General features: G+C 45.8%; 3 protein-coding genes across 19 annotated transcripts in view; all 3 read left to right on the top strand.

Moving 5' to 3' along the window:
• The first annotated feature begins 34,744 nt into the window (after positions 1 to 34,744).
• Positions 34,745 to 40,490, top strand: zgc:110540 (deoxynucleoside kinase). Of its 2 annotated transcripts, none has more exons than XM_038795711.1 (7): positions 34,745 to 35,322; positions 36,093 to 36,208; positions 36,967 to 37,160; positions 37,356 to 37,503; positions 37,616 to 37,731; positions 37,878 to 37,977; positions 38,873 to 40,490. In XM_038795711.1, exons 1-7 carry the CDS (start codon positions 35,229 to 35,231, stop codon positions 38,897 to 38,899), a joined length of 795 nt encoding a protein of 264 aa, XP_038651639.1. In that variant the 5' UTR covers positions 34,745 to 35,228; the 3' UTR covers positions 38,900 to 40,490. The 2 variants fall into 2 exon arrangements, with proteins under 2 accessions (XP_038651639.1, XP_038651640.1); XM_038795712.1 differs by lacking the exon at positions 34,745 to 35,322 and adding an exon at positions 35,437 to 35,756.
• An 8,544-nt stretch (positions 40,491 to 49,034) lies between these two features.
• On the top strand, positions 49,035 to 182,412 carry LOC119965240 (electrogenic sodium bicarbonate cotransporter 1-like). The gene is made up of 24 exons (XM_038795713.1): positions 49,035 to 49,420; positions 62,531 to 62,691; positions 72,723 to 72,875; positions 79,461 to 79,537; positions 96,119 to 96,276; positions 98,325 to 98,412; positions 102,165 to 102,319; positions 108,707 to 108,823; positions 109,945 to 110,119; positions 110,637 to 110,770; positions 113,701 to 113,710; positions 116,856 to 117,114; positions 117,206 to 117,242; positions 121,337 to 121,349; positions 121,669 to 121,860; positions 128,549 to 128,662; positions 133,427 to 133,588; positions 137,847 to 138,025; positions 144,697 to 144,769; positions 144,885 to 144,953; positions 159,003 to 159,176; positions 164,336 to 164,485; positions 176,131 to 176,195; positions 182,165 to 182,412. The coding sequence occupies exons 1-23, from the start codon at positions 49,146 to 49,148 to the stop codon at positions 176,182 to 176,184; spliced, it is 2,979 nt and encodes a 992-aa protein (XP_038651641.1). The 5' UTR covers positions 49,035 to 49,145; the 3' UTR covers positions 176,185 to 176,195; positions 182,165 to 182,412.
• Positions 182,413 to 212,694: 30,282 nt separating this feature from the next.
• The window catches only part of ankhd1 (ankyrin repeat and KH domain containing 1), a 249,829-nt gene continuing 174,165 nt past the window's right edge, over positions 212,695 to 288,358 (top strand). For 6 of the 16 annotated variants that reach the window (XM_038795714.1, XM_038795716.1, XM_038795719.1 and 3 more), the window contains exons 1-3: positions 212,695 to 213,090; positions 249,779 to 249,932; positions 288,317 to 288,340. In XM_038795714.1, the coding sequence (XP_038651642.1) occupies positions 212,905 to 213,090; positions 249,779 to 249,932; positions 288,317 to 288,340 (364 nt within the window). In that variant the 5' untranslated portion in view covers positions 212,695 to 212,904. Of the gene's footprint in view, positions 213,091 to 248,538; positions 248,684 to 249,778; positions 249,933 to 288,316; positions 288,341 to 288,358 lie in introns of those variants that run through there. The other 10 variants (XM_038795725.1, XM_038795726.1, XM_038795727.1 and 7 more) reach the window with 4 other exon arrangements.

A 288,358-nucleotide genomic window follows, 5' to 3' on the forward strand; every position in this document is an offset into this window, starting at 1 on the left:
GGCGGCCGATATGGGTGCCAGCATGTGGTGCAGGGTGGAGGCTCAGCTGCCCTCTGGGTTGGGTGGGAGGGTAGCTCGGGTTACGGGTGTGTAGGATGGGGTTGGAGCCAGAGGCACAGTGCTGCCTACTCACCCTGGCCGCCCTGAGGAGTTTGTGCAGTTTTCTACGGCACTGCTGGCAGTTCCGGATGGTATTGATCGCGGCGCTGACAGCCTCTGCCACTTGCGCCCAGGCACGGTGGACAGCGGTGGCTGGCAGCCACTTTCCCAGGCCGTCGGACAAGGTCAACCGCCTCTCCTCCACCGCCTCCAGGAGGGCTTCCAATTCAGCGTCAGTGAATACTGGGGCCGCTTTCCTTGCTGCTATCTTGTTGGCTGAGATGGTTTGTGTGGGGAGTGAAGTGTGTACATGCAGCTGCAGCTTGTCAGCCTCGTGAATGTCAATCTCAGGCCCGGGGAATCCGGCACCGTTTCTCATTGGAATCGATAGTGTTCCACGTGGCGCTGGTGCTGAATCGGTCCATGTGCTTCGCCAATTTTTCTGTCGTGGAACTCCACGAATCCTGCGCCGGTGTCAACACGTCATCTCAGGTATGGAGCATTCGGCCCCGTATGTTTTCAAGAAGCAGTCAGATATATCTCTTTGGGCTAAAGGGATCAAAGGATATGGAGGGAAAACGGCAACAGGTTCCTGAGTTGGATGATCAACCATGATCATCATGAATGGGGGAGCAGGCTCAACAGGATGAATCATAGAATCTCAGTGCCGAAGGAGGCCGTTCAGCCCATCGAGTCTGCACCGGCCCTTGGAAAGAGCACCCTACAAAAGCCCACACCTCCTCCGTATCCCAGTAACCCCACCTAACCTTTTTTGGACACTAAGGGCATGGCCAATCCACCTAACCTGCACATCTTTGGACTTTGGGAGGAAACAGGAGCACTCGGAGGAAACCCATGCAGACACGGGGAGAACGTGCAGACTCCTCACAGACAGTGATCCAAGTCGGGAATCGAAGTTGGGACCCTGGAGCAATTGTGCTACCGTGCTGTCTACTCCTGCTCCCATTTCCCATATATCTGTATTCCAGGAACAGAAAAGCAGAGTGCAAGACTTCAATGTAAGAAACAGGAGTCTTCAGGACCGCAAAGCAGCAGAGTGTGAGGTCTCAGGGCCAGAAAGAGCAGAGAGTGTGAGACTTCGGGCAGGAGACAGCAGAGATGGTGAGATGTTGTGGCAGGAAACAACGGAGAGTGAGAGATTTTGTGCAAGAGAGTGCGAGACTTTAGAACCAGGAAGCAGAGGGGAGTGAGAGACTACAGAGCCAGAAAACAGTGCAAGACATCAGGACCAGAAAACAGCAGAGAGTGAGAGGCTACCGGACCAGAAAACAGCAGATTCCAAGGTTTCAGGACCCAAAAAACAGGAGAGAGCAAGAGACCTTAGCTTAGGACCAGTAAACAATGGAGAGTCTGACACTTCAGGAGTAGAAACAGCAGAAAGTCTGGAAACAGTGGAGAGTGAGACTCTCTGGGCAATAAATTGCAGCGAGAGAGAGACTTTGTGGCCAGAAGAGAGCAGAGAGTGAGAGACCTTTTGGCAGGACACAGCGAACAGTGTGATATTTTGTGGCAGGAAGCAATGGAGAGTGAGAGACTTTGGGGCAGGAAACAGCAGAGCTAACAATGTATACTGGGTTGCCATTGGCAATTATTAGGACTACTGTGACTCAAGTTACCCATGGACAACAGTCAGTCCACTGGTAGTTGTGCAAGGACCTGGACCCAGCCTTCTGGGCCATGACTGGTTACAGAGACTCCGTCTGGATTGGCAACAAATCTTCTGAATGGGTATAGGCAGATTGTATGAGGTCCTGGCAAAATACCTGGAAATCTTCCAGAAACGCCTGCGGAAGATAAAGAGAGCCATTGGTAAAATTTATGTTGATTAGAATACCCAACCAAAATATTTTAGGGCCCGGTCCAGTACCATGCGCCCTGTTATCAAAGGTGGGAGACAAGCTGAGCCAGCTGGAGAACTTGGGTATTATATGCCCAGTCCAATTTGCAGAGTGGACACTGCCCATGGTCCCGGTGTCAGACAAGTCCGTCCGTTTATGTGGGGTCAATAAAATGATGGTCAACAAGGCCTCCTGCATTGACAGATACCTAATGCCGCAGGTGGAAGATCTATACACGAATGTGGCTAGGTCCACTAATTCACAAAGCTGGACATGAGCCAGACATACTTCCAGCTGGAATTAGAAGCAGCGTCCAGAAAATACATCACCATTAATACCCACAGGGGATTGTATGAATACACCCGGCTCCCATTCGGGGTGTCGTCCGCATGTGCAATTATCCAGCTGGTAATGGAAGGCATTCTTCAAAGGCTCCCTCGGGTTCTTGTCTATCTGGACGATGTACCAATTACAGGAGCCACCGTGAAGGAACACCTGGACAATCTAGAAGAAATTCTTTGTCGATTCTCAGAAGTAGGTGTTCGCCTGAAGAAGGGCAAATGCGTCTCTCAGGCAAAAGAAGTTATACACCTGGGATGCAGAGTCGGCGAAGACAGGTTATACCCGGTAGAGGTACTGGGCTGAGGGGCCGGTTTAGCACAGTGGGCTAATCAGCTGACTTGTAATGCAGAACAATGCCAGCAGCGTGGGTTCAATTCCCGTACCGACCTCCCCATACAGGCGCCGGAATGTGGCAACTAGGGGCTTTTCACAGTAACTTCATTGAAGCCTACTTGTGACAAGCTATTTTTATTAGAGGAGAAGGTCCAAGCCATCAAGGGTGTCCCGACACCTGAGAACACGACAAAGCTAAGGTCATTCCTAGGGCTTGACAATTATTATGTAAATTGTATTCCAAATCTGGCTTCCACACTGCCGCCTCTGCAAATGCTGCTAAAGAAGCACCAAAGATAGGCGTGGAAGACGCCACAAGTAGAAACATTTGTCAGAGTGAAGCACCAGCTAAAATCCTCCAGACTACTGACGCATTATAATCCATCAAGACTACTTATCCTCACATATGACGCCTATCCACTTGGCATTGGGGCAGCATTGTTCCATCGGTGGGGCAGAATGACGCATCGAAAACCCTGGCTGCCGCAGTGCGCCACTACACATAAAATGAAAGGGAAGTACTGGCCGTGATATTTGCAGTCAAAAAGTTTCATCCATACGTCTATGGACGTAATTTTTCGATAATCACGGACCACAAGCCCTCATTCGGCCTTTTCAAAGAGGATCAAATGATATCGCCAATAGCTTTGGCCAGGATCCAGAGATGGGCATTGCTGTTAGTAGCATACAAGTATACCTTTGAGTATCGTCCAGGTGCACAGATTGTGCATGCGGATGCCCTCAACCGACCCTGGCCATGTCAGTAGAGGATGAAGTTGTATTGCCACTAAATTTCACAGACACATTACCTGTTACAACCTTACAAATCTGTACATGGACCCAAAAGGACCCCACATTGGCAAAACTGTATTGTCCTACTCGGGGAATACAAAGGAAGCTCCAAGAAGAGTTGCATTCGCATCAAAACAGCAGGAGCTGAGCATAGAGGACAGCATCCTCCTTTGGGGAGCCCACATGGTAACCCCGAGGACAGGCTGAAAACCCATTCTGCAGGACTTGCATAGTGGACATATTGGGGTTTCCAAAATGAAAATGCTCGCCAGGAGCTCTGTGTGGTGACCAGGACTCAATAGTGACATCGAGCAGATGGTCCAGCATTGTGCGCTTACCAAGAGCATCAAATGCTCCCTCCATCAGCCTTGCTGGGGTACCCTTGGGTGCGTTTGCGTGTCAATGTCACCAGGCTCTTCCAGGGGTCAATGGTTCTGCTACTGGTCGACGTCCACTCAAAGTGGATGGATGTGCACCGATGCCTTCCACCACTTTGCGAGTCACCATTGAGAAGCTGAGCCAATCTTTCAGCACCCACGGTATTCCTGAGGTGTTTGTCACTGTTATGGGCCAGGTTTTAGAAACTCCAAAGTGTATTATGAAGCTCACCTGACCCATAACTTTTATGTTGAATTTGACTAAGATGAGCACAAGAACCTTCACTTCGGGTGTGAGTCATCAGACTTCCTAGTCACTTTTATCAAAACAAAGTTTATTATAAGAATAAGTTAACATATAAAACAGTTAGCAAGAAGTTGTTCTCAATTACAAACATGAAAAACCACACAACAGCTACAGTAATCTATGTATATAACTCTTAATGAATCCCCCTTAGTAGCTGTTCCAATTCAATACAAAATCCAATAAAACCAAAACCTCTTTCAAGAGCATGGCCCAGCACACAGTAATCTCACTTGAATGGGACTGATCCTTTCCCTGAGATCCAGCCTCCAACCAGCAGATTCAAAACTCCTTCCGGAAAGTAACTCTACCTTCAAAGTTACCAAGTCAGCCTGCCACACCTAATGTGCTTTCGGTTCACTGGAACAGCTTTAAAATAAAAACAATGAAAGCAGGGAAACACTGCTTCTCTTCTTCTGCAGTCCAATGCAACAAACCAAAACTGAAACCAAAACACTAAACCCCTTTCACCTGACAGCCACAGCCGAGCTCCAGGACGGCGTCCGTTGGATACCGGGGGCCATAGTGGAGAAATCAGGGCCAATCTCCCATACCATCATACCAGAGAACAGACCTGATTTAAGCATGGACTCCTTCAAGAGCAGGGTTCCCACTGCAGAGGTAGCCCCACCTTTTGAATTGATCCCTCTCTCCCCCTGCCTACCATCTGTTAGCCAAGGAGCACATCATCCCAGGACCTGCGCCCAGGTCAGCAGGACATGGAAGACTCTGGATCAGATATGGCTATGGAATCCTCAATACTTCTGGAGGACAGTATCATCAGAGATGGACCTCTGACAGGACCCCCTCTGACATTCAGCGCAAAAATAATGCTCCCAGCCCCAGCCCCACAGCTGTCAGAAGCACAACCATGGGTAAAGTAGAACCCCCCCCCCCCTTCATCCAGCAACAGAGGGACCTACGGACCTGTGGGGGGGGGGGGGGGGGGGGAAATGCCATTACCTTCACGAGGCCAACAGGGACGATCCGATTGATGTCTCTATGGGGCTCCTGGAGTATGAGCTCGCCCCTTAATGAACGCAGGCCCAACATCATAGAAATCACCTTATAAAAGCCGACCCAGATTGGGACCGGCAGAATCGGTAGTCTCGGTTGGGACCATTTTACTGGATGACGTGTTGTGGGCTTTTCTTTTGGCAGAAAAAGGTCTCCGTTTTGATTTAACTTCTTGAGTTTCCTGAGCTTTTATAGCATTGGTCCCGGGAGCGGGGTCTCCCGGCTTTCAATGGCCACGGTGAGCTGCTTTGCAGGCACAGCATGTCCGTAGGATCTCACCCATTGTCTTTTATATGTTCAGTCCCTGTCCTTTCGTGTCTGCAGATGGCTTTTGATCACATAGATTCTCAATCTGTCACAATGGGTGCTAAATATTTCAGACCAACTATCTTGTTTGGTTGTGTTCCGAGCATTCCGGGGGACTGACACCTCGTTCTCTGTAATTGCTGACCTAGTTGTCTGTATCCAATTGGTTCACACCTGCATCAAGCAAGTCTGATTTAGATCAAGACGGATCAGCTGGCGGGGGTATTCGCAGACATCTTCAACCTCTCTTTACAACAATCTGAGGTTCCTATCTGTTTCAAGAAGATGACCATCATCCTTGAACCAAAGAAAAGCCAAGCAGCGTATCTTAATGACTATCGTCCAGTGGCTCTGACATCCATCATTATGAAGTGTCCTGGATCGCCTTGATCCCTACAGTTCGCCTACCGCTGCAACAGGTCCACAGCAGACGCCATCTCCTTAGTCTGCAGTCAAGCTTGGAACACCTAGGTAACAAAGATACCTATGTCAGATGCCTATTTATTGACTACAGCGCAGCCTTCAACACCGTCATTCTTACAAAACTCATCTCCAAACTCCGTGGCCTGGGCCTCGGCTCCTCCCTCTGCGACTGGATCCTGAACTTCCTAACATACAGGCCGCGATCAGTAAAGATAGGCAACAACACCTCCTCCATGATCATCCTCAACACCGGTGCTCCGCAAGGCTGTGTCCTAAGCCCCCTACTATACTCCTTATACACAAATTCCCCACCAACTTGATTTTCAAATGTGCTGATGACACCACCATAGTATGTTGGATTTCAAACAATGGTGAGACAGATTGCAGGAATGAGATAGAGAATCTGGTGAACTGGTGCAAAGACAATAATCTCTCCCTCAATGTCATAAAATGATGGAGATTGTCATCGACTTCAGGAAGCGCAGTGGAGAACATGCCCCTGTCTACATCAGTGGGAACGAAGTAGAAAGAGTTGAGAGCTTCAAATGTTTAGGTGTCCAGATCATCAAAACCTGTCCCGAGCCCTCCACGCCGACACTATAGTTAAGAAAGCCCACTAACGACTCTACTTTCTCAGAAGACTAAGGGAATTTGGCATGTCAGCTACGACTCTCACAAACTTTTACAGATGCACCATAGAAAGCATTCTTCCTGGTTGTATCACAGATTGGTATGGATCCTGCTGTGCCCAGAACACAGGAAACTACAAAAGGTCGTGAATGTAGCCGAATCCATCACGCAAACCAGCCTCCCGTCCATAGACTCTATCTATAATTCCCGCTGCCTCAGAAAGGCAGCCAGCATAATTAAGGACCCCACGCACACGAGACATGCTCTCTTCCACCTTCTTCCGTCAGGAAAAAGATACAAAAGTTTGGCGTCATGTACCAACCGACTCAAGAACAGCTTCTTCCCTTCTGCCATCAGACTTTTGAATGGACCTACGTCGTATGAAGTTGATCTTTTCTCTACACCTTGCTGTAACTGTAACATTATATTCTGCAGTCTCTCCTTTCTTCCCTATGTACTGTATGCATTGTTTGTACTGCATGCAAGAAACAATATTTTTCACTGTAGACTAATACATGTGACAATAATAAATCAAATCAAATTAGTTTTTGCAGTGTCCTTGTTGAAGCTAATATATGTCAAATAGCGCAGCAGCCTTTCCTTTGCGAGCTTACTCCTGATCGCTTTTCATGGCTAAAAATAATTGCAGCTGTTCTGAGTTACCTCTTGCTAAGTAAGCCATACTCCTTGAACACGCCAACACTTCTGCAGGGATATAAATAGTAAGAGAGTTGTAAAAGAAGCTGCAAGCTGATTGAAGACCAAAAAGGGGATTTACACATTGTAGGCAAAGGGCATAGCTAAGGTATTCAGTGCATACTTTGCAATACCATGGAAGAAGATGTTACCCAACCAACAATGAAAGCGGAGGAAGTAATACACCAGGAGAGTTTAAAATTAATAAGGAGGAGGTATTGGATAGGCTGTTTATATGTAAAGTTGATAAGGCACCAAGACGAGGTGAGATGGATCCAGGAATATGGTGGGAACTGAGAATGGAAATTGCAGAGGCAATACCTCTTCTCACTGGTCTGGCTACTACTGACCTTATTCCCGGGAGGATATAACATTTTTCAAAATGCCATTCATTTCAATTTCTTCAAGACTGCATGTGGTGAATGTGATTCACACCGGATTATAATTTGTAAATACATGTGTCTATATTGTAAGTGCAGTTGCACTACCTGACCTCCAGGGGGAGTAGCTCTGGGAATGCTCGAGAGTTGTACTGGGCTCCTCCCTTGGCTCCGCCCAGGACTCCTCCCCCCGGGAGCTGCTGTATAAAGATCAGTGCCACAGGGTCAGCCGGCCAGTTCACTGAAAGTTCAACGGCTAACAGGCTGGCTCTGTTGTAAGTATATTAAAACCGTTATTCTAATCCTACAAGCACGTGTCCGTAGAATTATTGGTTCCAACACTGCACACTTGAACATCATGGTAATTTTACTTTTGAAGGGCACAGCATTTGCAAGGGCTTATTTGGACAATCTATTGTGAAATCTGTTTTCACGCAAGTCATATTTGTCACTCAAGTACTCTTTTCCTGCCACATCTGCTGTTAATTGCTTCAGTCTGCCATTCCCTGCAAACCCAAAATACATTCCCAAATCTTTCTGTCTCAGTTCCTGTCCATGTCACTCACTCTTCAGCTTGTTCGCCGAAAGCGCACTGAACAACTTCCCCAAACAATTTCAGGCGCTTTGCTGGGAAAGTAAAGCACAGCCATTTCATTGGCACCCCCTTGTCCCTCAGCTTCTCCATAGTATCTTGGGACATTCTTCCTCACCCAAACTCTGAAAATAAATTGTTGTAAGTTTCCTGCATTTCATCAACCTATTAATAGTCAGGAGTGAAGAAAATCACCTAGTTACAACATGTCTCAATGAACTGGACTCGTCCACTTCAACAAAATGATAGAACATCCTCAATTGTTGTGTTGCATTTGTGCAAAAATGTTGAAGCAATTATTTTTTTAAAATTTAGATTACCCAATTATTTTTTTCCAATTAAGGGGCAATTTAGTGTGGCCAATCCACCTACTCTGCACATTTTTGGGTTGTGGGGGCGAAACCCACGCAGACATGGGGAGAATGTGCAAACTCCACACGGACAGAGCCGGGATCGAACCTGGGACCTCAGCGCCGTGAGGCTGCTATGCTAACCACTAGGCCACCGTGCTGCCCTTGTTGAAGCAATAATGATGTTTCCTGCATCAACAACAAGGTTCCTGACAGCATTTTTGCCTTGTGCAAAATATGAGCCAAACAGTTGGCTGCAACAATGTCCTTTTGAGCATCTTTCAGTTTTTGCTTAAGTCCTGTTTGCTTTCCATAATGAACACATCCGAGGCGGGATTCTCCGTTCCCCCGGCCGCGCATCGTTCGCTGGCAGCGGGATTCTATCCTTTCTATCCTCCCATCGCTTGTCAATGGGATTTTCAATTGAAACCACTCCATGTTGCCATGAAGCCCACTGGCGAGGGTGCGCTGCCAGCAGGAAATGTCAATCCCGATGACTGGAGAATTCTGGCCCTATGTTGTCAGCTAAATACCCCCACGGCCTTGAAAGAGTGTTGACAAAGTTTCCAGAAGTTTTTACTGAAGGCCTTGGGATAATGCAAGACGCAGTGGGCAAGGACACGCAACCCTGTTATTTCCATGCCCACCCAGTGCCGTATGGGTTGTGGTCCAAGGTCGACGCAGCTGAATTGGCAGGAACGCTTGGGCATCATCCGCCCTGTCCACTTCACTGATTGGGCTGCATCAGTGGTCCCAGTGCTAAACCCGACAGGTCCATACGTCTCTGCGGGGATACAAGATGACAGTGAACCGGGTCTCTCACCTTCACCGTTACCCAGTCCCGCATATCGAGGACCTGTACGCTAAACTCAGCGGGGGAACAGCGTTCAAGAAGCTTGACATGAGCCGCACATACATACAGCTGGTCCTAGTTCCTGACTCTCGGAGGTTCGTTACAGTCAACATCTACAGAGGGATGTACGAATACACCACTTTCAGGGTTTCATCGGCCTGTGCGATTTTCCAACGTGTGATGGAAAACATCCTGTGTCGCCTACCCAGGGTGGCCATATACCTGGATGACATACTCATCACCGGGGTCTCGGACAAAGAACATTTGGAGAACCTGGCTGATGTCCTCCGCTGTTTTGAACGGCCAGCGTCCGCATCCGCAAGGAGAAGTGTGTTTTTAACACCCCAGAAGTCACCTATTTAGGATACCGGATCGACAGGAAGAGGTTTCACCCGGTGAAAGACAAAGTTGCGGGCCATCCCCAGGCTCTTATTCCTCAAGGCCCAACCAAACTCTGCTCCTTTTTAGGACTCATCAACTGCTCCGGGAAATTCATCCCCAACTTGGCCATGCTGCTTAGCCTGCATCACCAATTACTGAAAAAGGACACCCGTGGGATTGGAACGCCCCACAGCAGAAGGCGTTCCAATAGATCTAGTGCTGGTTGTCATCCAAGAAGCTGCTGTCATACTTCGACCTAGAAAATCTACCTCCCCTGAAGTGCGACGCTTCCCCTTATGGTATAGGAGATGTTCTCGCATACTGGATGCCCAATGAATCAAAGTGGCTGATAGCTTTTGCATTGTGTACAGCTGACGCTAAGCGGAACTATGCCCAATTTGAGAATTTCATAGAATTTACAGTGCAGAGGGAGGCCATTGAGTCTGCATCAGCCCTTGGAAAGAGCACCTTACCCAAGCCTACACCCCCACCCTCCCAGTAACCCCACCCAACCTTTTTGAACACTAAGGCCAATTTAGCTTGGCCAATCCACCTAACCTGCACATCTTTGGACTGTAGGAGGAAACCAGAGCACCCGGAGGAAACCCACGCAGACACAGGGAGAACATACAGACTCCGCACAGACAGTGGCCCAAGCTGGGAATCGAACCTGGGACCCTGAAGCTGTGAAGCAACTCTGCTAACCACTGTGCTACTGTGCTTCCCTCAAGGAAGGAAGGAAGGCTGTTGTATTTGGTGTGAGGAAGTTCAACCACGATGCCTATGGCCAAGCATTTACAGTCTAACCTTTACTTGGGATATTCAAAGAGGCTTGCGTGATTCCCCTGATCGTGTCTGCCAGGGTCCAGTGATCGGCGTTACTCCGAGTAACTTATGAACACCACCCGGGTACGCGGATCCCACATGCCGATGCATTAAGCCACCTACCCCTCTCCACAAGATAACTGGCTTCCGCTTCGGCTGCAGGGGTAGTCGCGGCTCTCCACTTCATGATTCCTTGCTGGTCATGGTGGTTCGCATAAAAGAGTGGACCCAATGGACCCACAGCTATTTAGGTTTGACACATGGCCGAATACAGGGGCCAACACAGAACTTTGCCAGATACTCTGTGGGCCTATACGAGGAATCACATGGAGCTGAGCGTAGAGAACGGCGTCCTTATTGTGGGGAACATGGGTGCTTGACCCGGAACACGATTGTGCGTTCTTGTTACAAGGCCTCCACAGTGGACACCCGGGGGTATCCAAGATGAAGACGCTTGCCCAGAGCTATATCTGGTGGCCCGGGATAGACTCGAACATCGAGAAGGTGGCCCAGTGCTGAGGCCTGTGTCAGGAGAACCAGAAGATCCCACTGTCTGCACCAATGCATCCTTGGGAATAGCCGGGAAAACCAATGTGGTCCCGCATCCGCATAGACTTCGCCAGCCCATTTCAGGGGTGACTTCCTCATTATGGCAGACGCCCACTCGAAGTGGCTCGAGGTCCACGAGATAGAAACTGTGAGCACAAAGACAAGCGTGGATAGGCTACAGTACACATACAGTACCCATGGAATACCTGAAGTGTTGGTGTCGGATAACGGGGCCAGGTTCACCAGCAAGGAGTTTGAGTCGTTCATGGCTTTGAACGGAATTCGGCATGTACGGACAATCCCACATCAATAAGCCTTGAACAGTTTGGCCAAACGAGCGGTCTAAACTTTCAAAAGGGCATAGAAGAAACTGGCCACAGGGTCTTTGGAGATGCGACTGGCCTGTTTTCTCTTCAGTTATCGGACAACCTCCTGCTGCTATCAGGGGTGTGGCACCAGCAGAGTGGCTGATGAGATGTTGGCTCCGGACTCGCCTCAGCCTCGTCATTCTGGACATAGGCGCCCGGATCCGCCAGCAACACGACCGCTCTGAGACAGACACTGTTCGAGGCTCACAGCTGCACGACATCAAACCAGGGAACGCTGGAATTTCGGCGCTGGCACCACATGAGTCCTGGGCGTGTTGCTCTGGGCAACTGGTCCAGTTTCCAATTCATTCCGGACACAGGGACATGAAGCCAGCCGCCACCTGCACCACATCCACCACCGCACGCAGGAGCTTCCGGAATAGGTTTCGGATACGCCAGTCCGGGTCCGCCCGGATCGAAACAATCCATTGCCGCCTAGGTTGCCACGCCAATCACCATCGCCTCCGCCCATTGAAGCCCAGGAAGCTGAGATGGGCGACGCCTTACCAGAAGGCTCTGACACCGATTTGGACATGGGCACAGGCCCGCCAGCCATAGTCGTTTAGCCAACCTCGATGCCGGCACTTCTGCTAGCCATACCGCTCCCGCCACGACGCTCCACCCGTAAATGTTGGTCACTGGTACGTTACACACCTCCTGGCCCCGTCCCGTCAATATCCGGTCATCGGCCACTCCCAAAATGAAAAAGAAGTCCTCGGCCTGACGAAGTTACTCAGTATAAAAACCCTGACCTGTTCCTGTTGTCACTCTTGTCGGGTTCTAAAATGGATAATTCCCTAGGCCCACATGAGATGAATCCTAGACTGCCGTGTGAGGCAAGAGAGGAAATTGCAGGGGCTCTGATGTTCATTTTCAAATTGTCTCTCATCGCAGGTGAAGTGTCAGACGACTGGAGGGCAGCTAATTTGGTACCATTATTCAAGAAGAGAAGGAAGGAAGAACCAGGTAATTACAGGCTAGGAGTCTAACATCAATGGTAGGGAAATTATTGGGAAAACTTCTGAGGGACTGAATTAATCTCCATTTGGGAGAGGCAAGGATTAATCAAGGATAGTCAGCATGGCTTTGTCAAAGGGAGATTATGTCCAACAAATTTGATTGAATTTTTCGAGGAGGTGACTAGGTGTGTAGATGATGTAGTCTACATAGACTACAGTAAGGTTTTTGACAAGCTCCCACATGGGATCCAAGGTAATTTGACAAATCAGATCCAAAATTGGCTTATTGGCTAAAAAGCAGAGGGTGGTGGTTGAAGGTTGCTTTTGTGACTGGAAGCTTGTGTCCAGTGGTGTACCGCAGGGATGTGCTGGGTCTCTTGCTGTTTGTAGTGTACATTAATCATCTCGATGGGAATGTGGGTGGTATGAACAGTAGGATGCTAGGAATACAGAGGACCAGAGGGACCTTAGCGTGCATGTCCATAGGTCTCAAGGCAGCATGACAGGTAGATATTGTGGTTCAGAAGGCAAATGGGATTCTTGCCTTTATTAGCCAAAGCATAACATATAAGAGCAGGGAGGTTATGATGGAGCTCTAAGGGCAGCATGGTGGCACAGTGGTTAGCATTGCTGCCTACAGCGCTGAGGACCCGGGTTCGAATCCCGGCTCTGGGTCACTGTCCGTGTGGAGTTTGCACATTCTCCCCGTGTCTGCGTGGGTTTCACCCCCACAACCCAAAAAGATGTGCAGGATAGGTGGATTGGCCATGCTAAATTGCCCCTTAATTGGAAAAAAATAATTGGGTATTCTAAATTTTTTTTTGTAATTGATGGAGCTCTAAAAATGTTTGTTAGGCCACAGCTAGAGTACTGTGTGAAGTTCTGGTCACCACACTGGAGGAAGGATGTGATTGCACTAGAAAAGGTGCAGAGGAGATTCTCCAGGATGTTGCCTTGGTTGGAGCATTTCAGCTATGAAGAGAGGCTGGTTCGGCTGGGGTTTTCTCCTGAGAAGGCTGAGGGGGGATCTGACTGAGGTGTACAAAATTATGAAGGACATAAATAAAGGGCGGGATTCGCCATTGGCTGATACCGAAATCACGGAACGCGATTGGGCGGAGGATAGGTTTCGATGCCAAAATCGCAGTGGGCGCCGATTTGATGCCAAATCACAATTCTCCGTCACCTCGACAGTGGCGTCAATGCACGTGCAGTAAATGCCGTTTGCAAATCATTAGCGGTCCTGACCCGGTAATCTCCAGGGCCTCCACGATTCCCCGCCTCCAATGGGCCAAGTTCTCGACGGCACGGTTCACTTGTGCTTTTAGAAATCGTGAAACAGGCATCGTGGCTGATGAGGGAGAGTGAGAGGAGGTAGAACACAGAGAGGCTTGACCTTGGGCTGACAGGCCGGACACTGGCCGGGTGGGGCGGGGGGCCTGCCAGGGCCGGCGGAGGGGGTGGGTGGATGATGGGGAGGGTGAAGAGCCGTGTGGCCGGGGTGACCCCCCACAGAACTGGGGCAATATTCAAGCATGGACCGCCACTAACACGGCCTCCAAGGCAGCCATCTTGCTGCACCCTCCACTGACCACCCACCTTGGCCCCTGGTTCTGCAGAGTGACACTGGCCTTATGGGTGCTCCTACACCCCACCCTCAGCTACACCATCCCCCTGACCCGGCCGCCACCGCCGGCGGGGTATGAGGCGGCCCACCCAAGGCAACGCCCACTGTAGCCTCCACAGGGGGCCCTGGGCGGGGAGCACGGAGCGTACCACTAGCAAGAGTAGGGACTGGCGCCAGGGCCAGAGGACCCACGGTGCCAGGCACCGACTGGGCCAGGGGTGTGGAGATGTGGGGCATAGCCCGCAGGGCCAACCGGGGCCACCATGTAGCCCGTTGGACCAGGTTGGACACAGGGGCATGCACCATGCTAACATGTCAGCCTTTCACCCCTGCCGACAATGGATACTGGAATTCAACCAGCAATGGTGGCCTTCCTGCTAGTCACTGCAGTCCTGGTGGATGTCCTGCAGCTGTACGAGCTGCATCTGCTCGAGGAGGAGGAAGCTGCAGCAGTGGAGCATGCAGCAGTGAGACAGGAGGCTCCTGGGTGACAGGTGTTATCATCTGCGGTCGTGGAGAATGATGCCTATCCAGAAGCCACAGACCGACGCGAGACCCGCTACAAAGATGCCCATGCAGCAACAAGGAGTGTGATCAAGCAATGCGTTGGCCTCCTGAAGATGCAATTCAGGTGCCTGGACCGCTCTGGAGGGCCCTCCAGCATGACGCTGAGAGGGTCATTCACATTTTGGCGGCCTGCTGCGTCCTCCACAATATCACACAGCAGTGGGGCCATGTGCTGGAGGAGGAGGTTGAATGCCGTCCTCGTCTGACGAGGGACCGGCCAGCACATGGGGCCCAGGCAGACACAGGCGGTTGCACGACGTGTGCGTCTGGGCGCATGTGCAAGAGACGCTCTGGTTGCCTCCAGGTTAAGCAACTGGGGAGGGGAGGGGGGGAATGGGACACTGGCGAGGGGCAGGGACACTGCGTTCCACCCCACACCCCTCCTGGCCAGTCACCCGCCTGGACCTCCTCCAAGATACATACCTGCCGCAACACAGGGTGCGGGCCCTGGGTTGGCAGTAATGCCGGGTCAGATCCATGGGATAGAGGATGATGACAACCCACTCTGCGATGAGCCCTGGTGCTCCACGTAATTTGATAATGTCTGACACCTGCCCACATTAGCACGTTCCACCGTCCACCTGGAGAATCCCCGCGTGCGAGCTGGCCACTCCATCAGATGGTGCCATCGGATCCCTGGAGTGACGGTGGTTGTGATTGTCAGGCCTAGGCCACCCACAACATCCGTCCATTCCAGCCCTCACACAGGCCAAACCAGCCCACACCCACAGAGCACCGAGGCAGGTTGTAACAGTGGTAACAGGTATTTAATGTGACAACATATGTGCAGATTTGTGCACTGTCATGATATGCAAACATGCAACCAATGAACACTCAGAATAGGACACAACCAATTGACAGTCAGGACACTCAGAGGTGGCATCACCACAAGGGGGCATGACATAAACACTATAAAAGGGATGAGGCACTCACACCCTGCCTCTTTCCTAGAGAGTTAGACAGGGTTGATCAGCAGCATCACACCCCAGCATGTGGCTTAGAGCAAGCTGGTACAGTTAAACTGAGTTACAACAGTCAGATTAGCAGAGAGTCCAACTCATTTGAGAACTTTAACAGTTAAATGAACATGTTGAACTCATTTCAGAGTCTGGAGCATCCTTTAGTTAAGACTGCATCAGGTAGCAGTCTGTGTTATCCGAAGCAGCATAATGCAGCATGATAGCAGGAGTGACTGTTCAATCTATTTAGTTCAACTCTGCAAGATCCGTGACAACCAGCTACTGAATACAGGCACAATGGACAAGATTCAGGTTCCTCATCAGCTCAGGACCACCGGCAATCTTAGTGCCAACTAGCGATCATTCAAGCAGAAATTTCAATGAAACGTGTAAGCATCCGACCTCAATGGCGCGACCGATGCTCGGCAGATAGCTCCTCTACTCATCACCGCAGGTGACCATGCGATAGAGATCTTCAACTCCTTTCACTTTTCCGAAGTGCAGGACAAAACGAAGTACCAAACCAACCTGGAGAAATTCGACAGCCACTGCGAGGTGGACACCAACAAAGTCTTCAAGCGCTACATCTTCATGCAGAGGATGCAAAGTAAAGGCAAATCCTTTACCTCCTATCTAAGTAACCTTAGACTGCTAGCGCAATCCTGCAACTTCGGTGATATCACTGACTCCATGATCAGAGACCAAATCGTTTTTGGAGTCCACTATGATCCTCTGCGAGAGCAATTGTTGAAAATCAAGCACATGATCCTGCCAGTCGCGATTGAAACGTGGACTATGCATGTGCACTCTAAAAATTGCTATCACAGTACAAAACGGCAGAAAGTTAAAAACAAGCTTCCCACGAGGAGGAGAGTGTTCAGGCCATCTCCCGGATGCAGTGCCTCCACATTGACAAAAGCGGCTATTTCGCGTGCTCTTCCCGGGGCCCGATGCATGCGCAATGCGATCGGGAACACAAAACGGCCAAAAACCGCACTGCGCAGGTGCAGACGTCTGAGAACCGCACTGCGCATGCGCAACGACGCACTGAGCATCATGACGCCTGTGTGCGCACTGCGGCACCGCCATTTTTATAAAAACTGCCCTGCAAGAGGCAAATGCTGTTTAAACTGTGGGAAAGCCAAACCACTATGCAGCCCTGTGCAGATCTACACCACCAGTCAGGAGCCAGCGCTCCCAATTCCGACAGCGGCACAGCAGAAGTGTGCAACACCGAATGCATGACTCTGATCGAGGCAGTGTGACGGATCCAGATGATGAATACCTGGACAACACTTACCGAGTGGGCATTATTACGAAGTATGAATACGCCACACCGGACACATTGCAAGTCCAATCAATCCCGGCCGTGGATTCCGAGGACGAATGGCTTGCAGTGATGAACGTCAACCACTGCGCCATCCAGTTCAAACTGGACACAGGTGCCTCCGCCAACCAGATTTTGCAGGTGGACTTCAAGAGAATCAAGAAGCCGCCCACAATCCTTCCAGCTGCCTGCAAACTCCTCGACGACAATGGAAACTCAATCAAGGCACTGGGGTCCTGCCATCTACAGGTGTCCAGCCGACACACACAAGCAAGCTTACGCTTCGAGATTGTCAAACCAGACAGGACATCCCTGCTAGGTGCGCACGCCTGCAAGCAACTGAACCTAATTCAAAGTGTCACACCACGATTCGGATCTTCAGGCCAGCATCGACGACATCCTAACCCAGTACCCAGATGTATTTAGCGGGATGGGCACGCTGCCGTATGAGTACAAGATTCTACTGCGGCCTGTGGTCCACACACCACGACGAGTCCTTGCTCCACTGAGAGAGTGCCTGAAGGCAGAGCTCATGAGTCTACAACAAAAAGGCATCATCTCCAAGGTCACTGAACCAACCGACTGGGTCAGCTCGATGGTGTGCGTAAAGAAGCCTTCGGGCAACCTACGCATCTGCAGTGACCCCAAGGATCTAAACAAAAACATAATGCGGGAACAATACCCCATCCCAAAGAGGGAAGAAATCACGAGTGAGATGGCAAACGCCCACTTCTTCACAAAATTGGATGCATCCCAAGGATTTTGGCAAATCCAACTTGAAGAATCCAGCAGAAGGCTCTTCACCTTTAACACACCTTTTGGCAGATTTCTGCTACAACCGAATGCCATTTGGCATCATCTCGGCATCAGAGATTTTCCATCACATCATGGAACAGATGATGGAAGGAATAGAAGGGGTTCGTGTCTGTGTTGACGATATCATAATCTGGTCCACAACCCCAGAGGAACATGTGTTGCGACTCAAGAAAGTATTCTGATGCATACATGAACATGGCCTCAAGCTAAACAGGTCCAAGTGCTGTTTTGGGACATCCACGCTGAAGTTCATGGGCGATCAGATTTCACAACACGGTGTGCGCCCGGACACAGACAAAATTAAAGCCATCGAGGCAATGAAAATCCCCGAGGACAAGAAAGCAATACCGCGCTTCCTGGGAATGGTTAATTTCCTTGGCAAGTTCAACCCGAATTTGGCCACACACACCATAGCCCTACGCAACCTGGTGAAAAAAATAGAACATAGAACAGTACAGCACAGAACAGGCCCTTCGGCCCTCAATGTTGTGCCGAGCCAAGATCACCCTACTCAAACCCACGTATCCACCCTATACCCGTAACCCAACAACCCCCCCCCCCCTTAACCTTACTTTTATTAGGACACTACGGGCAATTTAGCATGGCCAATCCACCTAACCCGCACATCTTTGGACTGTGGGAGGAAACCGGAGCACCCGGAGGAAACCCACGCACACAGGGGGAGGACGTGCAGACTCCACACAGACAGTGACCCAGCCGGGAATCAAACCTGGGACCCTGAGCTGTGAAGCATTTATGCTAACCACCATGCTACCCTGCTGCCCTCAATGAACCATCTTTGAGTGGAAGGCGGTCACCGAACAGAGTGGCTGGAGCTGAAAGCCAAGCTCACCACTGCACCTGTCCTTGCATTCTTTGACCCAGACCGAGAGACCAAGATATCCACAGATGCGAGTCAGGATGGCATTGGGGCAGTGTTGCTTCAAGAGACGATACCTCATCCTGGGTACCAGTAGCATACGCATCATGGACAATGACACCCACTGAGACCAGATATGCGCAGATTGAGAAGGAGTGTTTAGGTCTTCTCACCGGCATCATCAAATTTCATGATTATGTCTACGGCTTGCCAACATTTACTGTTGAGACGGATCATAGGCCTCTGGTCCACGTCCCCCAAAAGGACCTGAACGACATGACGCCTCGTTTGCAGAGAATTCTGCTCAAACTCCGGAGGTATGATTTCAATTTGGTGTACACACCTGGCAAGGAGCTCATCATCGCCAATGCATTGTCCCGCTCCGTCACCTCACCCAGTGAACCACTGGAGATCATCCAGCACATTGAATTGCAGGTACAACTGTGTGCAAGCACTCTCCCGGCAACAGATGAGAAGATCGTTCTCATCCGAGAAGAAACGGCCAAAGACCCCTGTTGCAGCGAGTCATCCACAACCTCAGCAATGGTTGGCAGAAAGGGCAATGCCCTCAATTCTACAAGTCAAGGACGACCTGACGCTAATTGACGGCATCCTGCTCAAGCTGGACAGGATAGTCATCCCCAACATCTCCAGAGCATGGTGCTGCGGCAGATTCATGAGGGACACCTGGGCATAGAAATATGCAGACGCAGGGGCCCGGCAAGCTGTCTACTGGCCCGGCATCAACCAGGACATCACGGGCATGGTCCTGAACTGCGAAACCTGTCAGAGGTTCCAACCAGCGCAGAGCAAGGAGACGTTCCAACCACATGACCGAGAGACCTCTCCATGGTCCAAGGTTGGCATTGACCTATTCCACGCGAATGGTCGCGACTATATCTTAATCATCGATTACTTTTCGAATTATCCTGAGGTGCTGAAACAGCCACTCTTCAAAGCGTGTGAAGAGACATTCTCACGCATGGCATCCCGAACACCGTCATGAGCGACAATGGCCCGTGCTTCCACAGTTGAGAATGATCCACATTTGCCAAGAGCTACAATTTCAGGCATGTCACCTCTAGTTCGCACTATCCGCAGACCAATGGCAAAGTCAAAAAAGGGGTGCACATCGTTAAGCAGCTCATCCGCAAGACCTCGGACTCCACTTCTGACATACAACTTGTACTACTTGCGTACCGGACGACCCCCTTGTCCACTGGCATGTCGCCAGCTCAACCCCTGATGAACAGGGACCTGCGGACGACGCTTCCAGCCATACACCTGCCCAACCTTGATCACCGCCCGGTGCTGCAGAAGATGCAGCAGCTTTGCGACAGCCAGAAGCAGGACTATGGCGCACATGCCACCGATCTGGACGTGCTATCCCCGGCAGACATGGTCAGGATCAAGATACCAAATGGTGGGTGGTCTGCTCCGGCTGTCGTTGTTCGACAGGCCGCGCCCATATCCTATGTCATGCGAAGGAATCGAAGGGCACTGCGAAAAGTTGCTTGCCCACAACCACATTCCCCTCCATTTCCACATGTTGAATTGCCACCTCCAGGCACCTCGAACCACGAGGCCACCAGTCGTGACTCGCACTCGCCTGTCAAGACACCGTCATACCCTCCACCTCTCCGGCGGTCGACGAGGATCAGACGCAAGCCCCAGAGACTGGACTTATGAGCATTTATTTTGTTTGTTCTGTATTCCTCTGTCAATCACATTAGACAGACACATTCACATGTATACACATCTAAAAAAGCAATAAAATGGGGCGATGTCATGATATGCAAACATGCAACCAATGAACATTCGGAATAGGACACAACCAATGGGCAGTCAGGACATTCAGAGTTGGCATCACCACAAGGGGGCATGACACTACAAAAGGGATGAGGCATTCACACCCTGCCTCTTCCCACAGACAGACATCTAGAGAGTTAGACAGGGTTAATCAACAGCATCACACCCCAGCACCTGGCTTAGAGCAAGCTGGTACAGTTAAACTGAGTTACTACAGTTAGATTAGCAGAGAGTCGAACTCATTTGAGAACCGTGTTAATTGTTCAATAAACACGTTGAACTCATTTCAGAGTCTGGAGCATCCTTTAGTTAAGACTGCATCAAGTAGCAGCCAGTGTTATCCGAAGCAGCATAACACAACATGCACTAGCCCGTGTAAATAAACTGTGCCCTGCACCGTGCCAACTTAATTGGTGTCTCGCTTTCTGAGCTTTCGTCCCTAACGTTACGTCTTGATGGATCCCCAGACGTTATAGCAGGAGTGGAGGTGGTCCACTCTGCGACCTGGGGTCCTCATTGGCAGCTGTCATCAGGGGCGACTGGGCCTGGATGGGCCCGGCTGTTGCTTGGGTGTCCCAGGTGACTTGGTGCTGCCCTGCTCTGCCCGCTGCCCACCAGATGCACCAGGGACAGGAGGGGGGAGTCCGAGGTGCTGCAGTGTTCCGGCATCTCTTCTGCAGTCACTGGCACAGGCTCCATCGCGATTTCTAGGCGGCTCTGGCACATGGTTGCCTGTGAGCGGCAACCTTGTCCTGGGCCTCGGCCGATACCTGCACAGAATACCCCAAGCCTTGGATATGCTGATCCATAGCCAAAACCGTCGCCCCAAATGCCTCCACCGCGGACGGCACCCCTGCAGTATTGATCTGGGTTGCACGCATGGTCAGCACCACCTCCTGCTCCTGCACACAGTTGGACTCCTCTAACTGCACCTGCAGGTGCTGGATGCTCGCTGACAACCCCTCATGCAGTCCCTGACTCTGCAAACTGCATCTCCACAATCGATGGGACTGTCCGTTCCAGAAGCCCGAAACCGGTCTGAACGGCAGCTAATTTCTGTGGTCGGCCCGCCCTCCGACCGTCTGCCCCCTCGGAAGTTCCTACCTCCACCTGCTGTACTGGATTAGCTGTGTGGTGAGCACCAGATAGTGTCCTAGAAGCCTCTTCACTAAAGTGCCCAATCAAGGATACTGTTGGGGAAAGCTGTGACGTGAAGTCAGTGTCATCAGACACAAGCTCAGGGGTCTCCTGAGTCTCAGGCCGAGGGCTGCCGTCCAAGCTGCTCTGCTCACGGGGGGAGCTCCTGCTGTGGCACTGGCTGGGGGCGGGAGGCACCAGATGGACCTGCCCTATCTCCAGCAGTTCCTGCAAGACACAAGGCAAGATGCATGATTAGACCGCGGGCTGGGGGGTGATGGGGGTTAAAGGGTGGTGAGGGTGGGGGTGAGGGTAAGGGTCGGGGTGAGGCAGTTGTGAGAGTGGTGTAGGAGTGAGGGTGGTGAGGGTGCGCTTGAGGGTTGTGTGGGGTTGAGGATGGTGGGGGGGGGGGGGGGGGTGACTTTAGGGGGGTTTGGTTAACACACGTGTCACAGGGAACCAGTAGGGTCTCACTTCCTCGTCCGTGACCAAACTCCACCCGGGCGACCTCCATTTCATCTGGGCTGCTGACCACGTCCAGGGCCCTCTGCTCTGCCACAGTAAGGGGCCAAAGGTCTTCCTCCAGTCTTCTCCCGCTTCCAGCAGATATGGGCTGGGGTGTGGGGGGCAAACGGAAAACAACCGTGTTAGACAGTCCAACCGACGCATGCAGCCCAGGGTGTGGGTAGCTGGTGGCCTCAGTGGCCGGGGCACCTGGACATGGTTGTCGGTATTGGTGCCAGCATGTGGTGCAGGGTGGGGGTTCTGCCGCCCTCTGGGTTAGTGCAAGGCGCACAGTGCTGCCTTCTCACCCTGCTGCCCTGAGGAGGTTGTGCAGTTTTCTCCGGTACTACTGGTCTGTCCTGGAGGTGTTGCTGGTGGCTGACCGCCTCTGCCACCTGTACACAGGCACGACAAATGGCGGCAGCTGGCAGCCTCCTTCCCAGGCCGTAGTACAGGTCTTACGCCCCTCCTCCAATGCATCCAGGAGGGTGTCCAGCTCAGCGTTGGTGAAGCGTAGAGCTGCTCCCCTTGCTGCCATCTTGTTGTGTATATGCGGCTGCTGCTTATCAGCCTCCTGAGTGTCAATCATGAAACGGGTGAATCCTGCACCGTTTCTCATTGGAATCCATTGTGTTCCATGTGGCGCCGGTACTTGCCCCTCAACAGTAGCTGAATCGGTCCAGGAGCGGCACCAGTTTTGCTGTCATGGAACTCCATGAATCCTGCGCCAGCGTCAACACTTTGTCTCAGAAATGGAGAATCCAGTCCAGGAAGAAATGTTCTCCTTAGTTGAGGGGTCAAAACCAGGGGGCATAGATTTGAGGTAATGGGCAGAGGATTTAGAGGGGATTTGAGGAAAAACATTTTCACCAGGGGGTGGTGGGAATCTGGAACTCAGAGCCTGAAACGGTGGTAAAGACAGGAACCCTCACAACATTTAAGAAGCCGATGAGCACTTGAAATGTTGTAGCATACAAGGCTACGGAGCAAATGCTGGAAAATGGGATTCAAATAGATAGGTGCTTGATGGCCAATGGGCTTCTTTCTGTGATGTATAACTCTATGAAACTATGACCACTACGTCTTAGGTTGGCCAACTTTCTTTGGTCTTATAATATGACCCCAATATGACTCCCTCATGCCAACACAGGAGTCACACAAGCAGAGTTACTTATGAGCCATTGTCTCCGGAACAGATTGGACTTGGTTTTCCCAAATTTGGCAGGAAGGGTGGAGGCACGGCAGGCCTCCCAAATGAAACAGCATGTCTCATATAAAGGAGACAGGTCATTCCAAGTGTGTGGCCTGTTCGTCATCAGAAACTTTTCCTGAGGTCCACTATGGCTACCAGGCCGAATTGTGTCCAAGTCAGTGCCAGGATTTGAACAGCAGGACAATGCAAAAAAAAACGTTGACCACATGAGAAGCCGGGGGGCCACAACTTCGGGCAGCATGGTAGCACACGTGGCTAGCACTATGGCTTCAAGGTGCCAGGATCCCAGGTTTGATTCCCTGCTGGGTCACTGTCTGTGCGGAGTCTGCACATTCTCCCCGTGTCTACGTGGGTTTCCTCCGGGTGCTCCGGTTTCCTTCCACAGTCCAAAGATGTGCTGGTTAGGTGGATTGACCATGCTAAATTGCCCTTAGTGTCCAAATAAAAAGGTTAGGAGGGGTTATTGGGTTATGGGGATAAAAAGGATGGAAGTGAGGCCTTAAGTGGGTCGGTGCAGACTCGATGGGCCGAATGGCCTCCTTCTGCACTGTATGTTCTATGTATGTATGTAACCTTAATCTTGGAACAGTTGGAGCCGGCAGGCAGCACCAGTGCTCCTGTGGTGGATCCAAAACAGAGGGAATCTATAGGTCTTATAAAGGCCCGTTGATGATCCAGGAAGGAGCTACAGAAGGAAATAACCCTGCAGGTCTAATTGATTCTTAGACATTCTGCTGAGGATGACGGTGGCTGCACCTGCGAGCTAGAGGAGCCAGTTGGGGAACTAAGGCGGTCTATGAGACCCAGAAAATCCCCGACAGGTTAACATTGTGATGGGTTATTATGGACTGTCCCTTGTGTTCCTCATCCCATTGATGTTATTGAGTTACTTGATGGACCATTAATTCACACATGTCGAGTTGTAGAAGAGAACAGTGGTTTTAATAAGCTAAGAAGTATACCAGCCTGATGCTGCTCCCGCACTGAAAGCTAGCCACAGGTCTGCCAATTATATACCTCCCCCGAGGGGCAGAGCCACAGGCGGAGCCAACAGAAGCATCAACACAACAACAGTAACAGTGAATAAGAACAACAGTGAACATACATACAGTGGTGGATAACAATAGGACGAATAACGGTAAATATATAGGACTTCCGGTGTGCATCATGAAGTGAGTGAGCACCCAGAGGCAGCTCCTGCCTAAGGTTGCAGAAAAGAGCTCTTTTTTGGGCAGCACGGGTTGGAATTTCGATGAAAAGGCGTGGGTGAGTGTTCAAGGAGTATATTCCCCCAGGAATAGGATGTTTCTTGGTTATCAGACCCTCAGAATTAGTGCAAGATTTGTCTGAACAGCAACAAACAAAAGCCTCTGCAAGCATGCTAGCGGGGGAAGGGCCAGCTTATAGGTCTCAAGCTGACCTGAGGGCCTTTATGAAAGCTGAGTTCTAGCAGCAGAGGGAAGAACTGTGAAAAGATCTCACCAAGGCCATTGAAGAAGCGGAGACGGACTTCCGGTAGCGGTGATGCGGAGCTAAGCCGCACGTTCAGTGGCTCCCACTATTTTCGGACTTTGGGGCTCTTTTAAGGGCTCGTAGTGGTGCTGTTTGGAATTTTCCCCGTGTGGGAACACTCCTTCTCAGATTCTCCACCGGTGGATGGCCTGGACTAGGAGTGGAGCGGTCAGAAAACCGGCTTTGCAGTTGCGGCTAAGCCGCACCGCAGCTCCCGCTACTTAAGGACTTTTGGGCCAATTTGAGGGCCCCAAACGGCGCTGTCTCGACGAATCCCGGTGGGGGAAGGTGTCTAGAGGAGCATTCCCCATAATTTATGGTGCTCACCCGGGGTGGGGCAAAGGAAAAGGCTGCAGCAGCTCCACAAAAAAAGCGGGGGAAGAAGGACAAAATGGCGGCCGGCGGAACACCTGAGGACTGGTGGAAGTGGGCGCAGGAGCAGCAAGCTGCTCTTCTGCGCTGTTTTGCGGAGCTGAAGGCTGAGTTGCTGGACTCACTGAATGCGACTACCAACAAGCTGCTTGGAGCTCAGGCGGCCCAGGAGGTGTCTATCCGGGAGTTGCAGCAGCAGGCCGCTGAGCGGGAGGAGGAGGCCGTGGTCCTCGTGGGGAAAGTGGAGTTGCACGAGGCACTTCACAAAAAGTGGCAAGACCGCTTGGAGGAGCTGGACGTTCGCACGAGGCGAAAGAACTTGAGGATCCTGGGCCTGGCGGAGGGACTGGAGGGGTCGGATCTCCCGTGGTACGTGACCACGATGTTGAGCTCGTTGATGGGAGCGGGGTCCTTCCATTTGCCCCTGGAGCTTGAGGGAGCTCACAGAGTGCTGGCCAGGAGGCCTAAGGCAAATGAACCCCCGCGGGCGGTGCTGGTGCGGTTCCATCGATTTAGTGACCGGGAGTGTGTGCTGCGCTGGGCCAAGAAAGAGAGGAGCAGCAAGTGGGAGAATTCAGTAGTACGAATCTACCAGGACTGGAGTGCGGAGGTGGCAAAGCGGAGGGCCGGGTTCAACCGGACGAAGGCGGTGCTGCATGCCAAGCAGGTCAGATTTGGAATGCTGCAGCCTGCGCGTCTGTGGGTGACATATAAGGACCTGCACCACTACTTCGAGTCCCCGGAGGAGGCGTGGGCCTTTGTACAGGCAGAGAAACTGGACTCGAACTAGGATCTGGGGACACACTATGGCCGTTGCTGTTTTCGCTGTTGCTGTTCTTCAATTTTGACACGTGTTTTTTTTATGCTGCTTTTCTTTTTGCTCTGTTTCCGGGTGGGTTTGTCTGTTGGGTATGGGTGTGGGGTATGTGGCGAACGTTGGGGGTATGTGCTTTATATGTTCTCTTCTGTACGGGGCCGGGGGTTGGGGTAAAACTGGATTTTGAGGAGCTGCGTCGGAAGGGTGGGGTGTGGCAGTGTGAAAGCGCGGGCTTTCCTCTGGTTGTCCGCGCTGCGGGGCAGGGGGGGGCGGAGCTGGAGGTGGGGGCGTGGCCTCTACTGGTTTTCTTTCCCGCGCTGAAGCGGTGCCAAGGAGGTGTGGCAAGAGGGGGATGACCCCATGCCGGGAGGAGATGGGTTTTGGCAGGAGCTGCCGGGTCAGCAGAAGTCAGCTGACTCACGGAAGTACCATGGAGGGTGCGTCGCGGCTAGGTGGGGTCCTAGCCTGGGGGGGTGGGGGGGGGGATACCAGGTTGCTGCTGGAATGGCCAGGAAGGAGCTGGCGTGGGCCGGGGGGGTAGAGGAGAGGCGTTATCGCCATGGGGAACGGGTCAGGCGGGGCGAGCTGGCCTGGGGCGAGCAGTTGATAAGCTATGGCTAGCCGGCGGGGGAGAGGGGCAGGTTGCTCTCTGATTAGGCTGATTACCTGGAACGTGAGGGGGCTGAATGGGCCGGTTAAGAGAACCAGGGTATTTTCTCATCTGAAGGGGCTGAAGGCGGACGTGGCTATGCTCCAGGAGACCCACTTGAAGGTGGCGGACCAGGTTCGTCTGAGGAAGGGGTGGGTGGGGCAGGTTTTTCACTCAGGGTTGGACGCGAAGAACCGGGAGGTGGCGATCCTGGTGGGGAAGAGGGTGGCGTTCGAGGCGGCTGAGGTGGTGTCCGGCAAGGAGGGCAGATATATTATAGTGAAGGGTAGGCTGCAGGGAGAGAAGGTGGTGCTGGTTAATGTATATGCCCCGAATTGGGATGATGCAGGCTTCATGAGGCGCTTGTTGGGCCGCATTCCGGACCTGGAGGCAGGGGGCCTGATCATGGGGGGAGACTTTAACACAGTGCTGGATCCCCCACTGGACCGGTCCAGTTCAAGGACGGGTAGGAGACCGGCGGCGGCCAGAGTGCTGAGGGGGTTTATGGACCAGATGGGAGGGGTGGATCCCTGGAGGTTTGGGAGGCCGAGAGCGCGGGAGTATTCCTTTTTCTCCCATGTCCATAGGGTCTATTCCCGAATAGATTTTTTCATCCTGAGCAGGGGATTGATCCCGAAGGTGCAGGATGCAGAGTATTCGGCCATAGCGATCTCAGACCATGCTCCGCACTGGGTTGATCTGGAGATGGGGGAGGCACGGGACCAGCGCCCGCTCTGGCGCCTGGATGTGGGGCTGCTGGCTGATGAGGAGGTGTGTAGGAGGGTCCGGGGAAGTATTGAGGGGTATCTTGATACCAATGATACGGGGGAGGTCCGGGTGGGGATGGTCTGGGAGGCTCTGAAAGCAGTGATCCGGGGAGAGCTGATCTCCATCCGGGCCCATAGGGAAAGGAGGGAGAGGAAGGAGAGGGAGAGACTGGTGGGAGAGCTCCTGGATGTGGACAGGAGATACGCGGAGGCACCGGAGGAGGGGTTGCTGGGGGAACGGCGCAGTTTGCAGGCCAAATTTGACTTGTTGACCACCAGAAAGGCGGAGACACAGTGGAGGAGGTCGCAGGGCACGGTATATGAGTATGGGGAGAAGGCGAGCAGGATGTTGGCGCATCAGCTCCGCAGGCGAGATGCGGCTAGGGAAATTGGTGGAGTGACGGATAGGGGTGGGAATGTAGTGCAGAAGGGGACAGAAGTAAATGGGGTCTTTAGGGACTTCTACGAGGAACTGTACCGGTCAGAACCTCCGATGGGGAGAGGGGGGATGGAGAGCTTCATGAACAGGCTACGGTTCCCAAGGGTTCAAGAGGAGCTGGTAGAGGGGCTGGGGGCGCCGATAGAGTTGGAGGAGCTAGTCAGGGGGATTGGACAAATGCAGTCAGGTAAGGCGCCGGGGCCGGACGGGTTCCCGGTGGAATTTTATAAAAAGTATGCGGATCTGGTGGGCCCCCTGTTGGTGCGAGCTTTCAATGAGGCATGGGAGGGGGGGGCTTTGCCCCCGACGATGTCGCGGGCACTGATCTCTCTGATCCTAAAGCGGGATAAGGACCCCATGCAGTGTGGATCATACAGGCCTATCTCGCTCCTCAATGTTGACGCTAAGTTGCTGGCGAAGATCCTGGCCACCAGGATAGAGGACTGTGTGCCAGGGGTGATACATGAGGATCAGACAGGATTTGTCAAGGGACGACAGCTCAACACGAATGTGCGGAGACTGCTAAATGTTATTATGATGCCGGCAGTGGAAGGGGAGGCGGAGATAGTGGTGGCGCTGGATGCGGAGAAAGCGTTTGATAGAGTTGAGTGGGGGTACCTGTGGGAGGTGCTGGAGCGGTTCGGAGTCGGGGAGGGATTCATCAAATGGGTGAGGCTGCTCTACGCGGCTCCGATGGCGAGTGTAGTTACAAATGGAAGGAGATCGGAGTACTTTAGGCTCTACCGTGGGACCAGGCAGGGGTGCCCCCTGTCCCCCTTGCTCTTTGCACTGGCGATTGAACCTTTGGCTATGGCGTTGAGGGAGTCAGGGAGATGGAGGGGTCTGGTGCGGGGTGGGGAGGAACATCGTGTATCGCTGTATGCGGACGACCTGCTGTTGTATGTGGCGGATCCAGAAGGGGGAATGCCGGGGGTGATGGAGCTGTTAGCGGAATTTGGGGGCTTCTCGGGCTACAAGTTAAATTTAGGCAAGAGTGAGGTATTTGTAGTACACCCGGGTGATCAGGAGGAGGGAATTGGGAGACTCCCATTTAAGAGGGCAGTGAAGTTTCAGATACCTGGGGGTGCAGGTGGCCAGGAGTTGGGGGACTGTCCATAAGCTTAATTTTACCAGGCTGGTGGAGCAGATGGAAGAGGAATTTAAAAGGTGGGACATGGTGCCGCTATCGTTGGCGGGTAGAGTGCAGTCCGTCAAAATGACGGTTCTCCCGAGGTTCTTGTTCCTTTTTCAGTGTTTGCCCATCTTTATCCCTAGGGCCTTTTTTAGAAGGGTTACGAGCAGCATCATGAGCTTTGTTTGGGCGCATGGGACCCCGAGGGTGAAGAGGGTCTTCTTGGAGCGGGGTAGAGATGGGGGGGGGGGGGGGGGGGGGGGGCTGGCGTTACCCAATCTCTCGGGGTATTATTGGGCGGCCAGTATGTCGATGGTGCGCAAGTGGGTAATGGAGGGGGAGGGGGCAGCATGGAAACGGATGGAGAGGGCGTCCTGTGGAGATACAAGCCTGGGGGCCCTGGTAACGGCGCCGTGGCCGCTCCCTCCTACGAGGTATACCACGAGTCCGGTGGTGGCGGCTACCCTCAAGATTTGGGGGCAGTGGAGGCGACATAGGGGAGAAGTGGGGGGCTCAATGGAGGCTCCGTTAAGGGGGAACCATAGGTTCGTCCCCGGGAACATTGATGAGGGATTTCAGGGTTGGTACAGAGCGGGCATCAGACAGCTGAGGGACCTGTTTATTGATGGGAGGTTTGCGAGCCTGGGGGAGTTGGAGGAGAAATTTGGGCTCCCCCCGGGGAACATGTTCAGGTATCTGCAGGTAAAGGCATTTGCTAGGTGGCAGGTGGAGGGATTCCCTCGAGGGGGGTGAGCGACAGGGTGCTTTCGGAGGTCTGGGTCGGAGAGGGGAAGATATCTGATATCTACAAGGTTATGCAGGAGGCGGAGGAGGCGTCAGTAGAGGAGCTGAAAGCTAAGTGGGAGGGGGAACAGATCGAAGACGGGACATGGGCTGATGCCCTGGAGAGGGTTAATTCTTCCGCCTCGTGTGCGCGGCTTAGCCTTATCCAATTCAAGGTGCTGCACCGGGCCCACATGACTGGGACAAGGATGAGTAGGTTCTTTGGGGGTGAAGACAGGTGTGTCAGGTGCTCGGGGAGTCCAGCGAACCATGCCCATATGTTCTGGGCATGCCCGGCGCTGGAGGAGTTCTGGAAGGGGGTGGCGAGGACAGTGTCGAGGGTGGTGGGATCCAGGGTCAAGCCAGGATGGGGACTCGCGATTTTTGGGGTTGGGGTGGAGCCGGGAGTGTAGGAGGCGAAAGAGGCCGGTGTGCTGGCCTTTGCATCCCTAGTAGCCCGGCGAAGGATCTTGCTACAATGGAAGGATGCGAGGCCCCCAAGCGTGGAGACCTGGATCAATGACATGGCGGGTTTCATTAAGCTAGAGAAGGTCAAATTCGCCCTGAGAGGGTTGGTACAAGGGTTCTTTAGGCGGTGGCAACCTTTTCTCGACTTTCTGGCTCAACGATAGGGTACGGGGACAGTAGCAGCAGCAACCCGGGGGGGAGGGGGGGGGGGAGGGGGAGGGAAAAGGTGGGGGGGGGGGACGATGACTATGTTTGTTTATTTAATTTAAATTTATTTTGAAGTTCTTTTGTTGTTCATTGGGGTTGGGGGGGTGGGGGGATGTGATACATGCGTCGATATGGTCTGGTGGTGGTACGGTTATTATGGGTTATTTTGTTGCATTTCATTGTTTGTCGATATAGAACATAGAACATAGAACAGTACAGCACAGAACAGGCCCTTCGGCCCTCGATGTTGTGCCGAACAATGATCACCCTACTTTAAACCCACGTAACCCGTATACCCGTAACCCAACAATCCCCCCATTAACCTTACACTATGGGCAATTTAGCATGGCCAATCCACCAAACCCGCACATCTTTGGACTGTGGGAGGAAACCGGAGCACCCGGAGGAAACCCACGCGCACACAGGTAGGACGTGCAGACTCCACACAGACAGTGACCCAGCCGGGAATCGAACCTGGGACCCTGGAGCTGTGAAGCATTGATGCTAACCACCATGCTACCGTGAGGCCCCTTATGTTTTATATTTTCTGTAAAAAATTCCAATAAAAATTATATTAAAAAAAAACGGTAAATATATATACATATATATAGTAGCAATACTTGGTTCACCACAGTACTGTATGTAACTTATTTGTAAATGTGTTACTGAGGGCCTTAAGGGGATGTGGTAACGTTGCCCCTTTAAGTGTTATGCCCTCGCAGTCTGACTAGCTTGAGATCTATCGTGGAGGAGCGTGCAAACCCTGACCAATGTGGGGAAACGCGAGGGTCAGAATGAACCCTGGAGTATGAAAACCTATACAGAGAATCTGTGCCTGTATATAAGTTACCCTTGATAGCTGCCAATAAAACCCTTATTCCTTCATACTGAAGTCTACTTGGTATTGCCTCAAGCCACCACAACAACAATGTGCATTTTTACATTTGAAAATCATAAGGTACTTCCAGAGTATTATTAAGAGTAGTAATAATCCACAGCACCAGAAGCTACAGGGGACAGGACTGGGAGTGCGTATAGTCCCCAGAGATCTAAGTCTTGGGATACCAGAACCAGGTAAGTTTTGGGGGCCTCAGGGGGGGATGAGGTGGGGTGAGACCCAAGAGTTGGGCAGAGGAGGAGTGGGGGTATTGGTGGTGAGGCCGTGGAACTGAGGAAAGACCTATAGGGCCAGTCCTGGGGAGGGGGGTGATTGAAAAAGGCTGCTGATGGAGCCTCCCTCTTCCCCCTCGAGATCTCATTAGTGTTCATTTTCGGGCTTTACCCTTCCCTGATCCTGAACTCCTCCCACCAGCCTGAAAATTGAGGCTGGGTGGGACCAGCCCTGAAGTGGTCGATAATTGGTTACATGAGAGCCTAGGTCTCAAACATCCAGGTGTAAAATTGTGGGCAGGGGTCACACACCGAAACAAACATAAACTGCTGCAGAAAGGTCATCAACTCGGTGAAAGACGCTCTTTGGTCTGCCCGAAACTTGCTGATCTTCTAGTGCAAAGAATTGTCCTCGACCGAGTGTTGCAGACTGGCACATTCCAAGGTCCCGTGCTGGGGGACGCACTCAAGATTGGGGCAGCTGCCACCAAGGCGAATGGAGAAAGACCACTGTGTAAGGTCTTCCAACAAAGGGGCAGCACGGTAGCATGGTGGTTAGCATAAATGCTTCACACCTCCAGGGTCCCAGGTTCGATTCCCGGCTGGGTCACTGTCTGTGCGGAGTCTGCACGTCCTCCCCGTGTGTGCGTGGGTTTCCTCCGGGTGCTCCGGTTTCCTCCCACAGTCCAAAGATGTGCGGGTTAGGTGGATTGGCCATGCTAAATTGCCCGTAGTGTCCTAAAAAGTAAGGTTAAGGGGGGGTTGTTGGGTTACAGGTATAGGGTCGATACGTGGGTTTGAGTAGGGTGGTCATTGCTCGGCACAACATCGAGGGCCGAAGGGCCTGTTCTGTGCTGTACTGTTCTATATTCTATAAATGTACATTGAGGGGTGGGTAACAGTGTAAAACCCCTTGGTCTGGGTCATTAACACTCCAATGTATAAAAGAAACATGACAATGTAAATATTTAAGAAAGAATTGTAACGTAAAGAGAGATATGTGTGTAACGTCATCCCAATTGAATGGAAGAAAGTCAAGTGAATGTGTAACTGATGGAAATGTGCAGTCAAGACAATTCGAAATGTTCTGTAATGTTTATTAGAGATTTTATAAATAAAGTATATTTTTTGAAAGAAAAGGTCATCCAAAAAAAATTACAGTCACCCCCGGGCGGAGGAAGTAAAATTCTGCCCTTTGCTATGTAACATGCTGACAGGGGTAGTGCTGAGTCTCCGGCGCTTCCCTCTTTCCACCACTGAAACATTAGCCATTGTTTCCAGGGCTGTCGCTGATCGCTAATCTCCCCCAGAGATCTTCCCTCCACCATGACCTCCGAGGTGCACTGCGAGCTTCACGTTACTGCTGGACCGTGGTCCCTCCAGCGTAAGAATTAAAGAGCATCACTTGTATGTTTCTCCCGACTGCATTGTGAGTGCGTACAGTCCCCAGAGATCTAAGTCTTGGGATACCAGAACCAGGTAAGTTTTGGGGGCCTCAGGGGGGGATGAGGTGGGGTGAGACCCAAGAGTTGGGCAGAGGAGGAGTGGGGGTATTGGTGGTGAGGCCATGGAACTGAGGAAAGACCTATAGGGCCAGTCCTGGGGAGGGGGGTGATTGAAAAAGGCTGCTGATGGAGCCTCCCTCTTGCCCCTCGAGATCTCATTAGGGTTCATTTTCGGGCTTTACCCTCCCCTGATCCTGAACTCCTCCCACCAGCCTGAAAATTGAGGCTGGGTGGGACCAGCCCTGAAGTGGTCGATAATTGGTTACATGAGAGCCTAGGTCTCAAACATCCAGGTGTAAAATTGTGGGCAGGGGTCACACACCGAAACAAACATAAACTGCTGCAGAAAGGTCATCAACCCGGTGAAAGACGCTCTTTGGTCTGCCCGAAACTTGCTGATCTTCTAGTGCAAAGAATTGTCCTCGACCGAGTGTTGCAGACTGGCACATTCCAAGGTCCAGGACTCCGTGCTGAGGGACGCACTCAAGATTGGGGCAGCTGCCACCAAGGCGAATGGAGAAAGACCACTGTGTAAGGTCTTCCAACAAAGGGGCAGCACGGTAGCATGGTGGTTAGCATAAATGCTTCACACCTCCAGGGTCCCAGGTTCGATTCCCGGCTGGGTCACTGTCTGTGCGGAGTCTGCATGTCCTCCCCGTGTGTGCGTGGGTTTCCTCCGGGTGCTCCGGTTTCCTCCCACAGTCCAAAGATGTGCGGGTTAGGTGGATTGGCCATGCTAAATTGCCCGTAGTGTCCTAAAAAGTAAGGTTAGGGGGGGTTGTTGGGTTACAGATATAGGGTCGATACGTGGGTTTGAGTAGGGTGATCATTGCTCGGCATAACATCGAGGGCCGAAGGGCCTGTTCTGTGCTGTACTGTTCTATATTCTATAAATGTACATTGAGGGGTGGGTAACAGTGTAAAACCCCTTGGTCTGGGTCATTAACACTCCAATGTATAAAAGAAACATGATGTGGAGATGCCGGCGTTGGACTGGGGTGAGCACAGTAAGAAGTCTTACAACACCAGGTTAAAGTCCAACAGGTTTGTTTCAAACACGAGCTTTCGGAGCACGGCTCCTTCTTCAGGTGAAGAAGGAGCACCTGAAGAAGGAGCCGTGCTCCGAAAGCTCGTGTTTGAAACAAACCTGTTGGACTTTAACCTGGTGTTGTAAGACTTCTTACTAAAAGAAACATGACAATGTAAATATTTAAGAAAGAATTGTAACGTAAAGAGGGATATGTGTGTAACGTCATCCCAATTGAATGGAAGAAAGTCAAGTGAATGTGTAACTGATGGAAATGTGCAGTCAAGACAATTCGAAATGTTCTGTAATGTTTATTAGAGATTTTATAAATAAAGTATATTCTTTGAAAGAAAAGGTCATCCAAAAAAAATTACAGTCACCCCCGGGCGGAGGAAGTAAAATTCTGCCCTTTGCTATGTAACATGCTGACAGGGGTAGTGCTGCGTCTCCGGCGCTTCCCTCTTTCCACCACTGAAACATTAGCCATTGTTTCCAGGGCTGTCGCTGATCGCTAATCTCCCCCAGAGATCTTCCCTCCACCACGACCTCCGAAGTGCACTGCGAGCTTCACGTTACTGCTGGACCGTGGTCCCTCCAGCGTAAGAATTAAAGAGCATCACTTGTATGTTTCTCCCGACTGCATTGTGGGCCATCTACCCCCCACCCACCCCCCCTCACCCCCAGGCTGTGGGCATTTTTCCGCTTGGGGGACTTTAGATTGACCGTGGTTGAAGCGTGCAGAAGACTGGGAACACACTGAATTGCTGGAAATCTAAATGCATTAAAAGAAAATCAGAAGATGATACAGGAAGCACTCGAGTCTGGCAGCGTGTACAACCGAAAATAACCATCATCTGATCAGTGTCCGTCTCTTTGGTGTGATATCGTTTTCTATTGACCGTGCCTCTTCAAATGCGGGCATTATAAGACTATTTCTGTGTGGTTTGAAGACAATAGGAGGAAACCTCATTGTTGAATGAGTGGAGTGGGTGCATTAGCGGCAACGAATGAATGAACGGCGAGTGTGCTCTTCCGCAGTTACGCCAGCAGAGAGGCGCGGTCAGCAACTGCTGAGAGTACAAATGCGAACCGAGCCCGCCACTTTCAAACATTTCCTGAAGAGTTGCTGAGGAACAGGCTTGCAGACTCGTCAGCAGAGAGAGACCATGGCTACTCCTCCGAAAAGAATGTGCATCAGTCCCGCTTTCAACGACAGCTTTGAAAAGCGAGTGAGGAAGATTTCAATTGAAGGAAACATTGGTGAGTGAGCTGAATGGTCGATACTGATTTGTTTTTTTCTTTGCCCATTCAGGCTTCTCGGAAACTGAATTGGCGCCAATCCGTTTTGGCGGGCTGAAAGTTTCCAGTGTTTTACCTGTCAATCTCAGGAGGAAAGCTTTTTGAAATAAGTGTATCTGCCCAAATCGGCAGCATTAACATTTGAGAGTTGATTCCGGGCTGTGTGGATTTTGTTACACTTTTTGTTCCTTACACTCGGTGACCGGCTACGCGGGAAACGAAGTGTCAGTTGGGAAAATAGTTTTTCATTGCTTCCCGCCACTCCCCATGCAAACAGGATTAAGAAATCTTCCATCCTTTTAACTTTTCAAAGAGCTTGTTTCCGAGATCTTAACGACTTGGCACTATTCTGAGCACAGTAAGAAGTCTTACAACACCAGGTTAAAGTCCAACAGGTTTGTTTCAAACAGGAGCTTTCAGAGCACGGCTCCTTTCTCAGTTATTCTGACGCCAGTTAAGCCATGCTTATGAAATTAAATTTTTGCATCTTCCTTTTTATAATACCCCCTCCTGTTCAGTCTTTTTGCAGAAAAAAAATCTGTTGTGTCTTAGTGATGTTTCCAACGGCAGATGCACTTTTAAACTTTTCCTATTTGTTCTCTAATTTCGCTGTCCGCTGCATGCAGCACAACGTGTCTTCAGGCTGCGTTGGAGCTCGAATTCAAAACTTTCAAATGTTTGGTCATGCTGGGGTAGTTATCCATTTTGAGTTATTTTGTATTTTTTAACAGCTGCTGGGAAATCTACTTTTGTCCAGATGTTGGAAAAAGCCAGTGATGAATGGGAAGTTGTTCCTGAACCAATTGCTAAATGGTGCAATGTGCAAACAACAGAAAATGAATTCCAGGTAATTAGCACAGATGAAATTCGATGTATTTATTGCCTCTCAACGTTTGGAAAATGGATTATTGGAATAAGTTGCGGTCAAAAATTGGAGGGCACCAGAAAATTGCAGGAAATGGCCCGACGTGCTTTTGATTGCTGCCTTCCAGGTTTTCTGGGGGCCTCACGGTAGCATGGTGGTTAGCATCAATGCTTCACAGCTCCAGGGTCCCAGGTTCGATTCCCGGCTGGGTCACTGTCTGTGTGGAGTCTGCACGTCCTCCCCGTGTGTGCGTGGGTTTCCTCCGGGTGCTCCGGTTTCCTCCCACAGTCCAAAGATGTGCGGGTTAGGTGGATTGGCCATGCTAAATTGCTCGTAGTGTAAGGTTAATGGGGGATTGTTGGGTTACAGGTATACGGGTTACGTGGGTTTAAGTAGGGTGATCATTGCTCGGCACAACATCGAGGGCCGAAGGGCCTGTTCTGTGCTGTACTGTTCTATACAGTTGGGGACAAAATCTGCTGTATTTTTCAGTGTCTCATTAAATCCAGGTGCTGTGCTTCCCATCTCTGCCAGTTGAACTGGCTAGGTTGCATGCCCCCTCTGTAGGCCATGTCACTGTTGGATTGTTGAAAGGATTGTTTGGTTGTGAGACCACTATTTCCAAGCTAACTTGCAGTTACTTACTGGGTAACGTAATTGAAGTTTGTAATGTCTAGTAGATTTTTGTGAAGTTTCTCCTAACCTTTTTTGGTTCCATTGTTATTTTTTCCCTCTTAAAGGAACTTTCAACATCCCAAAAAAGTGGTGGCAATCTCCTCCAGATGCTCTATGACAAGCCAAGTAGATGGGCATACACGTTTCAAACCTACGCTTGCCTGAGTCGGGTTCGGGCACAGCTTAAACCATTCTGTGCCAAAATTCAGGATGCAGAACATCCTGTACAGTTCTATGAAAGATCTGTATACAGTGACAGGTGAGACAAGCCTCTCATGTTATAAATCTTTTTTTGGGGTAGGTAATATAAAATAATCCAAGTTGCCTGGTTTAAAAACAATAAATGTAAGTTATTTTTAAGTTATAAATTGATCATGTCTGTTTATTCTTCCTGATGTTTAACATTTGGAATGTTGTGAATTTATGTTCATTATTTTTATCTCTCTCCAAACAGGTATGTATTTGCCTCCAATTTGTTTGAATCTGGCAATCTGAATGAAACGGAATGGTCCATTTACCAAGATTGGCATGGTTGGATATTAAGCCAGTTTGGTCCACAAATTGAGTTGGATGCCATGATTTACCTCCGAGCAACTGCTGAAGTAAGTAAATAAGTGACTTATTTTCTTCACCCATTCTTTTTTTTTTGGAAAGAAAAAGTGCCTAATTTGACATTCTAGTAATGATAGAAATCTGTCACTTGTTCTCTGGTAGAAATGTATGGAACGCCTTCATCTAAGGGGCAGAGAGGAGGAGCAAGGAATTGAGATGGAGTACCTAGAAAAACTGCATTACAAGCACGAATCTTGGCTTCATAACCGGACAATGAGGTATGTGGGATCCGTTTCAATTTATTAGTTAAGGCTTTATCTTAAGTCTTGCATATATCTTAGTCTAGGTGGAATGTGGATTAATTTGACAGTAATTCAATTTCGCTTCTTCAAATGTTCTACTGTAATTTGTTGACCTATTTCAGGCTTGACTTTGAATACTTGAAGGACATCCCTATTCTGGTGCTGGATGTCAATGAAGATTTTAAAGATGACAAGATTAAACAAGAAGACATTCTAGAGAAGGTACTTTTTTTTAAAAAGTTGAATTTCTATTTCAATGATCTCCATTGGTTAAACAGGTTTTGTGATCATTGCAATGTTTTTTTAAAAATGTAATCTACTGGGTTACCTTTAAGCCTGCGATTGTAGTCAGTGGAAACGGCGATGCAGGCGGATTTCCGCCTTCCGCCCTTGCCAGTGATGTCACAAGGTCCAAATCCATAAAGGGTGGACGTCTCATTTAAATCCACTTCAATAAATTTTAATATGTTTAACGGCCTCCCCGCGACATGAATTTTCCACCCCCACTTTTAATCCTCGTCGACATGACGTCATATCAGCGAGGTTTACAACCGCTTTTTATAACAAAAAAGAAACAATTGAGGGCACCCCTCCGGGGGTGGAAAAGTAAGTATAGTCCCCGGGAGGAGAGAGACATTCCCTGCACTGTCCCCAGCGCAGGTTCACAGTGCCAAGCTGGGGGGGTGGGAGGGTGGGTCAGGAGCCCCTGATTGTCCGGGGTGGGGGAACTCCTGATACCTCCTTGCTGGGGGGGGGGGGGGGAGGAGTTCCGTTCTGATTGGGGTGCCCTTTAAAGGTGGTGCCATACATCAGGTTCTGCCCTGCCAGAGTGACACCGTAAACCCAGCCCACTCCTTTTCTTTAAAGAGGCTCAAGATCTGGAGAGAAGACTGGTCTGTAAAACTGAAGGGTTACATGCTTGTTTTTAGTCTAAACCTGGCACTTTGCCAAATTCTTGTAAGATTCCGTCCTACAATTTTGCTCGACTATTTTAAAATTAACTTTCAACGTTCATGTAAGTCAATTTTATTACTGAATGGTTAACTTGATGTATTTAACAGTTAAACAGTGCATCTATAGCAGTTAGTAACACCATAATGTTACTACTTGTTCACAGGTGAAGGCATTCTTGCAGACTTTATAGTACACCGGAACAGACTCCAAACATAAACTGGTATTGCACTGAATTTGTTTTACCTGTGGAACTGGAAGCAAATACCTGCATTTGAAGAATATATTTTGTACAGCTAATGCAAGAGTAACTTAAATTTTTACTTGTTCTGCAAACAGATCTGTATTTGGTCCTGTCATGTCTATTGTATTTCCTGTTTGCCTTTCTTTCCTTTATCCAAACTGTATTGCCGAAGTTTTCCTGATTGTCAATCCTTATCCAAGTATATTGCCAACAATGGCAATTTTCTTTCAATGAGAAAGTTCTACATAGCCTATAGTTGGTGTGCTACCATATTCTTACTGAACTGGTGTGAGTAACTGAATTGTGAAATTATTGTGCATATCAAACTGCCACAAACAGTAAGTCAATGAGCAATTCTGCTGGTGCTGCATCTTCTGAAAGATAACCTCTAATGCTGCACTTGTCTTGGTGCTATACGAAAACATCGCTTGGAATATTGCTCTCCTCTGCTTTAATTCAATAGCCTTCTGACTGCACTATTACTGAGCTTGGCCAGTTCTTTTGGAAACTGATCTTTCATATAGAACATAGAACAGTACAGCACAGAACAGGCCCTTCGGCCCTCAATGTTGTGCCGAGCAATGATCACCCTACTCAAACCCACGTATCCACCTTATACCCGTAACCCAACAACCCCCCCCCCCCCCCTTAACCTTACTTTTTAGGACACTACGGGCAATTTAGCATGGCCAATCCACCTAACCCGCACATCTTTGGACTGTGGGAGGAAACCGGAAAAACATTGGATATTTTTTTTTCCTCCAGGACAACGGAGCCCCCATTTCTTGCAAACTTTTGTTTTAATTTCAGATCTGATCTACAAGCATCTTATTCCTTAATTTTCCCCTCCCACTGCTTTAGTTGTACATTTGTTTCCTTCTCATTCTTTCAGTTGTTTTGATGAAGACTAATTCAGTCACCAGTCATCTCCTCTTTATACTTTTAAGAAGATTGATTTAATCTGCCAATACGTCACCTAATTTGTAACATTAACCTATTACAGCCCTGCTGTATGCTGCCATTATTTATCCTCTCCTCTTTATACTTTTAAGAAGATTGATTTAATCTGCCAATACGTCACCTAATTTGTAACATTAACCTATTACTGCCCTGCTGTATGCTGCCATTATTTATCTGTTATAAATTTGTTTTTGTCAAAATGTACTCCAGACAGAAGATTTCTCAGTATTTTGGGGGCTGTGCTTTAACATTCTCTCCACCGTTTGAAAAGCATTATTCTGTCAATTGGGTGTTTTGTAGCTCCCCGCCGCCGCCATTGCATTTTATAGTATCTCTTTCAAAGTGGGACTGTTACAATTTTCATTAACAGGTACAACTGTGACAGAACTGCTTCTTTATGCATTGTAGGAGTAATGTAAATAGATGTGAATTATAGATTTATATTGTGTACTGTAGATTTTCTACAGCATTTAGTGATCAGTTCTGTTTTCAGTACAAAATTCAAATCCACATAATTTGCTTTCAAATCCATTGTATTTGCTGAATGTGTCTTTTATACTTTAATAAAATATAAATATGCTTCTGTTTTTATAAAAATATTGTGATGATCACAAAACATACAATGATGCTAGTTATTCAGGCTACTATTTTACTCCCCAATTTTAAGCACTTCCTCCAGGGAATCACAATTTTGGAAATACCTAACTAGTTACATAAGAGCATAAGCAATTGGGTGGCAGTGGTTAGCCCTACTGCCTCACAGCTCCAGGGACCCGAGTTCAATTCCACCCTCGGGTGACTGGAGTTTGCAATTTCTCCCTGTGTCTGTGTGGGTTTCCTCTGGGTATTCAGTGTTTCCTCACACAGTCCAAAGATGTGCAAGTTCATAGAATTTACAGTGCAGAAGGAGGCCACCCGACCCATCGAGTCGGCACCGGCTCTTACAAAGAGCACCTTACTCAAGCCCACGTATCTACCCCATTCCCGTAACCCCTCCTTAACCTTTATGGACACTGAGGGCAATTTAGCATGGTCAATCCACCTAACCCACACATCTTTGGACTGTGGGAGGAAACTGGAGCACTCGGAGAAAACCCACACAGACACGGGGAGAACGTGTAGACTCCGCACAGACACTGACCCAGCAAGGAATCAACCCTGGATCTGTGAAGCAACTGTGCTAACCACTATGCTACCTGCCGAGCCCAGCTGCATATGTCTTCCTGCCACCACAGCCCCCTCTTCCAACTGGTGGTGCCAAGTCCCACGGGTGCAATTAGAATTGTTTCAGCAGTGAGGAGCTGAACTTAGCTGCTCAAAGATCAGGATGCCATTTTGAAAAGGCCCAATCTCAAGTTCACTTGATGGTTTCCCACACACCCTCATCCGGACAAGACGCTGCTCAAACCCTGACCCTTGGGGTAGTGGCCTTGTGTGGGGGTGAGAGTGTCCATGGATGGGGGAACCACCAAGATCGCTTAGAGATTGGGGTACCATTTCAACATGGCAGCGTGACCTCTGAGTTCAGCTCACCAGTACTTGTGGGCTAAACCGGTGAAACACTCCAGGGCCCAAAAAAGTGACTAAGGGCGTGATCTTCCGGCCTCATTACAATGACGCTCAAGCATAATAATGCCAGTGAATAGTGGGAGAGGCCAAAAACCAGATCCGTGCCGGGCGACAAACAGTTTGCGATACCATAGGCCCCATATCCAATGGCCTCCTCAGCAAGTGCTCACACTTGCCGATTCATGCACCTTTTGATAAACATGACCTTGGTGGAAGGGCTTCCGTGAGGAGGTGAGTAGCAATCTGCTCACAGGCAAAGAGACTGGGTGTGTTGGGCTTGCCACTCCAGTGCTCGGAGGGGTATGGCGGCCCTCCACAGGGGTCGTTGGGGGGAGGGGCAATTGCTAATGGCACCAGCATGCCAACGCCTGGATCCCAACCTCATTCCGGGGGCAACCCTTATGTCTAGCCCACCCATTACCCCCTGAGGACTCTGGCTGCGAAGCTGAAGGCTATCATTAATAGGGAATTAGCAATCGTAGTTAAGTGAGCACTTGACACATGCCAAGTGGATTCCCATGGGTAGACGGGCCATGTAGCATGTCAGGTCATTGCCTAGCATCCCACTCAAATCTTGATGCCTGAACACCGGGAGGCAACACCACGCATGTAGCAGCCAACATCCGAACACCCAGGGGATGGGACACAGCTCTGGGGGCATGACCACGGAGGGTGGGTTGGTGCCAAGGGGAGGGGTAGTGGTAGGCAAAGGATCCAGGGATCAGCTCACATTGTGGAAGGAAGTGAGGGGCATCATAATGGTTGTGTAAAAAGTTGTTTAATGTGCTCTACAATACCCCATTCCCGATAGTGCCGCCCACCTCTTAGCTGTACCACTACGTCTTGGTGTTTCCCCAGGATGCACATCTGAGGTGGATCCTTCCAGGCTGACTTGTCATCTGCGTATTAACCTTTAGTGTGGCACCTTATTGAATGCCTTTTGGAAATCCAAGTATTTTACTGCATCTACAGATTCCCCTTGATCTACACTACCAGTAATATCCTCAAAGCTAATAAATTTGTCAAATACAATTCCCCTTTCTTAAAACCACATTGACTTGACCTAATCATGTATATTGTTAGGATTTTCTTGATAGAATTCCTGGTGAGTTTACGCATTCTTTTTTTTACCAACTTTTGCCCGTTGCTGGTTTCTAAAGCACTCCCAATCCTAAATCTTAATACAATTCTTCGCAACTTTATTAACCTTTTCTTTTAATCTTATATTATCCTCAGTAAGTCATGAATGGAGCTATCTGGGGCAGCATGGTGGCACAGTGATTAGCATTGCTGCCTATGGCGCTGAGGACCCGGGTTCGAATCCCGACCCTGCGTCACTGTCCGTGTGGAGTTTGCATGTTCTCCCTGTGTTTGCATGGGTTTCGCCCCCACAACCTAAAGATGTGCTCGTTAGGTGGATTGGCCACGTTAAATTGCCCCTTAATTGGACAAAAATAATTGGGTACTCTAAATTTTAAAAATGAATGGATCTAGCTCATTGAGTTTTTGTTTGTCAGTGGGATGTATTTTGTTGAACATTTTGAAATGTTTCTTCAAAATGTTTTCCACGTTTTTTACTGCCATATTTTTTACTCAGTGAACCATAGCCAGCTCTCTCCTCATACTTGTTGAAATATATGGGCCGGGATTCTGCAATACGGCAGCTAAGTGTTGACGCCAGCGTAAACACCGGAGTGTTTCATGCCAGCGTCAACGGGCATCCTGGCCCAGCGATTCCATGGCCCACAGGGGGCCAGCAAGGTGCCAGAGAGCTCCATGCAGCACCGGTGCCAATACGCGGCCCTGCACTGCCGGCCGCGAGTCTGCCCATGTGCGCGGCGGACTCTTCCACGCCGGACCCGCGCAACTTGGCGGAGCCACAGTGGGCTGGCGCGGAAGAAGGTAGGTCCCCACCGGATCATGTGCACCCGCCGATCGGTGGCCGCCGATCGCGGGCCTGGCTGTCGTGGAGGCACGCCCCACCGGAGTCTGATCCACCCCACACCAGGGCAGCCACTGCGGCTGCGGGTCCGAGCTCCCGCCAGGTGGAACCATGTTAGAACCACGCCAGCAGAAACTCAACCACAGAGAATCACCACAGGGACCTCTTTCAACGATCCCCGACCCGCGGCACGTCATCGCACGCACGTGGTTGCCGTCCATTCTCCAGTTGTTGGAGAATCGTGTCCCGTCGTTGCAGGCCGTCTCGCCGTCAACTCCGATTCTCCAAGTGGGCTTGGAGAATCCCAGCCATGGGGTGGGATTTTCCGTTCCCGCAGCCAGCCAATGGGGTTTCCCATTGTGCCAACCTCATGCCGTCGGGAAACCTGGGGGCGTGGGTGCACTGCCGGCAAAGCGGAAGATCCCGCCAACTGAGAATCCCGCAGATGATTCTTGTTTGTGATTGGAGTATGCCACTTGTAAATTTAATATGTCGTTCAATGGTATTGTCACTATTTCCTAGTGGACATTAGTATTAACAGTGCCTCATTACACAATACTAAATCCTTAGTCGATTCCACAACATATTGTTCCAGGAAACTGTCGTAAAAGCATTCTACAAACTCATGTTCCATGCAATCTTTGCAAATTTGATTGGCCGCACAGTCAGCATTGAACCCAGGTCCCTGGTGCTGTGAGGCAGCAGTGCTAATCACTGTGCCACTCTGTCACCCCAAAATTGCTGAACAGCCTGAAATGATAAGACAGCTGACATTTTGGCATTGGTGAGATTTGAACCAAAGCCTCCATAGAGATTGGAACCTTGACATAGCACCTTAGACAACCCGGCTGCGCTACCACTATAATAATTTCATAACGCTATCACTAATGATTAATTTTATCATTCCAATTTTGTTTATGAATTGAATATAAATTCCAACAGCTGCCATAGTGGGATCTGAGCCCATGACCATTAACATGTGTTTCAAGATTAGTATTCCAGTAAGATTACCACTACACCACCATGTCCATCTAAAGCACCAGCATTTGTAGTGCTTGTCCGGCATTTGAACTGGGCATCTCTCATTCTTTTTTTTCAAATTTAGAGTACCCAATTATTTATTTATTTTTCCAATTAAGGGGCAATTTAGCGTGGTCAATCCACCTACCCTGCACATCTTTGGGTTGTGGGGGTGAAACCCATGCAGACACGGGGGGAATGCGCAAACTCTCACACAGACAGTGACCCAGGGCCAGGATCTGAACCTGGGTCCTCAGCGCCGTAGGTAGCAATGCTAACCACTGCGCCACGTGCCGCCCCCTACCTCTTGCATTCTAATGCAATGAAAATCCTTAAACGAGAATCATACTTCTAAACCAATGAACCAACCACTAGTAATTGCAATGAATTTTGTAGATGGTGTACACTGCTGCCACTATCCACTGGTGGCGGAGGGAGTGAATATTTAAGGTGGTGGATGGGGTGCTGATCAAGTGGGCGGTTTTGCCCTGGATGGTTTTGAGCTTTGTGATTGTCAGCACTCATCCAGGTAAGTGGAGAGTATGTCACCACACTCCTGACTTGTGCCTTGTAGAAGGTGGGAGCCTTGGGGAGTGTCAGTGAGATAGTCGCTGCAGAATTCCCAATCTACAACTTGCTCTTGTAGCTGCAACCTCGTTGGAGACTTGAGACCGCCATGGTAGTCAGCGAGACTAGGTTGCTGAGGGCTAAAGTCGATGCTCTTGAGAACATTTTGCGGACTTGGTTCTGGATTCGGGCACTACCCACCGTGGAGAAGGACAAGGGGTTTTGTGAACGCATGTCTACTCCATTGAGGAAGATGTTAGGTTCAACAAAAATAAGTCTGTCTCATAAAGCAGTTCTTGGAAGGGAGATAATCTCCTATAAGGCATATCTATAAAGGGCTGCAAGGACAGAGTGGCAGAGGCTATCCTTTTAAAAAAAATAAATTTATACCCAATTATTTTTTCCAATTAAGGGACAATTTAGCATGGCCAATCCACCTACCCAGCACATCTTTGCGTTGTGGGAGTGAAACCCACAGGGAGAATGTGCAAACTCCACACGGACAGTGACCCAGGGCCCGGATTCGAACCTGGGTCCTCAGCGCTGTAGGCAGCAATGCTAACCACTGTGCCACCGTGCTGCCCTTGAGGTAGACCATCCAGTGCTCATGTGATCCTAGCCCAGAGCTGCTGGCAGGAAGGAAGAGGCTGCAGATGCAATTTGAACTGTTGTCTACATGGAAGACGGTGAACCAGCTGCGGCACTCAAGGGGGGGGGGTTTATCTTAAGAATATGGGGAGAAGGCAGCCATGTTTTAGCCCACCAGCCAAGGTGACAGGCAGCTTCCTGGGAGACCATTCAGATTAGGGATTCGGGTGGCATCTTGGTCTCCACTCCAGTTAAAGTTAATACGGCTTTTGAGGCAGTCTATAAGTCTTTACAGGTCAGGACCTCAGAGGGATGCTTGGAGATGACGATATTCTTAGATAGGTTATCCTGTGTGGAGGGATGGGATATAGGGTGTCTTTGTATGCAAACGACCTGCTGCTTTATATTACGGACCCGGTCTCATTGCATTTGGAGGCCATTCGGCCCTTTGTGTCTGCTGTACCATTCATTGTGATCGTGGCTGATAATATAACTCAATTACCTGTTCATACTTTCCCCCATATCATCTGATCCCTTTAGCCCCAAAAGCTATATCTAAATCCTCTCGAAAACAAATGTTTTGGCTACAACTGCTTTCTGTGGTAGAGATTTCCACAGACTCACCACTCTCTGGGTGAAGACATTTCTCCTCATCTCAGTCTTAAATGGTCTACGTCATATTCTCAGACTGTGAGCCCTGGTTCTGAACTCCCCTGCCAATGCAAACATCCTTCCTGAATCTCAGCTGTCTAGTCCTGTTAGAATTTTATAGTTTTTTATGATATCCTGCATCATCTTTCTAAACTCCAACGAATACAGTATAATCCCAATTGACTCAATTTCTCCTCATACATCAGTCACACCATCCCAGGAATCGGTCTAGCAAACCTTTGCTGCACTTCCTCTATAGCAAAACTTCCTTTCTCAGATAAGGAGATCAAAAGTGCACACAATATTCCAGGTATGGTCTCCCCAAGGCCCTGTGTAACTGCAGCAAGACATCCTTGCAAGAATCCTCTTGCTATGAAGATCAACATATCATTTGCTTTCTTTACCGCCTGCTATACCTGCATGCTTACCTTCAGCGACTGGTGTACAAGGACACCTAGGCCTCGTTGCACATTCCCCTCTTTCAATCTATAGCCATTCAGATAATAATCTGCCTTCCTGTTTTTGCTTCCAAAGTGGATAACCTCACATTTATCCACATTATACTGCATCTGCCATAAATTGGTCCACTCAGTCAATTTGTCCAAATCACACTGAAGCATCGCTGCACCCTCCTCGTAGCGCACCCTGCCACCCAACTTTGTGTCATCTGCAAATTTGGAGAAATTACATGTAGTTCCCTCATCTAAATAATTAATATAGATTGTGACAAGCTGGAGTCCTGGTACTAATCCCTTCAGTACCCCACTAATCACTGCGTGCCATTTGGAAAAAGACCCGTTTATTCCTACTTTTTGTTTTGTGCCTGCCAACCAGTTTTCTATCCATCTCAACACATCTCCCCCATCCAATGAGCCTTACTTTTACTTGAATATGCTTGATAGTAAAATGTAAATAATTTATAGAACTTACATGATAATGGAGAAAGGAAATTAATTTTTTGGTGTGTCATAAGAATCAGGAAGAGCCCAATTTAAATTCCCAAGCTGGTACTGAGTTAGCCACAGCAGTGACAGAATGCTATTAACTCCCTCCATATACCAGGTGATAAGTTTAGGAGAAGGAACAGGAAAGATTAGCGAGCGTTCCTATTCCTGATAACTGTCCTGTGAATCTTGCTGGAAGTGTGGACGGTGGCTGATCATAGTATTGGACATGCTGTCCTGGATGGTTGAACAATACAGTAATGGCCTCATCTAGCCTGAGAAATGACCGCTTTAGTTATATATGAGTGGCTGGAGAACAAACCAAGTATGATCTTTAGAAGTGGCATAAGGGAAAACCAGGTGAATTTTTAAAGTTGTGTTATTTGATGAGATTCCTCCTCTAAATTCTTGAAAAAAAAAGTGCTATGTTACAATTTTGTTTTTAATGATAATACTGTGTATGGTGAAATTTGTTTTTGTATACATTATAGTATTTACACTGTAAACATAGCTGTTTGTAGAAATTTCTGTAAGACATAGACAACGCTGTTATGCACCCTGTACAATAATTTTGTTGGACTCTAGTCAAAGTCACTTTGCTTAAAATATGTATTCCTTCAACACCAATGTGAAACTAATTGTACCAAATGTGCAACTTGTAGAATGATTCCTCTTATTTTGCTGCAAATTACTTTTGAACAACAAAAATACCAGATTACTAAAGCAATTTTTTTTTAATGATCAAATTTATACTGTGGTTATAACTATACTGGAGATAGGTCAATTCCTTACTGAATTGGTGATCTGGATCGCAGCCACACAGAATTGGAGGTTTCACATTCAGTTATATCTTAAGTCACAGCTGGAGATGCAGCTGAGATGCTACAATTAGCCTTGGTGCTGTGTTTGGCTCAAGCAAGGGAGAACCAAGATTTATGTTCCAGCGGAATGGTGGCAGAGTGGTTAGCACTGCTGCCTCAAGTACCAGGGACCCAGGTTCAATTCCGGTCTCGAGTGACTGTGTGGAGTTTGTACTTTTTCCCCGTGTCTGTGTGGGTTTCCTCTGGGTGCTCCAGTTTCCTCCCACAATCCAAAGACGTGCAGGTTAGGTGGATTGACCATTCTAAATTGCCCCTTAGTGTCCAAAAGGTTAGGTGAGGTTACTGGGATATGGGGTTCATGGGTTATTGGGATAGGGTCTGGGCCTGGGTAGGGTCTTTCCAAGGTCATTGCAGGCTCGATGGGCCGAATGGCCTCCTTTTCCATTGTAGTGATTCTGTGATTCTATTCTATGATTCTAACCACTATCTTGTAACCCTTTCTGGAACATGTGCTTGCAGAGACTTTGGGTGGGACACTAGTACAGGGCAGCTGTAATTCTCTTCTCCCATGATTGAATAGATTGCTCGGGGTGATTATGCATGCAACACATGGAGGATAGCTTTGCCGGAAGGTCAGAACTTCACTCCAGCATCAGTCTACACCTAATAAGAAAAGAGAAAATCATTAAATAAACTTAGTATATGGTCAAAATTGCAGCCACTGCCTCATCAGCAAATGTTGTTTTCCAAATATTATCTCTGAAAATATGTTCATTTGCTACACAAAAATAAATAGAAGGGAGCATGGTTCATTACATGAATATCTAGTGACTATATTTGTTAGGTGTTTTGCAGACTTCTGCAGGTGTCCAGAAAAAGAGAGCTGTTGTTGTTTTTGTAGTAGTATGTCATACTTTAGTAACACAAGCTGCATCAGTCTGGACAGAACAAGCTATATCTGTGATATACTGGTAACGCTCCACTGTCGTCAGCATTGTATTCAGTAATTTTGGTGGCTAAGAATCAGTAGTAGTTCACTGCATTTAAGGGTCAAGACTTCAGTCATACTTCACACTTGCTACAGAAGCGAGTATTTTCAGATCTCAGTCAGTGTGAGGTTTGCTAGCTGAGCAATGACACCTGAAGAGACAAAAGAGCTGCTTCGACACAAGACTGAAGAAGCACCCAGTGATTGTGCATGCAAAACAGAACTGCAGAGCCGCAATTCTCTTATAGTCTCGCAGGCAGTAAATAGAGGCATATTTACTTCACATGCTTCACCTGCTACCAAGAGAATCTGCTTGATATTGGGTGAAGAGGAGGAACCCAAAACCCCCCTTCTCTTCACTGAACTAGATGAACTTTTTCATGTCAATGAGAAAGAATTGCATTGGAAGGAAACAGCAAGGTAAGAGTGTTTGTGTATCTTGCACATATTTAGACTTAAATTTAAGATAAAATGTATGAATACATGCAACAGTATTTTGGTATAAAATTAAAAGAAAATGTGTCAGTAAGTACCTCAAAGTACTAATAAAGTAATTAAATGGCTATTTCAAATAATTTTATTTGCAGGGTGCTTGGAAAAGTCCACTCTATCTTGTAAAGATAGACTTTATTTCCTTGCAATGTGTGTCTGCATTTTCTTCCTTGCATTTTCTTCCTTCAATCTCATCAAAAGCCTCGTCTCTGAGGAAAGTTTCACAATTACCACCTGGATATCTTACCCAATCGTTCATCAGCAATGTATGTGTTTGTGCTGCCTTGGCAGACAATAGAACTGCAAATGCTCTTCAGCTGAGCGTACTCATGTTCTCACCTCACCCCCATACGTTTACAATCAGGCAAAGGTTCCATGTCCTTTCCCTATAACAAAGGTATCCATACCAGCTAAAGCAACAGTATGTTAGTCACAGATAAAGTAATTTAGCATAAAATGGGGTAGAATAAAAAACCTTGTAGGTCTGTGTGGCTTATATGTTCACTAGTTAAGCTTGCTGAGCCCGAAAGACAGACCATGTTTTTTTAAAAATGTTTTTTATTGAGTTTTCATATTTTATATCCAACAAATTACAAATTATTAGAAAAAAAACACGCAAAAATTAACATGTATATTTACAGGTAAGCATCTCATAATAACAATTGTGGCCGCCCCCTTTAGCCGGCATACATATTTTACATTCCCCAATATGGCCGAGGCACATGTTTATAGGCATTTATTTACAGTTTGGTTTTGGGCCTTAGCTTGCCATCAAACCCCCATAACGAACCCGCAGCCCCCCCCCCCCCCCCCCCCCCCCCCGCTACCTTCCCCCGATTCCCGTCCATTTTCCCCTGATTCTTGGCCACCCGACTATTCTTCCTCTTGTTCGTTGGCCACAAACAGGTCCCGGAACAATTGCATGAATGGCTCCCACGTTCTGTGGAAGCCGTCGTCTGACCCTCAAGACAGCCCATGTTAACCTGCACTTAAATACTAAGGAATGGAATTTGATCAACTTAAAAATTCTCCCAAGCATCTGTTTGAGCATATTAACTTAATTATCTTAAACGAAATTCAGGGCATACCACATACTTAAAGGAACGATTTTGAACTCAAAGGATCTTTAATTATATGGTTAGTCTTATCTCTGAGGAGGCTCACAGAAAGCCACACACTCTAATTGTTAATGCTTCTCCTGTCCAATTTTAGTATTTCCTCAGAGATAACTAGTCTCAGAGCAAAATTACACCTCTAATTGTTAATGGAGAAGGTAAATCCAAGAGTAATTACTATGAATGGTGAGTAATTAACAGTATAAAGACAGATAGTAAGAGTTTCTACAGATATTTCAAAAGATGTTAGCAAAGTGAGCATTGTTTCTATAGAAAGTGAGCTGGGAATTAATAATGGAAACTAAGGAGATAGCAGCTGAATTGAACTGCTATTTTGCGTCAGTCTTCACAATACAAGATATGAGCAACATCCTAGAAATAGATGCAAATCATGAGATGGAGGGAGGGAAGAACTCCAGAAGTTCACCATCACCAGGGGAGTAATACTTAGCAAATTGTTGGAACTGCAGGCTGACAAGTCCCTAGGTCCTAGAGGGCGGCATAGTGATGCAATGATTAGTATTGCTGCCTCACAGCACCAGGGACGCAGGTTCAATTCTGTTCTTGGGTGATTGTATTTGTGGAGTTTGCACGTTCTCCCCATGTCTGCATGGGTTTCCTCCAGGTGCTCTGGTTTCCTCCCACAGTCCAAATATGTGTTGATTAAATTAGTTGGATTGGCCATATCTTTTTATTAAAACAGTAAAAAATATATACAAGGCCAAACGGTACAAACTAATTTTGTGTTGGAGAAACAGGGTATCCAAAGATGTGCAGATTAGGTGGATTGGCCATGATCAATGTGCGGGGTTACTGATATAGGGCGGGGTTGTGGCCGAAGTAGAGTGCTCTTTTGGGAGGTCAGTGAAGACTGGAATAGGCCAATTGGCTCCCTGCACTGTAGGGATTCTATGGCTCTGAGAGGTTTATGAAGTCTGACATGCAGAGGGATCTGGGTGTCCTAGTACATGAGTCGGAAAAGGTTAGTATGCGGGTGCAGCAAGTAATTATCAGAGCTAATAGAACGTTGTCATTCATGCGAGGGGAATTGAATGCAAGAGTAGGGAGGTTATGCTTCAATTACACAGAGCAATGGTGAGATTACAGGAATACTGTGTACAGTATTGGTCTCCCTATTTAAGGAAGGATGTAAGTGTATGGGAAGCAATTCAGAGAAAGTTTACTGGACATACATAGAATGGGCAAGTTGGTTTGTAAGGAACAGACTAGACTTGTATCCACTTGAGTTTGGAAGAGTAAAAGGTGGCATGATTGAATTATAGATGATCCTGAAGAGACTTGGCAGGGTGGAGGTGGAAAGGATGTTTCCTCTTATGGGGGAATCAAGAACTAAAGATAAAGGGTTGCGCATTTAAGACTGAGATGAAGAAAATGATTTTTTCTCAGAGGGTTGTGAGTCTTTGGAACTTTGTCTCAAGAGGTAGTGGCGGTAAATTTGAGTATTTTCAAGACAAAGCTAGATAGATAAGCAAAGTGATGGAAAGGCTATTGGGGTTGGGCAGGAATGTGGAGTCGAGGTTAAAAATCAGCTTAGATGTGATCTTGTTGAATAGCAGAGCAGGTTCAAAGGGCCAAACGGTCTACTCCTAATTCGTACATTCATAGTTCTCTCTAGGTCTCTTCCTCACATTCTTTCTGTACCGCTGACATTAGTTGTGGTGTGACTCCATAGCAACTGGCCACCTCTCCAATATTCACCCACTGGCAGCTGCTCTCTGCAGTGTTTCTCCATGGTTACTTGCACCTTAGCAAAGTGGTTAGCACTGTTGCTTCAAAGCACCAGGGACCAAGATTTGATTCCCAGCTTGGGTCACTGTCTGTGCGGAGTCTGCACGTACCTGTGTGGGTTTCCTCCGGGTGCTCCGGTTTCCTCCCACAAGTCCCGAAGGACTTTTAGGTGAATTGGACATTTTGAATTCTCCCTCTGTGTACCCCAACAGGCACCATAGTGTGGCGACTAGGGGATTTTCACAGTAACCTCACTGCAGTGTTAATGTAAGCCTACTTGTAACACTAATAAAGATTATTATTATTATCATTGTTACCTGGCTGATATTCTCTCCCTGGTACAGGGCTATCAGAAACAGCAGTGCTTCAACTGCTATCCTAGACATAGGGCGCGATTCTCCGGACTCACGACGCATCGGAGAATAGTGGGCGGCGCAAATTTTTATGGCCACGCTGGGCCGACGCCCTCCCGCTATTCTCCCCCCCCCCCCCCCCCCCCCACGGCCACCCCCCCCGACATGAATCGCTGCTCGCCGTTTTTTTACGGCGAGCAGCGATTCTCCCCTGGCCGATGGGCCGATTTCCAAGGCCGTTACGGCCGTTTTTACGAACTAAAAACACACCTGCTCTCACCGTTCGTAAAAACGGCCGTAAAGTGCCGTTCTGGGGAACCATGGCACCGATTGGCACGGCCGCACCACGGCTGTGCCAAGGGTGCCATGGGCCTGCGATCGGTGCCCACCGATCGCGGGCAGCGGGTACTTACCCCGCGCACTCTTTCTTACTCCGCCGCCCCGATGGATCCGTCCGCGGGGCTTCTGAGGGGCATAACGGCCCGCGCATGCGCGGGTTTCACGCATATGCGTGACGACGTCATCCGCGCATGCGCGGGTTGGAGTTGTCCAATCCGCGCATGCGCGGCTGACGTCATCATACGCGTCAGCCGTCGCTAACTTTGGCACGCGGGCTTAGCGAAATTCGTTAAGCCCGCGATGCCGGAGTTTACGGCCGCGCGATGCTAGCCCCGACCGGGGAGCAGAATCGGGTCCCGGGCGGGGGCTCGGAGGCTGCCGTGAAACACGGCCGTTTTTGTGGCAGCCTTCACGACCCGCCACCTTTGGGGAGAATCGCGCCCATAGAATTTACAGTGCATAAGGAGGTCATTCAGCTCATTGAGTCTGCACCGGCCCTTGGAAAGAGCACCCCACTTAAGCCCACACCTCCCCCTTACCCGTGACCCAGCAATCCCACCCAACCCCTTTGGACATGAAGGGCAATTTAGCATGGCCAATCCACCTAACCTGCACGTCTTTGGACTGTGAGAGGAAACCGGAGCTCCCAGAGGAAACCCACACAGACACGAGGAGAACGTGCAGACTCCGCACAGACAGTGACCCAAGCTGGGAATCGACCATGGGACCCTAGAGCTGTGAAGCGACAGTGCTAACCACTGTGGTACCGTGCCGCCCTAAATTAAGAAACCACCACGCATTCATATGTTTAAATAAAATCAACTGATTTGCATAACAATTACACTTTGTGTTGAATGGCTAGCATTCTGTCCAGGCACTTGGGAAGAATAGACATAATGGCCTTACTGCCACCTGCTAAATTCACTTGGTTCTACTGTTAACTTTGGTTGTAAGCCAGGCATTTCTATAAATAACTTCTCTTTGAACCCCGACACTGATACCTGGGGATACTCTGAAGGATCTAACTGCAGTTACCTCCTCTTCCTCAGCTCCCATTTTCCAACAACATCTTCAAACATGGAGTCTGTTTCCACATTTATGGGGATGTCACCCCTCTGCCACTCCACCACCTTTCCTGACCCCTCCACTGCCTCCATGTTTGTCTGACATTAATAACATCAACACCACTTAGATAGCTTTCCAGCATTGGAAACATTTCTGGGTCCCAAACCGCAGCCCCCCGCCACCCCCCTTTCCAGCAATATGCAAGATCTTACAGGAAGCAGCCAATTATCAGGCCTCCTGGGCATTTGCCATCCAATTTGGCACAGGGTGGGTTGTGGGGTGGGAGTTTGATCTGTGATAGATTATTGCTAATGTGGACGGTTGGCAGCCTTCACAGCAACTCATAACCAGGGGAATGCCTACTACTGCATCTGCCTCATCACTGTGGGAGACATCAGTCTCCAAGAGATCCTGAAACAATGGTAAGCCTCTGTGTAAATGTGTTGGGTCCCCGAAACACTGAAACAAGGATTTGTAACAAACACTTATTCACTAGCTGAGCAACTACTTCATGTCCTTACTCTGCCTGTGCTCCTGGGGAGAACTTCATGCTCCTAACGTATGACCCTTTTTGAAACCACATCATCACGTGCCCATTCCGTCTACACCTTCCCTGTTTAGTTGGGACAACCGGTGGCATGAGATGGAGCAGTGCCCACAAATGGAAACGGTGCACTGACCTTTATGTAACATACAAATGAAAGAAGCTAACAATACAAAACTAGTTACATAAGATGAGGCACGGATTAAGCTGTTGCAGCTGGGCATAGCTCATCGAGTTTCCTTTCTGCCACGCCCCCCCAACATTTCATTTTAGAAAGACAAAATTTGAAAGCCAGTTCAAGACTAGGTGTAATATAGTCCTGGAACCTATGTCCAATTTCCTTGGACTCCTTGAGTGTGTGGTTATGCCGGGTGGTGGTGTGGTAGTCTTCTCAAGCTGGTGTCTTCATTGTGGATGACCTAGAACATTCTGTCAGTGTGCTCGGTGGGTGTGTTGTTCTCTGGAGGATGATGTTTGTCCACTAGTGTAGGGAGCCTGTAACGTAGGCCGAATGACTGGAGTGCTGTCATATCTGTTGGGTGCAGGTCCCGACATCTGTAGGATGTTTTGTTACCTGTGTGGTCGGTAACATGTGCTATTCAGTCCTTGGTTAGTGATGAGGTATTCTGAATCTCGATTAAGAAGATTCAAACTCGTCCAGTAGTAACAAAAGATTTATTGAGTAACTACAACAATAATTTCATGAATTCTTCACTTTAACTTTGATACTAGTGATAAGGTTAACAGGATCTAACTATGGTAACTATATGTAACTCCACTAGCCATCTGAACTAGTCTGCTATTGCCCTGGTCACAGTGCACCCAAGAGAGAGACAGAGAGACCCAATGTGGTTGTCTTTTATACCCCTGTTGGTCCGGCCCTCTAGTGATCATGTGGTGCTGCACATTAACCCCTTGTGTACATGCACATATAGAGATCGCTACATAGGAAGTGACAGACATAATGGGAGGCAGTGGCGCAGTGGTATAATCTCTGGACTAGTAACCCAGAAACCAAGGGTCATGCTCTGGGGACCCAGGTTTGAATCCTACCATGGCAGATGGTGAAATTTGAATTCAATAAAAAAAAATCTGGAAATCAAAGTCTAAAGCGTGACCATGAAACGATTATCGCAAAGACCCATCTGGATCACTAATGTCCTTCAGGGAAGGAAATCTGTTGTCCTTACCTGGTCTGGCCCATATGTGACTCCAGATCCACAGCAATGTGATTGAGTCTTAAATGCCCTCAAGGATGGCCCAGCCAGCAATGCCCACATCCCATGAACGAATAAAAATAATGGGCAAACTCCTGGGTAACTGTTTGGTTGCAGCGCATAACTGTTGGGGCCCCTGCTGTTTGTGGTTTATATAAATGATTTAAACATGAATGTAGGAGGGTTGATCAGTAAGTTCGCGGATGATATGAAAATTGGTGGGTTGGTAAATAATGAGGAGGATGGCATTAGATTACAGGAGGATATAGATGGGCTGGTCAGATGGCCTGATCAGTGGCAAATGGAATGCAATCTGGATAAATGTGAGGTGATGCACTTGAGCAAGACAAACAAGGAAAGGGAATACACAATAATTGGCAGGACCCTGGGAAGCACCAAGCATTAGGGGAACCTTGGTGTGCATGTACATCGGTCTCTTAAGGTAGCAGAGCAGGTGAAGACAGTGGTTAAGAAGGCATATGGTATACTTGCCTTTATTAGCTGAAGCATAGAGTTTAAAATCAGGGAGGTTATGCTGGAACTGTATAAAACATTGGTTAGGCCACAGCTAGAGTATTGTATGCAGGGATGTAATAGTAGTGGAAAGGGTGCAGAGATTTACCAGGATGTTGCCTGGGCTGGAAGGTTTTAGTTATGAAGAGATGAGATGTATAAAATTATGAGGGGCATTGATATAGTAGACAGGTAGAAACTTTTCCCCTTGGTGGAGGAATCAATGACCAGGGGCATAGATTTAAGGTAAGGGGTAGGAGGTTTACAAGAGTTGTGTGGGAGTCTGGAACTCACTGCCTGAAAGGATGGTGGAGGCAGAGACACTCACAATATTTAAGTAGTATTTAGATGTGCACTTGTGATGCCAAGGCTTAGAAGGCTATGGGGTCAAGTGCTGGAAACTAGGATTAGAATACTGGCACAGATGTGATGGGCCGAAGGGTCTTTTCTGTGCTGGAGACCTCTATGACTCCATGACTGTATACTACTGCCAGCTTCTCATGGCCACATGCAGTCTACATCCTGATTAGTTTGATCAGGGCCAAGTCTGTGGGTATCTCAATCATAATGCATTGTGCTTCTCAATCAGCATTGCATGAGGGCGTCATTCACGTTGTTTTCAGGTTTGGGTTGCAGCAGAGCCAGAGCAGTAGGATCTGTGGTCCTGGTGCGGCTGTAAAAGAGCATAATTTAAGAAGCATCTAGACAGGTTTATGAATGGGTGGGAACAGAGGGAAGTAGACCTTGGAAAATAGGAGACAGGTTTAGATAAAGGATCTGGATCGGCGCAGGCTGGGAGGGCCGAAGGGCCTGTTCCTGTGCTGTAATTTTCTTTGTTCACTGTGCTGGCAAGGGCAGACCATGTTGTGGTGGATATTACAGGCTGATGGGTGGCACGGTGGCACAGTGGTTAGCATTGCTGCCTCACGGCGCCAGGGACCCGAGTTCAATTCCGGCCTTGGGTCACTGTCTGTGTGGAGTATGCATGTTCTCCCTGTGTCTGCATGGGTTTCCTCTGGGTTCTCCGGTTTCCTTGCACAGTCCAAAGATGTGGAGTTGCGGGTAGGGTAATGGGCCTAGGTAGAGTGTTCTTTTGGAGGGTCCGTGCAGACTCGATGGGCTGAATGACCTCCTTCTGCACTGTATGGACTCTACTCTAAGAGTGCAGCATGGAAGTGTGTGTGATCCTGTGCACATTTCATAGAGAAAATGTGTAGCTGAGAATACCGCCCATTCCACCAGGGGCTGCTCGTGATATGCTGAAAGTCCCATGTGTGGACAAAGTTTTGAAAATCAGTGGAGACGAATTGGCAAGCATGGTTTGTCATAAATCTCTGTAGGATGTTGTGTGTGGTGAAATGTCTCTTGAGCTTGATGATGACTGTGTTACTGGTTATGATTGGCAGGTAGTGGGCAGCAAGGTGGCGCAGTGGGTAGCACTGCTGCCTCACGGCGCCGAGGTCCCAGGTTCGACCCTGGCTCTGGGTCACTCTCTGTGTGGAACATAGAACATACAGTGCAGAAGGAGGCCATTTGGCACATCAAGTCTGCACCGACCCACTTAAGCCCTCATTTCCACCCTGTCCCCGTAAACCAATAACCCCTCCTAACCTTTTTTGGTCATTAAGGGCAATTTATCATGGCCAATCCACCTAACCTTACGCGTCATTGGACTGTGGGAGGAAACCGGAGCACCCGGAGGAAACCCACGCAGACGCGGGGAGAACGTGCAGACTCCGCATAGATAGTGCCCAGCAGGGAAACGAAAATGGGACCCTGGCGCTGTGAAGCCACAGTGCTAATCACTTGTACTACCGTGCTGCCCACAAAATCGACGAGGACGGGGAGTTTGCACATTCTCCCCGTGTTTGCGTGGGTTTCGTCCCTACAACCCAGGGTAGGTGGATTGACCATGCTAAATTTCTCCTTCATTGGAAAATAATTGGGTACTCTAAACTGAAAATAAAATGATTGGCAGATAGTAGAATTCAAACCACGCAGAATACAAATCAACTAAGACTGGGTTTTGTTTACCATTCATTCAAAGATGTCAGCTGCTTTGAATAACCATGGAAGGTCCAGGACCTCAGTGCACATCTGAAAATTTTCCTTTCCATGTCTGGGTATTGGAGGGCTGACATACTGATTCCTTGGCCCTGTATCTATATTCCAACTCAGGGTCCTTCTGTTAAAGTTGCTGAGTGGGTACTGAAGAGAAGAAGGGATGACGAATCAGTCCATCCTGTCCGGTAAGTTCATCTCTGAGGGCGAAGAATATATGGAGCTCTGGGAAAGCTCCCTTGAGGACTCATGCAGTCCCTCATGATGATGTCTTTCAATTGTCTGCATGTGATGTCTGCCTGTAAGACATATTTGAGTTCCTGGATTCTATGGGAGGAAAGCACCTCTATTGTAATGATGGTTTCTATGGTTTCTTCATGATTTGCCTGGTCTCTGGTGGGTAAGAAGACTCTGAAGAGGACATCAGCCAAGTACAGCTCCTTACCATGTTTGTAGAAAATGCTGAGATTGTGCCATTGCAGCTTTAGCATCATGTACTGAAGTTGTGCAAGCGCAGTGTGAGGAGTCCTTTTTAGGATAGTTATCAACGGCTGCTGGTCCATTTCAAAAGTTGTAGGATGACCATAAGTGAAGTTATGAAATTTCTGACAGGTGAAGACTAAAGCAAGGAGTTATTTTTCGATCTGTGCATAAGGTGTCTCAGTATCAGTGAGGCCCTTGAAGCAAAGGCTAATGTTCTGCCATCCTGGATGCAGACTGCAACGAGGAATTTGCTGATATATGTGCGGATGCTTGAATGTCAAAATATTCTAGCACCGGTGGGGCTGTGAGTGCCTGTCTGAGTCTGTTGAATAACACTATGTGGTTCTCTTGCCAGCACCATTCGACGTCCTGGGAAAAGTTGACAAAGAGGTCCAGTAACCTCACTGAAACAGGGAATGAACTTAGAAAGATAATTTGTCATACCAAGGAAGCGCTGTAAAGTCTGCTTGTCCACAGGAGTAACCATCTGTCATATAGCTTTGTCTTGCCTGGATCAGGTTTTACACCATCAGCAGTGAGTGAGTGACCCATTAAGGAATCTTCTTGACCCTGAATCTGCAGTTTGCAGGGTGTGATGAATGTTATCAGTAGCTGCTATAACGGTACCTTACCTTTAATGCATTGGCCCTTTAAGACCGGGCTTGGAACCCTGGAGGACTCTGCCTCTGGCTCCGCCCCCAGGAAACAGTATACAAGATAAGGCTCACTCAGGCAACATGTGATGAGCACACTTCTCGGCTGCTGTACAGTTCTCAGATGATTAAAGCCTTTGAATCATCTATCTTCTCTCCTGTGTCGTGATTGAGGGTATCTCACAAGGTTAAACTTCAGCTGTATGGTCCTGATTCTGTCGAGAACGTGACAAAGATGTGCATTATGTTCCTACACAGTCCGACCCCAAACCAGATCATCATTGACAATGATTTTTGCAAAGTTGGTCTGTAATGAGTTGCTTCATACCCCTTTCGAAGACCTCGCTTCCAGTGACGATCCCATAGGGCATATGGAAGAAAAATGATATGTCGCGTTCGGCGACAGGGCGGAGAATCAATTTTGGCACCAAAATCAGGAGCGGCACCTGTTTTTGAATTCTCAGCCCCCTGAAAAGCGCTATTCACCGCCTCAGGCCATTGCCTGGGGCCCGCAGCCCGATGCTCCGTCGCCGACTGGCCGAATTCCCGACAGCGTGGGACTCTCATGGTCCTAGCCATTCGAGAACCTCGCATGGCGGCTGCGGACTCAGCACGGGGCTGCCACAGTGGGGGGAGAGCCGATCCGCGGGCAGGGAGTGCTTCATTTGGGGCTGGGGGCTCTGCGGGCGGGCGGTCCGGGGTGTGCGAGTGGCCGATGGGGGGGGGGGGGGGGGGGGCACTACTTTGGCGGTCCAGGACCGCGGGCTGAGTCCGCTATGAGCACGGTGCGGCCGCTGCAGGCTGCTGTCATGTGCATGCGCGGCCTCTGAACCGGAAGTGATATCGGCAGCTGGAGCTGCAAGCTCTACGCCGGCTCCCTGCTAGCCCCCAGCAAAACGGAGAATCGGTGGCCTTTTGACGCCAGTTTTCCTGGCATAAAAGACCACAGTTTCCACGCCGGCGTGGGGACTTAGTCTCCAAAACAGAGAATCCAGCCCACATTTCGAATCAAGAAAGCTGAACACCTCAGCATTTGGCCTGCCTGCTGTCACCTGTTCCACTGTCTTCCTCGGGTCACATGCTCTGAGCAGTGCCTTGTTTAACTACACTGGGTCAATGCATACCCTGACCGTGTCATCTTTCTTTACCGTGGACAACATTGCTGAAATCCGTTCTGTGGCCTCGTTTATCGGAGCTATGACACAGTGTTGTCAACTGATGCTTCATGGTGATTGGTATTCTCTGCAAAGCCCAAACTGTTGGTCGTACCGAGTCATCTTGTCTCATGCAGTATATTACTGGTAGCTGACCAATGGCATCATACTTGAAGAGATCTTTGCATGCTCTCAGTTCTGGGACCTGGTGGTGTAAAGCATTCACCACTGGATCAAGTAGAATGAGCCCCATTGTAAAACTGTACCGAAGACCTAATAGTGACCTTGCTATCTGGTCAATTATATGAAACCTGAAACTGCCCTGTGTGTGACTACGCCTTCAGTGCGGTTGGTTTTCCACCATAAATCAGAAGGTCCATCTGAGTGCTGGGCTCTGCTGCTGCATATAGATCTAGTTCCCGTAACAATCGGCTGGACAATACGTTACACTTTGCTCCAGTGTCAATCTTTACCTTCAGTCTTGTATTACTGTAAATCATGCTGCGGGTGGTGAAGACCTCACCCTTTTCTGTGACAGTTGCTTTTTTTTAAATAAATTTAGATTACCCAATTGTTTTTTCCAATTAAGGGGCAATTTAGCATGGCCAATCCACCTACTCTGCACATTTTTGGGTTGTGGGGGCGAAACCCACGCAGACACGGGGAGAATGTGCAAACTCCACACGGACAGTGACCCAGAGCCGGGATCGAACCTGGGACCTCAGCGCCATGAGGCGGTTGTGCTAACCACTAGGCCACCGTGCTGCCCACAGTGACAGTTTCAACAGTCTGACAATAGTGTGTTGTTGGAGGATCTGTGGTTTCGCTACTTTGGTTGTGCTCCAGTTTGTTCACCATGCTGACACTCCTACCCCCCGGAAGACTGATTCACTGCCATGTTGTTGATGGCAAAGGAAGGCCCCTGCGCTTTCAATCTGCAGCATTTGGCGATTCCACTTACCACATTTGTTGCATTGTTTTACCATATGCAAAACATCTGTTATGAGGGTGATGGCCATGGCAGTTTGAGCAGGGTGGCCTTGTACTGTGAATCTCTTGTTTTTTTCTGACTGTTCATTTAACATGCTAATGGCTGTAACGTTAAATCTTTCTCTCACAGCAGCTGCTTGTGGATAAGATTGCTGTGGATCCCGCAGACTATTCAATCCCAGGCGAGCTGATCAGTCAGGGTGCCAAATGCACAAGATTTTCAATGTTGTATAACATAGTAATGATTCATCTGCTCTTTGGTTTGTTGAATAACAAATTAAATCCCTGCCAGTTGAGAATTATATTTTTGTTACCGGAAGACAAATATGTCCGAACATTTTTAGAATTATTTCAGGGTCTTCTTGTTCTACCTCCATCTGGAAAATAAATGACTTGAATTTCTCAAGGGTCTCAGGGCTTGCAACGTTTAATAAGGTATAAGCTTGTACCCTTTCTCGAGGGTCTCAGGGCTCGCAACGTTTAATAAGGTATAAGCTTGTACCCTTTCTCAAGGGTCTCAGGGCTCGCAACGTTTAATAAGGTATAAGCTTGTACCCTAATGCAGCACCGATCAAAACTGTCCTTAAACCTCAGTTCTTTCTGGTCACTCTTTCGTTTACCCCAGTTTTCTTTGTGCTTTTTGAAGTGCCCTGGAATGCTTTTCTATAATCATGGCACTATATAAATGGAAATTATGTGTAGTTCATGTGCCCAATGCATAAACGTATTCTGCAAGTATATAGTCCTTCAAGTGAATAACAACCATGTAATTTCTAATGCCCATTCTGTTATTCGTTCACAGATGGATAAAGTTTGAGGAAAAAGTAGAAGAAGGGGGTGAAAGATGGAGCAAACCCCATGTTACCACATTGCCCTTACACAGTTTGTTCGAATTACGTACCTGCATTGAAAGGGGAACACTTCTGTTTGATTTAGAAGCAAGCAATTTTAAAGACATTTTAGGTGATAATAAATGTTTTGTATTAAGCAACTGAGCACTAAATTATATTTACCGGTCAAGATAGCGCATTTTATATAATTATAAAATGAATTTTTAAAGAACTGAAGAGATAGTTTATATTGATAAGTCTGCTCTGTGGTATTTTGAGATAAAAGTGCACTTTCAGAACTTCAACACAGAATTGGTACTTTCTGTCTGAGAAGAACATTTGTCAGCCATGCAGCATTTAGCTGTGGATCTTGTTGCAAAAAGCAACACAACCTCCCGAGAGAAACACAACATCCTTCTGGACTCTTCCTCAGGTAGTGCAGGTTATGTTGTCTTCGGTGTGTAAACTCTGCTGACAGGAGGAGGAATCCTAATGGAATACCTTTTATTTGTTATCATTGTAGTAGCAGCTCTGATTCTTCCTTCTCCCTGGTGCTGATGATTCTCTTCTTCCACTTCCCACAGCAGAATTGCCATAGACCACCCAACAAGGAAATAGTGGCCGGGATTCTCCAAAAGCGCAGCTAAGTGTTGAGGCCGGCGTAAACACCGGAGTGTTTCATGCCGTCGTCAACGGGCCTCTCGGCCCAGCAGTTCCGTGATCTACAGGGGGCCAGCACGGCGCCGGAGTGCTCCACGTTGCTCCAGCTGCCGTACGCGGCCCAGCACTGTTGGATCTCGGGGTAAAAATCATAGAAAGTGGCCAGACACGTTAAGAAAGCGGTTAATAAATCATATTGGATCCTCGGCTTTATAAATAGGGCAGAGAGTACAGAAGCAAGGGAGTTATGGTGTACCTGTATAAAACCCTGATTGGGCCTCAGGTGGAATATTACGTCCATTCTGGGCACCACACTTTTGTAAGGATGTGAATGCACAGGAGAGTGTGCAGAATGGATTCATGAAAATACTTCCAGGGATAAGAAACTTGGATTATGTGGGAAGATTGGAAAGGCTTTGCAGTTCTCTTTGAAAAAGGGAAAAATTAAGAGGAGATTTGAAATCAGAAGAGGCCTGGACAGAATAGGTCAGGAGAAACTTTATGTTGACAGAAAGGCCATAAGCCAAGGGAAAATAATTGAAGGTGATTTGAAAAAGAAACAACAGCGACACGAGGAAAATCTTTTTTCATGCATAGGATCTGAAATCCTGCATTAAATCCAGACATCTCTCCATTATTTTTATCTGCCACTTGCCTGCCCATTCCACCAACCTGTCTAATTTTCTTTTGGGCCAGAATTATACATTGCTCAGGCAAGCGTGCGCCCGACCCAGAAGCATGTGAAATTGCGCAAGAAAACATTGGGGCGCAATGATGCGGTATTTTGGTTGGTGGGCACAAGGTTTTGGCTACCGCCCGCTGACCATTAATCGGCCAGTTAAGGGGATTAAAAGCCAATTGATTGGAATTTAACATTGATTTTTAGCTCGGTGCACATGCAACACGGGCAGGCAGCCATCCTGTTTTTTCACTTTTCTCATTCAAGGGTGGGATAAAAGGGGGTGGGAGCACTGTCTGTGTGAGTTGTGAGAAGTTCTGGTGAGAGTTTGCGATAGCGCCACAGTTGAAATTTCAGAACTTTTCTTCTGGTTTCTTGTGAGGTATTTGCTTTGTTAATCTTGTTCTGAGAACTCTTTTGTTCTGCTAATTCTTTTGGAGCATTTCTGCCTTCGATGCACAGGGCACTGTCATCTGAATTTCAGTAGATGGAGATTTAGTATTCCACTGGGAGACCTCCTCTGAGGGGAGAGGAAGCCAGGTGTCCACAGACAGCTATTGCTGGGTCCCCCCACACCCAGGGTGCTATAATCTGCACCCATATGGCCATCAAGACATTAGCAGGTCAGCCAGGTACCTTTGTGAATAGAATGGGTTACCACTCCATGAATATGTAGATAATATGTGACCACAGGACTCAGATTCTTCAAGTTTGTGCTTGATACCCAGTCAGTTCCCATGATGCATATGTACTGTGGCTCTCTCAGGTTCCAAGGCTGTCATAGCTTCAGCTCAGCTGGATGGTTGGTTGCTGGGTGACAAAGGGTATCTGTTGAAAAGGTGGCTCATGATGCCACTCCTGCACACTTGGACAGAGACAGAAGAGAGGTACAATCGGTGTCATGCCTCCACAAGGGCAGTGTTTGAGAGGACAATAGAGTTAATGAAGATGAGGTTCCGCTGCCTGGACCACTCTCGGGTGTGCCCTGTAATATCCTCCAGAGTGCGTTGTCACTGTTGCCTGTTACACTCTGCACAATCTGGCTCTGGCAAGGGGGGAGGCCCATTTGAGGATGAGGACACCGAGGCAGCTCCGCAAACCCCAGAGGAAGACTCCACAGATGGATCTGATGAGGAGCCTGTGCAGACAGAGGGTGAGAATGAGGAGGCAGCCTTGATGAACATTCAGGAAAGCACTGATTCAACACTCCTTCATCTAGGGTGTTAAGGCTTTCCCTCCATCTCAGTGCAAGGGCACCGTCTCCTTCACACTTATTTCTGACAATATAATGTCATGACCCCAATGTCACCTCCCAACCTCTGTAATGAAGTATGTTGCCCCTGCCATCCAATAAGGCAACAATCAGGTCTGCATCTATGGAAAAAGTGAAGGACATTCCAGTCACTGCAACACGATGCGTATTTATCTCCTTAGCAGACCTATAAACAAGGAACAGAACATAAAATGGTTGTCATAGTTACTCAGAAACCAAACATTAATTTGATTAAATTAACAAATGTCTCTCATGAAAATCCATCCTGTGCTCATGGAGTCTTACGCTTACACTTGTGAGTGTTACATCTTGATGCCCCTCACTCCCCTCATTGGCAGAAGCACTGGAGGCAGATCGCTGACTCTGCTGTCATGTTGGACCTGATTACCTTGGTGGTCATCCGCTGGCTGGCATGGCCTGAGCAGGCTCTGTCTGGGAGTGTGAAATCAGTAACACGGCTGGCCACTCCTCAGTTCTTACAGCCTCAGAAGATGCGATTGTCACTGGCAGAGGAGGGGCCGCCCTTTTCCAGAGCACCCTCCAGAGTGCAGAAACCTCTGATTCTGCTCCTGTAGCTGCCTCTCCATGACAGTCGCCACTTTCACAATGGAGGAGGTTGTGGACTCGGTGTTCAGGGTCAGTGCTTAAACTCCGTATGGACTCCTCCATGACAGATACCATGGCACATAGACACTCAGGTATTGCTGCTAGATTGTCCTGTGCATCCCACTGGGCATCCAGCATCTGCCACCTAATACAACTCTAGTATTTTGTCATCTACCTAGGATTCAACATGGTCCTGGTCTCTAGTAGTCGTCAGACTGCCGGTGGACACTCTCTGCCTCTGCCAGCTCCTCCAGTGAGTGTGATGTGCCCTCACCACTGTACACCCCAAACTGAGCTGACATGCTCTTGCCCACCAAAGCTCCTGTACCTGTGCTGGAATTTGGTGCAGAGAGCGGATATGACGCGAGTGCTTTACCTGGCGGTCCCTCCTGCGGTGTCAATGGGGTGCTCTCTGTGTCACTGAAGATAGGGCATCTGAGGGAGAAACTGATTATGTCATTAAGAACTTCCTCACTAAGTGTCTGTGCATGCAAGACGATAGATAGCTTGCCTCACTGAGGCACTGAGACTGGCCAAGCTATGGGAACTCTGGATTTTCCCTTCTCACTGGGGTTGCAACAAACCAGTCCTTTCTGCACATTTCTGCAGTTGCTCATTTGCCCACTAAACTCTTACCGCCCTCTGACACTCCTGCCTCTTAGACACCGAAGGATCGTGCTCGCCTCCCAAGTCCAGGGTGTCCATCTCAAAACGTGGACAGGATCACGATGTTGGGCACGCCATCACCCATTTGGTGCGCGTTCCAGCGAGTTATAACTTCTCTTCTGAATGCAAAAAAGTGAATTCATTATTCCAGCTGCGATTACTATGCCATTCCAACTTCACAGGCCTTCCCCCAGGAGAACCAGCTTCAGGTGACGGTCAGATTAAGATTCCTCACCCTTTGTGGTGACTGTCCCTTTAAGGGCAACACAGCAGGGTAAAGGCGACCTGGCTTGTGGGACCAATGGGGACTCAGAGAAGGGAACCCCAGGGGAAGGAGTCCTCTTCGGCAGGAGACAGGTAGGGAGCTAGCTGCAGCCATGTGGCTGTTGTACAATTCCTATTAATAAATCCACTTGTGTTTCTGATGGAGTCTGTGAAAGTGCATCATTACATCTGGCGACGAGGATGAAATTATTATGGCACTGCCTCTGGTCCAACACCTGTGAGTATCTTGTTTTAATCAAAGTCTGAAAATAAAGTACAGACTAGAATGCCTCTCTTTAGGCGAATAGACCCATTTGAGATATTGTCAGACCCTGAGTAATGTAGAATCAGACAAGATGGACAGTTATGAGGCTCAGAGCATCGAAGAAACTGGAAGACAGACAGAAAAGCAAACCTGTAAAATTGGCCAGCAGACTCAAAGAATTAAAAAAGAAACGTACAGAGTAAAAATAGAGAAGATGGCCATATGGAGCTGGCAGCTAGAAGTGATGTGGCTTCAAATCAAATTTAAAAAGAAGAAATTTTGATAAAAGACAGTAAATTGCTGCACTCAAAATAAGTTCAAAAGCTTTAAAAACAGCTGGTGCTCAGAAGCAATGCTGCAGCTGTAAGAGTAAACAAAAAAGAAACAGTTTGAGACACTACTTAAATTGATACATTTGTTGCAAATTACACCTGCAAAGGGAAGCCAACTGCATCTGAGCAGCCACCGACTGTGTGGGGAAAAAAAGGATTACTGCAGTCTTAAATCAGCAATACCCTTAAAGAGGTAATACATTTGAAGTGGCAATGCACTTAAAAAGCAGCAACCAGAGAAGGAACAGACGGCTATGGACAGGAAGATTAGAGAGACCTTAAAGTGGCAACGGAATACTTCAGAGGAGGCAAGACCCCAGAAAATGGGCACTGAAAGACCCCAGAAGGAGGGTAATGAGAGACCCAGAAGCCGATTGCTTTTGTGTTTGTAATGAAGCCTGTGAAAGTGCATCATTACACCCTTCCCTACACGGTGAGCGATCGAACTCCCATCCTTGGCATACACAGGGATATGTGCCCTTTGCCACTATGCATCTTTCACCCCTGAATGTCGCTCTCCTCCAATCTATACTCAGCTCCATGCCAAGTTGGTACTTATCCTTGTGGAATGCAGATGATCATTGATTCACCTGTGCAGCCACATCCATCCAGGTCTTCTTTGTCTAATGGGGTGGCCCCCTCTTGTCATCCCGCGGCATAAGTATTTCACGCTGGACACTCAGTGCTTCCACTACAATGTGCAGACTGTCACCTGTGAATTATGGGGCTGAGTGCCCACCAGCACTGGCAGTCCACCTACCGTGCCCACCAGGTGTTGGGCCATCACTTGCGCAAATTCCTCCACTCTCTCGTCGACAGCTCCATGAGGCTCCTCCCAAATCCTGGCAGCCTTCAGGTATCTGGCTGGGCTCATTTTATAACCGCCTCAGGATCACCATTAGACTCAGGACCCGCCAAACTCCTGCCCCTGCTGGCAGCACTGTACCAACGTCTGGCTGTGTTTCATGCTGGTCAGCCAGCATGAAATTAGCATCGCTCGCAGGTGGAAGCAGAAACTGTAGCTACTTCTAGGCCTGCCAATAACACCCGCTCAACGAGCATAAAATTCAGGCCTTGAAGTCTATCTTTGTCCTGCTTAGAGTTCACAATACTAAGTTTTATGGCATCCCCAAATTTTGAAATTATGCCCTTTGCATCCAAGGCTAGGTCATTAATGTATATCAAGAAACGTAGGGGTCCTAACACTGACCCCTGTGCTTTCCCACTAATATACCTTCCTCCAGTGCGAAAACAACCATTCACCACTATTTTATTTTCTGTCATTTCTGTCACACAGCCAATTTCATATCCATGCCGCTACTGTCCTTTTTATTGCTGGACTGCGATTTTTTTGATAATTGTGTTACAGAACACTTCGTCAAATATTTTTGGAAGCCCATGTACACCATATCAACTGCATTACCCTCATCAGCCCTCTGACATCTCATCAAAAAACTGAAGTGAGTTAGTTGCACAGGGTTTGTCCTTAACAAATCTGTGTTGGTTTTCCTTAATTAATAAATACTTGGCCAAGCGATTGCTGGAACAAATTAAGTTCCCCACCACTGACCCTGTCATTGCTGGGTTTATACTTACACCCTTTTTTGATCAAAGATGTGACATTTGTAATTCTTCAGTCGTCAGGCACAATCCTGTTTCTCAGGAGGTTTAGTGCCGCCATAATTTCCACACTTATTTTCCTTGTTATCCTTGGCTGCATCAAATCTGATCCTGATGACTCATACCTGAACACATTATGGCCGGGATTCTCCGACCCTTGGTCGGGGGAGGGGATGTGATTCATGCGACGCCGCTCCGAAGCCGCTCTGCCAATTCTCTGGTGACCAGAGAATCAGTGCCATTGGCGCCGGTGCGGCACCGAGCGGCCCACCCCGGCAATTCTCCGCGCGCGTTGGGCCGAGTGGCCACCGAAATAGGCCGAGTCCTGCCGGTGCTGTTCACGTGTGGGCCTACCCGGAGGGACCTCGTCATTCATCCTGCGGGGGGGGGGGGGCCTGGTGGGTGGGGGGAAATGGGGGATCCGACCCTGGGGTGGGGGGGGGGTCGGCTCGCAATTGGGACCTAATAATCGGCGGTCCGGCTTCTCCTGGTGGGGGCCTATTTTACTCCGCGCCAGGCCCCTATAGCTGTCCGCCATGTTGCGTCTGGGTCGGCGCGGAGAAGGCAACTAGCGCGCATGTGCGAGATTGCAGCGGTCGTAACGCGCATGCGTGAATTCGTGACAGTCGCAGCACGCATGCACACACGCGCGATGTCCGTTTGACGCCGGTATCGGCAGCTGCGTGAGTCGCTTTAGTGCCGTGCTGACGTCCTGTGAGGTGCAGGATTGCTGATCCTGGAGGCCTGTTGACGCAGTCGTAAAACGCGACGTTAAACAGTATTATCAAGTGGCACTTGCTTTGCTTACTGACATTCAGTTTGGGTTCCGCCAGGTACACTCAGTTCCTGAACTCATTACAGCCTTGGTTCAAACATGGACAGAAGATGAGAGTGATTGCCCCCGATACCCGATATGGCATCAAGGAGTCCTAACAAAACTGGAGTCGATGTGAACCAGGGAGAAAACTCTCCGCTGGTTGGAGTTATAACGAGAACCAAGGATAGTTGTAGTTGTCGGAAATCAATCATCTCAGTTCCAGGGCATTTAAAAAAAATATTTCATGGGATATGGGCATCAATGGCAAGGCCAGCATTAATTGGCCATCTTGGCCATTTCAGAGGGCATTTAAGAGTCAATCACATTGCTGTTGGCCTGGAGCCACATGTAGGCCAGACAAGGTAAGGATGGCAGACTTCCTTCCATGAAGGCCCTTAATGAACCCAATGGGTTTTTATGACAATATGCAATGGTTCCATGATTATTATTAGACCCTTAATTCCATATTTATAAAATATTGAATTCAAATTTTACCATCTGTCGTGGTGCAATTTGAACCCAGTACCAAGCGTCCCCAAAGCATTACCTGGGTCTCTGAATTAGTGTTCCATTGACAATACCACTACATCACCCCACTGCAGGAGTTCCTCAGGGTGGTATCTTAGGCCCAATCATCTTCAGCTGTTTCATCAATGACCTTCCTTCCATCGTAAGGTCAGCAGTGGGGATGTTTGCTGATGATTGCACAATGTTCAGCATGATTCGCGACTCCTCAGATTCTAAAGCAGTCCAGGTGTAAATGCAGCAAGACCTGGACAACATCCAGGCTTGGGCTGACAAGTGGCAAATAACATTCACGCCATACACGAGTGAGGCATTGCCAATCTCCAACAACAGACAATCTAACCATCGCCCCTTGACATTCAATGACATTATCATTGCCAGATCCCCCACTATCAACATCCTGTGGTTTACCACTGACCAGAAACTGAACTGGACTAGTCATATAAATACTCTGGCTACAAGTGCAGGTGAGTAACTCACCTCCCGACTTCCCAAAGCCTGTTAACCATCAACAAGACCACAAGTCATAGAATCATAGAATTTACAGAGCAGAAGGAGGCCATTTGGCCCATCGAGTCTGTACCAACCCTTGGAAAGAGAACCCTACTTAAGCCCACACTTCCACCCTATCCCCGTAACCCAGTAACCCCACTTCACCTTTTTGGACGCGAAGGGCAATTTAGCATGGCCAATCCACCTTACCCGCACATCTTTGTACTGTGGGAGAAAACCGGAGCACCCAGAGGAAAGCCACGCAGATATGGGGAGAATGTGCAGACTCTGCACAGACAGTGACCCAAGCTGGGAATCGAACCTTGGACCCTCGAGCTATGAAGCAACCGTGCTAACCACTGTGCTACCGTGCTGCCCAAGTCAGGAATGTGTTGACTCTCCACTTGCCTGGATGAGTGCAGTTCCAACAATGCTCAAGAAGCTTGACACCATCCAGGTCAAAGCAGCCCGCTTGATTGGCACCCCATCTACAAACATTCACTCCCTTCGCTACCAATGCACAGTGGCAGCAGTGTGTAACCTCTATAGGATGCACCACAAAAACTCACCAAGGCTTATGAGATAGCCCTTTCCAAACCATGAACACTAGCATCTAGAAGGACAAGGGCAACAGACACATGGGAACACTACCTACTGGAAGTTCTCCTCTGAGTCACTCACTATACTGACTTGAAAATATATCATTATTCCATCATGGTCGCTGGGTCAAAATCCTGGAACTCCCTCCCCCACAGCATTTTGGGTGTACCAACACCACATGGACTGCAGCAATTCAAGAAAGTTCACTGCCACTTTCTCAAGGGCAATTAAATGCTGGCCTAGCCAGTGGGCAATAAATGCTGGCCTAGCCAGTGATACCCACATCCCATGAATGAATAAATAGAAAGATCAGTAAAACTATACTGGATGCTTACAGTCATCTAGTCAATCACGAGTCCCTCTAGTGAAGGAAATTTGCCATCATCATGGCGACAGCATTTAATGCATGTACTGGGGTTCTCGCCACAGGCTGGAGAACCAGCAAGAGTCTTGTGTCCCCTCCTTTGAAGAAGACCGGCCTTATTACGATTCAATTAAGCACTTAAGTGGACAGTGGTCTGCCTTTGCTGAAACCAAAGACCACAAGGCAGAAACTCTGTCCCATGAGAGCTGCTGGCCAGAAGGTGGCAGTTGTGCATTGAGGGCAGTGCCAACAGGAGTGATAGTCCGCACCTACCGGTCGCCTAGGATGGCTGAGGGATCCCAGGCAAGCGAGGGCCGGCTGTGTACCAATGGGGAAGGGGGGTTCAGCTGCAAGGGCAGAAGAGTGGCTCTCAGCGGACCTCTCCTTCCTGAGCCAGGTCCCTCGATCAGGAACTTAGTGCCCAATGAGTGACCCACCCTGGGAGCTTGTAAGGCTTCCCACATGGCAAGTCCTCCATCTGCCGCCTGTTGAATATCAGGGGTCATGGGATGAGGCCCGTAGCAAGCACTATTTGCCATCTTAAGCATCTCAATTGTTGGTGGGATGGTGAGGCTGTCTAGGAACCTTCCTGTCCTAGATTAAAGCAAGGCAAAGGTGACAGGGACTCCATTTGCCAATCTCCTGCCTGATTAAATGTTCCCGTACCCTTCAACCCAGCCTCCAAACCTACCTCTCAGGATATGTGATTGAATTCCACCCGCTGTGTGTGAGAATATGGAATAAGAGAGGAACAGATTCAGCTGTGATGCCAATGAACACTGAGTGATCTATGGACTTCACTTTCTTGGCTCACCTGTGCAAAATAGCATTTGGACAATCTACCAGATTGATAATCCATGTGAAACCATATTGTAAGAAATGTCAGGCTTCAGGAGTGAAGATAGGAGTAGAAAATAAATAATTTTTGATAATTCTTGGGCACATTCATTCAGCATCAAATTCTGTACCAGGTTTAACCATTACAATTTATTTGATTTCAGAGACAGTAGTTAACAATGAAATTACAAATGGAAACCTTAAAACTGTGCTCAAGGAAAAGGTCATGTACGTCCTTCTCAGGAATCATAGACACCACATTAAAAAATCCAGAATGCAGACCATGGTCGATCTATGGAGGAGTGTTTCCTGTGCAAGTAAGTCATTAATTTAAGCCATTCTGTGCTAATATACTTTTTTGTCATTTATTCATGGAATGTGGATGTTGCTGGCTAGGTCAGCATTTATGGCCCATTCCCAAATGCCCTTGAGAAGGTGGTGGTGAATTGCCTTCTTGAACCGCTGCAGTCCCTCTGGTGCACGTACACCCACACTGTTGTAAGGAAAGGAAGTTCCAGCATTTTGACCCAGCAACAGTGAAGGGCCGGTGATATAGTTCCAAGTCAGGGTGATGTGTGGCTTGGAAGGGGGAACTTGCAGGTGGCGATTTTCTTATGCATCTTTGGCCCTTGTCCTTCTGGGTGGTAGAAGTAGTGAGCTTGGTAGGTGCTGTCCAAGGAGCCCTGGTGAGTTTCTGGTGTGCATCGTTTAGATGGTATAGACCGCTGCCAGTGTATGTTGGTGGTGAACTGAAAATTCAAGGTGGTGGATGGGGTGCCAATCAAACAGGCTGCTGTTGAGCTTCTGGAGTGTTGTTGGAGCAGCACTCCTCCAGACCAGTGGAGAGTATTCTACCACACTCCTGACTTGTGCCTTGTGGCCAGGCTTTGGGATGTCAGGAGGTGAGTTACTGTCTGTGGAATTCCCAGTCTCTGATCTGCTCTTGTAGCCACAGTATTTACGTGGCTAGTCGAGTTCAGTTTCTGGTCAATGTTAACCCCACCAAGGATGTAGATGGTGCAGCATCCTGTGATAGTAATGCCATTGAATGTCAAGGGGAAACAGTTGGATTCTCTCCCGTTGGCGATGGTCATTGCCTAACATGAATGTTACAACATTAGTAGTTTATGTATTGACTCATTTTAGGTCCTTTGCAGCTTTTAACACCTGACTCAAGGGTAACAAAGGGATTTTTCCCTGGCTTTGTGCTAGTGTTGTCCAAGCAGCTCTAATTATTCCGAAAAGGAGAAGATTGTTTTTATTCCAGCTCTGACCATATTTTTCTGCTTTCCCATGGTCTAACAGTTGTTGCCAGCTTCTGGTACCTTCCTTCGCGGCTGTGTGAATGGTCCTGAGACTTCAATTATGGTGGAGGCATTAGCCTGTGCTTTGCGCTTCCCCTGTAGCGTTGGGAGGGTGCTGATTACAGAACAGGACCCCTTGAAGTGTCCATAGTCTTCAGTACATTAACTGCAAGTCTTTATTAATAAGTGGAAATATTTACACATGCCCAGTATAGGCTACAAGCCAGGACCTATCTCCATACTTAGGTCTTCGCCAGTCGCTGCTCAACACCACATTTACCCCTGAGTCGTCTCGTGTGCTTCCTTATATCATTGTGTGGGCGGTACTGAACTCAGTCCCTCATTAACCCTATATGTGCCAGACTCTTGTGAGGTAAGGCAAGTAATGTAGCAAAGATCAAGAACTTGGGTCTGGATTCTCCGCTCCCCGGTGGCAAAATCGTGTTCAGCGACAGGGCGACGAATCCATTTTGGCGCCGAAATTGGAAGCGGCGCAGGTTTTCAAATTCCCCGCCCCCCGAAAATCGGCGTACTCATGGAGTACACCACGCTGAGTATCCACTGCCTCAGGCCATTGCCTGAGGCCTGCCCCGTGATGCTTCATCCCCGACCGGCCGAATTCCCAACGGCATGGTTCTCTCATGGTCCCACCATCCAGGATTCTCACGTGGCGGCTGCGGATTCAGTCCGGGGCTTCCACAGCCGGGAGAGGGCTGATCGGCAGACTGCGGGGGCTTCATTCGGGGCTGGGGGCAATGAGCGGGGCATTATGGGGTGCACGAACGGCCGATGCGGAGCATTATTTTACAGTTCCAGGTCCTCAGGCTGAGTCCGCCATGGAGCACGGTGCGGCCGCCAGAGCAGCCTCTGTCCCGGAAGTGCTGGGGGCCGTAACGGCAGCTAGAGCTGCGAGCTCTATGACGGCTGCCCACTAGTCCCCAGCAAAATGGGGAATCTGTGGCTCTTTGATGCCAATTATCCTATTGTGCCACCCTGTTCCAGGTACTAACGCAAGACGCACCATTGTCAGGGGGGTGGAACTCGGGAGAGCTGGTGGCCACTGTCACCACTCCGGAGGTGCCCATAGGGTGCTCGGGGTCACCTAGGGATGGAGGGCTAGCTGGATTGAGCCCTGGCTGCTCCTCAGTCCGCTGGTTCATGAGTGGAAGTGTCCAAGGCGTGGCTCAGTCAATGACCGGGACATGCCCCAGAAATGCCCAGCTGTGACTGGCACACCTCCCTCAGCAACTGGGACATGCTCGGAGTGCCTTGGCAATGCCCACCTGAGACTGGGCCATGTCCCGCAGCACTTCATCAAGGTCCACCTGGGACTGGGACACATCCCCCAGCAATTGGGACATGCTGTCGAAGCGCTCTGCCATGGCTGCCACTGACTGAGCCACTTCTTGGACACCTCTACTCATGCTGCTGACGTCGTGCTCCAGGCTCTCCACTGTGGTCGCCACCATAGCAGTGTTAGCCTCCTTGCCACGCATCGTTGGCACCACGTCCTGCGCACATAGCCTCCGGGACTCCTCCAATCAGCTATGGACCGCTGGAGTGTCGCTGACATCCCCCATCTGAATCTCTCGGCCACATCCAAGTGCCTGCATCATCTCCGGGTAAACCTGGTCCAGAGGCTCAGCATCTGACTGGGTCCCAGCTGGGCCCTGGGATCCAGCAGACCTCCAACTGCTGCCTCGCCTCAACATTCCTGTCTCCATCTGATGTGCATCAGGAACTTTGAGATGTTCGCCAGAATGTGTCCCAGAAGCCTGACCACTATTGTTGCCCACCGAGATGTGTGTCTGTGTGTGGTGGAGGGTGGGGGTGACAGATATGCCACAAATACGATGGTCACCTAGGAGCTCTCCTCTGAGGTTTTCTCATGGGAGACCAGTGGGCGGCGGCTGGGGGGGGGGGGGGGGGGGGGCTGGACACCCCCCTGGATGGGCCTTCACCGTCGATTGAAGATCCTGCGGGAGAATGAACATGTGGTCAGTGCGAGGGTTGGGTCAGTCTTTAGTTCGCCACTTTGAAACCCATGACCACTACCGTCTCGGAGGACAAGGACAGCAGATACATGGGATCACCAGCACTGGAGGTGTTTTGAAAATATATTGCCATTCCTTCACTGTTACTGGTTCAAAATCCTGGAAATCCTGACCTTATAGCACAGTAGGTGTCTCTACACCACATGGACTGCAGTGGTTCAAGAAGGCAGCTCAGCACCGCCTTCTCAAGGGCAATTAGGGATGGACAACAAATGCTGGCCGAGCCAGCAAAGCCCCACATCCCGTAAAAAATGAATTAAAAGAAAAATGTTTATCTTCTCTTCCTTATCCTTTGTTTTGTGTGGTGACCAATATTGCACATAGTTTTCCAACTGAGCTTGAACTGGTACATGATAATATGCCAAACTATGGGAATTATCATGGCTATGTATGACAACATGCTCTTTGTTCTTTTAATTGTTTTTCCTGATAAAATATGTAATGATATGTGTATAGGCAAGCTAGTGAAGGGTTAATTAATACATCTCTGTGTAACTCAAACACTAAAGGGCGTCATCATTTCTCGGTATATGAATCAGACCTCAGGGAATGCTGGGTAGTTAGCAAAGGAGAAAGACTGAGAACAGCATGAGGAGTAGATTAGATTAGAGAGAGTTAACACAAGGATATTATTAGTGACTACTAGATTATTGATTACTGCTAGACAGATTCAATATTATTTTATTATTACAGCTCAGTAGTGTGTGCGAACTTCATTTAATTAATCGTTTGACAATAAATTAGTTTTATTTCACTCTAATGATTGGTGGATTCTTTGTCATCAACTCAGCAGACCATTCTGGATCAAAAGACAAAGAACAATGACATAGTACCACCAAGGATAATATAACAAAATATACTTAAGTAACAATTCCATATTGGAACATAGAAACTAGAAGCAGGAGTAGGCCTTTCATTCCTTCGAGCCTGCACCATCATTCAATAAGATTATGGTTGATCCCTGAGCTCAATGCCATATCCCCGCTTTCTCCCCATACCACATTGATGCCATTAAAATCTAAAAGATTATCTATCTCTCTGTTTAATTCATTTAGTGATTTATCCTCCACAGCCTTCTGTGATGGAGAATTCCACAGATTCACCATCTTTTGAGTGAAGAAACCTTTCCTTAATGTCAGCCCTAAATGGTCTAACCCGTATCCTGAGACTGTGTACCTGGTTCTAGATTCCCCAACCAGGGAAAACATTCTCCTTGCATCTAGTCTGTCCACCCCTGTTAGAATTTTACACGTATCAATCAGGTCTCCTCTCATCCTTCTAAACTCTAGTGAAAACAATTCCAGTCGAACCAATCTACATAGATATTACATAGAATTTACAGTGCAGAAGGAGGCCATTCGGCCCATCGAGTCTTTTCCCAGGATAGAGGGGTCAATTACGAGGGGGCATATGTTTAAGGTGCGAGGGGCAAGGTTTAGAGGAGATTTCCGAGGCAAGTTTTTTTACACAGAGGGTAGTGGGTGCCTGGAACTCGCTGCAGGAGGAGGTGGTGGAAGCAGGGACGATAGTGACGTTTAAGGGGCATCTTGACAAATACACGAATAGGATGGGAATAGAGGGATACGGACCCCGTGGTCCGTGGAGAAGTGGAGAAAATATTAGTTTAGATGGGCAGCATGGTTGGCGTAGGCTTGAAGGGCCGAAGGGCCTGTTCCTGTGCTGTATTTTTCTTTGTTCTTTGTTCTATACCATTTGCCTTTCTAATTGCTTGTTGTACCTGCCTCTCCACTTTGATTGACAGGTGTACAAGGACACCCAGATCTCTATATGCATCCACACTTCCCAATGTATCACCATTTAAAAAATACTCTTCCTTTCTGTCTTTCACACCGAAGTTTATGACTTCACATTCAGCCATGTTATACTGTATGTGTTCATTCACTTACTCAACCTATATAAATTACCTTGAGGCCTCCTTGCATCCGCCTCACAACTTACAAATCTGCCCAGTTTTGTGTCGTCAGCAAACTTGGAAATGTTGCATTTCGTTCCCTCGTCCAAGTCATTTATATATATATCATGAATAGTTGGGGCCCCAAGCACTGGCCCCTGCGGTATCCTACTAGTCACTGTCTGCCATTCTAAAAAAGACCCATTTATTCCCATACTGTTCCCTGTCTGTCAACCAAGTCTCAGGTTAAAGTCCTGGTGTTGTAAGACTTCTTACTGTGCTCACCCCAATCCAACGCCGGCATCTCCACATCATCCCAATATATTACATCCTATCTCTTGTGCTTTAAGTTTACCCACTAACCTCTTATTGACTTATCAAAAGCCTTCTGAAATTCCAAATACACCACAGCCACTGGTTCTCCCTTATCTATTCTACACAGTACATTTTCAAAATGTAGGGAGGGAGACAAACATAAAATTTCTTATATCTGTGGTTGGTGGTGCACTGCCAATGGAATATTTCCATGTACATAGATCCCTGAAAGTTGCCACCCAGGTTGATAGGGTTGTGAAGAAGGCCTATGGTGTGTTGGCCTTTATTGGTAGAGGGATTGAGTTCCGGAGCCATGAGGTCATGTTGCAGTTGTACAAAACTCTAGTACGGCCGCATTTGGAGTATTGCGTACAGTTCTGGTCGCCTCATTATAGGAAGGACGTGGAAGCTTTGGAACGGGTGCAGAGGAGATTTACCAGGATGTTGCCTGGTATGGAGGGAAAATCTTATGAGGAAAGGCTGATGGACTTGAGGTTGTTTTCGTTAGAGAGAAGAAGGTTAAGAGGTGACTTAATAGAGGCATACAAAATGATCAGAGGGTTAGATAGGGTGGACAGCGAGAGCCTTCTCCGCAGATGGAGGTGGCTAGCACGAGGGGACATAGCCTTAAATTGAGGGGTAATAGATATAGGACAGAGGTCAGAGGTGGGTTTTTTACGCAAAGAGTGGTGAGGCCGTGGAATGCCCTACCTGCAACAGTAGTGAACACACCAACATTGAGGGCATTTAAAAATTTATTGGATAGGCATATGGATGATAAGGGCATAATGTAGGTTAGATGGCCTTTAGATTTTTTCCATGTCGGTGCAACATCGAGGGTCGAAGGGCCTGTACTGCGCTGTATCGTTCTATGTTCTATGTTCTATGGTCATGCAGAATCTTCTCCTGATGTTACCTTTGTGCACAGCATTAAGGTTCAATGCCATGATTTCCCATGTCTCAGAATACAGCTACAAAATCCAGAATTGAACCTTTGCCATATGTTCAATTGTGTACTAAATCAGAAAATGCTGTCTTGATTTACCAATGAATGTTTGGCTTTTCCTCTCTGATAAACGTCCCTTGTAAATGCAATGCAACTGAATCTATATACTTAAAGAACAGTGCATATATCATTTAATGCTGACCTACAGAAAACATGTTTGCATACAAAACCACTATTGATGTCTCAGTTAACGTTAAAGAAACTGTTCAGCTGGGTGTCATGTGTCAATCAGAAATGTCATTAAAATATTTCCAGGATTTATAAAGAAATGAAAACTATATTTTGGTAAAATATTTTACTTTTCTATTCAGATAAATCAGCTCCTTTGAATTATAACACAACTGCAGACTTCACCAATGACATTTCAGTAAACCCTCTCCAGGAACAGGTAAGTCTGTGGTTATTTTTGAAATTAACATGGTGTAAAGTTTCTTCATGAGCTCTTGCTTTCCAATCACAAACCTTTCAGTGGAGAGTACAGTTATTTTAGAGTTTAAGTAACAATCCAAAATATGTGATTTTAATTTTTAATAACATAACACTATTTACATAATAATGGTTACAATATTAAATATTTTTGGGTAATATCTTCTGTGATATAGTGGAGACGTTCTTACATTCAATGCAGGAAGACCCAGGGGAGAGACTTGAAGGAAACACAATGAAGTCCTGCTGTTCATAAGGGTCTTACAGAACCACACAAATGGTGAAATCGCCAACAATGAACATACTTTCAACACCAGGTCAAAGTCCAACACCAGGTTAAAGTCCAACAGGTTTGTTTCAAATCACTAGCTTTCGGAGCACTGCTCCTTCCTCAGGTGAATGCAGCAGTGAAGGAGCAGTGCTCTGAAAGCTAGTGATTTGAAACAAACCTGTTGGACTTTAACCTGGTGTTGTCAGACCTCTTACTGTGTTCACCCCTGTCCAACACCAGCATCTCCACATCATACTTTCCAACGGGAGTCAATTAGATAGGCTCCAGCCAATCATAAAATTTAAATGGAAAAAGGATCAAAGGCGATAAATGCTTTTTGAGAAAATTAAAGATCAACTTACTGAAGAAATTGGTTAATAAAACAAGAAAAATATAAAAATTTGAAACACTTACATGAGAAAGGAGATGGACTTCGAATTAGGCTGCAGGGAGCCCCTGCTGCCAGAGCCATAGGGATGGAGGTGGGGAAGAGGCTAGCTGCAGAAAGCAGGCCATGGGCACCTTCCTTTCTTTTAAAAAAACCTTTATTTTTCTTTTTTTTTTAGCATTTTCTAAAAATTGCTTAGAATTTTTATTTTTAAAGTGAATTTGGGCCCGAAATGAGTGAACTGGTGTACGACGACTTTTGCGAAGATAAGCAAATTTGCAAAAGAGGAAGTTGCAAACAGCGGGACTTGACTACTCATAGAAGCTGCAACACAGAAACTAGCTATTAGACCCAATCTGTCCTTATGGACTTTTACCCCTGGACCCCTATCCCCATGAACAAATAGTTGCTAATCACATCCATCCACCTGTTCCCATATTCCATTGCCCTCTTCTCCTTCATCAATCTAACCTTGAATGTTGACATGGTTTTTGCCCTGCACCAACATTAAAATGAAATTCCACAGCCTGATTTCCTTTTCGTTTTATACATTTACAGTACCCAATTATTTTTTTTCAATCAAGGGACAATGTAGCATGGCACATCTTTGAGTTGTGGGAGTGAGACCCATGGAGAATGTGCAAACTCCACACGGACAGTGACCCAGAGCCGGGCTTGAACCCGGGTCCTCGGCGGCGTGACGCAGCAGTGCTAATCACTGTGCCACCGTGCCACCCTCCACAGCCTCAACTCTGTGTTCCTCACAAGTTTCTCCTTCTTGCTGCTCGATGGCCTTTTATCTTTCTTGATTCCTTAACTACAGGAAACAGTCTTTCTGCCTACCATGGGGATCCTTTGATAATATTAAACATTTCACCCTCTAACCTGCGTTGTTCCCTCATATTTCAATTCCAAATGAATTTGTGTTGTACAATCTTGAAGGAAATCAGCTATTTCTGATCGGTAAAGACCACTTTAATGTAAATATTAAAGCCCAGTCTTAAAACTCATTTCAAAAAGGATTTAACCTGAGGTCATGACAAAATACATAGCTTGCAAGAACAGAGGCAAAGAACTTGACACATCCACAAACTAGCAACATTTTTACTGACAAAATGAACAGACTATTGTTCTAATGGACAGAATTCAAAATTAGTTGCATATTAAGAAATGAGCTTTACCAGTAATCAAGATGAAGGTCAAAATAAGCACCATAGCAGAATATGGATAAAATGAAAGTCAGCAGAAAACCAGTAAGAACCAGACCTGGGCGGAATTCTCTGCTCCCGGGAAAAATCGGGAAGGCCGTCGTGAACTCGGCCGAGTTTCACGATGGCCTCGGAGGCCGCTCCTCTCACCGTATTCACCCCCACCCGGGGGGCTAGGAGCGGCGCGCCGAGAATGACGCGACGGTGGCGCCTATGGGACGTCAGCCGCGCATGTGCAGGCTGGCCGGCTCCAACCCACGCATGCGCGGCTCACGTCACGACGGCTGATGGCTCAAACCCGCGCATGCGTGATGGCCGTCTTCCCCTCCGCTGCCCCGCAAGACGTGGCGGCTTGATCTTGTGGGGCGGCGGAGGGGAAAGAGTGCGTCCCGTTGAGACGCCGGCCTGACGATCGGTGGGCACCGATCGCGGGCCAGTCCCCTCCCGAGCACGGCTGTGGTGCTCACTCCCCTCTCCGTCCCCCACAAGCCACAAACGGGCCTTTGGCGCCCATATTCACGACGGCAGCGACCAGGTGTGGTTGCCGCCGTCGTGAAACGGTCGCGAACGGCCGGCCGCTCGGCCCATCCGGGTCGGAGAATCGCCGGTCGCCATGAAAAACGGCGAGCGGCGATTCTTCCGAGCGGGGGGTGGGAGAATCGCGGGGGGTGCCAGGGGGCGTGAAATGAGTCGCCCGGCCCTCCCGCGATTCTCCCACCCGGCGTGGGGAGCGGAGAATTGCGCCCCCGATTCCAGCACAAAATCACATTCCATAGCACACACAAAAATTCAAACATGAAACATTTAAAACTTATGTTGCACATTGAGGATTGACAGTTAACTATCCAATCAAATGTATTTGAAACTCAACCAAACCAATCAGGATGACATAGAGGTAGGGACAGATGGCCTCAGACTGATAACATTTTCCTTAAACACGAGAGTTCGGACAGCCATTCTTTATCTGGACCAATCTATACTTTTACTTGATTATTCGCTATCCTTATTTTCATATTTTCCCTTCTAAAACTCTTGAAGTCTGCGCAAGCTGTCTTTGCCTTAAGCAAGAAACCATTTCTGTATTATTTTTGAAAGTTAAAATTGTTTTATAAATTACTTCTCTTTAAGTGTTTTGCTGGCAAGGCTTTATTGAGAATAGATTTAAGTTTCTCTCAATTGTAATCAGTAGAGGCAATAAAAGATTCTTACTTTGCATCCGAGAAGTGTAACTCAAATTTCTAATGAGTTTTAAAGTGTATGCAAAACTGCACTTGAACCGTATGGTAGATCTCTACACATCTACCAATATGGCTCGCACAAATTGAGGTCTTAAATTTTATAATGGCTTATGATTACTGTTATGAGTCTGGACCAGAACCCCAACTTTGGCTAAGATTACGGATTAAAACTATTCCCATTTGGTAAAACTGTGAGGAAATGTTACAGCACCACAGGAGTGATAACACTGACCAATAGACAGCTTTTATGTTAAAACAAACTTTAATTTGAACACAGAATTAAACACATTAGCAATAAAGAAATGACTTTACAGTTAATAGGTACAATACCATAACTTGCTTCCTGAAACCTGTCTACATTCCAATTAAGCAACCCATATATTTATATACCATTTATGTATTAAGTTAACAACCAGGTTTTATTTGCTTTTCTTGGTGCAGAGTCCTTGGAGAGAAACATCTTTTTTAGGACCAAGCTGAAAACCTTTTGCTCAGCTTAGAGCCCTGGAAGCAACTCCTTTGTAAGACAGACCTGGCCCCTCCTATTACCTATACCAGCTGCACTCAAAAGTACACAGCATTCTTTCGTCTCTTGTTACAAGATGTGTCTTGATTTGTTTAGCCAGGCTCAAACTGTTAGAATATTACATTAGTTCTTGATCTGCAAACAGGCAAAATGGCTTTTAATATTTATTAGCAAAACACTTTCCCTGCAAAAATCACTGATGACTTAAATATGCAAATATGGATCCTGCCCAGTGAGGGCTAGATCTAGATTGCGACGTCTCATGAGATCTTATTAGATCTTGTGAGGCATCCCAAGCATTGAAAATCTTGCGAGAGGCCTCGTTGTGTCATGAGTGGGGTGGGACAAGGCCATTTGATTGGGCCCAAAGGGATTTACAGCACAGAAAGAGAACCTTCAGCCAATCGTGTTCGCGCCAGACATCAAACATCAGTCTACTCTAATCCCATTTCCAGCGCTTGGCCCATAGCTTTGTATGCTATGGAGTCTCAAGTGCCCATCTAAATGCTTCTTAAATGTTGTGAGGGTCCCCACCTGTCACCTTTTCAGGCAGTGAGTTCTAGATTCCCACCACCCTCTGGGTGGAAAAGGTTTTCCTTAAATCCCCTCTAAATCTATGCACCGTGGTTATTGACCCCTCTACGTTTTTTTAATAAATTTAGAGTACCCAATTACTTTTTTCCAATTAAGGGGCAATTTAGCGTGGCCAATCCACCTACTCTGCACATCTTTGGGTTGTGGGGGCGAAACCCATGCAAACACGGGGAGAATATGCAAACTCCACATAGACAGTGACCCAGAGCCGGGATCGAACCTGGGACCTCGGTGCCGTGAGGCAACAGGGCTAACCCACTGCACCACTGTGCTGCCATTGACCCCTCTACTAACGTTCCTATCCAACCTATCTATGTCCCTCATAATTTTGTACACATTAATCAGGTGCCCCCTCAGCCCCCTCTGCTCTAAGCAAAACAACTCCAACCGAACCAACCTTTCTTCACAGCTGAAACACTCTAGACCAGGCAACATCCAGGTGAATCTCCTGTGCACCCTCTCTACTCTCTACTCCACTGCTAGCAGGTCAAAGAAAAAAGAACAAAGAAAAAAGAAAAGTACAGCACAGGAAGAGGCCCTCCAAGTCCGTGTTGACCATGCTGCCCGTCTAAACTAAAATCTTCTACACTTCCTGGGTCCGTATCCCTCTATTCCCATCCTATTCATGTATTTGTCCAGATGCCCCTTAAATGTCACTATCGTCCCTGCTTCCACCACCTGCTCCGGCAGCGAGTTCCAGGCACCCACTACCCTCTGTGTAAACAAACTTGCCTTCTCATGTATTTTCTTGGTTCTCATGTATTTTCTTGAATTCTGTTCAATTCCCTTTTCTTCCCATGTACTGAATGATCTGTTGAGCTGCTTGCAGAAAAATACTTTTCACTGTACCTCGGTACACGTGACAATAAACAAATCCAATCCAATCCAATCCAATCCTACATCTCCTCTAAACCTTGCCCCTTGCACCTTAAACCTATGCCCTCTAGTAATTGACCCCTCTACCCTGGGGAAAAGCCTCTGAGTATCCACTCTGTCTATGCCCCTCATGGTACCCAAGCAATCATTGTTACATGTGAAGAAAAAGCAAAATACTACAGATGCTGAAAATCTGTAACACGGAAATAGCAAACGTTGGAAATAGGAAACCTGGAGGTATCTGTCAGCAAAACAAGTTGCAAGTTAACAATTTGGGTGTGTAGACCTACATATCTCCTGCTCTCATTAACCATCAAACTGCTTCAAAGTGCAGGTTTGTTGGGTGCAGCTTGCCAACTACCAGAAAATGAGGATCGTCCTGTAAAATAGCTCAGGTTATAATGAATGGGATTAGGCAGTTGATGTGCTCCTTTTTACCCCCTGTTGTGTCCCGAAAGTTAAAAGTAACTTTAAAAAAATTCTTACTCCAACATATTTTACTTATATCTTTTCAATATCCTGCTTAAAAAATTCTTACTGCTGATATATTCACCAATGTTCCCTTTTTATCTCAGTGTAATCAGTTTTGTTCCCAGACAAGGACTGAATGGCCTCCTTATTTCCACAATGGTTCCATGGGCTGGATTTCAGAAGCCGATTGGGGTTGAGATTGGAGGTGGGCTGGCCTGCAGTTGTGCAGTGCTTGGCTGTAGTGTCGGTTTGCACCATGCTTCTGAACCGGAGCCACTTTTGGAGAACCTAGGCCAAGGTTGGATTGAATGCCCGCAAGCAAGGGGCAGAAAGTTCACAGCAATTAAGGCTGATCATGGGCCTCTTAAGGCCCTGTTCCCACACTGACTGGGACAAGTTGAGGGGTTCGGTCGGGGGGAGAGGGGGCAAGCTGATGGAGGTCCCAGGACAGACATCCCCACCTGCACCAGTTATGGCCACCAGGTCAAAGTTATACACCATCATGGCCAGGCAGTGGTGGCCATTTTTAATTTCAAAAATTTGGCCCCTTCTTTATGATGGGGCATTCTCTTTTTCTCTCTTTCTCCATTAAGAATCTACCTTGGTCCATGGGGCTGATATGTAAGTGCTGGGGGGTCTCCTATTGATCCTCCAGCCTCAGAGGTTTGCCCGCCATCCTTAGTAGGATGTCAAACCCATCCCCTGACATCAGTTGACCTAGCACTTTGAAAATCCAGACAGGCATGGCTAGAACACACCACGCAGGGTCAGGTCCTGGTACTGGTACTGTTGCACGTTTTACTATGGGCGTAAAACGCGTTTATTGGAGTGTATTAACACGCCTCCGAGTTCGACGTGTGCTTAACACTGCTAGGCTCTGTTCTATGTAATTATTTAGCTCTGGAGTCGCCAGTTGCCGTATAGGCAACGTCACAAGTATTCCAAGGTCAAGTTCAAAGTAATAAAGACGATACACCGATTAGTAAAGTTCAAACGATCAATATTTATTATACAGTTATAATAAATACTCATGCACACACTAAGAGACTAAGCTATAACTAAACTTAAGCGAACAGAATACTTATCTAACAGGAACAGGCAAGGTCAGAGAACGAGGCCTTCGTCCTGGTCTGGCACTGCAGCCTTCAGCAAGCGTTCTGGTACTTGGGAGTCTAGTGGGCTTGGATCGCGTAGCGAGCGTTGAACTTACGGTTTCGGCGGCTGGTGCTCAACGGCTGGAGTCAGGATGCAAGATGTCAGTCAGAGCCGGAGCACGGGTTTAACAGACAGGGGCTCTGTGGGGGATTTGCTTTTATACCCCTCTCTAAAGTCCTTGCCCCCTTCTAGGCGGGCTCTACCTTTCGGTACCGATTGGAACGTTTCCAAACGGCTACCTTCGAAATCCTCCAATGCGGGGCTTTCCTCGATGTTGGGGGGGGTGGTTTCGATATTTGTTACTCTGGTGCCATCCTGTCTACTCCACCAATTAACTGCTACATTGAGATGGAAATGTTGCCATTGTTTGTGTCTGGATCTGGGCTGCCTCATCAGGATGTTAAGCGCTTTGCCATTAACACCTTTGGCTGGAGATCTGCACCTGGCCAGAAACTGGTTTGCTGTTTGCAAAATGCTAATTAGTTGAGAGCAGGCTGTCTGTTCTTACTAAACAGGCTTTCCCTGCTGCCTTCCATTTTAGTTTGGCTCAGTGTCCATTTTGCGTGGCCAGCATGGCTACATTCCCTCCTTGTGATCCTCACAATCATACTATTGTGAAGGATCACCTATGTACTTTGCCTTCCTTGTGTTCTGACCTCTTGCCAGTTCCTGTTCTACTCTGTTCTAAACTATGGGAAGAAGAGAAAAAAAAAATTTAACTAACATTTCTACTTGGCCCTATGTCAAAGGGACATGCATTACTACAACTGGGAACCTCTACCTATCACTATTAACCTTAACCTTAACTTAAACATTTAATCACTCTAAAATCTTAACCATTCACACCACAACATCACACTTCCCAACTCGGCAGTCGAGTATGGAACAATATAATACATGGCTGAATTTTTATTTACAGAGTGTTGTAATCAGTGAGGGGTTGAGGGGTTTGGTGGAATCCGAAGATGGGGGATTGAACTCTATAGATGGGTGAGGTGCTGGAACGAGAGGCTCTCCTCTTCCATTTCCTCAACCTGAGGGTCTGCACTAGGATGATGAGGATCGCGATCACCAACAGTGATTCGATTATGTAGGACATGGAGTACCACGTCATGAATTTAGTACACCAGGTCTGAACCTCGCTGATCAGAGCTGAGCACTGGGGGTTTGCTGTAATTGAAGCATTTACGGTGGGGGTTGTGGGGGAAACGTGTCTTGTTTCCACACATATACATATGACATTAAACAGTAATAAGTGGGCTTCCATCATTTTTTGTTGTTCTTCTTCTTTCTCTTCCTTCTTCCTCCGGTATTGACAATCCTGGCTTCGACCTCTGTCTCGTCCTTTGAAACCTTTGGGATCAAGCACAGTATCTGTCAATACACAGTTTAAGACCTTTACTTGTTAGTGCATCTGTCTTTCAAAACCCAATTGACCCTTTAAAATGACTGGCTAAGTCACACCCTGTGACTCCCCTCATTTTTTTTTTTCAAAAAGCGAATTTAAAGACCAGCATACACCTAACAATCCTTCCTTCTGCGAGCCGTCTCGCAGGCTTTGCTGATTTCCCATCCGAATGTTTCCGGATGTAAATAGCATGTGGGATGGCGGCCGAAGGGCTACCTAACGTAAAATGAAAACAAACTTGGAAATAAACATCCGAATGAGTTGCGTATGGGCCGCGACGGGTACGAGTTGGATGGGATCCCCGGGTAGGGCGTGCTGTGCCATACCCGAGCTTGGCTGACCAAGTGTGGTTCTCAGACAGGGCGGGTCCTTAGTGCCGTTTGTCCACTGCCTGAGTAACCTGGAAAGAAACGGGTACGAATGTGTTGACCATGACTTGCAGCCTCTATTTCGCCGAATAGAGGGGCACCTAAAAAACCAAGGGAGCCAAGATGCTCCAACTGAGGACATCACTGAAGTTCTCAGAGATATCTGCGGACAAACTAACGTGTATGTGAGGTGGTCACAATCTTTTCAGCTGAAAAGAAGATGTCCATCCTCCAGCTGAACCATTTACTTTACTGAAAACGAAACAAACATAAAACGAAGACAAACATACGTGCAGGTTCCATCAGTGGTGGCGTGGGGCTGTGAAAAGCTGTTTAAATTTAAACACTGAACATTTAACAAACACATACAAACAAACATGCAACGAATATCGTACAGGTTCCATCAGAACAAAGGATACCATAAATTACATTTGGCTGGGGGTGTAACTAGCATACGGAGCCAGTGCAGTGCGACCGAAGAAGAGGGGAAGGAGAGAAACAAAAATGAACTGGCATTGCTGAGGTATCCCTGCCATGAGAAGTGGTGGGTAAGCACTCATAGTTTGCATGGGGAAGCTGGGACCTTGTGGCTGCTGTGGGTGGTGTTCTCTTTCATATCTGGGGGAGGGTCTAGCTGGTGCTGGGTGTCTCCTGCAATCTCGGGAGAAGTGTCCTGGCTGCCCACAGTTGTAACATGACCCCTGAGGCACATAAGGCGGAGCAGGCACTCTGGTGCATTGTTCCCTTGTGTACTGTTCCCTGAGTGGGGGGTCTGGGCTGTTGGTTTCATTGCTGCTTCGGGGGGCATTGGTGGGCTGATTCTGTTGCTGTTTCGGGGGGGCTTGACATTCTCGAGCGTAATGTCCTAATTGTCCACAGTTAAAACATTCCTTTGACTTGATCTGCTGTGGGCTGTTCCTTCCCTCATTTACACATGCGGGGTTTTGATGTGTTTTAACTGGATTCATGTCTGCATCTGCCTGCTCTTCGGGATTTATAAATGCTGTTTTATTGTGGACGGATTGCTGCCAAATGCGGGACAATCTTTTCAAGACCCATTTTTCATTATGGGCCTTCTCTGAGGGGTCATAATTGCCGCAGACATTCTGTCCTGCTTCTGTGGCATGGGAAATGATGGTGCGCGTCCATTTGACCATATTTTCCTGGTTCAAATGCGCCCTATTTAAGTCACCGAAAACTGCATTGAAGTGAATCCACAGCCTTCCTGCGAATGCTGTGGGGTGTTCGGATCTTTTCTGCCTGCACTTATTCAATCCTTCTACGGGGTCACCTCTATTGTACCCGATGGCATCTAAAATGGCGGTGTGCATCTCCTCTAGGCTGCCTCCTGCCACGTTCTGTGGGTCGGGGAGGGCTGCCACTACACTCTGGTCTAAACTCAGCACGGTGAGCTTAACCTGCTCCCTCTCATCCAGGCCGTACATGGTAGCCTGCTGTTTTACTTTAGCGAAAAACTGGTGGGGGTCTGCGGTGGGGAGGAACGGAGTGATCTTTTCACAAGCGTCCCTTAGCTGGGTTACTGTTAAAGGGGTGGTGTAAGTTATGTCTGGGGCGCCTTCTGATTCGGCTTTTCTCTGTGTGGTTACGGGATTCATGGGTGCGGTTATGGTCTGAGCTGTGGGGGGTTGGGGTGCCTGTCGTTTCTGCTGAGCTGCTGGCGCACATGTTCCCTGAACATAACGCTGCGCTGTCTCGCTTAATTCCTGCCAATCTGGGGCGTTTTCTCCATCTAACTGTGCTCCAAAGGTGCTTTGGAAGCCATTCTGCACCGAAAGCAGAGATTGCAGTTCCGCAATCTGTTTCCTGCATTTCGCGTGGTCAACTGTGCTTTGTCTTTGTTCGGTCGTTGCAGCATGGAGTGCTCTCAAAGCTGCTTTGAGATCGGAACATTGCCTCTGCAATGCCTCCACCTGCTTTTCCGATTCCTGTCTTATCAGAACGGCACGTTGCACGTCCTGATAGGCTTTCTCATACTGGGTCTGGGAACTGTTCAGATGAGCTAGACAAGACTGGTGAGCCCTCTTGGCATCATCCACCTCTCTATCCTTCTCTGCCAACTTCCCTTTTAATTCCAGGTTTTCTTTCTCGATGTCCCTGACATCGACCTTACTCATTCGGTTCCTTTCCTCTAAATCTGCCCGGAGCGTCCTGATGACCTCCTCTGCGCCTCGCAACTGTGCCAAACAGGACACAATCGCCATCGGCTTGCGTGCTTTACCTAAATTCTTTTTGTGTATTTGAGAGAGGTTCTCCCACCAAGTATGACCTATACTCCCGGGACCTGTCTCCTCATTTGCACAAAACTCTTTCCAAAGGGGCCATCCCTTTCCCTGCAGATATTTGCGGAGTTCCAGCTCCCACGTGGGACACTGGCCTACTCTGCTACTGCTGCTGGTCGCTGCGACCACAAACTTTGCTGGATCCATCAGACGTTCCATTGCCTGCATGGCCATTTCCTCTGACTCTCTTTTTATAATTTGGAACAGGGGGTTGCTGGGGTGGTGTTTCGAGAAAAGGGTACGGCTTACGCCAGGGGTGGGCAAACTTTTCCGTGCAAGGGCCACATTCAGAAATTCACAATTCACGAAGGGCCGCATAGTATATTAAGTAAAATAATTACTTCACCCGGTTATGATTCTGGGCGCCTCATATAGAACATAGAACAGTACAGCACAGAACAGGCCCTTCGGCCCTCGACGTTGTGCCGAGCAATGATCACCCTACTCAAGTCAACGTATCCACCCTATACCAGTAAGTAACCCAACAGCCCCCCCCCCCATTAACCTTAAAAAAAATTTTTTTTTTTTTTTATAATGACTTGGTGGGCCGCAGAAATACCTTTGGCGGGCCGCATGCGGCCCGCGGGCCGTAGTTTGCCCACCCCTGGCTTACGCTATTTTCCGATCACAAAACTACCGAAAGTTTGTCGCAACAAAAAGCTTTCAGTTTTACCTTACAGCCCTGTTAGTACGCATGCACTAAACACACTTCCGAATTTCGCTTATTATTTTGAACACCTTGAATACTTGTGATCTCTTTCTTTCTCTGCAATTTGGAGTTCTAATTCAAATTTCAGGGTCCTGGACACTGTGGTGTTTCCACTTACAACAGGATCCCACCAGAGTCGCCACTAAATGTTGCACGTTTTACTATGGGCGTAAAACGCGTTTATTGGAGTGTATTAACACGCCTCCGAGTTCGACGTGTGCTTAACACTGCTAGGCTCTGTTCTATGTAATTATTTAGCTCTGGAGTCGCCAGTTGCCGTATAGGCAACGTCACAAGTATTCCAAGGTCAAGTTCAAAGTAATAAAGACGATACACCAATTAGTAAAGTTCAAACGATCAATATTTATTATACAGTTATAATAAATACTCATGCACACACTAAGAGACTAAGCTATAACTAAACTTAAGCGAACAGAATACTTATCTAACAGGAACAGGCAAGGTCAGAGAACGAGGCCTTCGTCCTGGTCTGGCACTGCAGCCTTCAGCAAGCGTTCTGGTACTTGGGAGTCTAGTGGGCTTGGATCGCGTAGCGAGCGTTGAACTTACGGTTTCGGCGGCTGGTGCTCAACGGCTGGAGTCAGGATGCAAGATGTCAGTCAGAGCCGGAGCACGGGTTTAACAGACAGGGGCTCTGTGGGGGATTTGCTTTTATACCCCTCTCTAAAGTCCTTGCCCCCTTCTAGGCGGGCTCTACCTTTCGGTACCGATTGGAACGTTTCCAAACGGCTACCTTCGAAATCCTCCAATGCGGGGCTTTCCTCGATGTTGGGGGGGGTGGTTTCGATATTTGTTACTCTGGTGCCATCCTGTCTACTCCACCAATTAACTGCTACATTGAGATGGAAATGTTGCCATTGTTTGTGTCTGGATCTGGGCTGCCTCATCAGGATGTTAAGCGCTTTGCCATTAACACCTTTGGCTGGAGATCTGCACCTGGCCAGAAACTGGTTTGCTGTTTGCAAAATGCTAATTAGTTGAGAGCAGGCTGTCTGTTCTTACTAAACAGGCTTTCCCTGCTGCCTTCCATTTTAGTTTGGCTCAGTGTCCATTTTGCGTGGCCAGCATGGCTACAGTACCAACTGCAGGTTCCCAATTCCAGACTGAAAATCCAGCCCACTGATTCTTTTTTTAAAATATTTTTATTCTCCTCCTTTTTCACATTTTCTCCTAAATTTACACTCAACAATTAAACAATAATCAGTAACGAATGCAATGTCAATCCCCATATCAATAACAACAATCCCATCCTCCCACTAAACCCCCAAACAGCAGCCCGCATGTTAACATAAACAAATAACAAAAAGGAATCGGGAATCACCCGTAGTCACCATTAACACATACAGTCCCGCTCCCCTCAACCCTCCCAGACTCCCCCCTCAATGTTCGGTGTAATCCAATTCTCGAAAGTGCATAACGAATAATGCTATGAATTGTAGAACCCCTCCATCCTTCCCCTCAGTTCAAATCTGACTTTCCCTTTTTAAAAATAAATTTAGAGCACCCAATTCATTTTTTCTAATTAAGGGACAATTTAGCATGGCCAATCCACCTAGCCTGCACATCTTTGGGGCAAAACCCACGCAAACACGGGGAGAATGTGCAAATTCCACATGGACAGTGACCCAGAGCCGGGATCGAACCTAGGATCTCTGCGCCATGAGGCAGCAATACTAACCACTGCACCACCGTGCTGCCCTAAACTTGACTGTCCCAAGAGTCAAGAATTGCAGCAGGTTCCCCCTCCACATCGGGGCACAGGGTGGAGAGGGTGATCCCCATCCCAACAGGATCAATGAGGCGAAGGCTACAACATCTGCCCCCGCACCCGTTTCCAACCCCGGCTGGTCCGACACCCCGAATATGGCCTCCTGAGGCCTGGGTCCAGTTCCACGTGCACCACTTTAGAGATTACCCTAAAAACCTCCTTCCAGTAATCCTCCAGCTTTGGACAGGACCAAAACATATGAATGTGGTTTGCGGGGCCCCCCCTGAAACGTTCACATGCATCTTCTACCCGATCAAAGAGCCAGCTCATCCTCGCCCTTGTGAGGTGTGCTCTATATACCACCTTCGCACACGAGTTAGAGGCGTTCACCCTCCGGAGCACCTCACACCAGAACCCCTCCTCCATACCCTATCCCATCCCGTGGTACCTTCTCCTCTTCCAAAATAGCCCCATAAACCGCCGACACTACCCCCTTCTCCAGTCCCCCTGTCGTCAGCATCTCCTCCAGCAATGTGGAGGCCGGCTCTACCGGGAAGCTCTGTATCTCCTTTCTGGCAAAGTCTCAAACCTGCATGTATCTAAATATTTCCCCCTGTTCCAGCCCATACTTGGCTCCCAGCTTCTTCAATCCTGCAAACCGACCCCCAAGAAACAAATCTTTTAGTGTCCTAGTTCCTTTCTCCTCCCATCTCCGAAAATTTCCATCGCACTTCCCTGGCTCAAATCTATGGTTCCCCCGAATCGGCATTTCCTTTGACCCTGCCCCGAACCCGTGCTGGCGAAACTGCCTTCAAATTCTCAATGAAGCTATTACTACTGGACTCACTGAGTATTTTCCCGGGATCGTCGAGTGCAGGGCTGTTGTTAGCACCTTCAATCCCGACCACCTACACAAACTCTCCTCCATTCTGACCCACTGGAAGTCAACCCCTCTGACCCAGCTCTGTACCTTCTCCACACTCGCCACCCAGTAATAACACATGAGGTTCAGAAGACCCAAATCCCCTGCCTGCCTACCTCTCTGTTGTAGCACCTTTCTAATTCTGGCCACCTTCCCTCCCCATATGAACAAGGTAATCATTTCTCAGCCCTCTGAGTTTTGTAAGATCCTTCCTGTGTATTTCCTTTGTTTCCATTTATTTTATTTTTATTATTTTGGTCCGTGGACCCTTTTGTATGGTACCTTAGCGAACAGTTTTTGGAAATCCATGTGCATTATATATACTGGTTCCACTTTATCTATGTTGCTCAGTACCACCTCAAAGAATTCTAATAAATTAGTCAGGCATGATTTCCCCTTCATGAAGCCACGCTGACTCTGCTTGATTAAATTATGTATCTCTAAATGCGCTGCTATTACATCCTTTGCAATGGACTCTAACATTTTCCCAATGATAGATGTTAAGATGACCGGTCAATACTTATCTGATTTTATCTTTCTCCCTTTTTGAAGAAAAGTGTTACATTGGCAGTTTTCCAATCCTCTCGGACTTTTCCAGAATTTAAGACTACTTGTGACAATAAGTGATTTTCATTTCATTTCATTTTTCATTTCATTTCATAGTTTATCTTCTCCTTCTTTTTTTTTGGTCATCTTTTGTTGGTGTTTAAAACTTTCCCAATCCTCTGGCTTACCACTAACCTGTCACATTGTATGTTTTATCTTTTCACAGTAACTTTATTGCAGTGTTAATGTAAGCCTATTTGTGACAATAAAGATTATTATTATTAATACTATTCTTAACTTCCTTGGTTAAAAATACGGTTGATTTATCCCGTTCCTATAATTCTTCTTCCTCACTTTGTTGTGAGTCATGAATTATTTTCATTAAGTCTACCATTGCTGGTCAACCAACTTTACTGCTAAACTCCTTTCCCAGTCCACTCCAGCCACCTCTGCCCTCATTCATTTTTAAATTACCTTTATTTACGTTTCTCACTCTCAAACTGAATGCTAAATTCTACCATGTTAGACTTGCTTCCTTGTTGGGCTACTGACTGAGAAAACTGTCCTGAAGAGACTGGGGGAAAGAATCCTTCTTCCCACCACAGTTATTCATTCGTCTCCAGTCTATTCTATTTTTGGATAACTTTCTGTTACAGCTGAGTAATGCTAAACTCAGCCTAAATCCACCGAAACACATTTTCCTGCAGGGAGCAGCAGATTGCAATCCAGAGCAAGGAATTTTCCAGATTATTTTTGCCCTTTCTTACCCAAAGAGCATGGAAACCAATACATTCTTCAGTGGATATCAGCAAAGATGAAGAATCCAGATAAGAATTGTGTTGATATTGTGCCTTTTGTGATCTCTGGACATCCCAGACTGCTTTTTAGTGATTAAATGCTTTTGAGGTGTAATAATGTTGTAATGTAGGAAATGCAAAGCAAGCCCTCACAGATACCTGAATGTTAATGTCCAGATCATTTGTTTTAATTGTGTTGTACGAAGTATAAATATTGTTCAAGGCAGCTGGGAGAACTCCCCCGTCCTTCTTTGAAATAGTGCAATTGGCCTGGATTTTCTTGTCCCGTGTGCCATGGGAATTGGCATGGGTGGGACAGAAGGAGACCAGCAAAAGGTCCATTGTAACAAAAGGGGCTGGTTTAGCTCACTGGGCTAAATCGCTGGCTTTTAAAGCAGACCAAGCAGGCCAGCAGCACGGTTTGATTCCCGTACCAGCCTCCCCGGACAGGCGCCGGAATGTGGCGACTAGGGGCGTTTCACAGTAACTTCATTGAAGTCTACTCGTGACAATAAGCGATTTTCATTTCATTTCATTTCATTGTCTTTGCCGGAATTTCCAGTTGCACAGTGGGAGGGACTGGAAAATCCTGCCCATGGAACCTTTTACAATTAGCTGTGAGGACAAACGGAGACCTCCTTAATAACTAATCTGTGAGACAGCTAATCGTGCAGCACACCTTCAATACAGCTCTGAAGTGCCCACCTACATTGCTGTGTTCAGGTCCCTGAAATGCACCTTGAACTGCACAACCTTACTGACTTGGGGGCAAGTGAGCTACCTAGCGAGCCACAGCAGACACAAACCCTCCGTCTTCTAGTCTATATCACATCACAGCCACATAAAATGTGTTAATTGTTCAACACAGGAGGTTTTGTTGGCTCAACTATTTTCCAATGATTTATTGGTGGAATGGAAATAAGTTTCTTCAGTTTTGGTCTATAGTTAATTCATATAAGATTTGAATATGGCATTCTGTTATAATTTCTGCAAAGCTGAATTCACCTTTCTGATATATTTTTAAATTATTATTTTAGCTGAATAATAAATTCAAGAAGCAGATCCCAGAGGGTGCTGAAGCCACAAATGTGCTTGTAGGTGAAGTAGATTTTTTGGATAAGCCATTTGTTGCTTTTGTACGATTAAAGGAGGCTACGATCCTAGGGGCTCTTACAGAGATTCCACTGCCAACCAGGTAAGGATATTGAATCATAGCAGCTTGTCTAGAATTAATTTCACCTTCATGTATCGTGGCAAATATTTTAATTACTCATGAAATCACCCAGTCCCATTGACATACGTTGCGACATGGTTCTCTACATCTTCCTCAATGCTTTCTCCCAGTTTGAGTCTTCACAGTGGTTGTTGCAAGCCTATTTGAATACAAGGAATAACAATCATTCCGCCTGATGCCACCCGTAGCAGCTTACTTTTCAGCAGCAATTAGGAATGGAAATTATGTCTTAATTATTCTCCTCTTTACTCGGGAACACAAGGGCTAATTTTTGTACCTCACTCCAGTTTCAGCTCAAATGCATTTTGGAATTGAACATTATCTGTACAAATAACTAGTGTCCATTGGAGCTCATGTGCTCTGTGCAGATTTAACAAGTATCATTTTGACTTTTATTAACATAAGGTCATGAATTTTATGCTCATGTTTAAATGGATTTGCAATTGTTCACTTTCTACTGCAAATTGAATCCTACTGCTGACTTTGGCTGTTCATAGCTATGTTCTGTCCTCCTACTATACAGAGCGTTTTCTCTACACATACTGAGCTGTCTTTTATATCACAATAAAATACACATATGATGCAAACAATAACTTCCAGAAATATTAGCTATTGTAATATGATCAAGCTATGCTACAACATATGATTACTGTTGAAGAAACATCTTGTATTGTATTTTCAAATTATTTAAATCTTTCGGAACAATATATTAGATTAGGATATGTCCAGAATATTGTAAAGCCATACTCTTATTGGATCACATCCTCACCAGCTTTATGATTTAATTTTGCTGATTCATGTTAAATTTTTCAAGGAGCTAATTGTAACGTGCAACACACTATTCTTTAATCGGTAACTTCCCAATCTGGGATAAAGAGCAGGGGCGGGATTCTCCGACATCTATGGAGAATCGCTGGGGGGAGGGGGGGGCGCGCGCGGGCGGCATGAATCCCGCCCCGACGCCGGCTGCCAAATTCTCCGGTCACTGGCGTGATGGGCCGCAATGGGCCGAGCAGCCGCCCGTTTCCGGCCTGTCCCGCCAGCGTAAATCAAACCAGGTACGAACCGGTGGGACCTGGCTCTGCGGGGTCCTCAGGGAGGATCTATCCCTGGGGGGTGTCCCCACAGTGGCCTGGCCCGCGATCGGGGCCCACCGATCCGCAGGCGGGCCTGTGCCGTGGGGGCAGTCTTTCCCTCCACGCCAGCCGCTGTCAACCTCCGCCCTGGCCGGCGCGGACACGGCACCCCCCTCCGCATGCGCTGGGATCACGCCAGCACACACTGGCGTTCCCGCGCATGCGCAACTTCCACTGGCCGGCGGAGGATTTTGCACCTTCCGGGTGGCCCGACGCCAGAGTGGTTCACGCCACTCCTCGGCGCCGCTGCAGCCCGCTCCGCCGGTTAGGGGAGAATCCCGCCCAAGTACTCTCCTGGAAAATACCTTGATTTAATTCTATCACAATGAATTGGGGAGAGATGGTGGCAGAGTGGAATATAAATCTAGTCTTGGTAATGGTTACCATGAAACTATCAACAATTGTTGTAAACAAAAACTGGTTCACAATGTTCTTTAGGAAAGGAAATCTGCCATCCTTGCATGGTCTGACCTATATGTGACTCCAAAACCACTGCAATGTTGTTGAATCTTAGCTGCCCCTGAAATAGCCTAGCAAGCCACTCAGTTGAAGGATAATTAGAGGTGGGTAACAAATGCAGGCCCTGCCAGCGAGCACACATCCCATGAAAGAATAAAAATAAGTTACTTTCTGTTCTCTACTTTCTATGATTCATGCATTTAACATTTAAGTATATTTTAAATAATTTTTGTTAAATTCTAATATATTTATTAGTTGATGAGTAAATTTTGAGACCCTAATAATGCAGGGAACATATATCTGACATTCCAATACACGCTGGCTGTGTTCAAGGCCTCACAGAGTCTACCCTAAAGCAAAGTATATTACTCTAGAACTGTTCTACCCAGAAATATCTTTATCTTTCTCTTTCAGGTTTCTGTTCATTCTTCTCGGGCCAAAGGCCAAGGCCATAGCTTATCATCAGATTGGGAGAGCTGTTGCAACTCTGCTCACAGATGAGGCAAGACAGGAATCAATTATAAAATTAAATATTTTGGTGGAACTTGTTAACTGTACAAGAACTGTGACAAATGTACACGTTATCTCACATGGCATTAAAACTGGATAAGAAATGTGTAAATGTATACGACAATAGACAAGCAAGTGAAAAACATTTAAGGCAATATTAACTTAAAAAAGGAGGGATAGGGCGGCACGGTGGCACAGTGGTTAGCACTTCTGCCTCACGGCGCTGAGGACCCGGGTTTGATCTGGACCACAGTCTGTGTGGATTTTGCACATTCTCCCCATGTTTGTGTGGGTCTCACCCCCACAACCCAAAGATGTGCAGGGTAGGTGGACTGGCCACGCTAAGTTGCCCTTTAATTGGGGAAAAGATTTGAATGAGGGAACAAAATGTCTCCAAATTCGCAGGTGACACAAAGTTGAGAATTTGTTTTTAATTTTAAAGTGCCCAATTCCAGAAAGTGCCCCAGAAGCCTGACCACTGACGTCGCTCACCGAGGTGTGTGTCTCTGCACTGGTGGAGGGTGGGATGATAGCTGTGATGCATCTGTGATGGCATCCTCGGAGGTCTCCTCCGAGGTGTTCGCCTGGGAGGCAAGGGGCGGGGCAACCCCAGATGAGCCGTCGCCGTCAGCTGGAGGTCCTGCTGGAGAACGGACATGTGGTCAGTGGGAGGGATGCGTCATTCAGTAAGGCAATAGCTACTCACATGTGACATCCATCTGGGTGGGGCCCAGTGTGTGCCAAACCTCCACATTGGTGACTGCTCTGTCCTTGGCTACCCCTGTAACCCCCGGGGCCTGTTCCTTGGAGGTGGTGAGGATTCTGATGTCCGGCATCCCGCCGCCAATCTGGACCCACCCCTGACAGTTATGGGCCACCTGAGAGGGCATCATTAGCCACACATGTGGTTCAGCGGGGGTGGGGGGCAGCATAGACGGCATGGGTGTACCTGGGCACGGTGATGGGCTGGGGCGGTGCCAGGTGCAGTCTCGTTGGTGGGGGGGGGGGTCCAGTGCCAACTCATCCATGCTGACCCGGAGTAGGCCGTTGGCCTTCTTGTGGCATTGGATGCCAGTCCTCCTCGTGATGCTGCCCGGGTTAATGGCCGCTAGCCCTTTTGTGTGAAATTTGTATTTTCACCCTGTGTCTGGGTGGGTTTTCCTTTGGGTGCTCCGGTTTCCTCCCAAAGATGTGCAGGCTAGGAGGAGTGGCCATACTAAATTACACTTTAGTGAACTAAAGTTTAGGTCCAGTTATTGGGATCAGGTGGAGGCGTGGTCTTATGTAGGGTGCTCTTGCCAAGGCCCACGCTGACTCAATGGGCTGAATGGCCTCCTTCTGCACTGTAAGTTCTCTGATTCATCCCAGGTGCTCTGTGGCTTACCTTCCAGGACCCCCGGGGGAACAGGACATCCCTGCTGGCTTCAACTGTCTCTAGGAACCTCCCAGATCTGCATTCTTGAATTGTGGGGCTGTGTCTTGGCACCATGGCTGTGAGCTGAGTGGGGTTGACTGTGCAAGAGCAGTGTATGTGCTGTTCTGTCTTGTTAATGGGGGGCTGGCTATCGCGGTTCTGGTGAATCGGCTGGCGAGCCTTCATTTGCAGCGTGACACCTGTGGGGCCTCCTTAAGTGGACCAATTAAAGTTGTATTCCGGTGGTAGTTTTGCCGAGCTGAGCGCCAGGAAGCCCGTGGCCATTCCCGCTCGCTACCACTCTAAGAAACCTTTTGGAAGAATCATGCCCTGTGTCTCCTTAATCAATGATATTTGAAGGTTGAGAAAGAAACAGAGGAACAGTGAAGAAGGCTGACTTGAGGGGATGAAGCAAAGTCAAATCAGGTATAAAAATAAAAATAAAGATAAAACATTCGATTAAGAGAGAGAGAGGGGTAAGAGGGAGAATGGAAAAGAAGGAACAGAACTTCAATTAAAACTTGTTTCTAACAACAGTTTAGTACCTGTAGGAATGAGACTTCATAATTTAAATTGTTCTTTCTGGGGTGAATAAGTTGATTGTCAATTCAGACTATTAAAATGATAAATTACCAGCCTTAACTTTCTGTGGCGAGCTTAATAGGCAGTTAATGTACAAATGCAGTAACTTCATGAAACTCATGGGAAGGTTGAGGGTGAGCTGTTGTATAGGTGAGGCTAATTGCAAAGTGGCACAAATCTCAGCTTGTGGCCATTCACAATTCACAAGGTATCTCTGCCCTGCCGCAAGTTGTGGATAATTTATACACCAGAAACAGAATACACGTGAAACACACAGTTATTTTGGCAACAATTTCCATGTTAGCATTTTCTGGTCATATAGGTTTTCCTATTGAATTGTACTTCTGGAATTGATCTTTTACAATTTCTGAATCATGAAAGTATTTTCTAATCTTCGGAGCGAATATTGAGGCATGATGAATTATAGAATCCTACAATGCAGAAGGAGGCCATTCAGCTCAACAAGTTTGCACTAACCCTCAAAGAGCACCCTACCTACACGGGCAATTCAAGCGTGGCCAAACCACCCAACTGCACATTTTTGGACTGTGGGAGGAAACTGGAACACCCAGAGAAAACCCATGCAAACATGGGGAGAATGTGAAAACTCCACACAGACAGGTAGCACTGTGGTTCGCACTGCTGCCTACACTGCATCAGGGACCCAGGTTTGAATCCAGCCTTGGGTGACTGTTTGAGTGGAGTTTCCACAGTCTCCCCATGTCTGCTTTGGTTTCCTCCCACTGTCCAAAGATGTGTAGGTTAGGTGGATTACCCATGAGCAATGCACAGGTTATGAGGATAGGGTGGGGGAGTGGGCCGAGGGAGAGTGCTCTTTCGGAGGGTCGGGAGGTTATAAGGATAGGGTGGGGGAGTGGGCCGAGGGAGAGTGCTCTTTCAGAGGGTCGGTGAGGTCATGAGGATAGGGTGGGGGAGTGGGCCGAGGCAGAGTGCTCTTTCGGAGGGTCGGGAGGTCATGAGGATAGGGTGGGGGAGTGGGCCGAGGGAGAGTGCTCTTTCGGAGGGTCAGGAGGTTATTAGGATAGGGTGGGGGAGTGGGCCGAGGCAGAGTGCTCTTTCGGAGGGTCGGTAAGGTTATGAGGATAGGGTGGGGGAGTGGGCCGAGGTAGAGTGCTCTTTCGGAGGGTCGGTAAGGTTATGAGGATAGGGTGGGGGAGTGGGCCGAGGTAGAGTGCTCTTTCGGAGGGTCAGGAGGTCATGAGGATAGGGTGGGGGAGTGGGCCGAGGGAGAGTGCTCTTTCGGAGGGTCGGTAAGGTTATGAGGATAGGGTGGGGGAGTGGGCAGAGGCAGAGTGCTCTTTCGGAGGGTCAGGAGGTTATTAGGATAGGGTAGGGGAGTGGGCCGAGGTAGAGTGCTCTTTCGGAGGGTCGGTAAGGTTATGGGGATAGGGTGGGGGAGTGGGCAGAGGCAGAGTGCTCTTTCGGAGGGTCAGGAGGTTATTAGGATAGGATAGGGGAGTGGGCAGAGGCAGAGTGCTCTTTCGGAGGGTCAGGAGGTCATGAGGATAGGGTGGGGGAGTGGGCCGAGGTAAAGTGCTCTTTCGGAGGGTCGGTGCAGACTCGATGAGCACAACGGCATTCCTTTCTGCACAGTCGGGATTCTATGGATTTATTTGATCCTGCAAATAAATTTTAAGTAAAACTATATTTATAGTTGTCATTTACTTTGTAATGAATTATTCATTCTTTTTAATTAGTTGATTAACTTACACAGTATTATTTTGCAGTTATTCCATATTGTGGCATTTAAGGCAAAATTGAGAGAAGACCTACTAGCTGGAATTGATAAGTTCCTTGATGAGGTAACTGTGCTACCTCCAGGGAAGTGGGATCCCACTTTACGGATAGCACCTCCTAAGATTCTTCCATCATTGCACAAGCGGTAAGCGTTGAGTAAATTGATTTTATGTCATTGTTTTTGTCCACCCCATACAACAGAATAAATCCACCAAGCAAGCAGGGTAATTACAGCTTTCTGGATTGTTGAAAGTATTCCACCTGTTGTACGTGCTCAGGCTGCTAGAGATTCCACAAAAATAATATGAGGTAGTGCCTTATCTGAGGATAAATATTTTCTTTCTAAAGGGCATTATTTTTTATCTCTTGAATCCTCTGATGGGAAAGTTGAGATAAGTGTATAGGTAATTTCTTAAAGCTGTTCTTCCATTGTGCTTCCTAGAGAGAAAAAGTCTGAAAAGTAGCATTGAGGAGGATGTACCTGTTGAGTAGAATTGAATCCAGATGATGGGTTGGGGCTCTCTTGTGGCGAGAGAGCTGGCCAGAGCCCCACATCACCTCCTTTGGGGAGGACTCATTGTATTAAGTACCAATCAGGCACCTAACTGAGTAGCAGTCAGCCTTCCCTGGAGTACAGGACCCTGTGAATGGAAATCCTGACCCTCCTTACACCCACCCCTTCACCCTCCCTTGAAGGATACCAGCCAACCAGAGGTTGGCAGCTGTCCATTAGAGGCAGTGCCTCTGATTTAGAATGTTGTGGGTTTAAACCTCAGTCCAGCGTAGTGAGTCGCGTTTGAGAGTGCTTCAGCATGCATTTTCTCCCCGTACCCTGCCGAATATTTATCCCTCTTACCAACTTCAGTAAAACAGAAAATCTGGTTGTTTATATCACTGCAGTTTGTTGGACCCTGAAGCATGTGCTGCTACATCACCTCACATTATAACAGGAACTATAATGTAAAAGTACTTCATTAGCTGTGAACTGATTTGGGACATTCTAAATCCATGAAAGGCAATATATAATATGTCCTTTTGCATCTTTCTTTATTACATTCCATCTCATTTTAAAAATTCCTTTGTAAATACCTAGAGGATATATGTTCATTCAGAATATTTACTATTTTTCATGCCTCTTCAGTTTTAAACCAATTCATATATTGTTTTGGTTTCAGCTCTTTTCTAATGATTCTGTAGCTATTGTGGTATGCAAAACAAATCTTGACCCGCAGATCATTTCCCTTGACATCTCGGTCCTTGCAAACTGCTGCCTCACACAGTTGACCATACCATCCTCCTCCAAAGCCCTGTTGTCAAGCTAGATAGAACTGCCCTTGCCTTAGAACATAGAACAGTACAGCACAGAACAGGCCCTTCAGCCCTCGATGTTGTGCCGAGCAATGATCACCCTACTCAAACCCACGTATCCACCCTATACCCATAACCCAATAAACCCCCCCTTAACCTTACTTTTTAGGACACTACGGGCAATTTAGCATGGCCAATCCACCTAACCCGCACATCTTTGGACTGTGGGAGGAAACCGGAGCACCCGGAGGAAACCCACGCACACACGGGGAGGACGTGCAGACTCCTCACAGACAGTGACCCAGCCGGGAATCGAACCTGGGACCCTGGAGCTGTGAAGCATTTATGCTAACCACCATGCTACCATGCTCAATTCCCAACTATCGCGTCATAGCCAAAACATCTGCTGCAATGGTTTACGCATCTATCCTGCACCAATGACTCAGGAATCACCCAAAGGATCTTTCCTTGGACCCCTCCTATTTTAACTACTTGCTGCCGTTTGACAACATCTTTTGAAACTATAATGTCAGGTTTCTATGTACACTGACAACATCTCGCTCCACCTCACTGCCACATCTCTCGACCTTTCTACTGCTTTTGATTTGTCAGGCTTCTCGCCTAACATTGAGTATTAGATGACCAAATATTTCTCCCAATTAAATATTGCAAAAAGATTATTGTCTTTGGTCCCGCCACCAACTCCATTCCTTATTAGCATTTGACTCCAGCTGCCTGGCCACAGTCTGAGGTTCTATCAGACTGTTGTCCTATTTAACCTCGAGGTAAGATTCCTTACATCCTCGCCAACTCCATAGCATCTCCTACCTTTGACCTTGCCTTATCTCACCCTCTTTAAACTTGAGCTCCATGTAAAACTCTGTGGCTATATCCTAACTCTCACTATGTCTCGTTCATCAATCACCCAATGCTTGCTGACCTACACTGACTTACTCAGCAATGCCTTGATTTAAAATTCCCATTTCTTTTTCAAATCTATTCTGACCTTCCTCCTTCCATCTCTAAACTTCACCAGCTCCAGAGACCACAACTTCCTTGTGACTTCCTGGAGACTCACTACTTCGTTGAAGATTAATTGATTTTCATCAATCCACCCTTGCTGGCCATGACTTAGCTGCTTAAGTCTGTAGGGTTTTTGGACTCGATGCTAAACCCCAGAGTAAAAACCTTCTTGTTGAGAATAAACTTATTGGCAAAAAGGACAATCCCATGATAACAAGGTTCATTGGACAATAAAGATTGATACTTAACATTTCACCAATTGGAGACGGCATCGGGGGGAAACAGGGGGCTCGATGGAGGCTCCACTGGGTGACAACCATCGGTTCATCCCGGGGAACACGGATGGGGGATTCAGGGGGTGGCAAAGGGCGGGCATCAGCAAATTGAGGGACCTGTTTATTGGCGGGAGGTTTGCGGGCCTTGGGGAACTGGAAGATAAATTTGGCCTTCCCCAAGGGAACATGTTCAGATACCTGCAGGTAAAGGCGTTTGCTAGGCGACAGGTAGAGGGATTCCCGTTGCTGCCCTCGCGGGGGACGATGGACAGAGTGCTTTCGGGGGTGTGGGTAGGAGAGAGGAAGGTGTCTGACATCTATAAGGTAATGCAGGAGGTGGAGGAGACGTCAGTGGAGGAGCTGAAGGCTAAATGGGAGGAGGAACTCGGGGAGCAGATAGAGGACGGGACTTGGGCGGAGGCCTTGGAGAGAGTCAACTCTTCCTCCTCATGTGCGAGGCTTAGTCTCATCCAATTTAAGGTGCTGCACCGGGCCCACATGTCCGGGACTAGGATGAGTAGGTTCTTTGAGGGTGAGGACAGGTGCACCAGATGTTCGGGGAGTTTAGCGAACCACGCCCATATGTTCTGGGCATGCCCGGCACTGGAGGAATTCTGGAAGGGGGTGGCGGGGACGGTGTCGAGGGTGGTTGGATCCAGGGTCAAACCAGGGTGGGGACTCGCGATTTTTGGAGTTGCGGTAGAGCCGGGAGTGCAGGAGGCGAAAGAGGCCGGTGTCCTGGCCTTTGCGTCCCTAGTAGCCCGTCGAAGGATTCTGTTACAATGGAAGGATGCAAGGCCCCCAAGCGTGGAGACCTGGATCAGTGACATGGCGGGATTTATAAAATTGGAAAAGGTCAAATTTGCCCTGAGAGGATCAATACAAGGGTTCTATAAACGATGGCAGCCTTTTCTGGACTTCCTTATAGTGTGTTAATTTGCGTTGTTAAAATGCTGGGTTGTTCATGGGGATGGGGCGAATGTATATGATTGTTAATATTATTGTTATTTTCTGTATTTTACTAAGGTGCGTCAATGTTGTATAAAATCAAAATTTTTCAATAAAAATTATTTTAAAAAAACAAAAAAAAAACCCAAAAAAAAACATTTCACCAATTGAGGCATGGCACTGTCCACAAAGTCAACGCATGTTGGTCATCTTTTTATGGATGACCCGGGACTTCAGAGACCTTTTCTTAGTTAATTGAACCTGGCGTCTTGACTCACAACATCCTTCAAGATTTGAATTTCATCAACATAATCCTAACATACAAACTCCTTTAAGACCTCAACCCAAATGGATCCTTCTCTCTCTCTCTGTCAGTGATAGTTTTCATAAAAAGACTATTCAATTTCTCTTAAGGAATTAACTTTAGCCGAATGCTTGATTCTAACACTGATCTGGATTCTGTTTGCAATCCCCAACCTGTGACAATTACCTTAATCACTTAATAATAATAATCTTTATTGCCATAAGTAGGCATACATTAATACTGAAATGAAGTTATTGTGAAAAGCCCCTAGTCACCACATTCCAGTGCCTGTTCAGGTACACAGAGGGAGAATTCAGAATGCCCAAATTACCTAACAGTGTGTCTTTCGAGGCTTGTGGGAGGAAACCGGAGCACCTGGAGAAAACCCACGCATACACAAGGAGACTGTGCAGACTCTGCACAGACAGTGACCCAAGCCGGGAATCGAACCTGGGACCCTGGAGCTGTGCTACCCACTGTGCTCACTTCTAGGTTCTTATGGCAACCCACAACCCATCAACTAGCAATGTCTTGCAAAAATGCTAACTTCTGAGCAAGTGTTCTCCTCTTAACCCTTCACTTTCCTTCCCAATAATGTACCAAGCAAGTGTCCTGAGACAAATAGTATCCCCTGACGATTGCAAACCCTAGTGTTGCTTCTCTATTTTTTTATACCTTTTTTTTGCAGACAGCTTTTGCAACATCCAGCCCAATTTGTGCACCTGCAACAACTTTGTCATGATATGCCGACACGCAACCAATGGGTCATCAGAACAGGACACAACCAACGGGTAATCAGGACACCCAGAGGTGGCATTACCACAAGGGGGCACTACACAATCACTATAAAAAGGACAAGGGACACAGGCTCTGCCTCTTCCACCGGCAGAAACCTAGAGAGCATGACAGGGTTGATTAACAGCAACATCACACCCTAGCACGTGGTCTAGAGCAAGCTTGTATAGTTAGCAGAGTCGACTGAGTTACTAGAGTCAGATTACATAGAACATAGAACATAGAATTTACAGTGCAGAAGGAGGCCATTCGGCCCATCGAGTCTGCACCGGCTCTTGGAAAGAGCACCCTACCCAAGTTCAACACCTCCACCCTATCCCAATAACCCAGTAACCCCACCCAACACTAAGGGCAATTTTGGACACTAAGGGCAATTTATCATGGCCAATCCACCTAACCTGCACATCTTTGGACTGTGGGAGGAAACCGGAGCACCCGGAGGAAACCCACGCACACACGGGGAGGATGTGCAGACTCCGCACAGACAGTGACCCAAGCAGGAATCGAACCTGGGACCCTGGAGCTGTGAAGCCATTATGCTATCCACAATACTACCGTGCTGCCCTGCCAGGTTAGCAGGGTGTCGAACTCATTTAGGAGCATTGTTTATCGCTCAATAAATACGTTGAACTTATCTCAGAGTCTGGAGCATCCTTCAGCAAAGCCTACATCAAGTAGCAGCTTGTAACATAACACAACAAACTTATAACCAAATAGTTACAATTCTTGATCAATGAGAGGAGTACTCCTGACTTTCCCACAGCAATCTAACTTTAACTTGTACCCTTTTTACTGGAGAACCATCATCAGACCACCCTTCTAACCTGGCAGCATTGCAATCTTGGCATCTGTTTACTGCTAATGCTGAACTCACTGGAGCCCAAAAATGCAAAATGTGTCCCAGCTATCACTCCATGTTTTGTTTCTTAAAGCTACATTACAGTATTTTGTCACTTAAAGGAATACCAACTTTGAGACTTTCTTAACATCCCAATATTGTATATAAATTAAGATGTTTCATCGCTAAGCTTATGTAAATTAAATTTTGATAACTTTTTTAAAAAATGTAGAGTACCCAATTATTTTTTTCCAATTAAGGGCAGTTTAGTGTGGCCAATCCACCTACCCTGCACATCCTTTGGGGTTGAGACCTGTGCAGACATGGGGAAAATGTGCAAGCTCCACATGGACAGTGACCCGGGGCCGGGATTGAGCCCAGTCCTCAGCACCGTGAAGCAGCAGTGCTAACCACTGTGCCACGGCGCCGTCCCTACAATTTGATAACTTAAGCCTTATTGATTACACAAATGTGCCAAGGAGAAGTCTAGCAGACCCTAAGCTTTGGGATTCCCTCATAAAACCTCTCTACCTCTTTCGTCTCCTTTAAGTTGCTCCTTCAAACTTACTTCTCTGCCCAAGCTGTTTGTCATTTGCCCTCATCTCTCCTCTTGTATCTTGGTGTCGGATTGTTTAATAATGCTCCTGGGAAGAGTCTTCTGACAATTTATCGCACAAATGGCAAGTTTTTGTTGCTGCCCTCATGAATTACAATTTTGCCATCCCTCAATTCACTTTCTTAACTTATTTGTATATTTTTGTATTTGATCCCACTTCTCAATCACTCCCATATTGGCATATATACGACTACACAAATAGCATTTACTGTTGGTGTCTTGTAATGTGACCTCCTATAGAAGAAGTCTTATGCAGATAGTATTTTAATATTAGTCACTTTTCTGTCATTATATGGTTGGAATATATTACAGAAATAAATTGTTCTCAGTTCAGTTTGATTGTATAATAATTTGCATGCAACATTACCATAACACAAGTTACATTTCAGTTTTAAAAGAATTCCCATTAATATTTTATCTTGTAGAAAATCTGCGTATTCTCATAGTTTTAAAGTTCACATGCATAAAGGAAGTCATATTCATCATGAAGAAAGATATGGGAGTAGTCTGCATGTTGCTGAAGATTTGAAAAGAACAGGAAAGTGAGTATCTACATACTGCTTTTGGCTTATTTACAACACCAAGGGACTGGGACCCGTATAAAACCACAGGGGCTGCAGGTAGCAGACAATGTTTGACATGAAATGTATATTGTGTATTTATAATCTGTAATTATAAATGCAGTTAGGCAACCTGGTGACTTGTACTTTGCAGAACAAAATATAACTTTATTGCACTTGATGTATTGTCAACTTGCCAAAGTTGTGCTTTTACAAATTTTATGACTAACATATATATATTTTAAATAATCATATGAAGAAACATATAGAACCATAGAATTCCTACAGTACAGATGGAGGCCATTCGGCCCATCGAGTCTGCACCGACCCTCTGAAAGAGCATCCTACTTAGGACCCCCCCCCCCCCCCCCCCCCCCCCCACCCAACTAACCTATATATCTTTGGACACTAAGGGGAAATTTAACATGGCCAATCCACCTAACCTGCACTTTTTTGGACTGAGAGAAACCGGAGCACCCAGAGGAAACCCACGCAGACAGGGACAGAAAGTACAAACTCCACACAGTCACCCAAGGCTGGAATTGAACCCAGGACTCTGGTGCTATGAGGCAGCAGTGGTAACCACTGTGCCGCCTCTCTCAGCTGAGAATTTAGCACAGGTCAAAAATTGAAGCTCGGAGCTTCCTGTTCAATTTCAAATTGAACAGTGCAGTTACCATTTAATAATAATAATCTTTATTATTGTCACAAGTAGGCTTACATTAACACTGCAATGAAGTTACTGTGAAAATCCCCTAGTCGCCACACTCCAGCGCCTGTTCGGGTACACGGAAAGAGAATTCAAAATGTCCAATTCACCTAACAGCACATCTATCAGGACTTGTGGGAGGAAACCGGAGGAAACCCACGCAGACACAGGGAGAACATGCAGACCCCGCACAGACAGTGACCCAAGCGGGAATCATACTGGGACCCTGGTGCTGTGAAGCAACAGTGCTAACCACCGTGACATTCATTGTACAGAACTGGGGTATTACCTTAAAATTAAACCCAGGAGCAGAAAATTATTCTGATAATGTAAACCAGTGAAATATATGTTGCAATAGGTTCATAAAAAAACCTATGTTTTGTCCCATCTCTAGGTTATTTGGAGGATTGATCAATGACATCAAAAGAAAAGCACCTTGGTTTGCCAGTGACTTTTATGATGCGCTGAACCTTCAGTGTCTTTCAGCTGTCCTATTCATCTATTTGGCCAGTGTAACAAATGCAATTACATTTGGGGGCATCTTGGGTGATGCAACTGACAACATGCAGGTTTGTATTCAACTTACTTGGGTGCAATTTATTTTAATAGTGTTACATCATTATACTTTTCATCTTGCATATTAGTCCACAGCGCCTGCACAACAAAAGATTAGTTTAGTCCCGGTAATTATATGTTATAATGCTCTTTACCCTGGGTGCATAGTCAGCTTGTCTCACCAAAAGTAAAAATAATTACACTGGTTTCTACTTTCTATTTTTGTTTCTGTACATGTTCTGTACTTATGAGAATATTTTTAAACTTCAGGTTATACTACAATATTTATAACTTGCTGTTCACTCTTATGTTGTTTCATTTTTTTTTCCCATTTTCTTTCCTCGCTCTTACTTTATTTGCTCTTTTCTGATTTTCTGTTTCATTCTTCTCCTCTTTGTCTGTTACTCTCTGATCTTTTGCTTCTTTCTGCCGTTTCTTACTTTTTCTCTTCCATGACTGTATTGTTAAAGAAAAACAAAATCAGTTTAGCATCATAATGATCAGTGCTTTTTGTTCCTATATATATTCCAGGGAATTATCGAGAGCTTCCTTGGAACAGCTATTGCCGGAGCGGTTTTCTGCCTCTTTTCTGGCCAGCCGTTAACTGTTCTTGGTAGCACTGGTCCTGTTTTGGTATTTGAGCGACTGCTCTTCAACATTAGCAGGTACGATAATTGTGGTTGAACATTACTTAAGTTTCAATATCAATTTGATATTGGAGTTTTATATTTGCTGAAGTATATTGACTTTCTTTATTCTTATTGTGAATGTGTCATAATAATGGTCGTAAAGCAATCAATGGTCACTTTCTATTGGGTACACTGACTCACTGGCTTGTGTAAGAGAATGAGCTTAGTATGGAAACTGTGGGCAGAATATTTACCCCCAGTACAGAGACAGGTGGGTGTGAAAATTTGCGCCAATGACCCAGTTCATCAGCACCATCCCTCTGCTGAACCATTTTCCCAGAGGCGAGTTTGGGGTCAGATCGGCAACCCGGCCTGACCCTCAAGTGGTAGGAAGCCAATTAGGGTGAGTAAATGTCAGTTGTCTGATGCTGACATTCTCATCGACCTACGAACTCCCAAGGAGTCAGGAACTAAATCAGCTGACTGGGGGCCAGTGCGCCAGACAGACTCTGCAGCTCGCCCTGCCTGCCTGGTCATGGGTGGGGGTGTTCTCTCTCCACGACGGTGACCCGGCAGCTGTGGTCACACTTTATTATAAAAGCTTTTGAAGTTGTTGAGAGGGTACCTCAAGGTGAAAAGCAGATTTCCGTGTTTTCTTCCCTCCGCATTATAGGTGCATTCCGCACAGCGCAAATCCCGCTATTTCAGGAGAATTCTGGGAGAGACCCGAAATGGGATTTGTGCAGAGTGCCAAACGATTTCCGATGCTCCTGACCCGCTCCAGCAGGTGTCATCAGGATCTAATCCAAAAAGGGCAAGAATCTGATCAGAGCTATTGCACTCATTTAAAATTCATTAGTGAGATTGAAGTCAAGTACATCAGCCTCTCGGTATGCTCCCCACCCGCCAGGTGCAAATCATTACTAGTCCTTAAAAGAGGGGACCATGGACCATGGTCTCTGATTGGGAGCAAGGAGATGGGTACCCTTCTCCACTTACCTCCTGGGAGCACAGCAGTAGCTGGCCAGATGTCGGAGGGGTGTTCATTCAAGGGAGATGGGGTTCGAGGGGCTCCTGCTGGGTTGGAGGAGGCCAAGTCAGAGGTCCTCCCCGGGATGCACCCCATATCAGGGAAAAGAACAGCTGCAGCCTGTCTGTCCTAAAACTCTCTCTCAGGATAGAGCCATTCTTCAGTTTGTGTCTTGGAGAAGCATTTCAATCCCCTTGAAGTTTTATTGGGGTGTGGTTTCACCATTGCAGTGTGCCTTCTGTTATCCCTTCATACTTGGTTGTTTACATTGAATTTCACCATTCGGCCCATTGAGTCTGCTCTGCCATTCAATTATGGCTGATATGTTCCCTCTCTGTTACCTACAATGTTACAGACCAAGAGCTGGATTGCGAAATCAGCCAGAGCATCTCCTCCCTAGAACACATGACCTAGGAGCAGGAGTAGGCAATTTAGCCTCCCGAACCTAACACCCTCAATGTGATCATGGCTGATCCCATCCTGTCCTCAACTCCACCTTCCTACCCGTTCTCCATAACCCTTCAACCCACTACCAATTAAAAATCTGTCTAACTCCTCCTTAAATTTACTTACTGACCCTGCATCCACCGCACTCTGGGGTAGCGAATTCCACAGATTCACAACCCTTTGGGAGAAGTAGTTTTTCCTCAAATCTGTTTTAAATTTGCTGTCTCTTATTCTAAGATTATGACCTCTCGTTTTAGAATGCCCCGCAAGAGGAATCATCTGCTCCACGTCTACTTTAGCCATGCCCTTTAGCATCTTGTAAAGCTCAATTAGATCTTCCCGCATTCGTCTAAATGCTAGAGAGTATCGGTCTAAACTATTCAATCTCTCCTCATACGACAAACCCCTCATCGCTGGAATCAATCGAGTGAACCTCCTTTGAACTGCCTCCAATGCCACTACATCTTTCCTCAAATAAGGGGATCAAAACTGGTGTCAATACTCCAGGTGTGGTGTTACCAATGCTTTGTATAGTTGCAACAACACTTCCTTACCTTTATACTCAATTCCTTTTGCTATAAATGCCAACATTCCATTTGCTTTCCTTATTATCTGTTGCACCAGCACGCTCATTTTCTGTGACTCATGCACAAGGACACCCAGATCCCTCTGCATCAGAGCACCCCGAAGTCTCTCCCCGTTTAGGTAATAAGTTGTCTTTCCACTTTTTCAACCAAAATACATGGCCTCACACTTATCCACGTTAAACTCCATCTGCCACATTTTGACCCATTCTCCTAACCTATCTGTATCCATTTCTAAGGTTCTTATTTCCTCATTGCAAATTACTATCCCACCTATATTTAGCTATAGAACCTTCTGTCCCTGTATCTATGTCGTTAATATAGATTGTAAATAGCTGGAGCCCAAGGACAGAACCCTGTGGCACCCCATTAGTTACATCTTGCCGTCCAGTAAAAGACATATTTATTCCGACTCTCTGGGCGGAATTCTCTGCTCCCGCGCAGCATCGGGAAGGCCGTCGTGAACTCGGCCGAGTTTCACGACGGCCTCGGAGGCCGCTCCTCGCACCCTATTCACCCCCTCCAGGGGGCTAGGAGCGGCGCTCCGTAAATCTCTACTGTCGGGCCTTGACGTCAGCCACGCACGCGCAGGATGGCCGGCTCCAACCCGCGCATGGGCGGTTGCCGTCTTCCCCTCCACTGCCCCGCAAGACATGGCGGCTTGATCTTGTGGGGCGGCGGAGGGGAAAGAGTGTGTCTCTTGGAGATGCCGGCCCGACGATCGGTGGGCACCAATTGCGGGCCAGTCCCCTCCCGAGCACGGCCGTGGTGCTCACTCCCCTCTCCGCCCCCCACAAGCCACAATCAAAACTTTGGCGCCATGTTCACGACGGCAGCGACCAGGTGTGGTTGCCGCCGGCATGAACCAGTCGGGAACGTCAGGCCACTCGGCCCATGCGGGCCAGAGAATCGGCAGTCGCCGTGAAAAACGGCGAGCGCCGATTATCCAAGCGGGAGAATCACGGGGGGTGCCAGGGCGGCGTGGCATGAGTCGCCCAGCCCTCCCGCGATTCCCCCACCCAGCGTGGGGAGCGGAGAATCGTGCCCTCTGTCTCCTATCCGTCAGCCAGTCTTCTATCCAGCTAATAAATTGCCCCTAATCCCAGATGATCTCACCTTGTGAATGAATCTTCTGTGTGGCACCTTATCAAACGCCTTTCGGAAGTCCAGATACACTACATCTGCAGGTTCCCCATTATTCACTTTGCTTGTTGCATCTTCAGAACTCAAGCAAATTAGTCAAACATGATTTGCCCTTCATGAAACCATGTCGACTCTGATGGATAGCACTTTGGCTCTCTAAATGTCCTGATATTACGTCTTTGATAATTCTAACAATTTTCCAACAACAGATGTTAAACAGATGTTAAACTAACTGGTCTATAATTTCCCACTTCCCCACATTCTGCCTGCTTCCCTTTTTGAATAAGGGTGTTACGTTAGCATTTTTCCAATCCTCTAGAACCTCTCCTGTGTCCACGGAATTTTGGAATATCCTCATCCAGTTGAACCATTGGGGGAACTCTAGGTCTGTTCTTTAAAGGGTCTTAAAAATACAAAGGAATTTTTTGAATTCAAGTATTTTTCTTTTGAGATTTTGTACCCGTTTGTTGATATTTTCCTGACTAAACACCTGTCCAGAATTAATAAACCACAATGGATATTGGAAAAATTTATTTTTTAGCCAACTCCCCGTACAAAAAAAGGGGCAGACAGGTGTTTCAGGGAATGTTTCAAGACTCGATGCAGCAAACATTTGGCTTTAAAAATATTTACCTAGAATTCCTTTACTTACTATTTTTCTTTCTCCCCTCTCAATTAATGTAAAACATATTTTTGAAGAAATGTTCCTAAAATTAGCTCATTTTATTTTTGTGATGCCCCAACACATACTGATGGTCTCTGTGAAACAACAAATACATTTTAGTGGGATCCTTGAAATAATTTGTGGTGAAATTCCAGTTTTGTGGAGGCACGAAATGGATAGGAGCAGATCAGCTGCCCATTATGCACCAGGCCAACTTTCACAATGGAAAGATAAATATGGGGCGGGATTCTCCGCTCCTGCGCGGCATCGGGAAGGCCGTTGTGAACTCGGCCGAGTTTCATGACGGCCTCGGAGGCCGCTCCTTGCACCCTATTCAACCCCCCCCAGGTGGCTAAGAGCGGCGCTCCGTAAATCTCGGCCGCCGGGCCTTGACGCTTGCAACAAGGCGGCGGGCCGAGAATGATGCGACGGCGGTGCCTAAGTGGCGTCAGCGCGCATGTGCAGGTTGGCCAGCTCCAACCCATGCATGCGCGGTTGCTGTCTTCCCCACAAGACATGGCGGCTTGATCTTGCGGGGCGGAGGAGGGGAAAGAGTGCGTCCCTTGGAGACGCCGGCCCGACGATCGGTGGGCACTGATCCCGGGCCAGTCCCCTCCCGAGCACGGCCGTGGTGCTCACTCCCCTCTCCGCCCCCCACAAGCCACAAACAAAACTTTGGCGCCATGTTCACGACGGCAGCGACCTGGGGCAAAATTCTCCAACCACCAGCAAGGTCGAAGAATCACCTGGGGCTGCCGAAAATCCCGCCCCCGCCGTGGCAGAGATTCTCCGCCACCCGGGAAGTGGCAGTGGCGGGAATCTCGCCACTCCGATCGGAGAGGCCCCTGCGGTGATTCTCCGGCCCGGATGGGCCGAAGTCCCGCCGCTGGGAGGCCTCTCCTGCCGCCGAGGTTTGAACCACCTCTGGAACAGCGGGGTCAGTGGCGCGAGCGGGCCCCGGGGTCCTGGGGGGGGGCGGGGTCGATCGAACCCCAGGGGGTGCCCCCACGGTGGTCTGGCCCGCGATCGGGGCCCCCCGCTCAGACTCCGGGCCAGTGCCCTGGCTGCACTATTTCTCCTCTGCGGCCACCACGGCCTCCGCCATGGCGGAAGCGGAAGAGAACCCCACATCGCGCATGCGCCGACCGCCGAAAGCCTTTCTGCCAGCCCCGCTGCCGGGGGCGCCGGTTTTTTGCGCCAGTCTTCCGGTGCCAACCACTCCGGCGCGGGGCTGGCCCCCAAAGATGGGGAGAATTCCCCACCTTTGGGGAGGCAAGACCCCTGAGTGGTTGGCGCCACTCCCCTACTCTGGGGCCCTCCGTCACGCCGGGTAGGGGAGAATGGCGCCCCAGGTGTGGTTGCCGCCGGCGTGAACCGGTCGGGAACGTCAGGCCGCTCGGCCCATCCGGGCCGGAGAATCGCCGATCGCCGTGAAAAACGGCAAGCGGCGATTCTCTGAGCGGGGTGTGGGAGAATCGCGGGGGGTGCCAGGGCGGCGTATCGTGAGTTGCCCGGCCCATGATGAGGGGAAGAAGTTGTGACCTTATTTGAATTTCATCCCATCGATCCTATGGGTACAGTCTCACAGCAGATAAGCCCTCCATATATAAACAAGCAATAAATGTAAATGTCACCACAGTCCCAGAGGACCATGGGGCTGCACGTCCCTTCGAGAGCTGACTGGTGGTGATTTAACAAAAAAAGTTGTAGAGGACCCAATTTTATCCAATTAAGGGGCAATTTAGCGTGGCCAATCCACCTAGCCTGTACATCTTTGGGTTGTGGGGCCGAAACTCACCAAACACAGGGAGAATGTGCAAACTCCACACGGACAATGACCCAGAGCCGGGATCGAACCTGGGACCTCGGCGCCGTGAGACAGCAGGGCTAACCAACGACTGATGGTGATTTAACCTGAGGGGCTCCACAACACAGGCAAGGGGCAAGGTTGAGAAGGCAGGGCCTTCACGAATAACCTCAGCAAGTATGGGGAATTGAACCTGCACTGTTGGCATTGTGCCACATCACAAACTAACTATCCAGCCAACTGAGCTAACCGACCCCCCCCTCCCCGGTGATGGTGCGCCATCGATGGGACCAGACAATCCAGCCAGCGTGAACAGCCGGAAGATCTCCCCCATAGAAACTGAAGCTGTTTGAAGCTGTAGTTGTTGGAAATATTGTTGCATTTTATTAATTGCTCGATCAATATCATTCTTTATTTTTTAAATATACATTCACAGCGATTACCAGCTTGACTATTTGGAATTTCGCCTTTGGATTGGAATATGGACAGCATTCTTTTGTCTCATTCTGGTTGCCACAGAGGCCAGCTACCTGATCCAGTATTTTACACGTTTCACTGAGGAAGGTTTCTGCACTCTTATCAGCTTCATTTTCATCCACGATGCTTTTCAGAAAATGTTTCAATTGGCTGAGAATTATCCAATCAATTCTGGTTACAACAACAACCGTGTTACTCTCTATCATTGTTCCTGTTCCCCACCCACGGGTAAGAAATTGTCAATATTTAAAAACACAATTTTAAGCAAAGGAGATTTAATTTATACATTGAATTTCACTTTATTGTTTTTTTTCTTCAGATAATGTTACAAGTCTGTTTAACAAAACAACTGAAGCGTATTTTAAACTTGGCACAGTCACCTATAATACAGCTGTAAGTTTTGGCTCCAGCTAGAAATTTTATATGTTCCAAAATAATACTTTGTTCCAATTTTCTCCTATCTCTCCTTGAAGGTGTTGATGAATGTGAGGTACAATTTCACTGTTATTATTATTATCATTGAGTTATTGCTATTATCGAATTTACTATTAAGGAGGTTATAGTGAGGTAGTTAGAAAATCTCAATGCAATCTGGCAAAGTCAACGTGTTTTTGTGAAACGGAAATCATATTTGACTAATTTATTGAAGTCCTTTTGAGAAAGTAACAAGAAATGTGGATAAAAGAGGAACCAGTGGATGTGTTGTACCTAGATTTCCAGAAGGCATCTGACAAGATGGCACATCAAAGGTTACTACGCAAAATAAGACCCCCATGGTGCGGTGATAACCATGAAACCATTATGAATTGTCATTAAAAACTGAGCTAGTTCACTAATATCCACACCTGGTCTGGCCTACATGTGACTCAAGACCCACAGCAATGTTGTTGACTCTTAAATGGCCTCTGAAATGGCCCAGCAAGCCACTCAATTGTATCAGACCACTACAAATTCAATAAAAAGGAAGGAAACCATATCGACCTCGGCACTGGAAATGACAGACTCAGTCCTGTCAACCCAACAAAGTCCTCCTTACGAATATCTGGGGGCTTGTGCCAAAACTGGGAGAGCAACAGCTTGACATAGTCACACTCACGTAATCATACCTTTCAGATAACAAGCCTCCATGAGGCGCTGTGGGTCATCAGCAACAGAAGTTAACTCAGCCACAATCATGGCCTGGCATATACCCCAGACACCACTATCACCATCCCCAGTGGTATACAGTTGGGAGGGAGTTTCCCCGGGAGTTCTCAACAGTCTCATGGCTTCAGGTCAAACATGGGCAAGGAAACCTCCTGTTGATTACCACATACTATTCACCATCAGCTGATGAATCAATACTCCTCCATGTTGAACATCACTTGGAGGAAGCACTGAGGGTGGCAAGGGCACAGAATGTTCTCTGGGTCGGGGACTTCAATATCCACCACCAAAAGTGGCTCGGTAGCACCATTACTGACTGAGTTGGCCAAGTCCTAAAGAACATAACTGCTGGACTGAATCTGTGACAGATGGTGACATAAGGGATCCAACAAGAGGGAAAAACATACTAGATCAACCAAGCCTCATCAGCCTGTATATCACAGGCGCATCTGTCCCTGACAGTATCGGTCGGAGTGCCCACCGCACAGTCCGTGTGGAGTCGAAGTTACGTCTTCACATTGAGGACAACCTGCATTGTTTTGTGTGGCACTACCATCGTGTAAAATGGGATAGACTTCAAACAGATCTGGCAACTCAAGACTGGGTAGCCATGTGGTGCTGTGGGCCATCAGCAGTAGCAGAATTAAACTCATGGCCCAGCATGTACCCTATTCTACCATTATTACCACCAAGCCAGGGGATCAATCCTGGTGCAATGAAGAGTGCAGGAGGACATTCCATGAGCAATACCAGGCATGATAAAAAATGAGGTGTCAACATGGTGAAGATACAACACAGGACTACTTGTGTGCCAAACAACATAAGAAGCAAGTGATAGGCAGAGCTAAGCAACTCCACACCAAGGGATCAGATCAAAGCTCTGCAGTCCTGTCACATCCAGTCATGAAAGGTGGTGGACTATTAAGCAACTCACTGGAGGAGGAGGCTCCACAAATACCCCATCCGCAATGCTGGAGGAGCCCAGCACATCAGTGCAAAAGACAAGGCTGAAGAGTTTGTAATAATCTTCAGCCAGAAGTGCCGAGTGGATGATCTGTCTCGGTCTCCTCCACAGATCCCCAGCATCACAGATGTTAGTTTTCAGCCAATTCGATTCACCCACATGATATCAAGAAAGAGCAAAGACTATGGGCCCTGACAATATTCTGGCAATGGTACTGAAGACTTGTGCTTCAGAACCTGCTGCGACCCTAGCCAAGCTGTTCCAGTACAGCTTACAACACTGGCATCTACCTGCCCAGGTATGTCCTGTACACAAAAAGCAGGACAAATCCAACCCAGCCAATTAATGCCCTATCAGTCTACTCTCCATCATCAGCAAAGTGATGGAAGTGGTCATGAACAGTGCTATCAAGAGGCATTTCACCTTCCAAACCCACAACCACTACCATCTAGAAGGTCAAGGGCAGCAGATACCTAGGAACCCCACCACCTGGAGGTTCCCTTCCAAGTCACTCACCTCACTGACTTGGAAATATATCACCGCTCTTTCACTGTCACTGGGACAACATTCTGGAACTCCCTCCCTAACAGCACAGTGGGTGTACCTGCACCTCAAGGGCAACGGTAGCACACGTGGCTAACACTGTGACTTCACAGTGCCAGGGTCCCAGGTTCGATTCCCCGCTGGGTCACTGTCTGTGCGGAGTCTGCACGTTCTCCTTGTGTCTGCGTGGGTTTCCTCCGGCTTCTCCGGTTTCCTCCCACAGTTCAAAGGCATGCAGATTAGGTGGAATGGCCATGATAAATTGCCCCTTGATGTCCAAAAGGTTAGGCAGGGTTATTGGATTACGGAGATAGGGTGGAAGTGAGGGCTTAAGTGGGTCGGTGCAGACTCGATGGGCTGAATGGACTCCTTCTGCACTGTATGTTCAATGTTCTAAGACAACTCACCACCACCTTCTGAAGGGCAACTAGGGATGGGCAATAAATGCTGGCCTAACCAGCGACGCTCACATCTGGTAAATTATTATTTTTTTTTAAATTAAAAACTTACTCAGCAATAACCTGCTCACTGACGCGCAGTTTGGGTTCCTCCAGGGTCACTCAGCTCCTGACCTTATTTCAGAAATGGACAAAAGAACTGACTGCCAGAGGTGAGGTGAGAGTGATTGCCCATGACATCTTCACAATAGTGTCCTAGGCACAACCATCTTCAGCTGCTTTATCAAAGACCTTTTGTTTCCTGTAATATTTATCTCCTTTGGTCCTTTTCTGTATAAACCAGAATCGCATCCTGATTACTTTCTGTAAAGCACGACTTACGGATACGATATACGTAATTTAACGTTGAAGCTAGAAATATGTAAATAGAAAAGGAATTGTCGAATGTAAAATGCAAAAGTCCAATAAAAACATTGTTTTTTTAAAATCAACTACTTTCCTTCCAACAAAAGGCCAAATGTATGGATGTTCAGCACCATTCGCAACTCCTCAGACACTAAATGCAGCAAGACCTGGACAATATCCAGGCTTGGGCTGGCAGTGGCAAGTAACATTCATGCCACATAAGTGCCAGGCAACGACTATCTGCAATCGGAGAGAATCAAACCATCATCCCTTGACATTCAATCACATTACTATCAATGAATCCCATACTATCAGCATCCTGGGGGTTACCATTGACCAGAAACTGAACTGGACTAGCCATATAAACACTGTGGCTACAAGAGCAGGTCAGAGGCTAGGAATCCTGTGGCTAGTAACTCACCTCCTGACTCCCCAAAGCCTGTCCACCACTTACAAGGCACAAGCCAGGTGTGTGATGGAATACCCCCCATTTGTCTGGATAGGTGCAGCTCCAACATCACTCAAGAAGCTCAACACCATCCAGGACAAAGCAATTCGCTTGATTGGCACCCCTTTCACAAACATTCATTCCCTCCACCACCGATGCACAATAGCAGCAGGGTGTGCCACCTATAAGATGCACTGCAGGAACTCACCAAGACTCCTTAGGCAGCCCCTTCCAAACCCACAACCACTACCATCTAGAAGGACAAGGGCAGCAGATACATGGGAACACCACAACCAGGAAGTTCCCCGCCAAGTCACTCACTGCCCTGACTTCAAAATATATCACAGTTCCTTCACTGTCGCTGGGTCAAATTCCTGAAACACCCTCCCTAATAGCACAGTGGGTGTACCTACACCACATGGGCTGCAGTGGTTCTCAAGAAGGCAGCTCTCTACCATCGTCTCAAGGGCAATTAGCGATGGGCAACAAATGCTGGCCTGCCCAGCGAAGCCCACATCTCATAAGAATTAATTTTTTAAAAATGAGATTGGTGAATTCCGTATTGACCTTAAATCAAACCTAGGACCATCTGTTTGACACAGGTTGCTGCATTTACTCACAGAGTCTTCAGTAGAACTCCAATTGTGATGTTTTTGAGAGCTTTGTTGTATTTCCAGTTCAGGGTAATGTAGTTTGCCAGCACCTTGGAAAGAAATATATGATGTACAACTTCTTCTGAATTTTAAATGCAATTATATAAACATAGGATATTTTGACAATTAAAGGACTCTTTCTTTTACAACTTATAGATTTTGATAAATATACAAACGTTTTCACAAGGTTTTGGTAATCCTGTTTAATCCTGTGTTTCATTTTAGTCCAATATGGATTCTGTCAACTGGTCTTCACTTACAAAGAAAGACTGTTTGAAGATTGGAGGGCAGCTTGTGGGCGAAACCTGTGATTATATTCCAGACATTGCACTCATTTCTTTCATTCTTTTCTTTGGTACATTTGTTTGTTCCATGTCGCTGAAGAACTTTAAAACAAGCAGATACTTCCCAGCTGCAGTAAGTATCATCTGTTGCATTTTTTTCTTGGCAGACTAATTTAATGTGCTTAATTTTCAAAGCTGTTTGATTGCTCACTAGGTTTTGTTGGGAGTCTGTTTACAATGAGACAAGCTTCTGGAACTTTGCAAAATATTGTATTGTCCAATGATTTATGATGACATTTCAACGTGCTGAGATAAAATGAGAGCCAATAGAAATTCCCAGGCAAATGATCCACTCACTGAACCCACATTAAAAGCCACTGCAACTGGGCGAGAACATGCATGTTGAATGTTGTTGAAAGCAATATGCCTCTTGGCGCTCCTGAAACTAAAAATACCTAAGCATCAGTCACTTGACTGACAAAAAGCTAATATTAGCAATGAAGGCGCAGAGATTCTGCATAGCAGAGTTCATGTTTCATCAAGACCAGCTGGTTGGGAGAGCGAAAACAAAATTCATTGGCCGCAATTTAAATAGAGTGCAAGGGAGAGGAGGCATATAGCGTGTGTGTGTGATGTTCGAAGGAGGCAGTGCAGCCAGGGAGTCTCGGACACATCGGCCTGGCCAATCTTAATGTCTGACCTATCTTTATACAAACATTTCCAGAGTTCTGTCTGAACCCAGGCAGATCCACTACCTTGCCTACAAGCAGAAGAGAGAATTTATTTGGCAGCAGCAGGGTGCAACCCAGGCCCTGTGGGAACTAGTCCAGTCACTGGGGAGGGATGGGGTGGGGGAGGTAGTGGTCCTGAAGGTGATTGGGGACAGCAGAGTGGAACACCTCTCCCCCCTTGGCCTACAAAGAAACCTAAAATCAAATTTTAAAGCCTACCTACTGGGTAGTCCCAGCTCAAGTCTTCATTTTAAATAGTGGATCAGGTCCTTGAACCCAATCTGCATATTTAAAAAAGGATCCTGTTGTTTTCCTGTGGGTGTCACGCTCCACCCTCAAAAGCGCAGGTTAAGGTTATGACAGAGTGGAAAAGTTGGATCAGATGGTGGAGTGAGTTAAAATCAGGGTTGTCGAATTAAAATCTAATATCTGGCTCTGGATATCCAAAAACCTCGGAGTATCTAGGAATTAAATTTGCTAAATACGTGAAGATATTCCCTCACCAAATTCTTTAGTACATCAGGAGGGAGTGATTTTCACACCATTAGGCAAAAGACCGCAATAGTGTTAGAAAATTACAGCATAACAATAAATATTAACCAAGATCTTGAGAACAAGATCTTCGTAATAATGCCATGGGATCTTGTAATTCCACCTTGGAAGAGCAGATGGGGCCTCAGTTTAACTTCTCATCTGAAAGATGACACTTCTGAGCAGTCCCATTTTCCATTATTTTGTCCAACTGTCTGTCGGAAATGGGCGAAGGAGGCAGCTGGCTGGTTTGGTCAAAATCATAGATTCTGCAGGCCAGCATTAAGGTGGAGACAGGTGCAAATGCAACTGTTTTGCATGTGAATGGGCAGGGAGCAGAAGGATACAGATCCTTAGAAAATAGGCAACAGTTTTAGATAGAGGATCTGGATCGGCGCAGGCTGGGAGGGCCGAAGGGCCTGTTCCTGTGCTGTAATTTTCTTTGTTTCTTTGTTCTTTGTGAGCACCGGGAGATAGGCGGCTAAATGCGCTCGCTATGGGACTTTGTTCCCATTTAGTTAAATCCTGTCCAGGGTGTCAGCTGGGTGCCAATTACTATTGGTCCTTACAAACATAGACCAGGCACCATGGACTCTGAAAGGAAGGAAGTGAGTACCCCGTTACCATTTACCTTCAGGCAGCACAAGGGCACAGCAGCCACTGTCCAGATGCCATGGGTTTGGGTGGTTGGGGAGAAGGATACTGCCAAGGGAGCTAGGGATTGGGGAGGCTGCTGCTGGGCTTGAGGGGCCAGGTCATGGGTCTCCCCTGCGATGGGGTAGCGGTTGGTCTATGAAGCCTTAAATCCTGCTTTCTTTCATGTTTAACACCCCATAACAGGGCAAAGCACAGCGGCCACCTGTCTGTCCAAACATTCTCTCAGGACGGAGTCATCCTGCAGCTTGTGTTTTGGAGAAGCAGTTCACTCCCCTACTAGTGAAACTGGCGTTGCTGTGCCACTCTGTTCTGCCCGCTGCCCTTGGAGTTGCGCCGGTGTTAGGCTGGGGTATTCAGACCACCATCGGCTCCTTGGTGGCAGGGCCTGGGTTGGCCTCAGCTCTTCCTCCTTCCTGATGGTGCCTGTGGAGCCCTGGGGGTCTCCATGCTATGAAGAGGCAGCTGGAGTGAGCTCCATTCTGCATTATTCGGCACCGTCATTCCCAGCGCCTCCCCATTGTCTGCGTCACGGTGTCACTGCCCTCAGCGATGCTCCTCTGTGACTTGGCCATGCTCCAAATCCCTTGGCAATGTCCACCTGCATCTGGGACATGTCCCTCTTCGACTGGGGCATGATTTTGAGGCCCTCGGCCATGGTCAGCACAGGCTGAGTCGTGCCTTGGACACTGCCACTCAAGACACTCGTGCTGCAGACTTTCCACTATGGTTTCCACCCCAGCAGTGCTGGCCCATCAACTCCTGCGCACATACTGCTGGCTTCCTTGAATGCTCCCGCCTCCACCTGATGTGCATCAGCAATTGTGTGGTGCTCACCAGATTGGGCCCCAGAAGCCTGTCCACTAATGTCGCCCACCGAGGTATGTGTCTCTACATTTGTGACACCTCGATGATGGTCTCCTCAGAGCTCTCCTCTGAGGTGTCCACTTGGGTGGCAGAGATGGAGACGGTTCTGGATTGCCCAGCCCCATCAAATGGAGATCCTGCGAGAGAATGGACATGTGGCCAGTGAAAGGGAAGTATTGTTTTGTCTGACATGAACAACTCGTTTGAGACAGGTTATAGAATCCCTACAATGCAGAAGAAGACCATTCTGCCCATCGAGTCTGCACAACCCTTGGAACGAGCACCTTACTTAAGCCCACGACTCCATCCTATCCCCGTAACCCAATAACCCCACCTAACCGTTTGGACACTAAGGGGCAATTTAGCATGGCCAATCCACCAAACGTATGCATCTTTGGACTGTGCAAGGAAACTGGAACATCTGGAGGAATCCCACGCAGACACAGGGAGAAAGTGAAAACTCCACATAGTCACCCGAGGCTGGAATTGAACCATAGTCCCTGGAGCTGTGAGGCAGCAGTGCTAACCACTGTGCAACCCTGCTATCATCTGGGTGATGGGGCAGTGGATCCTCACCTCTGCAGCTCAGGCCAACCTCACTGTCAGTGACTGCTCTCTCCTCAGTCTATCCCTCAATCTCCAGGGCCTGTTCCTCATAGGGGGTGAGGACTTAATCTCTGCTACTCCGCCGCTTGTCTTGGCTCTTTCACGTGTATTTTGGGCCAACGTATCCTGAGGGGACAAAGAGAGGGCATTGTGAGCAGCATGATTGATGGATCGGGTGGGTGGGGTCAATGGCAGGTGGCATATGTGGGCACTGCAATTTGGCATGAAGAGTTGTGCTGGTGGGTGCCAAGGGTGCTGTGGAACAAGTACCAAGACCGAATGTGGGGAAGGTGCGAAGTGATTTGTGGCGGGGGTTTGGGGAATATGAAGGGTGTCAGACTAAACCAATGTCAGGAGAGAGGTGGTAACTTACCCTTGCAGATCGATGGAGGTCATTGGCCTTCTTCCGACATTGTATGGCGGTCCTCCTGATCATGCTGCCCGAACTGACCAGTTGCTGCCACTACCTCCAAGGCGGCATTGGTGGCCCTGCTGCTGACCCTCCGACCTCCTCGGGGGAACAGGATGTCCTGTCTCGCATCCACTGCATCCAGAAGCCTGGCCAGGTCAACAACCCCAAAGCGAGGAGCAGGTCTGCGCACTGCCTGGTTTGTGTTGACGGGGAGAGAGTGGTGAGGGAGCGTTTAAAAGCAGCTCTTCTTGTTAGCAGCAAGATGCTGGGGTGCGAGTCCAACGAATCAGACGGCAAGACAGTTAGTAATGGTGAGAATCTTCCTCGGAATTACACTTTTTCCGTTAAATTGCACCCCGAGACTTTGCTTGCGTAACCCAGAAGAGCACTCCTGCTCCTCCTGGTCCCACTTACCTTCTTTTTAATTTAGAGTACCCAATTCATGTTTTTCCAATTAAGGGGCAATTTAGCATGGCCAATTCACCAACCCTGCACATCTTTGGGTTGTGGGGGCGAAACCCACAGAACACGGGGAGAATCTGCAAACTCCATATGGACAGTGACCCAGAGAATGGGATTGAACCTGGGACTTCGGCACCATGAGGCAGCAGTGCTAACCACTGCACCACCGTGCTGCTCTAGTTTCTGACTTATCTTAAGGGCCTTGTTTTCCCTGCCAGGTTTTACTGAACAGGGCTTCTGCAATAGACAGATTGTTAAATTGTCATTGAGTTCCTAATGACATGAAAGAACTCTGATTTGCTTCTTTAATGAAGCTCCTACCTAAAATGATGGGTTAGTTAAAATAACAGCAGGCGTTATAAAATAACGCATCACTTGCATTTAATCTTGTATCTATGAGCTTTGATGTTGAGTATCAGTAGAATATGCTGTCTGCTCATGTGAGATCCACATCTGCTCACTTCCAGCAGGGGTCACTGCAGGGTGACCTGGAGCAGAAACACTGGCTTACTTTCCTTTGAAAGTAATTTTAGCACTGCCACCACATCCTTTCCCCTAGCTGAGATCGACTGATATTCAGAGGTTGGGTGCAGGGGAGCTTGCTAGCACAGAGGAAACCTGCTTGGAACAGGCCAGCGACATGAAGATCCTGGTGAATTTAAGGGTACCACCTCTTACCATTCTTTTTCCACTTCCTATCGGGCAGCCGGACAGAATTGACCAGCTAGCCACTTGTTGGATGGGAGAACTGAGGACAGGAAGCCTCGGTCGTTCCCCTTTGGAAACCGGTCCCAGCAATCGGGGCAGGCACTAGATCACGGTTGGAGGTGGGGAGGGGCCGAATGGACTCCGGGTCAGACAACAGGTTGGGGTTGGAGGTGCGGGGGTTAATCAGATTGAATGGCAGATTGCAGATCTAGGGTAGGGGGAGATTTCTGTGATTGCGGTTGGACAGACATGATTGACAGAAGTAATGCTGAGGGATTCCATGGGGGTTTGGAGGGTGCATTCCTGTTCCTCCTAGCCACAAGGAGTGCCCTCAAAAGCATTCTGGAGACAGCAGCTGTTTATTTTGCTGCCAGGTTTCCCTAGCACAAGGAAACCAGGTTGGCAGTAATTCATTTCAATTCAGGCTCACGCAGTGCAATTGATTTAAATATGGCAATGAAGAGTCCAGGCTCACTAAGATTGGACACTTGCACACCTCGTAACCTGCTGCTGTAAAGATGGCAACTTGCCCATTTGGCAGGTTGGGGGTTGTTCCCCACTTTTTATTTTACCTGTTTAACCTCCCCACCACCAGGATCTTCTGCAATGGGGGCAGAGCTTGCATATTGATGTCCAGGTGATCAAACCTTCCTTGTCTGTGTATGACTCCACTACTTACTGAATAAACTCTATGAGCTATCATGGAACCCAATTGAATTCATGTTGGCGGCCGGCTGTAAAACTAATATATTTGGAAACAACTTTGGTGATCTAATTTTGGCTTCCCAACCCACTGGAGGAGAGGTTCCGAACTTCCCCAGGGGATTCAAGGAGAGGGGAAATCACACAGTCTTCCCATTCCTGGTCACTTTCCACAACTCCTGCTGGAAACTGGTGTGTGTAGATGTCAGATCAGGATAGAATTGCTCTAGATTGGTTACCTGCAGGACGTGCCTCCTGGTGGTAGGATGCGCCTATCTCCTGAAGCTCGTTTCCCTGGTCAGCTGCGACATGACATTGCCTTGATTTTGAAACAAGAACCAAACTGTTGACTTGGTCCAGGAATGTGAAAGGAGGTGAAAGCTTCCTTTTGTATCTCAGCAGTGGCAAAGACACAGCCGAGATTTATGTGGTCATGGTACTGGGCTATATTTTGTGTTTTCCCTGAGAGTTTATTAAAATGATATGAAGTGACTGCAAATCAGACTGAAATAATCATGTAGCGCCGAGTCTCACAACAATTGGGGCTAAGTATCCTCAAACCTGGAACAAAATATTTATTAACTCTCTGACTATTCAAGTCCCACTTTGAAAATAGTTGCCAGTTTTGTCTCAAATTGGAAAGGTCACGGGATAAAAAAGGATGGAGTGGGCATTCAATCTACATGAGATCATCCTTCCAGAAAAATCTACTATCTTCCCATCGGGGCATCAAACTGTCTCTTAAATAGATCCAAAGTTTTTGCCTCTAACACCCTGACTGGAGCCCATTCCAGGTGCTAAGTACTGTCTACATCAAGATGAACTTTGAGGCGTTATTTTTGAATTGCCTTTTACCAGTTTAAAACTGTACATGCTTGTCCATAAATAACCTTCAGTACTCTTGTTTATCATTAATCATTACAATTTCACAATATCAGCCATGGAACTGCCCATTTAGATAAAGGCGGTGCAGCTTTAATTGTAGATTAATTACACTTGTTTAAATTTGTGTTTTTAACTTAAAGAATATGTGCGAAGAATGGCTATTATCACAATGCTTGATCGCATTGGATCAGTTGGTCCAAATGAAACCATTTAAAATGGCTCTGCAGCATGATTGTTTTACAATTTACTAATTTCTTCCTTAGGTCAGGAAACTTATCAGTGATTTTTCCATTATCTTGTCAATATTGATCTTCTGTGGAGTTGATGTCCTAGTTGGTGTGGATACCCCAAAACTCATTGTGCCAAGTGAGCTTAAGGTTTGTGAGCATGAACAGTAATTGTTTGTATTGTCTAATTATTTAATTGATAATTTATTGGGAAATTATTCTATTGCCCCTTGAATAATTTCAAGAACATTGTAAGCAAGTTTGATTGTACCACTCTTGATACTTACAAATGTGTGCTTTGCAGTATGAGGTACGGGTGGGCACTCCGAGTAAGAGTTTTGATTTTGTTCCCTCTCATACATCTAGGGGTGATGGGAAATTAAGTTAAGGAGTGAAATTGTACAACCCCCTCCAACCTTGGGAGTGGGTTGAGGACAGGGGAGCCATAAATTGGTTCCTTGGAAGAGGTGCCGTATCCATGCTTACCATCACTGTTGGTTTTACAAGCAGCAAGGAGGAGGCATTATGTTGACTGGGGAGTGGGGGGTGTCCTCATTAGTTTGGGCACCCTGTGCCCAATAGAGGAACCCCCTCCCGCCACTGTATTCCCCACTTTGTGGGTTTTCTTTCCCATGCCGAGTGATACTCTTGGACTGTTTCCAGCAAATGGCTTTTCCGTGTTGCAGACTGCCCAATAGTCCCAACGAAGCAGTGGTGGGCTTGGCTCCAAATTTCAGCCGGGGGTTAGATCACCACCTCTGTATGAATTTTTGTCCCATGTTATTATGATGATTTGTTTCCTTGGTGTTGATTGAACGATAACTATTGGCCAGGACACGGGGGATAACTCCCCAAACCTTCTTTGAAATAATGCCATGGGATCTTTTACATCCCCCTGAGCAGTCCTTGATTCAATGTCACATCCGAAAGACAGCACCTTGAATAGTGCGGTACTCCCTCATTACTGCACTGGCATGTTAGCCTTAATTTTTGTGCTCAGGGCCTGGAGCAGGGACTTGAACCTGGAACCTTTTGTGCCTCAGAGGTGAGCGCACTACCGACTGAGCCATGGCTGGGGTATAAATACAGACAACTAAAAAAACTAGGACAACATACCATTAAAACATTTTGAAAAAAACAAATGCATTCGTAGAAATCAACCTGTGGAGTAAAATGTTGTCTTGCAGGTTCCAATAGTTCCAATGATAAGTTACAAATGGCCTGAATCTTCTGAGCATTGGCAATGCAGCGCACGTTGCTGCTGCTCGTGAAGATTCTCCCGCCTTGACTGTGCTGCTGCACATTTCTTCTGGTTTCTTCTGATGCAGTCTGTTACAGAAATGTGCAGCATTATGTTGTCATCTTTGAATTCTGTGATTATTTAGATTAGTGCAAATTTTAAATACTAGTTGGGCAAACCTGTTTAATGAAAGATCTTGCTGAAAAATAAAAGCACTCCACAGAAATGAGGATGGGAGAATGGCACTAAGTGAATTGCTCTTTCAGAGAGCCAGTATGGGCACGATGGGCCAAATGGCCTGCTTCGGTGCAGAAACGATTTTGCGATTCCAGCTGGCACTGTGAGGCAAACTGCACTTGGCTGTCCCAGGAGCTTATCCTGTTACAGAAAGCCAATTCAACAATTTAATAAACTGCCATTTTGATTTTCAAGTCACAAATCATTATCATTTCGGATGTGATTGCAAAATATTAGAGCTGCTGTCAGTCACTGTCCTGGAAAATTGGCAAATGTCTATCCCTTGCGAATGCTTAAAAGTCTGTTTTAAAGGATTGCATTGATCGGGTTTTCTTGGTTTGACACCACAATGCTGAACTAATAATTCTTTATGATATGCACAGAAAAGTTGTAGCAGGAAGATTTTATTTGTTGGAAGAACAATATTTGAGTACTGTATTCTGAGGTAATTAGAGCTTTAGTGGATTTTGACTTGCTTATGACTGCAAGCAACAATAATAAATTTAAAGAGGGCACTGTTTCCATGGTAAAGTGGTTGGCTAAATCCTTTTATATTTGTCTCAAAATGCAAATCTTTTTGAATTGTATGTCCATGTGGGTTTTGAGTTGAGTTTTGAGTTAGGTTATTAAATTGAAACCTACACAGCTCTTCAGGGTCGTTAGCTTCCCAAATGCAATAATTCTTTGTTAAAACCTTTAACATAACCAATTTTTCTTAAGCTACTGATTATAATCAACTCTCCAGCAATATTAAATTCTGCCATCATCCAACCCTTCATTTCTTCATTCTTTGATGTTTAAACAGTAAACATTTGTTCACTATTCTGAAGCGTCTGAGTTACAGAAAATGTATTAAAATATTTTTCTCTGTGATAGAGTAAATATTTTGATATAAGAACATAAGAACTAGGAGCAGGAGTAGGCCATCTGGCCCCTCGAGCCTGCTCCGCTATTCAATTAGATCATGGCTGATCTTTTGTGGACTCAGCTCCACTTTCCAGCCCGAACACCATAACCCTTAATCCCTTTATTCTTCAAAAAACGACCTATCTTTTGTGGTGGTATGATTAGCATAGCTGCCTGCCATTGGTGCAGAACACCAGCTTACCATTGGCCCTGGTCGGTTATGTGCCTCTCGACCGGTTGGTTGAGACCAGTCATGTGACGGCTCCCCGATTGGTCGAGAGGCTGAGTTAACCCCGCCTCCAGGGCGGGGTATAAATACCCAGTACTCCCGGCGGTCGTCCTTATACTGTAATCGACCGCAGGTCTAACATCTAGCTGATTAAAGCCATACTTTTGTCCAGCAACTCGTCTCGCGTTCAATTGATGGTACATCACCTTTATCTTAAAAACATTTAATGAAGGAGCCTCAACTGCTTCACTGGGCAAGGAATTCCATAGATTCACAACCCTTTGGGTGAAGAAGTTCCTCCTAAGCTCAGTCCTAAATCTACATCCCCTTATTTTGAGGCTATGCCCCCTAGTTCTGCTTTCACCCGCCAGTGGAAACAACCTGCCTGCATCTATCCTATCTATTCCCTTCATAATTGTATATGTTTCTATAAGATCCCCCCCGCATCCTTCTAAATTCCAATGAGTACAGTCCCAGTCTACTCAACCTCTCCTCGTAATCTAACCCCTTTAGCTCTGGGATTAACCTAGTGAATCTCCTCTGCACACCCTCCAGCACCAGTTTGTCCTTTCTCAGGTAAGGAGACCAAAACTGAACACAATACTCTAGGTGTGGCCTCACGAACACCTTATACAATTGCAGCATAACCTCCCTAGTCTTAAACGCCATCCCTCTAGCAATGAAGGACAAAACTCCATTTGCCTTCTTAATCACCTGTTGCACCTGTAAACCAACTTTTTGCAACTCATGCACTAGCATACCCAGGTCTCTGCACAGCAGCATGTTTTAATATTTTATCATTTAAATAATAATCACTTTTGCTGTTATTCCTATTAAAATGGATAACCTCACATTTGTCAATATTGTATTCCATCTGCCAGACCCTAGCCCATTCACTTAACCTATCCAAATCCCTCTGCAGAGTTCCAGTATCCTCTGCACTTTTTGCTTTGCCACTCTCTTAGTGTCGTCTGCAAACTTGGACACATTGAACTTGGTCTCCAACTCCAAGTCATCTATGTAAATTGTGAACAATTGTGGGCCCAACACTGATCCCTGACGGACACCACTAGCTACTGCTTGCCAACCAGAGAAACACCCATTAATCCCCACTCTTTGCTTTCTATTAATTAACCAATCCTCTCTCCATGCTATGACTTTACCTTAATGCCATACATCTTTATCTTATGCAGCAATCTTTTGTGTGGAACCTTGTCAAAAACTTTCTGGAAATCCAGATCCATTGGCTCCCCGTTATCTACCGCACTGGTAATGTCCTCAAAAAATTCCACTAAATTGTCCGTGTGGATTTTGCACATTCTCCCCGTGTTTGTGTAGGTTTCACCCCCACAACCCAAAGACGTGCAGGGTAGGTGGATTGAACACACTAAATTTCCCCCTAATTGGAAAAAATGAATTGGGTACTCTAAAAAAATTTTTTTAATTCCACTATATTAGTTAGGCAGGACCTGCCCTTTATGAACCCATGCTGCATCTGCCCAATGGGACAATTTCTATCCAGATGCCTCGCTATTTCTTCCTTGATGATAGATTCCAGCATTTTCCCTACTACCAAAGTTAAGCTAACTGGCCTATAATTTCCTGCTTTCTGCCTACCTCCTTTTTTAAACAGTGGTGTCACGTTTGCTAATTTCCAATCCACTGGGACCACCCCAGAGTCTAGTGAATTTTGTTAAATTATCACTAGTGCATTTGCAATTTCCCTAGCCATCTCTTTTAGCACTCTGGGATGCATTCCGTCAGGGCCAGGAGACTTGTCTACCTTTAGCACCATTAGCTTGCCCAGCACTACCTCCTTAGTGATAACAATCATCTCAATGTCCTCCCCTGTCATAGCCTCATTTCTATCAGTCACTGGCATGTTATTTGTGTCTTCCACTGTGAAGACCGACCCAAAAAACCCGTTCAGTTCCTCAGCCACTTCCTCATCTCCCATTATTAAATCTCCATTCTCAGCCTCTAAAGGACCAATATTTACCTAAGCCACTCTTTTTTGTTTTATATATATACATTTTAAATTAGCACTTTAAAATTCAATATAGAATTCACAAGAAACTTCTTAATAATAGGAATGGTGAGACCTCGCTACCATAGGGTGTTGGTAACTTGAATAATATACATACATTTTAAGAGGAAGTTAAAGAAACATATGAAGGTGGAGGGAATAAAGGTTAATGTGGATAGTTCGATGAGGAAGGAAAAACAGAGGATAGATGGACATAAATATTTTTTAATGCCTTGAGGAAATGCAATATAATCAATATACTTATTTTTATTAAAGCCAACAAACCCACAAAGAGAGTGGTTTGTATATCCATTTGGAAGGAATGAATGGTGGATGTGCTTCATTGCAACTGTGCCAGCTTTGCTGGTCACAATACTTGTCTTTATGGACCAGCAAATTACTGCTCTCATCCTGAATCGCAAGGAACATAAACTCAAGGTTTGTTGTTAATCTGCCTCTTTTAAAATATATTTTGTTTTGCCACTATGTCAGTTGGAACCTTCGCAAGGTGATTCATTTTATGTGGTTCAAATATTAGCAAAGTTAGCTTGAATTTTATTTCCAAAATTCCTTTCTGAAAATAAGTACTTTTAACAATTCATTATTATTTGCTGCAATTATGCTGTACAATAATGCCTGCATTACAATCATGTAAGTTTATAGCAGAGGAGGAGGCAATTCAGCCTATCATAACTGTTCTGGCTCTTTGGTAAAGTAATCCAAATCTGATCTCACACTCCCCCATCATGTTGTACCTGTTGCTGTTTCAAATATTTATCCAATGTTTCCTTAAAAGAAACAATGGACCTTGCTTCAACCATTCCCAGTGACAATTAATTCCTTGTTCCAACAACCCTTTGCGCAAAGACATCTCTTAATCCTTTTCCTCACTCACTTAATCATATTAAATTTGTGATCCTTAGTTATTGTTTCTCTAATCCATGCAAATAGCCTTTCCCTATTAACCTCTCTTATCATTTCAAATAGCTTAATTGAATCTCCTGTTAGCCTTTTCTGCTTTAAAGGAAAGGGTCGCAGAATCTCATTTCTCCTCTCACAACCACAGGGTCCAATTCCTGACATCATCCTGCTGAGCCTACACTGAATACTGCCTATGGCTTTAATGTCCTTTCTGTAACGCGATGCATAACATTGCATAGTGCAGTAACTATAGCTAAGTCAATGTTTTGTATAAATTCATCATTATTTCTTCACTCCTCTCATCCACACATCTACTCGTAAAACCCAAAATTATGTTGACCTTTTTAGGACTTTATCTACCTGCACTTTTTCAGCAAATTACATTTGGATTTCCTAAGTGTCTCTTCAGTGCCTTTCTATAAATGAATACTCCAATTTCTTGTGTTTTTCCCAAAAACGAACTACCTACCTACTTATATTAAATTGTGTGTGCCATCATTCCACCAAACTGTCTTTAATTTCTCGGTGTCTTCATACTGCTCCTTCTATTTTCTTCATTACCAACATTGACCCAAATCAGCTGTATGTACAAGAGTGGATACTTCTCAGCCCACTCTTTATGTTCTGTCCAATAACCAATTTTCTATCTATACTATTACATTTCCTTATACACCGCAAATGAAATTTCTAATTGATTTCCTGTGTGATACCTTTTAAGCATCTTCTGACAATCCACCTAAAGCACATATCTTGTTTGTCACTTCGTCAAAAGAATTATAATATTTGTCAAACACAAGTTGCCTTAGAAAATCCGTGGTGCCTTTCTTTGATTAACTTAACTTAACTAAGAGTTTAGCCACAACTGCTTTTAGATGAACAGATCTATAGTTAAGCGACTTATCCTTTTATCCTTCCCTGAACAATGATATTATACCTCCTAATCTCTAGTCTCACTGCACAACTTCTATATTTAATCAGTATTCACAGATTGTGGCTTGATCCTCAGTCATCCCCTCTTTATTTCCTTTGCTTGATTTCACGTTATGAAGGTCTTCTAATTTATTCATCCTGAATTATTACTCATATAAAGCAAAATGCTGAAGATTCTGGAAATGAGAAATACAAGCTGAAAATATTGGAGATACACAACAGATTAGGCATTTTCTATGGAGAGAAAAACACGTCAATGTTTCATATTGATGACTCCCGCAGATGTTGCATGACCTGCTGAGTGTTTTTAGCATTTTCTGTACAATCAGTCGTTCAATTCTTTTATTGATTGTTCCAAAAACTGTGCTCGCATACAAATGTTCTCACTTCCACCATCATTTTGTAAAGGTAGATGCAAAATATTGAGAGGTAATTTCTTCAGAGTTGCTCCCGCTTTCCTGACGTTACTTCACTGGAAGTTAGGCCTGGGCACTTCCGAGAAAATTCCAGGTCCTTTATTTAATATGTCTGCTCTCTTCATTCTCCACAATTAGACTCCTCCTACACCCTGGAGCTGCCCTACCCTATTTCTGTCTGTTCCCTTTTTTTTGCTACTTCATTTAAAACTATTTGCTGGACATTTTCAGATCCTGTTTAGTTCTTTTCATTTTCCCTTTCACCTCCTTATTACACTTCTGTATTCCTGAAGGCCATCTTCAGTATTACTAGTCCATACTCATGTTTCAAATTTTAGTTTATTTTTATTGACTAAGGCTTCAGTCACACTTCCTAATATCCCCTTTCTCTGTATTTGCTTTTTCTCTGATGGTGCCTTTGTGAAGGGCCTTTTTTTTGCCAATGCAAGAGTTAAGAATTCAGAATGGAAATGGCCCAATTCTCAGTTTGTAATAGAGGCAGCCAAAGAGATGGGATAGAGGGAGAAATCTGCACACAGTTGACATGGAGTCAGCTTCCAGATACACACTAATATAACTTACTCCACTCTTCCCCACATCGCTCATTCCCTCCGTTGCCTCTGTTGTCGAACTGTTGTTCAACATTCAGTCTTGGATGAGCCATAATGTCCTCCAAAACTGAGACGACTCGAGCCATTGTTTTCAGTCCCAACCCCTCATCACTGATTCCAAATTCCTCCCTGGCCCCTGCCTAAAAATGAATAAGACTGCTGGTAATCTCACAATCCTATATGACATCCAGCTGAACTTTTGATCCCATATGTACTCCGTCACAAATGTTATTTATTTACATCCATGTAATGCTACTCACCTCCACCCTTGTCACAACCTACCTGGCACTGAAATCCTCATCTCTGCCTTTGTCATCTCCAGACTGAATTATTTCAGTCCACACTTAACTGGCTTTTCATTCTCATCCCTGTAAACTTCAGTTCTTAGCGATTTGCGATCCAGCATCGAGTCTCACTCATCATCCGATGGCTTTGCTGACCTAAGTGGCTTCCAGTTCCCTTATACATTAAATTTCAAATTTTAATTCCTTTTTCAATCCATTCACAGCTCTTCCTCGTGTTATCGCTTTAAACTCCTCCAGGCCTAGACTCCCCTCTGTTTCTTTTATCTATAGCCTTTTGTGTATCCACCCCACCTCCTTCATCCATCATTAGCATCTATGTATTCAGTCTCCTCGCCCCCTGGAGCTCTAGCTCAAATTTCCTCTAATTCTTCCCCACTCCTCTGCCAGTTCCCTCTCCCCCTTTAAGGGTCTCTTTTGCCAAGCAGTAGACACCAGTCCTAATATCTCAAACACTGATCTGACACCTATTTTTGTCTGATTATGCCTCTGTGCCCAGGAACATTCTTCTTCTTAAAGGCACTTTATAAATGCAAATATTTACTGTAGTCTTCTGCAGTTCCAAAAGTTACTCCAATGCCCCAGGAATGGAAATCCTCTTCTGCACTCGCCCTGCCACCACATGCTTTCCTCACTCATCACCCTCCCTTTAACCTATTTAGTATTTGAGAGAGAAAATGATCTGAAGATTATATCCTTGATGTCATGTTTTTCTCACCTGGAAGTTCACAGAATCAGGTTTGGTATGACATCCGTCATGATTGAATAGCATACTAATACCAATTGTCTGGGTACAAACATAAAGATTCATCAGGTACTTGAGGGTTGAAATCTTACATTAGCAAGGCGGTAATGACTTTCAAGGGAAGAACAAGGGAGAAAATTACAGGGCGAAAATTAGGGCAGAAAAAAATAAATACGAAAGTGTTTTAAGTTGCTATATTACTTTCCCTGCCATAAGCAGCAATATTTATTATCCAAGTATTTAAGACTAATTTACCAGTCACTTAATTTCACAAAACTATAAACCACTTTAATTAGTCGACTTTAATAATCTGTGCAATAATATAGCTGACAAAACAAAGTAATTGTTGCAATGCAAAAATATCATGTACTGGCTATAATTTAGTTTAGCGAGTTAATACGTCTGTTTGAAAAAGGATCACATAGCTTCAATCCCATATTCAACACACAAAATATGAGACAGGTTATATAAACTTAAATTAATATTTTGAAAAGGTGGAACATGAATGCTTTCCATGGAATAATGGCTAAATTGTGAATCGAACTTCACTCAAACTAACACACTTGCAAATTCAGAAGACTATTGTGAGGAAAACAATGTTATTTTAAAAGATCTAAAAGGGATTCTATCGCCCTGCTCTAGCAGAAGACCTTTGCTGAAGTTTTTAGAGAAATGGCAATGAGCACTCTGGTAAAATATTTTGGACAGATGTAATTTCTATTTAGCATGTCTTTTCTTTTCCCAATTCAAACTGTGACAATTACCCCACAGAAAGGTGCTGGCTTTCACCTAGACCTGTTCTGGATAGCTATCCTTATGATCCTTACTTCATTCACGGGTCTGCCCTGGTACGTGTCCGCAACTGTAATATCCCTTGCACACATAGACAGCTTGAAAATGGAGACTGCAAAATCTGCCCCAGGTGTAGAGCCCACATTTATGGGAGTGAGGTATGTTCAACAATATTCTGAGGATTTTGTATAGATTGCTGATGATGATGGAAGCCAATGCGTATATAATTAGAGTTGTCTTAAAATGGGCGCATATGCTTTGTTTGAACACAATTGTGTCCTCAGTGTAATCAACCAAATCACATCCATACCCAGCATATCTCTGATAACATCCGCAAAGACCATGGGGGATGAGATTGATCTCTCCGTGGGCTTTGTGGAATACGAGTTTCTGTATTGAGCAGGCGGAGGCATGCCTCGGGAATCACTAGCGGGACTTTAAACACTGTCCACCAGATCCGGACGGCATTAGCGATGATCCTGGGCTGGGAAGCTAGCTTTGTGTGCTGCAGCTGTGGCTTTATTTATATTCAAGAATAAATCTTTATTTAATTTAGTCTGGCCTCTGCTGGAATTATTACACTGGCGATGAGGATCAAGTAAGGGATTCCAAGCAATCTTTAAAACTTTTGTTGAGCTTATAGACCTTGTGTAGATTGCAGAGGTTGGCAAAATACTACGAATTCGGCCCATCCCTGACCGAGATGCTACCCGATTGACTGATGTGTGGGATTAACAATGGCACAGTCCAAAATAATTGGTGACGGAGCCAATTTAGACCTGAAAAGGCCTTGTCCCTGGAAACTGCTGAAAAAGGGGCTCAGGGACTTCAAGGACACCGGACAGTAGCGTTCTTGGGTTGGGGGCAGAGTCCTCGCATTAAGAAGCCTGTGTTTCTGGTGAAGGCACCCACATACATCATCCATTATTGACCCAACATTCCACAGGGATACCCTGGGGGTCTAAGAAACAGCAGGATAACCCCAGGTGTATTGGAAACCCTCTCCGAAAGAATACAAGTGTACAAGGACACAACGTAGGAAAGTCTGTGGGAATCGGAAAATGCATTCCAGCCAGGGAAGAAGTCAAAGCCACCTCAGGCCCATACCCTATAGATCTATCTGCCCGCAGGAGAGGCGTACATCTCAAGAGAGGGCAATGTGTATTCTAGGCAGATGAGGTAACGCATCTAGGGTACTGGGTGGAGAAAAAAGGCCTATACTCCATGCAGCATAAGGCCAGGGCCATTAAGGGGGAACCTACTCTGCAAAATGACAGCTGAAATCCTTCCTGATTGATAAACTACTATGGGAAATTCATCCCAAATCTGGCCACACTGCTGGCAGCACTGCATCTGTGACTAAAGAAACACCAAAGGTGGTTATGGCAGGCTCTGAAAGCTGAATGCTTTGTGAAAGTAAAATGGCAACTGCTGTCGTTGAATATATTGGGCCACTCCAATTCCAAGAAGGAGCTAATATTGACATATCTCCTTATGGAGCAGTTCTCTTGTATCGTTGGGAAGATGGCATGGAAAGACCCATTGTCTATGCATCCAGGACCCTTCTGCATGCAGAGCAGTGCTACTCGTGAATTGAGAAGGAGGGTTTGGCTGTTATTTCTGGTGTAAAGAAAATCCACCAGTATGTTTATAGCCAGCACTTCATCACCATGGCAGACCACAAGCCTTTGCTGGGCCTTTTTAAAGAGGACAAAGCAATCACTTCTATCACTTCTGCCCTGATTCAACAATGCGCCTTGCTACTGGCGGCCTACGAATACTCCTGTGAGCACTGCCCTGGGTGCAAATAATAATAATCTTTATTAGTGTCACAAGTAGGCTTACATTAATACTGCAGTGAAGTTACTGTGAAAATCTCCTAGTCGCCACACTCCGACTTCTGTTGCGGGTACACGGAGGGAGAATTCACAATATCCAATTCACCTAACAAGCACATCTTTCGGGACTTGTGGGACAAAACCGGAGAGCCCGGAAGAATCCCATGTAGACACGGGGAGAATGTGCAGACTCCGCAGCCAACATGGTCGCCTTGAGTCACCTCCAGCTGCCCACAAGCTGTCCCCTTGGCCAGTTTGAAAGAGGTCACCATGACCTTTAGCCACATTGTCTGTATTTGCAAAACAGATTAAGACTTGGACACAGAAGGATCCCATGTTGTCCAAGTTGTGGCATATGATCGTCAATGACGGGATCCGAGGACATCCCACTAACAACATGAAGCCATACCTCACAAAAAGAGAAGAACTGAGTGTCAACGATGGTATTATCCTTTGGGGACCCTGGGTAGTCGTTTCCCCACCCAGGTGTGCACTCAAACCTGATGGAGATGCACAACGGTAACCCTGGGGTTTCCAAAATGGAGATGCTCGAGGGGAACTGCATCTGGTGGCCAGGCTCAACGCAGATATTGAGGACTTGGTGAAGCAATGTCCCTTGTGTCAGGAGAACCAGAGGCTCCCTCCTTCAGCCTCCCTCTACCCATGGGAGTGGCCTGGAAGGCCATGGGAACAGGTACATGTAAACGTGCTGGTTTGCTTTTAGGGTCAATGTTCCTAATCATGATAGATGCCCATTCTCATGCCTCGATAGAGAAACTCCAGCAGAGCTACTGTACTCACAGCATACCGGATGTCCTAGTCTCTGACAATGGTACAGCCTTTACCAGTCGGGAATTCCAGGCCGTCCTGAAGTCAAACAGCATTAAACACATTCGGACGGCACTGTACCAGCCATCATCCAATGGTCTGGCAGCGCAAGCGGTACAGACTTTCAAAAAAGGGATGAAGAAACAGCTGACTGGGTCCATGGAGTCTTGGTTGGCTTGATTCCTGCTCGATTACTGAACCACACCACACACCCAGACAGGAGTCGCCATGGTGGAATTACTGATGGGACAGCGACTTCGCACCAGGCTGAGCGTGCAATTTCCCAATTTGGCAGGGAAGATGGAATGCAAACAGGAGAGTCAAAAGAGAAGATACGATGCCAGGAGGCCTGAGAAGGTGTGTAAAGCAGGGGATGCCATATACATACGAAACATCGGGGACAGCACCAGTTGGAGACATATTCGAGAAGACTCCTACAAAGTTACGGTCCAAGAAAAAAGTACCTTGACCACTTTAGGAGTAGTGAGAGTGCTCCAGATGAAACCACATCTTCAACTCCAGTCACGGCCGTCTCTGGCACCAGGCTCCAATCTGCGGGGGACCCTAATCTTTCTCTCCTGACAATGAAGACTCAGGGTCTGATATGGACCCTGAAGAGATTGGTGTGCCTCTGGAGGGTAGTACTGAGGATGAACCTGCATTAGTGACCCTAGGGTGCTCTCTGATGAAACGAAGATCACCTGTCCGCTTCGCCACCCCCAATCCAGCTCCACCTGCCACGGACCTGTGGCCAAGCTCTAGGTGGCTGAAGAGGCCTCATTGTCCCAGAAATGATGGGGATGAAACACAGCTAAGGGGGGATTCTATAACCCCTACGAAGACCATGGGGGATGGTTGATTGACCTCCCCATGGGGTTCTTGCAGTACGAGTTCCTGTGTTGAGCAGACGGAAACTTTAAATACTGTGTCCCAGACCTGGACCCGATGGTCCCAGGCTCGGATGCTAGCTTTGTATGCCATGGCTGTGGCTTTATTCCTGTTCAAGAATAAACCTTTATTTAATTTAGCCTTGCTTCTGCTGGAATTATGACATTATCCATGAACTGTAACAGTTACACCTGGAATTCTCAGCTGAGGAATAACTGTTGCATCAATTTTCTTCAGAATATGCTCTTCTTTCATGGCTGAACAGTAGTTTCCATGAGCAGATGAACAAGTGTCAATGAATATTATTTGTACGGACTTCCATAAAGCACTCAGTAACATGCACCCACAAAATTATTTTTAAAATGAATGCATATGAAATTGGCAGCACCATTTTGACTTGAGCTGGAAATTAAGTGGGAGGCGGGAAACAGTAAGTGCGGAGACAGTGCCGGTACTCTGGAGGAATCTGGAAAGTGATGTTCCTCAGAGACCTGTTCTGGGGCTTCAACTTTTCATGATATTTATTTGTAATGAGGGTGAAGGAGAGAAAGTTGTGTTTGCAGGTGACACTAAGTTAAGAGTGACAGTAAGTAGTGAAGGTGGGAAGTTGCAAAGGAACATGTGTGGGTTAAACAAGTATGCAAAGCTATGGCAAATGGATTTCAACATGGGTGGGTGCGATATCATCCACTTTGACAACAAAAAAATAAATCAGATTAAATTTCATATGGTGAGAATCTAGAGATGATGGAGGAGCCAAAACTTTGGATGTTCAAATAGAAAAATAATTAAAAGTCACTACACAGGCACGAAAAGCAATAACAGGATGGAATCTTGGAATTTATCTGAAGGGGGGGCTGCCATACAAGGCTTGTACTTCAGTCGTGCAGACCCTTCGCCAGGCATCATCTGGAGCACTGCATTTAGTTTTGGGCACCACACCTCAGGAAGGGATAGGTTATATTTCCTTGATTTTGGAAGATCAAAGTGTAATGTTGAAAGGTTTTGATACCGTAAATTGAGAGAAACTGTTTCCTTCAGCGAGAGAAACCTGAAATTAGAACAAGACCATTCAGGAGTAAAATCAGAAACAAGGTAAGTTGTTTTTTTTTAAATACATCCCTGAGGTATAGAAGAGGTGATCCTCATGCCCACACACATAGGATAGTAGATATTTAGAACCCTTGCCCCAAAAGGCTATGGATGCTGGGACCATTGGCATTTTCAGTGATGGATATATTTTTGTTAGGTGACTGTAGCAATTGGAGTTGAGGTTCAGATCAGCCATGATCTAATTGGTTTGGAAGGCAAATTGATGGCCTACACTTGTTTCCAAGTATCTATTTCAGTCAATGTAGCAGTAGGGTGTTACATTTGGCTGCAGCACCCCAGCCATAGCAGTAGTATTAAGTAACCTGTTGAAAAGAACATTCAGTAAAGTGTTACGGTGTGTTATTATTATGCATCTTCTTATTTAAATCCATTGCTGATGTCAGCAGTAAGTGCTGTGATGTCATTAGTTGTTGTGGTTGTTAACTATGTACATTCATATTTAAATGCCATTAGCCCTAATTCTATTCTGTTATTTTTAATTCAATGTTAAGCTAGCTGCTCCCATTTTTGAGTCCACACTGTATTCTAAACTTAGATATTTTTATATAGTGAAGAAGAATAACTTTATTTTTTAACTTTATAAACTTTAAGGGCTGCAAGGCGGTGCAGTGGTTAGCACTGCTGCCTCATGGTCCTGAGGATCCGAGTTCGATCCCAGCCCCGGGTCAGTGTCAGTGTGGAGTTTGCACATTCTCCCTGTGCCTGTGTGGGTCTCATACCCACAACCCAAAAGATGTGCAGGGTAGGTGGATTGGCCCAGCTAAATTGCCCACAATAAAAAAAAACTTAATAAAGCGTTTTCAACTACCTTTTTGTGGTCAAGTTACCACAGTGAGAATCGAGGTCATTGACTATTCTGACATAACTACACCTAGCATAATCCCACCTTCAAGACAATTGAGGAAAAGAAACTGTAAACGCAATGAATACTGGATGAAAATTGAAGGTTCTGACATACCATGAATTTGACTGTTCACATTTTGTACCTCAGGGCTTCATTAGTGTGGCTTGGTGGCACAGTGGTTAGCACTGCAGCCTCAGCGCCAGGGACATGGGTTCAATTCCGGCCCTGGGTCACTTTCTCCCTGGGTCTGCATGAGTTTCGTCCGGTTGCTCCGGTTTTCTCCAAAGTTCAAGGAAGTGCAGGCTAGGTGGATTGGCCATGACAAATTGTCCCGTAGTGTCCAAAATGATGTGTAGGTTGAGCTATTGGGATAGGGTGGGGGACTGAGCTTGATTGGAGTGCTCTTTCAGAGGGTCAGTGCAAACTCAATGGGCCGAATGGCCTCCTTCTGCACTGTAGGGATTCCATGATTGTATGATTAATAAAGAATTCACATATTCCGTTTTGTGTAGTTTCCAAGAATGTACTCACAAACAAGTTCCGTTATAATGGGTAAAGAGAATTATCGACTAAGATATAATATTGGCCTAGAGGTTGGTCAGCGATCTGTGAGTGCCTGTTCTGGCTCTAGGGGTAGCTATACAGCAAAGGGAGACCAAGGTTTGTGAGAATGATGGCTGTTAGGCCCAAGGTGCCTCTGGGTGGAGGCAAACCCATGCAGCAGCAACAGCCCATAATTTTAATGAGAATACAAAAGCAGCACTTCTGCTGCTTCTGACTTCACATTCAAATAACATTTTTTTGCTTTGCTTTCCTTGCCTTGTGACTGGAAGCTCCATTGATCCCTTTTAAAGAACATCGGAATGACTGCTTTTAATCTGAAAACACTGACTATAGTATACTTAGCGCATGCCGTGCTCAGTTGGAAACCTTCAGGGAAAGGAGTCTGAAATAGGAATGAGGCCCTTGATTTGCATAGACAGTGGGCCTAATGGCAGTTTTAAGTAGCTGCCCTGGACAGGTATAGGGCGCCCTCACCAATATTACTTGCAGTGCATATCCAGTGTGCACGGGCGCACATATCCTGCACGCCAAATGGAATCCTTTGGTGCCCATTTTTCACTGAAGAACTGATACTGTGCAATCAAGTTATGGCCCAGTTTATTTTAAATGGCAACATTTACACTTTTTTATGAGGAACAACATAATTTTTCATCTATATAAATCTGCACTAATTCCAGCAGTAATAAAAAGATGTGATTTTAATTGACAAAATTTGATCTATTCTTTTATTCCTTGTTACTTTGTATGTTTGCAGGGAACAGCGAGTGACTGGGCTGCTTGTTTTCATCCTCATTGGTTTATCACTGTGTCTGGCTCCAATTCTTAAGGTGATGATAATTCCACAGCTGCCATACTTAAATATATAAATCATGTTAATTGTGAATTTTAGTGATGGTTAATGTTTTTAAAATTATTAATAAATTAATCTGTATTGCTCCTTAGTACATCCCTATGCCAGTCCTATTTGGAATCTTTCTATATATGGGTGTATCTGCTCTCAGCAGTGTTCAGGTAAGACCATTTGTCTTTGGCTTCGAAACATCATTAGTTTAAATTTTAAGTGAGATATGTAACTCGAGGCGCAATTCTCTGAAAAAATTTCTAAGCATGAGAGCGAGTGGGAATTGCCATGAGCTTTCTGACGCTTGGCCCAGCGAGGTCGGCAACGCAATTTAATGTTAATTAGTCCACTAAACCAGGCCTCACAGGCTTCCCGCCGCAAATGACGGCTTGTCAGCTGATTCGCTGGGACTGCGCTCGCCAGCGCCCCATTAACAAGGTTGAGCAGCACTTAAGCTGCACTTGCTCAGCCAATCCCATCCAGCTCGCAACAATGGGGCCAAGGAAACCGGCCCCAAGATTCGGGCATGCTGACCTGGGGAGGCTCCTGGATGTGCTGGAGGCCCAGAGGAATGTCCTGTTCCCCCGGGGGTCCCAGAGGGAGAGCCACAAGGCAGCCCGTGCTGCCTGGGACGAGGTGGCGGCAGCAGTCAGCTCGGGGAGGGTGACCAGGAAGACTGGCCTCCAGTGTCGGAAGAAGATCAATGACCTACACCAGGCAGCAGAAGTGAGTAGATACCAACGCCCCACCCCTGCCAAGGGAGCATCCACCCCCCCAACCCTCCCACCACCCCTTCCCTTCAACCCTCCCTCCACCCACACTTTCAACAACCCCACCCCAACCCTCACTTCACACCACCACCCCCACAACTGTGAAGCACACATTTAGCTAACGGTGCCCTGAGGAAACAATCTCCCATAATCAGTGGGAGAGAGCCCAGACTGGCGGTGGGGTGCCAGACTTGAGAATCCTCACCTCCTTCTAGGAGTCTGCCCTGGAGGTGATTGAGATGGCCGAGGACAAGGCGGTCACCCATGCGGAGGTTGGTGGACTCTCCAGAGGTGAGGAACTACCTGGCTCCACCTCGATGACCTGTCAGACATGAGTACTCATTGCCTTACTGACTGACTGATCCATCCCTCCCACTGACCACATGTCCATACTCCTGCAGATCCTCCAGCCGACGGCGCCGGCCCATCCCAGGCTCGGAGGAGAGTTCTGAGGACGCAATCATTATAGTCGTGTAACAGCTGTCATCCCCACCCTCCACCAGCGCAGATACTTTTTTTTTTTAAATTTTAGATTACCCAATTATTTTTTCCAATTAAGGGGCAATTTAGCATGGTCAATCCACCTACTCTGCACATTTTTTGGGTTGTGGGGGCGAAACCCACACAGACACGGGGAGAATGTGCAAACACCACACGGACAGTGACCCAGAGCCGGGATCGAACCTGGGACCTCGGCGCCGTGAGGCGGTTGTGCTAACCACTAGGCCACCGTGCTGCCCTTACCAGCGCAGATACACACACCTCGGTGAAAAATGTTAGTGGTTAGGCTTCTGGGGCACAATCTGGTGAGCACCACACTGCTGATGATGCACATTAGGTGGAGGCAGGAACCCCCAGGGGAGACAGTAGTTGGAGGCCTGCTGGATCTCAGGATCCAGCTGGGTCTTAGCTTGATGCTGAGCCTGTCGAACAGGGTTACCCAGAGCGGGTGGAGACGACAGGGAGCGGCTGGGACATTCAGAGGGAGATGTCAGCGTCACTCCAGCTGATCCATAGATGATTGGAGGAGTCCCAGAGTCAATGGGCGCAGGAAATGGTGCCTGTATTAAGTGGCACCAAGGCCAACACTGCAGGGGTGGTGACCGCAGTGAAGAGCCTGGTGCACGACGTTGGCACCATGAGTGATGGTGTCCAAGGTGTTGAGCAGTCTGTGATGCTCATGGCTGAGGGCCTCGGCAGAATGTCTGACTCGCTGGGGGATATCACCCAGTGCCTGGCTGACCTTGATGAAGTTCTGCGGGACACGTCCTGCTCTCAGATGGGCATTGCCAAGGCTCTGCGGGGCTTGTCCCAGTCATTGAGGAGCATTAGGGTTAGGGGCGTCGACACCATGGTGCAGATATCAGGGAGCCGCCAGGGCTAACAGAGCCAAATGATGTAGGGCCAGCCAGGCTCAAACCAGCTGCCCCTCTGTCCCAAGGTGGATCCCAGGGAGGGGGCGCTCGGTGCCTACCCAGACCATTCGCATGGGGCGGCAACAGTGACTACCATCTACCCTAAGTTCCACCCCTCTGATGAGGCTGCGTCTCGCAGGGACATGGCGGCATGGCTGTGCATCGACAAGTGAGCCGGGGCCCTCCAGTCCCAGGGCCCCCAGAGGATGCCCACCAGAAGCATCAAAGACCACGGGAGGTGGCAAGCAGTTGGCTGCATTCATCTTAGATGCGCATCCTGGGGAGACATCTAGACATAGTGGTAGAGCTGGGAAGGCAAAGCACATTGAGGATCACCGAGGGCACCAGGAGAAGTGGGGATGGGGCAGGTAGAGGGTGAGGGAGAGTGTGGAGGGTGGGGGCGAAGCACCATCAGGAGAGTGGGGACCTGAATTTAATAATATACACCAGTAGGATGCCTCTGTCACTTTCTTCCGCAATGCATTGCCGCGTGCAGGTGATGGGTGTAAGCGAGCAGTTTGCAAACAGGCAGGGGTCAGACTATGGAATAGATTGAGGAGCACCAGCGCTCAGCTCTCTGCGGGTTATCGTCATCCTTCTGCTATTTTTTTTTTTATAAATTTAGATTAGCCAATTATTTTTTCTAATTAAGGGGCAATTTAGCGTGGCCAATCCACCTACTCTGCACATTTTTGGGTTGTGGGGGCGAAACCCACGCAGACACGGGGAGAATGTGCAAACTCCACATGGACAGTGACCCAGAGCCGGGATCGAACCTGGGACCTCAGCGCCATGAGGCGGTTGTGCTAACCACTAGGCCACCGTGCTGCCCTGTCATCCTTCTGCTATTGACAGTGAACCGCTGACAGTACCGACACAGTCCCAGGACCCTGAAGTGATGTGACACATACCCTGGGAGGGTGGGAAATGGAGGTGGTGGGTGGGTAAGGTTGCAATGATGGACCAGGCCACGTCCTAAGTGAATCAGGTGAGTACGAGGGCCTTCCTGGCCCTCCAGGCTTGCCAGACTCTTACTGATGCTGCCTATCCTGCAGCCTCCTACCCGGCCTCACCCTCCAGCCCCTGCTGGTCCGGCGTCTCCTCATCCTCGTCCCCCTCCTCATGTTCCTCGTCACCATCCTCCAGCTCGTCACCCCACTGCTATGCGAGGTTGTGGAGGGCACAGCAGACCACAACAAAGCGGGCGACCCTCTGGGCAGTGTACTGGAGTGCACCACCGGAGCAGTCAAGGCATCAGAACCGCATCTTGAGGAGTCTTATGCACCGCTCAATGACATCAGTGACTGCATGGGCCTCGCTGTACCGGATCTCCACTTCAGTCTCCGTACTGGCGGAATTAGCCGGTCCTCAGCAGATATCCCTTATCCCCCATGAGCCAGCCAACCATCCTGGGGTGCTCCTCGAAGAGAGTAGGGATGAGTGACTGTCCCACGATGTAGCTGTCATACACACTCCCCGGGTGCATACACATGCAATATCTTCATCTGGTGCTCGCACATGAGCTGTATGTTGAAGGAGTGGAACCCCTTTGTTAACATAGGGCACCGCAGTTGACTCACTGAGTGTAGGGCAACATGCGTTCCCTCAATTACCCCCTGGACCTGGGGCATCCTGGCAATGGCAGAGAAACCTGCTGCCCCGGCATCTTGCTGAGCCTGGTCCATGTCAAAGACGATGTAGTTTTCCACCCGGGCCTACAGGGCATTCGTGACCTGCCGAATACACCTGTGGGCTGAGGCCTATGAGATACCGTACAGGTCCCCAACCGGTCTCGAATGATTTGAGGCGGAGAAGTTCAGGGCTGCAGTGACCTTGACGGCCACCGGGAGTGTGTGTCCTCCTTGTGGTGCCAGGTTCATGAGGGCATGGCACAGCTGTTGCACCGTCTCCTTGTTGAGGTGGAACCTCCTGCGGCACATGCTGTCCGTCATTTGTTTGAATGACCAGTGGCACCTATACACTCTAGGGCGTGGCGGGACTTCCCCTCTGGTCACTCCCTAGCCTGATGGGCGGCCGGGTCCTCAAGGACGGGGTCTGGCACATGTACTGCTGCCTCGAACATCCGCAGAAGCTGCTGCCGCCTTCTACGGCGTCTGGCCGCATCGCATAGCACCAGCACCACTAGGGAAATCTCAGTGTCCAACATTCCTGCCATAACGTTCAATATCTGTAGGGCATTGGGAGAGGGTGTGAGACTGACAAACAGAGGTGGCTCCCACCCCGGGACCCTCCATTTCCTCACTGACTCACCTGAAGAAGGAGCTGTGCTCTGAAAGCTAGTGATTCCAAACAAACCTGTTGGACTGTAACCTGGTGTTGTACGACTTCTTACTGTGCTCACTTGTGGTGTCCATATCCTGTGAACGAATAAAACTAATCAAGGAATAGAACGTGTGAGAAAAAGGGAGGCACCATTCAGTGGGATTTGTGGTTAGCTACTTTTTCAAAGGTGAAGAAAGCAGTGGTTTGATCTGTGCGTCGAGAGCTGTAGAAGAGATAAGAGGTGATAGGAGGAAAAGCGGAGATTGGACGTGGTAGTGCATGTAGGAATCTACAGCAAGAAACCAGAAATGCCCAGGAGCTTTTTCAAACATTTTGCCTGAAATTAAAATAGAGATTTGTATTTTTTTCCCCTTGAGTTTCCTCTTGGGGTACATCTTCTCAGGACGCTTGCAATATAAACTTCAAACTGGCTCTCAGAATGTATGCTTTAGTGATTTGGGATATTGGGCGTCCGAAATTAAAGTGCATTTGAATTAATCCAAACTGGAGTACCAGTTACTGACACACTGACAAAATAGAAAGAACTGGCTAAACAAGCGACTGTAGTGCAAAAAAGTACATTTCTGTATGGACTGATCATGATTCATTACGGTAGCCTTGTGGATAGCACATTTGCTTCACAGCTCCAGGGTCCGAGGTTCGATTCCAGCTTGGGTCACTGTCTGTGTGGAGTCTGCACATCCTCCCTGTGTGTGCGTGGGTTTCCTCCGGGTGCTCCGGTTTCCTCCCACAGTCCAAAGATGTGCGGGTTAGGTGGATTGGCCATGATAAATTGCCCTTAGTGTCCAAAATTGCCCTTAGTGTTGGGTGGGGTTACTGGGTTATGGGGATAAGGTGGAGGTGTTGACCTTGGGTAGGGTGCTCTTTCCAAGAGCCGGTGCAGACTCGATGGGCCGAATGGCCTCCTTCTGCACTGTAAATTCTATGATATCTATGATTACATAACTGGCCCAGATGACTCCTTTCCCAGCATTAATTGGGCTGGATTTTGTGTTGGGGTTGGTGATCTTGTCATTCTTGCCTGGCACAAGTCATTTGCTTTTCATCTTTATTTAGGTTCTGCATCATATTTAAATGGTTACTTCTGAGCAAACTACTTAATATGCTATTTTCAAAGCACTTATGAGCTCAACGCCCATTCTGGCAATCTGTGATAACCAGCCAGAATCTTAAGTGTCAGTTGCTGGGAAATGGATGACCTTTTATAACTGGATGAAGCCTTTTTAAAGATGTACTGATGCTGAAGTTTCCTCCCAGCTGTGGTAACATTATCATGAACCATGTTATTATATCAAACCCATCCTGTGTGTATAATTCAAAGTCCAGGGCTGAAATTTTCCAAACTGGACAGCAAACAGATTGGCCACCGAGTGGTAGAGCTGGAATTCCTGCCTTTATTTCCGCCCTCCTCCATTTTGTGCAGTGCGAAAAAGAACACGGGCAGCAATCCGGACCCACAACTATTAAACCATCAAACAAGCTCATTGAAGGCCCAGTAAAAGGCCCAACTTTGGACACCACGCTATTTCCCGGAAGGTGACTAGGAATTAGGAGCCCTCTGCAATTATGCTCAGTGAATGGGGCCATGAACAGTGACCTGGTTGAGTCAGCAGGCAGGAAACGTGTTTGAAACTTTATTAGAATTGCTTGGGCTCTGCTTTACTTCACGCCCTTAGTCGTTTTGTGGGAGAATTGTGCCCAAGGATCCTGCCCCCACTGCTCTCTGTGGTAAGGAGTTCCAAATATTCAAAATCCTCTGAACGAGGAAATTCCTCCTCATCTCAATCTTAAATTGGCACCCCTTTAATCTGAGACTATGCCCTCTGGAGCGCAGTTACACGGAGGAGCTCAGAGCAGGAATGGATGGGCCATCGGTATACTTGTGAGGGAGCTCTGGGGCAGCTTAGTAAAGGCTCCAAGAAACCTGTAATGATATGATAATTTCATAAAGGTTCTGTTATACTGGGCCATCTTTCAGAGAAGCATTCAAATATTGGGCAGCAAGGAGGGAGACTTTGAAGGTCAGTACACACAGTTCAAACTGCAGCAACGTCTCAGTAACTTTCTCAGCAACTTTGACGCCTTATACCATCAATTTCAAATTATTTTGACTTTTTCAACAAAGGTGGCCGCTGAGGCGGGCCTTTCATTGGAGCCACTTTGGAATTGCCCACCCCCTCCGTTCCCACCTTGGACCTGCCAAATTTGATGGCAGACCCGTCTCCAGGCCTATTAAGGACCCGACCCTGGAAAAATTCCACTTCCCGGTTGACAGGTGATGGAAACAGGTTCTCATCTTGGAATTGAACCTGACACCCAATCCCACCTCCGAAGGGAAAAGTCGGTTCCAGGAGTAAATTGTATTTGGTTGATCGCAGATATTAGGCGTGGGTATGTATGTATGCAGTGGTATTCCTAGTCTACTGCTAATCCACCAGTGCGAGGAAAACCTAGCCTATTTCTTCTCAAACGGAAGGAAAAATGGAGGAAGTAATATTTGTTCACTGTTCTATTCTGAGACACTTGAACAGCGCTTCTGCCAAACATGATGTTTCCTGATGTACACCCACAAGAGCAGCCAATGTCTAATCTTCTTTTGTGTGTTTCCATGTTAATTGAGGCAGGAAAGTGAAAATTGCTAATCCTCCCAATTTTAGCGTTTGCATTTGAGCAGCATTACAGAAATATCAAATCTACTTAAAACATCAGCGTGAAGAGAAAAATATTGTACATAATAGTCTTCTTAGGCTGTCAGTTTAGTATAGATGTGTAATTTCTGTTACATTTCAGACCAGAAAATAACTAGGCCAGAGATCTCCACTTATTTCTAGAGATGGTAGATTGGTAACAGCCTAACCCAAAACAGGACTGTATACTTTTAACCACTGCATTATAAACCAAATGCTGGACCAAAGCTTTTTTTTCAAGTGGAACAATTCCTGTTAATTAACACTTCACAATCACTCTACTTCCAAGTTCGAGATCATCTCACCTTATTGTTCCTTTTCAGTTTTTAAAAATCGTCTTCATTTACAAAATTCCAGAAAGTGGGGATGAAATTTAATGCCCTCCCCTGTGGGTCAGATGGGGGTGGGGGGCTGGTTAGTGGGTGAGGACCAAGGCACTTGCTGCCTGATGGGGGGACTCAGCATTTGGAAAAGGGGCTGCTGAGAGACACTACCTTCTGAGAGATCACTCACTTGTGGCCTAAGGATCCAGCGATGTTCCAAGGCCTCAAATGGCTGCCCTACCAGCAGCATCCACCACCTCCCAGTGGCGCTCCCATTCAGTCGAGTAGTTGATCTCTGATTGGCTGGTAGCTCTTGACTAACGGGACTTCTACCCCCCCGAGGCCCTAGTTTCCGGGGAAGGCCCACCACTGGCCAGTTAAGTGCGATTCATTGCACCTTCATTAAAAAAAGGCAATGCAGGGCCCTCACTGGCTCTCCCGTTAGCAGATGACACCTCCCCATAACCTCCATTGAATACTGCCCCGTGGGTGGGCGGGTCATGTGGCATTGGGGAGTCATTTCCTAGCATCCCAATCACACCTTGCTGTATAGACACTGTGCTTGAACACTGAGGGAGGCAACACCACACACGCAGCATCCCACATCCGAACACCCAGTGTGGGACACAGCTCCTCCCGCTCGGTGAGATCCCGATTTCGCCTACGGGAGCGGGTCGATTGCATCGCAAACAGTTTGGTGCCTGGCACGGTTCTCGTTTTTGCCATCTCCCGCTATTCACCAGCCTCTTTTTGCTTGAGTGAGAGCATATTGAGGCCGGAGAATAGCACCCTAAGTGTGGGCTAAACCAGTGAGAAACTCCCCAGGTCCCAAAATAATGACTATGTGTCATTGAATAGCGGTGGGAAACTTCCCCAAATACCCGCCACAAGTGAACTTAGAAATTGTGGTGAATCACAGTAGCGTAATTCACACTGTATTACACATGTTGTACTATGTCCCTGTATGCTCGGCACACGAGCAGTTGCGCTGCTCTGCCACTAGGGGGAGATGCACTGGGAGTGTACGGGAGTTTGTACTGGGCTCCACCCTAGGCTCCACCCACGACTCCTCCCCCTAACCGGAAGTATAAAGGTTGATGCTGAGAGCCTGCCTGCCAGTTCATCTGGAGTTCATGTCACAGGCAGGCTCTGTTGTAAGACGATTAAAACCACTGTTCACTTCTAACCACGTATCACGTGAATTGATGGTCTCATCAGAAATGTTTTCAGAGAATCCCGCCCTTCATTTTTTTCCCATTTATCCGAGCGGTAATATGTTTTGCACTAAACAAAGTATTTCTATTATGCAATCTTCTGGGTAAGGCGTCCTCTACACTTAATTTACTTTCTCTTTCCTCCATTTTCTTTCGCTTTCCTCAATTTGAGGTTTTGTGATTGCCACCCCTCCAACCCCCTCATTCTATTTTTAAAATGTATTTTTATTCTTGCCTCACTTTTGGGCCTCTTTGTACCATTCAACCCTCCTCTGGTGAATCCAGATCTGGATCTCACCCAAAAAACCAGCGGGAAACTCACCCAAAATGACACTTAGAAATGTTTTGGTCGAATCTCGCCTGTTAACTCTGTTTCTCCCTCACAGATGCTGCTAGACCTGCTGAGTTATTCCAGCAAATTCTGTTTTTATTTCAGATTTCCAGCATCTGCACTCTTTTGCTTTTATGCCTCATAGCAACAATGAGGTACAGAAGGAGAAGAGTGCAGGGGCAATATAATGTCACCAGATATTCACCAAGGTTATGGAGGACTACACTTTCAGCATCTTGAAATGTTTAATTTTGTTGCTTCAACCAATAGTCAGGGTCTGTAATGTCATAGCTGCCTGCTGTACTCTGCAAATCGGCCTTTTCATGGAAGACGAGCCAGAAAAAGAAAAAGCTGCTCGAAGCTGAAGCAGGTGATGAGACCAGTAATGGAGGAGAAGGTTTACCTGCTGAAGAAGCTGCTAAGACCCTGATAGTCAACAGACAAGGCCTAATTGCCCATACCGTTCATTAATCACCCTTTGCCATCAGTACATAATTGTTCACCCTCATGTGCCCAGTCCTCATGAAAAATGCAGCACAAGCAGGCCCACTCTCATCACTATGAGATCTGAATGCCTGCCTATCTGCCTCCTGGAAGTTTCTTCAGATGCACCCCAGTCAAAGCATGCCATGTCTTATATTTAAAAAGATCAGCAATTGGCAAGCCTTCCTGCATTCTCCAATGGGCCAAGTTTATAGTGATGGACAACACAGAATCTTGGCAAGGCAACTAATTAAGATGTTGTACACTATTTGCGCCCTTTCCTTGGCAAACTTGCAGAAGCAAAAATATTGTTTCTTTACTTGCTTCCATGATTTGACCATTGTGTGACTGTATTTACATGCTCTGTCACATCTAGTCATGCTTCTCTAAATTTACTCATTATTGTGGGGTGGCCCTCTCATCCAGACAGGGACTGTCTTCCACTTCCAGATTACACAACTAGACAGTTCTGTGCCCTGTTATTTTTTAGTATTATGGATGCCTGGTCAGCCCTCAACAATGGCTAAGAGATTGAACCAGACACGCAACATTTTTAAGTTTAAAGACCGTGCAGAAAGATCAATTTGTTCCGGGAGTGATAGTACAAGAAATAGGGCTTGGTTATTTTATAAACAAACTTTATTAAAAGAAAACAATTTTTAAACTTCAAACTGACACTAACAGATTACATATAGTTTCTTAACTTTAACACAAATTCCCATCATATAACACTTTTCATGAAAAGGTAGCTCTCATTCCACTTACACATACAGGCAAAGGGCGGCATGGTGGCACAGTGGGGCAGCGCAATGGCATAGTGGTTGGCACTGCTGCCTCACAGCTCCAGAGTCCTGGCCTCGATTCCGGCCTCGGGTGACTGTCTGTGTGGAGTTTGCCCTCTCTCCCCGTGTCTGCATGGGTTTCCTCCAGGTGCTCCAGTTTCCTCCCACAGCCCAAATATGTGCTAGTTAGGTGGATTGGCCATACTAAATTTCCACTTAGTGTCCAAAAGGATAGGTTCGGGTTACGGGAATAGGGTGGAGGCGTGGTCTTAAGTGGGGTGCTCTTTCCGAGGGCCAGTGCAGACTCGATGGGCCGAATGGTCTCCTTCTGCTCTGTAAATTCTATGAGCACTTTCATTTTGGAAACAATCTTTCTTCTGTTTGAGACATTTATTCAGAACCTTTTTCCAAAGCCCTCTTGTTTTCATGACCTCTTCGATGGTTGCTTATATCCTTCTCTCAGGAACAAATTTTGTAACCTGTTTCATGGCTGCTCAGATCCTTCTCTGTCCGTTCCAAAGATTCTCTCTCTCGCCCTTTTAAGCTCTGCCCAGTCCTTCAAACAAAGATCCTCCTCTGGGATGTCCAGACTGAAACTCAATTATAACGTGCGCTTGATGGCCCACTCCCGTTTGCATAAAAGACCAAAGCTATGCCATTCATATGCCACCTATCCTTCAATTGACAAACAAATGGAAGGTAATCCGGCCCTATAATGGCTTTAAAACAAGGTTTTCCCGAATGACAATGGATCTCAAGTAGGCATTCCTAATCAGCTTAATTCTGAATGGTACCATGTGACTCAGCCAGGCGTAACCCTTTGAATCCAGGCTAACAGTATTTTTGTATTCAGCCTGTTTAACCCTAAATTTCCTGCTACATCTTGGACCCCATTTCTGGACCCAAGTTCCTAATACCTCGCTATCATGGCATTAGTTAAAATCTGAAATGCAGCTTTAAGGCCAAATAACAGCTCTTTTGGCTGGTTTAGTGTTGCTGGAAATCTCTCCCATAACCTCAGCTCATGTTGATGCCCTGTCAAAATAGTACAATGATGGCATCACATGATCAGCTCAGTGGGTGCATGGAACATATGACGAATGATGACACTTCAGAGAGGTTGCCAGATCAGATACAGAGAATTGAGTATGCAAAGACGAAGTCACTGACAGGGCTTGCATGTTTCTTTTCAAATAATTTTGATTCTTTCACGGGTTATGAGCATTGCTGGCTGGGCTAGCACTTGTTGCCCATTCCTAATCACCCTTGAGAAGGTGGTGGGAAGCCACCGCGCTTGAATTGCTCAGCAGCAGTGAAACAATAGCAACATAGTTCCAAGTTAGGATGGTGTGTGGCTTGTTGGGAAACCTTTAGGTAGCGATGTTCCCATGCATCTGCTTACCCTTGTCCTTCTAGGTGTAGTCACGAGTTTGGAAGGTGCTGTTGGAGGACCCTTTGTAGATGGTACACGCTGCTGCTACTATCCATCAATGGTGGAGGGAGTGACTATATTAACATGGTGGTTGGGGTGCCAACCAAGTAGGCTGCTTTGTGTTGGATGGTGTTGAGCTTCGAGAGTGCTGTTGGAACTGTATTAAATCAGATAAGTGGAGACTGTTCCATCACTCTCCTGACTTGTGCCTTGGCGAATCAGGTGGTGAGTTATTCCCATAGAATTCCCAGCCTCTGATCTGCTCTTGTAGCCACAGTATTTATATGGCAGTATTTACATCAGGTGCATGGGAACATCACTTCCCGCAGGTTCCCTCCAAGTCTAATTTCATCCTGACTTCACTGTTGTGGGGTCAAAGCTCTTGAACTCCTAACTTAAAAGCACTGTACTAAAATGAAAACACAAAGAATGCAGCAGTTCAAGAAGGTGGTTCACCACCACCTTCTCAAGAGCAATAAGGGATGGTTAATAAATGCTGACCTTGCTAGCAATCCATGGCCCTACCAGCACACTTAGGTGTGGTGAATGTATAGTACTAGTAATTCACCAGTGTATTAGTATCATGTTCTGCCATTGTGTTACAGCTATGTTATGTTGTTGACCTTGTGGGCTCCACCTATGGGCCATTGTGCGGCTTCACCCACAGGGGGATATGTTGGGGCATGTATGGGCTCTGCCTATGGCCCCTCCCCTTGAAAGGAAGTATAAAGAGCAGTTGACCTGTAGGCGGATCACAGTATTGTACCAGTCGCAGGCAGGCACTGTTCTAAGCTGATTAAAACCTCGGTTTACTTCTACTCGTGTCTTTGAGTGAATTGATGGTCGCATTATTAGGTTTAACTTTAGGGGATCATGTGTTCCCCATGCATCTGCACCCTTGTCCTTCTAGGTGGTAGAAGTTGTGATTTTGGAAGGTGCTGTAGGAGGATCCTTTCGGGTTTGCCAGAGTGTATCTTGGAAATGGTACATGTGATACAATGGGGCAGCGTACAGATATGACGCATTTACAGTGCTTTCCGATAACCCATTTTGTTTTAGAGCGACTTTAATCTAAGAAAACATCCTCAAATAGCACCGTTGGCCAAAACCTCAATTTTTGGTTCTGTGCATTTGGCAAGTTTTGGCATTCAGAAGCACACCTTTCACTTTCAAAACTCATCCACCTTACATAATTCCTTTTACTGCCCAGCTTTCATAACTACTTGAAATTGTGTAAAATACAGTGCACTGGAGATTATGTTGAGACACACATTGAGTAAACCTTGCAGTTTCCAATTTGCAATCAAAGAGTTTAGCTGAAAGTGAAGCTGCTGTTTTTTTTTCCCCTTTGCAGTGGAAGCTGGAATTGTTTCTGGATTTCTCCAGCAGCAGGAGACACTGCAAAGGTAACCCCGCTGCTGCTTCACTCAAAACCTGTAGTTTAGGGGAGGCAGGGAGGCTACAGGCACATTTCACTAGGTTGGGACGCAACTCTTAATGTGTGGCATATTCTGGTTTCAATTTATCTCTTAACACTGCTGTCAGGCTCATCTTTATGTTGGATGGGGGGGTAAAATTGCAGATCGAAACCTTTTGTTTTGTTGGCTCAGCCAGTTCTCTGTTTTAAAAATGCATTTACGAGGATCTCCTGTTTTAGGTTTTTTGAGGTAATACTTGCCGTGTCTGGTGCAGTTGCAATAAGCAGGGAGGTAGGCTGTGGGCAATGCTCTGGGGTTGGAACAAAGCCTACCCTTATTGCATGTTTTCTTAGGACAAAATTATTTTTGCTTAGCGCACTTCCTTTTAGCGTGCCATTTTTCAGGAAAACATTACGATTATTGAACTCTCTTCCAAGGTGGACATTAAGGCCATGTTTTACAGAATCCTTTTGTCAGAAGGCAAGCACCCAAGGTCCACTGTATTGATGTGATTCCTGTCACCAGCATTTAATTCAGGTGATCTCCCATAGACTTCAACAGAGCTAGCAGTGGAGGTGAACTGAAGAAGTAATCCTGGATCAGTTATAGAGTTACTGTCCCACAGAACACCTGGACCACTGTTACTCTAATATTGTCAGGTGTATTGTCATGAGATTTATTTTTATATTTGAGAGGACTATACATGATTGACTGACATTGTCAAGAACACTGATTGATGAAGGAATTCTGTTGCCTTGATGAAGAAAAGTTTCAATATTAAAGATAAAAACATTCATTCATAACAACCTAAGTTGTGTTGACAAAGCAGAGTAAAAGTTTCACTGGTAAGTGACAATTGAAATGTATGAATTTTGAAATGAAGTTGGGTCCAAAGCTGGTAGAATAATGGGAGGAAGAACAAGATTGTAAGAGATAACAAGTGCAATGCTGACAGTGCAACAAAAAAAAAAGTAACAACAAATAAACTTGAATGAATGAGATGAGGGAAAAAGGCACGGCAATAATAACAAAACTTTCTGCATCTCTCTTTTTTTGATAGTTCATGGACAGGCTGAAGTTGTTGTTTACCCCTGCTAAGCACCAGCCTGACTTAATCTACTTGCGTCATGTTCCATTGCGCCGTATCCACCTTTTCACATTACTTCAGGTCTTGTGTCTGGTTCTACTGTGGGTTTTGAAATCAACAGCTGCTGCAATCATATTTCCAGTTATGGTAAGTTTCTACTTTGTGGTTTACAGATGTTTTCAACCTAAACATGCAGTGACCAGATTTCTGTCTTGATGTCTGTGAAATTAGCCAATGGAACCAGGAATGGTATTTTAACTTCAGACGTGGGATAATTTTAAAAGTTATTGATTCTTTCTATTTAAAAGGTAATTATTTTCTATTTTTTCTCTATCCTGTTCATAATAGGTACCTGTCCTAGTCGAGAGAGCAAACAGATGATCATCTAGGTCTTGGCAATACAAGCCGTTTTATTAATTCATGGGATGTGACCTTGCTGGCAAGGTCAGCATTTATTGACTATCCCTCATTGCTCTTGAGAAGGTGGTGGTGAACGACCTTCTTGAACTGCTGCAATCTTTGTGTTTTCATTTTATATAGGACTTTTAAGTTAGGAGTTCAAGGGCTTTGACCCCACAAGTCAGTATGAAGTATGACTTGGAGGGAAGCTGTGGGAAGCGATGTTCCCGTGCACCTGCTGCAATTGTTCATCGAGGCAGTAGAAGTCTTGAGTTTGGAAGGTGCTGTCGTAGGAACTGTGGGGAGTTGAATCGATGCATCTTGTATAGTACACATGGCTGCCGCTGTGCGTCGGTTGCTGAAGTGAAAGATGGGGCTGCCAATCAAGTGGGTTTTTTTTGTCCTGGATAGTGTTGAACTTCTCAAGTGTTTGTTGGTGCTGCACTCATCCTGATAAGTGCAGAGTATTCCATCCCACACCTTAATTGCACCTTATAGATAGTGAACAGGCCTTGGAGAGTCAGGCAGTGAGTCAAGTAGCCAAAAATGGTTTGGCCTTAGGACACTATCCTGAGGAAGTACTGAATGATGTGCTGGGATTGAGATGATTGGCTTTCAACAAACACAACCATCTTCCTATGTACTAGGTGTGACTCCAGATACTGGGGAGTTTCCCCCCAATTTGATTTTACTAGGATTCCTTAATGCCATACTCGATCAAATGCTGCCTGGATGTCAAAGGCAGTCAATTTCTCAGAATCACTGAGTGGTCCTGATGGAACCCAAATTGAGCATAATGAGTAGGTTATTGCTGCTTGACAGCACTGTTGATGATACCTGCAACACTTTGTTGATGACTGAGAGTAGACTGATGGGGCATTAATTGGCCTGATTGGATTTGCACTGTTTTTTGTGGACAGGGCATAGCTGGGCAATTTTCCACATTGTTGGTTTTGTGTCAGAGTTGTAACTGTACTGGAACATTGTGGCTAGTGGTGCAGCTGGTTCTGGAGCAATGCTTGGAATTGTGCTGAGAGCATCCATGCTGAGGGCAGTACCACCTTTTCTGTGCAAGGAAAATGTCATCAAATTCCATGCCAACTCACCCAGTATCCACCATGACAGATCTCATGCTGGAATTTAATAAAATTAAGTTCTAAGTACCTGTGCCAACTTTATTTCAAAAACACACTCACATTCATAAAAAAACAAATTCACTACATTTATATTCCTTCAACTACATCCTTATAAAAACAAACATTTCATTCAAGTGATTAATCCTTTCTAAAAGATTTCATAGTGCCACTTCAGTCCATAACTACTTGGAGTTGTCAATTGAACAATGAAATGGAAGACAGTCTACTGTGACAATGGAAAGTTGTAAAATCAGTCATGCAGTACTAATCGAGTAATGGTATCCCTCAGGCTTACCAATCAATTATTTTTAAAACAGTCCAGACATTTTTTCAAAGATTTAATGGGCAAGTGTTATAAATGCCTTGACAGCTTCAGTTGCCTTTGGTGGTCCATTTTGACACTTTTTACAATTCCAATGAGCTTGACAGTTGTTGCGTTTTTTGCACTTTTATGTATGTTCCTGTCTACTTTTAACACTTCCAAAGGATTGACCTTCCACAAAGAGGTATGCTATCAATCCAAAAGGGTACTTCACTTCTCCAAAGAACTTCATAAAGTTCAGGCCTGTTCCTATCAGGTCTAACCTGCTCAAGTCGTGCTTTACACAACTGTTGTCACCAATGTTATACACAATTTATATGGATAGCTGCCTCCTCTAAATGCACATGTGCAAATGCCAGCCCAGGCCCATTCCTGTCTCCATGAACATGTACAGGGGCGGGATTTCTAATTCTTAGCTTTTTCCACCAGTTTTGCAACAACGGAGAAGTTCTGAGTTGTCATAAAATTCCAGTGCCATATTTAGTCTTCCTCTTCTGAAAATTTAGCAGTCACTCAATTTGTGGAAAAGATTTCCCTTTATTATGCAAACACAAGGAGTTTAATCTAATTTGTTTGATTATATTAGTCACTACATATGTGATAAAAGTCAAGATTACTTGAATCAGAAGAATGGGTGGGACTTACCAGCTGCTCACGCCGACGGGAAATTCCGGTCCCACGCTGGCGCACGGATTTCCCAGCGGGGTGTAGTCAATGAGAAATCCCATTAACATTGGCAGGACTGGTAGATCCCGCTGGCGGATCGTATCCTCCGCCGAAAACCACGTGGCGGAGTGTTCGGTAGTCCCGCCCTATATGTGAATCACATCGAACCAATTTATCGGAAACTGCTGTTTATGCAGCTTAGTTTTATGGTTCCTAAATAGTTAGGGAAATTTATTTTTTAAGGACAAAAACTTGCATTTATATGTCACATTTAACATAGTAAAACAACCCAAGGTGCTTCACAGGGCAGCCCAAAGGGGGAACCCATCTTCAACCATGATTTTAGCATTTTGGAATGACTATACAGCGATTTTTTTTTCACTCTCTCTTTGATGTTATACCTACTCAGACCTGGCCTTACTTTTCAATTCTGTTACGATCCCAGTTGATGTTATAACTGGACCAGAGGATTCCAGAATAGAACCCCGGTTCAAAAGAACATAACTTTTATTTTTTTTAATAATATGTGGTGGAACAGTTATAGGACCGCTAATTAGGTTTAACAACAATGAAAAGTTGGATTATTATACAATACTCCTTTACTCCTCCCCTTAACTTAACAAATGCATACTAATTTAAACATTAACATGGATTACAAAGTACATCTTAAATTACAATGTTCTCATAAACACAAAAAAGTCCCTTTTAAGCATGGTAGCACAGTGGTTAGCAGAGTTGTTTCACAGCTCCAGGGTCCCACGTTCATTTCCCGCCTTGGATCACTGTCCGTGCGGAGTCATCACGTTCTCCCCGTGTGTGCGTGGGTTTCCTCCAGGTACTCCGGTTTCCTCGCACAGTCCAAAGATGTGCAGGTTAGGTGGATTGGCCATGCTAAATTGCCCTTAGTGTCCAAAAAGGTTAGGTGGGGTTACTGGGTTACGGGGATAGGGTGGAGGAGTGGGCTTAAGTAGGGTGCTCTTTCCAAGAGCCGGTCCAGACTCGATGGGCTGACTGACCTCCTTCTGCACTGTAAATTCTATGATTCTAAGCACACAAGATGACTGGTCAATTACACACTCCACTCTGAACCCAAGTTAATATCTGTGATTTTCACCTCAGAATGCCCCCAGATGATTATCACATAAGAGTTTCAAAACTCTACTCCCAAAACACGCTTTAAATTCTTCTCTAATTTAAAAAAAATAATAAATTTAGAGTACCCAATTCTTTTTTTCCAATTAAGGGGCAATTTTAGCGTGTCCAATCCACCTACCTTGCACATCTTTGTGTTGTGGGGGAGAAACCCAGACAAGCACGGGGAGAATGTGCAGACTCCACATGGGCAGTGACACAGAGCCGGGATCGAACCTGGGACCTCAACGGCGTGAGACTGCAGTGTACCCACTGCCCCACTATGCTACCCTAAATTCTTCTCTCATGATGATGCTTTCCCTTGGTGGTTTTCATTCTAAAGTCCAGTCCAGGTTTTACAAATGACACATTCAAATAAAGCTTCCACTCCACTTTTAACAGTGAATCCAGTACAGGATTTTACACCAACCCCCTTTTAGATTTCTTTGTCTTGACTTAATATCCTTCCTTTCAGGTAAGAACTCACGAGTTCTGGGCCCCACAACTCCAAGCCATGGACAGTCTTTACGAGGAGGGTGATCCTCATCCACCTTCACTCTTTTCCCTCATTCCCTGTGAATCACTCAATGTCACAACCCTGCTGAACTTACTGTTGTCTTCCACCGCAGCCAAAAGAACCAGGCCTGATCTGGGGAAGTGTTCAATGGAAACTGCTATTCTTTAGCAACATTTTAGCCTCATTTGAATATAATCATGGAATTCCTCCTTATTTCAGATGGGAACTTCTTCCATCACTTGCTCCAGATATGATCAGAGCATGGAGTTGGACGTAAAACTGAGTGACGATCAAGTGGAACTGATTTCAATCCTATTTTCCTGTCTGTCATGTCTGCCCGCACCTAAAGTCAGGCCTTTAGCAAAATTAAAATTGACTCCAGTATGCCATTGGCAGAGGTTTGATAACACTTCAGTTCCTCACTCTTTCAACCTACGTGTGATTCATGCCCTGGGGAAACCTGGAGCTGGGAAAATTAAAGAAAGTCGAAGATAATAACAAAATGAAATCAGTCCTGGTACTTAATTGTTCCCAATATGGCCAGGCAGCATGGTGGTGCAGTGGTTAGCAGTGCTGCCTTATGGTGCTGAGGACCACGGGTTCGGTCCCAGCCCTGGGTCACTGTCCGTGAGGAGTTTGCGTGGATCTTACACCCACAATCCAAAACGTTGTGCAGTGTAGGTGAATTGGCCACGCTAAATTGCCCCTTAAATGGAAAAAAAGAATTGAGTATTCTAAATTTTTTTATTAAATTATTCCCAATATGAAACATTTCGTAAATCTTGGATAGCAAAAAGCCTGCGTTGTCTCGTGTCGTTTTGGAGTAAATGAATTAAAGATATTGGCCTCTAATTAAATATTTAAGCTTCACAGCAGTCCAGGCCCTAAATTACTTTCACAGAACTTTTCCAGTGTTTCTCTTTTGATGATTTCAAGGGTTAAAATCTAAATAAATTGTATAAATATATACCTTTTTAATATTGTCATGGGCCAAAATTATTTGTGCAATATATTCTTTTGCAGAGCAATATGTTAACTAAATGCATCTGTCATTTGCTTATTTAATTGAGAGTGTTGTTTGTTAGTTTGATTAGAATTTTTTAAAATTACAATGTTGGTGTTTGTTTGGTGATAGCTCCTAGCTTTAGTGGGGATACGGAAGGCAATGGAATGCATCTTCTCCAGACATGACCTAAGCTGGCTCGATGATGCAATGCCTGAGAAAGAGAACAAAGTACTGGAAGAAAAGACTGACAAATCGATTTCAAGCAACGAGAGTGAAGATGTGAGTATCTTTCTTTCCATTTTGTCTTTTCTTAATACAGAAATGTTACACAAGTGAAACTTGAGATCTTTGCAGCCATCTAGTGGCAGTTTAATTCCCTTCATTCTGTAAACAGCTGGTGATTACATTGAGTGATGATTTCCTTTCAACAGTTGTATTTTAGTATTACTTCCAAGTAGTACCAAGCACTGGCTTAAAACTTGATTTAAATAATAATTCTATTCTGTTGGTCGGAGCACAGTTCAGCCACGTGCTGCTTTCTGAACTGACAACATATTAACTCTAGTACAAATGTGACCATTTAAGAGCATCTTGTACCACAGTATCGTGTCAAATACCCTCTCCGCCTAAAAGCCCAGCAAGAATAACAACTTGCAAAACATCTGTGCCAACACCTGAATCATTTGTAGAGGTAAATATTAGATATAAATTACCCCACACTACTTCAGAACATAAATAGGAAGCTTACCTATTTTTGAAGGTGAAAATTTTATCGTAAATTCACAAGTTAAAATCTCTTTACTGTGCCCTGAATGACAATCTTAGACACAGGAGAAAAGAGAAGGGAATGTACAGGGAAGAGGAGGAACAAGGTTTCCTTAGATCACTCCTGCTCCACGAGGAGTTTTTTAAAAATGTTAAAACACAATTACCTGGGCCTCTGCTGACCTACTGATGGCTGCCAACATTAATCACAGAGTTTTGAGTCTCCAAATCCCAAACGTTAATATTGCATCGCAGTGCAGATAATACCATTGAGAGAGAGCTTTCTATTTTGATAGGCCCCCCGTCTGCCTGGGGCCAGCAACTTTCAACCTGCTGGGGAACAAGGGAGAATGCACTGCAAAACTGCCACGCCACCATCCCTTCTGGCTATTTAAACTAGCCACCCACCTCGGGCAGACAGGATTAAAATCTGGATTAAACACACAACACATCCAGAAGTTCAGGAAATAGAACAAATGCAAAATAACCATTGATATTTTTTATTTATATCCAATTAGGTAGTTATATTTTTTAACATTTTAAGTGAGAAAAATTAAGCTCTCAACAGAGATGATCTCTTAAATCCTAGATTGAATGCATGTCAGACAGTCAGCTCAATTCCACAATTGAGCTCTGACTAAAGTGCTGCTGCTCATTGTGTTTGACAATCACTGATGCCAGATTTTTTTTTCGCAGCCAGTTACTGGGAAATAGTATACCCCGTATTAGAAAGTTTTATAGCATAACCTCAGTCATTCTTGTCAAGGCTCACTCTCTTTTCTCAATGAACTCTATTTAATACCTCTCGAAAAGAAAATAAACACAGCTTCATGTGTAGGTTTCAATCTGTCTCACTCTGTTTGACCATAAATATACCTCCCAACATATCCTTAAAATTAATAGCTTTGGCTTCATCAAAAGGGGCTACAAATCAATGGAGTGCAAAGAACGGCCAGGGAGCTCACTTTCACACAGACGGTTTGGTTACATTCAGTTTGCAGCCAACTCAATCACATGCAGGCAGGCTTCAGCCAGCCAAGTCACAATTTATCAGTACAGCTACATGCAATCAACAGTCACTTGCAGCCAGTCCAATCTGAAAGATGCAAGTCTATCCAATCAAAAACAGAACCAACCCAGTTGTATTCAGCCTGTCAAACACACTTGACTGAGTCACACACATCCAATAAATAGACAGCCGGACAGAGTCACCAGCCAGCTGAATAAAGTGCAGACAGCAGATGGGCCAGTTGGATGCAGAGTTAGACAGCAGCCAGTCCACTCGCACACAGATACGTGTGCAAACTGATGTTCTGAGTTCAGTCACATGCACGCTCAACAGACAATGTTTGAACACATATGGAATTGTCAACCTGGTCAAGTCCAGATAGCAGCCAGTCTACTTGTTTAGATAACAGCCAAAACAGACAGCAGTAGATAACATCCAAGCTCTCTATGTGGCTGAGGTGACTTTCAAAATTAAGATAATTTAGACCAAATCATATAAACTATTCTGTATTTTTCTGTTTTCGAGAAGAAAATATTTTATGTGATAGTGTAAAGAACAAATTTGCAAAGGGATCCTTGAAAATGTAACAAATTTAAGGTAATTGGCAAAAGAGGCAATGGAGACATGAAACTTTGTCGCACAACAATTTAGCAAAACCAGGACTACCGTGTCTGAGAGTGTGATTGAGACAGATTGAACCGAAACATTAAGAGGGAACTGGATTATTATCTGAAAAGGAAGAATGTGCGGGATTATGGGGATAAAGCCGCACAAGGTGTATTGTTCATTCAGATTTAGATTTAATGTCTCGTCTAGCGAGGTACAGTGTAAAGTATTGTCCTGTGTACAGTCCAATCAGATCGTATCATACATGAAACACATAGGACATACGATAGATACACAATGTAAATACATAGACATAGCCATCGGGTGAAGCATACGGAGTGCCGTGCTACACAGTAGAGAAGATGCGTGGAGAGATCAGTTCAGTCCATATGAGGGCCATTCAAGAGTCTGGTAGCAGCGGAGAAGAAGCTGCTTGTGAATCTGTTAGTGCGTGTCCTCAGACTTTTGCATCTTCTGCCTGAGAGCTGGCACAGACAGGCTAGACCGAATAGCTGCCTCCTGTGCTGTAACAATTCTATGATACTGTGAAAATGTGCCAAATAAATACAATTCATTTATGGATATGATTCATATTATAATTGTAGGTTTAATTTATGTAATTTAATCATAGCTCAGGAAGTACAACTGAAGAATTAGTTGACAGCTTTTCAGTGAAGGTATAGTGGGGGCGATACTTCGGGGCTGTCAGCCCGAGCTTGGTTTCCCGCTGGCCCCTTGAATTGGGTGTGAGCCCAAAACGGGATTCTTGCTGGGTGTCAAACCAGTTCTCTCTCTCTCTCTCTCTCCTCTCTCTCTCTCCTCTCTCTCTCTCTCTCTCTCTCTCTCTCTCTCTCTCTCTCTCTCTCTCTCTCTCTCTCTCTCCCCCCCCCCCCCCCCCCCCCCCCCCCGCTAGCTGGAAGTCCTGCAAGCGCCATTTAGCAAGGGGGTGAGTACTCTCTCGACACTTACCTCCATGGAGCTGAGGGGGGTTCTTCAGGGGAGGTGGTGGTCGGTGGAGGGGGACGGGGGGACGGGTGGGGGGGGGGGATGGCTGGGTCGGAGGGGAATGGTCAGGGGTCTTTCCTGTGAACGGGACCATGTCTTCCCTCTGTAGCCCTGAAAAGGGACACTGACAGGTTGGCACTGCTGAGGCGGGCCTGAAGGATTAATGGGTTTGAAAGAGGGGGGCATTTCAGGGTGACCTTGCCAGCAATTGGACGGGGGCGTTGCCAGCGATTGGGGGATGGTAGGGGAGGTTGCTATAGGGATTATTCTGAGATCCCTGAGGATCCAGTCTTGCTGGCTTCCTAGGGTCCCATGGAGAGAATCCCCCCCCGGCTCTAAAATATTTTTAACTGTGGGAGGATTGTGCTCTGGAATCGCACCTTGTTTCCCGTCGGAGAACACAGTTGGAAACCTTTTGGGAGAATTGCCCCCTGTATTTTTGATTTAATTTCTGTATCCCATTTTTATTTTTTATTTTTAAAAAAGAGTATGTCCTTAATCACCAAGCCTAGTCTGTTTCTGCAGCGAACGGAGCAATATGTACCTTTGAAGTTACAAAATTGTTTTAAATCTGGTCCCACATACCTTTCTCCAATTTTGCCAAGTCCCTTATTATTCTACACCCTGAACTGCAACAACAACCCTGTAATCTTATAATGTAAAACTAAACACCTGCTCACACCACAGCTTTCAATGTGAAATACAAAGCGTGCATGGAAGTTTTATCACTAACACCAAGACCTGCTATGCAACTCACTCTGCTTTTTCTCTTTTCTCTTCCCTTCATCCAAAGGCTCATCCCAATCTTTCCACCATTCCAGTCAAAGCCCCTCATCACTTTCCAGTTTTTCTCTTTATTTTTCCCCATTTTCCATAAGCCACTGCTCGCTTGATCTTCTTTAGCACAGGGCTAAATCGCTAGCTTTGAAAGCAGGCCAAGGAAGGCCAGCAGCACGGTTCAATTCCCGTGCCAGCCTCCCCGAACAGGCGTCGGAATGTGGCGACTAGGGGCTTTTCACAGTAACTTCATTTGAAGCCTACTTGTGACAATAAGCGAATTTCATTTCATTAGTCTGCTCCTCATCTTTCAACTATAATTCCGAGATCCCATGTGACCTGACATTGTTAATGGTTCCTTTTCCAGTCGTCAACCCTCATTAGTTCATTAACTCATGCATTCTCTCCATACATGGTCCCTCTTGTTGGGCGGGATCTATTGGCTATGTTGCACCTGAATGGGGTCACGATGTGGCTGGTAGATCCTGGGAGAGGCCTCCTCTGGGTTTCCTGACAGCCGTTACACAATAGGCAGGATCCAGTCTTGCATAGTGAAGTTGTCTTAGAATGTGCCTTCGCTAGATCAAACAGCCACCCGGCCTCACAAGGTGACCCCTGCCGGACGCTGTTCCATTCTGGTCCCCATAAATGGGGCCAGGCGGACCAGTACTGGGAGGGGGGTCTCCCACGCGATTGGGGTGGTCAACCTTCTGGCAGGGTGGCACCCTGGCACTGCTGGTGCCACCCAGAGACCTTGGCACTGTTAGGATGGCACCCTGGCAATGCCACCTGGGCACCCTGGCCGTGACATCTGGGTGACCAGGTCGCACTGTCTGGATACCCAGGTGGCACTGCAAGGCTGGCAGGGACACTGCCAAGTTGCATTGTGCCCGTGCTGGGGATTGGACCTGGGGGGTGCCCTGCCTTAGGTGGTGGGGTGTGAGGGGCCCGAAAATGGTGCCCCAATCCACTTATCAGAGCTCCTCAGTGTAGGAAGTGTGGCCTCGGTGGGAAAAGGACACGGAAACCAGGCAGAGTGAGGTCGATAGCGGGGTCGTACCTGCGACAAGCGTCGAGATCAGCCCCACGAATCATGCCCAAAATAGCATTTTGTTTTATTTTGGTTAGAATACGGCCCAAATCTTCCTTTATTCCCTAAAGTTGTCGGGCGTATTGTTGCCTCCCACTTACATGCCGAATTGCAGAAATTTTCTGTTCAATGCTGCACATGTCGTGCCTTTGAGTCTGCCTTCACCTGGTCATGAATCATGGGCTGGAGTTTCATCCTTCAGGCGAAAGCAGGAACTGGGAAAATTCCCGGCTTGGGAGAAAATGCCTGCAAAGACAGGATTTTCATTGGGGGCGTGGGGGTCTATGATTGACAGCTCCTAACCACATCAAAATGAGTTAAGTGCTTTCTGCTGAGAAAAATAGGAAGTGAAAACACTTAAATCATAGGCGTTTATAAACATTACGGTTAGGTTTAAAGCAGGCTACTTGAAATGCATCCAAGCGGGTCAAGAGAAATGAAAATAAACAATCCAGACATCTGGCTGTCTGGAAGCTGTCAATTACAGCCGACTAAAAGCTATTTATCTTTGATGTAAATAGAAGCCTTGCAGATCAAAGGATCTGAGGGGGTTTAAAGACTTGTGATGTCACTTTGGCTTTCTATGAAGTAACAGCTGCACAGCTGCTGCTTTTTAGACACCGGTCTGAGGCAGCAGGTGTAAGGGACGGGTGAGTGAAAAAGCAACAATTTGTTCCCCTGTTTCTGCCTAGATTGTTCTTTAGCTTCCAGACAGTGGTGACTGATGGGGTGAGAGGGTCTCTATTATTGGGGCAGAGTTCTCAGATATGGGGGTTCTCATTTATGGGGGTTCCCTGACATGCTGGCATTCTCTGATATGGGGTTTTCTCTGATATAGGTTTTCTTCTGATATGGGGTAGTTCTCTGACATGGTGGGTTCTCTGTTACAGGTGTCTCTGATATGGGAGTTCTATGATGCATGGGGGTCCCTGATGGGGGGTCACTGATGGGAGGGTCTGATGGGGGCAGGATTTGCATTGTGGGGGGAGGTGCCCTCCAATGGACTTGGGGGCACCTACCTTAAATACTTACCCCCTTGGCCCACTGTGAAGTCTACTGCGTCAGGGCCGTGCTGTCAAATACTTGCGCCATTCCACGCCCATGTGAATCCCGGCCCAGAGGGCTGGAGCATCACAGAGGAGTGGAGAATCCGGTGTCCAGTTCCTTAATAGGATGCAAATGGTAATTTTGATTCATTTGTGTACTCCCGCTGGCTCAGGGTGTGAACCTCGATATCGCTGTTGTGGGGGGACCGGGGCATCACTAACGATCCCATTTATTTCCCTCACATGGGAACTCTGCCACATCGGGAACCCTGCTATTAGCGGCAGGTAGTGGAGAAATCCCCCCCATGATGTGTAAAAAAAACCTTTATCAAAAACACTCATTGATAACTTAACGTTTCCATTTAAAAAAGCCCTTTTTACTCGAGGCCTATAAAAATGTCAACCGTATACACCAGTTAAAGTTTTGATAGCAGAAATTGCAAACTTTATCTTCTGTAAATAAACAGTGTGCAGTTGACAGCATAGATCAGAGAGCCAGAGCTGTCAATCGAGCAATGTTTACGCTGGGGCTCATTATCTGGGCTTTCATCCAAGAATGCACAATGAGGCTTGGCTGAGAGCTCAGACATCCATTAGAGTCCTCAAACAACTGAACCACAGGGAAAACATTGCTTCAACGTTGCTATTGGCCATGTAGCGACCATTAAGGAGGGTCCCCCCAGACTTCCGGTTGCGGCTATGCCCGGGTGGGTCACGCGGTCGGCAGCTACCACCGACAACGGACTTTTGGGCCCTTGTACGGAGCTCCAGCGGCACTTGGACGACGATTCCCGGTGTGGGAAGGAAACAGTGAGGGTCACCGAGCGCTGTATGGAGTGGACCAGGAGTGGAGCCATCAAAAAAGCTGCTTTGGAGAAGAGAGGAGAACGGGTGCAAAAAGGCAAGATGGCGGCCGGCGCAGATCAGGCAGCGTGGGCCCAGTGGTCACGGGAGCAGCAGGAGTTTCTTCGAAGCTGCTTCACTGAGTTAAAAGCGGAGATGCTGGCCCCTATGAAAGCTTCTATTGAAAGATTGGTGGAGACCCAGAGGATGCAGGGGACAGTGATTAAGGAGGTGCAGAAAAAGGCCTCTGACAGTGAGGACGAGATTTTGGGCCTGGCGGTTAGAGTGGAGGCTCACGAGGCCCTGCACAAAAGATGGCAGGAGAAGCTGGAAGACCTTGAAAACAGGTCGAGGAGGCAGAATCTGCAAATTTTGGGTCTCCATGAAGGCGCGGAGGGGTCGGATGCGAGTGCGTTTGTGGCCACTATGCTGGGGACGCTGATGGGCGCGGGGACCTTCCCGCGGCCCCTGGAGCTGGACGAGGTGCACAGAGTCCTGGCAAGGAAGACTAAGCGAACGAGCCACCGAGAGCTATGGTGGCAAGGTTCCACCGCTTAACGACAAGGAATGTGTCCTGCGATGGGCAAAGAAGGAGCGAAGCAGTAAGTGGGGGAACTGTGAGATCCATATCTACCAGGACTGGGGTGAAGAGCTGGCTAAGAGGCGTGCGGGATTCAACCGGGCCAAGGCGGTCCTCCACGGCAAAGGGGTGAAGTTCGGGCTGTTACAACAGGCGAAGCTGTGGGTCACGTACAAAGACCGGCACCATTACTTCGATACTCCGGATGAGGCGTGGATTTTTATTAAGAACGAGAAGCTGGACTTGAATTAATGGACAGCTGTATGTTGTTGGGGCACCCCGGTGGGGCGGTGGGGGCTGGAGGAGGCGGTGTTATGTTGGTTTTCCCCTGTGTTTTCTATTTTTACCCCTTTGTTCTGGGTCCTTGAGGTTCTGGGTCTGTTTGCTGTTTGTATAGAGCTGCGTCACAGGCAGTGGGGATGGACCGGACAGCCAGAGCAGTTTGCGGGGTGGGGGGAGTTGCTCATCGTCGGGGACAGCACCCGAAGTTTGTTTGTTTGTTTGAGCTTTTCTTTCTTGACACACAGGAATAAGGGGGGTGTTCTCTCTCCCTCATTTGGTTGGGTGGGGGGAGGTCGGAGGCCCGTAGAGGGAGCCAACAGTGGGATTGGAGGTACAGGTGGGAGCGGCCTGGTCAGCATGAGTCAGCTGACTTACGGGAGAGCAATGGGGGGGGGGGGGGGGGGAGTGGGGTTAAGCGGATAATTGACTTGGGAGAGGGGGATCGAGGGGGTGGGGGGGGGGAGGGCTGGGATGCTGCTTTGCTGGCTGTAGGGGAAGCAACTTTGGGAGTTAAAGGGGGAGTCGGGACGGGGAGCCTCCGGTTGGGGGGCTGGGGTGTGCAGGAGGCGCGGGCACGTGGCTGGCCTAAAAAAGGGGATGGTTAGTCGGCGGAGGGGGGGTTAATCAACCCTCCGACCAGGCTGATCGTGGAATGTGAGGAGCCTGAGTGGGCCGGTCAAGAGGGCCCATGTGTTCTCGCATTTAAGGGGGTTAAAGGCAGACATAGCCATGCTACAAGAAATGCATCTGAAGGTCGCGGATCAAACTAGGCTGAGGAAGGGATGGGTGGGGCAGGTCTTTCACTCGGGGCTGGATGCGAAGACCGGGGGGGTCGCAATCTTGGTGAGCAAACGGGTGGCATTTGAGGCAGGGGGTATTGTGGAGGATAAAGGGGGTAGATATGGTGAGTGGCAAACTGCAGGGAGCCCGGGTGGTGCTAGTGAACATGTATGCCCCGAATTGGGACGATGCAGATTTTATGAAGTGAATGATGAGTAAAATCCCGGACCTGGAGTCATGCGGCCTGTTAATGGGGGGTACTTTAACACGGTCCTGGACCCTGCACTGGATCGGTCTAGGTCTAGATCGGGTAAGAGGCCGGCAGCGGCCAAGGTCCTGAGGGGGTTCATGGACCAGATGGGGGGAGTGGACAAGTGGAGATTCGCTCGGCCAAGGCCGAAGGAGTTTTCTTTCTTCTCCCACGTCCACAAAGTGTACTCGCGGATCGATTTTATCTTGGTGAGCAGGGCGCTAATCCCGAGAGTGGAGGGGGTAGAGTACTCGGCCATTGCGGTCTCGGACCATCCTGCGCACTGGGTGCAGTTGAGGCTGGGGGCGGAGAGAGGCCAACGCCCTCTGTGGAGACTGGACGTAGGACTATTGGCGGATGAGGAGGTCTGTGGGCGGATTTGGAGGAGTATCCAAAAATATGTGGCGACCAATGATACAGGGGAGGTTTCAGTGAGTGTGGTCTGGGAGACGCTGAAGGCGGATATCAGGGGGGAGCTAATTTCAGTCAGGGCCCACAGGGAGAAGAGGGATAGGATGGAGAGGTAGAGGTTGGTGGGGGAGATACTCAGGATGGACAGGAGGTATGCGGAGTCCCCTGAGGAGGGCTGCTAAAGGAGCACCGGAGCCTGCAGGTAGAATTTGACTTGCTTATCATAGGAAAAGCAGAGGCTCAGTTGAGGAAGTTACAAGGAGCGGTGTACGAGTATGGGGAGAAGGCAAGTAGGATGCTGGTGTACCAACTACGGAAGAGAGAGGCGGCCAGGGAAATTGGCGGAATTAGGGACGGTGGGGGTAACACGGTCCTGAGCTCGGAAATGATCAATGAGGTCTTCAAGGATTTCTATGGTAAATTATGAGTCAGAGCTTTACTGACTAGAAATGTGTCCTGCGATGGGCAAAGAAGGAGCCCGGTTGGAAGAGAACATAACCCGGGTAGGAGGGGTCTTTGATTATGCTTCCCGCTTTCCCAAGGCAGCGGGAGGTGTAGACAGAGCCAATGGATGGAGGCAGGTTCACATGATGGACTGGGCTGTGTTCGCAACTCTGTGTGGTTTCTTACGGTCTTGGACCAAGCAGTTGCCATACCAGGCTGTGATGAGCCAGATAAGATGGCACATCTGTAAAAATTGCCACATCTCCTTATTTTCCTGAGGATGTATATGGGCTCTTGTGTTTTCTTGGTGTAGTGTCAACGTAGGTGGACCAGGACAGATTATTGTGATGTGCATGCCTCAGAATTTGAAGCTGCCAACCATCTCCACCTCTGCGCCATTGATGCAGACAGGGGTGTGTACATTATTTCACTTTCTGAAGTCATTGACCAGCTCCTTAGTTTTGCGACATTGAGGGAGAGATTGCTATCGTTACACCATGCTACTAAGTTCTCTATCTCGCTCCAGTACTCTGACTCACTGTTGTTCAAGATCCGACCCACTATGGTTGTGTCATCAGCAAACTTGTCGATGGAGTTGAAGCCAAATTTTGCCACACAGCCGTGTGTGTATAGGGAGTATAATGGGGGGGGGGGGGCGAAGTACACAGCCTTGCGGGGCCCCGGCATTGAGGACTATCGTGGAGGAGGTGTAGTTGTTTATCCTTACTGATTGTGGTCTATGCGTCAGGAAGTCTAGGGTCCAGTTGCAGAGAGAGGAGCTACTTCCTAGGTTTTGAAGTTTTGATATGAGCTTGGCTGGGATTATGATGTTGAAGGCGGAGCTGTAGTCAATAAATAGGAGTCTGTCGTAGGAGTCCTTGTGTCAAGATGCTCCGGAGATGAGTGTAGGGCCAGGAGATAGCTTCTGCTGTGGACCAGTTATGTTAGTATATGAATTGCAGTGGATCAAGGCGTTTTGGGAGTATGGATTTGATGTGTCTCATGACCAACCTCTCGAAGCATTTCATCATGATAGATGTCGACTCCCCTCCCGCCACCATATTACGAAGATTCCTGCCTGCAAGCCTGTCTCCAGAAGGCAATAAATTCCATCATATAGTGTCCCTGAGTGGCTGAGGGAAAAATATAAAAATGCTGCAACTCCAAATTGTTATCCCTGATCCCATCTGAAATTGTCCAAGAAAGGGCAGGATTAGGCTTGGTTATGGCCCCCTCATCATTACAGAGCCTAACTATAGGGCCGATTTTCAGCCTGCGATCACCGTCAGAGAGAACAACGACACGGGTAGAAAATCCAGAGGGAATCTGGAAAAGTGATTCTCTCCGGAGAGATTGCATTTTTCCCGATTTTTCTCACCTGTCGCCAGCGACGGCACAAAGTTCATGCACTCAAAGGGCAGAAACCTCATTTAAATAAATTATAATTATTGTCAATATTATTAACGGGCCTCCCTACCACATGATCCCCCCCTTACTAAATAATCATAAGTCGGCAACGTTCGCAACAGCTTTTAAAAACATGAATCAATGGAGGGAATTCCTTCAGGGTGCAAAGGTATGAACACTTCTGTTCTGATCGAGGCGCTCCTGCCAAGTTCTAGCTCTATCAGGCCCCGCCACACAGAATGATGGTAGAAACCCACCCAGTCATCTTTTTTGCTTTAAAGAGGCTCCAGATCTGGAGAGAAAACTGGTCTGTGCAACTGGTGAGCTACACGCCAGCTTTCAGTCTGAGCCTGACACCTTGAAAAAGTATTATAAGATTCCACCCCATAACTCAGATGTGCACTTGGGGGATTGTAAATTCAGAAAGATTCTAGTGAGCCCTTGGTACACTGGAGCACAGATTCATAGGTAGGTCAGTGCCATCAGAACAGCAGAAGAATAAATGGAAAAAACACTCTACTGTAACAAAGGAATTAATATTCTGTATGAATTACTTCAGCAGTTCTAAACAGCTGAAATAGTGGCTAAAAATTCAATTTAACATTTTGCACATTATTTTCTTCCTCTAGTCTGAATACCTGTACCTGCAAAAAGGTCCTGATATAAATATCTCTGTGAATTGAAAGAATAAATGGTAAGTTAATTGTATCACCATACCGGATTAATCACCGACTATATGTTTTGTGTAGATAACCTTTTGACTATGAAAGTATGTCGAACAGTAAAAAAAGTATCATATAGCTGAAAAAACATGTCTTGAAGTAAATGAATTTCTGAATTAGGACTCTGATATATGCCATGTCATTCTTAAAAATATCTAAAGGTCTGTCAAAATATATTTATTTATTTGTGTACCTTTTCATTATTTATATATATCAGGATAAAATTTCCAGTGATGCCTTTGTGCCACTGTAAATTCAGAACTTCTTCTTGTCACTTTCCCTCAGAATCTGAAGACGGCGCTAATTAAATAATGGGGCAAGGAATGTACATGTGACCATCAGCTCCAAGAGGGCAAGCTGGAGGGCCAGCAACAGGCTAAACAAAAAGGATAATATTCCTCTGTTCTGCATAGAACAACTATGTGAATTCAACTTGTAGCAATGCCAATCGATCTTTCCTCGATCAATTGTCTTTGTCTTTACAACGTTTGACCCACAGTATGTTGCATCTTTGCTCTCAGAAGCCTTCGTCATACCCCCATCTGGAGTTCAGTTTTGGACGCTGTGCCTCAGGAAAGATGCATTATTGTTGGAGAGGCTACAGCTCAGATTTATAATATTCAAAACAGGTTGCATAAATTTGGTTTGTATTCGCTTGAGATTAGAAGGTTGAGGATCTATCTCATCGAGGTGTTCAAAATTACATCAACCCACTTGAAAGAACATCAAGACAACTCATTCCACCTTTGTGAGAATCAAATGGATTCAGTGGGGTGGACAGAGGACGAGAATCTCTTTCGTCTGGTGGGGGAATCCAGAACAAAGGGGAACAATCTTAAAATTAGAGTTAAGAGTGAAATCAGGAAGCATTTTTTCACACACATGGTAGTGGAAATCTGGAACTCACTCCCACAAAAGACTGTGAATGCTGGGTCAATTGAGATTTTTGAGGCTGAGAGTGATAAGACTTTTATTAGATCAGGTATTGAGGGATATGGAGCAAAGACAAGTAAATGGGATTGAGGTGTGGCTCAGTCATGATCTACAGGAATGGTGCAACAGGTTGAGGGGGTTGTACGGTCTACTCCTGTATCAGGAACATTAATTAATTGGTCAAAATAATTAATAATTGGTGCCAGACTGTTATTATCCTCAATCTCATCACTTGCTAAAAAGATTATGCCGTTGCAACAGGTCATTCTCACACTGTCATATTCCACACCAAGAGTTCCTGGCCTTTGTCAAATTACTAAGACTTGGCTGAGAGTACAGAGAAAAAAATATATATATATACACATTTTTAATGTTTGTGTGTGTGTGTATGTATACACATATATATATAATATATTATAGTTACATGCCCTGCCCCATTTGGTTACCGTGCTGATCTCAGTTACAATGGCTATGTGTTGCTGCTTTTTGGTGTTCTTTTAAAGTCTTAGAAAATCATGCTACTTTCGAGGTACTATATAATTGCAAGATGTTGTGTAATGTGAGCAAGGGAAATAACAATGTTACATAAATGGAAACTATTGGGGATTGATATGTTAGGCAGGTTGGTTCAACGTGGATGCACTTGATGCAGTGTGACGAGAGACAGACCTCTAACACTGGAGAAGATCCAACACAATTTTATTCAACAATATAACTAATATACATGCTCAGCTGTGGGTCAACACTATACTGAACTGACTGGAGACCTGGTACTAGCCTGACCAGACTTACTAGCTACCGCATGGTGTTTGCACTGACTAGCTCGTGGACTCCGACTGTCTCAGTAGCTGGGTCCAGAGAGCGGGAAACCTAGTGCCCCCTGGCTTTATAGTGGTAGTGTCCTGTCTGGTGATTGGCTGCACTGTGCTGTGTGCTTACTGGTCATCCTATGTGTCAATCACTGCCTGTCTGCACCTCATTATATACAGGAGTGGATATTATGACAGCGATATTTTCCTCTCATCAATGATTTGAATGAAAAAGTCAATTTGAATGAGAAATGGGTTTCCAGGTTTGTCATCAGAATCCAGAACAAACCTTTTTATATATCTGGGGAAATGGGCTGAGGAAGACATTGTAACGTAGGTGCATTGGATTATGAACTTAAGTTTGGTTTTGGTGTCAGCTGATATTTTTAAAAATTTTATTTAAAGTACCCAATTCCTTTTTTTTCCAATTAAGGGGCAATTTAGCGTGGCCAATCCACCGACCCTGCACATCTTTGGGTTGTGGGGTGAGACCCATGCAGACACAGGGAGAATATGCAAACACCACACGGACAGTGACCCGGGGCTGGGATCGAACCCTGGTCCTCAGCACCTTAAGGCAGTAATGTTAACCACTGTGCCACCGTGCAGCCTGTCAGCTGATGTTTGTGTCTAATCTTCCGATAGTCAGCAGGCCCTGGAGGTTTATGAGGGCTTTAGACAAAGTACTAGGCTGCGGAAACTGCACGTTTAGCAGCAGGAAAATTGAAAAGAGCTCCTCCAAAACCGGCACTTCAGCTGTACAGTAGCAGGAGGTGGAGGCTCGACAGATATTGGTGTGTGTGAGATTGAAGGCCACAAAGGAAAAAAATAAAAATAATGGAGATATGTGTCCACTATTTTCAATGTGGCCGTATAATAAGGGAACAATTCTTGTACGCTCTTATCCATCTGTTGTCTGCTTTCATGGGTTGACCTTACAGGGCATAAGGGACAGGCTGAGAAATGGCGGTAGGGTAAAATAGCAAGGGAAGGTGGGGGTGGCATGCCATCGTATTCCTGCAGACACTGCATTTTACAAATGGATGATTGCCCTCCTGCCCAGAATTTGATTGAGCTACTTATGTGGTCATTTAAGGGCCTCTTTCTGGGACTTCCGGTTGCGGCTATGCCTGGGTAGGTCGGACGGTCAGCAGCTCCCGCCGATAACTGACTTTCGGGCCCTTTTAAGGAGCCTCAGCGGCATTTGTTCGACGATTTCCGGTGTGGGAAGGTAGCAGTGAGGGTCCTCCAGCACTGTATGGAGTGGACCAGGAGCAGAGCGGTCAGAGAAGTGGCTTTGGAGCAGAGAGGAGAACGGGTGTGAAAAAACAAGATGGCGGCAGGCGGGGACCAGGCAGCGTAGGCCCAGTGGTCTCGGGAGCAGCAGGAGATTTAAAAAAGCTGCTCTGCTGACTTGAAGGCAGAGATGTTGGCCCTTATGAAGGCGTCGATTGAAAGGTTGGTGGAGACCCAGAAGATGCAGGGGACACCGATCAAGGAGGTGCAGCAGAAGGCCTCTGACAACGAGGACGAGATTCTGGGCCTGGCGGTTAGAGTGGAAGCGCACGAGGCGCTTCACAAAAAATGGCGGAGGCCCCTGGAGCTGGATGGAGCGCACAGAGTCCTGGCAAGGAGGCCGAGGGCGAACGAACCGCCGAGGGCGATGGTGCTGGTTTCACCGTTTCACCGACAGGGAGTGTGTCCTGCGATGGGCGAAGAAGGAGCGGAGCAGCAGGTGGGAGAATACCGAGATCCGTATTTATCAGGACTAGAATGCAGAGCTAGCCAGGAAGCGGGCAGGATTCAACCGGGCTAAGGTGATCCTCCACGGGAAGGGGGTGAAGTTCGGGCTGTTACAGCCGGCGAGACTGTGGGTCACATACCAGGACCGACACCACTATTTTGATACGCCGGATGAGGCGTGGACTTTCATCAAAAATGAAAAGCTGGACTTGAATTAATGGTTTGCAGTATGTTATGTGGGATGTTGGTGAGGGAGAGGGGCAATGATTGTTTGGGTGGGGCTTTTCCCCCGCGTTTTCTTGGGACTTGGTGGGCCCGTAGCCCGGGTCCCTCGGGGACTGGGGTGACGTTGCAGTTGAAATGAACTGCGACACGGGGGCGGGGTCGGCCCAGGCAGGGAGCGTGGCTCTTTCCCGCGAAATGGTGGGGGCGGTACCTGAAGCGGGCGGGGGGGGGGGGTTGCAGGCAGTGGGTAGGACCCCGGTCCAGCTGATCACGTGGAATGTGAGAGGCTTGTATGGGCCAGTCAAGAGGGCCCGGGTGTTTTCGCACTTGAAGGGGCTGAAGGCAGACGTTGCCAAGCTACAGGAAACACACCTGAAGATCGCGGATCAAACTAGGCTGAGGAAGGGATGGGTGGGGCAGGTTTTCCACTCAGGCCTGGATGTGAAAAACAGGGAAGGGCAAGTGGGAGGAGGAGCTGGGCGAGGAGCTGGATGAGGGCCTGTGGGCTGGCACCCTGGGCAGGGTCAATTCCTCCTCATCTTGTGGCAGGCTTAGCCTGATTCAGTTTAAAGTGGTGCATCGGGCGCATATGACGGGTGAGAAGAGTAAGTTTTTTGGGGTAGAGGACAGGTGTGTGAGGTGCTCAGGGAGCCCAGCAAACCATGTCCATATGTTCTGGACATGCCCGGCACTTATGGAATTTTGGAAGGGCTTTGCAAAGGCAATGTCCAAGGACTTGGATACTCGGGTAAAACCGAGCTGGGGGATAGCGATATTTGGGGTATCGGACGATCCGGGAGTGCAAGAGTTGAAAGAGGCCGGAGTTCTGGCCTTTGCCTCCTTGGTAGCCCGGAGAAGGCTCTTGTTAATGTGGAGGGACGCGAATCCCCCAAGCGTGGAGGCTTTGGTCAGTGACATGGTGAGGTTTCTCAGGTTGGAGAAGATAAAGTTTGCCTTGCAAGGGTCTCTGCAGAGGTTCTCCAGGTGGTGGCAACCATTCCTTGACTTTCTCACGGAACGATAGGTGGAGGTCAGCAGCAGCAGCACCCTGGGGGGGGGGGGGGGGGGGGGGGGTTGTTTTTATGTTATTTGTTAGGGGCGGATGCCCCATTTTGTTTTGTTTTGTTAAATTTTTAGCTGGATAGAGGGTTAAGTGGTTTCAGTTGATATAATGCTTTGCATTATTTTCTTTTTTGTAGTGTTTTGTAAAAGTTATTGAAAAATTTGGAATAAAAACATTTTTTTTAAAAAGGGCCTCTTTCTCCTCGCAGTGGCAGGATGAGCTGTCCGCCACATGGGGAGACAAACTGGTACACTGTTCAGTTTACCAGTTCAAGCCTCTCTGTGGCTTGGCTGGGTGGGAGCGGGGGCTTTTATTCCGGCATTCTGCATCCAGAGAGGGGGCAGTTGACCTTGAGAATAACATAGAACATACAATGCAGAAGGAGGCCATTCGGCCCATCGAGTCTGCACCGACCCACTTAAGCCCTCACTTCCATCCTATCCCTGTAACCCAATAACCCCTCCTAACCTTTTTGGACACTAAGGGCCATTTAGCATGGCCAATCCACCTAACCTGCCCGTCTTTGGACTGTGAGAGAAAACCGGAGCACCCGGAGGAAACCCACGCAGACGCGGGGAGAACATGCAGACTCCACACAGACAGTGACCCAGCAGGGAATCGAACCTGGGACCCTGGCGCTGTGAAGCCACAGTGCTATCCACTGTGCTACTTTGCTTCCCAAATGTGGTGGGGAGCCTCAGCAATCCATAATTGTATCCGCATTGTGTTCTGTTCCAGCAGTTGAGTAGAACTGAGTTACTGGCTGAGCTATTTCAGTATACAGTTAAGAGTTAAGCGTGTTGTTGTGGGTCTGGCATCACATGCAGGCTAATCTAGACAAGGACAGCAAATTTAATTCCCTAAATGGCATTTGTAAACCAGATAGGTTTTTATGATAACTCAGTAATTTCATGGTAACCATTATCAGTACTTGTATATGTAATTCTAATATTATCTGCTTAGCGTATATCTATAATCACAATATCTTAGCATATTATATGCTATATTTCCCCTCTCTAAGATACAATTTCTCCGACGTTTAGCAGATGCTAAAATGGCAACAAATGTCAATAAAATACTAATATGTTAAATTCATGGGAATTATTGCTGCTGACAGTTTGTCATACTTTTTCCATGCCTTAGCCTTTACCTATTTGTATTTTGACAGGAGGATATCCTGTGACAGTAAAGGCCACAGTGAAAGACAGACTTGAAAGGTTGATATCTACTGTTGGGAGCAAACTCTGGAAAAAGTAAAAGGGAATTATTCTGGTTTGATAATGAAAACTAACGTCACATGGCATGGTGTAAAAAGATTATCCTTGAATTGAAAAAGAACCTTGGACAAGTTCATCTGCATCTTTAATCATTTAATTTTGCTGTTTAAAATCAGTGCTATCTTCAGCTGATAATATCTACCCTTGTATTGAAATATATGCATGTTTTCATTGGACTCAATTACAGACAGTGAAAAGTTACAGAAGTAAAATATCTCGGGCGGGATTCTCAGTCGGCAGGATCCTCCGCTTGGCCGGCAGTGCACTCATGCCCACGGATTTCCCGACGGCGTGGGGGTGTCCACAAAGGGAAACCCCATTGGCTGGCTGCCGGGAAGGTGGATCCCACTGCCGGCAGGGGCGCTTCACCATAAAACGGGTCCGGCCAAAAATCCCACCCTTTTACTTCCTTATTTGCAGGCCATTTCAGCGACATGGAAACATCTGGAGTTTTATTGAGCAAGAAAAAGCATGACTTTAGTGAGAAACTTTAAATGATTAAAAGCATCCAAAGCTCTCCCAGCCGTCCTAATGCGCGTTTCCCATTCACCCCGTCACCACTGTGCTTGCCTACCTACAGTGACTCCCATTTAAGCAATGCCTCACTTTTAAAGTTCTCGGGCGCGATTCTCCGCTGCCCATGACGGGTCGGAGAATAGCGGGAGGGCCTTCCCGACATTTTTCCCGCCCTCCCGCTATCTCCCCCCCCCCCCCCCCCCCCCCCCCCCGGCCGCTCCACGACACAAATCGCTGCTCGCTGTTTTTTACGGCGAACAGCAATTCTCCCCAGGCTGATGGGCCGAGTTCCCAGGCCTTTACGGCCGTTTTCACGAACGCAATCACACCTGCTCTCACCGTTCGTGAAAACGGCCGCAAAGTGCCGTCCCGAACAACCATGGCACCGATTGGCACGGCTGCACCACCCGGCCGTGCCAAGGGTAGCATGGGCCTGCGATCGGTGGGCACCGATCGCGGGCAGCGGGTCCGATACCCGCGCATGCGCGGACGACATCATCGGCGTGTCAGCCGCCGTGACGCTTGGCGCGCGGACTTAGCGATGGTCGCTATGCCGTGCTTCACGGGGCCGCGCTGCTAACCCCGCCCGGGGGGGAGATTCGGGTCCCGGGAGGGGGCGCGGAGGCTGCCGTGAAACACGGCCAGTTTCACGGCAGCCTTTACGACTCTCCGCATTTGCGGAGAATCGCGCCCCTCATCTTTGTTTTCAAATATATCCATGGCCTTGCCCTTTCCTATCTCTGTAATATCTTCCAACTTGACAACCTCCCCAAGGTTTGCCCGCTTGAGTAGCCGTGATGTTGATTGGCCTACTAACGGTGCTATGACTTTAGTTGCCTTAAATTTTGGAATTCTCTCCTGAAATCTTGGTGATTACCTGCCAGGCTTTCCATCTTTAAGACGTTCCTTAAAAACTTTCACCAAGCCCTGGATCACCTGTCATAATACCACCTAGTCTGGTGTTATTTTCTGTTCTATAATACTTCTGTGAAGCCCCCTGGGATGTTTTATGACACTAAAGCAAAGTGTATAAATACAGGTTGTGGTAGATTTATTAGGATGTTAAAGGCATGAAGAAAAAATCCCAAGTTTTCAACTGTCACTTACAAAGAGACAGTATAGAACTTGGGATTTATTTTCTCTAGAACTGAAACAGTTAACAGATGACCTGATAGAGGTCTTCAAGATTAAGAAGGATTAGAATAAAATAAATGGAATACGTTGTTTCCAATAATATGGTTTTGAGGGAGCACAAATTTAAGATAGTCGCAAAATACTTAAAGTGGGGGGAGGAAATATATTTTTACATGGTGGGTGGATAGAATGTGGAATTCTCTGCCACAACTGTTTGGTCTATAAAGTGCAAATTTTCTTAAAAGGAATTAATTGTGTTCTCTCAGAAGGAACAAAATTGAAAGTATATGGCGTACTGTGGAGCAAATGCAACTGTATGATCAGACTAGCTGGCTTATATGGAAAAGGACACCAGTGTAGACCATGGCCTGTTTCTGTGATGTAACATGCTATGTACAGTGTGTAATGCAATATTAGCCTCTTGCATGTTACTTGTGAACTTTTAGGAATCAGAATCCATATCTTTTTCTACAGTGAAATATCTGAGTTGAATTTAAGTACAATTGTCGATTTGTTGTTCTGAATAATTTGTTAGATACATTATTCTCCCCGTGTCTGAGTGGGTTTCCTCTGGGTGCTCTGGTTTCCTCTCTCAGTCCAAAGATGTGCAGATTTGGTGGATTGGCCATGATAAAATTGCCCCTTGGTGTCCAGGGATGTACATGCTAGATGGTGTTATGGGGATAGGTTTGGGAATGAGCCTAGGTAGGGTGCTATTTCAGAGAGGTGGTGCAGACTCGATGGGCCAAATGATCCCCTTTGGCACTGTAAAGATTTTAAGATTGATACTTATTTAAAGACTCTTTGCAAATTGTTAATTTTTAAGAATTGTTTGGCATGTACTGATGAATCATGGTTGTTTATATCCATATTTGTAGATTTTCAGTTTGATTAACCTAAATATTGAGTTGCAATTGTGTCAACAGAATCATTAATTTATGATGGTTGACTCTTGTGTTACTGTTTGTCACTCAAACAGTTCTATTGTAAGGCTTGAAAAAGCTGGATAGTCAGTCTTTATATAGATCTATATGACTGGGATTAACTGCCTTTTTATCTTGTTCCTAATTTGCATGATTGTTTAATCAAATTAATGAAAATGCCTCTTGTCAATTTGTTTATATGCTTGTTTGAAGCTCTGATATGCATAATAACACGTAAGAAACTTGACACCACCCAAGACAAAGCAGTTTGCTTGATAAACACTCCATCTATCATCTTAAGCCTTCACTCCTTCCACCATTGATGCACCATCGATTGCACGCGAGGCGAGTGATTTACCAATGTCAGGCTTTAATTAACTAGAACACAGCCTGGCGATCGTCTACAGTGGAAAGGAACGATCGTCAGGCTTCTGAGCATTTATACCTCGTTGATAGAGGCGTGGTTAACTCAGCCTCTCGGCCAATCGGTCGAGAGGCACATGACCGACCAGGGCCAATGGTAAGCCGACGTTCTGGCCCAATGGCAGACGAGTATGCAGATCGTATCATCACAACCACCAACACACAATGGCAGCAGTGTGTGCCATCTATCAGATGCACTGCAGCAACTCGCCAAATTCCCTTCGTTAGCACCTTCCAAACCCATGACCTTTACCACCAAGAAGGAAAAAGGCAACAGGTGCATGCAAATGCCAGCACCTGCAAGTACCCTTCCAAATCCAAATCACTACATAGTGGCTCCTTCGCCATTGCAGGGTCAAAATCTTGCCTCCCTTCCTTCTAGTACTATGGGTGTACCTACACCATGTGGACAGCAGCAGTTTAAAAATGCAGCTCACCGCCAGCGTTTTAAGGGCAATTAGTAGCCTTGTCAGCAATGCCCACATACTGTGAATAGATTTTTTTAAATTGGGAATGTAGGACGGGATTCTCTAATCAGAGTGTCCACGCCATCGTAAACGCCGTCACTTTTTACGATGGTGTGAACAGGTCGCTGTCAGGACTAATTCTGGCCCCTACAGGGGCCAGCACGGCGCTGGAGCAGTTTGCGCTGCCCCAGCTACTGATCCCAGCGCAAACTGCGCCGTGGGATCCGCGGATGTGCAGTAGCCTTCTTCAACGTGCTGGCCCCGCGCAACAGGGATACAGGGGCTGGCGCGTAGGAAAGGAGGCCCCCAGCTAGAGAGGCCAGCCCGCCGATCGGTGGGCCCCGATCGAGGCCAGGCCACATCAGGGGGCCCCGGGGTCGGACCCCCACAGGCCGCCACCCGACTCTTCAACGCCGAGGTCCAGCTGGCTCAGAGCAGGTTAGAACGGCGCCGGCGGGACTTGTTTTTTTTTCCACGGCTGCTTGGCCCATCTGGGCTGGAGAATCGCAGGGGGGGGCTGCGTAGAGTGGCCCGCAACTGCCGCCCCGCCAACCACAGCGGCACCAATGGCGCCGATTCTCCGCTCTGCGGAGAATCGCATGCCAGGGTCGGGGTGGGGTGGCCCGGTCGCGGAGATTCTCTGACCCGGCCCAGGACTGGGAGAATCCCGCCCCCGGTGTTTAAAAATTTATTTAACACAACTTTATAGAAGTCGTTTTTCCTTTTACCAAAAATCTGTTTTGCCATTGTTTTGTACCCTTTTCTGCTTCTGGTAGTTTTAAAAAAATATTCGTTCAGGCGATGTAGGCACCACTGGCTGGGCGAGCATGTATTGCCCACACCTAATTTCTCTTGAACTGAACTGAGTGGTTTGCACAGCTATTTTAGAAGGCATTCAGGCATTGCTGTGGTTCTGGAGCCCTGTAGGCCAGACCAGGTAAAGGCAACAGATTTCCTTCCCTGAACCCAATTAGTTTTTATGATAATTGACAATGACTTCAGGGTCATCAGTCGACTTTATTCATTCCAAATTTTTATTGAATTCAAATTTCACCATCTGCTGTGGTGGCATTAGCCTGAGTCTCTGGATTACCAGTCCAGTGACAGTACCACTGCGCCACCCGCCTTCCCCAGTGGTTCTGTAACAAATAAATTGTTTGGGAGGAGAGAACGTTCTGCATATTAGGGACTTGACTAACAACTGAAAAATCCGTGGAAGTTGCCCAGTAGTTTAACAGATTCATCTATTCAAATTATAGTCCTGCAACCATAGAAGTTGGTAGTTGAACCAGTTTTTCAGTTAATTGATTGAGGGGCAGATTCATCCAACTAAGCACAGTCTCTGCAAGTTTTAAGAGCCCTGCAGATCCGTCATCTGAAAATCCTACCCAGAGTTGGTACTAATTATTTTCCAAATCCAGCAACAATACAGTGCAATTGAAGTTTAACCTATGGCAACCATGTTTTTTTTAGATAGGAATGGAATAAATAGTAGGTTTGGGAAAATCTAATTGCCATCAATTTAAGCTACATGAATTTTCTACGCTAATGAAAACTGGTATGTCTGATGGCACTCTCACATACCCATCCTTCAAAACAACCCAACACCAATACAATTGCTGCAGTTTTAAAGTTATCATTACAAGATTAAATATATCATTAGCCCGACCTGAACATGCTTCACTCCTTTTGCTCTGATGCCAGCAACAGTTCCTGTTGAAACAATGGTGGCAATATTGATAAATAGCTGAAATATGTGCTTGTATTCTGCTGTCTTCTGCAGTGTGTTCCATTTAATTCTTCACACTTTATGAAAATGTGCCTGTGTATTTGTACCCCACTTCAGATAGTTGTGCCGGAGATAATGGTGGTGGAATCAGAACTATAATGAAATAAAGCATTTTTATCTGAGCTTTTGCTTGCTTTAAGATTCTGTGTTGCTTTCATGGGACATGTTATGGGTTTCTAGATATTTTCTTGAGTTCAGCGTCACTGATCCCTCCTGTAAGCAGGTACCACATTCCTTATGAGCATTTCTCTTTATTACACAATATCTAGTCATATGATAACTTGAGGCACGACAATGAAACTCATTCCAATATGAACTGGATAGTGTAATTTTGCTCATACATGCTACCTTCTGCAATCCTCCATAAGATCAACTAATTCACATTTTAGTGTGATGATACAGGATACAAGCTGCTTTATTCATGACAATGAATGAAGAGTAACAGTTAAGCAAATCTCATTTTTTCCAACTCATGATATATAATAAAACAACAAAATATGCCACATAATTGTCATGTGTGTTGTAATGATTCTCAAGCACCAATCACTCATAAGGGTTTTGTTAAACATGTTGTGGTTCATTTATTGACACGAGGCGCATGAGAACATTTATACAGAGGCATAAAGACTAAAGACATTAGAACTGTCTGAGTATTCTCTGCTCCAAAACGAAACTGAAACTGGATTGCATGACATACTTCCTGTCTAATGATGTTATGCTGAAATCCCGTAAAGGCATGTTACAACACTCTCCTTACATTTTTGAAGATATTCTCCACCCTTCCAAAGGATACATGTTCATGTTTATTTACCATTACATGAATGTATAGGACTAGTGAATCTCTAAAGCGTATAAGTAATCTGCTGGGGGCAGCACGGTGGCGCAGTGGGTTAGCACTGGGGCCTCACGGCGCCAAGGTCCCAGGTTCGATCCCGGCTCTGAGTCACTGTCCATGTGGAGTTTGCACATTCTCCCCGTGTTTGGGTGGGTTTCGCCCCCCACAACCCAAAAATGTGCAGGGTCGGTGGATTGGCCACGCTAAATTGCCCCTTAATTGGAAAACATGAATTAGGTACTCTAAATTTAAAAAAAAAAGTAATCTGTTGGTACACCCAGATCTTTTAATGGTAACCTTATTGGTAGGTTTCTTTAATTGCACATAGTGATCTATGGCGTTATCATTCTTGGACGTTGTTCCTAGTTGCATTTGGGATCTTATCCTCAATGTAGTAATAACCTTTATTGTCACAAGTAGGCTTACATTAACACTGCAATGAAGTTACTGTGAAAAGCCCCTAGTCGCCACATTCCGGCACCTGTTCAGGTAGAGGGAGAATTCAGAATGTCCAAATTACCTAAGAGCACGTCTTTCGGGACTTGTGGGAGGAAACCAGAGCGCCCGGAGGAAACCCACGCAGACACTGGGAGAACATGCAGACTCCACACAGGGACAGTACCCAAGCCGGGAATCGAACCTGGGACCCTGGAGCTGAGAAGCAACAGTGCTAACCACTGTGCTACCGTGCTGCCCTTAGTAGGACTGCACAGTGGTTGAGGAGCTGGAATGGATATGATTTGTCGTTGGGCATGCCTCACCGTTGCACCTTTGTATGCAAGGGAATTGGACCAGCTCTTCTTCTTCCTGACTGACATTGGGCACAACAAAAAACAACAGGCTGCAGCTGCATTTTAATTTTTTTTAATGTTATTTTCCAAGATAGCGCTGGAGCTGGATGACTCTCTGTGAGCTCTCCCCTATAGATCTTTTTCTTATATATATATTTTTTAAATTTAGCGTACCCAATTCATTTTTTTTCCATTAAGGGGCAATTTAGTGTGCCCAATCCACCTACCCTGCACATCTTTGGGTTGTGGGGGTGAGACACATGCAGACACAGGGAGAATGTGCAAACTCCACACGGACAATGACCCTTCCTATATCTTTTTTTTTAAAATTTAGAGTACCTAATTCATTTTCCAATTACGGGGCAATTTTAGCGTGGCCAATCCACCTAGCCTGCACATCTTTTGGGTTGTGGGGGTGAAACCCACGCAGACACGGGGAGAATGTGCAAACTCCACACAGACAGTGACCCAGAGCCGGGATCAAACCTGGGACCTCAGCGCTGTGAGGCTGCAGGGCTAACCCACTGCGCCACCGTGCTGCCCTTTCCTATATCTTTTATAACCATTATTATAGTATGTTCCATAATTATTATAGCATGTTCTATGTATGGAGCGATCTGCCAGGATTGTAAGCAGAACAATACTTTTCACTGTAACTTGGTTTACATGACAATAAATGAATGAAATAAAATCCAAATGAAATAATGACTTCATGGGATCTTGGTGCTGAACAAATGCTTGTCACCTCAGCTGGTTGAAACATACCTATTGTTAAATTCTGGATGCAAACCTTGTTGTTCCAACTATAAACTTGGCAATTCTGTACCTGCATTTTCATCATGCATGTTGGTCATCCTCTCGCAGTTTTAACAGATGCTTCTAGTTTCTGAGAGAATAGATTGGGTCAGAGTAGTGTTATAACCCTACAGGAGGCCGAGGATCTGCAACCTCAGAGTCCCTAGGGCCTCCACCTGAGTACCAACTACCTAGATGAGGGGGGCAGAGCTACCCCCTTAAACCAGGGTCCTCTGGGACATAAATACACCGGTCCAAGTGTGGGCCAGGTGCAAGGACACCCTTCGGGTAGTGGGAGGTGTATTACAGTATAGGTATAATAAATATTACATTTCTTACAGTCATCGCTTCCAAGTGGTCGCTTTACACTGGTGCTGAGGGTAAAGTTGAGCTGTAGGAGATTCCATTTCCTCTGGACCAGGCCCACCTTGACTAGGCCACAGGAGGCCGACATCCAGGCTGTGGGCATGCCACTAATCGGAAAGTTTGAGGTGTTTGACGCCTCAAAATAAAATAAAAATTGGGCATGTAGGGGCAGCACGGTGGCGCAATGGTTAGCCCTGCTGCCTCACGGCGCCGAGGTCCCAGGTTCGATCCCGGCTCTGGGTCACTGTCCATGTGGGGTTTGCACATTCTCCCTGTGTTTGCGTGGGTTTCGCCCCCACAACCCAGAAGATGTGCAGGATAGGTGGATTGGCCACGCTAAATTGCCCCTTAATTGGGTACTCTAAATTTATATTTTAAAAATTGGGCATGTAGGAGAAATACATGTCTCTTCATTACATCAACATGGTCATCAGGTACGAGGTGCTCTCGATGTTGTTGTATGTGGGGCAGATCTGCCCTATACCCACTCGTGTCATGATAGTCATCAAGCCACTTTATCTGAAATTTGAAGATTGACTATGTCCACTGGAACACTGCACACATCCCCAGATAAAGCAGGAAAAGACATAGCCAATGTTGACCTCGTCCTGATGGCCAACTTTGTACCCAGCTTCATCAAGCTTCACGTGCTCCTAGACCAGGGTTTTTGAAACTCAGGATCGCAATCTGCAGGTGGGTCATGGGCGAGTGTCAGGAGGGAGACGGAGCAATCGGTCCTGCTGTTTCCGTGGTGGTGCCGATTGCAGAAGTGCTGAACTGCCGCTACTGGCTTTTGTATGGAGAAATGCGCCACTACCGCCTTTTTAATGAAAATACAGATTAGGCTGTGTGGAGTATTCCGGCCAGAGGCGGCAGCAGAGAGTTGATCACGTGCCCTCCACGTAGAATTGAGGTGAGGTGCCGTACAGGTACGTGCTTTTGGTGCCAAAGAAGGGAGCTGAGCTGCTTTGATTTTGCAGCTGCTGGCAAGAAAGGCAAGTGAACTGTGAAGATTAATGTTTTTTTAAAAAGTAGGAGCCAGCCAAAGACTCAAATAAGCAGGTTACTGATTGGAGAGGATCTCACAACAAAATCTGTTGGAGAGAGCTGCTCAGGAGAGGGCAGGGCAGGACTGCGGTAGTGTTCTGGGCTCCACGGCCTCTGGTTAACGGCCCTGTAAAAAGAAGCTTAACTTGGAACAAAGAAGTGTAAAAATTATTTCTCAAGGTATGGCTTTGTCAATTGTGGCAATGCAAATAAGAAGGTATGCCAGATTCAAATGAGATCATAAGGACAAAACAGACTCCCCTTTCGCATTAAAAGGTAAGCAAACATGGCTTATGTCGCGAAGGTCAGCCGGCGTGGGTTGCAATGGTCAGCCGGAGTGTGTCGTGAAGGCCTAACCAGCAACTATATAGGATGGTTTTTCAGAGGCATTCCAATCAGATCTAGTCATGTTTTAGGTGATATTACATGAAAGAAAACTGACCAAGGACCAGCATTGTCTGTTGGTATTGACTTCCAAGATGCCAACAAATGTTTCTGCCTACTCCGACGGTGGCACAGTGGCTAGCCGAGGACTTGGATTCGATCCCGGCCCCAGGTCAATGTAAGTGTGGAGTTTGTACATTCTCCCCGTGTCTATGTGGGTCTCACCCCACAACCCAAGGTAGGTGGATTGGCCATGCTAAATTGGCCCTTAATTAGAATTTTTAAAAAAACATTTCCGCCTACTCTGGTACACCGACTTAACAATGACTGTGAGGACCTGCTTTTAACACTCTGGGTGGTCAGCAGTCAGTCAGTTACAGAGCTGTGGCACCTGTCACGATAAGACCTCTACTGAACATCATGGGATTGGCAAATTCAAGTATAGGAATGGGAAGCTCTGGTCTGAAAATGGTTACATCTCCTTGTAGGCATGCTGCAATGCTGACCTATCGGTATTGTACTGTGGCCTTGCACAGAGGATAATCCTCCACACAAGTACTTCATGCAGAACTAACTTGATTTCAGAACGAATTAAACAAGGTTGTGTTCTCAACTGAACAATTTCATGTTCGCATCTAAGGTTCTCTTTCCCCTATTTTTTGCCTGCCATTGCCTAATCCCCACGATTTCAGTCGAGGCAAAGTTTGCAAAGAGGATGAGTTGCTTTTTAAGACTTCTGAAAGTGTGGTACCCCTAATGTGACACTCTCCTTTAACTGCCTTCATCTCTTTAAATTGAATTAATACTGTAGTATCTTGAAAGATGGCAACCACCAAATGGATTATGAATAAATGCTTTATTCAGGCAAATAGCTATTTAGAGAGAGTGAGATAAAGGCTATCATACTTCACTGTTAAAGGTCTTTGCTTCTGATGCTGAGTTATTTGCAGCAGGCTTTCCTCCCTGCACGTTGGTTGTTCAAAGCCTCTGGGTTGCAGCTGGTGATGGTCTTCTCGGCAGAGTCATTCTTTCAGTATGGTACTTACAGGCAGCAGGCTTTCTTTGATAGAGACACTTTCGTTTTTAATAACTAGGCCCTCAGCTCGAAGATTCACATTCAGGCCTATTTCTTTCTTGAGACACTTTGTCTTACGTTAAACCCTGTTTCCAGCTTGTGGCTTGGTTTGACTTCACTTCTCTGCAGTCCTAGGAGAACCATGCCCAAACTTGCAAGAGAGACAGAAGAGCTCTTACACCGAATTTCTAGAGATAATGCATCAAGGGCGGAATTCTCCGACCCCCCGCAAGGTCGGGGAATCGCCCGGGGCCGGCGTAAATCCCGCCCCCGCCATGGCCGGAATTCTCCGCCACCCGGGAATCGGCGGGGGCGGGAATCGCGCCCCGCCGATCTGCGGGCCCCCCACGGCAATTCTCCGGCCCGTGATGGGCCGAAGTCCCGCCGCTGTCAGGTCTCTCCCTCCGACGTGGTTTAAACCACCTCTGTGCCAGCGGGAGCAGGCGGCGCGAGCGGGCCCCGGGGTCCTGGGGGGGGGGGGGCGCGTGGCGACGGACCCCGGGGGGTGCCCCCACATTGGCCTGGCCCACGATCGGGGCCCACCGATTGGCAGGCGGGCCTGTGCCATGGGGGCACTCCTTTTCTTCCGCCGCCGCCATGGCCTCCACCATGGAAGAGGCGGAAGAGACCCCCTCCACCGAGCATGCGCCGGTGGCGATGTCAGCGGCCGCTGACGCTCCGGCGCATGCGCGGACACACGCCGACCGATGAAGGCCTTTCGGCCAGCCCCGACGCCAGGCGGCGTGGCGCCAAAGGCCGTTGGTGCCAGTCGGCGGAGCGGGAGCCACTCCGGCGCGGGCCTAGCCCCTAAAGGTGCGGGGAATTTTGCACCTCTGGGGAGGCCCGAAGCTGGAGTGGTTGGCGCCACTCCGCTATGCCAGGACCCCCCGCCCTGCCAGGTAGGGGAGAATTTCGCCCCAGATCTTTTAGAGAGAGAGTTGGAACTCCTTCATCCAGGCTTCAGAATCAAAGTGAAACTAACACCAGCCTTGTCTCTGAAAAACATCTCAGTCAGGTCAGAACCAATCACCACTGGTCACTGTGCCGGGCACAGCTTTTTAGACCAATTTGTTGGCCACCAGCCAAGTCATTCAAAGTGAGTCATCATTGATGCCTTCCGGATCCTTCTTGCTTGACTTAAAGATGCAGTCTGCATTGAAGCCACAGGTCTATTACTCACCATGGATCAAAATAGTAGTTGCTAAAATAAAAGAAGAAAACAGGGAACAAACAAAACAAACAGGAGGAACTGTTAGAGTAAGGGAAGGCGGCTTAAAGCGTCTGCATTTAAAATATGTGTGCCTGGCCTGTGTTGAAATGTATATTTGTAGGCTACCAATAATAGAGGCCAGCATTGGACCTTAGCTGAAGCTATGGGGAAATGGTCTTATCCTCCCAACAGGGGTTTGTGGTCGGTAACTACAATGAAATGTCGTCCATAGACGTATTGATGGAACTTTTTCACTCCAAGGATTATGGTTAGTCCCACTTTTGATTTACGAGTAAGCTTGTTCAACATTGGTCAGAGTCCTCAAGGCATAGGCGGTAGGCCTTTCTGCACCATCTTTCATCTTGTGTGCTAAAACCGCTCTGATTCCATAAGGAGACGGCGCACAGGTAAGAATAATCTCTTTTAAGGGGTCAAAATGAACCTGGAGACTGGATGACTGCAAAGCTAGTTTGAAAGACTTCTTTCTGATGCTCTCGCCAATACTAGTGCTTCTGAGCACTTTGGCGTTTACCCTAAATCCTAAGTGTGCTTCGTGAGCATGGAACGTACATTTTTCTCTTTTCAGCCTTACTCCAGCCTTCTTAAATTCTTTAATAACTTCTTTGTGATTTGCTGGGTGCTCCTCCTTGGACACTCCTGCTATGATAAATTGTCTAGATTGACAGCCACCTCGGGGAGGGCCTGTAGTAAGTTTACATTCTGCGCTGGAATATTGCATACATCAATGAGACTCCGAAGGGTAGACGGGATTACTAGTCTAGGCCTCTGTTGGTACTTATCGTAACAAATTGTCTGGAAGCCTCATCCAATTTTAATTGCTGCTACGCATGGTTTATATCAGGTTTAGTGTAAGTTAAACCTTCTGCTGATTTAGAGTATAAATCTTCAATTCTTCATATTGGGTATTGGTCCAATTTTGCCACCTGATTCACGGTTAATTTGTAGACCCCCATATACCTGTATCCTTTTTTTAAAAATATTTTTATTCTCCTCCTTTTTCACAATTTTTCTCCTGAATTTACACCCAACAACAATCAATAACCAACAACAAATATCTCAAACCCCATAACAGTAACAACGATCCCATCCTCCCACCATGCCCAGACATCAGCCCGCATGTTAACATAAACAAATGACCAAGAAAAAAAGGAATCAGGGATTACCCATAGCCATCTTTAACATACATAGCCCCCTAACCTCTCCTCCATTCTGACCCACTGGGAATCAACCCCTCTGACCCAGCTCCGCACCTTCTCCACATTAGCCGCCCAGTAGTAGTACATCAGGTTCGGGAGACCCAAACCCCATGCCTGCCTTCACCTCTGTAGCAGCACCTTCCTCAGTCTGGCCACCTTCCCTCCCCATATAAACGAGGTAATCCTTCCCTCAATCTCCCTGAAAAAAGGCTTTGGCAGGAAAATCGGTAGGCATTGAAAAATAAACAAAAATCGCGGCAACACATTCATTTTAACCGCCTGAACCCGACCCGCCAGTGACAGAGGGAGACCATCCCACCTCGCCAGGTCAGCTTTCACTCTCCCCACCAAACTAGAAATGTTGTACCTGCAAAGCCTCCCCCACTCCCGGGCAACCTGTACCCCCAAATACCTAAAGTGGGTCTCTGCTCTACGGAATTGCAGCCCCACCACCCCTGCCCCCACCCCCGGTTGAGACACCAGAAAATACTCACTCTTTTCCAAGTTCAGCTTGTACCCCGAGAAAGACCCAAGTACCTGCAGCAACTCCAATATTCCTCCTATCGACGCACTCGGCTCCGACATATAGAGCAGCAAGTCGTCTGCATACAAGGACACCCTATGCTCTATCCCCCCTTCACTATTCCTTTCCATGCTCCCGAGCTTCTTAATGCGATGGCCAACGGCTCAATCGCAAGCGCAAACAGCAGGGGGGACATAGGACATCCCTGCCTCATCCCACGGTGGAGAGAGAAGTATCTCGAACTGATATTGTCCGTGCGGACACTCGCCTTCGGCTCCTTATATAATAACTTTACCCAGTTCACAAATCTTGGTCCAATCCCAAACCATTCCAGCACTGCCATCAGGTACCCCCATTCCACCCGATCAAACGCCTTCTCGGCATCCAGTGCCACCACCACCTCTGTTTCCTTCCCTTCCGCCGGTGCCATAACGACGTTCAAGACCCTCCTAATATTCGAAAACAGCTGCCTCTCTTTCACGAACCCTGTCTGATCCTCACCTATCATCTTCGGGAGGCACCCCTCCAGCCTATCCACAAGTACCTTTGCCAATATCTTTGCGTCCACATTAAGAAGTGAGATGGGCCTATACGACCCACACTCCGTCGGATCCTTATCCTTTTTAAGCAACAGTGAAATCGATGCCTGCCCCAAGGTTTGCGGCAGATTTCCCTTCCCTATCGCCTCTTCAAACATCCCTACCATCAGGGGTGCCAACTTATCCTGAAATTTTTTATAATATTCCATCAGAAACCCATCCGGCCCTGCCACCTTCCCCGACTGCATCCTCCCAGTCCCATAAGCCTGACCCCCCCCCCGTCCATTGTTAACATCGAACCCCTTCCCCCCTCCCGAAAACCCCCCCTACCTTTCCCCCAGAAACAACATCCCCCAGCATCCAACCCTTCCTCCCCCCCCCCTCTCACTCGCCTCGTAGGCCCATTGACGCCTGCTATCCAGGCTCCAATGTCCGCAGCCCTCCTCTCCTCTCACCTCCGTTCACTAGCTGACTGACTTTAGCTAGCTAGTGCGGGTGGCTCCCCCCCCCGCCAAGACATATCCTCCCCTTCCACCCAGTCCCAGAGAAAAATAAACCAAACCCAACAATCCAACCCATACAATTCACTAACATAACATTTAACCGTCGCAACACAGAGCGCCCATCAACCCACCATTAACTTAAACTCTATAACAGTACAAAGAGAAGTAGATTACAATACAAATCCATAAAAAGAAAGTTATAACATTTATACATTTTCAGGCTGTTCAAACACAGTCCACAGTCTCTCTTCCAGCTCCGCTCTTCATGTCTGTCCCAAGCCTTCTGCCTTCACGAACGCCTCAGCCGCATCCGCTGTCTCAAAATAAAAGTCTTTGCTGTTATACGTTACCCTCAACCTCGCTGGGTACACCATACCAAACCGTACCCCCTTCTTGTACAAAGTCACCTTCACTCGCCCAAACGCGCTCGTCTTTTTGCCAACTCCACCGTCAAGTCCTGGTAGATCCGGACCGTAGTACCGTCCCATAGCACCACCCGCTTCTGCTTCGCCCAGTTTAACACCTTCTCCTTCATGCAAAACTTATGGAAGCAGATAATTACTGCCCTTGGAGGCTCGTTCACTTTGGGCTTGGGCCTTAATGACCGATGGGCTCGGTCTAGCTCGTACTGGGAGGGGCTCTCACCCTCCCCCATCAGCTCCGCCAACTTCTTAGCGAAGTATTGTTTTGGCCTTGGGCTCTCTGTCCCTTCGGGCAAGCCCACAATTCTCAAATTATACCGCCTCGAGCGGTTTTCCAAGTCTTCCAGCTTTGCTCGGAGACCTCTATTGATCTCCACAGCCCTCTGCAACTCATCTCCCATCGAGGTGACCTGGTCGCTGTGTCGTGACATGGCTTCCTCCACTTCTTTCATCTTCTCGCCCTGCTCTCTCACCTCGGCCAATGCCTTTGCCACTGCCACCTTCAACGGGGCAATTATCGGGGCAATTGCCTCCTCCACCAGTAACTTCAATGCGGCCGCTGTCTCCTTTTCCAGGCCTCCATGTGCCTCGCAAACTGTTTTTCCAGCTCCCCCGCCATCACCTCGGTCATCTTCTCCACCGTAAATAGTGCGGCCCCACTTTGCAGTTCGGCTTCCGCCATCCTATCACCACTTTTATTCGTCTTCTCTTTCAGCGGCGACCCCGTGTTTCCTCCTTTCTTCGATGCTGCTTTTCGCATCCTTTAGCAGCTTATTGTTTTTCACTTTCTTTCTCTTCTCTCTCTCCCTCCACCCTTCTGTCCTTCATCAATCTGAATTATTCTTTATTTTAAAGACAAAGGGGAGGAAAAATAAACTTCACCAAACTTCTTTAAATTTCTTTAAATCTTCCAGCTCTCTTCCTTTCATCCCTGTACTCATCCAGAACTCCCTGGGGACCAGGTTCCAGCCTTCTTTCTTCCTCCTAGGTGGGAGCCATCCGTTGTGGGACACCGCACTTACATGGTATCCTGGACTCGGGCCTGCCTCCCCGGCCTCCTCGTAGCTCCGCCCCCGCTGCTCTGGCCCCGACGCTGCGCTGGGCCCAGGACCGCCACCTGAAGTCGTCCCCACATATCCTAATTGTTTCTTCTGACTTAACCACTGGCACGATGGGAGCTGCCCACTCCAAAAACTGTGCAGACTTTTTTTTTAAATTAGAATGCCCAATAATTTTTTCCAATTAAGGGGCTAAATTGCCCCTTAATTGGAAAAAATTATTGGGCATTCTAATTTTTTTTTAAAGTCTGCACAGTTTTTGGCCAATCCACCTAATCTGCACATCTTTGGGTTGTGGGGGTGAAACCCACGCAGACACGGGGAGAATGTGAAAACTCCACACGGACAGTGACCCAGGGTGGGGATTCGAATTCAGGACCTCAGCGCAATAGTCCCAGTGCTAACCACTGCACCACATGCCACTCTAAAACTGTACAGACTTGATGATGCCTAATTCTTCTAGCTGCTTGAGTTCAGACTTAACCTTCTCATGTAAGGCATAGGAGATGGGTAGGACTCTGTAAAACTTTGGTGTGGCCTCAGGAACCACGTAAATCTTTGCTTTCAGCCTGGATCTTGTCTTGGAAAACTTCCGAGTATTTTCTTAAGATGTCACGAAAATCACCTTTGTTCATTTTGAAGATTTCTAGCCAATCTAATCTAATTTGGCGAAGCTAGTCTCAGCCCATCACACTTGGCCCTTGGTCCCCACTACTATTAGAGGCAGTTAAGCTGACTGGTGCGGTGCCGGTGGCTCACAGGCATTATGGTCGTTCCCAGGAACCTTAAAGCTTCCCCAGTATACGTGGTTAGTCTGGCCGTTATCCCTCTTAACTTCTGGGGCTGGACCCAACTTTGTAAATAACGATATGGTTGCTCACCTATAACTGTAGCAGAGGCCCCCATGTCCACCTCCAAGTGGCTGACTATTTACCATTAGCACAATTGTAATTAGGGCCATCTTGCCCACCTTGATGTTGTTTAAACTGTATACTTCAGATCTGTTTTCAGGATTATTTGCTATACTGTGTAAATCTCTCCTGGAGGTAATTTCCCACACCTGGCAGCATTCTTCAGAGCTACTCGGCCCAAGATCGCAAGAAACTGCAGAGTGTGGTGAACTCAGCCCAACGCATCGCACAAGCTTGCCATCCTCCCATTGATTCTGTATACACCTCCCACTGCCTCAGGAAGGCAGACAGCATTATCAGAGACCCCTCCCACCCAGGCATTGCCTTCTTCCAGACTCTTCAATCAGGCAGAGGATACAGAAGTCTGAAGACCCACACATCCAGACATAGGAACAGCTTCTTCCCCACAGCTGCTAGACTCCTCAACGACTCTCCCTTGGACTTATCTGTTCGCTGTAAGAACACTATTCACGATGCCCTATGCTGCTTTTGTTTAGCTCTTGTTCCGCACTATAACCAATCACAATTAGTTGATGGACCATTTGTCAATGTACTCTGTTGATTATTCTTTTGTCTACTGTTTACGTACTGTGTACATTCTCTTGGCTGCAGAAAAATACTTTTCACTATATTTCGGTACATGTGACAATAAATATCAATCAATCATTCAATCAAGTCATAGGTTTACAGCATGAAAACAGGCCCTTCAGCCCAACTTGTCCATGCCGCCCAGTTTTTACCACTAAGCTGGTCCCAATTGCCCGCATTTGGCCCATATCCCTCTATACCCATCTTTCCCATATAACTGTCTAAATGCTTTTTAAAAGACAAAATTGTACCCACCTCTACCACTGTCTCTGGCAACTTGTTCCAGGCACTCACCACAAGTGCCCCTCTGGACCCTTTTGTATCTCACACCACTCACCTTAAATATGTGCCCTCTAGTTTTAGACTCGCCTACCTTTGGGAAAAGATGTTGACTATCTACCTTATCTATGCAATTCATTATTTTATAGAGCTCTACGCTCCTACGCTCCAGGGAAAAAGTCCCAGTCTATCCAGCCTCTTCTTATAACTGAAATCATCAAGTCCTGGTAGCATCCTAGTAAATCTTTTCTGCACTCTTTCTAGTTTAATAATATCCTTTTTATAATAGGGTGGTCAGAACTGTGCACAGTATTCCAAGTGTGGCCCTACTAATGTCTTGTACAACTTCAGCAAGCCGTCCCTACTCCTGTATTCAATGTTCTGACCAATGAAACCAAGAATGCCAAATGCCTTCTTCACCACCCTGTCCATCTGTGACTCCACTTTCAAGGAGCTATGAACCTGTACTCCTGGATCTCTTTGTTCTCTAACTCTCCCCAACACCCTACCATTAACTGAGTAGATCCTGTCCTGTTTACTTTAGGAATCAAGACATCAGCCAGCTGCTTAATGTAAAATGATCAGCAGACCAATTGAAGACATGGATTTCTCTTGTGGCATCCTGCTAGGCCTCCAGCGGCAGTTGGCTTCAGTTATTATTGAAGAAGGTGACACAACGATATTATAGACCCTCTGGAGAAGTGGTGCTCTCTAATGCACTGCTGCTTGGGGAACTGTCATCCTTAATTTATAGACTTCTTTGGGTTGGTAAAGTTTCCTGTAAGCACAACTCTTTCTAATGCTCTCCCTCCTGCTCCAGCACTATTTTTCTCCTTTGTCCAGTCTCGAACACTGTTCCTCCTCCTTAAGCTCAAGTAAAATTCCCAGAAGGACCCTCATGAGGAAAAGTGTGTGGTGGAACAGCCCTTTAAGTGTCCAGGACTTCCTGCAGTGGGGTCAGGCACTTTAATATCTTCTTAAGTATGAAAAACAGTCATCACCGTCTCCAAATAAAATGCCTCGCAAAACTTTCTTACGTTTTACCTGACAACAGTGCAGAATTCCCTTAAATAATACTGAACAGGGGCAGCATGTGGCACTGTGGTTAGCACTGGGACTGCGGCGCTGAGGACCCGGGTTCGAATCCCGGCCCTGGGTCACTGTCCATGTGGAGTTTGCACATTCTCCCCATGTCTGCGTGGGTTTCACCCCCACAACCCAAAGATGTGCAGGCTAGGTGGATTGGCCACGCTAAATTGCCCCTTAATTGGAAAATAAAAATAATTGGCTACTCTAAATTTATAAAAAAATAAAAAATAAAATAATACTGAACAAGGTCACATCATGATTTGTAGTGCCCAGGAGTTGTGGGTGAGAGCAGAACTGATGATAGCAACAGTCTGAGATGAAAATAGGATCATGGGTCATAAATACATCATTTGATTCCGATTTGCATTTATTAATGAGGCTCCCATCTGTTTCCAGCAAGATGCTTTGACCTAGATCAAAGTGCACCTGAAAATCAGAATAAGCAGAAACCAAGCAGTAAGCCTTAAGAACCTCAAACATAAAAGTTATATCGGTCCTGCTACCACATTGCTTTTATAGTCTAAACAGGGCTGGAGAGGAATGAGTATTACCCCCAATAATTTTCTAAGACTTGACTTTTTAATAATAATCTGCAATGAAGTTACTGGGAGCGGGTGCGGCGGCAGCTGTTTTCGCCTTGCTGATCGCCCGAAGGCGGATCCTGCCTGTTGGGGTGGAGGTCAGTTTCTCCACCCTGTGCCCTGGCATGGCAGGGGGATCTGTTGGAGTTTTTAACACTCAAGAAGGTGACGTTTGAGTTGAGGTGAAGGATGGAAGGGTTCTACAATTCATGGGCTTTGTTTATTATGCACTTTCAAGAATTGGATGACATTGAACATTAGTGGGGGAGGGTTGGAGTGGGGGTGGGGGGTTGGACTCTGTATGTTGTTGGTGACTATGCATGGGTGGATGGTGGATTCCTGAATCCTTTTCTTTGATGTTTGTATTTAAAATGTTGAGGGTTGTTTGAGGGTTGGTGGGAGGGAGGAATTGTTGGACAGGAGATTGACATTGTATATGTTACCATTGATTGTTTGTTGGTGGGTGTAAATTTGGAATAAAATGTGAAAAATTAGGAGAATAAAAATATATATTTTTTAAAAAGGAAGTTACTGTGAAAAGCCCCTAGTTGCCACATTCCAGTACCTGTTCGAGTACACAGAGGGAGAATTCAGGATGTCCAAATTACCTAACAGGCACATCTTTCGGGACTTGTGGGAGGAAACTGGAGCACCCGGAGGAGCACAAGGGTCCATTTTACAGGTGTGATGCAACAGAGAACTAAAAGTATTTTTAAACAAAAACAATGTTTATTCTATGAATCCAGTTAACAGTTTATAAACACACAGTAAACATCTATCAACGTAGTGTCCTAAATGTAAGGTTAAGGGAGGGGTTGTTGGGTTACGGGTATAGGGTGGATACGTGGGTTTGAGTAGGGTGATCATTGCTCGGCACAACATCGAGGGCCGAAGGGCCTGTTCTGTGCTGTACTGTTCTATGTTCTATTAACTACAAACACAATACTTTTCCAAATACAATATTCTATAGGTAAACCTGAGAAACTTTCCTAACATCCATAAGTTAAACCCTTTTTAAATAAAGACAGCAGGTTTAAATTCTCTACAGAAACAGGTATTACTTTGAAATCATCAAGTGATTTGATGACATTCATTAGATTGCAGAGAGAGCGATCATAACATCTTCTGGCTGTGAATGCAGCTCTCCAACTCAAAACAAAACTAAGACACACTGCAATTGCCAGCTCAAAACGAAAGTAAAAGCCAGACAGACAGCCCAGCTTCACCCAAACACTGACATCACTGCAGCTATTTGATAAACACCCATTTGTCAAAGTACATCCACCTGACAGTATTCACAAAGGAGAGGGACACGTTGATTGGTGGTGTCTCAGAGGGATGTGTAAACACTTTAGAACAGGTTGTTATTTTGAGAGAGGAAGTGTCAGGTGTTAAAAAGCATTAGGGTAGACAAATCCCCAGGGCCATATGGCATCTATCTCAGATTACTAAGGGAGTCAAGAGACAAAATTGCTGGGCCTCTGACAGAAATCTTTGTGTCCTCATTGGCCACAGGTGAGATCCCAAAGGATTGGAGGATAGCCAATGCAATTCCATTATTTAAGAAGGGCTGTAAGGATAATCCGGGTAATTATAGGCCAGTGAGCTTGACATCAGTGATAGCGAAATTGTCGGAAAAGATTCTCAGATAGGATCTATGCACATTTGGAAGTGAATAGTCTTATTAGCGACAGACAGCATGGTTTTATAAGAGGGGGGTCATGTCTCACTAATTTGATTGAATTTTTTGAGGGGGTGACAAAATTGATTGATGAGGGAAGGGCTGTAGATGTTGGCTACATGGACTTTAGTAAAGCATTTGATAAGGTCCCTCATGGCAGGATGGTGCAAAAGATTAGATCACATGGGGTCAGGGGTGAACTAGCTGGATGGATCCAGAACGGGCTTGGCCATAGAAGACAGAGGGTAGCAATGGAAGGGTGTTTTTCTGAATGGAGGTCTGTAACTAGTGGTGTTTCGGCAGGGATCAGTTCTGGGACCTCTGCTCTTTGTAATATATATATAAATGACTTGGAAGAAAATGTGGTAGGTCTGATTAGCAAGTTTGCGGATAGTGATGAAGATTGTCAGAGAACACAAGAGGATTATAGATAGGCTGCAAAATTGGGCAGAGAAATGGCAGATGGAATTTAGCTCGGACAAATGTGAGTGATGCATTTTGGTAGATCCAATTCAGGTGGGAGCTACAAAATAAATGGCAGAACCATCAGGAACATAGAGATGTGTGCAGGTCCACAGATCCTTAAAAGTGGCAAAACAGGTGGAAATGGTGGTAAAGAAAGCATATGTTATGCTTGCCTTCATAGGACGGGGTATCGAGTATAAAAGCTTGAAACTTATGTTGCAATTATATAGAACGTTTGTTAGGTTATATTTGGAATGCTGTGTCCAATTCTGGTCACCGCACTACCAGAAGGATGTGGAGGCTTTGGAGAGAGTACAGAAAAGGTTTACCAGGATGTTGCCTGATATGGAGGGCATTAGCTATAAGGAGAGATTGAATAAACTGGGATTGTTCTCCCTCGAGAGACGGAGACTGAGGGGCGACCTGATCGAAGTTTATTAAATTATTAGGGGTATAAATAGGGTGAACAGTTGGAGGCTTTTTCCCAGGGCGGGAATGACAATTACAAGGGGGCACAAGTTCAAGGTGAAGGGGGAAAGATTCAGTGGAGATGTTCGGGAGAAGTTTTTTTACGCAAAGGGTGGTGATGGCCTGGAATGCACCGCCAAATGAGGTGGTTGCGGAAGATACGTTAATGACTTTTAAGACTTATCTGGATAGGCACATGAACAGACGGGGTATAGAAGGATACAGGCGGTTGGTCTAGATAGGACACGTGATCAGCGCAGACTTGTGCTGTATTGTTCCAGCTTGGGCTAAGTCGCAAGAAACATCAGTGTCATACAAATCTTAGGTGCTGACCATCTCAAAGAAGAGTCTAATCATCTCCCCTTGACATTCAACTGCATTAGCATTGTTGAATCCCTGACTATCAACATCCTGGGAGTCACCATTAACAAAGAAAGAAAGAAAGACATGTATCTATATGGTGTTATTCTGCGGCTGCCGGATGTCGTAAAGCGTTTTACAGCCAAATAAGGACTTTTTGAAGTGTAGTCACTGTGTAATGCAGGAAACATAGCAGTCAGTTGGCACAAAGAAAATGTCCCGTACAACAATGTGATAATAACCAGATAATCTGTTTTGGGGTTGCTGATTCAAGGGTAAGTATTGAAATACTGACCCATCCTCAGGTGGGAGACAAACCTTTGGTGAACTTGGGTCTAACATTTGGTCAATACCTCTTGCAGCTGATAAAAAGATGATGTTGAATGAAGTTTGAGAGTGGGTTCAATTGTCTGTCCTGTTATTTAGAGTGTGTAACAAGGCTGGAGAGATTTAAATGCATTGGAGAAAATAACTTTAAAATGCTGCAATCAGCAGAAAAGCAGGATTATCATATTAACACCATACTAAACAATGGGTACTGTGATGTTTTACTGAAATTTATAACAGTGTTTATCCCTAGAGTTGACTATTGGTTGGTAAACCATGATAGAAGAACAGATGTTCATGGGTGAAAGACCATCAGATGGGACAATATTTTGGCCTGGTGTGTGCTGCCAAGCTGTTTAAAGTGTGTCTGCTTAAAAAGGTTAAATTACAAAGATTGTTTGTAATTTTTGTGAATGTTTACTGAGATTTTTCAATAAAATTGCAGTACATCAAAAAAAACTACATAGAGCCAACTCACTACAAAAAAACAGTATAGCCAATTTAGATATAGAACAAAGTAGGATCAACGTGAATGGTGGTACTAACAATGAGTGTACAATAGCAGAGTCAGTTGCAGCAGTAATCAGAATTTAATGTTAATCCCACGACTGCAAGCATTTTAGCATCATCATGGTGGTTATAAAGGTCAGTCCTCTCTACTCTCTGGGTTAAAATGCAAATATGTCCTTATAAATCTGGTCTCTGTGTGAACAGTGCACTAGCGAAATGTGTTCCTTTTAAGCCTTTCAAACCAGAACAAATCACATCCAATCGGCGCATAGTTGAACTCAGCTCAACTTGCAATCAGGATGCTAGAATTGGGCTTGGTGATTGAGACGGAATTTTAAAAAAAAGTCACAGTTTGCACTCCTGATCATTATTGTCTCTCCTTTATATCTGCTGGAAATTGCACATATGGATATTGAGGAAAATAGGATTAGGCTCAGATGTTACAACCTGGACATTTGAATGGACTGCAGAAAGTCTTTGTTCCAGCTACTTGGGAGAGGCACCAATGGAACTGTCTGCCAGCAACAGTCAGTGGTTTCAGCAGATAAAAGTATCAGGGAGAAACTATCTGATTCTACTACATTTCATATCCAGGAAACAACAAATTAAACATCCTCCTGACAATTTGTGAATTCCAGAGTGGTACAGTTGGAAACTGCCTTGGATCAAAATGACCATCAATTACAGTGGAATCATTCAGTTTGTATGATGACTTGTTTCTTGTATAAATTGTTATTTATTTTTGTCATCTCTCCAGAGGAATCATAGCAGTGTTATTAGTTATGGTCTATAAATGAAAAATAGACACCACTTTTAAACTGAGTTAAATAAGGGTTTGTTCCAACCTCCTGCAAAACATTTAGCTCTTTAACAGAACAAATTGAAGAGAGAAAAGTACTTTTGCATATCAGCCCTTCAAAACTTCTGTGCTAATCTTACTTTAGAGTGCGTAAAATAGCAACCCTATGATCGTAATATGATACATTTTGAGGTACAAAACAACATTTTAATTCTGTAGACAGCTTCTACTGTACAAAAGAGTCTCCACATAGAGTAAAAAAGCCAAAGACATAATGCTCTCCTTCTAACAACCAAATAAAGTATGCACAAGAGGGTCTCAGACCTCAACATCAAAACCACCTCAAAGTGCGTTAAGGAAACAAATCACTTTGAAGTCCAGTGACAGTCCTTGCATTTTGCACACAACAAGAATTTACATTTCTTTAAAGTCCAGGAAATTTGAAGTGCTGTGAAGTGGGCAGGCTGATTTCCACAGCAGGTTCTTCAATCTGGGCCTCTGTTAAGTGTGACTCTCGACTGGGAGCAGAAGCTAACATTTTCATGGCTTATGTACATAGATATTATGTTATTTGCTTAACTCTTTATTAGAAACGACAACATTTTAATTGTGTTTTATCATGCTTACTATTTGGACTCATTTGAGTGTCTCAAAGACAGAAATTCTCTTAAATGGCTGGCCAATCAAACAGTATTTTTGGGTCAAGGATGTGAAACATCAGTGAGCACTGTCTAAAGAGGTGAAATTCTATTTTCTTGCTCCACCTTTCCTATATATAAAAAAAAGCCTCATGATGGTCACATCAGCAACAAAATTTGGAACAAAGTTTTCCTGGGTCTCACAAATTCCGTACAGATACATAACCCCTTCATGGCAATCAAACAAAATTAGAAACACAGGCTCAGAGCGAAGGGAAATCCTGAGTGTTTGAGATGAAATATTTCCCCAATTAAATCTAAATTTCTCCCTTGAAAAAATGTTTTCCGATTCTGCTCTCAGATCTCTCCAAGGTCCTATTCCATACAGCCACAGGCAGGTACACAAATGCTATTGAGTCACATATCCGTCTCTTTTTTTCACTCTTTTTAGGTTCAAACCCAATCGCTACACAATGCCACTAAGTCACTCTTGTGCTGGAGATAAAGATGCTTTGTTATGCTACTCTTTTACACTTCGATAATGTAGCTTGCTACACACAGCATTCAGTACAAGGCTATGTGATTGTAACATGATCCATGTTCTAGTTATTTTTGCACTAACTATGAATCAATATTGCACTCGACAGCCAGAGGCGGGCCTTCTCTGGGATCAAGGTTCCAGGGCAGAGGTCCTACCTATCAGCAACTCGACTAAATAGCAGTGCCACTGGGGAGGTGGTGGCTTTCTCTCTTTTGCACCCCCACAAAATGAGGAAGGCACTAGCCATGGAGCCTGTGGCAAGAGCTTGCACATGGAGCCTTTTAATTTGAGCAGGCTGTTGTGCTGCAACTACCGCATGGTTCTGGCTGACCAGGAGACTCTCCCGTTCTTAGTGCCTGCCATAGTGTATTGGAAACATTTACAGCTTGAAAATCAACCTGTTTGGCTATGTTATGAATGCACCTTCCATGGCCATCAATTCCTAGCGCGGGACCCGAACTCGGGCTTCTGGCTGAGAGGTAGGGTCGCTATCCTCTGCAACACAAGACCTCCCATGGAGACCGTGGCTCCTGGTAGTACGACACTCTAGGATCATGAATGGATGCAGGCCACAGGTGAGTGATCATGGGAGGGGATTCACAGGATGGGGATTGCAGGGTAGGATCGTGTGGTTAGGAAAGTTGGCAGAAATGACAGGGAGGTGACTTTCAGCCTTTCAGATATTGTCTCTGCAAGAGGGACAACCCCGCCAATCCCCCTCTGCCCACCAGCCACCCCGCCCAACCCCGCCCAACCCTCTCAACCCCCCTTCACCCAACAGCTGCCTCCCCTCCCACCCCAAACCCCATTGTGAGTCAGCAGGCAACCCTGTATGAGTTTGCTTCTTGTGCTCCCCACATGGCGAACCCCCCATTTGGTTAGTACCAGCAGTAGCAGGATGAGGCCCTTAAGTGGTTATTAACTGTCTGTTTATATGTCTCAATTAGTGGCGGTGCTCCATAGGCCAATCCACCATGAACCTAATCAGCAGGATCCCCATCCACTACCCTCTTGTCTGATTAAATGACCTCCTCAGCTCTGAATTCTTCACAGGGAAAAACATTAAATTCCACCCATATTATCACAAGGTTTAGGTTAGCTATGGAAAAGAACTAAGAACAATGCAAACTAAAAATAATTAATTGTTGGAGGGCCAATTGCAATGGGGCGAAAGAATACCTAGCACAAAAATCAGAATCAAAAATTGGAACAGTTAATCAGTTGCCTTTAAAGAGGAGATGGTCCAGAAAAAAGGTGTGCATGACAGACGACAGTGTTGATAATACAAATGAGAACCCGCCAAATATAGAAAGTTCAGAGGGAAAGTGAAGAAATGAGAAGCAAAGAGAGAATATGAGAAGAGATTGGCAGCTAACATAAAAGGGAATCAAAAAATATTCCATAGGCGTATGAACAGTAAAAAGACAATAAAAGGAAGAGTTGGTTGATTAGAGACCAAAAAAAGGGATTTTGGCTTGGAGGGGGAGGCCATGGCTGTGGTACTAGATGACAATTTAGCATTTGTCTTTATACCAAGGGAGAAGATGCTGCCAAAGTCATAGAGAAAGAGGACGCAATTGAGACACTGGGTGGGCTAAAAATAATTGATAAATAATTGATAAATAATTGATAATTGAAAGACTGACTGTACTTCAAAATGAAAGTCATCAGGACCAGATTAGATGTATGCCAGGATATTGAGAGAAGGGTGGAAATAGCAGAGGCACTGGCCATAATCTACCAATCCTCCTTAGATGCTGGGGTGGTGACAGAGGACTGGAGAATTTCAAATATTGTACCCTTTTGAAGGGCATAAGGATAAGTCTAGCACCTATAAGCCAGCCAGTTTAACCTCAGTGGTGGGAAAACCTATAGAAATGATAATCAGGAACAAAATTAACAATCACTTGGACAAATATGAATTGATGAAGGAAAGCTGGCACAGAATTGTTAAGTACAAATTGTGTTTAACTAACTTGCTTGAATTTGTGGATGAGAAAGTAAAAAGGATAATGTGGCTGTTGTCATGTACATGGACTACGAAAAAGGCATATGATAAAGTACCATATAATAGGCTTGTCAGCAAAGTTAAAGTCCATGGAATAAAAGGGACAGTGGCAACATGGATAGGAAACAACAGTGGTGGTAAACCATTGTATAAGACTGTAACTACAGGTATATATTGGGATTCCATTAGGGAATTATGACCTGTGGGGGGTCGGTTAGCTTAGAAGGCTGGACAGTGATGAGGTGCAACACCAATAGCATGGGTTCAATTCCTGTACCGTCTGAGGTTATTTATGAAGGACCTGCCTTCTCAACCTTGCCCCTCACCTGAGATGTGGTGGCCCTCAGGTTAACTCACCACCAGTCAGCTCCCTCTCTCTCAAAGGGGTGAGCAGCCCATGGCCCTCCGGGACTTTGACAATGTTTGTTTCAATATTAGGAACACCTCTTTTCTTGATCTGTATGTAGATCTTACAAAGTTTGGAAGTACTGTTCCATTTTTAGTGATAGACTTCAAGGGGACTTAGATAGGCTGATAGAATGGGTGGACAAGCAGCAGATGAAATTTAATAGAGAGAAGTTTGAAGTGATACATTTGGGAATGAAGAGCAAGCAGAGGATATAAAAGTTACAATTCTAAAGTCGGGGATGAGGAGGGTGCGGAAGGAAGAGAGAGACTTTTGTGTATGCACAAAAGGGCAGGTTGATAAAGTACTTAAGAAATCATAGGGGGCCCTGGCTTTATAAATAGAGGCATCGAGTACAAAAGCAAGAAAGTTATGGTGAATCTTTAGAAAACACTTCGAAATCTTTAGTGTCAATGGAACTGCGTCCAATTTCGGGGACCAAACTTTGGAAGGGTGTGATGGAGTTGGATAGAGTATGGAAAAGATATACAAAATTGGTTCCAGAGGGACTTCTGTAACTTGGAGAGATTGGAAAACTGCAGCAGTTCTCCTTAGAGTAGAAAAGGTTGAGAGGAGATTTGTTGGAGGCATTCAAAATCATGAGGAGTTTGGACTGGGTAGATAGGGAGAAACAGTTCCCATTGGTGGAAGGTTTGAGAACAAGAAAACATTGATTTAAGGTGAATGGCAAAAGAACCAAAAGTGACAAAAAGAAAAACTTTTTAACAGTGAGTGGCTAGGAAATGGAATACACTGCTTAACAAAGTGGCGGAGGCAGATTCAAATGTGACTCTCAAAGGGAATTGGATAATTATCTGAATAAAAAAATGCAGAGATACAGGGAAATCCTGGGACTGTTGGAATAGCTGAGTTGCTCTTGCAGCGAACTGACATGGAAAATTGATCATTTCTCCTGAATGACCTCCTTCTATGCTGTAATTATTCTATGAATTCCATATCCTCACAACATTCTGTGTTAATAAGCTTCTCTTCCCCTCGGTTTTTAATCTCTCATATTTAATCTTGTATCTATGATTTCCTCCCCCAGTTCTTGAATCCTGATACGGGAGTCTATTTCTTTCCATCCTATGTGATATTTTTATAATTTTAAACACATTTATCATATTACCACAATATCTGCAATGTTCTATCAAAAAATCCCGTTTTTCAAGTCTTCCTTCATATTTATTTTTTCTCCTGCCAAGCAGTACCCTAATGAACCTATACTGTATCCACTCCAAAGCCACAAAATCTTGCCTATTATATGGAGCTCAATGTTGCAGCAAGAAATCCAACTGAATTATTATAGTTCCACATCGGTTTATCATTACCCTTTTGCTTTTATATTGATCCCCTGCGACAAACCTAGAATTTCATCAACTATGTTTACTGTCTTATCAAACTTAAGTTAAATTAAATCCCAGGTCGTGCCCCTCCTTATTGTTGTTACTGCTCCAGACCTACAACCCTCAGAGAACTCTTCGCTCCTCCAATGCTGGCCTCTTGAGCATTTACATTTTTTTTTGCCATTCCCTTTGGATGCCATACCTTCAGCTGTCCTGGACTTAAGCTCTAGAATTTTTTTCCTGAACTAGTAATCACCCCATTCTCTAAGACACTCTTTAAAACCTACCTCTTTGATCAAGCTTTTGGATATTTGTCCTAGTATTTGTTTTTAGTTATTTTTCGTCTGATAAGTTGGACATTATGAATTCTCCCTGTGAACTCGAACAGGCGCTGGAATGTGACGACCAGGGGCTTTTCACAGTAACTTCATTGCAGTGTTAATGTAAGCCTAATTGTGACAATAAAGATTTTGATTATATTAGAAGACTCCCGTGCACCCTGTGAATTTTAATCATCTTCAGGGCACTATCTAGATGCAGCTGCTATCTTAAATGTTCTCTGCACCTATGCACTCAAATTCGTCTGCTCTTCCACGGCGCCAAGGCTGATTCTATTTGGCTAAGCCTAAGGCCCTTGCAACCTGACAGCAGCTCTAAACTTTGCATTTGACAAAAGCACCAAGGTGTCGGATCTTTACAGACGTTTGGGAAAAAAAACTTAGACTGACTTTTTTTCAATTATGAGCTGGTCACCTGTAAAGCAACGTTAACATAATTTATCACGGGCTGTTTGTGACAGGTATAAAGGAGACGACTGGACAGATAAATGGACGTAAAGCTGTCTTTTAGCCCTATGACTTCCTGTGGCGCATTTGGGAGCAGCTTTGAAGAATGTGAAATCACCTAGACTTCCCCCATGGGGCGGGATGCGCTATTGCGCAATCATGGAATAGTTTATAGAAAAAATGAGCGTGGTTTCCTTCAAATCTGGACTTGATGTGGTGGACACCTCAGCCGCTGCTCATGTAGCAGCAATCGGCTCTCAGAAGGGGCAAAAAAATAACATGACCGGCAAAACTAAAACCTGATTAAAATGTTAAAGTACAGGGAGATGTTATCAGTGAGCTTGTTATGAAGTGGACAGGTAGATTCTCAGCTGTGTAAATGAATCTTTGTCCCACACATAAGGCGTGCGCCCCCCCCACCACCCCCATCCGGGTCTTTCTCTCGGAGACATCGCCATCCAACCTAACCCGATCCGAGCCCGCTCGCCTTGTGACTGACAGTGGCGGCAGCCAATCACCGGCTGCTCCAGGCGCCGTTACGCCGCGCAACGGCACGTCAACCGCGTCCCCTGGCCAATCGACATCGAGCGGTTGGGGAGGGGCGGGGGCCGGATGTGCACCTATCAAGTTAGTCGGAGCAAGCGCACAGAAGTTAATGGTTCGGGTGGACTAATATTGGCGGGGCCTAGTCTGTCTTGTGAGGCGCGGTGGCTTTCGCTGTTCGTCGCCCAAGTCAAAGTTTACATCGGGGAGATTAAAAGACGCCGAAATCCGCACAGCTTCTAGTCAGACTCGGAGGAGCCCGACACGGTAAGGATAGAGGGCCAAGAATATGCAGAATGAAGTGATAGCGGAGAACCGAGCGCTGGACACGATGACAGACGGCTTTGAAGACGAAATAGATTCTGTGACCGCTGCCGTCAGCACTAAAGTTCGCATTTTAGAGCCGACACCCGGGGATCGCCTGGATTTCAAACTGGCTGTGCTTTCCGGCAGCGAAGAGGATGAGGTTTCTGAGGTAAAGTGACCCTCAGTTCACCATCGCCACTCAGAGCCGTTCTTTTAGTCAATCATTTTAAGGTGTTAATACGCGGCCCTCTCCGTCCCCTCCCCTCCTGTCTCTCTTCCCCCCCCCCCAACATATCACCTCACTCCATCGAATAGGAGGCCTGAGATGGGTATTGCCAGTGGTGATATGCACAGATCCGGGTCTAAATTTGTAATATGAAGCCGAGGCTCGGGCGGCGGAGCCGGCTGAAACGGTAGGCCGGAGATTTTTTTGGGGGGGGGGGGGGGGGGGGTGGAGGCGAGAGAAAGAGGAGCCTGAGGGCCGAGTGCGCCTGCGCGATAGCCGTGCTGTACCCTGGGAGGTGTAGTTTTGACGGTTGACTCGGAGTTTGAAAGGAATCGGAGGAGGAACGAGAACCGGACTACAACTCCCAGTGAGCCGCACGGCTCTCCTCGCTGCTTGGTTTTTTTTGGAATCCAGAAACTAGTTCTGGCCTGAATTGTCCTGAAGCCACTAACCCTTTTCAATCACTATATATAGGTTGAGCCAGCAAGGACCGATGTACCAAACATTTCCCACAATATGAACGCATCGAATAAGATGCGATCAACTAGATAACATGTGAACTCAGTAAATTTTTCAGTTCCATTTTCTGTAAATATGTTTTTCTTACGTACATTAGACTACAAACGAAGTTGGAATGTACCATATTATTCCCATTTGCCTGAGAAACGCCTATCATAAGGGAAACGGGCACAGTAGGCCTCTAGTTCCTAAATGCCGTCCCCATTCGCACAATTTCGGGCCTTGTCACATGATGTAACCTCCGATTCGAAATATGGTTCTAGTTTATATCTCAATTACAGTTCCAGGCTGATTTTGATGCATCACCAGATCAGCCTGACATGCCTGGTTTCACTAGGGAAGAGATGATATTTGATGTGTGACAAGTAGAATGTCTCTTCCACATGAGGGCAAGGATAATGCCAGTTCTATTTTACAGGTTTCTCAACTTTTTTTCTTTGGTCAGGGGGAAGTTTAATAGTATTTAAGATTTTGGTGCAAGTATGTCATTTTGATGCAGCACAGTAGTGTTTTTAGTCTGCAAGCACATACATTAGATTCAGTTGCAGAGATGAACAAATTACTTTTCAGGTTGGTCGCATGAAAATTAGAGCAGAAAGAATCATCGCAGTTGACTTTAACTTCGTCTCTGGAAATTAGTTTATTTATTTTGATGATTGACAGATACAGGTATTATGCTAACCTAATATTAATTAGAAGAATTTTGGTTCAAAAATAGAGGTGCAAAATTGAACTAATTGGCCTGCTCTTATATTCCTGCCCAAATTGTGCTGAAACTGAATTGTAGGAAAGAAGAGGGATCATAAAATTTGTTACTCTAGATTGACATTGAACTGTTTCTAGCAATAAAATAAATAAATAAATTGCACAGAAAATAATCTAGGGATTACAGTAAAATTTGATCAGAGTTTTGCTGCCATAACATTTTGGTTCCTCTGTTTCATGGAAATAAATGTGATTATTATAATCAGGTAATAATAATTTTAATAATTTAGATATTTTTGGATTTTTAATAAACAAAACTTGTTTGCATTTTGAAGGTACCAGCTAGTTGAATTTCCTTAGCGACTAATAGTTCTCTATTTCATGTTGATGGGATTGTTTATTATTTGATAACTGAAGACAATGAATGTTGGCACATAATTGATCTCTGTCCTGTTACACCAAGACATCATTTGTGTCTCAGCCTCTGCACCTGGTGACCTCTCATTCTCAATGTCACAATATTTCTGTGTTGATAAGTTCAAGCACTCCTTCACTTTCACCCCATTATTTTCTGTCATCAGTAAAAATATCAAATGTTCTCGATCTGTTTCTCTATGATATTGCCTCATTGACTCCTTCAAGACCAAGGTGTACAGATTGAATGTACCTGCCTCATAGTGACTTTAGCTACGTGATTGGATCACATCACATGCAGTCAGGTTTCATTTCTCTCTGCCATAGTGTCTTAACTCCTTTATCCCCCCCTTCATCTACTGATAAGTGCAAGGAGCTAAAATTTGAGATCATTTGTTTGTTGCAGTATCCCTCCCCTCTGCCCACCCTCCTCTCCAAGCCAAATCTTCCCTCTTTTCCTTGAACTTGCACATTGATCCCCGTCCCACTGAAATACTGACCATACAACCTGTTTTTGGGACCCCATGTTTCATTCTCGCTGCTGTCAGTTGTTTCTTTCTCACATTCTCTCCCGTTTTCAAAATGGCCTTAATATCACCTGTTTTTAAAAGAAAACATTTGCCCTTGCAAACTACTTCCCCTCCAACTTTCTTTCCTCTCCAAAGTTATTGAATGCACTGTCACCCAAATTTCATAACCATATTACCTACATTGCTAGGTTAGAATCTCATCAATCAGGTTCCCGTCCCTGGACAGCATTAAACAGCTGTAACCAAAGTCAAAAAGACACTTTGCGTTTGCATTGAATATGATCCTGCTTCAATTTTTTTTTTACAATCTTTGATATGGTTGATCATGTCATCCTGCTTCAACACTTATTTTTCCTTATTCAGCTCAGGCTAACTATCTTAATTGACTCCACAACAATCCAACCGCAGCTGGAGAGGCTCTAGAAATACGATAGTCCTGTTACCTCTGGAATTCCCAACGATCTATCCTTGGACTCTCCTTTCCTCAATTATACGCTGCTCCTTGATTACCATTTGGAGAGAGGGAATAAGGTCCCACATATGCTGACTTTATCCGCTCCATCACTTGTCTTAACCCTTCTGCTGTTTCTATGTTGTGCAAATTGTCCTCTGTCCAGTTTAAAATTTTCTGCAATGTAATTCAATTAAGTGTTGGGAAGACCAAAACATTACGTTTGTACCCTGCCACAAGTTGGTACTGATATATTGCAACACCCCCTGCTCCCAGCTTCCTGAACAGGATATTTGCATCCTTGTCCTATTCGACCCCGAGCTGGGTTTCAAACCAAATAATTCTCTCTATCAAAGAATGCCTGCTTCTACCTGCATGACATAGTCCATGTATGTCCCTGTCAGGAAGTGGAGTTGGGAATGGAGTTCAACTGGTGAGTATGGAGTGAGGCACTACGAAGGGTAAACGGAACCTCCTCTTGTGCAAGGATGAGCCTGATATAGTTTAAGGATGCATATGACTCGGGTGCGAATGAGTGGGTTCTTTCAGAGGGTAGCAGATGAGTGAGAGAGGTGTGGGCGGGGGCCAGCGAATCATGCACACATGTTTAGGGGTTGTGAAAAATGGGAAGATTCTGAGCGGGAGTGTTCACGGTCTTAGCCAGGATAGTGGAGGAGGGAGTGGATCCGGACCTTTTGGTGGCGATATTTGGGGTTTCAGAGAAGCCGGAGCTCATGGATAGGAGGAAGGCCGATGTCTTGGCCTTCGCCTCTCTGATTGCACGGTGATGAATTTTGTTGGAGTGGCGGCTGGCATCGCCACCGGGGGGTAACAGCATGGTTGGGTGACCTGTATGACTTCCTGCGGTTAGAGAAGATAAAGTATGAGGTAAGGGGCTCAGTAGGGGAGTTTGAGAAAAGGTGGGGGATGTTTGTGACCGTGTTTGAGGGGCTGTTCGTCGTGGGTGGGTGATGGGGAAGAGGGGTGATGAAAAATCTGTACAAACTGTATCGTTGATTGTTGGGAAGAATGTTTCCTGGGGAGTTTATTTGCTGTAACCTACTTTGATACAAGTTTGAATAAAATGCGTATGTCCCTGTCAAAGCTCTGCTGCTGAAGACCTCACCTTTACTGTTGTCACCTCTGTACTATTTTTTTAGTAAATGTTTTTTCTTGGGTTTTTGAACAAAATACATTTCCGTGAGAAGGGCACACACAAACATACCCCAAAGAAAATAATAAAAAAGAAATTAAAAATAAAATAACTGGTAAGGTATTATGCAGCAGCTCAACAGCAGCAACTCTGTACAATTGGCAATTATTATGTATAATACATAAGTAGGCAACTGTTTGGGGGGTGGGGGGGGGGGGGGGGGGGAAAGAGACTGGGGAGGTAGATATACATTTGGGTGCCGGAGAATCAATTACAGAGCACAATATGCAAATTAGACATAGAAGTTATACGTAGAATTTACAGTGCAGAAGGAGGCCATTCGGCCCATCGAGTCTGCACTGGCTCTTGGAAAGAGCATCCTACCCAAGGTCAACACCACCCTATCCCCATAACCCAGTAACCCCACCCAACACTAAGGGCAATTTATCATGGCCAATCCACCTAACCTGCACATCTTTGGACTGTGGGAGGAAACCGGAGTACCTGGAGGAAACCCACGCACACACGGGGAGGATGTGCAGACTCCGCACAGACTGTGATCCAAGCCGGAATCGAATCTGGGACCCTGGAGCTGTGAAGCGATTGTGCTATCCACAATGCTACCGTGCTGCAATTGGTCTGGTGTTGGTATTGTCAGTTGCTTCTCCTGGATGGATTTCGCTGCCGTTGTCATCTCGCGTTCACCTCTGCTTCAGCCGTTCGTCCTGTCTTTCGCCTGGATTTTCCTTGCTCTCTGTTCCTGTCGGTGCCAAGTTTGTTATCGTTTTCCATACCCTCCTTCCGGCTATAATTCCCCTGCCCCCCCACCTCTCTTTGTCTCCTCTACTTTCCCTGTCTCTTCACTCTTTTCCCCCCTCCTATGGTTCGCCTTTATTTCCCCCCCTCCCCACCCACCCGCCTCATGCCTTGGCTAATTTCCCCTGATTCTTGGCTACCTGGCTATTCTTCTGCTTGTTCGTTGTTCACCTCCATACTTGACTGTCCAGTTCTGTGTCCGCCTTCCTCCCATTGTCCATGCTCTGTAACCTTCAGTTCCTTGATGCTGCATTGAGCATCATTTGCCCCCCCTTGACCTCTCTCCTTGCTGGTCTAGGGAGTTGGTTTGGTTCAGTTGGTTTGTGATATAGAATGCTGCCAACGTCACTGGTTACATTCCCGTACCGGCTGAGGTTATTTGCTCCTTACCTGAGATGTGGTGACCCTCAGGTTAAAACACCAACAGTCATCTCTCAAAGGGGCAAGTAGCCTATCTCCCTCTGGGACTGTGGCGACATTTATATTTACATATTTTAAACATTGGGATAGGAATTTTATATTTTACATCTCTTTATGGTATTACTCCTTATCTCTGCAACCTTTTCTGGACTTGATAGCCCAATACAGCTCGCCATTCCTCTGGACTCCAGTGCATTGCTCTCTTCCCTTTTGCACTAACATCATTGGCAGTACTGACATAAAGTGCTTTCTAGTGTGTTGAAATTACATCTATGAATGCCTCCGTGTCTTTCTCCTGTGAGACCTACAACTTTGAAAAAACCTTTGATCCCCTCACTTAATATCTCATTTGTCCAGTGTCCATTTTATTTCTATTTAATCCAGTTGTGAAGTGCATTGGGACTTTATGTTTGCTTTAAAGGTGCAATATGAATGTAAATTGTTATTTGCGTGGGTGCACTTTGCAGCAGAAGAACTTTCTAGTGGTCAGCAGCAGATACGTTGACCAACTGATAAGATCAGCAGACTGAATAAATCAGGAACCCTTTTGTCTTGGTATCAATGGCCCATTAAGTAAATTAAGGAGGTTATTTGGAGAAATCTACAATTTTACTGCTCTGTGTAATTCTCCATTGCAACTAGTATTTGGTGAGCAGGTTTGGTGGGGTGATAGCAGTCAGAATTCATCTTACTCCGCAGATTAATGTTCCACAGTCCGTTCTTCTGGTGACTGCTCGTGGTCTTCAAAATAACGGGTTGTTAAGGGACTGGCAAAGGAAATTTACATTCTGTGGAATTATCTACCTTTCAGCTAGCCCAGTACTTGAAGATTGGCTAGAATAGTACAGCGCTTCATTAAAATTACATCAGTTGAGGTATTTTGCGAGTTTTACTACACTGTAGACAAATGGGAGATTTTGGGGGTGAAATCGCAGTATACAATATTGACAATCTCAAACACAGTGCTTACACCAAGACAACTAATTTTAACTCTAAAATTGTTTGCCCCTGTTCTTCACATTGAATTCAAACTCTAACTTCAAATTTCTGTGTGCAACTTCATCTGTGTAATCTTATTTCATTCCATATTCAATTTTTCAAACCTGGATCACTGTGTCATTCTTCACTGCATCATTGGTGACAGAACCGTCAGCTTTCATGTCCTATCATGTCTTGAGTCCATTTCCTAGATCCATGTCTTACTATGTTCTTGATCTTTTTTCTTTCAAATTAAGGGGCAATTTAGCATGCCAATCCAGCAAGCCTGCACATCTTTGGGCTGTGGGGGTGGGACCCACACAGACACTAGGACAATGTGCAAACTCTACACGGACAGTGATCTGGAGCTGGGATCAAACCCGTGTCCTTGCGCCGTGAGACAGCACTGCTAACTACTGCGCCATCATGCATCTCATTCTTAATCTTGATCGCTGTCCATTCCTTTTTTAAAATTTAGTGAGCTAATTATTTTTTTCTCCAATTAAGGGGCAATTTAGCATGGCCAATCCACCTACCCTGCACATCTTTGGGTTGTGGGGGTGAAACCCACGCAGACACGTGGAGAATGTGCAAACTCCACACGGATAGTGACCCAGGACTGGAATTTGAACCCGGGTCCTCAGCGCTGCAGTCCCAGTGCTAACCACTGCGCAGCACGATTACCGTCCATTCCTATCTTCCATTCTTGTCGTCCCAAGTGCCCTCCTTCATTTACATCTATGCTTTTGTGCCCTATCATTGGCCATGCCTACAACTAACTATGCCTTCCACTGACTAGGTCCTGCACTCTGGAATTCCCTTCCTTATAGCACTCTGTTTTCCTTTTAAAGATGCTTGTTAAATCTATCTCTAAGTTTTGATTCTTTGGTTTGTTGTCCATTTTTGTTTTTCTCCAATGTAAATATATTTGAAGTATTTTGTAATGGGTACTATAGTAATGCAGTTGTTCCTGGCAAGGCACTTTGGGACATCTCTATTAAAGGGACTTGTGCATGCAAGTTGGGACCCATTGAAGCCTCAAATTTGTCTGAAGACAGCTTCGTTGGTGTAAGTATGCATCTGCATTGTTTGCATGTAAAGTCACCTCTTCCTTTTGGAAAAAAAAATGGCAAGGCTTCCTTAGTTAAAATGTTGGTTATGTGCAGTAGAATTTTCCCATCTTAACGTAGTTTTGTCTCCTGATGAGTAATATGCATTACATATATCTAAGTTTGTCGATGACAGATTGTTGCATTTTTTTTGTCAGGAGCAAAAAATTACAGTCATTGATAGATTAAATGAGTGGGTAAAACAGTGGCAGAAGGATAACATTTACACAGAACATCAATAGATACGTTTTTTAAATGGTCCAAAGAGATTTATGAATCCATGTACACAGATAGCATTCGGGTCCAAAACGTTATCTTCCATCTAGTGGCATGTTAGGCCTTTGGAGGGAATGTAAAATACTGGGGCGAAAGATTTGTTCCAAGTGTACACAGCCCTGGTTAGGTGATGTTTGGAGTTGTTGTGTGCAGTTTTGGGCACTGCACCTTAGGAAGAGTACATTGCGTCTGGAAGGAGTGCCGTGTAGATTCACCAAAATGTTACCAGGGCTCCAAGGGTTAAATAATATATAAACTGAGATTGCATTCCATGGATTGAGAAGGTTAAGGGGTGATTTGATTGAGTTGATTTTGAAACGAATTGATAGGTTCAGTGAAGATAAATTTTTCTTGCTGGGGAGAGAGAGCGAGAAAGCGTCTAGGATAAAGGCACAATAGGAAACACTCCTTCACACAAAGTGTGGCATGGTCTCTCGTTTTAAAGAGAGGCAACGGTTAGCTAGTTAATTTTTAATCTGGTATTGATGGATTTTTATTAATGTGGGAATGAAGAAATATGGAGCACAGGCGGGTGAATGGAGTGAAGATACAGCTCAACCATGGCCTCGTTGGGCAGCACGGTGCCACAGTGGGTTAGCCCTGCTGCCTCATGGCGCTGAGGTCCCAGGTTCAATCCCGGCTCTGGGTCATTGTCCGTGTTGAGTTTTCACTTTCACCCAGTGTCTGCATGGGTTTCGCCCCCAGAACCCAAAGATGCGCAGGCAAGGTGGATTGGCCCCGCTAAATTGCCCCTTAATTGGAAAAAATGAATTGGGTACTCTAAATTTATAAAAAAAACATGGCCTCGTTGAATAGCAGAACATATTTGTGGAGTTCAATGGACAACTCCTGTTCCTATGTCTAGTGCATAAAGGTGTAGCACTAATCCATCAAGACTGGAAGGTCTCTTTGAGTTTTGACTGGAGTTACTTCAGTTATTATCCAGGGAGAAACATTTTGATTAGTACTATTATCACCAATGCTTCTTAAGCTTGAGGTATAAAGTTAGCCCAGTTTCCAGTAGTTGCTGTTGGAAAGTGAAACATCCAACTGAAAAGAGAATTGGCCTTGGATGTGAGGCTCTATATTTTGATATGGCCTGCCGATACTCATTTTTTAGACTTGCTATTGGTTGAGGTACTTGTGGGTGACTAGAACCTGTTAATTGGTACCCTAGCAAGAGTCAAGCAGCCTGATGAAGGGGAGACAATACAAACATTTATCTGAAGTATGAGCAAAATAATTTTCAGGAGAGATGGACACTTAATCAGAATGTTAAATGTATGCACAATTTCATTTCACAATCAGTTATGTTAAGGTCAATTAGGGCCCTTCTGACAATGCTGAAATCTACTACTTCCTTCTCTGTTCCTGAACTGCTATACACAATCTGGAACTGAGCAGAAGATAACTTGCTACCATTTCCCTGACTGGCCTACCTGAACATTACACTTTGCTCACCTTGGAGTAAATTTGTGCAGGCTTGATAGGTAAATACACTGCTGCAGTCAGCCATGCAGCCACCCTGTAAGTTCCTGGTTTGAACATCAGTTTTTCTCCTGGTTATCTGACCTCTGTCACAGTATTGGGAATTTGCAGTTGACTGTCCACTGGGCATTGACGTGGGGGAGAGGCAGCAGGGTGGCGCAGTGGTTAGCGCTGCGATCTCACGAAGCCAAGGTCCCCGGTGTGATCCCGGCTCTGGGACACTATCCGTGTCGACTTTGCACATTCCCCCTGTGTTTGCGTGGGTTTTGCCCCCACAACCCAAAGATGTGCAGGGTAGGTCGATTGGCCACGCTAAATTGCCCCTTAATTGGAAAAAAAAATAATTGGTACTCTAAATTAAAAAAAAACATTGACATGGGAGAAAAATCAAGGCTTCCTACTCTGTATTTGCTGAATGATACCATCAATAATTAGTACCTTCAGGAGAGACTTGTGTTAGAAACAGTCTTGGTTTTTCAGTATGGCAGCACGTGACCAGAGTGTTCCACAAGGGTCAGTGTTGGAACCACAGCTATTCACGATATCAATTTATGATTTGAAAGAAGAAACTGAGGGCATTGTTGCTAAGTTTACAGATGATAAAAAGATATGTATAGGTTGTGCTGCAGAAGGACCTGGACAGGCTAGGAGAGTGGGCAAAGAAGTGGCAGATGGGATACAGTGTGGAAAAGTGTGAGGTTGGTCGGAAGAATAAAGGCACTAGACTATTTTCTAAATAGGAAAAGACTTCGGAAATCAGAAGCACAGAGGGACTTAAACGCTTAAGCTTACATGCAAGTTCAGTTGGCAGTTAGGAAGGCAAATGCAATGTTTGCATTCATGTCGATAGGCTAGAATACAAGAGCAGGGATGTACTGTTGAGGCTGTATAAGGCTCTGGTCAGACCCCATTTGGAATATTGTGAGCAGTTTTGGGTCCCGTATCTAAGGAAGGATGTACTGGCCTTGGAGAGGGTCCAGAGGAAGTTCAAATAATCCGCGGGATGAAGGACTTGTCATATGAGGACCATGGTCTGCACTCGAGATTTATTTATTTCAAATTATTATTTTTTTAAATTTAGAGTACCCAATTAATTTTTTCCAATTAAGGGGTAATTTGGCATGGCCAATCCACCTACCCTGCACAACTTTGGGTTGTGGGGGCGGAACCCAAGCAAACACTGGGAGAATGTGAAAACCCCAAATGGACAGTGACCCAGAACCAGGATCGAACCTGGGACCTTGGTGCCATGCGACAGCAATGCTAACCACTGTACCACCGTGCTGCCTGTACTCTGGAGATTCGAAGGGTGAGTGGGAATCTCATTGCAACTTACAGAATACAGTGAGGCCCAGATAGAGTGAACGTGGAGAGGTTGTTTCCACTGGTAGGACAAACTAGAACCCCAGGGTATAGCCTCAGACTGAAGGGACAATCCTTTAGAATAGAGATGAGAAGGAATTTCTTCAGCCAGTGGGTGGTTAATCTGTAGAACTCATTGCTGCAGAAGGCTGTGGAGGCCAAGTCACTTAGTGTCTTTAAGACGGGGATTGTTAGGTTCTTGACTAATAAGCGGATCTGGGTTATGGGGCTGAGAAACATCAGTCATGATTGAATGGCAGAGCAGACCTGATTGGCCAAATGGCCTAATTCTGCTCCCATGTCTATGGTTCTTTTTCCTTATGCTAAATGTAATTGGGATGGTTTAACTTTTCTGCAGGCAATACTAAATAGTCATTGCAAGTCCACGTCTGAATGTATCTTTTCCGTTGTTTAGACAGTGCAAGAAAGACCTAATTGAAGAAAGTCCAAGTACAAATGTTGTGAAAGTCTGCTATGTCTGATATTGTGTTTATGTAACAGCCCCAAGTTCAGTGGTGCTTTATTATAAATGGGATTTCCACGGTGTCCGGAGTATCACCTGGAGGAAGTACAATGGAGTAAATAATCTGAAATAGACTACCATTTTTCTGGCTGCAGGTGGAATGAGTTCTCAGTTTCGTGGTCAGAACATTTGAAATAAGTTGTGATTTTTAAACTCTGTGTATTCATCATGGTGTACAAATATTGGTTCAAGAAGTGATTCTGTTTATAAACCAGCTGCAGCATATGGGGGTTTATGGAGGGCATTGTGATTCTGGGCAACCACATCTGCAGTATGTGCCTGTATCGCAGAACATCAGCTCCCAACATTGAGCAAGAGTCTAAGGTTCAGACATTGCAGGGCTCCTGGGAGAGTGAGAGTTACCTGTACACTTTGCTCGAGGAGGAAGCTACTTCCCTTTGGCTGGCAAGCGGTATGGATCTGGTTTGCGCTTATGGACAGGAGGGTAAGTGACTTGGAGGGGAACCTCCAGGTGGTGAGGTTCCCAGGTATCTGATACTCTTGTCCTTCTAGGGGAGTGGTTATGGGTTTGGAAGATGCTGTCTAAGGAACTTTGGTGAGTTACTGCGGTGCATGTTGTAGATGGTGCACGGGCTTCCACTGTTCGTCAGTGGTGGATGGTTTGAATGTTTGTGGAAGGGGGAACAATCAAGTGGGCTGCTTTGTCCTGGATGGTGTTAAGATTCTTGAGTGTTGTTGGAGCTGCACTCATCCGGGCAAGTGGAGAATATTCCATTCCACTCCTAACTTGTACCTTGTAGATGGTGGACAGGGGGTGGGGTGGAGGTGAGGAGATGCGTTACTCGGGGTAGGATTCCTAGCCTTTGAACTGCCCTGGTAGCCACAGTATTAATATGGCTAGTCCAGTTCAGTTTATAATCAATGATAACTCTCAGGATGTTGATTATGGGAGATTAAGCAATGGTTATGCCATTGAATGTCAAGAGATGATGATTAGATCCTCTCTTGTAGGAGATGGTAATTGCCTGCCACTTGTCGGGCACGAATGTAACTTGTCAGCCCAAGCCTGGATATTGTCCAGGTTTTGCTGTGTTTGGGCGTGGACTGCTTTGTTATCTAAGGAGTCGCAAATGATGCTGAACATTGTGTGTAATCCGCAAACTTTCCACTTCTGACCTTATGATGGAAGGGAGGTCATTGATGAAGCAGCTGAAGATGGTTGGGCTAAGGACACTACCCTGAGGAACTCCTGCAATGATGTCCTGGAGCTGAGATGATTGACTTCCAACCACCACAACCATCTTCCTTTGCCAGATATGACTCCAACCAGTGGAGAGTTTCCCCCCGATTCCCATTGAGCTGAGGCTAAATATGATTAAAGATGAGCAGATGTACCAGGAGGGATCAGAGAGTTTCAACTAATAGTGTATTAGCAAATACCGTTGGACAGATTATCAATTAAGAAATCAGATGAAAATGTAACAAAAGCAATGCGATAATAGGGGACTTGATCTTTCTATAGACATTGGCTAAAGTGGTCTAGAGCAGTGCATCTCAAACTATCTGATGTGGGGGACTGGCAGTTTTTTTTTTCAATGTGCCAGGGACCGGTGAGCGAAACAAGTCAATCCAGGGTTACTGTCTCTTTCTTTTCTGGAAACACTCCAAGTACCGGCAGACGATGGCTTGCGTACCGGCACCGGTACGCGTACCACACTTTGAGAAGCACTGGTCTAGAGAATTGGTGCATGGAACCCATCCGCTTCCGAGAACAATACATCGTAGAGCTGACTGGGAAGGAGGCTATATAGATTTCCTCTTTTGTATGAGATGGGGATAATTATTCATCTAGAGTATTTTAAAGTAAAGTCAAATACATAGGTATGTGGTGTACTTTGGTTTAGATTGGGGCATCAAATAAAAATGGCAGTAGATAATCAAAGCATTGAAAAGTATTTCCTGTTTAACAATGAATATGCATTCAATTTTTAATAATTTCACCTGAAATAGTATCTATTCTTGGGTCACTAAACAGGTACAGATAGTATAAGATTTTTTTTAAAAAAAAGAGCTGTATTATGTCACCAAGAAGAGCAGTGAGCCTGATGATTGGAGTGTTTTAGATAATAGCAGAGGTTGACCAAAAATTTGCTAGAGGGAGAAAATAAAATGAGAAATGAGCAAAGAAATGTAAAAACAAATTGTAAAAGGAATATAGCGGCAAAAGTAAAATGTAGATCCCTTGAGTGCTGATGCGGGAAATAATATAACAGAAACATTAAACAAATATTTTGTAATTTTCATGATAGAAGCCAAAATCTACAGAAGAAATATTGGGGAAACCAAGGGTATGATGAGAGTAAGGAACTTCAAATATTATTTGTTAAAGAAGAGTACTGTAGATATGGGGTCAAAAACTACCAAATCCCTGGACCTGATGACCTACATTCTAGGAGTCTGGTAGAGGTGACTATAAAGTAGATCTATTGGTTGTGATCTTTCAAAATGCCCAACGTTCTGGAACAGTATTCAGTGATTGGAAGCTAGAAAATGTAACACTGCTATTTGAGAAGGAAGGGAGAGAGAAAACGAGGAACTAGAGATCACTTAGTCTGACATCAGCTATTGGGAAAATGTTGGAATCCTAAATTAATGAGGTGGGTTAGCGGACATTTACAAAATCAGATGATTTAGGTAGAGTCAACTTGGCTTAGGAAAGGGAAATTGAGTTTCGCAAGTTTGGTCGAACAAGATAGATAAGTGGAAATCAGTGGATTTTAAAAGACTTTTGATAAGGTGCCCCAGGAAAGGCAGATAAGGGCTCATGGGTTTTAGAGGTACTACGTTAACACAGAGGATTACTTAAAGGACAGGAAGCAGTTGGAATAATCATGCCATTTTCAGGTATGATAAGCTCTTGCCAATGGGGAGCAGCAAGGATTAGTGCAGTGGCTTACGCTATTTATGATCCATTTGAATGATCCGCCATGGCCGGCATCCTTCCATTTACATTAGATGATGGCCAAGCATCAAATCCACTGAGATCAGTAACTGAGTATGGTACACTTTGACTGGCTGTAGAGATCAAAGGCAAGGCAGGTTTTCCACAGGTACCACCTATCAAGTGATTATTAGGTGTCTTTATGGGTTTGTTTTTGTTGGTATCTGTTGCCTAGTCGCTGATTATCATGGTGACGCTCGTTGGCACACATTTGATGACATAATTTTCCGCGGTCATCAGCTAGTGTTTTATAGGTGTGATAATCAATGTTAAGGGCTTTGATGCCAGATGTCAAGTACCCTTGAAGGGAATTTTGGATGTCCTACTAGTGTTCTGACTCTGCATACCTCACCATGTTAAAAAGTCTTGGTATGCGTCCATTTTCCATCCTGCAAACGTTCTTCAGTCAGCGGAGTTGCCTCTGCTTGATGCATGGGAGATTTGTCTTTGAGAGGCCTGCTACAGTCCTGATTGATGAGATGTCCAGAATGTGCAAACAGAAGATGAAAGTTGTTGAGCTTAGTTTCTTGATAGTTGCATTCTTCCATGTTTCACAGCCATAAAACAAGATGCTGAGAACACAGGCCTCATAAGCCAACACTTTGGTCCTATGAGTCAGGTTGATGTTACTCCATGCACTTTTCCTGAGTTGATCAAAGGTGGTGGCTGTTTTCTTGACGCGTGTATAGAGTTCTGCATCAAATGACCAATTTGTTCACCTTGGACACAAGGTAGCAGAATTTGCTATCCATTTTCAGCTAGGTGCCAGAGCATTCAACTCTGAAACCCTGTCCCATGACCATGGGTTTCTTGATGCTGGTAGCAAGGGAGTCACAGGCTTGGAATCCCTGATTTGGATGAGCATAATGTATCCAAGTTTGCTGACTATACAAAGCTGGAGGATGAAAAGGGTGAGATTTTAATTCTGTGTAAGTGAATGGATTCGAGTGTCACCCATGTGCTTTTGTGGGGAAAACCTATATTCATGTTGGAATGATGGTCCCTTTAAGGATCAGGTTTTTCTATGGTGTGACTTCTTGCAAAGCACCTTGCCTCCAATAACTGATCACGTAATATAAAGAACAGAATAACAAGTCAACCATAAGTTAATTATGCAGGTGACTATATTGTGAGTGGTTCTGTTTTCTAACTGTTTTAGGTTTTAGAAAAAGCTGGCTGCAGAAGAGAACACGTCCTTCAAGTAGAGTTCAGTTGAAACTTTTTGTGTTGGCTAAAAGTGTTTGTTAATAGTGAGTTGAACTTCTGGGATAGTCAAGTGGGAGAGATGCAAAAAATCTAGAATTAAGAATATCAGAACTGATAGTTCTGATCCAAGCTGTCTGTGCTTAAATGGTAGCGATGCCAATGTTGAACAGGGACTTAGTGACTGTAGATTGCTTGGAGGAGATTTGAAGGGACAACCTTGGTAAGTGGAAGGCCCAAAAATCTTAAACCGTATGAATTTTCTAAGCAGTACTCAAACCAAGCAGGTAATCTTCCAATTTTTGAAAAGCATCTGACCTTGAGTTTTAGGGTTCTAGTTATAGAATCACATAATCACATAAAATGTGATTTTATACGTTGAATTTAGAGTATAAGTAACTGTTCATTGTACTATTAATATATTTAGCATAACTGACTAAGCTAGTATGGCTAGCATTTGCATTCATTTATTATTTTGTGTAGTACAATTCTTTTGATTTAAACTGAATAAACCTTGTAGCTTCAATTTCTAGTAAATACCTCGTTTCGGATTCTTAAAATAAATAAACATGTACTGATCTCTACCAAGATCATAACATGAGTTTAAAATCTTGTCCAAAGCGTCTGCAAAATGTGACAAATAAGTGAGGGGATAGTCAAGAACATGGCAGATGGATGAAATGTGGGGAAATGTCATATTCATTTTGGTGTGAAGAATAGAAAACAATATTTTTTAAATGGTGAGAAACTATTAAGTGAGGTTCAGAGGAATTTGATTGTCCAAATGTTCAGTGATTTGACATAAGCAAGCAATTAGAAAGTTAAACAGCCTGTTGGCCATCATTGCAACGGGTTGATAACAAGAGTAAGGAAGCCTTGCTGCTGTTCAGAACTTTGGTGATACCATACAAGAAGTAATATGTGCAGTTTTCATCTACAAAGAATATACTTGCCTGGAGGGAGTACAGTGAAGGTTGACTAGATTGATGCCTGGGATGAGACGGTTGTCCTTTGAGGAAAGATTGAGTAAAATGGACCATAATGTCTGGTGTTTAGAAGAACGGAGCTGATCTGATTGAAACGTAAAATCCTGAGAGCACACAGGTTAGATGCTGAATAAATGTTTCTCATGGCTGGAGAGTTTAGAACTGGGCTCTTGATCTCGGGATCAATTTCCAACAGAGTAAAGAGTCTTCTATTATAGGGTTGTGAAACTTTTTGAATTCTCTACCCAAGAGGAATCTTGTGCTCAGTGGTTGAGTATGTTCAAGGCAAAGATGAATTTTGATAATTTGTGCTAAAGGAATTAAGGATATGGGTATTGGGTTGGAAAATAGAGTTGAGATAGAAGATCAGCCATGACTTATTGAATGACAGAGCAAGCTGGAAGAACCATAAGGGCTGTTCCTATAAATTACATGGATTTCTGGACTCCAAGCCCAATTACAAATTCATAATCGTTGGCCTGGTATTGAATTCTTACTGATAGCAAGAGCTTACAGATAGGTGCCAGGAGTAAAGCACTAATTGCTCCCAACATTAAATTGTCTTCAGAAATATTTTTCTGGCAAGTGTAGATAGAATTGGGAAAAAGTATTTTAACCTAACAATCAAGTCGTTAGTATCGACATATTTCCATTTATGGCGAATAATGATTTGGATAAGGTTCTGCATGGTTTCTGGCACTGTCAGAAGTGTGAAATTTCATCTTGAGAGGTGTGGAAAAACTGGAGGGTGGGCATATTGCTATGAATAAATGTAAAGGGTTTTTAAGGCTCTGTTTCCGATGACTGCTGTTGCTGCTAGGAGGCACGCTTCTTTTGTGACTTAGATTTGGGTGCGCAGGGCACAATTACAAAATTTGCAGAGCGCATGAGACTTAGAAGTGTTGTGAACTGAGGAGGATAGTGATAGACTTCAAAGAGGACAAATACTGCTGGAATGGGAAGCCACCTGACCGATTACATTTATTGCAGTGAAATGAGATTTGGTAAGAAAGTAGGTGGAGAAACTGAGACCTTGGTGTCTGCACAAATTCGTGAAGGTGGCAGGGGTTGGTGAGAAAGCTTTTAATTATGCATATTGGAACCTGGCTTTATAAATTGAGGCAAAAGCAAGTAAGTTATGGTGTAACCAAAAGGTCTACAAAATCATGAGGGGTATAGACAGGATGGATAGCAAGAAGCTTTTTCCCCAGAGTGGGGGGACTCGATTACTAGGGGTCACAAGTTCAAGGTGATAGGGGAAAAGTTTAAGGGAGATATGCGGGAAAGTTCTTTAGTAGAGGATGGTGGGTATGTGGAACGCATTGCCGATGGAGGTGGTAGAGGCGGGCACGATAGCGTCATTTAAGATGCATCTAGACATACATGAATGGGCAGGAGCAGAGGGATACAGATCCTTAGAAAATAGGCGACAGTTTTAGATAGAGGATCTGGATCGGCGCAGGCTTGGAGGACCGAAGGGCCTGTTCCTGTGCTGTAATTTTTCTTCTTTGTAAACACTGGCCACCGTTCTTGTGCCAATTCTGGGCATCACTGTTTAGGAAGGATGTAAAGGCATTAGACAGAGTGCAGTAAAGATTTGGGAGAATAACCAGAGACTTTGGTTGCATGGATAGATTGGAGAAGCAGCTGCGTTGGAGAAGCTAAGAGGAGATTATAATTGTGTTCAAAATCCAGAGGAGTCTAGAAAAGGAGGTCAACACAAACTTCCCTTTGGTAGCTAGGTTGAGAACCTGAGACCAGAAATTTAAAGTGATTGGCAGAAGGGCCAAAGGCCTACAAAAGGGGAAATAAATTATGCACAGTATAGTTATGTTGAATCTACTGCCTGATAGGATGGTGGAAGAAGATCAGTTGTGGATGTCTTAAACTGTGTAAATTGTACTTGTTCTGTAGGCAGCTGTTTTATGTTAGCAATTAAATGATCACATTTTTGTTTGTGTTGGCTGAGATATGAATGGACCAGGACATTGGAAGAGATTCCTCTGCACATTTGTTTTTTTTTAAATAATTTTTATTCAAATATTCACATTTCACAAAAAAAACAATAACAGAAAATACTAAGAACAAAAGAACATAACCTCCCCCCCTGTATACAAAAGAGATAAAATAAATTAACGCCCGTCATTGGCAAAGAACAAATATTAAACCCAAAACAAAACAAAGAGACAACCCCCCCCCCCCCCCCCCCCCCACCTCTTTTTTTTTTAATTGTTCTGCCAGGAGATCTAGGAATGGTCGCCATCTCCTGAAAAAACCCCTGCACTGATCCCCTTAGGGCAAATTTCACCCTCTCCAATTTAATAAACCCCGCCATAATCGTTGACCCAGGCCTCCATGCTTAGGGCCCTCACATCCTTCCACTGAAGAAGAATCCTCCGCCGGGCTACTAGGGACGCAAAGGCCAGAATGCCGGCCTCTTTCGCCTCCTGCACTCCGCTCTTCTGCAACCCCAGATATTGCGAGTCCCCAGCCTGGATTCTACCACCCTCGATACCGTCCTAGCTACAACCTTCCAAAATTCCCCAGTGCTGGGCATGCCCAAATCATATGGACATGGTTTGCTGGGCTCCCTGAGCACCTAATACACCTGTCCTCGCTCCAAAAAACCGGCTCATCCTTATCCCGGTCATATGAGCCCCATGCAGCACCTTAAACTGATGAGGCTAAGCCTCGCACAAGAGGAGGAGGAGTTCACCCTTTCTAGGGCATCCGCCCATTCCCCTCCTCAATCTCTTCGCCCAGCTCCTCCTCCCATTTACCTTTCAGCTCCTCCACCGAGGCCTCGTCTACCTTCTGCATCACCTGGTACGTTTCCGAGATCCTCCCCTCTCCAACCCACACACCCGAGAGCACCCTGTCCTGGACCCCACGCGGCGGCAACAGAGGGAACCCCGCCACCTGCTGCCTGACAAACGCCCTTACCTGCATGTACCTAAAGGTGTTCCCCAGGGGGGAGCCCAAACTTCCCTTCCAGCTCACCCAGGCTCTTCCCGTCTATGAACAGGTCCCCCAGCCTCCTGACACCTACCCTGTGCCAACTCAGGAACCCGCCATCCATTCTCCCCGGAACAAACCGGTGGTTTCCCCTGTATCGGGGACCCCATCGAGGCCCCCACCTCCCCCCTGGGCCGCCTTCATTGCCCCCAATTTTGAGGGTAGCCCCCACCACCGGACTCGTGGTATACCTTGTTGGAGGGAGCGGCGCCGTTACCAGTGCTTCCAGGCTCGTGCCCACACAGGACGCCATTTCCATCCTCTTCCATGCTGCCCCTTCCCTGTCCATTACCCACTTACACACCATCGCTGCATTGGCAGCCCAATAATACCCACAGAGGTTGGGCAGCGCCAGCCCCCCCTTATCCCTGCCCTGCTCCTAGAACACCCGTCGCACCCTCGGAGTCCCGTGTACCCACACAAACCCCGTAATGCATCCGCCCGTTAACCCGCCTGAAAAGGCCTTCAAGATAAGGATGGGGAGGCACTGGAACAGGAAACAGAAATCTTGGGAGCACCGTCATCTTGACTGACTGCACCCTACCTGACAGCGGCAGCATGTCCCACCTCTCAAACTCCTCCTCCATTTGCTCCACCAGCCTTGTGAGGTTAAGCTTATGCAAGGCCCCCCAGCTCCTGGCCACCTGAACCCCCAAGTACCTGAAGCTCCTCTCCGCCCTTTTCAGTGGGAGCCTATCAATCCTCCCTCCTGGTCCCCCGGGTGTACCACAAACAGCTCGCTCTTCCCAAAGTTGAGCTTATACACTGAGAATCCCCAAATTCCCGGAGAATCCCCATCACCACCGGCACTCCCCCCCCCCCCCCCCCCCCCCCCAAAAAAAACTGGTTCCGCCACAAACAACAATAGGTCGTCCGCATTGAGCGACACTCGGTGCTCCTCCCACCCCGGACCAGCCCCCTCCAGTTCCCGACTCCCTCAGCGCCATAGCCAGGGGCTCGATTGCCAGCGCAAAAAGTAGGGGGGGACAGGGGACACCCCTGCCTCGTCCCTCAGTATTGTCGAAAATACTCCGACCGACCTCTTATTCGTGGCCACGCTCGCCATCGGGGCCTCATACAACAGCCTCACCCAACTGACAAACGCCTACCCGAACCTTTCAAGCATCTACCTGAAGTACCCCCACTCTACCCTATCAAAGGCCTTCTCCGCATCCAGCGCCACCACTATCTCCGCCTCCCCTTCTACCGCCGGCATCATGATAACGTTCAAGAGCGTCCGTATATTAGTGTTCAGCTGCCTCCCCTGCACAAACCCCGTTTCATCCTCGTCGATAACCTGCGGCACACAGTCCTCTATCCTCGTGGCTAAGATCTTTGCCAACAACTTGGCGTCCACATTCAAAAGTGAAATCGGCCTGTACGACCCACACTGCAGGGGATCCTTGTCTTGCTTAAGAATCAAGGAGATCAGCGCCCGAGACATCATCGGGGGCAAAGCCCCCCCTTCCCTTGTCTCGTTAGAAGTCCTAACCAACAGGGAGCCCAGCAGGTCTGCATACGTCTTGTAAAATTCAACCGGGAACCCATCCGGCCCCGGCCCCTTCCCCGACTGCATGTTCCCTATCCCTTTGACCAGCTCCTCAAGCTCAACTGGCGCCCCCAGGCCCTCCACCGCCCCTCCTCCACCCTCTGGAATCTCAGCCGTTCCAAAAAGTGCCCCATCCCCCCCCTCCTCCGCCTGAGGTTCGTACCGAATAGTCCTCATAAAAGTCCCTGAAGACCCATTAATGTCTAACCCCCCTCCTCATTTCCTCCCCGATCCTTACTCAACCAATCTCCCTAGCCGCATCCCGCTTACGAAGCTGGTGTTCCAGCATCCTGCTCGCCTTCTCCCATACTCGAACACCGCACCCTGTGCCTTTCTCCATTGAGCCTCTGCCTTTCTGGTGGTCAACAAGTCGAACTCGGCCAGGAGGCTGCGCGCTACCTTAGCAATCCCTTCTCCGGGGCCTCCGCGTACCTCCTGTCCACCCTCGCCATCTCCCCCACCAATCTCTCCCTCTCTCTCTGCTCCCCTCTCTCCCTGCTCCCCTCTCTCCCATCTCCCCTCTCTCCCTATGGGCCCGAATGGAGATCAACTCCCCCCGAACCATTGCCTTCAGTGCCTCCCAGACCGTCCCCACTCGGACCTCCCCATTATCGTTGGCCTCCAGGTACCTCTCGATGCATCCTCGAACCCGCCCCCTCACCTCCTCGTCCACCAGCAGCGCCACCACAGGCGCTGGTCCCTCTCCTCCCCCAGCTCGAGGTCCACCCAATGCGGGGCATGGTCAGAAATGGCTATCGCCGAATACTCAGCGTCTACTACCATCGCAATCAGCGCCCTACTCATAACGAAAAAATTGATTTGGGAATAGGCCTTATGCACATGGGAGAAGTATAAAAATTCCTTGGGCCTCGGCCTCGCGAACTCCATGGGTCCACCCCTCCCATCTGGTCCATAAACCCCCTCAGCACATTAGCTGCCGCAGGCCTCCTACCCGTCCTGGAACTGGATCGATCCAGTGGTGGAGCCAGCACGGTGTTGAAATCCCCCCCCATTATCAGGCCTCCCCGCCTCCAAATCTGGAATCCGGCACAACATGCGCCGCATGAAACCCGCATCATCCCAATTCGGGGCGTATACATTGACCAGCACCACCTGCTCCCCTTGTAGCTTGCCGCTCACCATCACGTACTTCCCGCCGCTGTCTGCCACCACACTTGATGCCTCAAACGACACCCAAAAGTACAGCACAGTAACAGGTCCTTCGGCCCTCCAAGCCTGCGCCGACCATGCTGAAAATGAAAATCGATTATTGTCACAAGTAGGCCTCAAATGAAGCTACTGTAAAAAGCCCCTAGTTGCCACATTCCAGCGCCTGTTCGGGGAGGCTAGTGCGGGAATTGAACCGTGCTGCTGGTCTGCTTTGGTCTGCTTTAAAAGCCAGCTATTTAGCCCTGTGCTAAACCAGCCCACTAAACTAAACTGCTGCCCGTCTAAACTAAAATCTTCTACACTTCCGGGGTCCGCATCCCTCTATTCCCATCCTATTCATGAATTTATCAAGATGCTCCTTAAACCTCACTATTGTCCCTGCTTCCACTATCCCCTCTGGCAGCGAGTTCCAGGCATCCACTACCCTCTGTGTAAGAAAACAAAACTTGCCTGTACATCTCCTCCAAATCTTGCCCCTCGCACCGTAAACCTATGCCCCCTAGTAATTGACCCCTCTACCCTGGGGAAAAGTAAGGAGATATTATGAAAAGTGACCAAAAGCCTGATTTTTTTTTAGGTTTTAAGGCATGACTTAGAAGAGAGCAAAGTAGAGACGGAAATTGAAGGAAAAAAGCATATAAAGTGGCAAAGATTGCTGGGAGATTAGAGGACTGGGAAATCTTTAGGGGGCAACAGAAAGCTACTAAAAAAGCTATAAAGAAGAGTAAGGTAGAGTATGAGAGTAACTTGCTCAGAATATAAAAACAGACAGTAAAAGTTTTTACAAATATATAAAACAAAAAAGAGTGGCTAAGGTAAATATTGGTCCTTTAGAGGATGAGAAGGGAGTTTAATAATGGGAAATGAAGAAATGGCTGAGGAACTGAACAGGTATTTTGGGTCGGTCTTCACAGTGGAAGACACAAATAACATGCCAGCGACTGATAGAAATGAGGCTATGACAGGTGAGGACCTTGAGAGGATTGTTATCACTAAGGAGGTAGTGCTGGGCAAGCTAATGGTGCTAAAGGTAGACAAGTCTCCTGGCCCTGACGGAATGCATCCCAGAGTGCTAAAAGAGATGGCTAGGGAAATTGCAGATGCACTAGTGATAATTCTCTGGGGTGGTCCCGGTGGATTGGAAATTAGCAAACGTGACGCCACTGTTTAAAAAAGGAGGTAGGCAGAAAGCAGGAAATTATAGGCCAGTGAGCTTAACTTCGGTAGTAGGGACGATGCTGGAATCTATCATCAAGGAAGAAATTGCGAGGCATCTGGATAGAAATTGTCCCATTGGGCAGATGCAGCATGGGTTCATAAAGGGCAGGTCGTGCCTAACTAATTTAGTGGAATTTTCTGAGGACATTACCAGTGCGGCAGATAACGGGGAGCCAATGGATGTGGTATATCTGGATTTCCAGGAAGCCTTTAACAAGGTGTCACACAAAAGGTTGCTGCATAAGATAAAGATGCATGGCATTAAGGGTAAAGTAGTAGCATGGATAGAGGATTGGTTAATTAATAGAAAGCAAAGAGTTGGGATTAATGGGTGTTTCTCTGGTTGGCAATCAGTAGCTAGTGGTGTCCCTCAGGGATCCGTGTTGGGCCCACAATTGTTCACAATTTACATAGATGATTGGAGTTGGGGACCAAGGGCAATGTGTCCAAGTTTGCAGATGACACTAAGATGAGTGGTAAAGCAAAAAGTGCAGAGGATACTGGAAGTCTGCAGAGGGATTTGGATAGGTTAAGTGAATGGGCTAGGGTCTGGCAGATGGAATACAATGTTGACAAATGTGAGGTTATCCACTTTGGTAGGAATAACAGCAAACGGGATTATTATTTAAACGATACAATATTAAAGCATGCCGCTGTTCAGAGAGACTTGGGTGTGCTAGTGCATGAGTCACAGAAGGTTGGTTTACAAGTGCAACAGGTGATTAAGAAGGCAAATGGAATTTTGTCCTTCATTGCTAGAGGGATGGAGTTTAAGACTAGGGAGGTTATGTTGCAATTGTATACGGTGTTAGTGAGGCCACACCTGGAGTATTGTGTTCAGTTTTGGTTTCCTTACTTGAGAAAGGACGTACTGGCGTTGGAGGGTGTGCAGAGGAGATTCACTAGGTTAATCCCAGAGCTGAAGGGGTTGGATTATGAGGAGAGGTTGAGTAGACTGGGACTGTACTCATTGGAATTTAGAAGGATGAGGGGGGATCTTATAGAAACATTTAAATTATGAAGGGAATAGATAGGATAGATGCGGGCAGGTTGTTTCCACTGGCGGGTGACAGCAGAACTAGGGGACATAGCCTCAAAATAAGGGGAATTAGATTTAGGACTGAGTTTAGGAGGAACTTCTTCACCCAAAGGGTTGTGAATCTATGGAATTCCTTGCCCAGTGAAGCAGTTGAGGCTCCTTCATTACATGTTTTTAAGGTTAAGATAGATAGTTTTTTGAAGAACAAAGGGATTAAGTGTTATGGTGTTCGGGCCGGAAAGTGGAGCTGAGTCCACAAAAGATCAGCCATGATCTAATTGAATGGCGGAGCAGGCTCGAGGGGCCAGATGGCCAACTCCTGCTCCTAGTTCTTATGTTCTTATGTTCTATGGAAAGATCTAGGCAACAGAAGGCAGGGCTGTTAATGGTGAACTGATGAAATTGGGAATGAGCTCAATGCTCTAAATTGGAGGAACACAGATTTGGAAGATAGTAAAGTTGCATAGAGTTATAGTGAATAAAAAACAAAGTGATAGTTGCCAGATGACCAGAGGTTGCTTTCCCTTTTGACGGAGGTGAGCTGACTGGCGGTGATTTAACCTGAGGATCACCACTCCTCAGGCGAGGGGCAAGGTTGAGAAGGCGGGCCTTCATGCACAACCTTAGTCAGTGTGGGAATTGAACCTGAGCTTCTGGCCAAGCTATGCATCACAAACCAGCTGCCTAGCCCACTGAGCTAAACATTTAAAGGTAATGTAGATGGGCATATGGAGAGAAGGGAAAGGGTTATGCTGGTAGAATTTGTCAATGGTGGAAACAGGCCTAGACCAGTGTTTAAAATCCATTTGAGCCTCCTCCTGTCCTTTCTCATCCACATCTGCCAGCATAACCCTTTCTGTTCTCTTCCATATGCCTATTAGTTTCCCTTTAAATATATCTTCGCAGTTTGCCTCAAGCATGCCATGATGGTGAGTTCCACATTCTCTGGAGGAGAAATTGGAAAGCCAGGTTGGAAAGCCAGGATGAGATTTTTAAAATCAAGGTGTTGCCAGAAGAAGGGAAATTAGACAAAAGCTGGAGAGCTAGCTCTGTAAATTAATGATGACATTAGCACAAGAGTGCGAGATGAGCTTGGTTCTGGAAATGAAAATGCCGAATCAGTTTGGGTAGGATGAGAAATAGTAAAGGTAAGAATTCACTGGGAATGGTTTATAAGGCAAGGTGAAGTTGCCATAGTCCCAGATGACCATAGGCTGTTTTTCCCTTTAGAGGGGAGAGCTGACTGCTGGTGATTTAACTGAGGATCACCACACCTCGGGCGAGGGTCAAGGTTGAGAAGGCGGGCCTTCATGAATAACCTCAGCCAGTATGGGAATTGAACCCATACTGCTGGCCTCACTCTGCATCACGAACCAGCTGTCTAGCCAACTGAGCTAAACATTTAATGGGAAGTTCAGAGCGATGGAAGCAGGATCATTGAATATTTCGAAGGTAGAGGTTAATGGACGCTTACCTAACAAGGAATCACAAGTTTATTGGGGGTATGTGGCATGTAGAGTGGAGGCCACAGATTGATCAGCCATGAAATCATTGAATGTAGGAGCAGGTTTGATAGGCCTAATTTGTATGTTTCCATGTGTTGCTGGAGTGGCAGCCATTGTAGGTCTGTGGGCACAGGGATCATGGGTGAGTTGCACTTGATGGAAGTACAAGGGAGTTGCTCACAATATAAAGTTGCTCAGACCATTGGAAAAACGATTGCACCCTTTATAGGATGGAGATACATACTAGTGTACATCTGGGCATGAAGATTCCATCATGCATCATCTGCAATGAAATTGGGTTTGGATTTTGAGCGAGGAATGTTGTATTGGCTTCCTCTGGCATGGATAATCCAGTGCAGCAGATGAGTGTACTCTCTAACCTGCTGACTGTAAATGTTATTTTCCTTGTTGGTGAAGGCAGAGGAAGTGATGATTAAATAAACAGATGTTTTGGGGCATATATGGGTGATATAAGGTGGCATAATATGAAATCAGTAATTTCTCACAATGTCCAAGTTATGTTCTTTATAAGTGTGTCTTTAAGCGAAACAATGTTGAGCGAGTCAGATTTTCCCATAAGAATTAACATAGAAACTGGAGTTAAATTGCACATACCCCAATCCCAGTGAGTCCGTCCCCTTTCTCTATTCTTGTATATAGAAACAGTGAATTGATACTGTAGTACTTTTGGCCATTTAGAGTGAGTCAGAAGCAGAGCTGATCTGGAAATTGCCCACCAATCCTGAGGATGTGAACCAACTTCCCCACTGTTTTATTGACCTGATGATGACAATACCCAACTATACCAATGACTTCCAAACTATCTCCAGCCTAGTAAAACTTCAGTTCTGAAATCTTTCTTAGACAAATGTCGAGTGTCAGTACTTTAGCTGAAACCCCCTGGGGTAAGACATTCCAATTATCCTGTCCTATTTACAAACGTTTAGCAATGCTCACATCAACGACTATATTTCCTTCACTGGTATTGGAATGATTGGGTCACAACATCTGTCCATCTAGGATCTCAAGGTTCATGAAAGCTGCTTGGAAAAGTGAACCTGATTCCTGTCTGGAATTTGAGCAAACTGTATGACTGAACTGTTAGAGCTAATGATTTATGACAAGCATTTTTGCATTTGAGTTGAATTGTTTGCACTTAGCTCAGCATTTAGAATTAAATGAATGTAATTCTTCAGTGATGGACCTGACGTATCTTGTTTGATATGTAATCCTGTCTGATGTTGCTAGAAATTATTTTGTAGTTCATTTTTTTTTTTCAGGAATCATGGCACCAATGCCTTAATTGTCTCAAATTATCTTTGTAGATGCAATTTAAGATTATTTGTTGATCTAGTTAATTTTTTTCTTCTAAGAATAACATCCTTATTAGACTTAATAACATTTGGCCTGGTCAGGGATGCTGGAGCCCTTCTTGGTTTGTACGATTATCATGGCCAATTCTGAAGGTTTTGATCATGGTAGCTGAAGGGTAGATAGTTGAGGGCAATTTGCATGCTTCAACAAAAGCAATGATCTGCCTTTGAGTAAGCAACTTTGCAAAGGTTTAAGCGGATGAACACATTTACGACTTTGCATTGTCTCTAGATTCTGCACTCCTTTTGTACGATCCTGTTTATTTATGAATTTGACGAGACGATTTTACTTTGGATAAGGTTTTCCACATTCAGTAAATGCAGCTTAGCTCCAATGCACTCCTGCTTGCTGCCCACAGTTTTTCAATTTTCTTCCATCTCTCACTGTCTGAAGGTTTGAGCACAGCGAGTACCATCTACAATATGCACTGCAGTAAGGGTTCTCCCACAGCACCTTCCAAACCCGTGACCTCTACCATCTAGAACAAGGGCAACAGACACACGGGAACACCACCACCTGCAAGCTCTGCACCAAGCCATAACCATCATGACTTGGAGCTGTATTGCTGTTCCTTCATTGTCGCTGGGTCAAAATTTTGAAACTCCTTGCCCAACAGCACCGTTGGTATATCCGCACCACGTGAACTCCAGTGATCCAAGAAGGCAACTCACCACCACCCTTGCAAGATAAATTAGCGATTGGATAATAAATAATGGCCTCGCCAGCACTTCTGCCCCATGAATGAATAAAATATTTTTTCGTTGCAGGAACAGGACGGTGGGAGTGGGAGACAGTTACGGATGTATTGTTCAACTTGATGTTCTTAAGCAGCAGTAAAGTTGAATATAAATTTGTATGACTGAATGTATGTCATTTGATTTTGAGTCCACAAGTGCTGGTCCGCTAATGGAAACCAGAAGTGATGTTTCCCTTTCCTAACCTGGGCATTTGGTGGGGGTGGGGGGTGGGGGGCGTGGGGGGTGGGGGGTGGAAGGAAAGGGAGGAAGAAAAGGGAGGAAGAAAGAGGGGGAGGGGGGCAGAGAGACTTGCATTTATATAGTGCATTTCACAACAGCAGGATGTCCCAAAATGACTTGTAAGCAGTGAAGTACTTTTGAAGTGTAGTCACTGTAGAATGTCGGAAACGCAGCAATCAGTTTGTATACAGCAAATTTCCACAAACAGTGATGTGAAAATGGCAAATGTGTTTATGATGTTCATTGAGGGATAAATATTGGCAAGGACACTGGATAATTCCCCTGCTCTAGTGCCGTGGGCAGTTTTACATCCACTTGCAAGGGCAGATGGGAATTTAGTTTAATACCTCATCCTCTGACTGTGAAGTACTCTTCCAGTACTGCATCAGATATCACTTTTTATTTCTGTGCTCAAGTCCTGGAATGGGACTTGAACCCAGAACCTTCTGTCTCAGCAACGTGTTGCTCCCAATTGAGTCACAGCCATAGCTTGGTTGCATATTAAATAAATTCTCTGAACCCTCCTCAAAGACCCATATCACCTGGACCTATTTTCTGACGTGCAGAAACCTTAATAATAAATTCAGTTTATAGATATGTCTGCAATATAAAGGAAGTGACTGGTTCTGTATGTTTCACGGATATCTTATTGCTCTACTTTTGCTGTTTACCCTGTGAAGGACCAGAATTGCTAACTTAATGACCTTGCATAGTGTATGTAGAGTAGGTCAAAGTTCTTGATGAAATCTTTCATTGGAACTGATGCAAAGTTACATGCAAAAGGAAAATGTTAACTTATCTTTCTCTTTCAGATCCTGACTGACATTGTGCATTTCCAGCATTGAGTTTTTGCTTCTAGTATTTCAGTGGGTTTCTAGGCCAGTACAAGTAGGTTTTGAAAATTGTTTGCAATGGACTTCAGAGCCATAGGTCCAGGTATGGTATTTGCAAGAAAAATACTCTTATCTCTGTTTTCTATTAAACTTATTTTCCATTTTTCTTTCAATGTAAGTAATCTGCAGATGGTGGTAGCACTATGAATAAATTACAGTTCGCCCCAATTTGTTTGAGTCTCTAGACCATAACATTTTATCCACTGTTCATGCATGTTGGAATATGCCCTCATCTTAAAAACTCATGCCTCTGCATGTGCTCTTTGGTTCAGTCTTTTTTTTTTGATATGAGAACAACATCCTACCTTGCCTCACTCCCTCTTGTGAGTTTTCTCTCTTTAGCTTTTTTTACCCCCTGAGAACGCATGCCCCGCCCCACCCTCACTCCATCTACTTCACAAAAATGACAATCCAAAAGCACTTTCATATGTACTGAGGTCATGAAAGACGCTATGTAAATGCAAGCTCTTTTTCTAATCCCCTCACCCTGCCTGCCTGCTCGCTCTCCTCATTTCCCTGGTGCTCAGTCTTTTCTTCATCCCCACTGGTTCCATCTCATGACTGCATTCTTGTTCATGTGCTTCGTTCGGCTCCTGCCTGAGATTGATTATCTCTCTTGTGATTTCCTGGGCCTCTTTCTCATGTATGCAAACCCTCTATCATGTATTGTCAGCTTGCAGTTTCGTTACTCTTTCTTGATTGTGCATGCAATCATGTTAATGCGCACACCCTGTTTCAGTTCATTGAATTCCCTTTGTTTTGCCAGCTCTTACTTGTATGTGTCTGTCCTCTATCTCTATGTCTGACATGCTCACCTTATTCTCTCTCTCTCTTCTTTCTCTCTCTTCTCCTCCTCCCCCCCCCCCCCCCCCCCCCCCCAAACTCCTGAATAGTTTGCTCTTCTTCTCACTGGCAGTCTGTCTCTCATTATGTATGCACAGAAGTCCTCCACTCCTGTTGTGCATGTTTTCCTTTTCCATCGTCTTCTATTTCTTGTTCTGTGATCTTTATTTCAGTAAATCCATCAAGCTTAATGAATGGTGTCTGGGAATGGATGCTGGAGATACTGCTAATTGATTGGGATTGATTTGAATGGAGCATGGGGGTGCCATGTTTAGGCCTCAATCCTGTATGTATCTTTGGACCTCTCTTCGTTTGATACTTGTTCAACTGTAGCAGGCCCAAGTATTGTTAGCAGATTTCTGGTTTGTTCTGTCATGGATAAATGAGTTGCCCTACATCCAAGTGCCTTTCATTAATAAAAGTTAAGGCAATATTATCGGCTCTCTTTGGGAGTGCACCAAATTGAAACTTGATTTATGTTTGCGACAGTGCTGCTTTTCCCCTGCAGTTTGAGTCTGATTGTGGATTTGAGAACAAAGTTGTGTTCTGAAGCACAGTACTTTGGAAAGGTGATGATGGTGTCAGTTTACTCTGTTGAGAGAGCTTACATTGTTGTCAAAATTATTTTAATATCACTGTAAATCAGGTGTTTCAATAGATTTTGTGATGAGTTGCTTGGATCATCCCTGCCTCCATCTCAACCAAAGTTTTTTATGCAGCATTAACAGATCAATCCGATTCCCCTGAATGTCTGTTTGAATTTCAAATGAGACATCCCTGCTTCCTCTGTTCAATGCACTGTTACATACCCCATATCTCTCCACAGTGATTGATCACTCTGTCTTCACCTACAATGTGTTGTGCACCGTGGTGACTCCCTTTGGCTGGTTCCGTCCGCTTCTAGTTCTTTGCAACAGAACCTGTGCATCTCTAGCAGTGGCTTTTCCTTTCTTCCCTATTGCAAATGTTGCAATTGTTATTACTCTCCTTTTCCTTGCTTCTGTCCTATGGAAACATTATGCACTGATTTGGGCCCAGTTTCTACAAGTATGAGTACTCAATTGCTTTTGAATTCTTCCCATTTTAGGGTGCCCGGAATTACATAGTTTTTTTGACTGTAGCCTAACAAAATTATTTGTATAAGTTGCAATATCCTTATTGCTTTTGTTTTCTATGGTGTCTGAACCAGTGCCAATATTCTGATTTTTATTTTTTATGTGGTTGTATCTACTATATTGCAACCTTTTTAATCCTCACACGGTACACCCTCTGCTTTTCTTGGCCTCACTATCCCTTTTCCCCTCCTTCATTTTCCTTTCCCTTCTCACCCCTATTTTGTGAGTCTAAATGAAGATTCTAAAGAGAGAATTGAGGTCGAGGAACATTATAAGTAAAATCTTATAGATAGCTTATTGCTGGGTAAACTCTGCTTAATGCTTACCATAATTCCAGTCTCTCTTACTCCAATGCAGTAATTCTTGTTTAATTGTACGTGTCTTCTGTGGAGTTATGGGTCAAAGCCCATCATCTAACATCTGACGTTTTTCTTATCCAAGTCCCAGTACCATTGTGTCCACTGGACGTCATATATATTATACTTGTACATTTTCTCCGATCCCTGTGCTATAACAATTCAGTAACAGAATGAAAGGTTTACCAAATTAACATACAATTTGTATGTACACTTTTGAGAATGGGTTTCCAATACTAATGTGTAGTTTTGGTTTCAATGGGATTTGGTTGATGTAATACATAAATACATAGAAGATTGGAGCAGAAGGAGGCCTTTTGGCCCTTCGAACCTGCTCCGCTATTCATCACGATCATGGCTGATCATGCAACTCAATAGCCTAATCCTGCTTTCTCCCCATAGCCTTTGATCCCATTCTCCCCAAGTGCTATATCCAGCAGCCTCTTAAATATATTCAGAGTTTTAGCATCAACTACTTCCTGTGGTAATGAATTCTACAGGCTCACCACTCTTTGTGTGAAGAAATGTCTCCTTATCTCCAAAATGGTTTACCCTGAATCCTCAAGACTGTGACCCCTGGTTCTGGACATACCCATCATTGGTAACATCTTCCCTGCATCTACCCTGTCGAGTCCTGTTAGAATGTATAAGTCTCTATGAGATCACCCCTCATTCTTCTGAACTCCAGCGAGAACAATCCCAACCTAGTCAATCTCTCCTCATATGATAGTCCCACCATCCCTGGAATCAGTCTGGTAAACATTTGCTGCACTCCCTCGAGAGCAAGAACATCCTTCCTCAGAGAAGGAGACCAAAACTCCCAAGTGTGGCCTCACCAAGCCCTGCAGCAACACATCCCTGCTTTTATACTCGAGACCTCTTGCAATGAAGACCAACGTACCATCAGAATTCTTTACTGCCTGCTGCACCTGCATGCTTACCTTCATCGAATGGTGCACCAGGACACCCAGGTCCCGCTGCACACTCACCTCTCCCAATTTACAACCATTCAGGTAGTAATCTGCCATCCTCTTTTTGCTTCCAAAGTGAATAACCTCACATTTATCCAAATTCTACTGCTTCTGCCATTGATTTGCCCACTCGCCCAACCTGTCCAGATCTTGCTGTAGGATCCCTGCATCCTCGTCACAATTCACCCTCTCACCAAATTTGGTATCATCTGCAAACTTCGATATGTTATATTTTGTTCCCTCATCCAAATTATTAATATATATTGTGAATAGCTGGGGTCCCAGCACCGATCCCTGTGGTACCCCACTAGTTACTGGCTGCCAATTTGAAAAGGACCCATTAATCCCTACTCTTTGTTTGCTCTTTGCCTGTAATGAGTCCACGGAGGCAGAAGTCCCGTCACCAGAGTTTCCTTTATTTGCAAACCCAACAGCTAAACAACCATGACCATTCAGTCTGCTGTCTTCACCGGGAGTGCAAAGGATCTGACACTCCCTGTTATATACACAGAAAGGGGTTCCCTGATCGGGCCACTAATCAGGGAACTCCTATTCTAATTGGCCAATCTCAAAGGCCTGGCCTAAGTCATTACACTGCCAACCAGTTTTCTATCCACCTCAATACATTTCCCTCAATCCCATGTGTTTCAATTTTGCACAATAATCTCTTATGTGGTACTTTGTCGAACACCTTCTGAAATGTTAGAGAATGAAAGGTTTAGTGAGAGGGAAGAACTGGGGGAGATCGACATTAGTAGAGAAATGGTGCTGGTAAAACTGATGGGTTTGAAGGTGGACAAATCCCCAGGTCTGAGAATCTGCATCCCAGAGTGTTTACGGAGGTGGCTGTGGAAATAGTGGATGCATTGGTGGTCATCTTCCGGGATTCTATAGACTCTGGAGCTGTCCCTGCAGATTGGAGGGTAGCTCATGTCATTCCGATATTCAAAAAGGGAGGTAGAGAGAAAAGAGGGAATTATAGACCAGGAAGCCTAACATCGGTAGTGGGAAAAAATGCTTGAATCCATTATCAAGGACTTTATAGCGGAACATTTAGAAAGCAGTGGCAGGATCAGTCAGAGTCAGCATGGATTTATGAAGGGAAAATCATGCTTGACAAATCTGTTGGAAGTCTTTGAAGAGGTAACCAGTACAGTCGACAAGGGGGACCCAGTCTATGGTATAATGACCTTACAAAATGGACAAAAATCTGTGTGCATGATTTTATACTCCTCTCTTCAAACTATAACCGCAAGTCTTGACTGTTTGAAATTCAGTCAGAGCAGAATTCACATGGCTGCTAAATATTCCTTTTTAACCCCCCCCCCCCCCCCCCCCCCCCCCCCCCCCAAAATCCTTGGTTTTGTGTCTAAGATACTTGAAGCACAAAAGCAGTGGTAATGTTGAGCTTGTACGAGACCCGAGCCAGAAATTTAGCCTCTTGTGTATCATGATAGGAAGAAGTTGAATAGTGGGGAAATCTTAGAGAAGATATACTTGGGTGAGACATTGCAGCTATGCAAAACAACATGAGAAATCTGGGCTTTCATTTTTTATTAGAGTGGAGAAAGTTAAGTGTGACTTGATGGAGGTCTTCAAGATTTTGATGGATTATGGCAAGGTAATGGTGATTTTCTTTCACTTGGTGGGGAAATAGCAACAAAGATATCAATTCATGATGATCTTAAAAGAATTAAAGGGAAGATTAGAAAATGTTTTTTTTTGGTGTGGAGCACGAGTAGACTTTTCTGCCAGAAACTTTGTTGAAACAGTCTAAACCGATTTAGATGGTGTTGTTTGGAAAAGGAATTTTGAAGATATAGACAGCCAGCAGGAAAGGACGATGATTCATGAAGAAATACACTAGAGTTGACTTTCTGTCCCAAAGACCTGTTCTGGGATTTGTTGTTGAATACAGTGCATTTCATCTGCAGTATGAATCCTCGAGGACATCATGCACAGGTGTTAGTGTCTAATGAATGAAAACCCTGCCCTAACACGCTGTATTATCAAACAATTAATTACCATGGTCAATTTTATAGTTTTATTGATGTAAACTGGAGAACAAACAATTTGCACTAGACTGTCCAAAGTATCCTGAACAAATGGAACAAAGTTAGTTTGGTAGCCGTTTGGTGAGGGTAATTGCTTTTGACTAGTGCACTAGTTTTAATCTTTTTTTTGTTCTTGTGAATCTTTTAACAGTTCCTGATCTTTTATGGCTCAGTCACACATCATTTAGCACTTTTACTCAATCATCTTGGGCGTTAGACTTTGTGGAACCAACAAATCTAATTCCTTTACCAATGACCTGGAGTGCTCCAAAGCAGAGTACTTTCCACTCAGTATTTTTCCCTCAGTATCTTCTGACAAGAATATTTTGCTGTAAATAATGGGAGTGCAAAGTCTTCCCTGAGACAAAAGTACCCCAGATCCTCTATGGAGTAATTCCCTATTGAAGTGTAATTTGGAAAGATTATAAGGTGCTCTCAACTTTAATGATTCTGTGCAGGAGAACAATGATTTTCCCTTATCCTGTGTGGAACATGTGTATTTCAGAACACTGTCAATGTAGCCTCTTTAGTCCAAGAACAGATAGTGCAAAATCTTCTGTGTTTTGGCTGCCCAGGAATAGCAGGTGATAGATAATCAGTTTTATTCAGAATCTTGTCAAAAGCAGTTAGTTGGGCTTGTTGGATATACCACCTAAGTATTAAATTGAGAGGTACACCTACTTACATGAATCCTGCTATTTAAAAAAAAAAAAATCCATATTGCCCACCGTATCCTGTAGAATTTCCAAAGGTATTGCCTTTCTTGGCAGTATGTCCTTCCTTTTTTATGCAAACATGGATGGTTGTAGTGAATATCTTGTAGGGTACTGGGGACTCTTTTTTTCTGTGTTGAACAGATGGTTAAGGACTTGTGTATAGTGGGGTAAGAAAGGTGTGTATTAGTAATAGGAAGTGGAAAGGAGTATTTATAAATTGAAAGAGGAGGAGATACAATGGAAGTGAGAGGGTGGGAGAACCAATGATCGAGTTAAAGGAATAGGAAAGGAGGTACAACTCCTAGTATGCAGCTGTTGTAGCATGGCAGGGAAAGGAGCAACCAACACCCAGCATCTACCACCAAAAAGAAAAAAAGAGACAGCATTAAGAGTTAGAAAGGAACAGAAAATGAGAGGAACAACCATGAGAGCAACAGCAACACAAAGACAGCAGAGACAGGTAAGCAAGAAAGCATATTCTTAGACTTAACTGCAACACTATGGGAGATCTGCTAGTATTGATGTTTCTTCCCTTCACTAAAAGCACTGACTTTGCAATGGTAAAGCTCCACAAATACCAGTAGCCTTTTGGTACCTCAGCAGTGTGTGAGCCTAAAACGTGTCAGCAAGCTTTTTGATTTTAGATGCTCTTATAGCTGAGCCTTGTCCTGTTCTCAACAGATGTTGACATTCACGTTTTCCACCTGGATTTACTGGATAGCAATCAGGAATGGGAATCCTGGATGATTTTTCTCTTTCCTCCCCTATTGAGGCCAAATGTAGTATACTTACTGCTGCTTCAGTTGAGATCAGCGAACTCGGTACATCCAGAGAATGGACCTTCAGGTTTGTAAAAGCAGTGCTTTTACTCAGTAGGCTGTTGTGGTGGGGGTAGTGATCATATCCATTTTGGTATTGTTGGTGTGGAGCAGTGCATAACCATCACACAATCATTGATTTACCTTGCTGAGAGTGTGTAGAGTTTATATTTATTTCAGTTATAAGGATTAAAAAGAGCAGCTTCAAGTGTCCTTGAAATTGTTGCTTAAGAATATGTGAAATGTGATGAATGGTCAGAAGGACGAATCGAAGGTTAAATGTAATAATGGGAAATGTACCTTTTTAAACTAAGTTGATGAACACTCTACCCCCTTCTATTTTTGAAGGGGTGGATCCAAATTCTTCTGTATTCTGGTCATAGTGCAAACTAATGTACCATAAGCTTTGTGAGCATCTCCCTCTCTCATTGCCCTTGCCTTCAACATCCTCTGTATGACTGACTGCATTGTCTGGTTGACAATTTTATTTGCTAGCCTTTGATCTTGCTTTCCAGTAAACTAGAACGTCCCTATGCACAGCGATTACATATTCCCCTGGTTTTCATCTAAAATTGCAATATTTTATAAACGGTAAGTGAATGTTCAAACATGGACAGCTATAATATATTGTCTCAACTCCAGTGCAATTTTACAGTTCAAAGAGGAGATGGTGCTGGAAGGAGCAATTGTCACAAACTACTGTTGTCAGTATATAAATATAATTTGCGTTTCAAACTTTCAAATGACCTCAACACTTCTCTGACCAAGTATACAGTGCAGCAAGATTGCAGCATTTTTTGAGACCAGGTCTGCAGTCTTTAATTGAGCTTCCATCATAAAATTTCAATTGGCCAAAATGTTTTGTTCGTGCCATAATTAAGCATGCAGAATATGAATTGCATACTACTTGTATGATATATCATGCAATCTCTGGTTTGTTCAATGTTACAGGGGCATAACATCTTCTAAAGCTCTGTGTATAATTTGTCTAACCTTTGTTGTTTTTGATTGTCATTCCCATTAATTTCCTGGGAGTTTGTCCTGTTCTTTTGAGAAGCAAATTCATTGTTGGAAGAAGGAAGTGCTGACTTGCATTTTAACCTATGATTGTAATCTTTTTCAGGTTGAATCGTTTATTTTGGACCAGGAAGATCTGGATAATCCAATGCTTAAAACAGCATCTGAATTACTGTTATCAAGTGCCGCAGATGGAACAGATCTACGAACAGTGGACCCAGAAACACAAGCTAGATTAGAAGCCTTGCTTGAAGCAGCAGGTATTCTCTTCAGTGTGATTGTAACTTAATTTTTTCCCCCTCCAGAATTATATTTCTGATTGGTCCATTGTGGATTTTCATAATACAAATTATGCATATGTTCCAATGCCTCCCCCACAAACACTTAATTTATCTATTATAGATTGGCTTCCGCCAATATATTTGGTTGAGTGACTTGGATATAGGTCTTTTGAAGAATTAACAATCTAAGTAGGCTCATAAAATATTTTGTTTGATGTTTAAAGATTAAAGAATTTTAATTTAACACCTAATAAAAATCACTTGGATTTGTAAACGGTTTTGGGGAGATCAAGCTGATTGGCAATTTCAGTGGCAGGAAGTTTACATTTGCAAGAACTATATCCTTAAAAATGACAAGTATTTTCCGTACGAAAAATAAATAGCCTGTTAGTTGAGATTGGGGGGATGAAACTCTACCCCTTTAATAGTTTAGCATGTTTCCGTGATGTATACATAATGCTGCATACAAGGCCACATTCTAGTATCACATCATGGATATTTTTTTCTTGTAGGCAGCAGGAAATCTGCTGAGCATCCGGATAAAAAATAAATGTAAATTTATTTGGTTCATTCCACAATTACATCCTGGCAAAATAATGTATTTTAATCTCTAACATAATGCCATCCTTATGTAAATGTTTCATCACTTTGTGCAGAAATTAGACGACAGTAAGCCCTCACTTTACATCGCCCACTTAACGTGGTTTTGTTTTAACATTGTTTGTTTGTCCTATAGGACCTGTTTTTCCATTTGTGTTGCCATTTTGGCTTTTAGGTTATGCCCCCACTGTGCTTCATTCTGGGCTAACCGCTACCATGTTTTGGAGCCAATGCTGCATCACCAGAGGCCGTGAGGAAAGAGTTGGGGGTAGGGAAACGAGCTGTGCTATTTGTGGCTTGTTTGGGTGATTTAAAGTTATCTAATTGAATATGTTTACTATTTCTGTTCTATTCAGCAATTTATTTTATTTTGTAAATTATTCCAGCTAGGAATGCACAGTGTTGCACATGTACGGTACAATATTTTAACTTGTGCATTAGTTTTTCTGAGGAAGGAATGCCCAAAGGAGCCCAACTCCAGCTTTAGCATTGTTTCCCAGGGGACCCATAATTCACATGAAGTTGTTACATTTAACGTCAGGATTTTCAGGAACGAAACCACAACTTTAAGTGAGGACTTACTGCATTGACTTTGTTTTACGTTTTTTCCCTATTCAATTCAGTGCCAAACTGCATGAAGTCGAAAGTATTTTTTCACTTGACTGCATATAGGGTGTGATATCCTAGCTGTTTTCTCTTATTTATGTCCCTTTTGTCTTGAGAGATCATGAGGTTTATTTAAGAGTCATGTTATAAACGCATTACTTTGTCACAAGCTGATTTTTGGGAACCAACTTTTGTTTAGGGATTAGTTGATTTTTAAAAAACAAATTATGACAACTAAACAGGCAATAGTGAACCCATCAGTAAGGTCACTATGTAGTAATTTTCCCAGAATATATAATCATAAAGTGATTACAACATAGGAGATCTTTTGGCTCATTGTGGCTACACCTGCTTTCTGCAAGGATGACTGAAAAAATTTATTGTATTCTGAAACCAATAGTTTAAAAGTTCCAGAGTTTCATGCAGTAAAAACAGGAAATTACTGATTAGACTTGTATTAATCAATTGCCAGAATTTTAAATGGACCAACCTGTTCCCAAACCACTGTACAAGAAATGGCAACAGTCCGCTTGGTCCTTCAAGCCTGCTAGCGTGGAAAACTCCAAAGACCTACTTTTGAGTGAAAACATTTCTCTTGAATTTCAGTCTAATATCGCCCTTGATTTGAGACCCAAGTTTTAGACTACAGCCAAGGGATACAAATTGCCAACATCTAGGCTCTTCAGAATTTTAATTTTAAATGTGATTACCTTTCGTTCTCCTGAGTTCTTCTATAGGCCTGGTGTATTCAATCTTTCCACATGGGGCATTCCTTTCATCCCAAGAATCAGTCTAGTAAATCTTTGCGCTCTGTCCAAGGCAAGTATATTCTTCTGAAGAGGCTTGACAGGATAGACTTTGATAGGTTTGTTTTCTCTGACTGGAGAATCTAGAACAAGGAGCATAGTCTCAGGATAAGGTGCCAATCATTTGGGACTGAGATTAAAAGTTTCTTCATACAAAAAGGTTTGTGATTCTTTGAAATTCTCTGCATCAGAAAGCTTACGGATACTTAGTTATGAAGTACATTCAAGACTGACTGATTTTTGATCTGTCGGATTCAAGAAATATGGAGTGGGTGGTAAGGTGAGATTGAGGAGAAAATCCACCATGATCATATTGGATAGTGGGCTTGGGTAAAGAGCCAAGTTGTTAACAACGCTCCAAATGCGACATCACCAAGGCTCTGTACAATTGCTTTAAACCTTAGACTCCATAAAATCCCTACAGTGCAGAAGGAGGCCATTTGGCCCATGAGTATGCACTGACCCTCTCTCTGAAAGAGCACCCTACCTAGGCCCACTCCCCCACCCTACCCCTATAACCCCACCTTACCTGCACATCTCTAGACTGTGGGAGGAAATTGGACCACCCAGAGGAAACCCATGTGGACAAGGGGAGAACATGCTAAATCTACACAAGTCACCCAAGGCTGGAATTGAACCCGGGTCTCTGGTGCCATGTGACTACTTTCTTATGCTGCCTCTTTCTTCTGTATCAATCCCCAAATTCATGGACTTCAAAATTCTTGACTGTTGAGGCTTTGGCACTCCACTCACTACAACGTTTCTTCAGCTACTGATTTACTCAATTGAATCTTCACGTCCACCTTCGGTAGCCTCGTTCCCATTAAAATAATATTCTCTCACCTGAACTCTTCCCTCTGCAATGACGCTCATCACTGCTCCATTGAGCCATATCTGGCAGCACCACTGAAGGCACTGTCAGGTCCTGCTGTTGTCTGTTTAAAACTACTCGCTATTCCAAGATTATCATAACCACCCCACCCCTAGCTTCTTTTCCCTACTGCAAATATTCATCAAAAAAAACCCTCTCCCCTGTCCTGCCCACCCTCGCTTCGCAATGAGGAGGAGCTCTGTGACTTCTTTGGATTGTCTCAATCTTCGTGCCAACCAGTTGTCTCTGCTGCATCACTCCCTTCCACGAGCCTATCTTGCAAAACTTTATTTTAATGCTTCCTCATGCCCTAGTGCAAAATTTGTATCTTTCTCTTTCTCTGTCTCCCCATATGCTCTCCCTAAGATCTCTTGCCCATGCAACCTAATTCCTGTTCCCTCAGTCTTAATCCCACTAATGTGTTGATCACCCAACTTCTCCTGGTCCTTATGTCAATATATTAAACAGTTCTCTCTCTTCAGGTTTTGTGCCTCTTTCAAATATTATCACCCCTCTCCATTAAAAAAAACAACTCTTGACCTCACTGTCCTTGCAAATTATTATCCCATCTCCAACCTTCCTTTCCTTTTCAAGATACACAACAGTGTTGTGGTTTTCCAAGTCCATTCCCATCTTTCCTGGACCTCCATATCTAAATAGGATGGCACAGTTGGTTCACAGCTCCACGGTCCCAGGTTCGATTCCCAGCTTGGGTCACTGTGCAGAGTCTGCACGTTCTTGCTGTGTCTGCGTGGGTTTCCTCTGGTTTCCAACCACAGTCCAACGATGTGCACGTTAGGTGGATTGGCCATGCTAAATTGCCCTTGGGTTAGGTGGAGTTATTGGGTTACGGGGATTGGATGGAGGTGTGGGCTTAAGTGGCTGCTCTTCCCAAGAGCTGGTGCAGTCTTGATGTGCCGAATGGCCACCTTCTGCACTGTAAATTCAATGATAAATCCCTCTAATCAGATTTCTGCCATGTTGCAGTACCGAAACAACTCTTAGGATATCATTTGTGACTTTACTATGTGACAAAGATGAACGTACCCACCTCATCATCTATGTCTGCAGCCTGTGACATGGTCACCCATACAATCCTCCTCCGTGCTTCCCTGTTATCCAGCTAGGTGGGATTTCTCTGACCTGGTTCCATTCATATCTATCTAATTGTAGCTAGAAAATCACAATTGCTTCGTCATTGGTGGTCATACCGTCAGTTGTCTAATCCCAAGCTCCGGAATACCCTCCCTATGCCTCTTGTCCTCATTTTCATCCTTTACGATGCTCCTGTCTCATACCATCTGTCCGAATACTTCCTCATGTGACTTGCTGTCATGCTTTATTTTATAATGCTTCTTTGAACTGCCTTGGGATGTTTTGTTGTGTCAAAGGCACTATAGAAATATATGTTGTGTTGTACTTAAATCCATTTTTACCATCCATTTTAAATAATACAAAAGCATAAATACTGTGGATGCTGGAAAACTGAAATAGAAACAAAAGCTGGAAAAACTGAGCAGATCAGACAACATCTGTGGCGAGAAACTGCTAACGTTTCAGATCGGTGAAATGTCAACAGAACTGAAGATTTAAAAAAAAAAAATAAGAGTTCTTAAACCAATGGAAGGAAGAGGGCAGGTAGAATAAAGAAGAAAATCTGTGATCGGATGGAGACCAGGGGAGATTAAATAACACAAGATTTGAAAATGCAACAACAGTGGTAATGGATATGGTGAAGAGGCACAAAGGTTGTGTCCAAAAGAGTTAACAATTGCTCCGCAAAAGAACATCTGAATGCTACAAGGAGAGATAAAGAAAGAAAGGAGGCGAAAACCAATCCAGCAAAGTAATAAAATAGAACAAGATGGAGGCAGAGGTCCTGTTGCACACAACGTTTAGTCCAGAGGCTGTAGAGTGGCAAGTTGAAAGACGAGATATGGCAACACCTGCACTTTCACCTCCTCTCTTCTCATTGTCCAAGGCCCCAAACACTCCCAAAGTGAAATTGCTTGTATGCTATACTCGCTGGTCATGATGTGGTTTCCTTTGCACTGGGGAGACCAAGCGCAGACTGGGTAACCACTTTTGAGGAACACCTCCAATCAGTTCGCGAGCACAGTCCTGCAGCTTCTGGTTGCTTGTCATTTTAATTCTCCACCTTGTTCCCATTCTGGCTTTTCTGTCCATGGCCTGCTATAGTGTTCCACTGAAGCTCGGCGCAAGCTCTAGGAACAGCGCCTTATCTTTCCAATCCACAGTCCATGCTAACAAGTTACTCCTAATCCCAAGAGTCACTATTTTGTTCATCCATGTCTTGTGTTGAACCTTATTGAATGTTTTTTGAAAATCCAAGTAAACTGCATCTATTGGTTTTGTTATCCACGCTACTATTTATATCCTCAAAAAGAAAATTTGACCGATTTTATTGAACCTGGCTTCTCTTCCATTAATCTGCATTGATGCTGCTTTTCATCAAATGATTTTCTAAGATCCCTGTTTCTAATGGTAGATTATAGTATTTTGCCTAATGCTAATGTCAGATTAACTGACCTGTAGTTTCCCATTTTATCTTTTCCAACTTTCTTATGGGATAATATTTCTATTTTCCAAACAGTGAAATCTTTTCCAGAATCTAAGGCATTCCAAAAGATCAAAATCTATGCATCCATCATCTCTAATTGCTTTTTAAAAAACACTAGAATACAGACTATTGGTCAAGAGCAGGGTGGGAACCCTTAGTGACCTCCCAAGGACATTGGGGAACCCACCAGCATTCTCATAATGTTGACGTCCCTTTTATTGCCACAAGATGAATGATGAATGCGAACACAGAAATTAAATGTAAACAAGTTTTTTTTTCCAATGCATATAATAGGAATTACAAAGAGACATTTGTCAGCTATATGACCCTCTCGGATTAACCCCTGGCCAAACCACCTTCCCATGGTCCCTTAACATTAACCACTGGAATAGTACCCACTTCAGGGTGGGTAATCTCTCACTCACTCCCCCAACAAGCAGCTCTGCAGCATTCGTCAAGTGTCTGTCTTGAGAGTGACCACCTGGGAGGCTCTCACTAGGCACCAGTTTGGGAACCCCTGTTCAAAATGATTTATCAATTTTTGGTCCCATTAATTACTCCAGTTCTATTTTTAACCAATAATACTTTTGAGTTCCATATTTTGATGAGACCTTTGGATTGCTACTATTTCTGCCATGTTTTTTGTTCTACATGAAGACCAATATAAAATTATTGTTTAATGCCTCTGCCATTTCTTTGTTCCCCATTATAATTTTACCTGTCTCTGCCTGTGAACGACCCATCCTTAAGTTTGCTAATCCCATCCCTTTTACATATGTAGGGCAGCACGGTAGCACAAGTGGATAGCACTGTGGCTTCACAGCGCATGGGTCTCAGGTTCGATTCCCCACTGGGTCACTGTCTGTGCGGAGTCTGCACGCTCTCCCCGTGTCTGCGGGGTTTCCTCCGGGTGCTCTGGTTTTCTCCCACAGTCCAAAGATATGCAGGTTAGGTGGGTTGGTCTTGATAAATTGCCCTTAGTGACTGGGTTACGGGGATAGGGTGGAAGTGAGGGCTTAAGTGGGACGGTGCAGACTCGATGGGCCGAATGTCCTCCTTCTGCACTGTACGTTCTATGTGATACCTGTAGAACATTTACAAAAATAAAATGCTGCCGACACTGCCAATCTGATAAAAAAACAGAAAATGCTGGGAAAATGTAGCAGGTCAAACTGTGTCTATGGAGAGAGAAAGAGTTAATTATTCCGGTTTATGACCGTTGATCACTATTGGGAAAAGTTCAAAATGCTGTTTTAAATAAGTGAAATGGGGAGGGGGGGGGAGCTGTTGAGAGAGGTTGTGAAAAGAACAAGGGGAAAAAGGTCCGCTCAAATGTAAAATAGGGGAAATTAAATGACAAAAGTACAGGTGATTCAGAGCCATAGGGAGTGGTAACGGACCAAGTTATTTTTTTTTTTAAGGAAAAAGGAACGATGTGTGCTGAAGAAGTGGGGCATTTTTTATATATTCGTTCATATTATGTGGGCAAATCTGATTAGGCCAGCATTCATATTTATCATCTAGAATTGCCCTTGAGATGTGCTGCCTTCTTTAAATGCTGCAGTCAGTGTTGTTGAAGCACCCATAATGTTGTTAGGAAGGGAGTTCCAGGATTTTGACCCACTGACTGAAGGAATGGCAAAAATGTTCATCAGGATGGTGTGGTTTGGAGGGGTACTTGAAAGTGGTGGTGTTCCTATGCACCTGTTGCCCTTGTCCATCTTGCAGGTTTGAAAGGTGCTGTTGAAGGATCCTGGGTGAATTGCTGCAGTGTATCTTGTAGATGGTACACACTGCTGCCTCTGTGTGGCAGGAATAGTAATGTTCATTTGGTGGATGGGATGCCAGTCAGGCAGGCTGCTTTGTCCTGTTTGGTGGTGAGAGTTTTGTGCGTGTTGCTGGAACTGCAGTTATCCAGGCATGTGGAGAGTATTTCATTGCAGTCCTGACTTGTGTTGTGTAGATGGTGGATAAGCTATAGAGAGTCAGGAGGTGTCGATCTCCACAGAGTTTCCAGTCTCTGACTACAATATTTATATGACTGATTCAGTTCAGTTTCTGGTCAATGGTAACCCCATAGGATGTAAATGAGATTTTAGTGATGTAATGACATTGAATGTCAGTGGAGATGGCTGGATTCTCTCTTGTTGGAGATGGTCGTTGTCTGGCACATGTGTGGCACAATGTTACTTGCCACTTGTGTCCAGATCGTATTGCATGTGGACATGAACTGCTTCAGTACCTGAGGAGTTGGGGATTGTGATAAACATGTGCAATTATCCATGGACATTCCCACTTATGACTGTATGATAGAGAGAAGGTCATTGACCGAACAACTGAAGATGGTTAAGTCTAGGACACTATCCTGAGGAACTGATGGAAGCACTGTCCTGGACTAAGATGCTGACCTCCAACAAACACAACCATCTTTCTTTGTGCTAGGTATGTCTTCAATTGTTGGGGAGCTTTCCCCTTGATTCCAGTTGACTTCAGCTTTGTTAGTGTCTCTTGATGCCGCTCTCAGTCGAATTCTACCTCGAAGTCAATAGCAGTTGCTTTCACCTCATTTCTAGAGTTCAGCTCTTTTGTCTGTCTTTTCACCAAGGTTGCCAAAAGGTCAGGAGCTGAGTGACCCCGGCAGAATCCAAACTGAGTGACAGTGAGCAGGTTATTACTGAGTAAGTGCAGCTTTATTCGACTGTTGATGATGTTTTTGAGAGCAGAATAATGGGGTGGTTATCCGCTCGGTTGGATTTGTCCTGCAGGCCATATTTGGGCAATATGTCCGGTAGATGCCAGTGTTCTAGCTATAGTGCAACAGGTTGGCTAGGGTTGTGATTAGTCTGGAGCACAGGTCTTCAGGACTATTGCCAGAATATTGTCAGGGCCTATAGATTTTGTCATATCCACTGCATTCAGCAGTTTGTTTTAATCATGTGGAGTGAATCAAAATGGTTGAAGACTGACATCTGTAACGTTGGAGACATCAGGAGGAGGCTGAGATGGACTATCCACTCGGCACTTCTGGTTGAAGATGGTTGAAAATGCTTCGACCTCGTCTTTCACAGATGTGCTTGGCTCCTTCATTATTGAGGATGGAGATATTTGTGGGACTTCCTCTAGTTGGCTATTTAATTGTTCACCACCATTCACAGCTAGATGTGACAAGACCACAGAGCTTGGATATATCTATTGGTTGTGGAATCATTAGCTCTGTCAAATGCATTTTGTTTCTGCTATTCATTAATCTAATAGTTCTGTGTTGTAGCTTCACCAGATTGATGCCTCAGTTTTAGGCATGTTTGCTGCAGATTCTGGCATGCTGTCTTGCACTCTTCATTGAACCTGACTTGATCCCCTGGCTTGGTGGTAATGACCAGAGTGGTGGATATGTTAGACCATGAGGTTGCAGGTTGTGTTTGCATACAGTTTTGCTGCTGGTGATGGCCCACGGCTCCTCATGGTTGCCCAGTTTTGAGTTGCTTGTTCTGTTCGAAGTGTATCCCATTTAGCACTGTGTTAGTGCCACACAGCAGGATGGAGGATATCCTCAATGTGAAGACAGGATTTTGTCTCCAAAAGGACTATGCAATGTTCACTCCTTCTGATATCTGTCATGGACAGATGCACCTGCGACAGGTAGATTTGTGAGGATGGGGTCAGATATGTTTTTCCTCTTGGTTCCCTCACCATCCGCTGAAGACCTAGTCTAGCAGTTGTGTCCTTTAAGACTCTGCTTGCTTAGTCAGTAGTGATCTACCGAGCCACTCTTGGTGATGGACATTGAAGTGTTCACCCCCCCCCCCCTCTCTCTTTCTCTCCCCCCCCCCCCCCCCCCCCCCCCCCCCCCCCCCCCCCCCAAAGAATACATTCTATGCCCTTACCATCCCCTGTGCTTCTTCCAGGTAGTGTGTAAATGTATTGATTCATCAGCTAAGGGGTGACATTAGGTGGTAATCGGGAGGTTTCTGTACCTATTTCTGACCTGTTGGGGTGCCAGAGTCGATGTTGAGAACTCCCAGGGCAACTGTCACCTGACAGTGTACCACTGTGCTGTCACCTCAGTTGGATCAAAACTGTTGGTGGGACTGGACATATGTAGGGATGGTGATAGTGCTGTCTGGGACAGAGTCACACTCACGGAATCATACCTTACAGGTTGTTGCTTGATTAATCTGTGGGACAATGCTCCCGATTTTTGCACAAGCCCCCAAATGCTAGTTTGAAAGACTTTGCAGTTTTGGCAGGGCTCAGTGTACCGTTTGTCGTATCCGGTTCCTCGGTCGATGCCAGGTGGTCTGTCTGATTTTATTCATTTATACTTTGTAGCAGTTTGATAAATTGAGTAGCACGTTGTTGCATATCTGGAATCACATGTCGGTCAGACCAGGTAAGGACGGCAGATATCCTCCCCGAAAGGACATTAGTGAACCAGATGTTTTTTTTTAAATGGCGAGCAACAGCGTTTCATGCTGAACCTTACACTAGCTTTTAATTCCAGATTTATTGATTGAATTTAACTTCCACCAGTTGCTGTGGTAGAATTTGAACCCTTAACCCCATTATTATCCTGCTGCAATGTTAGAACATAGAACCCTATCCCCGGAACCCAATAACGGGCCTGATTAGCCCAATGACATTACCACTATGCCACTACCTCCACAGAGAATAGTGGAATGATGAGCAACTGCCTTCCAAAAGCAAAATTGAAGGCAAAACCTGCAAAGAAATGGGAAATAAAATATGGTCAGAGATCACTCTGCCGGTGGTAAAGTGCCCAAACTAAAGGTGTGGAACTATTTCTCGACCTTGTGTTAAACTTCATTGGAATATTGTAGGAGACAAGAGTGGTCAGGCTAAGAATAAGATGGAGATTAAAATGTAGGGCGACCAGAAGTTTGCTGACTGAATGGAAGTGTTCTACAAGCGCATGGTCTCCAATGAACAGCAGATCACAGTTTTTGCAATCTATCTTTATGTCCCTTTTTAGTTTATATTCATACTCTCTTTTCTTGTCCTTTTATCAATTTCTTATCAATCCTCTGGCTTGCTACCCTTTTTTAAGCATTAAAAGCTGCTTTGTTTAATCTAATATCTTCAATTACTTTTGTTAGCCATGTTTTGACATAAGATCATGAGTTGGAGCAAGAATGGACCATTCTGTCCCTCGCACCTGCTCTGCCATTCAGTGAGAACATTGAGGCAGGCTTGAGGGACCAAGTGGCCTATTGCTCCGAATTAGTATGTTCGTATGGCTGATATGATTGTTAACTCTGTTTTCCTGCCAACCTCTCTTCTCTTTTCCACCCCCCATCCCCCATAACCTTTAACTTCCTTGTTAATCAAAAATATGTCTAACTCAGCCTTGAATATATTCAATGTCTGACCTTTATTGCTCTCTGGGGAAGAGAATTGCAAAAAATAATGACCCTTTGAAAGTAGAAATTCCTCCTCCTCATTGTCTAAAATGGGAGAGACCTTATTTTTAAACTCTGCCCCATAGTTCTAGACTCTCCCAGGAGGGGAATTGTCTACTCATGGACCCTGTTAAGACCCCATGAAACCTTATGTTTCAATAAGATCATTTCTCATTCTTGTTTACTCCATTGAATATGAGACTACTTTCCCATGAAGTTTGAATTTTTAAGGGAATATGTATTTTTGCGAATCAATTAATCTACATCTGTCAAATTGCTCCTCATACCCAAGTAGATGATTTGCTCAGAATTAAGACTCCTGTTTTGGATTTGACTAAATCATACTCAAAAACTCAATGTTCACCATATTATGATCACTATTTCTTAGAGGCCTTTACCAGTAAATGCATTCACCCTTTCTCTTTGCATATTATTAGATCTAAATGGCATGTTGCCAATCACTATTTCCTCAACATGCTATTTTCGGAAACTTTTGTATGGATTCCATGAATTCTTTCTCTGTACTAATACTGCAAATTTGACATACCCACTTTTTAATGAAAATTGAAGTGCCTCAACATTCCAGGTACTGATTATTAATCAGTGGTGTTTTCCATTCTATTTGTTATATTCACCTTGTGGAGCAATAAGGAACATTTCTACTGATCACGTTTAAGTCATAACATAATTTAGTGAAGTATTTTCTGTGTTAGAATAAAGTATGAAATTACCAGCTATGTTTTCTACGTACTTCAGGACAATCCATTCCTTTTTTGTGCAAGGAGTGAACATTTTACAATTGGATCAATATACACCATTTTCAATATACACCAATTGTCCCACGCAAACTACCTTCCTTCGACTTGGTTTCTGTTTATGAAATGGAATAATTATAGATCTATGTTTTTTTCCATGTTGCTGCTGCCTTTCAAAATAATTGAATGGTGATGCCAGATGAAAAATTTCTCATGACTTTTGTGTGGCATAAAACTTTGAAGAGACTATCTGGTCATTTTTATTTTTAGATGGTTATTAATGTGACATCTGACATTTAGGTGCATATTGTGGCTCTAAGTGACCAACATCTAAAATGAAACTTGGGGTAGCAATCCAATTCAATCTCTGGTTGTCACTTGGAAAATGCCGAAATAGATGACACAGACAACCAGTCAAGCAATGCAAGAGGAAACATTGGTTCTGTCCATTTGACAATAATCCTATATATTTAGGAGAAAACAGTTTTTGAAAAAAAATCTGTTTCAAATTATCACACGATAAGTTAGTTTATTGTTGCATAATACGGTTGCTTGGCCATGGTGTTTGGGAATGGAATTTCCCTATTTAGTTCAGTGGAATGGGTGTGACCTGTGCTGATGTGAGTTGTGACCCTGTAACATGTGACTGATTTACACCTTTATTGAAAAAAAAATGACTTCCAGCAGTATTGGGGAATGAAGAACCAAGTGACTGGTGGGTTGTAGTAAACGTTAGCGGTAGTAGTAAATGGTAAGTTGCTGTCTTAACTTTGAGGCTCTTCAGATTCTCAGTTACATCCTTTTAAGGCATTATTTTCATCTGATGCAACTAACAGTAACTCCACATCAAGCTATTAAATGCCTTCACAAATAAATGATGGCAGCAATTAAAAAAAATATTAAAAGCATTATTTTACATTAAAAGCATCCACATTGTTTGGTCTAAAGATCTGGTTTGATCATTTGGATAACCTAGCTCTAAGGAATATGTGATGGGAAGATATATAATGGTAGTTTATGTACTGTGCCCACCTACAGAATTGATATTTCTGCTCAACAAAAGATTCCAATCGCTTTGATTATGCTGTGAAGGCCTCGTAAATACTTTTATTGACAAGAGTCAATTCTGCATTGCCAAATGGTAATCTATTCAAACTTTTTTGGATTTGTCTGACTTTGTGCCTTTCACATCATTCGTAAAAATATAATTTTGTACTTAAGTGGCTTAAAAACAGGTGTAAGTGGCAGGGGTAGTATTTTTTAGTATGACTCTTTGAAAACGTGTTTCCCTGAGAAAGGGATGGTGAACTACCTTCTTGAACTGCTCCAATCTGTAGAATGATGGTTCTTCTGCAGTATGCTTCTTGGGTGAAATTGGTCCAGGATCAATAAAGGAATGGCGATATAAAGCCAATTCGGCTTTGTGGGACAAGGGGGCTCTGATGTTAGAGCTGATAGTGATCCCAAAACATAGAAAGTAGAAGCAGGAGGAGGCCATTTGGCCCTTTGGGACTGCTCTGCCATTCGTTATGATCATGGCTGATCATCAAGTTCAATACTCTGATCCCACTTTGCCCCCATATCCCTTGCTCCCTTTAGCCCCAAGAGCAATATCTAAATTCTTCTTGAAATTACACAATGTTTTGGCCTCGACTACTTTCTGTGGTAGCGAATTCCACAGATTCACCACTGTCTGGGTGAAGAAATTTCTCCTCGGTCCTAAAAGGTTTACTCCTTATCCTCAAACTGTGACCCCAAGCTCTGGAGTCCCCCACCATCAGGAACATTCTTTCTGAATCTACCCTGTCTAATCTTGTTAGAATTTTGTAAGTTTCTATGAGGTCCTCTCTCACTCTTCCAAACTCCAATGGATATAATCCTAACCGACTTAGTGTCTCCTCATATGATTGTCCTGCCATCCCAGTAATGAGCCTAGTAAACCTTCGCTGCACTCCCTCCATAGCAAGAATATTCTTCCTCAGATAAGGACACCAAAACTCCACACAATACTCCAGGTGTGGCCTCATAATGCCCTATACAATTGCAGTAACATATCTCACTATGAAGGCCAACATACCATTTGCCTTCTTTATGCCTGCTGTACCTAATAAAAATAAAATAAATAATTTTTATTGTCACAAGCAGGCTTACATTAACACTGCAATGAAGTTACTGTGAAAAGCCCCTAGTCGCCACATTCTGGCGCCTGTTCGGGTACACGGAGAATTCCGAATTCTCAGCCGGTGCGGGAATTGAATCTGCTCTGCTGGCCTTGTTCTGCATCACAAACCAGCTCTCTAGCCCACTGAGCTATTTATGTGCCCACTCACTCAGCCTGTCAAAAATCCTGCTGAAGCATCTCTGCATCCTCCTCACAGCTCATCCTCTCACCCAGCTTCATCTGAAAATTTGGAGATAATACATTTAGTTCCCTCTTCCAAATCATTAATATATAACGTGAACAGTTGGGGTCTGGGCACAAATCCCTGCGGTACCCCACTAGTCATGCCTGCCAATCAGAAAAAGACCCATTTATTCCAACTTTTTGCTTCCTGTCTGCTAACCAGCTTTTTATCCATCTTGAGACACTACCCGTAATCCCATGCGCTTTAACGTTACATATTAATCTGCTATGTGAGACCTTGTTGAAAGCCTTTTGAAAGTCGAAATAAATCACATCCACTGGTTCTCCCTGATTAACTCCACTAGATACATCTTCAAAGAATTCTAGTAGATTTGACAAGTATGATTTTTCTTTTGTAAATCCATGCTGACTTTGCCTGATCACATCACTGTTTTCCCAATGCTGTACGATGAAATCCTTAAATTTAAAAACAAATTAATTTAGAGTACCTAATTAATTTTTTCTAATTAAGGGACAATTTAGCATGGCCAGTCCACCTACTCTGCACATATTTTGGATTGTGGGGGCAAAACCCACGCAAACACGGGGAGAATGTGCAAACTCCACAGCCGGGATTGAACCTGGGACCTCGGCGCCGTGAGGCAGCAATGCTAACCACTGCGCCACCATGTTGCCCGTGAAATCCTTGATAATGGACTCCAGTAACTTCCCTACTACCAACGTTAGGCTCACTGGTTTCTTGTTCCCTGTTCTTTCTCTCCCTCAATTTTTGAATAGCAGGGTTACGTTCGCTACCTGTCAATCTGTAGGAACCATTCCGGAGTCCACAGAATTTTGGAAAATGGCCATCGATGAATCTACTATTTCTAAGGCCACTTCCTTAAGTATTCTGGGATGAAGATTATAAAGCCCTGGAGATTTGTTGGCCTTCATCCAATTAATTTCCCCCAAAACATTTCTTTACTAATACTAATTTCCTTCAGCTCCTCACTAAAACTTGTGCTTCTCAGAACTTCTGGTACATTATTCGTGTCTTCCTTTGTGAAGACAGAAGCAAAGTACAAATTTAATTCCTCTGCCATTTCTTTGTTCCCTGTTATGAATTTCCTTGTTTCTGATTGCAAGGGGCCTACAATAATTTTTATGAATTTTTCTCTCTTTGCATACCTATAGAAACTTCGCCAGTCAGTTTTTATGTTCCCCACTAGTTTACTTGCAGATCTCATCCGCACAACCCAAAGATGTGCAGACTAGGTCGATCGGCCACGCTAAATTGCCACTTTTTTCCAATCGGCCAAGAGACACAAAAGTCTGAGAACACGCACTAACAGATTCAAAAACAGCTTCTTCCCCGTTGTTACCAGACTCCTAAATGACCCTCTTATGGATTGATCTGATCTCTTCACACACCTTCTCTACTGAGTAGTACTGCACTCTTGTACGCTTCACCGGATGCCTCTGTCTATGTATTTACGTTGTGTATTTATGTATGCCCTATGTTTTTTTCATGTATGGAATGATCTGGCTGGACTGTACTCCAAACAATACTTTTCACTGTACACGTGACAATAAATAAATAAACAAAGCTTAATTGGAAAAAACTAATTAGGTTCTCTAAATTTATTTTAAGAACAGTTTACTTTCAAATTGTATTTTTCCCTTCTTTTTTTTAATAAACAATTTTATTGAGGTAGTTTTTGGCTTTATAAACAGTTAGAGTATTTTTCCCTTCTTAATCAATTCCTTAGTCTACCTTGTTGAATTTTAAACTGTTCCCAATGCTCAGATCTATTTCTTTTTCTTGCTAATGTGCATGCCCCTTCTTTGAATCTAATACTGTCCCTAATTTCCCTTGTCAGTCATGATTTCGCCACAGTTCCCTTTCTACTCTTGCGCCAAACAGGAATAGACAACTTTTAATCATTTTGTTCCTTGCATGCCTTTCTGCTATCCTTCCTTTCAGTAATGTTTCTCAGTCCGTCATTGCCAGCTTGTGTCTCATACCATCATAGTTACCTTTATTGAGGTTCAGGACCTTGATCTCAGAATCAACTACCTCACTATTCGCCTTGATAAAGAATTCTACCGTATTATGATCACTCATCCCCAAGGGTGTTCTCACATCTAGATTGCCGACTAATCCTTTCTCATTGCACAACACCCAATCCAGGATGGCCTGTTCCCTTGTTAGTTTGTCAACATACTGGTCCAGAAAACCATCCCTTGTACACTCCATAATTTCCTCCTCTACTGTACTGTGACTAATTTGAGTCGCCCCATCTATATGCAGATTAAAGTCACCCATAATCACACATGCTCCTTTATCACGTGCATCTCTGATTTCCAGTCTAATGCTATTCCCAAAATTATCACTGCTGTTTGGTGGTCCATATACCAGCCCTATGAATGATTTTTGCCCCATAATATCTCTAAATTCTACCGAGACAGATTCCACATCATCTGTACTAATATCTTTCTTCAATATTGTATCAAAATCTTCATTAATCAACAATGCAACTCCTCCACCTTTTCCTTTGTCCTTCCTAAAAACTGAATGGCCCTCAATGTTTAGTTCCCATCCTTGGTCACGTTGGAGCCATGTCGTAATCCCAACTATATCATACCCCATTACATCTATCTGTGCAACTAATTCAATTATTTTCGAGTGCTCTGCACATTCAGCTACAAAACCTTAAGGTGAATCCTTTTAACATACCCTGTCACTTTGTTTATTTGTTTACAAGCCCTTGATTTTTCTGCCTATCACTTTTCTTATTCTCCTTTGTCTTTTTCTCTTGTTCTTGATTTCCCTTTGCTCTGAATTCTTAAATAGGTTCCCATCCCTCTGCTATATTAGTTTAAACCCTCCACAACAGCTCTAGTAAGTTACCCCCACCTTCCTCCTTGGGACATCAGTCCTGGTCCTGCTCAGGTGTAACACATCCAGTTTGTTCATGTCCCACCTCCCCCAGAACCGGTCGCAATTCCCCAGGAATCTGAAACCCTCCCCCTCACACCTTCTCTTCATCCTACGTTTTCTACTCTTGACTAGTATGTGACACTGGTAGTAAAATCACTACCATTGAGATTCGACTTCTCAACTTGTTTCTTAAATCCCCACATTCTCCTTTCAGGACCTCTTCAAATTTCCTTTACCGATATGCACTGGCTGTTCACCTCCCCCCTCTAGAATGCCCTGTAACTGCTCCGAGACATCCTTGACCCTAGTACCAGGCAGGCAACATCCCATCCTGAAGTTATTTGAGCCTTAACAACAGCTATTTATTCCCCTTACAATCAATTCCCCTGTAACTATTGCATTACCACACTTTTTACTCTTCCCCTCTGTGGCAGAACCAACCGTGGTGCAACGCATTTGTTTGTTACTGCTTTCTCCGGAGAGGTCAATCCCCTCAACATTGTCCAAAGGAGCACATCTGTTTTGTAGGGGAATGACCACAGGAGATTCCTGTACTGCCTGCCTAGTTCTCTTGCTCTGCCTGGTGGTCACCCGTTCTTTTCCTGCCTGTGGAATTTGAGCCTGCAGTGTTACCACCTCTCTATACGTGCTATCCCGACACACTGCCTCACGGATACATAGAACATACAGTGCAGAAGGAGGCCATTTGGCCCATCGAGTCTGCACTGACCCACTTAAGGCCTCACTTCCACCCTACCTCCATGATCCACTAACCCCTCCGACCCTTTTTGGACACGAAGGGCAATTTAGTATGGCCAATCCACCTAACCGTGCACGTCTTTGGACTGTGGGAGGAAACTGGAGCACCCGGAGGAAACCCATGCAGACATGGGAAGAACGTGCAGACTCCACACAGACAGTGACCCAGCGGGGATGCTCCAGTGTCCCCAGCCACCGCTCCAGCTCCGCACACAGGTTTCCAGGAGCTGTAGCTGGAGACGCTTCCTGCACACATGCTGGCTCCGTTTACTGGAAATGTTCTTGGCCTCCCACATGCAGCAAGAGGAACAAACCAAGGCTTTGAGTTGTCCTACCATGACTTGCCCTTTTAAATGAAAGCTTTCAAAGATCCATGATAGATTAAATCCAATTTTCTATGTCCCTTTGCTTGTTCTCGTTACTATCAATTAGAGCCTGTGTAGATTATAAACCACAATTTATTTTCAAATTAGACTTGTTGAAACTTGTAAAGACTTACCGACTTGTCCACTGCTAACCAGTCAACTCTCTCCCATGTAGTCTCAACTGCAGCAGGGCAAGCCCACTCTGAAGATTAAAAGTTACAAAGCAAGGAGAAAAAGCAAAGAGAACCTCTTCCCGCTCTGCACTGAATCCCCACTTTGCTTCAAATTCCCAAGCTTAAAGCTCAAATCACTGCTACTCCTCTTGGCAGTGGATATTAGAGGAGGGAGAAGCTTATTAAGCTTGGTGAGTTTCTGCAGTGCATTCCGTAAATCATATCTACTGTAGTCCGTGTGTGGCGTGAGGTGGATATTGAATCCAATGGACAGAACATCAATCATTTAGCTGCAGTGTCCTTCATGGTGTCAAGCTTCTTGAGTGTTATTGTAGCTGTTTATTTCTTGTGTGTTCAGCTTGAAGGTGGGTCCTTGGCTCTTGTCTGCTGATGCTACATCCAAACCTGTTTCCCCTGACAGTTTTTGTCATTGCCTTCCACTCTCGAGGAAGAAGCATGTCCTCAAGTGTACTTTGACTGGAATGTGACCGTTATACGGAACCACATAATAATCGTTAGTAGTGTCGCAAGTAGGCTTACATTAACACGTCAATGAAGTTGCTGTGAAAAGCCCCTAGTCGCCACACTCCGACGTCTGTCCGGATACATAGACCAGTTCAGCACAGTACAGGCCCTTCGGCCCATGATGTTGTGCCAACCATTTATCTTAATCTAAAATCAGCCTAACCTGCACCCCTTCAATTTACTGCTGTCCATGTGCCTGTCAAAGAGTCGCTTAAACGTCCTTAATGACTCTGACTCCAGCACCTCCGCTGGCAGTGCATTCCATGCACTCACCACTCTGTGTAAAGAACCTATCTCTGACATCTCCCCATACCTTCCTCCAATCATCTTAAAATTATATCCTCTCGTTACAGCAATTTCCGCCCTGGGGAAAGGTCTCTGGCTATACACCGAGGGGGAATTCAGAATGTCAAATTCAGCTAACAAGCACGTCTTTCGGGACTTGTGGGAGGAAGCGGAAGCACCTGGAGGAAACCCACGCAGACACGGGGAGAATGTGCAGTCACTGCACAGACAGTGACCCAAGTCGGGAATCGAACCCGGGACACTGGTGCTGTGAAGCAACAGTGCTAACCACCGTAGTGCCAAAGCCTCCTCACCAACAATTATTGGCATGTCATCTGTGTCTTCCACTGTGAAGACCGACACGCAATGTCTGTTTAATGCCTCGGTCATTTCCCATTTCCCATTATTAAATCCCCCCCTCTCATCCTCTGAAGGACCAATGTTTACCTTTCATTTTATATATTGCTATTTATTTTATATTCTAAACTAGTTTAATCTCACAATCTATTTTACTTTTCTTTCTACATGCTAGCCAACTGAGCTAACCAATCACTATTGAAGCTATCTAAAAAGAGATGCAGTGGGTATTCCCTCATATTCCTAACTTCAGTCTGGTAGATGGTGAACAGGTGTTCATGGGTTCAGGAATCAGGCACTCATCACATCTGTGATTTGTAACTCTGGTTGTCTGAAATCCAGGACTGGATGAGCAGAATTTTCCTCACGCCAAACTGTTAGAAGTTTAAATTGCTGTCTTGTGGCTGCCATACTGTTCCCTTAGCTGCCTATTCCATCCTGCTCCCTGACCACTGAAACCGAACGCAACTCTGGTGTTATATTTGATACTGGGACAAGTTGTAGGGAGTACACTATGAATGGGAGTATACTAAGAGGGGTAGAGCGATCTTGGTGTACATGGACAAAGGTCCCTAAAGGCAACAGTTCAAGTACATAAGGTTGTAAAGAAAGCATATGGAATGCTCCCCTTCACTGGCAGAGGTATAGAAAATAAAACCAAGGATATAATGTTGGAATTGTATAAAACACTGGTGAGGCCTCAACTGGAGCATTGGGTACAGTTCTGGTCACCACATTACAAGAAGCATGTAATTGCTCCGCAGAGTGTGCAGAAGATGTTTGCAAGAATGTTGCCAGGGCTAGAAAAGCTACGAAGAGAGATTGGATAGGTTAGGGTTATTTTCCTTGGAACAACGAAGGGTGAGGGATGACTTATTTGAGGTGCAGAAAATTATGAGGGGAAGTGATGGTGTACAGGAATAAATTGTTTCCCTTGGCAGAGAATTCTGGAACCAGGGGATATAGATTCAAGATAAGTGACAGAAGATGCAGAGGGGACATGAGGAAGAACCTTTTTAAGCAGAGGGTAGTGGGAGTCTGGTATTCACTGCCCGAGTTGGTGGTGGACGCAGACACTGTTAGGTAAATTGGACATTCTGAATTCTCCTTCAGTGTACCCACACAGGTGCCGGAGGCGATTTTCACAGTAACTTCATAGCAGTGTTAATGTAAGCCTACTTGTGACAATAATAATGATTATTTATTTCTTATAAGTCTCGGTGATTTAATGCAATATGGCACAATAGAGGTTAAGATAGTATATGAGTTGAAGGCTGAGGACGGGAAGGGAAGAACGGCAGGAGAGAGGGGGGGGGGGGGCCATCGCCATGGGGAACGGGTCAGAAGGGGAGGGTCGACCCGGGGCGAACAGGGGACAGAACATGGCTAATAGACAGGGGAAAGGGACGGGTCGCTCTGCGACCCGGTTGATTACTTGGAATGTGAGGGGGCTGAACGGACCGGTCAAGAGATCAAGGGTTTTTTTCACACCTAAGGGACTGCAGGCGGATGTGGCAATGTTGCAGGAGACTCACTTGAGAGTAGTAGACCAGGTGCGCCTGAGAAGGGGGTGGGTGGGACAGGTGTTCCACTCAGGCTTGGACGCAAAGAACCGGGGGGGTGGCGATTTTGGTGGGAAAGAGGGTGTCGTTCGTGGCGGCGCAGGTGGTAGCAGATAAGGAGGGTAGGTACGTGATGGTGAAGGGTAGGCTGCAGGGAGAGAATGTGGTGCTGGTAAATGTATATGCCCCGAATTGGGATGACGCGGGTTTTATGAGGCGCCTGTTGGGCCTCATTCCGGGTCTGGAGGCAGGAGGCCTGATCATGGGGGGGGACTTCAACACAGTGCTCGACCCTGGGCTGGACAGATCGAGTTCCAGGACGAATAGGAGGCCGGCAGCGGCGGAGGTGCTAAGGGGGTTCATGGAGCAGATGTGGAGGGTAGACCCTTGGAGATTTGGCAGGCCAAGGGCGAGGGAGTATTCTTTTTTCTCCCACGTCCACAGGGTGTACTCCAGAATAGACTTTTTTGTACTGAGCAGGGGGGCTGATTTCGAGAGTGCAGGACACGGAGTACTCGGCCATTGCGATTTCGGACCATGCACCACACTGGGTAGAGGTAGAACTGGGGGAAGCACGGGACCAGCGCCCGCTGTGGCGCCTGGATGTGGGGCTGCTGGCGGACGATGAGGTGTGCGGAAGGGTCCGGAAGGGCATTGAGAGATATCTGGGCACGAACGACACGGGCGAGGTGAAGGTGGGGGTAGTATGGGAGGCCCTGAAAGCAGTGATCAGAGGAGAGCTGATCTCCATAAGGGCACACAGAGAAAGGAAGGAGAGGCAGGAGAGGGAGAGACTGGTGGGGGAACTTATAGAAGTGGACAGGAGATATGCGGAGACACCAGAGGAGGGGCTGTTGAGGGAGCGGCGCAGTTTACAGGCCCAGTTTGACCTACTGACCACTAGGAAGGCGGAGACGCAATGGAGAAGGGCACAGGGTGCGGTCTATGAGTACGGGGAAAAGGCGAGCAGGATGCTAGCACACCAGCTGCGCAAGCGAGATGCAGCCAGAGAGATTGGGGGAGTGAGAGAGAAGGGAGGGAACGTAGTGCAGAAGGGGCAAGAGGTGAACGGGGTCTTCAGGGATTTCTACAGGGAATTGTACCGATCTGAGCCGCCCAGGAGGAGGGGGGGAATGGAGAACTTCCTCGATAGATTGAGGTTCCCAAAGGTCCAGGAGGAACGGGTGGAGGGGCTGGGGGCGCCGATAGAGCTGCAGGAACTAGTTAAAGGGATAGGCCAGATGCAGGCGGGGAAGGCGCCGGGGCCGGATGGGTTCCCGGTGGAATTTTATAAGAAGTATGTGGACTTGGTGGGTCCAGTGCTGGTGCGAGCCTTCAATGAGGCGCGAGAGGGGGGGGGCTCTGCCCCCGACAATGTCACAGGCCCTGATCTCCTTGATCCTGAAGCGGGACAAAGACCCTGTACAGTGCGGGTCCTATAGGCCTATCTCCCTCTTGAATGTAGATGCCAAACTGTTGGCAAAGGTCCTGGCAACCAGAATAGAGGATTGTGTGCCAGGGGTAATCCATGAGGACCAGACGGGTTTCGTAAAGGGACGACAACTTAATACAAATGTCCGGAGGCTGTTGAATGTAATTATGATGCCAGCAGTGGAGGGGGAGGCTGAGATAGTGGTAGCACTGGATGCGGAGAAGGCATTCGATAGGGTGGAGTGGGAATACCTGTGGGAGACGCTGGAACGGTTTGGGTTTGGGGAGGGATTTATCAAGTGGGTGAAGCTGCTGTATTCGGCCCCGATGGCGAGTGTGGTTACAAACGGGAGGAGGTCGGAGTATTTTGGGCTCCATCGAGGTACCAGGCAGGGATGCCCCCTATCCCCCTTACTATTTGCATTAGCGATCGAACCGTTGGCGATGGCACTGAGGGGTTCAGGGGGTTGGAGAGGACTGACAAGGGGAGGGGAGGAGCATCGGGTATCACTCTATGCGGATGATTTGTTGTTGTATGTGGCGGATCCGGAAGGGGGAATGCCGGAGGTAATGGAAATACTAGCGGAGTTTGGGGACTTTTCGGGATATAAATTAAATGTGGGTAAAAGTGAGGTCTTTGTGATACACCCGGGAGATCAGGGGGAGGGAATTGGGCGGCTCCCCTTTAGGAGAGCAGTAAAGAGCTTCAGGTACTTGGGGGTGCAGGTGGCAAGGAACTGGGGGACCCTCCACAAGCTGAACTTTTCAAGGCTGGTGGAGCAGATGGAGGAGGAGTTCAAGAGGTGGGACATGGTACCGCTGTCGCTAGCAGGGAGGGTGCAGTCAGTCAAAATGACGGTCCTCCCGAGGTTCTTGTTTCTGTTCCAGTGCTTGCCCATCTTCCTCCCCAGGGCCTTCTTCAAGAAGGTAACTAGCAGCATTATGGGCTATGTGTGGGCGCATGGCACCCCTAGAGTGAGAAGGATTTTCTTGGAACGAAGTAGGGACAGTGGAGGATTAGCGCTACCCAATCTTTCCGGATACTACTGGGCGGCGAACGCATCGATGGTGCGCAAGTGGGTGATGGAGGGGGAGGGGGCAGCTTGGAAACGTATGGAGAGGGCGTCCTGCGGCAATACAAGTCTGGGGGCGCTAGTAACGGCACCATGGCCGCTCCCCCCCACAAGGTATACCACGAGTCCGGTAGTGGCGGCCACCCTTAACATCTGGGGGCAGTGGAGGCGACACAGGGGGGAAGTGGGGGGTCTGATGGCGGCGCCACTGAGAGGGAACCACAGATTTGTCCCGGGGAACACTGGCGGGGGATTCCAGAGCTGGCACAGGGCGGGCATCAGGCAACTGAGGGACATGTTCATAGAGGGGAGGTTTGCGAGCCTGGGAGAGCTGGAGGAGAAATTTGAGCTCCCCCGGGGAACACGTTTAGATACCTGCAGGTGAAGGCATTTGCCAGACGACAGGTGGAAGGATTCCCCTTGCTTCCCGATGGAGGGGCGAGTGATAGGGTGCTGTCAGGGGCCTGGGTCGGAGAAGGGAAGGTCTCGGACATCTACAAAATAATGCAGGAGGTGGAGGAGGTACCGATAGAGGAGCTGAAAGACAAGTGGGAAGCGGAGCTGGGAGAGCAGATAGAAGATGGGACATGGGCGGATGCCCTAGAGAGGGTCAATTCGTCGTCGTCGTGCGCAAGGTTGGGCCTCATCCAATTTAAGGTGCTGCACAGAGCCCATATGACGGGGACTAGGATGAGTCGGTTCTTCGGGGGGGGAGGACAGGTGTGTTAGGTGTTCGGGAAGCCCTGCGAACCATGTACATATGTTCTGGATGTGTCCGGCACTGGAAGAGTTCTGGGAGGGGGTGGCGGGGACGGTATCGAGAGTGGTGGGAACCAGGGTCAAACCAGGGTGGGGGCTAGCGATTTTTGGGGTTGGGGTGGAGCCAGGAGTACAGGAGGCAAGGGAGGCCGGAATATTGGCCTTTGCGTCCTTGGTAGCTCGGAGAAGGATCTTGATTCAGTGGAGGGACACAAGGCCACCAAGCGTTAACACCTGGTTAAACGACATGGCAAGCTTCATCCAATTGGAAAGAATCAAATTCGCCCTGAGAGGGTCGGTACAGGGGTTCTTCTGGCGGTGGCAGCCCTTCCTTGACTTTCTGGATCAGAGATAGGAACCGGAGGCCGAAACAGCAGCAACCCGGGGAGAAAAGGGGGGGGGGGGGATAGCAACGAAGGGAGCACGTCAGCGGGGGGTCGCGGGCAAGGACTGCCCGAGGCCATCGGCAGAAAGGGAAAAACGGTTTGGTTGCTAGACTGATAGCGCGGAGGGGGAGGGGGGGGGGAGGGAGGGTGGGGAGGTGCGCGCGGGGGAGGGCGTGGGGAGGTTTTTCCAGGGGGGACTTGTGGTGTTATAATTTAAAATGTAATAGGGGTAAATGTTTGTATCGAAAAATTTCAATAAAAATTATTTTAAAAAAAAGATAGTATATGAGTTGTCAAGCTAGCTGACTGCTTTACCTGCATGATATTGAAGTTTGAGTGTTCCTGTAATTGCACCAATAAAGATAATTGGAAAGTATTCCATCACATTCCTGATTTGTCTTGTAGATAGGAGAGAAGCTTTGGAAGGCATCTGGGAAGCTACTTCCTACAGAACCCAACAACTTGTATTTATTTGAGTTTCACATGGGTGTTATCCAACAATATCGGACACGGACTATATGGTGATATCAGGACAAAAAGGTAGGATTTTAAAATCAGGAGAGGGGCAGAGAGGTTTAGAAAAGGAATTCCAAAGTTTAGGGTCAAGGCAGCTTAAGCTGCAACAACCAACGGCAAAGTGATTAAAATCATGAGATGTGGAAAACATTATAACCGGAGGAATGGAGATCTCAAAGGCCAACGGATCAGTAGGTTGCAAGATATGGAAGGACAAAGCTGGAGAGATTTAAAAATAAAAGATTAGAATTTTAAAATTCAGAAGTGGCAGAACCAAGAGACCATGTCACTAACCACAAGGGTGATAAGTAAATGGAAATTAGTGAGAGTTAATCTAAAACCTTGCTGTCCATTTATGGAGAAGACAAGGGGCTGGTCAGGACAGCATTGGAGTACCACGTCTAGAGGTAACAAAGGATGATGCAAGGGCAGAGTCAGAATGTTACAGATATAGAAATAGGCAATCTTGGGTGATGAAGATGTAATCAGAAGCTCATAGAACCATAGAACATTATAGCATGCAGTAGTTAGCACTGCTGTCTACAACGCTAAGGATCCGTGTTCGATCCCGACCCCGGGTCACTGCCTATGTGGAATTTGCACATTTGCCCCGTGTCTGTGTGGGTTTTATCCCCACAACCCAAAAGATGTGCAGGTTAGGTGGATTGGCCACACTAAATTGGCCCTTAATTAGAAAAAAATTATTGGGTACTCTTAATTTATTTAAAATAAAGTTACAGCACAGGAGACCATTCGGCTCATCTTATCTATGTCAGCTCAAAGACATCCATGAATCCTTTCTAATCCCATTTTCCTGCCTCCAGTCCATAGCCCTGTAGCTTTCAACACTTAAGGTGCAGATCCAGGTACTTTTTAAACGAGTGTCCTGACCAGCTCCTCGTCTTCTCCATAAATGGACAGCAAAGTTTTACATTAACTCTCACTAATTTCCATTTGCTTATCACCCTTGTGCTTAGTGACATGGTCTCTTGGTTCTGCCACTTCTGAATTTTAAAATTCTAATCTTTTATTTTTAAAATCTCTCCAGTTTTGTCCTTCCGTATCTTGCAACCTTCTGATCCGTTGGCCTTTGAGATCTCCATTCCTCCGGTTCTAATGTTTCCATATCTCATGATTTTAATCACTTTGCTGTTGGTTGTTGTAGCTTAAGCTGCCTCGATCCTAATCTTTGGAATTCCTTTTCTAAACCTCTCTGTCCCTCTGCCTCTCCTGATTTTAAAATCTTACTTTTTTGTCCTGATATCACCATATAGTCTGTGTCAGATATTGTTGGATAACACACATGTGAAGCTCAAATAAATACAAGTTGTTGGGTTCTGTGGGGAGTAGCTTCCCAGATGCCTCCTAAAGTTTCTCTACTATTTACAAGATGAATCAGGAATGTGATGGAATACTTTCCAGTTATCTTTATTGGTGCAATTACAGGAGCACTCAAAACTTCAATATCATAATATCATGCAGGTAAAGCAGTCAGCTAGATTGACAACTCATATACCATCTTAACCTCTATTGTTCCATATTGCAGCAAATCACCAAGACTATTAATAAATAAATAATCGTTATTATTGTCACAAGTAGGCTTACATTAACACTGCTACGAAGTTGCTGTGAAAATCCCCTCATTGCCTCCGGCAACTATTTGGGTACACTGAGGGAGAATTCAGAATGTCCAGTTCACCTAACAGTGTCTTTCGGGACTTGCGGGAGGTAACCGGAGCACCCGGAAGAAACCCAAGCAGACCCAAGGAGAACGTGCAGACTCTGCACAGTGACCCAAGCGGGAATCGAACCGGGGACCGTGGTGCTATGAAGCAACAGTGCTAACCTCTATGCCGCCAGAACAGAATTTTTCAGCAGCTCCTCGACGCCCTTCACTGAGCAAAAACAGGGTACATTGGAGTACAAATGTCTTAATTCCTCTCCACGTTTCACACTTCCAATCTGACTTTGTGTATCGCCATTCTTTTCTTGTTGTTGGGTCTAAAACTTGGAACACCCTATCCAACTGCTCTGGGACGTACCTTCACCACATGAACTGCAGTGGTTCAGGAACACGCACGGATACTTTCTCGGCAACTTAGCAAAAGATTAAAAATGCAGCACCATTTTCTGAGAATAACTTTAAAAAAAAACTTAAAATAGAGGGAAGATTCCTTGACGTCTTGTTTGGAATGTTCACTGTCATTGTTCCCTCTGACTTCTGTTTGTTGGATGCAGCTAGATTTTTGCGCGGTCCTTTTATGATTGACATTTGCATCTTAAAGTGGATGCTGCTTATGCTGGGCTGTTTTGATCCCTGCATGACCACACTTCTACACAGCTTAAGAGGGGATGCTGGGGACTACCTTGTATATATTTTACTTGCACTTATCAGCCCAAGTCTGGATATTGTCCCGTTCCTGCTGTTGACTGACATGGGCTAAGCATTGTGACGTATTGGTATATATGTAAATTTTAACTGGAAAAAAAAGTTAATCTGCATACTTGCATGTTTAACAGCTGTCCACTAATGTAAGGCTTTTGCTAAATTTCAGATTTTTTTTTTGTTATATGCACCATATACACTACTTTCCTTGAATTTCCCCCCCATATTTGCAACATATTCTAATCATTTTTCTATTGAAATGTTATTTTCTACTTGTAAAGTTGTAAATTATGAAGTGTCAATTGATCGTCAAAATGGAACCATATTGAGAAGTAGCTTTAAAGTCAAATTTTTTTTTTTTTGAAACTTACCAGCTGCTTTCATCAATTTAGTTTGTACATATGGTGCAAATAGCACTAGATGCATCACGATTATCTCACACAAGTCAAACCCACTGTGGAATATAAATTTTGTTACAGGAATGCAATATATATGGTCATTTTGTGTATTTCTATTGCCTCTTCCTCACTGCCACCACTTTGGAGACAAAGCGAGAACTACAGCTACAAAGAAAATTATATATCGTGGTTCCTTGCTAAAGCTTAGTTTATTGCTTTAGACATTCATGGTTTTAAGTCTGGTTTCAGTTGCACCAATTTAAAATCCGTATGAGCTTCAGCCAACCATGTGAAGTCAGTTGAGATGTTGCAGAATGACGTTTTGTGGCTTTTCAAGGAAGATAGAAGGGAACCAACTTTAATTTGAAATTTTGGCATGTAATTTTCTCATTGGGATATTTATGGAGAATAATGATTTGTGGGGTTTCCATTAAGGCAAACCTAAGTATGACAATGGGCACCTGCAATATTTCGTCACATTTACTTGAAAGTGTAGAAACTTACTCCGTACAATTGGAATGCTTACTTCTAACTTGGGCTATGTTTGTGAATTTGTTAGTATTGTACAACATGGTCTAAAATATTGGTGGCAGGAATAATTTGAGGTGCAAAATTAAGTTTCACACTGGAACCTTGTTATATAACATTGAAGTGTATTGGTTTTCCTACGAGTTTCTGATATCTATGCCAGTTAAGGCAGCTTTGGTATAGGTGGCTGAACTGTGTAGTGTACTGTTCTGCACAATGGAATATTTTCCTGGGAATTTAATTTTTTCAAAAAAAAATCTTGACAGTGGTAGGCTGATCTAGGTCTTTGAAAAACTTGGAAGAAGCTGAGCAGAGATAAGTTAAACATAGAAGCTTTTGTGCTGCAAGTTAAAAGCATAGTACACTGCATTTTGGTTATAAGTTTATGACCTCTGCTTCTATTGGGGCTAGTAGTTTTTTTTGGCCTTTAAAATTTTTACTTCCGAGGATACGATTTCAGAGAAAGATGCTGTTGTGCTTAAAAAAAAAAAAAAATTGACAGCACGCTCATTGTTTTGAAATACTAACTTCCAGGCTGCAAGCTTTGGACCAAGTTACATCCTTGAAGGTGAATTGTTTCCCTCAAAAGTTTTTACAAACGGTTTGTAGACGGAAAACTACATAATTGGAGTAGCCAGAAGTAACTCTAATTCTTTGCTTTCCAGCATAGCAACTGCCCTTAACATAGAGAATTTCAGGAGTTTTCAGGAACCCAAATGTAAGTCCTTTGGAATCTTGTGTGTTGCTCAAATATTAAACTGCAAACACTCCATTCAACAAGAATTTCAGACTTGCAAGTTGACAATAAACTGGCAACTAATAGGGTGATTTACCAATATTTTTTTTTTTTTTTTTAAATTGTTCATGGGATGGGTGCATCACGGCTGGGCCAGCCATTTATTGCCAATCCCTGAGGGCTCTTAAGAGTCATGCCCATTGCGGTGGATCTGGAGTCACATGTAAACCAGACCATGTGAGGACGACAGATTTACTTCCCAAAAGGACATTAGTGAACTTGCGGGTTTTTACGACAATCAACAATGGTTTCATGGTCATCTTTAGATTTTTAATTCCAGATTTCGTTTTATTGAATTCAGCTTTCACCATCTGCCATGGCAGGATTCGAACTTAGATCCCCAGAGTTTGACTCTGGGTCTCCGGATTGCTAATCCAGCGACAATACAACAACACCACTGCCTCCCTGCATTTGTAGAATCTTTTGTAGAGCAAGCCAGGCTTCAGATCTGTGGGATCTTGACTTCAGTGATAGCTTCCCATAGTTAATTCTGGGTAGTTAGCCTGTTTCTTGATTTTGCAAAAGTCCTTTGACGTGTTGCATGCAATGAATTTTAAGTATATTTTTAAGCTGGAAGTCAAATTGATTGCATTTATGAAGGCAGAAATTGATTATTAATGGTAGCAGCTCTGTGTGGGACCCTGTTACTAATGGCGACATGCAATAATTTATTTTAGAGCCATTGCACTTTTTAAAAAAAACTTGAGAAATAGAAGGGTTTGGTCCATCGGGCCTGTTTGACCGCTTGTTAAGATTATGGCTGAAGTGATCGTGATCTTAATCCTACTTTTCTGCTGCCCCCCCCCCCCCCCCCCCCCCCCAAACGCTCCATTAACCTTGACTCCCTTGTAGATCAGTATTTCTTTGTCAATGATGTGGGTGACGCTATTGGAATCCATGTGTTAGGTTTGGTAGCGTGACTGTTGTGGACTGATTTCAAGTGAGACATATGGGTTCTGATGATTCCAAGTATGCCTCTACCATTTTGGGGTTGATTACTTCAGGCTGCAGTGCAGGAGAGGGACCTGAAGTTCGTTTTTAAAACTAACGTGCTCTAAATTCACAGAGAAAATGAGTGGGGGTTTAAAATGTTTGAATAGTTAAATATAAAACAAGATTTGCAATGATTATTGTTTAAAAGTCTCTGATACCCTTTTAACTATTGTGCAGATGTTTGTCTCCTCAATAGGAATAGAAGTAGGCCATTCAGTCCCTTGAACTTATTCTGCCATTTAGCATGATCATGACTGGTCTGCACCCTAACTACATCCACATTGCTGCCGTTGCCCCACATGCCTTACAACCATTGAGTAACAAAAATGTATTATTCTCCTGATTTAAAATTAACGGTTGACCTAGCATCAATTTTTCTTTATGGAGGAGAGCTCCAAATTTGTTAGCACCTTTTTTTATGTGGAAGCATTTCTGAATTTTACTCCTGAAAGGTCTAGTTCTAATTTTTAGATTGTGTCCTAGATTTCCCAACCAGCAGTAATGCTTGCCCTTTGCCCCGATCCCTTAATGTCATGGTGGAGGATACAGATGTGTAAAGAAAGCTGATGGCACATAATATATGCTCAGGTTTTGTTGTGTTGGACCTGCACCCTTCTAATCCTAAAAGTGTGGCGCCTGAACCAAGGGTACCATCTGTTCAATCAGCTCTGCCACACTATCAATTTTGGCGCTGTGTATAACATAGTAAAACCTGTTATATGGCACACTATCAACCAGAATTCCCTAGTAACCAGGATTCTGGGGTCAGGTCTGTTTTTTGATTGGACATGTCAAACTCACCGGTAATAGTCATAAGCAGTCTGTCCTCTGGTCTCGGGAATCACGCTACCCTGGAGCACCGTCTCCTGCGCTGCTCACTTTTCCTTTCTGTACAGATCTGTCCCACCACTCATTTGGGCCAAAGTCGTGGTGTTACTCTGACACTCATTCAATGACAGGTAAAAGGTGAAAACCTGCCACCTTTATTTTTCAATAAATTGATGACAGTTTCCACACGAGAAAAAAGTTTTAATTCATTACATTGCTGCCTTACATGTTGGAACCAACAGTTTCCTTGCTCATCCTGCTGTGAAGATCTTTAACACTGGCAACTAGACTTGACTTTCTAGAAATACTATTGTTTAGAATTTTAGAATGATGGTCTCCAAAAATACCAGGGAACGGTTTTAATAAAATTAATTTGCATGTTGAATTTATCAACATAAATAGTGAAGTGGTAAGATTTTGGTATTTCTAAGTCAATGTAAATCAAGTTCATTGATTTTGCAACCACTGAATTTTTCTTAGCGGCAATTTAAATGAAAACCTATAGTGGATAAGCTGTAATGCCAAGATTTTCTGTAAACATTGAGAGAGCTTATTTTATTTTATTGAGACCTAAATGCAAGATGGGTACTATTTATGGTATTTATGCTTATTCCTTGAGTCACAAATGACTAGTGAATTGGATGTTTACCTCAAACCCTGCATATTCACGTTCTACAATATGTGAAATGGGTACTGTTAAGCATTGTAGAGCTTGCTATTATGTTATTTACAGCACAGAAGGAGGCTATTCTGCCTATCATGTCCACACAGGCTCCCAAAGAGCTACCCAGCTAGTCCCAATGTCCAGTCGATTCTCCGTAGCCCTCTAAATTAACCACTTTCAAATGTGTGTCGAGCTCTCTTTTGAAACCTCCTATGGACTGCACTCCCACCACTCTGCAAAACAGCGCATTCCATTTTATGATGGTTTGGATCAGTTAGCTCAAAGGAGAAAGAAATCTTGGATAACTTGCTTATGCCTGATATGATAATTACCTTTCCATAATGACCATTCTTGAAGTAATGACTATTTCTTTTCTAAAATTTGTATTTTGAAAGGGAAAGGAACAATGACAATCTGGTTCACAGAACCACCGAGAGGTTTTCAAACAATTTCATTTTTAGGTAAATCAGATTATTTTTGTTTGGTGAATTGGTTACAGCAAATGCAGGCTGAAAATGATCACAAAAAGTAAGGAGTAGAAAGTTGAAACAATTTTTCCCTGTTTTAATAAGATATTAGTACATGATTTCCTAAAAGTAACCTAAATAGGTGATTTAAAAACATTAAGAAAGAACACAACTTTTATTTATAGTGTCATTCAAAAACTCCTGAAAGCACTTGAGGAAAGTGAGAAGGATATTTGATGATTGAAAAATAAAAATAGGAAGTGGGAAAGAGTAGGCGGAGAAATGGATCGGAATTGGATAGTTTGAGTCAAAAAGCTGACAAAGGCATGATTTTGACCTAATGGCAGCCTCCTGTGCAACAATGTCTTTGTAAGAATAAAAAAGATATAATTATGGCTATACACGGTTTTTCTCAGTGATTTCGATAAAACTGCAATTGGATAATATTAACAGCCTCATTGAATTTTAAGATTCAATGCATTAAGTGTAAACTAGTTGCTTGGATTAATGATTTTGCTGTTAATTAAAAAATGTTACAGGATAATAGAAAGAGCAGGATGAGGAAAAAGGGGCAATAACTGGGAAGTTATTTTGAGTCTATTTTACATTATACACAAACAAGAAACAAGCATACTAATTTTAAAAAGAGGTATGGGGTGTCATGTGATGTGAACATGGGAGCGGCTGCGTTTTCACGAGCTCCGGCTCTGCTCATCTTTTAATCTGTTGTTTCATCCTAGTGCACCTTTCGTATTTGTCTTTTCTTGGTGTCCACACATGTCCCAAGAAGTGTGTGGCTGGTGTCGCTATAAGAACGTGTCTAGATAAAATGCTTAAATCTTTGTTTGTCCGTGACGACTGGGATGGGCCTTTCAGTGGCACAGTTGCTGTTGAGCGGCCCCTGGCTTGGTGGTGCTGTGTGCGTTGGCGGGTGATGGCTGCCAATTGCTCTGGCTGCACATCTTGACTCTGCGGTTCAGGTCGTCAAGACTACATTCCAAGAGTTGTGGGATATTTCAATGGAGGGGCATAGAGAGAGCTCTGTCATTGGTGAGGGGCCACCTCTGCAATGTCACAATCCTGCTTGTGGGGGGGGGGGGGGGGGGGGGGGAAGAAAGAGAGAGTTGCTGGAGATTTGGGGCTGGCTTCTTATTGCCTGGAGTCAGAGTGGTGTCCTTTGTTGTTTGGATGGCTGGGTCTACTCTTCATTGACGTGTCATGTGATTGCTCAAAGCTGGGGGTCTGGGCTGGTTGCCAATTTCCTGTCCACTTATTTAGGTTTGATGGCTCCAGTTCATCTTTTTCCCTCGAGAGGTGGTTCTTTCACTCTGTCCCTTACTTTGTACTTGCTTTCCTCTGAGTTACTTCAGGTGAAATTTTACCTTGATGTTTGTGGAAGATGGTTGTTCTTTGTCCCTGGCTTATTAGGTGTATGTCCAGCTTGAGCTCCCGTTTTATGGTGGTGCTGGCATTTAAATTTTTTTTTTTTTTTGCTGAGCTGGGTCCTTGTGGTGGTGTGGGGGGGGGGGGGGCAAGCAGGGCTCCTTCCCCCACTTTCTTTGACTGGGTTTGAGGTTATCCTGTCACTCTGATTTGGTTGGGAGGGAGTCTGCTTGGTGGTCAGGTGGTCTGTTCAGTTTTGGTTGTTAGGTACTTAATGTCTGCTATGCACCTGGGATCCAGTGCACTGGCTCTGCTCTTTACTTTTTTCTTCTTTCTCTACGGGAGCCCCAGGATCTGAGAATAACTTGGACCTATCGCTGCTGGTCCGCTCTCCATAATTTTGTAATCTTACTATTATTGTCTGTGCTGTCCTGAGCCTGGATGGGGGTTTGATTGTGTTGTGGGGTATAGTGTATTGTAATTCCCCCCCTTAGTGCTGGGGCATTCGTGAATTTTCTCTTCCTTTATGTATTGATGTGTATGATGGATCTGTGTTGACTGTATCCTACATTGGTGATTTTTTTTTCCCCCTTTTGCTTTGCTGAGCTATTTGTAAAATGTAAAAATCAAATTTAAAAAAGGTATAAGGTATAGCAACATAGAAAATAGCAGCAGAAGGAGGCCATTCAGCCTTGGAGCCTGCTCCGCCATTCATTATGATCATGGCTGATCATCACGTTCAAAACCCTGATCCCCCCCCCCCCCCCCCCCAAAACCACCATATCCCTTTCTCCCTTTAGCCCCAAGAGCTATATCTAATTCCTTCTTGAAATTATACCGATTTGGCCTCAACTACTTTGTGGTAGAGAATTCCACTGATTCACCACTCTCTGGGTGAAGAAATTTCTCCTCGCCTCAGTCCGAAAAGGTTTCCCCCTTATCCTCAAAGTGACCCCTTGTTCTGTACTTCCCCACCATTAGGAACATTCTTTTTGAATCTAATCCTGTTAGAATTTTTAAAGTTTCTGTCATCCCCTCTCATTCTTCTAAACTCAATGAATATAATCCTAACGAATTTAGTCTTTCCTCGTATGGCAGTGCTGCCATCTCAGAAATCAGCTGCACTCCCTCCATAGCAAGAACATCCTTCCTCCGGTAAGGAATCAAAAGTGCACACAATACTCCAGGTGTGGCTTCACCAATGTCGTATGCAATTGCAGTAAAACATCTCCATTCCTATACTCAAATCCTCTCACTATGAAGGCCAACATACCAATTCCCACTTTACTGCCTGCTGTATCTGCGCGTTTACTTTCAGCGACTGATGCACGAGGACACCAAGGTCTCACTGAGTATCCACCTCTTTCAATTTACAGCCATTCAAATAATAATCCATCTTTCTATTTTTGCTACTGAAGCGGATAACTTCAGATTTATCCACATTATACCGCATCTGCCGTGCATGTGCCCACTCACTCAGCCTGTCCATAACCAACTGAAGCATCTCTGCATCCTCCTCGCAGCTCACCCTCCCAACCAACTATCATCTGAAAATTTTGAGATGATGCATTTAGTTCCCTCGTACAACTCATTAATATATAATGTGAACAGTTGGCGTCTTGGCACAGATCCTTGCAGTACCACACTAGTCACTGCCAATCAGAAAAAGACCCATTTATTCCAACTTTTTGCTTCCTGTCTGCTAACCAGCTTTCTATCCACTACCCATAATCCCATGAGTTTTAACTTTACATATCAATTTTCTGGGCGACATGTTGCTGCAGTGATAAACTTGTTGATGCACAGCTTTATATTTGGTGAGAGAGAGATTAACAGCAACTTGCATTTATGCATGTACCTTTCTAATGTATTAAAATATCCCAAAGTGCTGTGCAAGAGGTATGAGGAAAGGGAACATTGAGCCAGAGAGGAAGATGGGGATGGTCAAAAAGCTGGATCAAAGAAGTGGGATTTAAGGAGGCTATCAAAGGTAGGATTGTAAGGGCTTAGTGGATTTAATAGTAGGACTGCAAGGATGATTGTTTATGTGGATGTGACACTCTTAAAGTATGAACAAAACCTTAAAAAATTTCTGAATGTTTATACGGTTACTTCAGCTCCCTTGGGAGATTAATTATGCTGTAACGAGAAAGAGAATTCATGGTTTCGTGAATTTCACCCAGTCGTATGCTCCCCTCCTCTTTGTTCCCTTTCCTGCTCTCCCACCCCCCCATTGCATCGGAGGCTTGTGTTATTTGGTGAGAGTAGAAAATCTTATGATGAATTGGTCGCTGAACATAAATAAATCTTAAACTACTAAAATAGGATTAAAATGTACTGATCTAAAGAAGCTGGAGTTTTAATTGTGGGTTGTTGTGATGCTGCTAACCACTTCAGTAGTTCACAAAACTAACTGGAAGCAGGGTATAGGTCTTGTGGACAGAATTAACTCCTATACAATGGGAGAGATCGGAAGGAAAGTAATTAGGCAAAGGCTTGGCAGGTTTGGTGCAGTGGGCAAGCGGAAGGATGGGACAGCATTTGAATAGATTGAGAAAATTGAGGGGGCAAAAAGACAAGTTTAAAGAGACATTTGGTGGTGCAGAGAATGCGACCCAGTAGTGCTTGATATGATCCTGCCTGCCAAATCTGATGATAATTTGGTAACTTGAAAGTCTTTATGCATTCTACTTGTATAATATTCAAGTCCTAGTCTAACTTGGAAAATTATTCTCTGACAGGCTTAAAATAATATGAATTAATTAATTAACTGCCCAGATAACCTACTTTAGTGCTGCTATCCACAATGCAGCTGTGAAAATATAAAACCATTTTCAAAAGTTTGGTATACTTCTGTTTTGTATTGGAGGAAAACTTATGAAGACATTGTTGGCATAGGAAAGCCCCCCTTGGGGGAATAAAAGGCAGTTTATGTTTGAGGAACTTTGAGGATCAGGCAGGCACTTCAAATCTGCTCTTGACTTCTCATTGTTGAATAATGTAAGAACATAGGTAGGCCTTGTGTAGCACAGTAGAAGACTTTCATTTCATTAGCCTGTAAGGTTTAACTCTGTGATACTGAGTCGCAAATGATCTTCACTTTTGGCAGTGATGGTAATATCTCATTTCAAGTCGGCAAGACCTAACTAAAAGGAAGTAGATTATCGTAACATTTTAGAGGAAGTGAAGAAAAGGAAAGAGCTTAAACATTGGTGAATTTTGCACGTTTCATTCGTTCATAAATAACATAAAGCATATATTTCAAGTCTTAACCATGTTTATTTTGGGCATAGTATGGTCATGTAAGGCCATCATTTGTGTAATTATATAGTCTGGATACATTTCTGCTCTTCTAAGTCTATAATCCCAACAGAGTTAAAATTAAAAGGCTTTTTAAGAAGGCATTATTCAGTTTTTAAATAAATAGCAAACATTGGTTGTCTGGGTAATATCATTTATCCCAGTTAAGAAGATACTTCAATTTGATTTGAGTTCAACAACCATTTAATGAATTACACAAGATTTAGTTGCTGCTAATTGGAATATTTGAAGATTCTGCTTCAAAGGAATAAATCCATTTTAAAATGAAATTTAAAAGAGAAAATGGGTTCTCATCGTCATTGTCCTTTGTTGAGTAATCAATTCAGTTTCATTGTTCTTGTGAATGAATTGCTGTTGATATAAGTGCTTAGTATGTATTTACATTGAGATTTGTTCAGAAGTTCATCTCTCAGATACTTTGAGAGGAAGGGGGAAAGAACGCTGTGCTGCAAATTAGTAATGCTGATTTAAATTTATGATGTCCTATATCGTGAAATACATGTTTTCCATTGGCCCTGATTCAACTACGAATCGCAAACCCTTGAGTCACAGTTATCCATTGCCAGAATTGTTTGAATCTTATGGGACAGTTGCGACATATACATAACCATTACTATACATCGTGTTCTATGTTTTAAAATTTGATCCCTGTGCCCCAATTACTTAATATTTCCTTCATATCTCTGACATGATCAGTTTCCATTGTGTTAAAGGTGTGCTGTAGATGGCCATTACTATGGTTTTCTCTTGTATTGTAATGCTGAAAGAGGTAGGACCTCACTTCAAGTATTTTAACTTTAAAAATTTTAACTTTTAGCCACTTGGTTCTGCTCCACAAAAATCACTGTTTTTGCACAGTAACTTTAAACCAGAATTGATCAAATTTGTTGTGGACAATGATGTGATTGATGTCCTGGCATGTGGCTGATATAAATTGGTTAAAATTATAGTACATAATTTTGGCATTTCTAACAGTTGCTTGATTTTTATGAGCACCAAGTTTCTCTCTCCAAATTGGGCAAATCATTAAAAATTCTTTTTCTTCTGAATCAGTCACAAGCTGGAAAAATTAAGTTTTCTGAAACAAACACATGTAATTTGACTGAAAATGGATTTTCAGGTGGAGGATGCTTTAACTCTGGATTTGTGGTGCTAAATTGGAGCGCATAAGCTATTTGTGTTCAACGTAATATAAGAATAATGTATTAATGTAGGACTGTAGAGATGATGCCTCAAAACTGGGAGAATTGGTACACCTGTACTGCTCCCATATCAGCCCCAAAGTGGATCCTTTTGATCTTCAGCTGAATGTCCCATTAGTGAAAGCGTAGTAACTTGTTTCACTGAAGGTCAGAACCAGATTTCTTGCCTTGGCCGTTCAGCGTGTACAAATTCTTTTGCACTACATATTTTCTAAAGTAAGGAGTTTAGGTTAAATATTTGAAGTCATTCTACTTATTTTTTTTCTTTTTCCTCTCCTCCTGAAGATTCAGAATGGGAAGAGATATATGGTATGTGTATATTTATGG

The sequence above is a fragment of the Scyliorhinus canicula genome, chromosome 4, assembly GCF_902713615.1.
Source record: "Scyliorhinus canicula chromosome 4, sScyCan1.1, whole genome shotgun sequence".
NCBI classification, from domain to species: Eukaryota; Metazoa; Chordata; class Chondrichthyes; order Carcharhiniformes; family Scyliorhinidae; genus Scyliorhinus; species Scyliorhinus canicula.

Excerpts from the sequence above, each read along its gene's own strand:
- zgc:110540 (XM_038795711.1), top strand. The coding sequence starts at position 35,229 with ATGGCTACTCCTCCGAAAAGAATGTGCATCAGTCCCGCTTTCAACGAC. Across the intron at positions 36,209-36,966 it reads CAACAGAAAATGAATTCCAG|GAACTTTCAACATCCCAAAA; the intron begins GTAATTAGCACA and ends TCCCTCTTAAAG. Across the intron at positions 37,732-37,877 it reads CTTCATAACCGGACAATGAG|GCTTGACTTTGAATACTTGA; the intron begins GTATGTGGGATC and ends GACCTATTTCAG.
- LOC119965240 (XM_038795713.1), top strand. The coding sequence starts at position 49,146 with ATGACACCTGAAGAGACAAAAGAGCTGCTTCGACACAAGACTGAAGAA. Across the intron at positions 49,421-62,530 it reads CATTGGAAGGAAACAGCAAG|ATGGATAAAGTTTGAGGAAA; the intron begins GTAAGAGTGTTT and ends ATTCGTTCACAG. Across the intron at positions 144,954-159,002 it reads CTGCTCTCAGCAGTGTTCAG|TTCATGGACAGGCTGAAGTT; the intron begins GTAAGACCATTT and ends TTTTTTTGATAG.